Genomic DNA, 288,358 nt, shown 5'->3' on the forward strand with positions numbered 1-288,358 from the left:
CACTTGTGGGTGGCTTCCTTCCAGTACCTTCTCAGCACCTTCTCAGTATCTTCTCAGCATCTAGCTTCTCACAGAAGCAGAAGGAAGCCCAAAAGTTGCAATGAAAGGGAAATTGCAGTGATTTCCTTGTTTATTCTCTGCAACAAGAAGCTGAGTGTTGCGGGGAATGTGTTTGGATGGCAGTCATGAGGGAGGGAGAGGGGAAGGGAATGCTGCGTTTGCTCTTAGGTAGCCCTAAGTTGTGTATTCACAAGATCCTGAAAGATCCAAGCTATAGGTTGTGATTATTCACATCCCAACAATCATGAGAAAGATTAGTTGCTTTGTGAAGAAGGTGGTCATCAGCCTTGGCCAACAACTAGGTTAGTATGTTGTGGTATAAACTCACTTGTCTGCACGTAGCTGATAATTCAGAAAAGAAAAGGAAGAAAAAGGAGCTGAGCACTGGTAACACTGTAGAAAAGGGTGACCAGGGTGATCAAAGGCCTGAAGCAACCCCCTCAAAGGTTATAACTTCTGGGGCTTTTAAGTTTAGCATAGAACAGTGGTTTTCACCATTTTTGGGTCCACAGCTCCCTTGACCTAACCACATTATTTCACTTATACTGGAGTCCCATTGCAGGACATGCGCACTTTTTGGCACCATTTTTGGCACACAAGTCACTGGGAGTACATGCGCCAATGGGAATCCAAGCAACGCCACTCAGTCACATTACCTCCAGTACTAGTCTCTGGGAATCATGAGCGTTCTGGGCTTCCCCTAGCCATTGTGAGGACAGAATGGTAGACTAGATGGGCCTTTGGTCCCATCCAACAGGGCTCTTATGGTCTTACATTTTAGTCCTGGTTGACCAAGCATACCCTAAACTGAAATTTGTTTTGTTTTGCTCTCTGTGCCACAATGAGTCAGTGCAGCTTGTTAACTAGAAGATTGGTGGCTCAAGCCTACCAAGGAACGGCTGTTGGCAGGATTCCTGCATTGCAGGCCATTCATTGGACAAGATAACCCTCAGGGTCTCTTCCAACACTACAATTCTATGAAATCCCATCAGTTCCAGCCATTGTGGCCAGGGGTTAAAGGTAAAGGTAAAGGGACCCCTGACCATTAGGTCCAGTCGTGACCGACTCTGGGGTTGCGCGCTCATCTCGCATTATTGGCCGAGGGAGCCGGCGTACAGCTTCCAGGTCATGTGGCCAGCATGACAAAGCCGCTTCTGGCAAACCAGAGCAGCACATGGAAACGCCGTTTACCTTCCCGCTGTAGAGGTTCCTATTTATCTACTTGCATTTTGACGTGCTTTCGAACTGCTAGGTTGGCAGGAGCTGGGACCAAGCAACGGGCGCTCACCCCGTCACAGGGATTCGAACCGCTGACCTTCTGATCAGCAAGCCCTAGGCTCAGTGGTTTAACCACAGCGCCACCTGGGTCCCTGTGACCAGGGGTTAGGGGAGCTGTAATCCATTCTACAATTCTAGTTTTTTTGAGCAGCAACAAAAGTTGTGCTTGTGAATCCAACTATTGTTACTGGGAAATTGGGAAACCCAGCCAGATGGGTGGGGTATAAATAATAATTTTGTTGTTGTTGTTGTTGCTGCTGCTGCTGCTGCTCTTTAAGCCACAGGTGTACGTAGTTCTTTATTGTTTTACTTTGTTATATGCTAAGCAACCTTGAAAAGTCATGATTCAGTATTACACAAATCATTTCCTCATCAACCCATGAACATTTGATAGACAGAAATAATATCGAGAATACAAATCTATTGAGGTGTATGCAGTGAAGAACCAGACGAATGGGTTGGATCCTTGTACTCTCAAGAGATGTGTTGTCGTTCAAAACAGGAGACGTCTCTAATTAGTCATAACTAGTGACTTAAGATCCAGTTTACACAGAAGCCCACAAATTAGACACCATATGACACCTTACTTAGGACGCCTGAACAGCAGAATGCCATTTTGGAATATAGAAGTAACCATGGAAAAAATATTTGGTTAGTGCAGGGGTTAGCACTGTGGTGCCCACGGGTGCCAAGGTGTCCACCGATACCGTCTATTGTGCTTGCAGAGCCACTTCTGCCTTCTCAGTCCTGCTGCTCATTGTGGGAGGGGAATGACTGGACTAGCTCCAGCATCAAGCCTGATGCCATTGTGTTATGAGAGTGCAGCTAGCACAGGATTCAGAAGATCCCATGCTGGCTTAGCTTGAATCCCCCATGCCCTCAGAATGCCGCAGTTTGGAGCCTTCTGCTGGCTACCATTGGGAGGCAAACCACTGCCTACACTCCTGCCCATCCCCAAGTTTGGCAGGTAAAAAGAGGAGGTTGGCTCCGCTTGGAGAACTGGGCAGAGGGACCCCTTTGCCTAATTCAACAGGAATCTGTCCCCATTGTAAGGGTGTGGGTTGGACTGATCTGCCTGTGGGTTTACTTGAGCCAGTGGTATTAATAGATTGTCTCTGGAGATTACTGAGTTGGTTTTTTTTATGCCATGGGTGCAATCAAAGGATTAATAAATAAATGTTGAAATAAAATAAATACCGGCCTGTTCTCCCGAGCGAGAGCAAATAGTTGTTTTTAGTAGTGACTTTTCAGAAAATCTTGCATAGCTAGAGCATTACTGCAATGAGTAAGTTTTTATTTTTATTTTTTGAAAGGAGAGGAAGGGAAAGGGAGAGAAAGTTGTCCATATAAGAAGAAACCGTGAAGTGCATGTGACTGGAAGATTTAGAAGTTTTAAATATGGGAGATAGAAGAAAAGCTTTCAATAAACAACATGAAATGACATGGTTTATTAGCATAGGAATAAAACACATGGCAAGAAAAAGGCTTCCAGGTTTTAGCTTATCTTTTTTAACTGCTCAGGGCAAGGCGACTTGTTTATTTCATAAAATGACGTAGGTCCTGCAAAGGAAAAGACTGAGTCAACGTTATTTCTCGACGAAACCTTCAGAGCTCCTCTGGGTTGTTGCTGGGGTATTTCTCTGCTGAACAAGGAATGCAACTAGTCGTTGTACCTAACATGAACAATATCCCTCTTAATAGCAAAAGTGATGCGAAAGAGCAGGGCCCCTGAAAAAGAATTAGCCTCGAATTTCTGTCGATGGACTTATTTTATTCAAAAGGGGCCTGCTTTGGCTAAATAAATAAATAACATTCAGCTGCCTTTTCCTGAAGAGGGAAGAAAAGGGTTGAGATGTGGCAACATTCCACTTGCCACATCTTTTAAAAAAAATATCCCTGGCAATAAATTGTGTCACTGGTCAAGTATATCTCTAAAGGCTTGTTCCTCTTTGTGCTAAGCAACCATGTCAGATATAGATCTATAGATATAAAGATGTGCGTGTGCACACACACAAACACATACACACTGAGGCTTACCAGGGTGTGCATTTTTATTGTTTATGTCTGTCTTAGAGACACTGGAGCTCCTAAAATGCCCACATTTTGGCACGGGATATGGATTCTGTTCTATTCTTGGTATCAGTGGGAAACAACATGTTTAGAACCTTTTGCTATACAGTAGTACCTCGCTTTAAGTACACAATTCGTTCTGGAAGTCTGTACTTAACCTGAAACGTACTTAACCTGAAGCGAACTTTCCCATTGAAAGTAATGGAAAGTGGATTAATCCGTTCCAGGCGGTCCTCGGAGTACTTAAACTGAAGTGTTCATAAACTGAAGCGAACTTTCCCATTGAAAGTAATGGAAAGTGTATTAATCTGTTCCAGACGTGTCCACAGAGTACTCAACCTGAAGCGTACTTAACCCGAAGCGAACTTTCCTATTGAAAGTAATGGAAAGTGGATTAATCCGTTCCAGACGGGTCCGTGGAGTACTTAAACTGAAAGTACTCAAACCGAAGCGTACTTAAACCGAGGTATGACTGTATAATAATCTGTTATCTCTCCCTCCTTTCCAAAGACAAAAGTCACATTTCTCCTTTTACCCATTGTTTAAGACACATCTTGGTTTTTGCAGGACATGGGTAGCTAGGGATGGTAAAGAAATTCAGTTCCATACACATTTCAGCAGGGATTCACTCTTCTCACAATTTTACAATGCAGTTCTCCAACCACAAAATGTATGCATATGTGCGTATTAGGGGAAAGTGTTCGTAAAAATGCATATATTGGTTTTTTTAAAAGCATTACATTGCTTGCAAAGCTGTGTATCTTAGGGGAGGGAAATATATCTGCAAACTGACATGGAAATGTTGTGAATGCAACTTTAGACTAGGAAAATAAGAACCTGAGAGAGACACCAAAGTTGAGAAAGTAGCATTTCCCAATGTCCAGCCCAATCCTATGTACAGTATATTTACTCAGAAGTAAGTCACATCATGTACATGAAGTTTGTTCCCAAAAGAGTGTGCAAAGAATTGCAGCCCTCATCTACAAGAACTGATATAATGGGCTGGTACTGTAAATCATCATCATCCACCTTTCCCACTTAAAAAAAATAGTCTTGAATATTGCAAAGAAGCTTTTAAGTCGAGATGAGCCACCAATGAAACATGGGCAAATTGCAAGCATTAAAGTGCACTGCCTGGGGAAGAGCTATGCAAATAGTTGAGTGAAGAAGATACTGTACATGAAATATTGGAGCAAAGTTTAAAACATTTGGGGAGGGGTTCAGAAATATGAAGAACATATGAAGATCAGGCCAAAGGCTGATCTAGTCCATCAACCTGCTTCCTGCAGTTGCCAACCAGGTGCCTCTGAGAAAGCCCACAAGGCAGCAATTGTCTTCTCTTACTGTTGTTTCCCAGGAACTGGTACTTAGCGATATACCGTGCTAGCAAATTCACTTAAGTAATGTAGATGAAGACTGGAGAGAAAATAAATTCTGATAACACTTTGCTGAGATAACTGAACCAAGTATATTATTTGAGGAGAAAGGAACATGTTTGTCTTTGGGCCATGTACATAGCAGGAAAGTAAAAAGTAAAGGACAATTAAGTCCAGTCACAAACGACTCTGGGGTTGCGGCGCTCATCTCACTTGAAAGGCCGAGGAAGCCGGCGTTTGTCCACTTCCGCAGACAGTTTTTCTGGGTCATGTTGCCAGCATGACTAAGTCGCTTCTGGCGAAACCAGAGCAGCACATGGAAACACCATTTACCTTCCCGCCGGAGTGGTACCTATTTATCTACTTGCACTTTGACGTGCTTTCGAACTGCTAGGTGGGCAGGAGCAGGGACCGAACAACGGGAGCTCACCCTGTCGCAGGGATTTGAACCGCTGACCTTTCGATTGGCAAGCCCAAGTGGCACAGTGGTTTAACCCACAGCGCCACCCGCGTCCCGATCATAGCAGGAAAGCATTCAACCAAACATACAGAGGAAAACTCCTTCAGAACCGCACATCCAGTCAGAGCATGTGCTACCTCAGCCAACATCCTGCCACTCTGCCTAGTTGCTAAACACCACTACTTATCCCCCTCTCTTGGCTACTTGACTCTAACACTGAAAGAATTAACCCTCCCTTTACAAACTGAATGATCTGCACTGTTGCACTTCCAACATACTGAAGAGAGGTAGTTTTGTCCTGCAGCTACTATCAGAGGCACTAGGGCACTTGAGCACATTACATAAGCATTTGCAAATATTTTCTGAGCGACGCAGAATAAGTTTGTATTCCTTTTTCATGCCTGTTGCAAAATGTTCAGATTGGGAGCAGGATGTTGGAACTTGACCTTTTCAGTGTTGGTGAAAACCTGACATTTTTCACAATAATCCTTCATTCTGTTATTTGTCATTTGCCCTCAACCTGTGTGTCAATTTATGAAATATTTGGTGAAAGAACCTCGAGCTGTTGAACATTAACCTGCTTAAGAAATTCTCTCAAACTCTAGAGTTGGAGCCAGGGATCTGCAGAAAGCCCATAAAAGGGAAGGCATAGAATTTCACTCGCTGGGACGTCAGGGCTGAAATATTCAAACAGGAGAAATAATGTTGCTTGCTCCTCTACCAGAAGGGCTATGAACTAAAACTATTCATACTATTCCAACTTTGCATTTTCATGACATGGAGCAAAGTTATAAACTACCATCCAGAAGCCATATGAGCTAATAATAATCTGTAAACTATATTTGCACCATTGCCTTCAGCTGAATGAATAGCCTGATACTAAGACAAATAATTACTCAGAATGAGAGGATCCACAAGCTTGAGAAAGCTCACAGTAATAATCTAAAACCACATACACAGAACATCCTAGTATTTGAGTGATGCTCTTGTAGGGAAGATATGCCATCATGCAGTAGTACACTAATATTCCGTAATATTTGAGCGAGTGACAGGGTGGTGTAATGGTTAAAGATTGCTGGGTTTGGCTGGGGGGGGGGCTGTTCTCTGCTCAGGCATGGTGCTTACTAGGAAACAATTTTCTCTGCCTACTTCACAGGAAAACAACATTTTGGTGCAAAAAAGAAGAAACAGGAAGAAACGGAGAAATCCTGGATGCCAAGATCCAAATTTGGTGAAAGAATTCCAGGAGAGATTCAGAATCACAAAATATGCAGCAAAGTAAAGCATGGTAATATAGGCAGTTATAGTTTTAAAATACATGCCCTTTAAATTTCCTCCCAAAGTTTCCCACTTCCCCTAGCACAGAAAAAGACCACACATCTCGTAAGCTGAAAATGGCTTACTTACAAACTCTCCAAATGTCAGATTCATGTGTTTCAGAAAGTTGCACATGCAGTAAAACTTGGCTTAGTTACAGAGTGGTGAAAGTTACTAAATTATTGGTACAGGAACTCAAGTAGCTTGCGAGAGCCATGTAGTCTGAGCTTGCAGCAAGCAGCTCCAACATCCTCATACCTTGAGCTTCTCAGGTGGACTGAAGGGGAACAAAGGCTTGATTACCTACCTACCAAGGTGAGCTAAGCCTGCCAGGACAGCTTACTCTATGGCTTAACCTCTTTGTGCATTAACTATCAGATGCAAACATATTGCCCTTATTCAAAAATATTAGTTATTTATTTGGAAAAGATTAACCTGACAAATTATATAGGCAGTGGAGCCTTTTCCATAGAGACAGACCTGGGATTTTGTTATAATTTTTCATACTGTGTTCTTGAGGGCCTGAAATATACTTTTAAAGGAGGAATCAAGGCTCATATTTATGTGATTCTATCAAGTGCCCAAACACCAGTGTCTCAGGGACCAACTACACCATCTTGAGATTTATGTTCATCCAACCAAAGCAAAAACATGTGTTTGTGTGATGTGTGTATATCACAATGTTGAGTATTTCTACATTATAAAAGAACACTTATGCGATACGTGAGATTTATATTGTTTGGCCATCAAAGATTTTCACTCTGATCTTATGTTTCTGTACTTGAAACGCTCCACTCACAAGAATTCTAAGTGCTGTTACAATATTGTGCCTGTTCTGTGTCACATGCATGAAACCCAACGTGTTTTGTACTGACTTGCATTTATGTCCCCATCATTAGGAAACAATAAAAACCTTGCTCAGAGAATTCTGTTCCAGAAACACAATTGAAAGGGTGTTGGGTTGTTGTTCCGGCGCCAAGCTCTTCTTGTGGTGTTGATTATTCACAGGTTTCCTAAATTTCTTTTACATGGGGATCAAGGAGGAGGAGAGGACCTGCTGCACATGGAACTGGGGGTGGAGAGTATAGCCAAATGTTGCACAGCTGTGGGAAACCTGAGGAAGTAACAGTCACCTTGGGCCTGCTCACAGAAAGCAAGTCTAGAGTGGTGTGTGTTGTTTCCAGGAACTGTTCTTGTTACAAGACTTTTGTGGGTGAGAACCTGATGCTGAGAGGGAGGGTGTGCCAGAAGGGGATGGATATATATGTGTGTGTGTGTGTGTGTGTGTGTGTGTGTGTGTGTGTGTAATACCTGCCAAGTTGCTGTCAGAGAAATAAGGGACCGGACCGGAAATAGCAGACCGGAGGTAGCGCTGCCGCCATTTTGGAACTGGCCAGAAGTCGCACTGCAGCCATTTTGGAACTGGGCAGAGCAGCATCAAAAGTCGCTTCTGAGCATGCTCCGCCCAGTTCCAAAATGGCCGCCGCGCCAGAATAAGCCAGGGAAAAACAAAAAAATCCGTTTTCTCAGCTAGGAACAGGTGGAAAAACGGTGATTTCCCGGGGAAAACAGGAGACTTGGCAGCTATTATATATATATATATATATATATATATATATATATATATACACACACACACATATATATATATATCACACACACACACAAAACCACAAACACAAAAGCTGGCCCTGCCACACGTTGCTGTGTCTCAGTCTGTTAAAGGGAGCCTCAGTCCCCCTTCAGAAACCCCCTCACCTTCAGAGTCCCCCTGTTTTACCCGTGTTCTGCTTACACAGGTGCATCCCTGTGACTTCCTCCACCCTGTCCCGACCCATGACCCATCCCGGCCCCTCCTCCCCCACCCCCGGCTCATCCCTGTGATTGGCCCCACCTTGCCCCAACCCACGACCTATCCCACCCCCTCCCCCACCCAGGCGAGCCCCCAACTCTACTCGGCCCAGTCTGGAAAGCCAAGCTGAGATGCTGTGGAGATGGGAGTTATCCTAGGTGCAGTACCAGTGTAGCCTTCGCTAGAGGGTGCTGTTTTGCACTCTCCTGTACACCCAGCATGCACTTTCAACTGATTTGTGAGTTCTGAAACCCGTGGTTTGGTTTTTTTTTACCTGGCCCAGGTGTGACATCTGCCTTTGAAAATGGTATGGACTTGCTCTCGTAGTCACATTTGACTTTGTGTCCAAATTTGAACGCAATCGGTCAAGCGGTTTCGTTGAACATTGGAGATGAACACACATGCCCAGTTTACATTTTTATATATATAGATGTGTGCGTGTGACTTTGTATTAGATGTAACTGTGTATTTTTCTAATATCTTGCTTAAGTGCCTGTTGTCGCTACAGTTTTCTGCACACCGCTTAGAGATACTTTAAATATATTGCGCAGTATGGGAATTAAATAATCAAAATCATTTCTATACACTTAGGTTGTGGGGCAACAGTTAGTTCTAGAACCTGCTTGTCAAAATTATTCCTTTCTTAAAAATCAGAGACATAGAAGGCAATGGGAATTGAGCCAGTGAGTCGACATGTAGATAAATATTAGTGCTAACTAATAAGCCATTGGTCACAGGGTCACATTGGGAAGAAGGGCTCAGAAAACGGCTTGAACACCCAGGACACAGCTCTGCAGCTGAAGCTAAGCAGACTTGAAGCTGTAAGCTGCCTGGATGTTAGGCTGATCTTTGGCAAAGCAGCCACACGCAGAAGGATCAAAACAGATGTGACATTGTTAATGCAATTAGTCATTGGGTGCACGTTTTGTTTTGTTTTGTAAAGTAAATAATAACCATGCTTGCCCCTAATGCAGATCAGGCCTGTGTGGGTGGGGGAGGGGGTCTTTAGCCAGTTGTCCCTACCACACTCACAATCCAGATCGGAGACTCCCACTACCGCACTTTCCAATGGGAGGGAAGCCCACTTTGCAACAGTGCCACTTCTTTCCCAGGGACCAGGACACATAGCAGTTTTGCCAGGGCGTCATGGCAGGGACAAAGGATGCCACATTCCTGATCCTCGCTGAGGCTCCTCGCAGTTATTTACCAGGTGCAGGGGGGCGGCCAGCTGAATTTATGCAATTGCTAATTATGTGGAAAGCACCATGTCTCTTTTATCCCTAAGCATTGCCACAGAGAAGTCATCTTCCCCACCCAGCCTCAAATCTCACTCGGCAACTGTGGGTAATTTGCAACCTCTTAACCACATCTACTTTGCAGGGTTCTTGTGAGGATTAAACAGGGGCAAGGAAGCCATTCTCACTGCCCTGGAGTCTTTGGGGGAAGGATAGGAGCAAAAAGTGATGGAAATAAATTCAACAAAGGCATTGGGGGCAAGGGGGGGCACTGCCCCGCCAAGCTCAGCCTACCCCCTGTTACCCCCGTTGCCTGCCTGCCTGCCTCCTTACTTACCACCAGTCTAGGAGGTGACAGTGATTGTCAGTTTCCTCCTCCTCCTTAGCCTGTTTTGCCCTTGAAGGACAAAAGTAGAATTAGTTGGCTCTGTCTGCCATTGGCTCTGCTTTTACCCAACCCTTGAGCTCCCTGACCTCTGAGAGCCAGTGTGGTGTAGTGGTTAAGAGCGGTAGACTCGTAATCTGGTGAACCAGGTTTGAGTCTCCGCTCCTGCACGTGCAGCTGCTGGGTGACCTTGGGCTAGCCACACTTCTTTGAAGTCTCTCAGCCCCACTCACCTCATAGAGTGTTTGTTGGGGGAGAGGAAGGAAAAGGAGAATATTAGCCGCTTTGAGACTCCTTCGGGTAGTGATAAAGAGGGATATCAAATCCAAACTCCTCCTCCTCCTCTTCTTCTTCCTCTTCCTCTTCTTCCTCTTCTTCTCCTCTGCCCCAACAGGCACCAGGCGTCACTGAATAAATTAAGCCTCAGCCAACAACTTTGTGGAATTATTTGCAGAGTTGGAAGCTCCATTTTTAGTTAGATAATTGTCATAAGAGGTCATTCTATTTTCATCAGGCCTTTGGCCTTTAATTATCAATGGTCTTTGGGGGGGGGTGTTTTAAGCTTGTTTTTTTTTCAAAAAAAGATTGTTTTTGAGGCTTTTAAAATGCCAGTTTTAATTGTTTGGGGGGTTGTTTGTCTCGATTTGAGTTGCCATGGTAAAAAGTTAATAACTAATTTTGAAGATGATGGTAATAAATGTCCTATTGGAGGGGAAATAAGGACAAAAGACGATTTACACACACACACCTGGGGATTGCTGAACAAATAATCTCAATTTGTAAAGGCTTCAAAATATTTTTATAAACTAAATAAATACCAATTTTTGCTCAAGGTGAGTCATTATTTAGTGCATAGGTTTTTTGCACAGAAACTGTTCTAGTTTATTCTATTCTAGTGAGGCAGCAGAGGGCTGCATGGCTCTTGCTGCCCTCAAATTCTCACAGAGAAGAAATATCTCACAGCCTGCTGGCGCTCTGCAAGAGCTATGAAAGGGGGACTTTTCCACCCCTACCCACTGCCCAACTGGTGATCAAGGCTGTGAGAGGTTTCACTTAGAAGCATTCTCTTGCCTTCCCCCTGCCCCCGGGAAAAACAAATCTTTTTATGCATAGAATTTCTCTTCTTCCTCATGTGTGAGACTACATGGCTGTTAAAGCTATCCCTTGTGCTCTTCGGATATTTCACAAGATTGTGCTATGTTTCCTGTCCTGTGGGCTTTGGAAAAGTAAACCTAAAGCTCTTTGCTGCCTAAATATAAACCTCCTTTCTAAAGTTGGTCTTAAAGGGAGAGAGCACTCTTGGTTGGGTTTAGAAATGCTCTAAAATAGCCAGGTAGCCCAAGGGTGGCAGCCTATCCCCCCCCCCAATCCTAATTTTTTAAATTTTATTTTCTAATTTATTTGTGTTGTACGTACATGTGTACTGAACATGGAAGAGGCTCAGAAGTGTGTGAGTGAGTGCACATGAGTTTTCATGGCATTGCATAGAAAAGTCACATCTGCTCAATTCTGATCCAAGCTCCAGGCTTTGTCATCTATCATAGGATAGCTTGTCTTACTGCCTCAGTTCTTTAATGGCAACGGTGGTGGTTTCAGCAGGTTGGGAATAGAAAAAGCAGGTGGGCAAGGGAGAGAGACACTTTCCAGATCGCTCTATTAATTCACAGAACATGCTACCACTGTCAGTCTAGCTCAGGCATAGGCAACCTTGGCTCTCCAGATGTTTTGGAACTATTTTTATTTATTTATTTATTTATTTATACCCCGCCCATCTGGCTGGGTTTCCCGGCCACTCTGGGCGGCTTCCAACAAATATAAAAATACATTAAAATATCACAGATTAAAAACTTCCCTAAACAGGGCTGCCTTTAGGTGTTTTCTAAATGTCAGGTAGTTGTTCATCTCCCTGACCTCCGATGGAAGGGCGTTCCACAGTGTGGGTGCCACTACCAAGAAGGCCCTCTGCCTGGTTCCCTGTAGCTTTGCTTCTTGCAGTGAGAGAACCGCCAGAAGGCCCTCGGCGCTGGATCTCCGTGTCCGGGTTGAACAATGGGGGTGGAGACGCTCCTTCAGGTATATAGGACCGAGGCCATTTAGGGCTTTAAAGGTCAGCAGCAACACTTTTAATTGTGCTCGGAAACGTACTGGGAGCCAATGTAGGTCTCTTAGGACCGGTGTTATGTGGTCTCGGTGGCCGCTCCCAGTCACCAGTCTAGCTGCCGCATTCTGGATTAATTGCAGTTTCCGGGTCACCTTCAAAGGTAGCCCCACGTAGAGCGCATTGCAATAGTCCAAGCGGGAGATAACTAGAGCATGCACCACTCCGGTGAGACAGTCTGCGGACAGGTAGGGTCTCAGCCTGCGTACCAGATGGAGCTGGTAGACAGCCGCCCTGGACACAGAATTGACCTGTGCCTCCATGGACAGCTGTGAGTCCAAAATGACTCCCAGGCTGCGCACCTGGTCCTTCAAGAGCACAGTTATCCCATTCAGGACCAGGGAGTCCCCCACACCCACCCGCCCCCTGTCCCCCCAAAACAGTACTCCCATCATGTGGTCAGGGATCATGGCAGTTGTAGTTCCAAAACATCTGGAGAGCCAAGGTTGCCTATGCCTGGTCTAGCTGCTTCAATCCGCCCAAGCAGAATTTGCAACTTGGTGGCCTGCCCAATGCCACAATTTCATCTTGCTAGAGTGGGCAACCCTCTCATCAACTGATTTTATGATCAGTCAAGATTTTCTTTACTGCGTGAACACTGGCGGAGGAAGGGAGTGCGGTGGGTGCAGTCCACCCTGGGTGTCATCCCTGAGGGGGGGTGACATCACCACCCCCCACCCCCGGGTGCACAGCATGTGCGCCGCTCCGGGTGCCAGAGAAGCTAGCTCCGCCTCTGTGCGTGAACAAATGTCTATTTTAAAAATAAAATAAAGGATTGCCACATAGACCACTGATTGCCTATGATGGGCAAGACTGGACTCCGCTTGAAAAAGAACAGGTGCATTTATCTCTTGATATAATCAGTGTTTAAAACATCCTAGAAATAGAATGAAGACATTTTGAACAGTATGAATAAGAACTGGCACCATAAACATTTGTGACTTAACGCTGTGTGTTCGTTGCTAGGCTGCAGTGGTAGATGCAAATGAACCTTCTGCACACTGAAGGTAAGATTTGATAGTTGAGATCACCAGTTCATTTGCTATGCATTATTTGGTTTTGCAAATGTAGTTTGAAGATAAATTCGAGGTCCTGGATTTCATCTTCATTGATAACACTGGTACGCAGGTATAGCTATGTTTGTGTTAAAGATTTATCCTGTGTTCCCCTTGTTTAGCAGATGTTTGAGAACTGTTCCTTGCTGCCACGTATATTGTTTATGGTGAGGCTTAGGCATAAAATAAATGTGCTAGTTGGCTAAAGAAGGCTGAAACATGTTAAGTGCTTAGCTGTTATATAAGGAGATACAAAGGAAAAAGAATTGGCTTTCTGTTCCATGATACTTTCCTATTAAAAATGTCTCCATAATCTGGTTGATTATTTCGTAGAAAAGTAGGGTAGGCGTTAAAGTAGTAGGACTTGTACAATTTGCTACTAATAGTAAATAAAGCTGTAACTTTCATACAGCAGTGAAAAGAATCTTAACTGTGGTAAGCTATACTTTTTTGAACAATACATAAAATATTACATCCTTTCTTTCTAAACCCTTTCAAAGAATTCTCAATTACATTTTGATCTTTTTCTCCAATGCCATTATTATTATCATCATCATCATCATCATCATCATTATTATTAATATCTATACCACCCTTCATCCAAGATCAGAAGCTGGTTCACAACAGAAAACAAACAAAATGAGAGCACAAAATACAAAATAAAACAAAATTCAGGAGGACATCAGCCATTAAAAATCAAAAGCAGGGAAATTTTCCCTTTTTCCTTTTTAGTGCTGAGGCCAGGAAGCCTCCACAATCATCTTGTGAAAGCCCCCTTACCTTTCTCCTCCCAAAATGTTCCTTCCAGGCCCAGTCACTGACCAGGGAGGTGATATAATGTGATAGCAACATCTTAGGAAGTCATAAGGCCACAAATCTGTGCCAGCAATAAATCTGGTTGCTCGTGACACCAAAGCAATGGAAAAGGCTTTATATCAATGATGACCAACCTTTTTTTGACCCAAGGGGCATACACTTGGCCAACCCCTGTGGGGGGCACATGCCAACAGTGGGAATATCCACCCCACACAAACATAATCTCACATGCAAGCCCACAGGACATCTGCATAAACAACAGTCCCTCTCCATCAATCTGTGTCATTAGCTGGGGAGAGGGATTATAGCTCATCAAATGACCAGTCTGGTGGTTGAGGAGATTTGTCAGGGTGATGGACTGCGCAGAGAGAATTAAATCTCCTTGCCTATCCTAGCTCTGTGTCTACTTTAAAAACAAAACAAAAAAACACCTTTGCTGCTTCTGACAAAATTAGCAGGGTCTTCAGAGTGCAGAAAAACTGCCTTCAGGGTGTCAGATCAGGGCCACCCCTGATTTCTACTGTGGAAAATTTACTGAAGACTCTGTTAATTTGCTTGCTGCAATGTTGCCATATAAAGTGGCATAAACAACCTGTGGAGTTCATTATGACCGGTGTAGGTCATAATGTTGTTGCATTTGGCACATTCCTTTGCCTATTTACTCAGTTCGATGGGACTTAGTCAAGTATGTGCACAAAAAATTGCAGCATCGTATTTGTAGCTGCTAGAGACTCTGACAAGAAGATGCATGAGGAGAATGAATATGACTCCATAGTCGAAAATGACTATTGCATTAGGTGATTAATGAGACTTGAACAAATAGCTAATAGCTAGGAAATGTTCAGAGTGAAAAGTGAATAAAACTCTGGCGTCCTCCAACCTTTGCTCGGTGCCTGATTTTGCTTACTGAAATAACTCTAAGCCAAAGCTTATAATACTCCTAAAGCCTTGCTGGACCAGGGAAAAGTCCGCAGCCCCATAGTAGCCAACTAGATGACTATGAGAAGCCCACAGGCAGGGCATGAACAGAATTGTGCTCCCTCCCTCATGTTCCCAGCAACTGGCATTCAGAAGCTTGCTGTCTCTGATTCTGAAAGTAGCATATGCCATCATGACTAGTAGCCATCAATAGTCTTTTTTTTTCCCTCACAAGGAAAGGCCAGCTGGATCAGGCCAAAGGCCCATCTGGTCCAGCATTCTGCTCTCACACTGGCCAGCCTTATACACATGGGAAGCTTGCAAGCAGAACTTGAGTGCAACGGGCCAAGTTTCATGGCTGAAGAGCAATTTGGACCAAGGCCAAATCCAGCAGGCCAAGGAACCACACCAAGCATTGAGGCAAATGATGAGGAAAGGGACGAGCAGATTTGACTGGCAACATGACAGCAAATTGTTTAAAATAGGAATGGGAAAATGAAATCCTTTTGTGTGAGGGAGAAGTGAAGGCGAGAAGGGAGCCTAGGAACCCAACTTTGGGATTGTGGAACCGAGAATATTATGTGTGAATATGAACACCCAGCTACGTGATGCTACAACACTGGCAACGCATACCTTGAAGGCAGAGGTAATCCATGTGGTATGCTCCAGATGCAGTTGCACTAACTCTCATCAGGCCCAGCCAACATGGCCAATGGTAGGGATGCTGGCAGTTGGGGTCCAACAATGTCTAGAAAGCACTGAGTTGGCTACCACTGCCTTAGAACCATATCAGGCAGATAAACTGCCCCAGAACTTTAAGGTGAGGCAATTAGAATTGCTACTGCTAAGTGAATATGTAGACAGTTTCAGGAAAGCTTATTTAAGGTGCAGTCCATGAAAACCAGGTTGTTGTTGTTTAGTCGTTTAGTCGTGCCCGACTCTTCGTGACCCCATGGACCAGAGCACGCCAGGCACTCCTGTCTTCCACTGCCTCCCACAGTTTGGTCAGACACATGTTGATAGCTTTGAGAACACTGTCCAACCATCTCATCCTCTGTCCTCACCTTCTCCTTGGGCCCTCAATCTTTCCCAACAGCAGGGAGTCTTCTCTTCTCATGATGTGGCCAAAGTATTGGAGCCTCAACTTCAGGATCTGTCCTTCCAGTGAGCACTCAGGGCTGATTTCCTTAAGAATGGATAGGTTTGATCTTCTTGCAGTCCATGGCACTCTCAAGAGTCTCCTCCAGCACCATAATTCAAAAGCATCAATTCTTCGGCGATCAGCCTTCTTTATGGTCCAGCTCTCACTTCCATACATCACTATTGGGAAAACTATAGCTTTAACTATACGGACCTTTGTCGGCAAGGTGCCACTTAATTCAATTTCTACATATCTTTAAAAATGGTTGAAAACAATCATTTGGCACAAGCTTTTTTCAATTTTAACATTACTCTAATTCTGGATGAGGCCATTCCAGGAATGTGAGTAGGCCTAAAAAAAATAAATGTTTTTGTTGCTCCATTGAAGTAACCCAAATAGGCTGATCGCAACTTAGCCACTATAAACAATGGGTGTTGTCCAATGATGTCAGAGTAGACCCGTTGAAATTAATGGTCCCTAGTTTGTTGATTTCCATAGGTCTGCTGAGTATGGCTTATACTGGATATGACCCATTGGAACTGCAGTTGGAGGTCTGGCAGTGACAGCGTACTTCATGTTATCCAACAATGTTATTCAGGAGGCAGTATGTATACATTTGCTGCCAGCACTCCCATTTGTTTAAGGCCCTTGGAATTTCAGAGAAATGAAAAGAAATCCATCACAATATGTCAACTAAAGCTTGAAATTCCAGGATTTATGACCTATTCATATATAGTTTTTTTGTTGTTGCTGGAGAATATATGAAGCATCGCATCGCTTCATATATTCCCCAGCAACAAAAAAACAAGGCACCAAGTGATATTCCGAAAGTCACGGCGTCAAAGAGGCATATTGCCTGCCTCTGCTGTGAGCAGCAGTCTGTCCCTGAATACCAGTTGCTTGGAAAGTACTACTGCTCTCATGTCCTGCCTGCAGGCTTCACACAGACACTTACCTTCCAAGTCCCGGACTGCAGAATCCGGGACCGGCAGCCGTGTGACACTGGAAGTTGCGTCGACGTAACTTCCGGTGTCGCTTTGCGCTTCTATGGGCACCAAAAATGGCCACCGCCGGCTTCAAAAGTAGCTTTTGCGCATGACCGGAAGTGAGTCGACGCAACTTCTGGTGTCACCCCGCCCATCTACGGGCACCAAAAATGGCCGCCGCCGACACCGGAAGTCGCGTCTACACACTTCCGGTCATGCGTAGATGTGACTTTTGAAGCCGGCGGCGACCATTTTTTGTGCCCATAGAAGGACAAATCAGAAAGAAAAAAAATGGCCGCCGGCAGGAGAAAATAACGGAGAAAAACGGGAGACAAAGTGATACGGGGGACCACCGGGAAAAGGTAAGTAAAAACGGGGGTTTCCCGGGGAAAATGGGGTACTTGGCAGCTATGCATAGATATCTGGCTAACTACTATGAGAATCAAATGTTAGATAGGCTTTCGGCCTGGTATTCTTACGTTGAGACAGACACTTATTAACATTGTGACATCTTCACTTAAGAAATTAAGGATTGCTCATTTGTTATCTTTTCTGGCAATGCATGCTGTTGGTCGCTGACAGGAGTGGAGATCAATGCGGGGTACAGGATCCGCACATGAATATGATAGACAAATAGTTCAAACGCACACAAACAATGACAGGGCGCCAAGCTTCAGCTTGGAGAACAGTTCAGCATGAAAAGTTCATTAAAAAAAGATTGGCATCAAGGACTGCTTGCGAGCTCTCACATGCAAGGCAGGAGAGAGGTTTTCTGCACAAGCATACAAACTTTGACGGAACTTGCTCTCTTGCTCAGTTTAACCAATGTTTAACATCACCACCCCCAGGAAATACTGGTTCTTTTATCGGAGCTCATCTCTCCTTCAAACACTATGGACATCACATCCTGTCTGAATGGTAATGAAGATAATATTTGATTTCTAGAGACAATCTTGAAAGTATAGCTTGCAAGACTTGGATCTCAGCTCACCAGTTTCTTGGGTTTAGCAAAGGGTCTTAATCAACTTGCAGTTGACTCCCCCCCTTTTTTACAGCAAGTTAAACAAGGGCTTAGATTAGAATTTAGAAACTGAATAGACCATTAATTCCCATAGATAATGTCTGGTACACAAAGTCTTAGGGCCTTGCAGATTTCATTATGTGAGAGTTTTTGTTCAGGCAACTATCCAGCAACTAAAGTGCTGGCTGCAAAAGCTAGGGAAAGCTCTTTTGGTAGGTCATCGGAGTGTCTGTAACCCTTCAACAAATACTCAGCATTTCTGATCAGCTTTGATTAAAGGAACAACAAAGCTTGTGCCAGAAGAATGCAGAATTTTTGCCTTAGGCCACGATTCTGGAATACAGCTATCTCTACACAACTGAGTATGGTGGGTATACTTTGAAGAAGCATCTCCAGAGAAGGAAAGGACACATAAAGCATTATTTCCAGATTTTGAAATCTACTTGAATTTGTGCATTTCAGCAACTCTCTCAAATATAAATCCCCACACTTTCCCTTGTACATTCTGAAAGTAGGTGTTTCACTACTTTGAATGTGGGGTGGTGCAGAAATACCGTTGTTGGCATCCGTCAACAACAACAGAGCACGCCTCCGGGGGTGAAATGAAATTGCACTGAAGTGAAGTGATCTCCTCAGAGCTCAGGCCTGGGAAGTGTGTATGGAGGTCCTGGGCTGCCCAGATGACAAGATCCCTCCTCTCGGCCTCTCTGATGTGGTCCAAAGGAAAGCAGAACCATATGTTTAGCATCAGTTTGGCTGCAGGAGTTGCTGAAAGGAGGTGTACTGGGCATCATCCAACTGTCTTAGGGAACTCCAGTCCAGATTTGTGTAGGGTTTGCTCCTTAGTCTTTTCTTCTCCCAAAGATAACCCACAAGAAAGCGGAGGATAGAAATTATTGGGGTAATTCGGTTGCTTCTGGCCAGAGCAGAAATTAAGCAAGCAAGCAGAATAGAGCATATCCCTGGTTCAGATGTTTCAAAGAAGTGTTGTGAGAAGAAGCATAAGCGATTCCTGCTTCAACCCCATAAATACATAAATTTCCCAACGTATATGCTCAAAGAGAAAGCATTAAGATAATCCATGCCACCATGTTTGATGAGTAGTTCTGCTTTGATGAGTAGTTCAGCATCAAAAGAGTTGCAGAAAGACCTCTCATGAAGAGGAATAGCATCAGTGTAAGCTGTAAAATCAAGCTCCCCTATGGGATTACTTATGGTGTATGGGTTGAGGGGGGTCTTCCATCACTTCCCACTTCTCCCTTCTGCCCACCAAGGCCCTCTCAGTTGCTGCTGCTTGAGGAAGTCCCCTTGCCACCAAGGAGCACACTGGGATTCCCCAGCATTTCAGGCAGGAAACTCGAGCTACTTGTATGTGTTTCTGGCCAATACTGGTCATTCCTTGAGTGATTTCTATTCCGGACCACAGACAAACATGTAAACTGCTGGAATTTCCACTGGAACTCTCTGACACCCCTTGATTGTAAGTGAGCATTCCACTAACAAGAGGAGGAGTTAAGGCCTTGCAAAGAGTTTTGCTCTGATGTGAAATTTTCAGATTTCACAACACTTGCTTTAGTTCAGTCGCTGAAAAACTTGAGTTTTTGCAAAGAGCCGGTGCTTTTGATATAGCAGTTGGGGTTTTGTAGAATCTGCTGCTTGCTGTTGACTCTGCTTTCATCTAGCAGGATCTGCTCTTGGAGGAAATGTGTTTGAACACCTTACAAGACAGAAGGAAACCTGAAGGTGGGTGATCAAATATACTGAAAGGGGCAAGCAGTTAAACCAGTCCTGAAAGAGTGTGGCAGATCTAGCAAATCTGCAAAATGATTTGCTGAGGTGCAGTTCACCCAAGTGCCATACTGTGTACTATTGATTAATACATGTTAGTACCAGAGGGCCCACAGCACAAGACCATCACCACCAACACACAAATCCTTGCCCCCCCCCATGCAGCTGCATATTTTTCTTCTTCTGTTATTGTTATCACAGTGGTGGAAGCAACATCATTTACTGCCCTTCTCACAGAATCACAGAATTGTAGAGTTGGAAGGTATCCCAAGGGTCATCTAGTCCAACCCCCTGCAATGCAGGAATCTCAGCTAAAGCATCCATGACAGATGGCCATGCAATCTCGGCTTTAAAATCTCCAAGGAAGGAGAGTCCACAACTTCATGAGGGAGACCGTTCCACTGCCAAACAGCTCTTACTATCAGAAAGTTCTTCCTGATGTTTAAAGTAATACCTCTGCGAATGTCCGCCCCGTCGAGCGTCCGTTTTGGCAACCGCCCACGGCAAACCCGGAAGTACCAGAATGGGTTACTTCCGGATTTGCCGCTCGCGGATGCACAGAAGCACAAACTGCTCTGTGTGCATGCGCAGAGTGGCGCTTTGTCGAGTGTCCCTTTTGCCGAGCATCCAGGGCTCCGATACGGATCCCGGACTCAAAACAAGGTACCACTGTATTTGGAATCTGTATTTGGAATCTCATTTCTTGTACTGTAATTAGAAGCCATTGGTTCATGTCCTACCCTCCAGAGCATGAGAGAACAGGCTTGTTCCATCTTCCATGTGACAGCCCTTGAGATATTAGAAGATGGCTATAATATCTCAGTCTCCTCTTTTCCAGGCTAACCAACCCAACTTCTTCAAACATTCTTCATAAAGCTTGGTTTCCAGACCATTGATCATCTTGGTTGCCCTCCTCTGCACACGTTCCAGCTTGTAAACATCCTTCTTACACTGTGGTGCCCAGAATTGGACTAAGTATTCCGAAGAAGATCCACATCTTGTTTAGGTATCAATGTAATAAATGCTTCTTTCCATGTCTCTGGGATATCACCCTGTATTCTAAGTATTCCAGGTGCGGTTCTCACTAGGTCTTTGATGCAGCAGCTGGCTGATGTTTTAATTTACCCAGAATGCAATGCCCTGGCCTATAGATTTATGAAAACTAGACCACTAAAATGGGTCTAGTGACCACATTGGCGAGTAGAGGCATAGACCTGTTGAACCATCTAAGCTGCTTGGGCCCCCAGCCAGTGCTTAAATTGGAACACTGATTGTACACAGCCAGAGCTTTGTGCGAAGCAACCCATCACCACCTTTTCCTATTGAGATCAAGCTCTCTGGAAATAATTATTATCCTTTTCCATAAATGCTGAGAATATGAGCTTCTCCATATAAATAATGCTCCATATAATTCAGCCTTAACTTTATTAAGGCTAAAGCCCCCCCCCCACTGTCCTTTAGGACTGAGCCTTCTCTGCCTGTGGTATTGTTTCCATTGACGCATCCTTGATATTGTTTCATGGACAATTGAACTTGGGGGGGGGGAGGTGTGTGATTCTGGAGATTTATCCGGAGGGAGAAAATGAAAGGTTGTCTTGGAGAGTTATTCGGCAGATCTAATGCTAGCAATATAGTTTTCAGGAGGCTCTGCTAATAACCGAGCCTAATGTTTGTAACCTTTCAGTAATTACTTAGCATTTTTGGCTTCAGCTCTGAATAAAGGGACAAGATATGTTGCAGAATTCCTGCCAGCGTTTTGACACTAGAGACTCCTGCTTCCATGCCAACTCATACTGCAGTTTGAGAGTCAGAAATCTGCTATAACATCCACTCTTTCCCTCTCTTTTGAATGGCCAAAAGTTTGCAGCAAAAAAATACTGCCATCTTCTTGTTACTCTTCTATGCCTGCTTCACACAAGATAATTTGGGCCAGTCATCTGGTGGTGGAGATCCCTGTAGAACCTTTAAAACAACAACACTTAATTGTTATGTGCTGAGATCCCTCCTACCATGTGCCCTCCTGGTGCAGGAAGTTGAATATACTGGTAGTTGGACTTCTGGGTAAAGATATATTGGGCTATGCTGGCAGCCATTATACTATTGAACTTACCGCACAATTGTAGTCGCGTCTGTTAGAAATGGGAAATAAATTTGGTTCAGCTTGCATTTTAATGGGAACCCACCTAATTTGCATTTCCCAAAACGATATGCGAATTAAAGCACAGCTATCCTTCCAAATCTGCAAATCTGTGAATTTTGCAGTGCAGTTCTCTATCCAAAATACGTCTACCTAAGTGTGCCTTTAAATGTGTTTATTAGTGAAAACATACACATCATATGTATGTGTGTGAGAGAGAACAAAAATAGCATACAAAAAGACATTATATTCGAGAAAATTGCCTGCAAAAATGTGCATATTACAGTAGAAGAAAAGTACATTAAAATGCTGGTGAATTCTCATGACGACGTTAAACAAAAATTGCAGACTGATGCAGAAAAGTGATGAACTCAACTGCAAACTTCAAAAATGAGGAACTGAAAACTGACAGATACAGCCATCCGTCATGTCTACATAGAAGGAAGTCTCGTTGATTCAGTTGGACTCAAGTCCCCAATAAGCATGGATCCCACTTCCCCTCTCTTGAGAAGCTCGGAACTTCTTACACCTCCATTTCCCGTGCAGGTACTGACTATGTTGAGGCATCTTCCACATCAAGACTGTAACAACATTGCATGACCTTCGAGTCTCTGTTTTGTTGCATGGGGCTCTAAAAAGTTAACATGGGCGAACATTTATGGTACACTCTGCCATGCAAATATATATACGCCTGCCCCATGGAATGCCCTCCCATCAGATGTCAAGGAAATAAATAACGAGAAAACTTTTAGAGGACGCCTGAAGACAGCCCTGTATAGGGAAGATTTTAATGTTTGGTGTCTCTCCCCCCCCCCATTTTTTAAATCCATTTTATAACATATAAACACAATACACATAATAAGCACAGTACACAAATAAGCACAACACAATACAAAATACAATATTATAAACATACAAAACAAAAAATAAAAACAAAAATCTCTAGAACATTTCATTATCCTCCTCAAATCCCTCCCACCTGTGCTTCATATTAATTCCATCTTTAGCAACTTCTATATTAACACTCTATACCATTTTATTTTTTATTTTTTATTCCCATAATTTCTATATTTTATCTTTTATAATCATTACATCATGTTGTCTTTCTCATTTCTCTTAATTTCTAAAACTACAACCTATACTACTTCCAAATCTATCTCAAATACTCAAATATTACAATATTTCTTTAAATAATCTTTAAATTTCTTCCAATCTTCCTCCACCACCTCTTCTCTCTGGTCGCGGATTCTCCCGGTCAGTTCAGCCAATTCCATGTATTCAATCATTTTCATCTGCCAATATTCTACTATTGGTACTTCATGTGTCTTCCAGTTCTTACCTATCAAGATTCTCGCTGCTGTCATGGCATACAAAAAGAAAGTAACTTCTTTCTTGGGAACCTCTTTTTCCGACTATACCCAATAGTCGGATGGTTTCTTAATAAATGTGTTTTTCAACACTTTCTTTAAAGGAAAAGGTAAAGGGACCCCTGACCATTAGGTCCAGTCGTGACCGACTCTGGGGTTGTGCGCTCATCTCGCATTATTGGCCGAGGGAGCCGGCGTATAGCTTCCAGGTCATGTGGCCAGCATGACAAAGCCGCTTCTGGTGATCCAGAGTAGCACACGGAAACACCGTTTACCTTCCCGCTGTAGCGGTTCCTATGTATCTACAGTGGTACCTCGGTTTATGAACACAATTGGTTCCGGAAGTCTGTTCATAAACTGAAGCGTTCATAAACTGAAGCGAACTTTTCCATTGAAAGTAATGGAAAGTGGATTAATCCGTTCCAGAGTACTTAAACTGAAGCGTTCATAAACTGAAGCGAACTTTCCCATTGAAAGTAATGGAAAGTGGATTAATCCGTTCCAGACGGGTCCGCGGAGTACTTAAACTGAAGCGTTCATAAACTGAAGCATGGGTGTAATTGGTTCCGGAAGTCTGTTCATAAACTGAAGCGTTCATAAACCGAAGCGAACTTTCCCATTGAAAGTAATGGAAAATGAATTAATCCGTTCCAGATGGGTCCACGGTGTTCATAAACCGAAAATTCATAAACCGAGGTGTTCATAAACCGAGGTTCCACTGTACTTGCATTTTGACATGCTTTCGAACTGCTAGGTTGGCAGGAGCTGGGACCGAGCAACGGGAGCTCACTCCGTCACAGGAATTCGAACCGCCGACCTTCTGATCAGCAAGCCCTAGGCTCAGTGGTTTAACCCACAGCGCCACCTGGGTTCTTTAGCTCATTATAAATCTTTTCCCAGAAGTCTTTGGTGTTTTGTTGTGGTTTTTATATTTCTTGGAAGCTGCCCAGAGTGGCTGAGGCAGCCCAGTCAGATGGATGGGGCACAAATAACAAAGTTATTCCTGTTGTTGTTATTTGGTGGGAAACAACCACTTCTGAATTGAGCTCATCAGAATTGTGTGGTAGCAAGAGCACAAAGAAAGGATTATAAATGCAAAGTGGGCTCTGAAACTACATATTGCAGTGGATCCTTACCGGGGTGGGTTGGGCTGGTGGCATGGCGCTGGCTTCTCAACAGTGGCATGACTGCATCCTACTGGGGTGTAGAATAGCAGTGGCAAGGCCAGGGCATTACGGGCATACTGACGAGCATTGCAAAGCCCCTACACTAGCCCCCAAAGCAGCAATAGCAATAACTCCTCATTGTGATGCTGGAACGCAAAGCAGCAGCTAGGCTAAGCTGGTCTCTCCACCAGCCACTCCTGAGCCTACTCTGCAACATGACTGTTCCATCCATGTTATTCCCCAGGATACTATAAGCTCTCAGGAGCTCAAGGAAGGGAATTCCCCTCTTTCCCCTCTCCAGTTTTGTTTTTCGTTTCCAACTGACACTCAACATCCTGTGGCCCCTGAGAATAATCAGTACTCCCAAGCTTGGGGCTTTTTTGGTGTGCGGGAGGGGGAGGGGGCGAAGGTTAAGGCGGTTGTTTTGTTTGTATTTTTGCAAGAGCACTGGGGTTTCCCGGCCGCCTACTGATACGTCCCTCTAGTTTCTCAATGGCCCCACTTCTCTCGGCACTCACCACCTCAGTTCACTGTTAGGGGGAGCATGTGGCTTGCAAAATCTTGACACGAAATGTGAGACTTTGCACCTGCTCTGCAATGGGAGTTAATTCAGTAGCTGGTAGCAGTTTTGGTTTTGCAAGAGTTTATCAGTTGTTGACATATGAAGAGGAAGCCAAACCCTAAAGGGAGAGAGAGATGACACAGTTTCCACGAACGTCTTCTGATCGTCTTGTCAGTTGGCTGGTGTAAGTCTCTGTTGTAGGGCAGATGTCAGTGGCTGGATTAGCGGCTGGGTCATAAGATAAGCTTCTTTAATTGGCTTGTTCTAAAGCGCACAGCCATTACGGAGCAACATCACCTTCATCTTTTAAACTCTCTGTGTAAAGTTGCACTGCAATTAAGAGAAGTGGCATGGAATACAAAAGCACTTCCTTTGTTTTTACTTTTAATAAGCAAAAATTGCTTATTAAAAACGTTGGTGCTTAAAAAAAAAGCAATATGCAAACCGCAGTCAGTTTCCTTGGTTACGATACAACAGTATCTTTCGGTGAATAGTTACAGGTAGGTAGCCGCGTTGGTCTGATGTAGTCGAAACAAAAAAATAGAAAAAATTCCTTCCAGTAGCACCGTAGAGACCAACTAAGTTTGTCATTGGTATAGCTACTTTCACATTCGTGGACCTATAAGGTTTAAGGGGACATAATTGCTCTGCCCTTTTGCTACTTCCCCTTTAGTTCCACCTCTGTGGCAAAAAGAAGAAGTCATAATTAGCACAAAGTGCCCTTTGGATCAGCTCTGTGAAAACGTTAAGAGTGTATGAAGAGCCTTCCTGGGTCAAACCAAAGGTCCACGTAGTACAGCATTCTTATTTTCACAGTAACAACTCAGATCGATAACTATGGGAATCCAGGGCCGGCTCTAGGTAGAGCCCCGGTGGCGCAGGGTGCCAGGGCGCCGGGCCATGCTGCACGCTGCGAGGGTGCGGGCGCCAGAATGATCTCCGCCCCTCAGCGCTAGGGCGCCCGACCTGCTCGAGACTGCCCTGTGGGAATCCCACAAGCAGGAAGTGGGTGCGGCAGAACTCATCTCCTACAAGTAGATGGCTTGCTTGGAGAGACAACGCCCCTGTGGCTCTGGACAAATCGAAACAACAGAGCATGTGCTTCTCCAGTGCCTGTACTATAGAGACATTCGTATTAGCCTCATCTCCCCACTGCTCCATAAGTACCCAGGGTGCACAGGACAATTTTATACCTCCCTGCTGCTGTCAGATACCAATCCTGCTATAACATACAATGTTGCCAGATTCTGCACAGCAGCATTCAAAATTTGTCAGGTGATGACCTGTGCCGCAAACTAGATTTAATGAACGCTCACATCAGAGGGCTCTCTAAACTGATAGTTGTAGTTTTTTTATATACCAACCTTTTATGTTCTTCCATATCCGTTTAATGTTCTTAACCCTTCTTTTAGATAATTTTACTTAGTTTTAGATTCTTATAGTCTTTCAGATATACCTTCTGGTTTTTTAGCTTTCCAAAACGTTTCACAGATTTTTAATGATTGTACCCCACCCTACTTATGCTGGTCTTTGACCGTAATAAAGATTTCATTGATAGAATTCATGTCCCTTGTGATTCCCACTGAAGCGCACTGACTTTCGGAGTACCTTCCTTGTCCTGGGTAACCAAACATTTCTATCAGAAAGCGGGAAAACCCGGGAGCCTCACATAATGAACGACTCTGCCCTTTGCATCTCAGCCTAGGGGCCATCAACCATATCCAGGCAATAGGCTTAGAGACAAACTGGACACATCATTAAATCAGGAGGGGCTGTAGGGCAACACTGGAGCTAGCCATTGCTACTCTGCTGCACCCCAAGCTCACCCACCCAAGTGGCAGTGATGCTGCAAGTGGGGTGCTTAGGTCAAAGAAGGGAAGAAAGACATAGGCTGCAGTTCCCAGAGGGTCTTTGGAAATCACTTTAGCAATGAGTGCTGCATACTGAAGAGGAGGGACAGGGGTAGTGCTGTAGTCTAAACCACAGAGCCTCTTGTGCTTGCCGATCAGAAGGTCGGCGGTTCGAATCCCTGCAACAGGGTGAGCTCCCGTTGCTCTGTCCCAGCTCCTGCCAACCTAGCAGTTTGAAAGCACGTCAAAGTGCAAGTAGATAAATAGGTACCACTATGGCGGGAAGGTAAATGGCGTTTCTGTGCGCTGCTCTGGTTTCCATCACTGTGTTCCATTGCGCCAGAAGCAGTTTAGTCATGCTGGCCACATGACCCGGAAAGCTGTCTGTGGACAAACGCCGGCTCCCTCGGCCTGAAAGCGAGATGAGTGCCGCAACCCCATAGTTCCTTTAGACTGGACTTAACCATCCAGGGATCCTTTACCTTTTTTTTACCTGTACTGAAGAGGGTGCCATTTTTAAATGCACCTGAAGGGGAAATTTCAAAAACTCAAAGCAAAGCCCATCTTCTCTATTTAGCTGGAAAGATTATATGTTGCTTTCCAAATAAACGGTTTCAAAAGTTTCCATAGTACAAGGTGTCTTGCAAACATATTGGCAGAGCAAGCCTTTAAATGTATAGTGTGAATGTGGCAGAAGAAATAATGAAGAAATAATACCTTGGAACCATTGTCACAACAGCTGACCACAGTGGGGGGCTTATCGCGTTCTGCTGACTCAATCTGGTTAATTGGTACTTGACTGATGTAGATGATCATCCTAGTGCTTCAGAGAAGGTAATAATCTATGGTATCTGAAATTAATCAAAATCGCATTAATAATGATTTGATTTCCTGATATGAAATAGATTGCCAACAGTGAATGTCTCAGCAGTGTTCACAGATTCAACATACTGCTAGAATTACTAATTTTTTAAAGAAATAAAAATTACACCACTTATATTGGATGACTCCCCGTGTTTCTGCTGATAGGATGTTGACCTGAATTAGTGCAAATTGTTTATTATATATATACTTTTACAACTGAATGAACTCAAGGGCTAATAATAATGACCTTTTTTTCAAAAAAAACTTCATCAAATGTCTCCATTACATAGTGTTCGCTGTAATTGTTTCCTGCAATAAGGGTAGCTAAGGCAAATTTCAACCATTTGTTTGTAAGTTGGTGACAATCAGACTTAATCACTTGACTTGAAAAAAAATGTTCAGGTAATTAGTAATTCAAGTTAACAAAGGATTTAGAAAGGAGAAAAATGGTGCAATTAATGTTCTACATTTGAGAAGTGTGTCATTGCATTTTAAGGCTTGGACTACTTATGATCTTGGCAAACGTTATTTTCCAAACTCTCTTTTGCTGAGGTTACATGAAAGGGCGAGAGGAAAGTGAAGTGCTTTAACAAAGAATAATAGTATTTATTTCCGACCCTGGGTGTTTCCAGGTGATCTCAGTGATAGCAGGGGGGAATCGGGGCAATGGAAAGAAAATGATTATTATCTCCAATGAGTTTTCTCCAAAGAGTTCAACGTAACGTAGGTGGCTCTTCCACTCCCCAAGTTATCCTCACAACAAGCCTGTGAGGTAGGTTGGGCTAAGAGACTGACTGGCGCAAATAAAGGAACCCCATGGCCGAGTGGGGAATTGAACCCGGGCCTTCCCGGGCAATAGAGTGAGACATTAATTGAGACTGATCTAGAAATAGGCAGAGATCTGACACGCAGAACCCAAAGCTATGGTTTCAATTGCCCTTCGATTGCAAGGCTAAATGATCTTGTGTTGACATACAAAGCCCTGAACCATCCAGAATATCTTAAGGACCACATGAGTCCTTATAGGTTGGCTTGATGTCACTGAGCTCACCCAGAGTAATACTGCTAGTTGTCCCTTGTGTCTTGTTGTTTAGTCATTTAGTCATGTCCGACTCTTCATGACCCCATGGACCATAGCACACCAGGCACTCCTATCTTCCACTGCCTCCCACAGTTTGGTCAAACTCATGTTCGTAGCTTCGAGAACACTGTCCAACCATCTTGTCCTCTGTCGTCCCCTTCTCCTAGTGCCCTCAATCTTTCCCAACATCAGGGTCTTTTCCAAGGATTCTTCTCTTCTCATGAGGTGGCCAAAGTATTGGAGCCTCAGCTTCACAATCTGTCCTTCCAGTGAGCATTCAGGGCTGATTTCCTTAAGAATGGATAGGTTTGATCTTCTTGCAGTCCATGGGACTCTCAAGAGTCTCCTCCAGCACCATGATTCAAAAGCATCAATTCTTCGGCGATTAGCCTTCTTTATGGTCCAGCTCTCACTTCCATACATCATTACTGGGAAAACTATAGCTTTAACTATACGGACCTTTGTAGGCAAGGTGATGTCTCTGCTTTTTACGATGCTGTCTAGGTTTGTCATTGCTTTTCTCTGTGTCTACAGATGCTCTACTGTAAATCCAGGCATTTAGTGTTGCTGGTCCCATGCTGTAGGACACCTTTGCAGCAAATTGGCCCTAAATAGAGTGAGCTTGCTGAGACAGAGAGATTCCTTCACAAAGACTGCCCTATTATCAGGTGAACCCTTTTACGGGACTGGAGCCCAATCAAATATACAAGTCAAACCTTGCCCACAGCGCAGATACTCTATTTTCAGGCAAAATTCCTGGTGTGGTGCAAGAAATAGCTATAATTTTGTAATGCTATTTATATGCTTGCATGCTCTTGCAGTCTAAGAAAGCACATCCATTGTTCACCAAAGAATTCACGTTGCACTAACAGCACACAGAAAAAAATGTTTAAGTACTTCCTCCTCAATAAAATTAGCATAAAAATATATTGGGTTGATTAAGGTAGCTTCTGGGAGTAGTCAAAACATTCCCATTTGGCAGTCGAGTCCTTTGCAAGGTTCACAGGGGTTTGTTTTGCTTGGATTCTAACTTAATTCTAAAGGCCTACAAATAATGGCAAATTGAATCAAACTCTGGGCTGATGTTATAGATGAAAATCCCTCCCCAAAGCCGAAGTAGATCATTTTGTTATTTTTTTTTAAGTACTGAGTTGCTATTTATTATTCTGTCTGTAAGAGACCTTCATACAGTTACTGCGGGAGCTACTATCATGTGGGAGATTGCTTGATATCATTCAGATGTTTTTATTTATCTTTTTTGGCCTTCCAGAATAGATAGCAACAGCATAGCACTGAACGCATGAAAAATATTGGGTGCTATTAACACCCAGATGGGTGGGGTATAAATACAGTCATACCTTGGTTTAAGTACGCTTTGGTTTGAGTACTTTCAGTTTAAGTACTCTGTGGACCCGTCTGGAACGGATTAATCCACTTTCCATTACTTTCAATGGGAAAGTTCGCTTCAGGTTAAGTACGGACTTCCAGAACCAATTACACTCATACTTCGGGTTAAGTACGCCTCAGGTTGAGTACTCCGCGGACCCGGTTGGAATGGATTAATCCACTTTCCATTACTTTTAATGGGAAAGTTCGCTTCAGGTTAAGTACGCTTCAGTTTAAATACTTCACAGACCGCCTAGAATGGATTAATCCACTTTCCATTACTTTCAATGGGAAAGTTAGCTTCAGGTTAAATTAGCTTCAGGTTAAGTACAGATTTCCGGAACCAATTGTGTACTTAAACCGAGGTACCACTGTAATAAAATTATTATTATTATTACTACTACTACTACTACTACTACAGAAAAGAAGATATACTACAAGAGGCAAGATCTCTTCAAGAATTCTACTTGCATGTAAAACCAATGGGAAAGAATGGGCCCAGTTGCTTAGAGCATGGGGCTGATAAGGCCAAGGTCACGGTTTTGACCCCTTTGCAGGCCATCTGCATATTCCTACATTGCAGTGGGTTGGACTAGATGACCCTCGGGGGTCCCTCCCAACTCTACACTTCTATGATTCTATCATAAGCACCACCACCCCCATTGGCACCCCATCACCCTCTACATAGGTGGGACCTCATGGCCCTGGATGATCAGGGTTCCAAATCATATAGGGACCTTCCACAAGAGCCTGACACTCTCTACTTCAGAAGTTCACCTTCCAACTCATGGAAAGTGGCAAAAGATGTGTGTTTGTGTGTGTTTGTGTATGCCTAGTTCACTCATGCCTGAGGAGCCACCTGCCTCATCCAGTTTCTTGTCTTTTGTTTGGCTGCCTAACAGTTTCTTGATGGTGGGCTGAATATATATATATATATATATATATATATATATATATATATAATGGGTTGAATATATATTCATTATATTTTTAAAGAGCGCTGCACTTTTACAAAACTCCCCAGTAGGATCATAACAATTATGAAATATTATCAAATGCAAATAAAACAATTGAAAAACTTTTACAAAACTCTCGATTGATTGATATATAATTAATACAAGAAGAACTATTAAGCACGGATGTAAGGGGGAGAGAGTATAGAGAACCCCCCCCTCATCAGGAGCAGTTCCTCCCCAAGCAGCCATGAAAGTGCGGGGTCTGAAGGGGCTAGTCAGGAAGAGGAGAGAGAGTGCCAGGTCTCTGGCAGCATGGGAGAGCCCCTGCTCCACAGGCGGGAAGAGAGAGAGGCGGAAAGGGGGGAAAGGGAAAAGACGGAGCGTAGACCCTTCCCCCCAGCACCGGAATTACGGAGAAGGAGAAAGGGGAGGAGATTCACTGTCCCGAGGCTGTTATGTTGGTCGAAATCGCGAAAAGGGGCAGTGCCGGATTCTGGATCGGAATGAGCAGACATGCATCCAACAGCTCGTTACACTGTAAATAGAGTGCACCAATAAAAACTGTTAAAAGACAAGCATGTGGAAAGTCGTTACTCTATTTTTTTTAAAAATAATTTTTATTGATTTTACAAATTACAAAAAACGGTACATACATAAACACATTTTCCACCTTCTTCCCACCCTCCTCCATGGGTCCTCCCCTGCCACAGGAGTATCCCATGCAGGTGAACAGTCAGAGATGGTCCATTTTATTATTGGATTTCTGTCCTCCTCCCCCTCCCCTGCCCCAGAGCCCCCCCCTGCCACCAGAGAGCTCCAGGAGGTCAGGGCAGGGAGCAGGAAGGCATCCATCCAACCACCCATTCTCATACCAAAAAGAAAAATTCTACACCAAGAAAAGAAAAAAAAGGAAAAAAAGGAAAAAAACACAAAAATAATCTTTTTCCACTCAACATTGATAAACCATATTTTGTGGGCTTCCCCAACCTCCCCCCTTCCCCGGTTTTCATCCCTTTTTTATCCTCTTTAACAGTTTCTTAATCTATAAAATAATTACCTTTATACCTCATAAAATTTTAAAACTTAACTATTATCATTTTCACCAAATATCTTAATCACTAAAAATCGAACTCCAATTTTTCTTCCCATGCCTAATTTTACCCCCTCTATAGACCTCCTTAATTTAAACTTTTTCCAAAATCAATTCTCATTTAAACTATAACTATTCCCAATCTAACCTTTCTTCCCCAGTTTCCGGCTACGTCCCCCCAATCCAGCAAGTTCCGTGGTCAGCAGTCCAGTTTTAATCCTAATAATCCTGATTATCCATCCTATTAATCACAACCCCACTCTCCCTTCATCCCACCCCCTTTTTCCAATGTTTTGCCGTCCAGGCCTCCATACAACCCCCCTGGGTTTCTCCCCTTCTTTGGTTGTTTTTTTCTTCTTCCCTGTGGGCATTCTGAAGTTCCAGTAAATCCAATCGTACCCTCCTCAAAAGAGGGGCACTCCACATGTCTTTTTGTAGAAAAAAGTCATCTTTTCCTTCGTGGTGAGCTTCATTTTGTATTATATTGTCACAGTCGTCGTCATCATCTTTACGTTCCAAATCACAGTCACCATCATTGTCAAAATCCTCCAAATCACTGTCACTATCATTTTCACACTCATCCTCCTCAGTTTCAGTAGCTTCATCCTCTACGAAATCATATTTCGCAATCACCATCTGAAATTGTTGTCTTAACTCTTGCTGTTGTGTCTCATCTCGGCATAGTCCTATTCTTACTTCCCACAGGGTTGTCAAAACAATCCGCTGGAACTCAGGCGAATACCTTTTTGTTGACATAGTTCAATCCTGTCAAGGTCAGAACTTGTCACATGGGGTGGAAAATGGTCGCAGTTTGTTTTCTCGACCCCATTTTAACGAACTGGCTGCATTCTCCAATTCTTAATACATAAAAATCCAAACTAATATTTCAAAGACATATAGACCAAAGATTCTAAAAAGTCCAAAAATGAAAATAAAATTTCGCTTATAAGTCCTAATCAACTCACTGGGCTGTCTGGGCTGCCGGCTCCCGGGGGGAGGAAAGGTCTTTCTGAATCTTTTTCCTCTTTCTGCAGGGCGTTTATATCCACTGTCCTTCTCCCCTTTTACCCTGCATCTAGGGGAGATCTTTTTCAATGTCTTTAAGGGAACCTTTTAAATTAAAATCTTCTGTTCGCGGCTTCGGGTTTTTGTTTACTGTTTCTTAAGTTGCCGGTGTGGGGGGGGTGGCTTCCGTTCCCCCCCCCTCTCTCCCAAATCCAAATTAATTTGTAATCCAATCTTTTGAGGTTACTTACAGTCTTGTTTCCGAATCGTTTTTTCGAAAGAAAGAATCCAGTGCTCTCCGCCTTCGGCTCGGAGCTTCTCTCCGCTAGGTTAACGCTGTTGTTCAAAATGGCCCCCGCGACTTCTACCCTCCTTGCTCCGGGGCTCTTATTAGAGCTTGCCAGAGAGTTGGGGAGTTCGGATTGGGGCTCCGCTGAACAAAATTCGCCCCCGGGACGCTCTTCCCGGGGTTCTAAGGGGCGCAGCGTCGCTCTCGCTGCCCTCCCCACTCCTAGCAGAGACGGGTCGCCTCGGAGACGAGACGAAACCCCGCCGATCGGCGCTGGCGCTGAACCGGAAGCCCTCGGAAAGTCGTTACTCTAGAGTAGTCGCAACAACCCTGACAACAACAAAATCAAAAGTCCTCATCTAATAATTTCAGGGTCTATTCACATACTGCATCTCTCCCCCCCCCCTCTTCCCGGTGACCCAAGAATGTGATGGGATGCTCAACAGAGAGACACAGCTGGTTATATGTCCTCACGGAGCAAAACCGGGCTTCTTGCCCTGGGATATGTGTAACAACCCTATGCTGTTAAGTACTCTAAGTGAGAGACACCTGTCAATGTACAAAACTGCAGTTGGTACCCAATGCTGCTGGATGTGGGACAGCAATGAGATAGAGACAGCATTGCTCTCTCCTGTAGGCTCTTTAAGAACAAGATGCTGGATAGGATGGACCAGATTCAACAAGGCTCTCCTTATGGCCAGCAAGAGCAGTATAGGAGTGGGGGGAGATGTATTGGGTTTTCAGATATTGTTTCTTACAACACATCTAGAACTGCACTCAATTACTGTCAACATCCAGCCTCTGTTGAAACAAGATCAGATGCAGTCTAAAGAAAGTGAGCTAACTTAAAGGAGTTTTAAAGATGTACCTCAAAACAACAGAGCTTTTGGAATATTATGGTCATACCATATTTCACAATTCACAATATGCCAGCTGTAAAAGAGAGGGGGGGGCAATTTCTGAGCTAGGGATCACTAGGAAAGAAATTGAAAATAAAATAGCCCATAACATTGTTGCTGTTATACAAATTTATGGTGTGGCTGCATCTGAAATACCGTGTACAGGGTTGATCGTCTCTTCTCAAAAATCATTCTCAGAATGCTGAACTAGATATTCTGCTGGCCTGGTCCAGCAGGATTTTCTTATATTCCAAAGTTTTGATTCACCTGCATTGAAGATATCAATTTTGCCCATTGTATACTAATAAGGATGTTGTGATTATTATGGGGTAGGCCATGTATAGTCTGCTTTAAATTTCATTTTGCTGCTCTGGCTGGTGATGCTTTATCAGCAAGTTTTTACACCTGCAGAAAGGTAGTGGAGACTTGATATAAAAAGTATTTTAGCCCTGGCCATAAGGCAACAATTTTCCAAATTACTCCCTGTAGTTCCAACTCCAAATTAAGTTTGTGGGCTTCAAGAGGAAGAAAAAAAACCAACACAAAACAACCTCTTTGAATTGCACTTTGAAAATAGATTTGTGCCCTGTTTAAAAACTATGCAGTCTCAGGGAGGTAAACATTGTTTGGACAAAATGTAACATTTTGAGACAAGCTGCTCACTGCTTACAAGCTGCTTGGAGCATAATTTTAACAAAGGGACAGATGCAAAGCTAAGACTGAACTATCCTGTGCGTTCTATCTCTCTTTATTAAAACAGTGACTTGCAGTATTTTAACAAGAGACTTGGGAAATCAATTTTGGCAAAGTCAAAATTTGAGGCACTGCTACGGCGACTAGAAGGAAAGCCTCGAAATCAATGTATATTTTAGGGTTTAATCACGTGAAATGTTTCACCACAGGCATTAACTTCCGTTGCTTCAGTTTGTACATGGAAGCAAGCAGATACTTTATTTATTTTAAAAGCTCAGAAACAAATGCAGGTTCTTTTTTCATGCATACTAAAAATTCAGATAACTTGGGTTTTCCCTTCCCTGCATTTTTGTAGTTTGGTTATACAGTCTAATGTAATTTTAAAAGGGGGAAATGAAGAGAAGGGGGGGAGAGAGATTTTCAGAATGATAAATTATTAGATTCAGGAAGAAGAGTTATATGGATAAATATTGTCTCATTTTTTTCATTCCAAAATTGGATAAATAAAATCTATTTCTCAATAAATTTGCCCTGCTAGTTGTTGCTTGAAGTTTTCCTTTGGTATGTTTATTTCGATATTACTGCTGTCTCCCAGATTCTTCTGAAGCAGTCTGCATTGTCGAACAAGGCAAAGTTTAGCACTGGTCAATAAACTTGCTGTCAGTTGGAGATGTGTGCTTCTCACTTCTCATGGTATAAAACAGAGTAGGTAGTGTATTTCTACATACTATACATCCTGTTAAAATAAGCAGCTGCTTCGAATACAGAAAGTACCTCTCTTTGGGTGCATATATAGAATATTGAAGCATTTGAACCTTAAAAAAAAGTTCAGTAGTTTTGAGCAGCTCCTGCAAGAGTACTGAACCCAGTTTGCCTGGGTGTATGATAAAGTGGTAAGTAAGCAGATAGGATATTCACCAGAAATAACAAGCACCAAACACTGTTAATGGGGTGAGAATATATTCTGTGGCATTTTCTATTTGTATCCAAATTTAACATGGGTAGCTGTATCAGAAAAGGCCCAGTGCTTTGCAATATCATAGTAACACGGGGTTTGTTTGTTTGTTTAACCTTTTAAAAGAAGTAGTAATCAAAGTAAAATTTCAAAACAAAATATTGTGGTTTTCAGATTCAGGACTTGAAATGTTGACAAACTTCAAATGTATGCAGTATAAAACTTTGTTTTGGGTCACATAATTCGGATATATAGTTAATGTTCAATAGGTTATACTCAAAGTAGACCTGCTGAAATGAATGGACCGAAGTTAGTTGTGTTCTTTTAGTTTCAGCGGGTTGCTCTGAGTACGACTGATGCTGGATACACCTAAAGTCATCTAAAGCTTGGACTGCATGCTTTGTTTTGTTTTGACCATTCTGCGAGTAGTTTGCACAAGCCACTTGTAACAGGTAAACGGTAAAGGTAAAGAACCCCTGGACCGTTAAGTGGGGTTGCGTCGCTCATGTCGCTTCCAGGCCGAAGGAGCCACTGTTTTTTCCACAGACAACTTTCCAGGTCATGTGGCCAGCATGACTAAACTGCTTTTGGTGCAACGGAACACTGTGACAGAAACCAGAGCTCACGGAAACACCGTTTACCTTCCTGCCACAATGGTACCTATTTATCTACTTGCACTGGTGTGATTTCGAACTACAAGGTTGGCAGGAGCTGGGACAGAGCAACGGGAGCTCACCCTGTTGCGTGCATTCGAACCGCTGGCCTTCTAATCGGCAAGCCCAAGAGGCTCTGTGGTTTAGAGCACAGCGCCACCCGCATCCCTCCACTTGTAAAACAGATGCCCCGATCCATCTGGGGGTAAATGCATCTGGAAGATGTGTGCTTCATTAGCTGAAAGAACAATCCCATGGGTATTGTGTGGGGTTCCCCATTCCAGTCCAACAACTGGATTGCATAATAGCGAAAGAGACTTGCCGGATCAGACCAATGTTCAGGAACCTGTGCCTTCCAGATATTGCTAGACTACAACGCCAATCATTGTTGATGCTGGCTGGGGGCTAGGGGTACTGGAGGCCAGCATAGGTCCCACACCCAATTCACAAAACATGCATGGAGATCTTTCAAAATGTTGAAGTCCTCCCTGTTTGATACTCAACAACTGGCTGGTGGGATCTGAACATTTAAAAACGGGCTGCTCCGTTTGGGTTGGGGGTGGTGCTATTTCAGAACTAAACAAAAGCTCGTCAGTGTTATGCTTTGGTGTTGATGCCTATGTTGCCATGTTGACTGAGAGCGAGACAGAACTTCACTGTGCCTGTGACGTTGAGGGGAGGGCGCGAGGAAGTCTCGCTTCTGTGGTTTAGAATGGCAAGCTTCTGACGGCTGCAGAAGCTCCTGAAATATTATATTCATCTGCGTAGACAGTTATTTTCTTTGTGGCTTGACTCCTTATGACTCACTCGTAGGTCGGTGTCATGGCAGCGTTTCCTTTCCAGCCTTCTGTACAATGTCTGATGCTGGTGGGGTGGGTCATTCTGCAGTTTTGAGTACAAGGTCACCTTCAGGATATAGTGGGGCTTTTGCCTCCCCTCTCGTTCTTCATAATATGTTCTCTGAAGAATTCATCTCTGCCCCAGTATGACCTCAAGGCAGCTATTGGCATATTTAGTGAAGATCTAGGGGGACTAAATCGGGAGAGACAAAGTGCTTCTGTGCGAGGACGAGAACAGTGTTTAATGGGGAAACAAACACTCACCTGCACTCTCTCTTTCTCTCGAGTGCCTGATGGGGGTCACTGTAAGAGATCTTTCTAGCCAATATAAGAGGCTGCTTGACTGGGTGGAAAGAAAAGTCCATGTTGAATTATGCAGATTGATTTTTGACGTTCTCAACAAAAGGAGAGAATAGTTGTGCAGTCAGAAAGACATGTATGGTCTTAAACTGAAGCTTTAAAGGAATGGTCTCTTTTGAAAACATAAGGAAAATAAAATAAAAGCAGAACGTGCTTTGTCACTGATAAAATCTGTGAGATGGGGTATGTCTTAAGACAGTGGGGTAGTGATCCAAGGTCATGGGGGGAGAGGGCTGGCAGGGTCAAACACCCTTTATTATTTCTTCACAGAGTCCCTGCAGAATTTGTGTCTCGAGAGTTTCTGAGCTGCCCAATCAGCACGAAAGGGGAGCTTATTGACCACTCTGCTCTCCAAAGCTTACATTTAAGAACACTGAAAACACAAGCTGCTTCAGTTTCAAGAGAACAGTGTGCACGGTTTGTTATGCACAATGGGACTTCACAGAAAACACAACAAAAGAAGGTACTGGGTTCTGCAAATTACTTCCCCGTTTATGTGCACAGAAAATAGGAGATTTAGCTGAAAGGCAGGCAACTCGTGTAGCTCTGCAGTGCTTGTTGCAATGCGTCCCTAATTATTAATATTGTATAAGATTTTTTGCATCATCTCAGAAGGGCTGTGACCTAATGAAGGGGACCCTGCACTTCTGAATTTGCCACTGCACTACTGGCCTTAGATTATGCTAGCAAGGACTACCTTCTCCCACATCAGAAAAGGGAAAACTGGAGTCCTGCTGTACCATAGCTGCCATAATCAATGGTCATTGGCCATGTGGCTGATGGTTGTTGTAGTCCAAAATATTTGGCAGGTAACAGGATGGGATGACTCAAGGTCACTGCTGAGGAGAGAACTAGGTATGTGCCGTTAGATGGCCACCTGGCATGGATGCTTTAGCTGTGATTTGTGCATTGCATGGGGTTGGACTAGATGACCCCGGTGTCCCTTTCAACTCTTACATTTCTATGACTTTATGACTCAGTAACAATATCTCCAGAAGTATACGCATCCACGCACATGTTCAGTATGGATGAAACCCACCTTTAGTCATAATCAAAGTCAATTTATTTCAGTGGGTCTTCTCTGATTATGGCTTTGTTGCGTGTCTGTATCGGTCGTGCAAAGGAGAAAAGGATGAGCTGGCTTAGCGTCCCGGACCCTCTGGGATCATTCTAAAATCATCATGGAAGGCAGTAACTCACTGCGCCTATACGGAAAGAAAGGAAGATCTGTGCCATTCTGCTCCGAGCACCAGGTTGATTGTGAGCACATTATAAATCCCAACACGCATAGCTGGTATTATTGACAAGTGCACTCCCTTTTCACAATGGCTGCATAGATTTTACAAGTAGGCTTCAGCAGAAAAGGCACTCTGTTTAAACACGGACTAGTCAGATTCGAGCAGCCAGGATGGCCTTTTCTAAATTCAGGGCACTGGTATTTAATTTGTCATTGTAGAGGTTCTAGAAGCTTGCTTTACGCTGTCTGTGCTCAGTTTCTTCTCTGTAGTCAGCTTGCAGCTGCACAGAAACCGACCCCAGTTAATGATTGTACAACCATGGCTTCCATAACCAGACTTGGGTCAGTTCTATGTACACATTATGCAGAATGGCTCGGGGAAACTCTGGACACACTTGAGGCTGCAGATAGATGGTCTTATTTTCTGCATGCTCCCTCCCACTACACTGAATCTTTATCTTAGGTCAACACTTAAACTTTCTCTATGATGTGCTAGCTTGCTACATGGAAGAAGCTTCTTCTTTCTGCCCTGGACTCACTTCCAGAAATGGTACAGCACTTGCAATCTCAAGTGGTGTCTTCCAGAATCCTACCACCTCAGTCTGCGATTATTTGTATGATGCCTGGAATGTTTATTTCATTGAATCATAAAATTGTAGCGTTGGAAGGGACCATGAGGGTCATCTAGCCCAACCCCTTGCAGTGCAGGAATCTTTTTGTCCTACATGGGACTCGAACTCACACTCATGTACTCAGTGCTGCAGCACATGCTCTGCATGTAAAAGGTTCCAGGTTTGATGCCAAGCATCTTCAAGGTAGGACTAGAGACCCTTTTCTGAAACCCTGGAGAGCTGCTGCCAGTCAGGGTAGACTGAGCTATATGAACGAATAGCCTGGCTCTATGTAAGGTGGTTGGATGGTGGTTAACGGATTGAGGTTGAATCCTGACAAGACAGAAGTACTGTTTGTGGGGGACAGGAGGTGGGAAGGTGTGGAGGACTCCCTGGTCCTGAATGGGGTAACTGTGCCCCTGAAGGACCAGGTGTGCAGCCTGGGAGTCATTTTAAACTCACAGCTGTCCATGGAGGCGCAGGTCAATTCTGTGTCCAGGGCAGCTGTTAATCAGCTCCATCTGGTATGCAGGCTGAGACCTTACCCGCCCGCAGACTGTCTTGCCAGAGTGGTGCTTTAGTTATCTCTCGCTTGGACTACTGCAATGCGCTCTACATGGGGCTACCTTTGAAGGTGACCCGGAAACTCCAACTAATCTAGAATGCGGCAGCTAGACTGGTGACTGGGAGTGGCCGCCGAGACCACATAACACCGGTCCTAAGAAACCTACATTGGCTCCCAGTATGTTTCTGAGCACAATTAAAAGTGTTGGTGCTGACCTTTAAAGCCCTAAACGGCCTCGGTCCTATATACCTGAAGGAGCGTCTCCACCCCCATTGTTCAGCCTGGACACTGAGATTCAGCACCGAGGGCCTTCTGGCGGTTCCCTCATTGCGAGAAGTGAGGTTACAGGGAACCAGACAGAGGGCCTTCTCAGTAGCAGCACCCGCCCTGTGGAACGCCCTTCCATCAGATGTCAAGGAAATAAGCAGCTATCCTAATTTTAAAAGACATCTGAAGGCAGCCCTGTTTAGGGAAGCTTTTAATATTTAATGCTGTATTGTTTTAATATTCAATTGGGAGCCGCCCAGAGTGGCTGGGGAGACTCAGCCAGATGGGCGGGGTATAAATAATAAATTATTATTATTATTATTATTATTATTATTATTATTATTATATTAGGCAGATTCCTATAGTCTGCTTTAACACAAAGTGAATGTTAGCACAACTATTTGGGAAGGTCTGCAGCTCAGTGACAGAGCACCTGCTTGGCATGCAGAAGGTCTCTGTTTCAATTCCGGCATCTCAAGGTATGGCTGGGAAATATGCCTGGCACCACTGAAAGCCACTGCCGGTTCGTGTAGACCAGGCATCCCCAAACTGCAAACTGCAGTCCTCCAGATGTTTTGGCCTACAACTCCCATGATCCTTAGCTAAGAGGACCAGTCGTCAGGGATGATGGGAATTGTAGTCCAAAACGTCTGGAGGGCCGAAGTTTGGGGATGCCTGGTGTAGACACTACTGAGGTAGATGGCTGGCTGGTCTAAGGCAGCTTCCTATGTTCCTCAGATATAATCACCATCAATTTATTAATCGCCTCCTACACAATCAACTCAAGGCGATATACAGCAAAAACAGCAAAAAGACCAAAATGCTTTAAAAAAAAGAAAAGATTTTGAAGAAAGCAAGAACAATACAAAACAGACATTTGGGGACAAAACCACCTTCAGTTATTTCTAGAAAGTGTTTTCTAGAAGGTGTTTGACACGTCTCAACACAAACGCTCTGAAACAGAATGGGCCTTTTCTGCGGTGGCTCCCCATTTGTGAATATGCTTTCTCCGCAGGGAGGCTCGCTAGGCAAAAACATTCCCCTTCAAGCACATCTTGGGTTGATTAAACAATCTATAGCCTTGTAAATGTGTTGGGGGGGGGAGTTGTTTGCTATGTTACGTATTTTGTTTTCATTTTGTATTTATGTATTGTAAACCGCCCTGCGATTTTTGGGTGAAGGACGGTATATGAATTTAATACGTAATAGCAACAGGGACAGCCAGAATGAAAGCTCTGCTCCAAGTTACTGTGGAGCAGGCTTCTGAGATCTTTGGAAGTTGCAGAAGCTCTCTTGCAGACCACAGCAACCTACTGGGTATATAAGGGATAAGGTGGACTCTCGAGTAAGCTGGTGCTAAACTGTATAGTACCCAAACTGTGTTTGTACCAACATCTTGAACCTGGCCGGGCAGTAGACTGGCAGCTCACTTCTGCATCTGAACCTGTAGCTCCAGGTGAGTGTTCTGTCACCAAGAGGCATCAGTAGCAATTAATTGTAGGAGTTTTTGTTGCTATGGAAGTTAACTAGGTAAGCCAGAGAAAATTTTATGCAGCTAAAGAGGCAGCTTTCCCCAATCAAATGGGCATGCCCCCAAAACAGAACCAACCTAGTTAAATTAATGCACATGTTAATCGTGGCCATGAATTTCAATTGGTCTACTCTGGTTATGCTGTAGGAAACAGGAAGGGGGCGAGCTTAATACTGCAGATTTTTATTTTTTATTTTTTTGCATGTTTCTACTACGTGGAATCTGCTGCTCCTCATATAGTTCTCTTTAAGTTCTCCTGTGTGTGCCCTAAAGGTTCCTATGGGATTGGTGCAGAATCAGTATATGTATAAATAGCACTGTGCGGCTTGAGCAGAATGTGCTAAATCAGGGCATCTGATGCCATTTTCACAAATGATGCACCAACCAACTGAAGATCGGTATCTGAATTTTCTGCATCTGCAATGCAAATGAAAATGCAAACCCTCCACCGGCTAGGATGCACACCCAACTTCTGAAACCCCCAACCCCTGCTGGCCTTGTCCCCTGGGACCTTCACAATCCCACCCACGCTACACAAATAACATGCAAGAGTCTCAGCTAGAGCCACTGTCTCACTCCCAGGGGACCTGAAGGCTGTGACTATACAGTATACACAAAACTGTTAACTCTGCATCCAAGGCCCTATCACTGCTAGTTTGGAAAGTGGTCTACACTCATTAGCCACAAGCCACAGCTCTCCCATCATTTCTTATGTAATACTGCATGTTGATGCCTTTCTCTCCTCCCCCCCCCCAATAAAAAACCCCCCAGCTTCGATCCAAACTGAGAAAAAGAATGACCTTGCTGCTTTTTAAGCTGATCACGAGTACCTAGCCTGTTGGTATTTTGCGGAAGAGATTCAAGTGCATATGTTCGGTTTGCACGATCGAAGTGGATTAAAGGGCTCAGTCACCCTAATGTGATAAAGCCACTCAAAACAAAGCAAAAACTTTTTGCTGTTTGGAAAGTGTCAGTGAAATATAGAATTGTAGAACTGGAAGGTACCCTGAGGATCATCTAGTACAACCCCCTACAATGCAGGAATATGCAGCTGTCCCATACTGGGATCAAACTTGCAACCGTTGCATTATCAGCACCATGCTCTAAATGAACTATCCAGGTTGATCATAGAATCAGAGTTGGAAGGGACCCCAGGGTCATCTAGTCCAACCCCCTGCAATGCAGGAATTTCAGCTAAAGTATCCATGACAGATGGCCATCCAACCCCTGCTTAAGAATCTCCAAGGAAGGAGTGTCTACCACCTCTTGTGGGAGTCTGTTCCACTGCCGAACAGCTGTGACAGAAAGTTTTCCCTGATGCTAAGTTGGAATCTCTGTTCTTGTAACTTAAATCCATTGATCTGGGTCAATTGTTTTGTCATTGGCTTCAAGTCCAACCCTCCAGAGCGAGATGCAAGATGCATTGAAAAGTAGGGGATGAATGGGAAGATGTGTAAACACCCCACATGCAAATTGGGATAAATAATAATAATAAATGCAGGTATGCATGCTCATTGTCAAAATAACCACTTTGAAAACAAATTAGGATAAATGCTCATAGTCTAGCCACTGTGTAGGCCTTGTGGAAGCAAATTAGGATAAATGCTGAATAAACAAGTTGGCCGGAAAAGCCCTCAAAGTAGGTTTTTTTTTTTTACAAAGCATATGAATATACCCAGGATTACCAGCACACACGAAACGAAGCTCCCATTAAAACAGCAGCAATAACCACCCTGTACCTAGAAAACTAGCACAGAAATGATTTGCTGCTAACTTTCCAGATGCAAGGACGTGTGCATATGCAGAACTGAGTCATGCAGCCACACCCTGCCAGCGGCAGCTAGGAATGGTACAGTCATCTGCCATTTGGCTCAAATGCAGCATTTGGGCCACAAATAAAGACATACCAATGACCGAGAAGGTCTGGAAATAAAGGCCAGGAAGCAGCGGGCGTCTGGCGACTTAAGCGCGCCGAGAATTTTAAGTAACCTCACAGCGAAGTGCTGCAAAGTCTGCGGGCTCTTAACCTTAACCTTGCGAGCTCCCCGTTCCCAGCGCGCGCCCTGAAAATCCCACCCGGCCCAGCAGGCGCGACCCTCCCCGGAGCGAGCCCTCCGCATGTGCCGCACTGGCTTTTTCTCGCCTCTCTCCGTTTCACCCATGAAATCCGGGAGATACCAAGGCGAGGCTTTTTCCTAGGGGGTCCCGAGGGCGGCTTTTCCGCCGCTTTGCCCGCTTTTGCACCCCACACTCTACCGCCGTGCCTCCGGCCGGCTGGATTTTCCAGTTCCTAGCAGCTTGCAAAAAGGAGAAAAAAGTTTGGCTTCCCCTTTTTTCCTCCCACTTAAAAAAAAAAATCAACTCCGCGCGGAAGGGTGGATATTTTTTCCCCCAAATTAAAACACACACACAGGCACACTTTTTTCTTTTTTTTAAAATGCAAGCCCTCCTTCCTCCGTGTGCATTCTTGCAGGCTCCACAAAGTACGCCCAGCCGCTTCCTGGTCGGGTTTTTTTTGCAGCGTGGAGGAGGGGCAGTTGCAGGCAGCAGCGGAAACCAGACATTACAGATAAGAGTGTGCAGCGCACAGCCGTCGGCAACTGCCTCTCTCTTTCTCGCGCGCTCGCTCGCTCTGCTTCCCCCCCTTTGCACTGCAGTTGCATGAGGATTGGGGCGACGAGAATGCCACTGTGACGGAGGCGTGTGACAAGTCCCCATCTTTTTTTTCCTTTCCCCCCTTTTCTTCTTTTTTTTGGGGTGTGTGTTTTTTTCCCTCCCAATTTCTTGGTCATCCTCTCTCGCGAATCCCCCACAATGCCTTGGTCGATCTGTCTACAATCTGATGGTTGCCTCTGGAAGGAAATGTGAGAGGTAAGAAGAGCATGTTTTAATCTTATTTTATTTTTTTCCCACCCCGCGCCTTTTTCCTCTCCTCCTTCTCTTTCATCATCGCCATCTGGCTTTCGATGTTCGCGGTTGTCGCCGTCGTGACATGTCGCCGATCCTTCAGGTTCTGGCAGATCGGGGGCTAGAGGTGGTGGTAGTTTGGGGGGGGGTTAATTTTATTTAAACACCACGCTTTCCAAACAACACACCCGGTGTCTAAAAGAAGGAGAGGAGGGAGGAAGGAAGTGAGATGTTAGGGCTGCGAGAAGTGCAGGGATATTGCCCCCCTCCCCCGACACTTTCCGATCGCGCCTCAGAGAAGATTTTTTTTATTTAAAAAGGAAGGAGCAGGGGCTGCAGTTCTGCTTCAAGCAGCCGCTTCCTGCCCGTGCGTGCGCGCCTGTATCGCTCTGCAGGGTCGTGCAGTTTTGCAGTCTTTTGCGCACGTAATCAGACACATACCGTACACACGGAGGGAGAGAGGAGAGAGAGAGAGACAGGCTCGCTCGCGCGCGCGCACGAAAGCTTGGAGACACCGGCTTGAGCAGGTGCATGGAAAGGTCTCCCTCCCAATCACGCCCTGACCTTTCCTCCAAGCTTAAATTACCCCCCTGAACTTGGCTGTGTGCTGCAATGCCCCCTTATTATAGACCGGGCACCGTCTCTCTCTCCTCCTCCTCCACAAGACTTTGACAACCCTCCCATTTCACAGCGTCCAGCTACCTACCGCAAGCCATCATCGCCACAAGGTCCAGCAGGGTTTGAGGCTGGTTTCCTTGCAAGGTGTGCCCCCCCCAATCTCCCCTCCCATCCTGATTTTCGGGAAGTAGACTCACCCGCCCGCCTGTTCAGTCTCACTTTCCTTTTTGAAAAGTGGGCCAAATGCGTTTGCAGAGAGGTTAATTCCTCGCCTCCTGCACATAAATGGTGGGTGACATCTCTGGCTGGGCTTCCTTTTATGGAAGGCGCTGTCATTTGGGATCTCGGGGCTTTTGCACAAGTTGGTAGGGCAGGAAACCCCCACCCCCTCCCCAAAGGGTGGGGAAGTTTGTTTGTTTGTTTTTTAAAAATAAACAAAACAAATTTTCCCAACACTCAATTACGGTATACGTGGCACATAGTAACTGCAGTTTGATGTACTGCATGTTTGCCTTTATAAGGAATGAAGTAGCATTTAAAAACCCATCCTATTGATTACATTTTAAATCCAGAAGTGTGTGTGAGAGAGAGACAGATCAAATTGTGTGTCCTTTAATGGGCAGGAATTTGTTAATAGCACTGCATCATGAGAAAACATTATGATTCAGGTTTCTCCAGGGGGATGTTAACTGTGGTGCAGTGTACAGTCTTGTCTCCAAAGTAGTTAACTGGCACAGGTAGGCAGAGAGAGCCAGTTCACTCCCTGGTAGATAACAGCGATTCTCAAATGCTAAAAGTGAATTGTTGGCAGACATGGGTTATTCCTAAAGTGATCAAACTCTTAAGGGATTTTTTTTAAAGAGAGAAACTGTGTGGGTTTATCTATAGCTGTGCCATCTTAATTATAATTAATGAAATTTGTATACTTCATCCAAAGGTCAGAGGGCAGTTCACAAGATAAATAATACAATACTCATCTTGAGAAGATATACATTATATATAATATAATACTGAGTCTACATATTCTATATTCAGAGAAAATTAGTTTGCAGGTGTTTAGGCCTCTTCATGGGGCTTTCTGTATTCAACTTGTGTGGTTATATATCCTTAGTTTACAAATGTTTATGTGTTTTGAGGAAACATTATCAGTGTTTTAGATAGAGCTTGACTGTTCAGTTAGGAATATGATTCGAAGTCTCCAAGATACTCCTATTTCCTCTGGTGCTTGGCTGCATATTGCAATTTCTTTTAAGCAGCAAGGCAAAGGAGAGCTAGCTGTCAGTTCACAAGGATTTTCACAACAGCTGAAAACCTTTTGATGTGGACGAAAAGTCATGTGGTCAATCATCTGAACATGTCCTAAAGACGGAAAGTGGAAACAGCCAGTATAATCGGTTAATTGTTGCATCAGGGAAGATATGAATTCAGAGTTAGATGCATGTGGGGGGAGGGGATGATGTTGCTTAAGGAATTTTCAGTGTCCTGTAAAGGAGACTGAGCAATCCTGTTGCAAAATCTTACAGCTGCCCCACAATGACTAAAGAGAACTTCAGGGAGTCTCAACCAAGCTCTTACACCTGGGCACCAGTGTCTGGAAATTATTTTGGGGAAAAAAGTTTCAGCTGCTCACATAGAGTGTTTTGGAATAAATGCAATGTCTTTGCGAGCGGATCTGCTTTTGGAGGCATTTTATTCCTTAAGTTTATTTAGGCCTCGGTCCTATACCTTACTTACTGGGGAGTAAATGCTATTGAACTCAGTGGGGCTTGCCTGGGAGTAGACATTTTAATAGGACTAATTTGTCTACTCCAACTACAGTAAACACCTAGCAAGGCTGCAGTCCTAGACTGCCTTTTCCGGGAATAAGCCCTATTGATTTACTTTTGAGTAGACACCTATCCAGTTATGCTGTGAGATTTCATAAACAGCAGAGTAGTTAATGCTGCTGCAGAAATTGGTGGTGTTCCTTCACTTGCTAAGCATTTATGGCAAACTGACCGATCAGGCTACCTAAGTATCTGATAGAGACTTGCAGGCGTGCTATTTCAAGGAAAGGTGGCAAAATGTGCATGGAATGATCATTACATTTTGATATAGGTCAAAGGTGAGAGAATAAAAGTAGGGTGGAGGGAGAGGCAGAAAGTGATAAAAGGACCGTGTGCATTAATTATAGGTAGAAGATAAGCTGTGTGTTCTTCCTTTATTGTATCAGCATAAGAGGGTGCTTTTGTTGAAAAGCAGATTAAATTCTAGCCCTCTTCAAAAGCAGTGATAACAATTCAATATTGGCCTAATTTAGATATCTGGAGTGCTTTGTGGGCTTCTCTGATTCTTCCTTCCTTCTCTGCCACCCCTGGCTTCTCATTTGCTTTCCCTTCTTCTGTTTTTTTTTGGCTAGCGATAAGGAGTTATAGTTTGCTGTAACATCTGACCCGGATTAACTATAGCAGGGGTTTGAAACCTGTGGCCTTCCGGATGTTGTGGGATGCCCAGCTCTCACCAGCCTCAAACAGCATAGCCAGCTGTTAGGGGTGAAGGGAATCGAAGCCCAGCAACATCTGGAAGGCCCTCATCTCTGAACGGTGGCTCCTGGTCCTAGTTGGCTTTCAAATCAGAATTTGAAACCGGGTCCTGATCCTTGTTTTGAGGTGGTTGTGGGGAGCTACCTTGTGCAGTGGTAACCATAGGTAGCGTGGTTCAAATGTTGTGGTAGCTAGGAAAGGAGGGATTCATGTAGGAAGAGGAAGATGGGTGATGGTGGAGCCTTGAAGCCCACCTCCCCAAACCATGGTTGAGCAATCAGCCCAAGGTCGTGACTAAACTAGACCATTGTCTCAAGGCCCAATTCAGAAGGGGAGTTTAATGGAAGTTTTTTTTTTAAATGAATAAATATTTGCAAGTGGATGAGTGTGCTTATTTTTTTGTTCTTATGGTACCTCAATATTTCAGAACACCTCATTGCAGGCTAGAGTTTACAGAAGGCAGACCTGTGTCTGAAGATGCCGTCTGCTTGACAGGCTGTCTGGTACAAGCTCAGCTTAAAGGTGACAGAGGAGAGACAGACTGGCATTGAAGCTGCCCACCAGGAGTTAGCAAGACTGATCAGGCACGCAGGTTACCAGGTCATAGCCTTTCCCACTGCTGTGCGGTGCATTGCATTTCAATTTAAATAATAGCAATTCTTAAAATTCACATCTATACCTATAAATCAGCACATGCAAATTTCATGTAACATTTGCCCTGTTTTTGTGCAGATCACACACACACACACACACACCCCACCTCGCAATGCACATGCAATCCATGGCAGAAAAGAAATTTAAACTTGCGCCTCCCACATACAGATTCAGAGCTTACATCTCTGCACCACTCTCAAATTTCTGGGATGAAAGTATCCTTTTGCCTGTTGGTTCATGTTTACTACATCTTCGAGAGGTCCCTGTTGGACCAGTGTGAGGCCCTTTTCGGCAGGTACCGGTGCGGGGGGGGGGGGGATGTAGAAGACGATTGGAAAATCACAGGCACCTCCTTTCCTAGGCAACACTAGAGAACGTATAAAACCAGGTTATCCTATTAATGTTCCAGCCGCCCTAATTGGATTCCATTATTATTTAGAATAACTGTTTCTTCAGAGCACCTCTTTACGTATTCGCTGCTAAACAGTTCCTCCTTGAGTGATTAAGGCCAGAGTACCGTGCAATGGAGTGCTTCTGCGCTAAATCATTTTGATAAGGTTGAGAAGACCCTTGAAAATCCATTTCTTAAGCATGGTGTCGGAAGAGGAGATAAGTCATTTATTGTGTAAACCTAAAAGGGGCATTTTGCTGGCCTTTTACTTCTCATGCTGCAGATCATGATGCGTCACAGAACATCTCCATTGCCTTGAGTTCCTGAAGCGCTGATTCTGATAGAGGCCCTGGGCCTGGTTTGTTGCGCAGGTTGTGAACTGTGTTTGCATGAGGGAGGGAGCGATGCGACCCCTAAGTTTACAGGGCAATGTATAAATTCAATAAATAATAAATGATAAAAATAAAATATACACATACCTGCCCAGTTCTATTGAGCACTTTATAGCAGTACAGGGCTCTGTATATTTGACAAGTATTTCTTGGCTTCTATGAGGCACAGAGTTTAAGGCCAGGATCCTTAGAGCTCTGTCAGGAAAGTTTGGACATACCCGCTGGAGTTTTTTAATGCCACCTCCCTTTGAACAGCAGACTCCACTGACCCCATAAGGCCATAAGGCAAACAGGTTTTAAAAGCGTCTTTGCTTCAAAAGCCATTTCCCGTGTGGTGGCTGTTTGAGGAGCTCATGATGCTCACAGGCCCCTTCGGGTTGCAGAACTAGGTTGTTTAATCCTTCATATCTTGGCTCTTTATTTAAATGCATTTGGATCCCACCGTTCTTTCAAGGACTCCAAGCTGTGTTTGAAACTCTCTCTCATATATGCTGTATATATAAAATTGCCAAATGGCACCTGAAAGGTTGCCACAACCATAGGTCTAGGAATATTATTATTATTATTACTATTACTATTATTACTATTACTATTATTAATTTCATTTCTGTACCACTTTATATTTTAAAGAAAAAAATCTCCACGTGGTTTACAACACATTAAAATATCAAATAAAACAACCCATAATAAAACAAATTCAAGCTTCAAGGAAAATATTTCAGATCCTTCTCTAAGGGACATTTTGCTTTCTCCAGATTTGTTTACCTACTTCATTTATATAGCTACCCCATAGAAGAGGCACTCTAGGAAGATGGTGTGGTGCAATGGTTAGAGTGTCGGACTAGGACCTGGGAGATCGGGATTCAAATCCCCACTCAGTCAAGAAGTTAACACAGCCTCTTAACCTACCTCACAGAGTTGTTGTTGGGATTAACTGAGGAGGGGGTGTGTGAACCATGTACTCCTTAGAGAAAAAGTTGGGAAATAAATGCAGCAAATAAGCTCTTCTGATTACCTACTTAAGAAACTTGGAGGGGCCAGCCAGATGGAGAAGTCAGTTGCCAACCTGGCATCCAGAGATCTCCATGTGATCATAATTAGACCGGCACCAGTAGCAAAACGCGCCTGGCGCCTGGCTAATTTCTAACACTGACTTCAAGGTGGCACACATGGTACTTCCTCCGCCACTATCCAAGCCCTGTGAAGTGGGTTGTTTGACATAATTTTCTTCCCACTCTTTGTCCCCAAGGAGATCAGCCCATCATAACCTAAAACGAGCAATAATAATAATAATAGAAAAATGAGCAAGCATTGAGTGACAACCAAGGTGAGGTTGAGAGAGAGAGAGAGATTGGCTCAAGGTCACCCAGTGAGCTTCATGGCAGAGTAGCAATTTAAGCCCTAGTCTTGCACTCTAGTTTGCTTCCCCATCTTAGTCTTCTCCAGATGTTTTGGACTGCAACTCTTATCAGCCCCAACCAGCATGGCTCATAGTCAGGGGTGATAGGAATTGATGTGCAGGAACATTGTGGGGGGAGGGCACTAGGTTGAGAGCCACTGCTCTAGATTCTGCCTGCATTTAGCTATATGGATTAGGGCTGTGTTGGTTTCCTGTGCTATTGCTTTTGAATTGGGGGGGGTATATGTCGGTGGCGCTGTTTCTTTGTTTTATCATTTATTGTGTGATCCATCCTAAAAATATGCATATTGAGGACACTTTGGTTTTATAAAATAAAATAATAATAAGGTTTGCAGATCACGTCACAGCTACAATTTCACACAGTGAAACAGGCTTGTGCATTTGTTTAGACCGGGTGTGAAACCTCGGCTTTCAGAAAATCCCACCTGCTGCGTGCCGCAATCTGTTTTGCAGCTATCCTAGGTTTGAAGCATCATTTCTCACATCATGTTATCCAGTGGGCTCCGTGACCATTTATTTATTCATTGTGCTTGCAGGTTGCCTCATAATAAAAGAAGTTTCCAGGGCAGCTTGCAACGTAACATGTAGCAAAAAGAAAGAAAGAAAGTGTGCTTTCAGCATGCTAGGTTTGTGAAGTTCCTCATGTGCTGAAACCCTTTGGGTACCTCTTCCTTCCACAGGAATGTGGATGTCTCAACCCGCTTCCAAGGGTTAGAAGTCCGACACTCTTGTCTATAGCCGAGATAAGTGACATTGCCTCTGTAGTATGGGTGTACTTCCATCCTCTTCAGCGAGAAAGGGTTCATCAGCTCAGTCGGTAGAGCATGAGACTCTTCATCTCAGGGTCGTGGGTTCAAGACCCACGTTGGGCAAAAGATTATTGCATTTCAAGGCGTGGGATTAAATTAACCTTGTGGTCCTTTCCAACTCTACAATTCTGTGATTCTATGACACAGTGTTAATTGGGCTTTTAGCGACATGGATAGATCTTCATTTGATATGGCACAAATAAAGGGGGAGGGGAATCTCAGCCTCATTTTTGCGCATAAGAAAGGCTACATGACTTAGTGAAATCCTGTTATTATTATTATTATTATTATTATTATTATTATTGATGATAATTTTAATTAGATTTTTAAAGAAATGAAATATTACACAAAGACCAGTCTCATACACAAACACATTCAAACACACACTTGTTCTTATCCGACCTTCACCAGCAGGTCCCAGGGAGGGTTGCAACATTTTACAATGCAGTACTAAAAAGAGTTAAAGCAAATTACAGTCGCAGGAATCATGCTATTATATAAAATATTAGTCACCTATAATACAAAAATAACATAATAGCGTATCTGCAATGAGAAGGATGTCCCATTGAGTTAATTGAGTTAATGTAAATGCCTATTACGACTGCAGCCTTAGATAGCAATCCTGCAGCAAGGATCCCGGTTGGGATGAGTGGATTAGGATCCAGTGGATCTCCCGCCACAGCTGAGCTACACTGGCTAAATTCCTGCATCTTCAGCTCCGTCGGACATAGAATCAAAGAATGCCAGCATATCTCCTCCCTCCCAGTTGAGCTTGGTGGATGTTGAATGTAACTTTATGCTGTGTTAACTTGCACTGGCTTCCTCTAAAGGCAGCTTCTTGTGTATAGAATTTCTCCTTTTAATGAAGGAGCATCTTTTGATTTTTTTGCAAATTGGCTTTGGACGGTTTTGTTATTGATGATGTTTGTGGATAGGCATGGGAGAAGCAGCTCATAGCCTATGCACAGGAATGTGATCTGGTGGCCTGAGAAACTCAAAAGCAGGCACCCCCAAACTTCGGCCCTCCAGATGTTCTGGACTACAATTCCCATCATCCCTGACCACTGGTCCTGTTAGCTAGGGATCATGGTAGTTGTAGGCCAAAACATCTGGAGGGCCGCAGTTTGGGGATGCTTGCTCAAAAGCAATGGCATCCCCTTATTTCTGGGACTGATTTTTTACTTCTAGTTATGGCCTGAAGAATTGGACTGGGAGGGGATGGGAAAGCCCCATTAGGGGTATGCAACTATTGCAGGACTGGCCAAATCACTAGGACCTGTGTTTTTGCTTTTCAGTACGTGAGCAGTTTGTGAAGCAGCACTAACTAATAACAGCATTACTGTGGCTACTATTTTGGGTTTCTGGGAGCAGACTTGATTTATGGATTGAAACTCAGTTTATATGGATTGAAATATGAGCTGCTCAGAAGGGATGCATTATTGCACAGAGCAGACTGTGGCTAAAAGGAGACTTACAAAGAAAAACTGCATTGCCTTCTTCCCTGGTATATGGCATTAGCCGCCATTACATCGGGTGCCTGTGTAAATATACCTCTGGATTTCTGCTTTTTATATGCTCAGATGTAAAAGCGTCTGTTGTGGAATTTAATGGAGAGGTAGCAGGAAAATGTAGCAAATAACCCCTGTGATTAGGTAGACAGACCTTAACGCCTCCTGATGACTAGAATAGCTAGTTCATCTCTCCACCACTATCATTCTCCTGAGAAGAAGTAGAAGGGGGAAAAATGGAATAAAAATACATTTTAGGTTAAAAGTTGTTGCCACCATAAGTATTTGTTGTCCAGAGCTTATCTTATATTTACTTTTTTTCTTGTGTGTCAAAATCAAAATCTTACGGTATTTACATTAAATTAAAAATTATGTTTTCCAAAGATCATTATTACATGGGAGTCATGTTTTGCTCTGCAAAATATCTTTGGTGATTTGTGCTGCTGGACCTTGCCTCTTAAAACTGTGCCATATCATTTGCATACAATTGGTACAGCTGGTGCAGTCTAACTCGAATGATTCCTCATTTCCTTTCATCAATTCTGCCCTGCAACTGTGATGCAGGAGATGACTTGCATATTCTCACCTTTACCCACTGAGTTAGAAACCTTATTCTTGTAACAATTAAATAATTTGGCAAACTCGGGCCGTTTCCTTGTGAGAGTCACAATGATCTGGAATCTGTTCTTTTATTGCCATTAAGGACATTGTTCCACTAGCAACTTGGAACGATATTTCTCCTTCGTGTCATGTGGAAGAGCAGAAACCAAGAAAATACCCTGTTCACTCTTTGGTTGTGTTTGAAAGTAGCACCAACCATGGTTTAATGTTCAGTGGTGCTCCATATCTTGGACTTGTGTATGCCTCCCTCCTTAATAAAAAGGTAAAGGGACCCCTGACCATTAGGTCCAGTCGTGACCGACTCTGGGGTTGCGTGCTCATCTCGCATTATTGGCTGAGGGAGCCGGCGTACAGCTTCCAGGTCATGTAGCCAGCATGACAAAGCCGCTTCTTGCGAACCAGAGCAGCACACGGAAATGCTGTTTACCTTCCCGCTGGAGCGGTACCTATTTATCTACTTGCACTCTGACATGCTTTCGAACTGCTAGGTTGGCAGGAGCTGGGACCGAGCAATGGGAGCTCACCCCGTCACAGGGATTCGAACCGCTGACCTTCTGATCAGCAAGCCCTAGGCTCAGTGGTTTAACCCACAGCGCCACCTGGGTCCTTAATAAATAAGGCTTAATAAATAAAAACCCAAGCTATAGCACAGACACCCCCAAACTTTGGCCCTCCAGATGTTTTGGACTACATTTCCCATCTTCCCTGACCACTGGTCCTGTTAGCTAGGGATCATGGGAGTTGTAGGCCAAAACATCTGGAGGGCCGCAGTTTGGGGATGCATACGTATGGCAGCAACAGTTTGGGAATGCCTGCTATAGCAGCAACAGTCACGTGGACAGAGAAATCAGTCCATTAAGGTTTCAACTACTGTATTTAAAAAACATGCCCACCTCATTCGTGTGATTGTACTGCCACACCCATATGCACATGTCTAATTGTGCGGCCTTGAAGTTTATAACCATCCAGGGTCAATAATGCCACAGTGCCTGGCTGCATTTCCTCTCCTGGCACATGACAGACTGTTTCATAATCATAGGGGTTGTATTTGTCCCCTACTCTGGTGCAGCCACGGAGAAATCTGGGGTTTCTCCTTCCATTTTAGATGAACCCAACAGGTCACTTGAACCCTCAACCAAGTTTAACTATGGTTAGTTGAAACAAACCAGCTCCGTAAACGACGGCTTGACGTTTTCATGTTTCAAGAAACCGCAGTTAAAGATTAGCAACAAGTTTGTGTGGGTTTGGGCAACACAGCAAGCTGCAGTTAATACAAAATGGAAGTGAAAGTGTTTGAATGCCTCCTAGCAGCAGTTCTGGAGGAGGAGGAGGAGGAGGAGGAGGAGGAGGGGGAGGAGGGGGAGGAGGGGGAGGAGATACGTGTGCCTGAGGCTCCCTGAGGCTCTCTCTCATTACATCTGAATGAACACACACACACACGTTTGCCCACCAGCATATCAGTTGCCTGTTTCTTGTGCATATCTGTGTAGATGTTACAGTGAGTGCTCAAAAATGGATGAATGTTGATGTTCACACATGAATGCAGGCAATCCCAGACAAATTTTGCGAATGTCTGACATTTCAGAAACATGCTGGTAGATGTTGGCAGGCACCTAGATGCTGATTGTCAGCACTTGCTTTTCACGTCCCAAAAGTGAGACAATAGTTTCTCTCCAGGCACACCAGAATTCATCTGGGTTGAGTCTTAATATTTGCACATAAATTTAGTATTCGTCAGATACATTATTCGTTCAGAACCTACTTGGTTATGCTAGAGATAAATTGGTAATCGACAAAGTCAAGACCCTTTTTTGATTCATATATATATATATATATATATATATATATATATATATATAATAAGGACCAGTTTACATTTTGGAAGAAGGCTGAACTCAATGTGGTCTCGAAGCTGCCTGAGAATGGATAGCTTCGTACTTTTCCCCATGGCAATCGTAGTCATATGTCCATCATCTACCACGAACAATGGAACCTGCCACTATATCAGTATACAAACAGCAGTTCTCCATAGAAACCTGACCCTCTTGGGTCAAATATCACGGAGCCCTTAGGTAACATGCAAATTGTCCCCAAACCATGGTTTGTAGTTTGTGGGTTATGGTTTGTGGGTTATGTTGCAGCCTTTGAAGACTTTTACTATGTTATAGACATCTGCCACAATCTATTTATCTAGGCAAATTTCTTTTTGTTTCTTGTTTTTTTAAAAAAATATTTTGACTGACAGTGTATATATATTGCTTGCCTCAAAAAAGAGTCGTTTCAGGTTTTAGAATATAACCATTCATTAATTTAGCGTCATATTAATTAAAACAACCTATCTGTAGACTGCACTACTTTTTTTAAAAAAACAAGCGTGCTCTTTTATCTTACTGCAACACATTTTCTGTACTGCGTATGAAGACACTTTGTTTCTAGAATTTCAGACTTCCATGTGCCAGAAGTTAAATAGAGTCTTAAGTTTTGTTTGCTTAGCTCATTGAGAATAACAAAGCAATAAGTCACATGCCTTAGATCTGCCATAGATTTGACAAAGTAATATCAACATTTGGACGGTGCCCCTGTCGTTTTCCTGAAAGATAAATAAAATATTATTAAAAATGTACCCTAAGTGCCCTTGTTAATCCTGTGCTGAGTTGACCTCAAAAGAGTTTTGATGGGAGTGTAGCGCATTGCTGAGCCTTGTCTGTATGCACTTATACTGGTCAACAGTTTTCTGTCTTGTAAATGTAACTCCCAACTCATCAGCACATTTGCTTAGAGAAATGGGTGTGGAACCTGCATCGCTCCAGATGTGCTTGGAGTCCCAATGCCAATCAAACTCAGCGTGCCCAATGGTTAGAGATTTTGACAGCTGCAGTCCACACCAACATCTGGAGAACCACAAACTCACCACTCCCTCGCTAATCCCCATGTGATTTCAGGGCAAAACCCTTTGTGATTTCACTGATTAACCTGTGCTTAATTTCCTTTTAGATATGAGTACAGTTGTTTCATGTTGTGCTAAATATGTAAGAACACAACCAGATGTAAGCCTGAGCTCTTCAAAGAGATCCTGTTGTTCCTCATTCATTGCTGATATTTAGATACTAACAGTGATTTTTATGGGAGTTGTTCTTATTTTACAGAGTTCAATACATATTGTGTTCGGCATGATTTGTTGCATTCCTTCTGTCTTCCTCCTTATCTAGAGCTAGGACCTTCCTTCACTTACCATACCAATTTAGTTGCTGTTTCTTTTTCTTCCTTTCTTTTCTGAGGGAGGTGGGGATTTTTGGCATGCTGCCACACAATGCTGTCATTATTCAGCTAGTATTCCAGAACAGTGTACCAGAAAAAGGCCTTTTCTTCTACTGCAAAAGAGCCGTCTTTTGTGAAAGACCCAAATCCTCAACCTTTTCATTTTGTCTTTCTGTGTGGAAGTGGGTGGGTGAGCATAGTTTGGGAAACACTTTTTTGTGTGCCACTTACCTTTGAATGGTGTGAGCCTCCCAGTTTATGAGCTCGGTTTAGAGGAGAATTATGGCAGATGGAGAGGAGGACACTGAGGCAAAGTCCTGCTAGTGACAGCAATCATTAGCTGCAGAAAAAAAGAAATTCATCGCAATAACCATGTTATCCATAGTTCTAGCGGATATGTAGTTCCTTTTCTAATCTCCTATACTCCCACACGATTAGAATTCTGGACTATTATGCTTCAATTTCATACACACACATGTTCATAACTCTCTTTTTTTGTTATATTCAATGACTTCCCTTCCTCTCTTTTCATGGTTCATTTTGCACAACATAAATCCCTGCATATTTTATACAAACTAAACCATTCAATATTCCATTATAACAGGGGTGGCCAACTCCCAGGAGACGGCGATCTACTCACAGAGTTAAAAACTGGCAGTGATCTACCCCCTTTTTTGGGGTTCAGGTCAAGGTTGTTGAACTTTTTCTATGGAGGAAAGCCCTGTTTTGGGGGGTTCAGGTCAAAGTTGTCGAGCTTTTTAGGGAGGAGGAAAGCCCTGTTTTGGGAGGATTCAGGGCGAAAATGTGAGCTTTTTTTAGGGGAGCTAAAGTTGTTGAGCTGCTTTGGGGGGAGCCAGTGATCTACCAGTGATCTACCACAGACGTCCAGTGATCTACCGGTAGATCACAATCTACCTGTTGGACGTGCCTGCATTATAACATCCATCAAAACTTATTTACACTGTTGAATTTATCTGAATGCTGCCCACGTTTTCAGATATACACAATTTCCCTCCATATATTCAATAAACATTTCCCAATCTTCTTTAAACGTATGCTTTTCTTGTTTTCTTATTCTATATGTTAGGTCTGCAAGCTGCGCATTTTCCATCAGTTTAAGTTGCCATTCTTCTTTGGTTGGGGCCTTGCTCGTTTTCCATTTTTGGGCTAACAAAACACGAGCTGCAGTAGTGGCATACATAAATAGCCTTTTTTGACACCTGGGTATTTCTGTCTGCGTTAATCCCCAACAAAAAGGACTCTGGTTTAGTTTTTTGGGGGAAAGTACTTTAAAACATGTTTTTCAATTCATTATAAATTATTTCCCAGTACTCTCTTACCCTTTTACAGGTCCACCACATGTAATAGAATGTACCCTTAGTCTCACTCTCATTACATCTCCAACACTTATCTGATTCAGACTTATAAATCTTAGCAAGTCTCTTCGGAGTTAGATACCATCTGTAAATCATTTTCAGGTAGTCCTCCTTCAAGGAACAACATGCTGTAAATTTCAGATCACTCTTCCAAAGTTTTCCCCAAAGATGAAAAACTATATTGTGTCCTATATCTATTGCCCAGTGTGTCAACATGTTAGTAACTCTTAACTGGCTGGAGGAACCCAAGGATGTGTATGGAGCGTGACAAGAAACACAGAACCTCTCTCAGTTTCGGCACAACCTGCCATTAGTGTTGAAAAGAAAACCTTGCACACTCTAATAGGAGCGACATGCGGACCAAAGGTGCAGACAGTCAGCATCAAATTCACTCTTAACTACGTCAGATCAAACTGCAACTATTCCACTATCAAAAGTGGAAAAACAGTGTTGCCTACTGAATCTCCATTGGAAGAATGTTCAGCAGGATGTGGGGAACTTTGGATATCACGCAATGCAGTGTAATTGGCAGTGAGTACCCTAGATTAGAAATCGCTTACCAGTAAAACTAGGTCCTTTTCAAGGGTTTGTTTTTTATTTTTCATAAGGAGAGAGAGAGAGAAAAGAAAAGAATCATGACATTTGGTTATGTTTTTAAACACTTAAAGCACAGTCATCAAGCAATAGATGGAAGCAGGAAAAGACAATTTAAAATTTCAAGGTTTGACTTTATGCAGAGGGAGAACTTGGTAGAACCATCATTATCTTCATTCAATAAATCTTGGCGAGGAAAATAATATTGTAAGGGCATAATAACATAGGAAAGAAAGGGGGAGAGTTATTCTTTTTTTGTTTACCTTGGCCTTGAGCTGCTCTGACTTGACAAGTTAATGTTTGCATAATCAATGCATCCCATAATTTTTATATCCACTTGTTCTGCAAGGACAGGACAGACTCTTCCCACTCACACTTACTGGGAATGTCAGTAGTGCAGCCGGTAGCAAACTGAAAAAAATAATATTCTGCGTGCATACGGAAGATTGTCTGAACTGTGTAATTCAACAAATTGCTTTCTAGATGATCCTTAAGGATACGTCATGTAACGATGAGACCCACTTACGTTATTGTCACATGCTGACAATATAACATTTTGCTTTCCTCTGTATCCTACCTTTTAGAAGTTGGATTTAATTAGCAGTTGGAACGTCTGTCTGATGCAATGCCAGTAGTGATGTTAATGGTGATTATTTAATTATATAATAAAGGGAGGGGTTGCCTGAAGGGCGATAATGCAGAAGACTTAGGTAGAGTGCCAAGTGCTTATGGAAGGCATGCAAGCAGGAAATAGTTGGGTAGGGAAAGTTTGTACAATGCTAGCGGCTCACGTGGCTTCATTGCTTCACGATAGGTTCCAATGTTATGTTTGCACATGTCACTGAAGAGAAGTCATAATTTCCTTTTTAGCCTGTGGAGAAGTGTCACTGCCAGGCTTGTAAACAGCTAGTGATCTGAGTACCTATGAGTTCATAAGAAGAGCCTGTTGGATCAGGCCAGAGGACTCATCCTGTTTTCATGGTGGTCAACAAGGTGCCTGCAGGAAGCAAGACTTGAGCACAGCAGCATTCTCTCATCCTGTGGTTTCTAGAACAGTGTTTCCCAACCAGTGTGCCTCCAGATGTTTTGGGACTACAACTCCCATCATCCCTAGCTAGCAAGACCAGTGGTCAGGAATGATGGGAGTTGTAGTCCCAAAACATCTGGAGGCACACCGGTTGGGAAACACTGTTCTAGAAACTGGCATTCAGATGGAGACCACCTCAGATAGTCAAGGCAGAGCACAGCTATGTTCCTCTTTTCCATGAAATTGTCTGATCCTCTTTTAAAGCCATCTAGGTTGGTGGCCATCACTGTCCCCTGGAGGAGAGACTTCCATAGCTTCACTATGCGCTGCATGAAGGAGTACCTGTTTCAATCAGTCCTGAAGCGTCCCAACATTCATCTTCATTGTACATCCATGAAGATCCTATGAGAGAGGGAGGACGACTTTCCTTCATCAACTTCCTCCAAGCCCCATGTAACTTTATAAACGTCACCTTTTGCTCGCCTTTCCTCTAAACTAAAAAGTCCCAAAGGCGGCGACCATTCTCCATAGGGGAGTCACTCCATCCCCTTGGTCATTTTGGTTGCCTTCTGAGGAAGAACTGGTTCTGAGTGATCAGATTGGTAAAAGTTAAAAACTTTTAGAGCCACAAATGACTAAAATAGGTTTGCATGGGTAGGTGGGCTAGTAATTTTGATATTCTTGTTTGCAAGACTGGAAGTATCTGTACTGAGCCTAAAGTGCCTATTGAAAGAGAGCCATAAACTGGGAGGCAGTGAGGAGATACTATTGCTGGCAAAGTCTCAGCTTAAACATCCAGAGCGTACATTGAAAGCGTTCATAGGAACATAGGAAGCTGCCTTAAACGGAGTTAGACCATTGGTTCATCTGGCTCAGGATTGCCCACACTCACTGATTGCAACTCTCCAAGAACCCAAGACCTTCTGTGTGCAAGGCAGATGCTCTACCACTGAGTTATGGACCTTCCCCAGAGACTCTTGAGAAATGTAATTTGTTAAGGGTGCTGGGAATTCTAGCTCTGCGAGGGGTCTTCTTACAACTCTCAGCACCGTTCATGAACCACAAGTTCCTAGAGTTCTCGGGTGGAAGCCATGTTAAAGGGGTGTACAGTGGTGCCCCGACTCACAAATTTAATCCGTTCCGAAGGCACCTTCGTAGGTCGAAAATGCGATTTCCCATAGGAATGCATTGGAAACAGAAAAATTCATAAGTCTATCTAAAAATTCGCAAGTCGCAAAAAACCCTATCTAAAACCACCGCGGTTTCCGTTCGGATGTCGAGAAAGTCGTAAGTCGGAAAATTCGGTTGTCAAGTCGTTCGTAAGTCGAGGTACCACTGTACAAGTGCTTTAAACGTTTGATGTGGAGGTGATCAAGGTGTACTGACGATGCAAATTTTTTTCTTGTCGTGCTGGAGCAGCTCAAGCCATAATAATAATAATAATAATAATAATAATAATAATTTATTATTTATACCCCGCCCATCTGGCTGGGTTTCCCCAGCCACTCTGGGCGGCTTCCAACAGAAAAATAGAACACAGTGATCTATTAAACATTAAAAGCCTCCCTAAACAGGGCTGCCTTCAGATGTCTTCTAAAAGTCTGGTAGTTGTTTTTCTCTTTGACATCTGATGGGAGGGCGTTCCACAGGGTGGGTGCCACTACCAAGAAGGCCCTCTGTCTGGTTCCCTGTAACCTCACTTCTCGCAATGAGGGAACCACCAGAAGGCCCTCGGTGCTGGATCTCAGTGTCCGGGCTGAATGGTGGGGGTAGAGACGCTCCTTCAGGTATACAGGACCGAGGCCGTTTAGGGCTTTAAAGGTCAGTACCAACACTTTGAATTGTGCTCGGAAACGTACTGGGAGCCAGTGTAGATCTCTCAGGACCGGTGTTATGTGGTCCCGGTGGCCAATCCCAAGCAGATCAGGGGGATTCATCAGGCAGCTCAGGAAGGTCATGTCCCTACCTAGAGACATTTCACTCTGCAGGGAAAGCAGCTTGTGGGAATCAGTCGTAGCCCTGGCAGGTTTGGGCATGGTATCCCAATTGCTTTGCAAAATAGAAGCGGGCAAGGAGAACATTCAACAAAGTGTTCCTATTCGGGGTTATTTGACCAAGAAGAAGAAAAACTGCAGTACCTTGGTTTCTGCGCACTCCTTTGGAGCTTGGCCCTTATGCTTAAAAATAAACCCATTTTGCGTTAGGTATGGAAGGGAAGCCTTGCTTTCATAAAGGAAATAATTTACGTAGGAACTGCAGCACTTTTCTATTAAATGTGAACACTTTTGTGAAGATAGAAGAACATGCTAAGAGCATTGGATAACTCGGCTATAAATAGCTTCTCCTTTTAGTATAACAATAGATATGCCTTTGCTGCGTAAAGTGAGGAGGCAAGTGACGCCCACAAGCTCAGATATGGAAGAAAATCTAGTTCTTCCTCTTAATAAAACTGCTGCAGGAGAAGGAAAAGTTATTTGAATTAATTGCATCTGGGTGCTTCATAGTTTGTGTATTGTTTTCCAGGGGAGATGCTGCAGAATATCCGAAGCCTGGTGACTCATGCAGACTTTCGGGGGGGGGGGGGAGATACTATTTTTGAAGCAACAGTACCTGGGTTTTGCTGTAAAAAGTCTACTCTTCTTGTTTAATATTATTTAACTAAATATCCCTTACAACAACCCTGTAGAGCAAGCCATCATTATTATCCAATAAGTACAAAAGTGGCGAGGTACAGCTGAGTGTCTTCGTGCCTCAGTTATTAGACTGCAAGGTGCGTTGGCAACTTTGGCTTTTTGGCCTGGTTCACATGTAACAAGAAACCACGGTTTCCTACCGTGTGAAAGGGCTACAGCAAATCTTGGACTCACATGCTCCTCTCTCCTCCTCCCTTGTGGTATCCTATTGCATGTGAACTTGGATAACTGTGGTTGGTTTATTACCATGGTTAGAGAGGACAAGCCAGGATCTGGAACTATGGTTTATTCCTAGTGTGCTTTCGTTAACTGGAGTTTAAATCAGCTCTCCCCAACTGGGTGCCCCCCCCATATGTTTTTGGATTAAAACTCCCAGCTGCCTTGGTCAGCATAGGCCAGTGTTGGCCAAACCTGGCCCTCCAGCTGTTTTGGGACTACAATTCCCATCATCCCTGACCACTGGTCCTGTTGGCTAGGGATGATGTTAGTTGTAGTCCAAAAACAGCTGGAGGACCACGTTTGGCCACCACTGGCATAGGCAGTGGTCAGGGCTAATGCAGCTGCAGTTCAGAACATATGGAAGGCTGGGTAAAAAAACCAAACAAACCACAGTTTCTTGTGTTTGGGCTTCACAGAGAACTGTGGTTTGTTTCTGATCTTCAATGGTAGACTGGGAAAGGGTGAACCCAAGCCTTATTGCAGCACATGAAACCAAATTCTGCTTATATCTGAACTAGTCAGACACCGCTCACTAATGTTCTCTTAACTCAGTGTTGTGGCATGACTGAGGCGCTGACTAGTTCATGCTTGTCTACATAGTGCTTTCTTGTCCCTGGATCAAAAAAATTACCAAATTGTCCTCCTGCTGCTAGTGAACTCAGAGCATTATAGAATCACAGGAGGGGAAATATTCCACATCAAGCTCTGGAAAGTCATCTCCCAGCTACACATCATTAAGTACAGGATTAACCTCACATAAGTGGTCCCAGGACAGCAGATCTCTGAAATGTACCTTTCCTCACATATGCGATTTGTGCTATTAACTTATTGTGAATATGCAATTGGGTTTTCTGAAAGCAGCGTTTAGATAAATTGCCATTGCTGTTTTCTACATTGAATGGTAAATTGCTTAAGTTATACGTCTGCAAATATTGCCTTTGTAATATATATGAAAGACGTGCCACATTTACCCACTTCTGATTCAGGTCCTTGGGGCCTTTTGTTAATTTACATTTAGGTTTTAAAGCAATTTTATACTTGACTCATCTTTCCATGGCCCCGTATGGGTTGCTAAATATTTATTGTTTCAGCCAGAAAAGCTATAACACCACCCAGCAGGTATTGCATGAGGGGGGGGGGAGCGGAATCCCATGCGTTAGAGCGACTCATATGTGCTTTCAGAAGGAAGAGTTATACATTTTCCAAAAAAGCTTTAAGGATCAGCTTCCTTGCCTGCCACTTTAATCCGGTTCCAGTGGAAATCAGCATATTCCAACAAACTTTGGCCTGGCTTTGTGTGGATAACTGTGTCATTAAACCTTCTCTCATCAAAAGCTTCCTATCATCATAGTCTCATCGTAAGCCTTTCACAAATAAAGATTACAGCCTCCCCAAGTATATCTTCATGGGTTTTGTTGGGTCTATAAATGGCTAATAAGCCTGATCCTTGTCCAAAATGTCCTCCTACAAATTGGGTGCATGATAGCAGAATTACAGGATAAGCCAGGTCATCCTCCACAAAAATTCCATTGCAAGCCCTTGCAGATTTGCACCTTATCCTTAGCTCCACGCATCTCAGCATCATCCTAGACAGTTTGCTTTCCTAATGTTTGCTCATTTGTCTGCTATACCCAGATCTGGAAAAAGGGAAACCTTCCTGATGATCTAATGTTGTGCAAGCAGATGGATTGTTCTGTTCCCCGTCTCCCCATATAGTCCCCAGTGTATCCCCAAAAGCCTTTTCAGAGGGTTGGGAAGGGGCTACCCCACACATCATGGACTGTGTCATCCAGAACTACAGTGGGACCAAGGGATGGACTTTGTACTCCATTGGCTTACAACATTTCTGCAAAATATTGAGTTTATCAGCTGTATGTATCGTAATGCAGATGCAACAACGGTGCAGTGTAATTCTTGATGCATGAGTCTGACTTGTAGTAAACTTGAATCGCTTACTCCCACACCCATCACAGTAAAGGCAGGGAGCCTCTCTTGGCATTCCTAGGGAGTTGTGTTTTTCTCCCTGCTTTTTCACTTTGAACAATATCTGCTCCCATGACATATCACAAAGCTGCTTTTGAAACTACTCCTGAGTTTCAAAACGATTTGCAAAACACGAACTGTTTGCGACACCAAGGACCTTGCATTTGAGGGACGCATGTCTGAAGTTGAATTGGGGCCGAGGTGCTAGTTTTAATTCTTTGGATCCTGGCTGTGATATGCAATTCTCCACTAAGTCACTCATAGTTCCACTGTGAAGTAAGCACCAGAAGTTAGCACATGCTCCTTAGTAAGTGTGCATTGCGGGAGCAAACATTCTGAAACTCAGTATCATGAAAATATTGACTTGCACAAGTTTCCATTGCAGATAATGGGTAGTTAAATTAGTATGCATTAAAAAAGCCTCCAAGACTGTTATTCCTTGTTAGTGTTTCCATAGTAATGATATTATGGCTGCTGAGACATGTTTGCCGTTTCCCCAAACTTATTGTAATTACATCTAGTGACAATAACAGATTGGAAAGGGTGCAATGTTATTTTTAACAATTAATTTGAACCACCATTGGAAACAAGCTTCTCAAAACACTTAAATACGCCAAGGAAGAGTATCTAAGCACTTGGATTCACCCAAGCATGAAAAGTGACCAGAATAGTTCAATCACTTGTAAGTGTTGGATTATTTCTGGCTGCATGTGCAGAATATCACTGATCCAAAATAATTCGTTGGGCACCCAAAATCTTCAGATTCTGTCGCTAGGTGTCTGTTTGAATTCCCATCAATGACTCAAATGGTAAAGCATTCTCTTCTACCTGGACTGTGCCAGTTCAGGTTGCAGTGGAGCGGGAGAGGATATTTTGCATGGGAAGAGGTCTGATCTGCACAGGCAGGAGAATGAGCTCATGGTAGCTATCATGGTGCTTTCTAGATAGTGTAGACTACAACTCCCATCATCTCTGACTATTGCCCATGCCTGATGGGCATTTTAGTACAAAATGCCGGGAGGGTCCAGAATAGGCTAGAATGAAGGTGATTCAGAAACTACAACTAATCCAGAATGCGGCAGCTTGACTGGTAACTGGGAGTGGCTGTTGGGACCATATAATACCGGTCTTAAAGGATATTCACTGGACCCCAGTACATTTCCGAGCTCAATTCAAAGTGTTGGTGCTGACCTTTAAAGGCCTCAACACCCTCAGCACAGTATACATGAAAGAGCGTCTCCATCCCCATTGTTCAGCCTAGACACTGAGTTCCCCTCCCAGGGTCTTCTGCTGGTTCCCTCACCGCGAGAAGTGAAGCTTCAGATGTCAAGGAGATAAAGAACTACATAACTTTTAGAAGATACCTGAAGGCAGCCTTATATCGGGAGGTTCTTAATGCTTGATGTTTTTATTAAGTTTTTAAACCCAGCCAGATGGGTGGGGAATAATAATAATAATAATAATAATAATAATGCCATTTTTGCACACTCTCCCATTATTACTATTTTTTTTTTAAAAAAAACCCTTCAGATAACCAACACTAGAACATCAGGAAAAGCGGTTCTCGTCTGTCCTGGTTCCTGTTGTGCTAGTGTTCTACTTACAGGGAGCTTGTGATGTAGGGGAGACCTAAAACTTGATTCCCACCTGAAACCTGGCGCTACCTTTAAAGCCTATTGTAAGGGGGAAGGCTTATAGGGAACAGCCCCCCCCCCTCATCAGGCCGAGTTCCTCGCAGAGCAGTAAGTCCAGCAGCGGATCAGATTACAGGGAGAAAGGGAGACCCAAGGCTCTGGCAGCTTCAGACAGCCCCTACTCTGAAGGGAGGGGGAGAGAGCTGGGGAAGAAGGGACCGACAAACAGTCAGAAGGAAGGCCCTTCCCCCCAACGGCTGAATTGAGATGAACGGCTCCCCGTAGGACCAAGGGGAGGCGCTTTGGGGTTCCCAGGCTGTTATGTTGGCCACGAAACAGAAAGCAGCCATTGCGAGGTTCTTACTCAGACTGAGCAGACATGATTTACGGATGCTTTGCACTGTAAATAATATGCACAAATAAAAACATCTTAAAGACAAGCAAATGTGGAGAGCCATTACTCAAGAGTAGCCAGAACAACTCCTGACACCTATCCATTCATTCCCACCTCATTCTGCTCTGTGTGTAGACCAGATCCGAATGCGGAAAAGCCTCAAGCTCCGTCAGGATTATAGCATGTCAAAGAGAGGGCTAAGCTGAGCCCTGTGCCTTGACTTGGCAGTTTCCTACATGCTGTCTGCCTATCTTGGCGGTTTTACAAAATGACAAGTCTTTCACCCACCCAGCACTCGGTGCTGACATTTTTCAGAGTGTTTCATTTTCTGGTCAGGGATGAGGAAGGAAAAATTACACCTCCCTCTAAGTGCAAATGGGGGGGGGGGAATCCCAGTTGTAGGACTTTTGAGACATAGCTGCGAGTCCCAGCCCTGCAATGGATTACTGCCACTGCATTATTTTAAAAGTATATTATGTAGCTTTGGGGCAAATCCCAACACTTAATTAAAACTAAAACTATGCCGCATTATAACAAATCTACACCTTATTTATTCACTTAGTTATTTAACCAAAGCATATTCTGCCTTGCAATTAAAGTAAAAAGTTCAAGATGGCTTAATCTTAGTCACTGGATTGTACATAATAATTAATGATAATAATTATTTACTGTTGCCCCAGCCACTCTGGGCGGCTCCCAACAAAAACACAAAAAACATCTCTGCCTGGCTCCCTGTAACTTCTATTGTCGCAGTAAGGGAACCAGCAGAAGACACTCAGAGCTGGACCTTAGTGTCCGGGCTTAAAGACTGGGGTGGAGATGCTCATTCAGGTATACACGACTTATTAAATTGAGAAGTGCATAAGCCTTTTGCCCATGTGTTCTGTTCTTTCTCTCTTCTGCTCTAGACTTGCCTGGGTTTACTAGATCTAATTCCATAGTTTGCCAGGGCTGGGGCAAACTAGGATCTTGAAGTTGGTTTAAGAGCTGGTCAGATGTGCTCTGATCCCCGTCACCGTGGATTTCTGGTTCAGGAGAAATGGGAGAGGGAAATTCAGTCGTAGTGTCCCAAGTTGGAAGCAGAGAAGGGACATTGTGAGAACGAATTGCAAAGGATATAAATGCAAGAGACTAGCGTATTTCTAAACTGGGCCCCGTAGTGCCTCCTTAAATGGATTGCATTCCTATTGTTTTTGAGGGCTGTGGCAATTTCTGTAAGATGGGAGTTTTGTAATATGCAGCAACTGACAAGATGTGCTCTCTTTGCCAATATGAGCAAGTTTAACAGAACACAGAGAAGTAGGATGTCTCTATGCTGGGCCCCACCAGTGTAAAGTTTTATAGTCAGGCGGCATTTGAATTATACGTAAAGTCAGCAATGGTTTTTAAGCTTCATTTTGAGGGATCATTGGGCAGTTATTGGGGCCTTAAGTTAGAAGATCAGTAATGGCTTTTAATGCATCCTTGAGGGTGAGTCAGCAAAATTTGTGTAAATATAATGCAGTGACGCAGAATTAGGCAGCATGGCTTGTGAATGACATATGACATTTATAAGTTATGCAAGTTTACTTTTGACGTTCCTTGATTTATTATATTTATACCCCCGCATCCGCTAAATTGTTTTTAAGGCGGATAATGATAATAATACAATTGCAGTGGATAAAATATAATGAAATTGATTAAAGCTTCAGTAAAATACAGAATAACACATGTAAAAAGGCAGGTGAGGCATCACTCAAATATTTATAATCTGTACTTTCATAATGTATAGTATATCAAGTCTGTTTACATGAAAATGACATAGTTGGAGATCAGCGCAATTTACTTAGTCTGGATTCAACCAAATGTATTACGGATTACTTAAGAGGTTGTTCCTCTAGGATTCAGGTGATTCAGATGTGTGTTTAGCCAAACAAGGTTTTGCCTGTGAAAGTGAATAACAAATTTATTTCACTTCCTCAGCACCTTTTCCGTGACTCCTGTGTCTCATGAACAGCTCGGCCTAAAAGCTTGCTTGGTTTATGTAGCATTGTATAATACAAGAACACATTGTGTTCAGTTGGTGAACAATTTTGGAATTACTCACTATATGTTGTGAGAATGTCGCACTCCAGACATTCACATAGCTTCTATGGATTTTTTCACACTGCAGATTAGGCCTGACTAATTTACAAACTCTGCGAATGAGCCCTTTGGGTTTTGAACATCTGTAGAACAAAACTTTAGCTAGAAAGTCCCAAGTGTATTCAAAACATTCTTAAAATATTTTTACTGTTTGTCGGAGTCATGCGCTGCCTGCTAAAGTTGCCCTGCCAAGATGCGAACCCTCTAGTCTGGTGAGTTTACTCCACTGAGCTCACTTTCAATAATCCTGTTGTGTGGCACTACTTTACTGTACCTGATCAGTACTGAACTGTGATTTATTTATTTTGGGAGGTAGGGGGACAAATTACCCAATTTTGGAGCCTGTTGTCAACGTTCCGTAACTAAAATGTGCATATCACGTCTTGACTGCACAAGATGAGCGCTGAAATGTAATTTTGAGGGAGGGGGGAAATCAAAATGTTCAACCGCGATTTGCGGTTTTGAATTTTTGCATCAACATTTGATATTAAACCTTTACAACAACATTTAAACTTTCCCTGGCTTCTTTTGTCAAATGCTGCTGCAGTTACACGTCATCTGTCAGATACTGAAAAACATTGAATGTCCACAGAAAAATCAAATGCTGAATGTCAAATGCTCATGTAGAACAGCAGTAGCCAATGTGGCGTCGATATTTTTGCAGGTGTTGACTGTAGAACCATACCACTTTGCTGCATCAGTGCGTCATCCAAGCAACATGTTGGAGGTGCACAAAATCGCTAGTAAACTGTAGACCAGAGGGCAAGCAACAAAGCAATAGAGAGCACCCCCCCCCTGTATGTTTTTAAAAAATCGTATTCAGGGGCATAGAATCTTGGTGGCTCAGTGAAGTTGCTAGATCAGTTTTCTCAGTATTATTTTGCCACAGAATTATGTATATCCCAGATAAAAACATAATCCATGAAAAATAAAAGGTTAGCATTTTTAAAAGTCTGAGCACCTGGCTTGGGTCTGACGAATGCTAATTGTGCATGCACAAGATCTCATTTAGCATACTGGACCAGAGAAGAACTTCCGGTGGAAATGGTGTTTTAGCTTGACAATTTGTCTACCAAACTAGGCAATTGCGAACTTCATGGCTTCAAAAAACGGAAGAGAGATGAACCCTGTCGTTTCCTGTTTGTTTGCCAGCTTGATAATCAGAATACGGTGCTAGATGGTTTTCACCTAGTATGTTTTTTTTTTAATATTCCAAGTTCCAAGTTTAATATTTAAAGTTCCAAGCCTAGTGATCTGCCCCCGTGGTTCATGGTTTAATTTTATCTTGTCACCTATCTCTTGACTGCGTTCTTGCTGGTTGGTGAAGTAATTACCGCACACTTTATTTATCTGATTGGAACTTTAGCTCACGCTACCACCGAAGCTACCACCGAAGCTTAGAGCCTTTTAGAAAGCATTTGAAATGCATGCATAAAAACTGCAGTATCTCATTACAACTCTGTGCAGGGCTGCCAGTCAACCGGGGTGAAAACACAGCACAGTTGGGCTGTTTTTTTTGGTTTTGGTTTTGCTTTGGGGATAGAAAATTAAGGAGCAAATATATTTTTGGTTCCCAGGCTTCCCGCTCCCTGCCCTTAATGTGAAAGGGTGGGATTCAAACCCTGGCCACTGCTTAATGGAGCACCAAGACCACTGTCTGCAGCCCTGCCACTCATGCTGGCTGGGTCAGAAAGTGGGACATGGGGAAAATCACTCCACCTTCCTGAATTGTGTGATGGCAGTGGGGCCAGCTTGGGATCCAGTGGATCCTGGACCAGCTCTGCTCTTCTCCTTCCCCACCCTAGAACTCCCTGTTTCCGGACTTTCCCACATGTTTGACAGATGGAACGGGAAACTCTGTAATACTCCCACCCCTCTTTCCCAGCAGCCCCGTGCAAAGTGGGCACCCTGGGTTTTAGTCCCCGGTAAATAGCAGGACTTTACAGATTCGGGCTGGATGCTAGCCGACCAGTATTTTCTACTAGCTGATTATGAAGTGCAGTCCCACTGTGATACTGCAACAGTAGCATAATGCATTTTCGAAAGCCAGTATCAGGCCCACCAGCTATATATTAGGAATCCAGGCATTATCTAGGCTAATAAACACTCCACACATTTTTCTTTTTATCTGCAATTCAGTTCATGACTTTCGACTTCTTTTTGTTCCTCACTTTTCTAATTTTTAAGGCTGATTAATGTACATTAAACGATTGCTGTTTGTACATTTCCTTGCATGTGTGTTTTGACTTCCCATGGAGCAAAACAACCAGTATTCTGCTAAATCAATTACAGAACCGTGGATGCATGTATACGAAGCATAAACAGAGGGTTCCTACTCAAATGTGTTTTTCCTTTGATGAAAAGTGTAATGAGAATATGAAAATGAATCCATTTCTTTGGTGCAATAATAGAACGTAGTTTAAACTGAAATCTTCCGTTTGTAGCTGATGTTTGTAATTTCTTCAATGCTAATTCTTTAGCCTCCCCATTTAGTAAACCTCTGAATAATTGATTAATTGAATGGCTGGAAAAATCTGGATACAAGTTTCAGTTATGTTCCTTACTCATTTGAAGCCCCAGAGAGCAAGATTATTTCTATTTTCTTGTATAGTTTAGGGACAACATTCTTTCTGAGATGCCCTGACACAGGCTGTACAGCAAGGGTCAGCAAACTTTTTCAGCAGGGGGCTGGTCCACTGTCCCTCAGACCTTTGGGGGGGCGGACTATATTTTTTTGGGGGGAAATGAACAAATTCCTATGCCCCACAAATAACCCAGAGTTGCCTTTTAAATAAAAGCAAACATTCTACTCATGTAAAAACACCAGGCAGGCTCCACAAATAAGCCAGAGATACATTTTAAATAAAAGGACACATTCTACTCATGTAAAACCACGCTGATTCCCGGACCGTCCGCGGGCCGGTTTTAGAAGGCGATTGGGCCGCATCCAGCCCCCGGACCTTAAGTTTGCCTACCCATGCTGTACAGCTTCCCACCAGAAGTGGATTGCCTGGCGGGGTGGAAAACGCAATGCTAGCTTTGTAGCAGCGGCATCCCTGGACCGGGAGGGAGCAGGGTAAGGGTGAGACAACTAGGAGGTCAGGGCTGGGTAGTCAGAACCAAGATGGTGCTCCTTCCGGTGTGCCTGCAAAGCCCTTACCGCCTTCCTGCCTCCCACCTCATGCCTCCCTTGCAAGCAAGCAGCAGTGGCACTATTTCCAGGAAGTTGGTGTAGTGGCTCCTCCCCACCGGTGAGCTGCTTCTGCTTGCCACTCTTGCAGGATAGACGTAACCATGTATGGTGGCCCATGGAGGTCTCCATTGGCTTCCTACATTTGCTGTATGTCTGGGACTATAAACAACAACAATACTGGTTGGTCAGGTAGGCCTCTTATACATGACTGGAGTAGGGATGGTAGATTCTGAAATTCTTTGGCTTCCTCTCACTTTCCCACTCCTAAATTTGGCTCCCCAAATCTCTGCAGCGAATTTTTTATTTCCTTTAAAAAAAATCTTCATGAAAACTATTCAGCAATTTTGTGTAAATGTCTCATGGTAACTGCATGTTGTATGTGCAATTTTGACAAATGTGCACATGCTTGCCAGTCTAATGCATATAATATTATTTTCACTAATATATTCATTTTTCATGCACATGTCCTTCTCATATATGTATTTTTGTAAATATTGAATGGTTGGACAGCTGCATTGCAAAATCTGGATAAGTGTGAATTTTGAAGATGGCAGTATTTCAGTTCTCATATTGTTTCAGAAAGTGTGAATTTGATCAATGTGACTTTAAAGCGAACAGAATCAAATTCATCCCCCATCCGTAGATTGTGGGTTGAATTTTGATTACCCACCAGCTTCACTTTCTGCCTACTCCCCTCTTCCCGCATATCCTTGTGATATTTCCTGTTTAGCTCCAAATATTCTAGAATTTGGCAAGAAAGAGAACTGTTGTCTCAATTCAACCATGCCCATCTCTTGAGATTACTTGGGATAAAGTCTTTTTCTACTAGCGTTAAATAGAAGAATGCATAAGCAAATAGTGAAAATGCATACAATTCATTGGAAAATATTAAAATAATGAAAAATTGCTAAGTGTTATTCTTAGTTCAGTCCCCATGCCCTGCAGTTACTACTTTGATAAAGCTTGTAATTTCCGATATTGAGACCTATCTTGATTATGGTTGGGGCTGCGCATTTAGATCAGAGGTGGGGGAACTGTTGATCCTTCAGATGTTTGCTGGATTACAAATCCCATAAGCATGCATGAGCAAAGGCTAGGAATGATGGGAGTTGTAGTTCAGTGAACGTCTGAAGAGCCAATAGGTTCCTCACCCCTGATTTAGATTTTTAACAGGATGGGAGCATGTAGACATCTGTGAAGGAATAATGGGTATATAGTTTGAACCATTGAGTTGTGGGCAAGCTTATCTTTACCATTTTAGCACCTGATTTAAACAGATGGTTGGTTCCTTCACTGCTCAGTCCCCCCCAAAAAACAGAACAGTAGAAAACCTAGAGAGAGCAATCATTGGTTTACATAGATTCCTATTTTACTTCCATTGTATTTTGATATTTTGGGGTGTGATATTGACCACAAATTTGGTAATTTAACGTTTATGATCTGGAGCTTTTTTTCTTTTCTTTTGGTGGAAAATATTATATGCCTGAAAAGGTGATTATTAGCGAATTCATTCTCCAGGCTCTGTCACGATTTCCCACATAACTTGCAGAGTCTCATAATCTTCAGCCCATAATCATTCCGGTTCAAGCATTTAAGCCTTACTCCTACATATAACAGGGGAGCAAAATATTTGTTATGACATACTGCCCATAAAGTATTGTGTTTTGATTTAAGAAACTGATATAAAAATGTCACTGGATGCTTAGTCAAGATATTCATCAGAATAATGCAGTGTCCGTGCCCATATTTTTAGGGCTAAAATGCTCTTTAAATGGAAGTATTTTGCCTTGGTGTTCTCTCTCTCTCTCTCTTTTTTTTTATAAACGGGAAGATAGGTTAAGGGCAGATGGGAAAAAAAACCCAGGGCCAGTTTGTGAAATTGGCTTTGTGAAGTATATCTAGTATAATTTCATGCCATTTCCACATGACCCTCTTTAATTCTCCTCTACCCGGCTCATATTCCTCCAAGTTAATGTTTATTTACGTCTTCCTCCTTGCAACCCCAGAAGCTCAGCTTATAGCCGTAGGAGCGGGGAGGGTGGAAATAATCAAAACATTGCAGCCACTTGGAGCATGCAAGGAGCAGACAGTTGCTTCATACAGATTAAGGCAAGTTTGTGAATCACTGCCCTTTATCCTGCTTATTTAGACTTGTTTTAAATATTCTGCTTGGGCTTTGTTAAGCTCTTCAGAATTCTTGGTGCCTTTCACCGAAATTGCTAAACTGAGGCCAGAATGAGCCTGGAAGTAGATCTTCCCTGTAACAAAACCTTGAACTTACTTCTCAGTGATGTCTGTTAAATATTTGCAGTCCAAGGGTTTTCAAACTTTGCCCCAGTGAGACTTGGGGACGGGGAGGGTGGAATGTGTTCAAATCATCGCAGGGATGATAAAGGCAAGGCAAGGGGAGACAGCGTAAATGCCAGATGATCATTTTCCTCCCAGGTTGAGGGAATGGGCAGGTTAAATGAACCTAGAAGGGATAGGGGGAGGCTACACAGCAGTGGATCCATGGCAAAAGGGCCAGTGCTTGCCAAAAGTGCAGAAATAAAGAGGGAATTTTATCGTTGTCCACCGGCACAACCAATCAGTGCAACAAGCTCAGATGTAGAAGGCAAAAAAAGAGACATGGTCTAAAAACTAGAAAGTTGGGATATGGTCAAGGAGGAGTGGCTTATAAAATAGTGCAAGCTCCTCACACTCTGAGTACTAAGGATATATATATATATATATATATATATATATATATATATATATATAATGTAGCTGAATGTTTGAAATCAATTTCAATTTTAATGGTTGTAGGCACCCTGGAGGTTGATGAGTGTTGAGAACAGAATATTAGGCTAGAACAGGCAGGGGATGCTATCTTGCAGCCATCCAGGTTTTTGAACTACTATTCCATTCATCTCCAATCGTTGGCCAGACTGGTTGAGGAGTATGGGGGCTGGAATCGAACAGCATCCACAGCCACATGCTACTCAATCCTGGGTTAGACCCTAAATCTGCTTAGTATAGTTCTTTTCGTGTATTCTTAGGCATATGGGATTGAGCACTAAATGTCAACGAACCTCAATGGACGGGTTCAGACCGTTATCTCTATTACTGTCACTGTTTAACATTTATGTTTATTGAAATCTTATACCTTCCCTCCTTTTCAAAGAAAATTCAGGGTGGCGGCTTACAAAAACAGGTTGACAATAATGAAATATATGGCAATCCCCATTACAAACTACAGATGGGGCCATCAAACCCAAAAACCCCAAACAAAATCCTAAGGTAGCTAATGAAATGAAGGCATAAAACAGGCATCCCCAAACTGCGGCCCTCCAGATGTTTTGGCCTACAACTCCCATGATCCCTAGCTAACAGGACCAGTGGTCGGGGAAGATGGGAATTGTAGTCCAAAACATCTGGGGGGCCGAAGTTTGGGGATGTCTGGCATAAAAGATACACCAGCAAAAAGAGAACAATCAGGTAATAGCTGGAAAAAACAAACATCCACCCTGTCTGTTAGTGGTGCATGATGTACCTCATGTGAAGAAATATTGAACAGGTTAGAGGCCCTAGCTGTATTTCCTGGGGGGTCCCAGTTTCCATCATGGTGTCCTGTTGCGCCAGAAGCGGTTTAGTCCTGCTGGCCACATGACCCGGAAAGCTGTCTGTGGACAAATGCCGGCTCCCTCGGCCTGAAGCGAGATGAGCACCTCACCCCATAGTCGCCTTTGACTGGACTTAACTATCCAGGGGTCCTTTACCTTTTTTTACCTTTACCCAGTTGAACAAGGGATAGATTTCTTTAGGAATATATTTTTATTTTTAAAAACCCTACTGCTATTATGGATAGCGAACATCCCCGATGCAAAAATAAATAATAACACCACCATTCTTTGAAACGACTTCACCAACTAATAACAACGTTGTTACCATTTTGCTATATTGTGACCAATACATTAAACAAGCAAGCAATATAACATAACATTGTGTTTTATCTTTATATGTTTAGGGGTTTTAAAGGTTGACACCAGCACCTTGAATTGACAGATCAATGACAATGTGCTGTGCTGTTCAAAGAACAGGTTGGAGAGTTTTGCCCTATAATTCTTTGCCATAGCTGCATATATCCATGCAGTATGTATCCATTTGTTGCGTGAAATACTTGGCAGTGGGTAAATACCAAAGTAGAAGGTTGTGCATTGTTAATTTTAGTATTCAGAATCATGCTACGGAAATGTTGGAGATCATTATTAAATGGATAACAACATACATAGTTTCTTGTGACCAACCATTTATGGTATATTTTATCTTTTCAGCATATCTGTCTTTCTGAAGAGCATTGTATGTGTTTTATTTTGGGATAAAGAGAAAGTAATGATTTCCACAGCAGTAGACATAATGAACAAGAAAGGATTGCTAGAAAAAGTTTATATATATATATATATATATATATATATATATATATATATATATATCCAGAAATTGCTATTCGTTTAGCAACCTCTTGCTCACATCGTGTAATATTGATCACTTGTGACTTTGCACACTGTAACTTTGGGAAAAGATGGATTTTTATCTCCTCTTCCAAAGAGCATTTATAAAGTGGCATGGTGATTCCACTGATGAATGACTGAAGGAGGTTTCTGGATTGATGAATCTGGAACTGGGGTGGTGTTTTCACAGACCGAATTCCAATAACATGCCAAGACTGATTGCGGCATGCTCTGCACCTAATCACAGAGGATTTCTGTGTCCTAGCTGGTTAGTGCTGCAATTATGGCTTTTAAATGGGGGGTGGGACACCACTGTAGGAGAGGCCAACATTCCTCATGTTACTTTGCTCCAGGAAATCAAAATACTAAAGACAGCAAGGTTAAAAATCTCCCAGTCTCACTGTTTTATCTTTTTGATTCCTTGTCTTTATAGGAGGTTAGGAGCAGAATCCCATATGTGTTAACTTAGAAGTAAGCCCCATTGAGTTCAGCGGGACTTGGGGAAGAGTGTACTTAAGCACCTTGAACTTCATAAATCTTACTACTTAGTAGGCATGTATAAAACTGCACTGCAAAGCTGCAGTCTTTTGCCCTCTTCCCTGGCAGTGGTCCCCACTGAACTCAGTGGGACTTCCTTTTGAGCAGAAATAGAATCATACAGTGGTAGAGTTGGAAGGGACCCCGAGGATCGTCTAGTCCAATCGCCTTCAATGCAGGAATATGCAGCTGCCCCTTACGAGGATCGAACTTACAACCTTGGCATTATCAGCATCATGCTTTAACCAACTGAGCTACGTATTAGCACTGTACTGAAATGTCTGAGGGCTGGAATGGTGGAAGAAATTTGAATATCGCCTGATGCATCAGGCAAGACTAGTATGCTCATCGTTTTCTTGGTTGTGTAGATGTACTGGGGGAAAGATGGCGTGGCAATTCATTTTTATTAGAATAGTCCTTAACTCGTTTTACTGGAGGGGCCCCTTGAAGAAGAGCGGGAGATGGGAGATGGGCGGTTTGGAGGCACAATGGTAGCTTTCCAGGAGGCGGGTTGCTGCTGCATACAAGCGGGGAAACAGGAAGGGGCAGTAAGGCCAGCATGGTGCAAATGCACCAGCAGGAACACAGGATGGGCTTTGCCAGTGTGTTTACACCACGCAGACTTCCACAATGCCTCGTCCCTGTTCCTCCCAGCATGCAACAGTGACCCACCTCCCAGGAAGCTAGTGTAGTGGCTCACATGGCAAGCCAGTTCTTCAGGCCAGGATTCTGCTACTACTGTACTTTTCAGGTGTGTGGCTAAGAGCTGCCCTTTCATATATTTCTCATGCCTGTGAATTGGCTGCAGATGGCCAGTGGTATTCCTCAGGTGGTTGGACGTTGTTCTGGGCTTGCCTCTTGCTGATCTCATCTTTAGGTTCTGATGCAAATAGGCTGTTGCAAGCATACCTGCAAAGGAATAAAATACGCACCCGCAAGTAGAAATCACTATGCTTTCCCCCCATGCTTAGAGAATTTAATCGGGCAGGCAAAGGGTGCTCCAAGCTTTCTGAGAGAGAGAGAGAACAAATCCTAAGGAACAAATTCAGCACTTGTGAAAACACCCTCTGCTTTTCAGAGTTAACTAAACTGGAACAAAACCGTGCAATCTTGTGAAAGTCCCATCAGATTAATTTGGTTTATGAAATTTACAACAGCTCTTCTCTCTCCCACGGGCCGAAAAATACCGCAGTTGTTTGCCTCTCTGAATAATAATCATTACCATCTTCATCTCTCTCTCTCTCTCTCTCTCTCTCTCTCTCTCTCTCTGTCTGTCTCTGTCTTTTTCTCTCTCTTTCTGGCGGAGAATATCCTGACTAGTATAGTGCAAAGCAAACTCTTTTCTTAAAGAAGCCATTTTAAGACGTGAGCCCCTGGGGAAGCTGAGTTCTGGTGTGAACACGAGCCTCAGAAAACTGTAGGCCATTTGTGGGCGCTATCGCTTTAAGTCGGAAGTGTCAACCCGAAGCGTATCGTGTTGCTTAAAACCAGATTGCCTGCTTAATATTTAAGGTGACTGTGGTGGAGTCACTTTATCCCCCTCCCAGATTGGCTTTGGAGGTGGCCGGGCAGGCTGAAGATACCCACCGCTCCCACCCACCCCCTCCAATGACCTAGGCTTGTGCCCCGGGAAGGTATTTTTGATCTTTCCTAACCTGCCTGGGATCTACTGGCAGGCTCTGTGCTGACTGAACGGAATAGTTCCCCAGCACTTTAAAAAGAGAGAGAGAGAAGCCGTGCTCCTTTCTGTAGAGGAGGCAGGGCTTATGGTTTAGAAGGAAGTGAACTGGATAGGTCAGGAGACTGTACCATTTGTGAACACCCCTTTCCCTTTTATATTCATCTGTCAGATACAGTAGGCGTGCTCTGGGCTTGCTGGGCTTCGATGCAAAGCAGGGAGAAAAGCAGCCTAAATGTGATCTGCAGTTGGGAAGCTTGCTGCTTTCCCCGCTTTCCTTTTTATCCACCTCCCCCCCCCCTTGCTCTGCAGCCCCCACCCCTTTCCTCTGCCTGGACACTGCAGGCACTTGGTGCTGGAGTTGGAAGCTGTTTGGAGGGAAGGAAAAAAATAAAAACCCCTAACATGGTTTATTCCACTCGCTGCATGTTGGGTAAATTTCGAAACCCACATGGTCGTCCTCTTGCAGTGGAATAAAGTCGCATCTGATGGACGTCCTCTCTGCTCATAGCATAGCAATGAACGTCTGACAGGCGCGACCTTTCATAAGACAGCCCACACGACTGGCTTTCTGCCCAGAATATTGCTGCAACACTGTCTGTGATTGGTTATCTCCCTATCATCATGCCTTGCTTCAGAAAGGGAGATCGGCCCCCTTTTTAATAAGCCCACGATGGCCGGCTGCAATATGCTGCACTGTAAGTAATTTTTGTTTTGTTTTGAGACCGAGAAGCCGGGGGGAGGAGGAATCATGCTGTGTAGAGAGTAGTAAGACGGAAAGGAGCACATGGCGACGTGATTATGCTGTGAGACATCAGTGAAATGCTGCTTGGTAAATGTTAACGTATCTGTTTTTTCTACAGGTTGGTACTAAGAAGTGCCTTTCCTGACGTCTCTGCTGCTTGGAACCGCTTCTAGAGCAGACTCTGCTTTTTGCCTTGCTTGCTGCCAGCTAGACTGCGACGACAGCTCATCCACTCTCCACCTCTAGCCCAGCCACCCCTCCCCTCATTTCTACTTATAATCAAGAGAAAGAGAGAGAGAGAGAAAAGCTCTTAAGCATCAGGCATTGCCCTAGGCTGCTTTTAGTTATTCTTTTAGAAATATTAAGCATAACGACAACAACAAAAGTTTGCTGGAAAAGTGAGATAATCTTCTGCCAGAAAGGGGGAAAAAAATCGAAGAGAGGAGGAGCAAAACAAACCGTTCCTTCATTTATCTCTTTAAACTGCTGCGACTGTCTGTGCCAAACTAATCGATACCAATTGCGCCACACCAAAAAAAAAAATTGAATAAATCAAAATCTCAATAGTGAAATTAATAATAACCATTGCAAATTCAGCCGTGTGGAGATTCCCCTTCCAGGCAACTTTCCCTGAGAGCAGCTTGGAAATCCTCTGCTGAAGGGGCCTCCCTGCTGCTTGCGTTTTGGCCTCCCAATTTGGCACTCGGGAATGGTTTACTGAGAGCACAAGGCTCATTGCAGGCCACACTTTTAAATGCTCATTTTTCTGACGACCTTAAGTTCCAAAACCACCCCCCTCTTCTGATTGACAGTTTCGCGCTGTGACTTTCTAGTGGGAAATCTATTCCTTGCTGTTGCGACAACACAACTTGACATCTTTTAACGTTGGGCTTTGGGGCTTTGGGGGAAGCATTTTGGAGGTGGCATTTTTCATCGTTTCCAGTCTTATCAGTTTGGCCTCTTCTCTCTCTCCTTTTTTTTAAAATTTGTTTGTTTCATTGACAATTTTAACTACCTGTAAAAATAAATAAATCTAAACATGGCTGTAAGTGTCACACCAATCCGGGACACGAAATGGCTAACACTGGAAGTGTGTCGCGAGTTCCAAAGAGGGACTTGCTCACGTCCAGATTCGGAATGTAAGTTTGCACATCCATCGAAAAGCTGCCAAGTTGAAAATGGACGAGTAATCGCCTGCTTTGATTCATTGAAAGTGAGTAAATATTATCATTCTTTTCAAAGCTAAGACAAAAATAATGACTGAAGCAGTTGTAATCACTGAAGCAATAGAGTTTTAAGGGATGCTATTTTTTCATCTTATTAATGAGGTTGTGGTTTTAATAATTTGCTTTAAGGCAAAGTTGGGGATTTTCAGAAGGGCTAGGCTCTGTTTTCTTGCAGTTTATTATAGTTCCTTCATCCTTACCTTAGAATTACAGTGTATCTTTAAGTTGGAATGTTAAGAAGCACCATTTGTGAAACCTCAGAGGAGTGTTAGTCCATAGTACTGCGAAAAGCAAATACATTTCACGTTTAGACTGAAAGATGGACTCAGGTCTGAACTGTTAAAGGCTGGGATTATCTACTCTGAAAGCTCTTACTGCAATAAATTTGTTAGTCATTAGGACATGAAAGGGTTCTGCTTTTTCTCTCTGTGTTTAAAGTGAAAAAATTAGAATCCTCAAACTAAAGGCCATCATGTCTTCTGAACAATTGCTTGGTGCTGAGAGCATACCTGGATAGTAGTTGTGTGTCCGCAATCACAAAGTCTGAGAATTTCCTTCATTAACATTTCACTAAAATCCTTAATTAAAAGATCACTTGTATCAGTCTCAGCTTATGAAAGGATCGCCTGTTTAAATAGCGGATTTGAAAAGCATGTTTGTCCACTTATGAAAGAGAACTATAGCTAATGCTCTATGGATATATTACTGCTTCAAGAAAATGGATGGTGTCTAGAATTGCTGTTTTCAAATATATTTTTGCTTTCATCAGTCAGGCGTGAGACTTATCTTCTGCCCTAGTTTACCATGCTTGAAACCCCAGACTTGTTTATTTGGGGGACAGGTTGTAGCTAAGTGGTAGAGCATCTGCTTTGCATGCAGGAGGTTTCAAGTTCACCCCCTGGCATCTGTATGGCTGGAATTGTTCCTTGTCTGAAACCCTGTAGCGTCTCTGCCATTCAGCATTGGAAATACTGAGCTAGATATACCAGCAGTCTGGCATAAGGCATATGTTCCTTTGAGCCTACAGATTAGGGCTTCAGTCTAGCATGCACTTACCCGGGAGTAATCCCCATTGAACATGGTGGAATTTACTTCCAAGTAAAAATGCATAGGCTTATGCTCAATGCACCTTGACCTCAGCATTCCACTGTCCATGCAGGTAAAGGCCTTGAATTTCAAATTGCTTAGTCTGATTGACTTAAATGGAACTGAACTGATTTAAATGCAAGCATTTAGGCTTCATTTAGGGTTCTGAATCTGGTTGAGAGCCAGGATGGCTTTTGCATGTTACAGAGCAGTGAGAAATCGATACGTGGTACACACAAACACCCACCCACACCCACACACCCACACACTTTTCCTGCCTCTGGTGTAAAGTCTAAAGAAGTGATGCCTGTAATTGATGAAGCTATGGCTGGACAAAGTGGAAGTTGAAGGAGAAATGTATGTTTGCTTGTTTTAAAACGAAATAGGGCTGCCATTCCAGCCAAATATTTGGACTTGGAATTAATCTCCGAAGGGGCAAATGTTCAACTCTGCCTCGTTTATGACTGGACTTGTTCATACTGACTGACTGGACAGCAGTTGCCAGAACTGTGAGAAAAGTAAATTCTATGCTCTATGTTTGCTTTGGCGGCTGAAGGCATGTTGTGGGTTGTGACTTGCCATTTGGCCATATCACACTCAAGGGCAGCTTAGATTTTTTTTTGCTGTAGAATAATGTTGTAATACCACTTTTCAGTCACATAGGTCATGTTGGAGTGATGATCATCTGCCTGCCTGCCTTTCTATCTGTCTGTTGCTGTTTTCAGATGCTCCATAGCTAGCGCACAAATTTCTGTTGGCCCCGGGAACCTTGGTCGCCAAAGCTAGTGAGCCAAGGATTTGTCGTTTCATTCTGCTGCTTGGCAACCATAGCCATTCTTAAGGATTAGGAAAGCTCTCCATTAAGCGTTGCTGCTAGGTAACTTCCATTCATTTGATTAAGGGGACCATCGTGCAAGCGCTGTTGCAATGACTGAGGGATGCAGCACAAAGGGCAGATGAAAGACACCCAATACTACACTTTAGCCATAGGCCATGGGTAAGGAGTGCCAGCTCCCTTGGCCAGATATGGCCCTCCAAGCTTCTCTATCTGGGTCTTTGTGACTCTGCCTTGCCACCTCTCACCAGCCCTGCTCCAAACCCGTTTCAAGAGCTTTTGCTTGACTGGAAGCTTTTGCAAACTACGAGAGAGATTGTTCTTTTCCTCCTCACCTCCAAACATTTTATTTGTTTATAAAATTGTATATCCTCCTTTCAGTTCTGCTCAAACTCTTGGAGCAACTTATAGTGATGGAATAAAACAAGTGATTTGTTTTCTCATATTTGTATCCTACTTCTCATCCATTATGGAACCCAAGGTGAAACGTGTGGTGTCTGGGGTGTCTTCCATTCATTCGGAGTTCCGGAATGGGGAAAGGCTGTAGCTCAGTGGTAGAGCACCTGCTTTTCATGCAGAAGACCCCCGGTTCAATTCCTGGCATCCCCATTTAGAGCTGGGAGAGACTCTTGCCTGAAACCTTGGAGAGCTGCTGGCAGTTAGTGTAGCCAGTACTGAGCTAGGTGGAGCATTGCGCCGACTTTATATAAGGTAACTTCCTTTGCCCCAGGCTCAGACGTTCGTAGCACCAGCAAGGTAAGTGCCTTCGGATAATACTCTCAGCCATTTAAAAACGTGGATTTTCAATACAAAATGAAACAAAGCAACAAACTATGCAGGGAAGGGATGAGATCAATGTTAGAAACTCAGATTTATAAGCCAGGCTCCAAATGGCTCCTTAAATCAAGGTTACAGTCAACAAAACGAAATGTCTAGTTGTCATTTTTGGGCAGGACAGCTCTAAATAATGGACTGACTGTGATTGAATATCAGTTAAACATCTGGCTAGTTCAGATAACTGCATCCCTTCTGCCTGCTCCCCGGTTGAGCCTGAAGGGGACTTCAGTCTTCTGTGGCAACTATGGATGGTGTCTCAATGCCTAAGCATGGAAACTTTAAAACTAGTGTGGGGAAGACCTGACCCACCAGATGTTGAGGAACTGTAACTCCCATCGGTGCCAGCAAGTATAATCGGTGGCTAGGGATGGTGGAAACTGTAGCTCAGCAACATCTGGAGGGCCAAAGGTTCCTCACACCTGCTTTAAAATGTTGAATAGGACACAAAATGAATAGGATGTTAGGCCACAAATGGTGTGCAGCTGCAGGCAAACTATAATTAAACATTTTATGTCCCTTGATCACAAAATTTTGCTTTTTATGGAACTTTTCACAAGGCTGGTTTAACTGCTTATGGGAGTTGTCTACTCATAGGAACAAGTGTGCTGTTGTGAGGAGGAATTGCAAAGGAGACCTCAGCTTCGACTTCTTGGAGTGGGTTCTGGTTTTCGAGCTCCCACCATGCATGGAAGTTGATGCGGTATCTTGCTCGAGGCTCCACAACCACCCTAGACCTAGCACCCAGTGGGCAATGATAGAGTCGTCATGCCCAGAATGCAGAGTCTGGTGAAATTGAAAATCCACGCACACGGCAATATGGTGTGACTTTATTTTTGTTTTGATTGACCATACAAAATTTTGTTTTTTCAGTGTTTTGCAAGCCGCCTTCTAAGACGTTTTCCTAAAAGATGTGTTGCAAATGTAATACAAATGGAATCACAGAATTGTAGAGTTGGAAGGGACCCTGAGGATCATCTAGTCCAACCCGCACCAATGCAGGAATATGCAGCTGTCTCATAAAAGGGATCGAACCTGCAACGTTGGCATTATCAACACCAACCTCTAACCAACTGTGCTATAATACAGAAAAGCTGTGAATCCAACAGATGTGTGTTTGTGCATCGTTACTCTCACATAAATAAGATTATCATTTAACCTCGACCAGCATATTCTGGCATAAATTGGTAATGAACACAGGCCCTTGGAGATTACTCATTATTGGAAGACTCAAAATCCTGAAGACAGATGCGATCCCCAGATATTTCCCATTTTAACACCATAGCAAATTACTTTCACTCATTTGCTTAGTGCATCACATATATGACTCCCTACTGGCATGCACACACACACACACACACACACATATATATATATATATATATATATATATATATATATATATATATATATCCGGGAGAGGGAATGAAAAGCTTGGCAAATGTGCTAACACAAATGTTAATTAAGCCTGAGTATACTTTCAAACGATGGAACAGAATCAGAAGATTTCTTTCAAGCACATTACAAATCGGAGTTTCCATCTTGATGCAGGATATTTTGAAATGTTAAAGCTTAAGAATTGTCTCTTGGGTTGATCCATGCGGCTATCAATCTCAGGTCACTGGATTAAATTGTAGAGCCCTTTGTCTCCTCCCTGTGGCCAGGGTCCCATAATTTATGCAGAAAGCTCCAGAGCTCAGTGGTTGGGCCCATGCTGTATATAGAGAAGGTCCTAAGTTCAGTCCGCGGCATCTGGCCAATTATTATTATTATTATTATTATTTATTTATTTATTTATTTATGCCCCGCCCATCTGGCTGGCTTTTCCCCACCACTCTGGGTGGCTTCCAGCAAATACCAAAATACATTAAAATATCACAGATTAAAAACTTCCCTAAACAGGACAATACCTTAGTGACCAGGGCTGTAAGTCAGCAAAATATGTAGGCATCATGACTAGAGGAATCAGTGGTTATCTGACACCGATAACCTCAGCAGACTCATATAATTTATATGACTCCATAACAGATTAGCAGAACAGGTTTCCCACCAAATGGAACAAGGTAGTAGTGCGGTAACCTGTACCAAGTTATATGTCTTCATATGCATATTGATTATTTATAGTGATGCATGATTTACGGAAAAAATTAAAGGTAATCAGCAAATAAAACAAATTTAACAACGTCCCAATAAACCACAACAAAAACTAAAGTTTACTGTTGTTCTGAAAAGGATAGCAGTGGAGAGGCTAAATTGACCTCTCTTGGAAGAACATTTGAGCATCGAAGCTACCACCAAGAAGGCTCTGTTCCTTGTAGAGGCTTAACCTAGCCTCTCTGTAAGAGAAAATCTGGAGCAGGACACCCTCAGAAGATCTTAAGTGTGTGTTTGTGTGTGTGTGTGTGTGTGTGTAAGTTTGTAATAGGAGAAGATGTCGCCCGGGATAATCAGGACCTAAGCTGTTTAGGTCTGTAAAGGTCAGGACTTACACTTCAAATTGGGCTTAGAAACGAATTGGCAGCCGGTGCAGCTGTCTCAGAATAGGTGAAATATGAGAGATCCTCTCCATGTCTTTCAGCAGGCAGGCTGCCATATTCTCGCCACAAGCTGAAATTTCCGAACTGTTTTCAAAGGTAGCCCCATGTAGAGGGTATCACAGTAGTCTAATCGGAACATTGCTAAAGCATGAATGGCATTGGCTGAAACATTGCTAGCATGCACCTTGAGATGTAGAATCGTAGAATCATAGAATAATAGAATCGTAGAGTTGGAAGAGACCACAAGGGCCATCCAGTCCAACCCCCTGCCGAGCAGGAAACACCATCAAAGCATTCTTGACATATGCCTGTCAAGCCTCTGCTTAAAGACCTCCAAAGAAGGAGACTCCACCACACTCCTTGGTAGCAAATTCCACTGCCGAACAGCTCTTACTGTCAGGAAGTTCTTCCTGTCTGACATATGGGAGTCGAAAGCAGGCAATGCCAAGCTTTTAAGAAGTAAACATTTTAATATTTTACAGTCTATTCTTTGTCCTGCCTCAGAATCGTTCTGAACCCCCAGGATTGTTACTGAATTTCTGCCCTACTCCCAGCAGGAAAATAAATTTCCCTGCACCCCTTGTTTGTAATGAGCTTTAATGTAAGTAAAGATTACCGTTGTTATTTATTATGCAGGCTTTCGGGCAATTAAAGGGGGGGAAAATGAAGTTGTATTCCGAGGTCAGTCTGGTCTTTTTTGCCTCATGGCAAAAAAAAAAAAAAAATACAAACTTAAACTGTTGAAAATGAACAGCAAGTAAAACGTTTCTGTAAAAATAAGATGTATATTGCAAAATAAGCTATACGTTGTATATCATGAACTAAAAAGTTTGGTGATGATTACATTTATGTGAGGTTTATTTTCTGTACAAACACCACTGTAGGAAAAACAGTTACAAAACCGTTAATCTAAACAGTTATAAAAACATTTAACCACCTCTAAAATGCATATGAAAATAATAGTAAATTAGTTCTAAAGGCTAGCAGCCTTTCATTTTGGAAAGGACATTGAAGGTTTGAGGGTGCCTATGTTATGAGGGTGTTAATAGGGGGGAAACCAGTTATTACTCAGAGAGTATATATATATTTATATATTAAAAAGTGATTTGTTTAGGTTAAAAAAAACAAACATTTAGCAAGCTCTCTGGTCTGATAAAAGGTGGTCAAGGTAAGGCAGAACGTTTGTAGTTCTTGTCTAGCAGCCGCATTTGAGTGCAAGATGGATATCGCCCAATATGCTTTTGCTATTTTTAGAATATTGTAGCAGGCAAAGCAAACACTTTCTGAGGAGACCCTGTGAAATAGCAGAACCTTCAGCTGTGCTGTTTCAGTCTTTGGCTATGCTCCCGGGTACCACTGCATTTCATATTCTCTATGGACCAGGGACATTTGTTTCAAAGATAAAAATACAGTTTTTTAGATGGCAACCTGCTGAAATTACACACACACACACACACGGTGAGTCTTTTAAGAGAGGCCCCGTGGAACATGTGTACTCTGTATCCATGGGGCCTCTTTAAAAAACAACAACAGGGAGGGAATCTATCTTGATGGTAGAACAGATGTTTTGCATGTAGAAGGTGCCAGGTTCGACCGATAGAAAAGACCTATTCCTGTGGCACTGCTAATTGGTTTAGTTCAGGCTTCCCCAAACTCAGCCCTCCAGATGTTTTGGGACTACAATTCCCATCATCCCTGACCACTGGTTCTGTTAGCTAGGGGTGATGGGAGTTGTAGTTCCAAAACATCTGGAGGGCCGAGTTTGGGGGGTGCCTGGTTTAGTTTCTGTAGCTGAACTGGCTGGTATGGCATAGTGCAGGGGTAGCCAATGTCATGCTTGCAGGGACTGATGGGAATTGTAGTCCCAACAACATGTAGAAAGGCCTCACGTTGGTTACCCCCAGTGAAGGAGCTAAGGGTTTTCTATGGGGTAGAAAATTCCATCTAGCACAATAAATTCCTGAGGTCAGCTTGTATAATATTCACATTCAGCCTCTCAAAGGAAGAAGATCAATTTTAAAATGTCATTTCAAATCATGCAAGTTTTGTGGGATGAAAAGAAGCAACAATTTTGAACAATTTGATTTTGCCTAATTTCATGGCAGCGTAAGCTTTATTTGGTTGTTGGTCACGAAACAAATTGTGGAAGCGCGATTTTGTTTCTTTGAACTGCAGCAGGAATTGCTTCCCGTTAAAACTCAGCTTGCCTCAGCTTAAAACATTCTACAGCTTCATTCACTCTAAGGTCTACCTTGTTACTTCCCAGGGGACTAACTGCTCTTTTCTGTTCCGATGTGCAGGAACACTTTTACTTACAGACCTCAAATTATTTCTTGCTAGGACTAAACTTCTAAACCTTTGTTACCTATGCTTGAATTTTATTGAAGTCTCTGCGATTTTCACCACATGATGGCTATCATACTGTGTATGCAAAAGTTGAATTGAGAGCGGCATCAGACAAATTGGGGAGTCATGTAGTAGCTACTTTAAAAGTCTTAACTAGGTGGCACCATTTTGGTTGGGAGCTTCCAGCATCTCAGATAAATTTGCTGTTATTATTCCACTTTAGGAATGGAATAGACTACATAACTGGGGTGTGGAGATAGACACTGCCCTATTTGGTTAAAAGTGCAAGTAACTTCCTGACCAGCCTTGCCCTTTAGCTTTAAGTTTATTTTTGCTTCTCCTAGGCTCTACACAGAAAGGAATCAGAAGTGTATAACAGTTGCACTGGGAGGCTCAAAAAGGTGTTTGTATGTGTACTATTATTATTACTTTTATTGTATATACCCCGCCCATTTGCTGGGGTTCCCCCAGCCTCTCTGGGCGGCTTCCAGCACATATAAAAACATAATAAAATGTCAAACATAAAAAACTTCCCGATACATGGTTGCCTTCAGATGTCTTCTAAAAGTTGTGTAGTTCTTATCAGCAACTTGCTCTGAGCATTGTACATAAAATAAACTCCGGGGGGGGGAGGGATATCCATATTCTTTGTCCACTTTTTCGGTTCCTCCTTAGCACCTGCACAAGATAAACAGTTCAATCCTGTTGATGTCTACTGAGAAATAAGTGCCATTATTTTGAGTGTGGTTTGCTCCAGGGAAGGGCATTTGTCCAAACAAGTGCATATGGCAGGAAGGGAGAGATGGGTTTTTATGGGATATTGAGGTACAAGTGAGACGCAAAAAGGCCTTTAGCCACTGGAAATAATTTCCATGTCTTTGTTGTGTCTCAGAGAGGAGGCAGTGTGTTATAGCGGTTAAACTATAATCCAGGTTCACATTTAGCTGTAAAGCTTGCTAGGTGACCTTGGCCTAGTCACAATTTCTCATCTTAACCTATCTTACAGGATAGAAGGGGAGCAAGACCTGTGTGTATGGCACCCTAAGTCCTTGGAGGAAGGGCAGGGTAAACATAAAAATCATACGGGTTAGTTATCAGTTTCAGACAAAACAAAACAATGACTAATCTGGAATCTAAAGGACATGTTGGGTACTGTGCTGACAGCTAGATTCCATAATTTACAGCATGCACCAGCAGTCAGCATATTGGCGTCTCTGCCTGTTGTTTTTCTGTTTACATCTTGCAAGTCCTTTCTGCTCCAAAAGTGCATTAGAGAGAGAAGATAAACACACTGTGATGGGTAATCAGCTGAGTGTATAGAGCTTCCTTCACCCACTTCCTTCAAACTAAACATGGTCAGCTGAGTTTTTAAGCTGTTCCTTTATCTCTCCCCCACCCCCCCAAACTATGTCACACACTGCAGGCGTGAAATAAGCTTGTCAACTCTTAAGTTCTCAGTGTCCACATCATTACAAAAATACAAAGGCTGAGCTTATGGTAGCATACTTGCTGTCAAGTTTTAGGACAGAATTATTTTAAAGTGTGAACTTCCCCAGGGCGAAAAGCAAAGAGACATATAGCGAGCCAACTCAGAGCAAAAAAGGGGGAAGGTGTTTCCCCCCAGGATATTAATCCCGCATATATCACTTATAGCAAATACACTTAAAATGGTAGGAACCTAAATAACAGAAATTCCGGCAAACAAATGACACTATTATTATTATTTTGCTGGATCTCAGATACAAATTGTGATGAAGAGAAAAGGAAAACAGGAACCGATACGTAGTTAACACAAGATGTTTGTGTAACATCAATTTTTGATGCTGTTTCACAGTGATCTGTTTTCAAATAGGTCTCGTTTAGCATGACCTACAGGTGTTACTTGGGCTATTGCGCCACACTGAGCAAATAAAGGGAAGGGAAATCTGATTAGCAGCACAGTCTTTAGTTGTGTTCAGTCATAAGTTAAGTCCCATTGATTCCAGTAAGACACGCTTCCAAGCAACTCTCTTTAGGGTTGCAATGTCAAGCCATCAAGCATAAGTGAGTTGTATTAACTTCTATTGCCCTGTGAGTTTAACTACATGTCATGACTGGTGCCAGCTTGCATCTCCTCCATGCATCGTATTGGTAACATCAAGTCAAAGCCTGTTCCTTATCTTGCCCTGGCCAAGATTCCTATGACACATGAATATTTTCGGTTCAGCATATGTCTATTTCTGTATGGTGGATCTACCCTTGAATACCAATCTATCCTTGAATACCATTCAGATATTGCAGCTGGTACAAAATGCAGTGGCTAGAGTGCTGTTGAACCTTTTTGCACAGAGCCATATTAGCCTGTCCTTATGACACCAAATAAGCAACGCGGGTGGTGCTGTGGTCTAAACCACTGAGACTTGGGCTTGCCGAACGGAAGGTCGGCGGTTCGAATCCCCGCGACGTGGTGAGATCCCGTTGTTCGGTCCCAGCTCCTGCCAACCTAGCAGTTCGAAAGCACATCAAAAATGCAAGTAGAGAAATAGGTACCACTCCGGCAGGAAGGTAAACGGCGTTTCCGTGCACTGCTCTGGTTTCGCCAGAAGCGGCTTAGTCATGCTGGCCACATGACCCGGAAAAACTGTCTGCGGACAAACAACGGCTCCCTCAGTCAGTAAAGTGAGATGAGTGCCGCAACCCCAGAGTCGTTCGCGACTGGACTTAACTGTCAGGGGTCCTTTACCTTTTACCTTTTTTATGACACAAAATACTGGCTTCCTGTTCATCATAGAGATTAATTCAGTGTGCTAGTTTTGACGTATAAAGCTCTGAACAGTTTTGGACCTGATTACCTGAAGGAATGCCCCTGCCTGTATTTCCCTGTCTGTATTTTAAGATCAGTTATGGAGTCTGTTTTGATGACACCATAATTGCGTGAAGTTACAGGACCTTTTGGCATTGGCACCCCACTCTGGAATACAGTCACCTCCCCAATGGCCTGGTTGCAATGTTGTCCACCTTTCAGCCTTTTCCTCTCTCTGCATTTCAACATGATTATTTTTGACCTGTGTTGGGACAGATAGGTGATACAAAGCAGTGTTCTGTAATTTTAATGTTTTCATAATGGTTCCCTCCCCCACCCTCCGTTGTTGTTGTTGTTGTTGTTGTTGTTGTTGTTGTTGTTGTTGTTGTTGTTGTATTGCAATGGTATTATTGTTACCAGCCCTGAGATCATCTGTGATGAAATACAAGATATAAATTTCATAAATAAAACAAAACAAAACTGGCCAGCAGAGTTGCACAAAGACTTGGCCAGGGTGACTATTTAAATGCTCATATTTTACAGGTAAGCAGAGCTTGAGTGTTCACAGTTGGTAAAGTGTTAGCCATGGCTGATTATTATTAGAATCATAGAATCACAGAGTTGGAAGAGACCACAAGGGCCATCCAGTCCAACCCCCTGCCAAGCAGGAAACACAATCAAAGCATTCTTGACATATGTGGCCTCTGCTTAAAGACCTCCAAAGAAGGAGACTCCACCACACTCCTTGGCAGCAAATTCCACTGCCGAACAGCTCTTACTGTCAGGAAGTTCTTCCTAATGTTTAGGTGGAATCTTCTTTCTTGTAGTTTGAATTTATTATTTTGCCTTGGATTTTCCTTTGCTGTTGTTAATCTACTGGAGGAGTCAGGAATCCTCACTAATCTCCTGCAATTCACCCAAATATCTGGAAGTATGTTTCAGTCTGCTGTCTGATCACCCCCATTGAAAGATAAACAAGTGCTTCTTCAGCTTGGAATACTGTATGTGAGACATGAGTCCTTAAATCAGCCAAAGAGCTTTAGGGCAGCCATTAATAGAGATAACACCATACTCAAATGTTACTGCTTATGAGGGACATTTTATACTAACTCTGTATAGTAACTTACTGCCCTTCTAAGAGTTTGGTTCTGAGTTTACGTAGCCCAAAATCATCAGCAGTTTGATTTTGCTGAAGGCCAGTGATATGTTTGGGTTCACTCTCTTTAATTTTGGAGAAGGAGCCATCACTGGCAAGTAATTTTGTTGGAGTAAAACTTGTTGAATCGGAAGCATATACTCTCATTTTGGGCAGGCAGAACAACATCCCAGTGTGCTCTGTGGTGGCATTTGTGCTGAAATGGGAACTCCCAGTCCATCAGTACCAAAGAGCAAAGTTGATATCTGTAACCTGACCCTATAGAAATAGATCTATTTTTAATTTGTGCTGCATCTCAAAGACACAACGCTTAAGCCAAATCAATTAGTCACGTAGGTGGATGAATGCCAGATATGGAGTGCAGTCTCCCCCCCCCCCCCCGCTTGTTGGCTTTTAAATAATAATAAAAATGCTGTTTCCTTTAACAGGAGAAATTTAAAATCTGCCAAAGGCTAATCACTGCGATAAGGTTGGATCCATCCCAAAATTAAGCCACTTAAAGTCTGCAAACATTTCTTTGGGGTGGGCAAGGCCCTGAAATTCCACCTAGACTGTCTTCAAACAAACAAGTTGGCCAAAACAAAGCACTAAAGACAGTTCTTCAGTCAAATAATATGCTAGGTTTAATATGTGCTTGAATCATGTGCTTGGGATTTTCTGCATATTTCTCATTTTTTAAAAAAGCAACAGGGGGGGGGGCCCTTGATCTAGGTTTGGGGCAGATGTAATAGGGATTCATCCCTGACTCAGGGACGGCTGCGGGCAGGATTCCTGCATTGCAAGGGGGTTGACTCTCGGGGTCCCTTCCAACTCTACAATTCTATGGGACTGTGCTTCTATCATTTCCAGGGTGGATAAAAATCAATTTTAAAAAATACAAATATTTTAAAAATTGGATTTTATAAAATACAAATCATATTTTTTTTAATTTAAAATGAGATTATTAACTTATTTTTAATTATTATCCCCTGCTTATTTGGTTATTATTATCTTTCTCCTTGTCCTGACCATCCTCCTGAGGCTATAATCACAATCTTTCAATTTGGCTGGACTCTATACTTAACCAGCCAGGAACAATCTACCAGAGAGAAGGTCGCCGCCCATGGGACAGAGCGACATCGATTGAATGATAACCTAGCTTTTACCATAGGTTTTAATAGGTTTTATTGGTAACCATATTTGTAATGTATTTTTGTTGGTGTTTATCCTTTTGATGCTGTCGGCTACGCAAATAAAGTTTGATTTGATTTGATTTTTTTTTATTTAAATCAGATTTTTCAAATTTAAATTGGATTTTTAAAATAAAATGCTTTTGGAGGAAAAATCTTTCTAAAGATAGTTTCTATTTAAGTTACAATATAGTCCAAAGGTTATTCATTAGGAAATAAAGGATTTGTTTTAAGTTTTTCATGAGTTTTAAGTTTTTTTTAACACGTTTAACCACATCAGTTAACAAACATGGATACATCATGTTATTGTTTTAGTTAAACAAATTGTTTAAATTGTTATTAAGGAAATGCTTATTTTTCTCCTTTCAATAAGGTAAGCAGAAAAGTTGTCCAGATGCAAACAGTTAACTTATTAAACCTCACAATAATTTCACAATTATCTGTCTGTGTATTTCTAATGGGATAACCAAATCAGTAATTTTTGATATAACTGTAAAAACTACTCTGAAAATTTATTATTCCAAAAATGATACCTTTATCTGGTTGTAAATATTAAGATTATACCAGCAAGAAGGAGTCTTATCTGTAAAAAAAATGATTTATATCAAGTCTTACTGACCCATGATTTAAATCGATTTGATTTAAATCAAATCCACTCTCATCATTTCACCACTGAACATTACCCCAGCCCTTCAATCTTCAATTGCCCTATGCCCCCAGAAGCTGTTATTTTCTTCACACAGCAGTTTTAGCAGCAGATAACAGCTCAGCAAGTGTGTGTGTGGTTTTTTTCTCCCAGTGAGAAAGCAGCATGGGGGAAAGGGTTAAGCCCCCCCCCCAAGTCACCCACCCACATAAATACATGCTGTAGCCCTGATTCAAACCAGATAGCTGCTTTTCTACTTTTTATAAAGGGAATGTTGTGGGGTATTATTCCAGGCATGAAATAAAATGCATGGATCACATTGCTAGAACTTTAGAGTGATATCCAGCCGAAGTCATACTCAGAATAGGCCGAACGAAATGAATAGACAAGTAACTTAAATAATAACGACTTTTAATTCCTTTGCTTTCACTCTTGAGTATGATTAATGCAAGTTTTTTTCCTATCCGTTTTGTCTAGTGGAATATAATATGGGCTCTGTGTGCAGGGCTAAGTCAACCATATTACTTGTTTGTCAAATGCTGTGGTTAAAGGTATGGGGTGCTTCTCGAGTTAAAGGATATAGTATGAACCAGCTCAGGTAAATTAGAAATTTCTTTACCAGTTTGCGTATGAAAATATTGCTTCCTACAATATCAAGCAAATTTTCATTGAAACCGTTAGGTTAGTCTCCTGAGGTTTTCAGACACATGTTGAAATAATTTTCTGGAACAGAATAAGAATCGGCTCCACTTCATTTACTGTTTCCTTTAAATGGAAAAAAGAGAGCACATATTGATACATTGTCCTTTTCTTTAAATGTTTCTTTTCTGTCAAGTGCGATTTAAGCATAAGGATGCAAGCACCCCCCTTTTAACTCCATATTCTTGCTAAAATTGCTCTCCAATGAACTCGAATAAAGAAGGACATGCTCATAACTTTCAAAAGAGATACTTAAAATGTAACAGTTTCCCTATGAATTGAAAACATTGTCTTAGTCTGATTGGACTGATTTGAACTCAAGAGAAATTCCATAAATCCATTTGTAAATCAGATGTACTTCTTAAATGGAGCTAGGGCAACACAGTCCGTAACCTCACTCTGATGAAACTGAAACATATTTTATATTGTAAACCACCCTGTGATCTTTGAATGAAGAGCGGTATAGAAATTTAATTAAAATAAAAAATAAAAAACCAATTTTAATGCTGTTTTAAGTAATTACTTGCTGTTTCAATTAATTTGTGTGTGCATATATACATACACTACAGTGGAACCTCGGTTTATGAACACCTCGGTTTATGAATTTTCGGTTTATGAACGCCGCAGACCCATCTGGAACGGATTAATTCACTTTCCATTACTTTTAATGGGAAAGTTCGCTTCAGTTTATGAACGCTTCAGTTTATGAACAGACTTCTGGAACCAATTACACCCATGTTTCAGTTTATGAACGCTTCAGTTTAAGTACTTCGCGGACCCGTCTGGAACGGATTAATCCACTTTCCATTACTTTCAATGGAAAAGTTCGCTTCAGTTTATGAACGGTTACTCCGCGGACCGTCTGGAACGGATTAATCCACTTTCCATTACTTTCAATGGGAAAGTTCGCTTCAGTTTATGAACGCTTCAGTTTATGAACAGACTTCCGGAACCAATTGTGTTCATAAACCGAGGTACCACTGTATTTCATTTTTAAATACAGGTAGGTAGCCATGTTGATCTGAGTCGAAACAAAATAAAAAAATTCCTTCAGTAGCACCTTAAAGACCAACTAAGTTTTTATTTTGGTATGAGCTTTCGTGTGCATGCACACTTTCATCAGATAAATTATCATTTGTAAACAACCGTGAGGTTTTTATACCATCCATATTTTAATGTGAATTTCTTGTAATACACACTTTTTTTGTAAGCAGCTTTGCTTAATATGCACATACTTGCAAAACAATTTCCCCTAAAACAATTCATTTTTGTATATTTTAACAAATATCTGCATTTAAATGTACACTCTACCCTTAATAGATGTATTTCCATACACATTCCTTGGCTGGAGGAGTGAGAATTTCAAAGGAACAAAGCCTTGTTCCGGTTCATGTATTATTTCGGAAAGCGTGAGCTAGATAGATTTGCCTTTAAATGTGAACATAATCAAATTTCTCCCCCATCGCTACTAATAGCTAATATGGCATTCCCCAGCTGAGTGATAGATAACAGCATAAGAAAAGCGCTGCTGGATCGTGCCAAAGGCCCATCTCGTTCAGCATCCTGTTCTCACAGTAGCCAAACAGATGCCTTTGTGAATTGATTAATAAGCTTTGGTGCCTTTCATCAGATCACTAGTGCTGGACTAATAATCATGCAGCTAGAATGAAACCTTATGGTAATTTGCGAGTAGCTTCTCTGTGTGAACTCTTTAAAGATGTTCAGCAGCGCAGGATTTCTAGCCTAGGTAAGGTTAAAATAATTGTAAAGGGAGGAACAGACACCTTTTGCTATTTTTGGAGGGTGGGTGTTATTAAATCCCTGACAATCTTTCAGATCAAATTCATTGGGATGCAAGCATGCACGCTCTTATGCCATTGTACAGTTCTGTTGCCAAAGGGCACACATTTTCATTAGAATTAGAACATGAATTTTGCAGTGACTTACCCAGCCTAAGAATTGCTACATTCCATTTTCAGAGTTAATATTCCCGGTTGCGACGTTGAAGCTCCACTCACCACATTTGAGTCTGATCTGGATACCTCCTCCCCAAAAATTACTTCCTACCCCCTTTCTTTTCTCCAACCTGTTCTGAGCTGGAGTTGGGAGCGTTGCTATAGGAGCAGATTTCATTCCTTGAAATCTGGAAGCGCAGAATGTTGTGTAAGTCATCAAGGGACTCCAGGAGAAATGTTGTAAAAAATATGATCAGCAACAAAATTGTAGCAATAGCGAGTTAACTGCACTTGGAATATTATAAAAATACAACGGTTCAGTGACAAAATAGATCCATTAATTGTTCCGAACTGAATGAATTTCAAATGCTGCATTAATTTATTTATTAGAAATAATAAAAGTTTGTAAACGCTGTGTAATATATGCATATATATCCTGCTGCAAGGATGGCACGGTTCTTTGACATGTAGAAATTATTCCTTTTCCAAGATCTCTTCTGTGTCACAGAGAGGTACAAGAAGGGATTATAAATAGAATGCTGTTGGATCAAACCAAACGTCTATCTCAGGGGTCAGCAACCTTTTCCAGCTGTGGGCAGGTCCACCATCCCTCAGACCACATGGTGGGCTGGACTATCTTTTGGAAAAATAATAATGAACAAATTCCTATGCCCCACAAATAACCTAGAGATGCAAGGGCTCCTGAGGGCAAGGGCCTTCTTCTGCTGTTATTTCCCAGTGACTGGTCCTCAGAAACAGGCTATTGAATCTGGAGGTAGTATATAGCCATCATGACTAGCACTCATGTTAAGAGCATCTTCATGTGATCTTCAGGCGCCTCCACCTCCAGAAGTGGAGAAGATGGCTAAGTGAGGCAGGGACTTTTCCGTAGTAGCACCCGGTTTATGGAACTCTTTCCCTATTCTTTAGTGGAATATTTCTACTGAAAATGGAGATTCCTGAAAGACTGGAGCCCTGACCTCGTGACTCCTGGAAATCTCACTCAACAACCCCTACAGGTTCTGAGGTTTTCACCAGGCATTGACCACACACATATAAGCATATTTGACAGTCACAAGGACTAGTAACATTTTTTGAAAAAATGAAAATGTGAAATTCATAGGATACTGTATTCTGTGGCTAATGCATTTTGTTTTTTTGTTTTCTGTGCTTCCCTAGAATACTACTATTTGTACCACACTGGTTATATATAATAATCACAGAAGTTGTTTATCTTCCTTGTGACTGGATGTTAAGCACTTACATTTGAAAACATTAGCAGTTTTGTTACAAACAGCATTCCCCGCTGTTATAGATTGAACCTCCGAACAAAATGACACTGCAAAGCTGACACAGTTAAAAACTAGGAGAAAAATGAAAGCAGGAGGGTTTTTAAAGAATGAGGGATGGGTAAGACAAACGGTTCTGCCTTTAAGATATTAAGATGGCTTGTAATGAAGGAAGAGCTGAAGGGCACGGTGACAAAACAGGGAGCTAAGAGCATATATTGGTCTGGCATATAATTGTGTTCCAAGTCAAGGGGATTGCGACTCCTTAAAGTTTCCCTTTAAATATAAAAACTGATTCGAAAAATACAGCATGTTGTTTTTTCAGATACCCTGATTTAGTTGAATTGGGCATTTAGTTGAATTGGGCATTTAGTTTTATATTCCAGACTAGAATTTTTTAGATGTTCTTTCCAAAGCCCTTAATGTTATCATCCTCTGAAGCCAAATTGGTCACACTCATAGTCAGATTAATTCTGTTAAATGCGGAGTGGTCAGAGATCTCGGAGTGATGCACACTCTGTTGTAATGCTTTATCTACTTGCCATGTGCAAAACTAATCCGTTCCAGACATGTTTTTAAATGATAAGTCTACCGTTGTATTCAGTCCAGTGAGAGCCACTCATAATGCCATGGCAAGATTGTAATCCTTGGGTGGCTTGTCAGGGCTGTCAGCTCTATTAATTTACGACCCACGTTGCAGATAGATTGTTAAAAAGGAAATGGTTGTAAGTAATTAAGCCACTTGTGCTGAGTGGGTTTCATAGGGCAGGTACCAAGATAATTTCATCTAGCTTTCTAGGTCATAGAGTTATTCAAATGAGGACTCTGAGAATTAGAGAAGATGAAAGTGCGAGTGAAAGAGAGGAAATCAGATTTTCACGTTCCTTAAACCTATATTCCTGCACAAACCAATGTTTCAGGGACTGAATGCCAGATCGGATGTGGTACCAATATAATCTTAAATACTTTTCTGTGCCACAGAGTTACGAAAATGAGGACTCTAAAAACTGGAGAAAGATGAGAGAAGAAATATGATTTTTATATCCCTTAATCCTATTTTCCTGAATAAATTAATGTTTCACCATTTGCACTCTGTTCATATATGAACCAGGTTTTGTGTGTGTCTGTGTGTGTGTGTGTGTGTGTGTGTGTGTGTGTGTGGGAGTCATCTATTTTTTTTTAAATGACCACAAAAAATGGCTAGCTCAGGTGAGGGGAGCTTAACTTTTTTCCCTTCTCCATGTTCTTTCCTTTGCTTCTATCGTTGTCAGCCCTTTTCCTTGAGTGGTTTCAGATTTTGGTAGTATTAGACTCCCTACAATCACCCATAATTTTATATGTGAACGGGGCAGGCGTATTTTATGTAGTTATTGGTACAATTATTTGTCACCTTTCCTCATAGAGCTCAAGGTGACCTGCGTGGTTCGCCTCATGCCCTCACAACAATCTTGAGAGGTATGTTGGGCTGAGAGACAACGACTGGGCCCAAGGTTACCCTGTGAGTTTCATGACTGAGTGGGGATTTGAACCAGGGTCTCCCATGCCCTAGTCCTGTACTCTAACCGCTACCCCACAGTGCATAAGCAAACATGGGTACAACTGTCATGGTAGGTTTGCCTCCCTTTTTTTTTTTGCAAAAGAAAATCAGAACTACATTGCAATCTTATGCAGGTTTACTTAGAAACAAGTCACACTGAGTTCAGTGAGACTGATGCTCAATTAAGTGCCCATAGGCAGTTGTAATATTGCACTAATTCATCTATGCATTTGTTGTCTTTTGCAAGCGGTGAGAATGATGATAATAAAACTGTTATTATTATTAATGTAATTACACTAGATAGAAGATCTGAGAGAGGAAAAACAGTTGGGGGAGATGGTTGAATCCAACCCAAACTTGGTGCAAAATATAGAGCAAACAGCAACTAATTGAGGACATGCATTTCGTTCCACTCCTTTGCGGGGGAAACGGCACATAAGCTTAAAGAGGTCTCTTTAGAGCAAATGTAGACTCTTAAATTTCCTTTAGGGAGGACATTCTCTCCCCACAAGGGAGTTCAGTGCTCTCCACTATTACTTGGTGGTTGGGTTTAAATCAAGGTAGGTTCAAGGCTACCTACACTCTCTAATGTTGTGTTTTCCCCATGAAGTCCTATTTTATGCTCTCTTGATTTACAATCAGAAGAGGTACAACAATAAACACTTACTTGGGTTCAGGGTCAGACCATGGCTGTCTTTGTGGAGAAAGCAGACTTGCAAATAATATTAGCTCAATAGCCTGTTAACCCATGCAGTTCTGAAGTGAGATGGGAAAGGGTCCCCCCCCCTCGTTTTTTTGCTATTTCTGTGGCGGGTGGCACAGTTCTGAGAAACAGAAACGGCAAGATAAGCTTAAAATAGAAGTTATTGCCCAATCCATCCTGTCAAACCACCTGGTATGACTATAGAGAGGAGCATAATGTCAAACACTCCAGTAGTTAAATTCGAACATTGGGTGTTGGGTTTTTTTTTTAATAAAAAAAATTGCTCTAAAAATATTCACTGACCACATACACAGATATCTGGCTGTCAGGAGCCATGTCAGTACTGCTGCTCTTTATTACTGATATCTGGAATGGAGTACCTATTATTATTATTATTATTATTATTAATTAATTAAATGTATTTATAATCTGCCTTTCTGCCAAACGGGGATTCAAGGCAGTTCACAACATTTAAAAACATCCTTATAAACCATGATGTAATAAGAACTAGTTAAGAATGATAGTTAAAATACATTAAAACATATTTAAACCAGCATTAATGTACATTTTGCCCTGACAGCAGCCCAGTGGTCATTAGCTATTGTCTGCACCTTAGGTTTCAGAGGCCTGCTTGAATAAGGCAGTCTTAGCCTTCTGGCTGAAGGATAAAAAGAGGGAGGCAGTCTAACCTCTCTTGGTTGTGAATTCAGCAATACGGAAGCAGCCACAGAAAAGTTTCTTTTTCGTGTCGCCAGCAACTGTGCCTCTGTTGTCAATGAGCCCAAGAGAAGGTGCTCACCCAAGGATCTTAACACCCAGGCAATGTGCATAGCGAAATACTATCTTTCAGGTAACCTGGGCCCAAGCCACACATGGCTACAAACTATGGCCTTCAGGTGTTGGGATTCTCTCTCTTCTATCTAATCTATCTATCTATGTATCTTATTAATTTTTCTTTTCTCTCATTACAAATATTCTTATAACATACAAATTACATAAACCTCCCTCCCTCCCCCCTTTTGGACTCCCCTCGGCTTCCGTTTCTGATTTATTTACCTCCTTATATATTCTGCTTATATATTCTTCTACAAATATCATACTTTTTCCTTTTATTACATTACCTATTCCCTGTCCATAAAGTTGTGAATGTTTATTCAAATCCTACCATCAGATCAATGTTCTTCCTTTGTTTCTGCAAAGGTGTTGGGATTCTCAACTCCCAGCAACCTGAGCCAGCGTGCAATGTTCAGAGATGATGGCATGTATAGTCTAGAACGGGGGTAGTCAACCTTTTTATACCTACCGCCCACTAATGCATCTTTCTTGATGGTAAAATTTCCTTACCACCCACCAGTGCTACCGCTCACCTACAATCCTGAAATGCCCACTAGGGGGCGGGAGGGACCAGGTTGACAACCCCTGGTCTAGAACATTTGCTGGACTAGAGGTTCCCCATCCCCCCCTTCATATAGTTGAATCTGATACTTACTTACCTACTTACCTTGCAGTAGCCCCACATATTTCTGAGTAGACATATGTATAGGATTGTCTTGTTAATTCACACCTGTTTCCTCGACATATTCTGAGGTTATTCCCAGTTGATAGCAGGAGCAGGACTGTGGTTGTGATTTCACCCAGCCATGCTATAAATCCATGGTGGAAGTTGGTTAGAGTTTGGTTCTGATAACACCAAGGTTGCAGGTTCGATCCGCCTTTGGGATAGCTGCATATTCCGGCACTGCAGGGAGTTGAACTAGATAGTCCCCAGGGTCCCTTTCAACTCTACAAGTCGCTGATTCCATGAGTGCCTGAAGTGGCCCTTACAATTTGTAAATTTTGGATCAAGATAAGCCAGATTTTTTTTTAAAAAAAGCATTTTTGGATAGTATAAGATAAACATTGTGTAAGATAAATATGGGAAGGGTCATAGCTCAGTGATAGAGCCAGGAGGCCACAGGTTCAATTCCTGGGATATCTAGGTTGGTCTGGGAGATATCTCTGTTGGAAAGCAGCAGCCAGTTAGTGTGGACAATACTAAGCTAGATGGACCAATGGTCTGACACATTATAAGGCAGTTTTCAACAGTCCTGTGAGCTTCTTTATACATCTGAAGCCTTTGTGGTTCTAATATTTATAAAATCTGATTAATTTGTATGTAATTGGGCACATACTGTCTCCTCCTCCTCCTCCTCCTCCTCCTCCTCCTCCTCCTCCTCCTCCTCCTCAGAACCGTTCCTTTTACCAATGTTTATGATAACCCAGATCTGTTTGCAGGGAAAGGCATGACTAGTGGAATGGGAACTCTGTAAGGCCTCACATTACTGGAGCATCACTTGAGAAAATATTCTTAGTACAAAGGGGAAACTAAACAGAATGAATCAAATGTAACCTTCGCCAGCCCTCCATAGTTTCAAATTGAGGGCAGTTTACCCAGGCTAAAAATGAAATTAGCAAAAGTGAAACCCAACCACTTCAAGCAAATTTGCAAAAGTAGAACTGAAAGCTCCACTTGCAAGACCACACAAACTGACAAAAAGCCCAACTGACCCCCTGACAGAAGGGGAAATCCGTCGGATTTTGACATTGTGCAAGTCTTAAGAATTGGCACTAAAGTGCTTGATTGAGAAATGCATGTTGCTCCTTGTTCTGGGTTTTCTGGAGAGGGTAAACTGAAAATTGCATCTGATTTGGAGTCTGGCGTATTCTGTGAAGACATGAACCAACACAAAGTTAGAACCAGGAGCCTATTGTGTCTTCTTTGGCCACCAAGGCAACTGAAGTGTCTTGCATTTAGGAATGAATGGGAATAAATCATGCCCATCAGAATGAACATCCAGTCCTGCATGTTGGGTATAACTTTCAGTGAGATGCACATCCAAATGCAGATGTTCATTCCCATTCTTAACCCCTTGTGCATCCAATCACCAATAAATCCCACCCCCCCAACACACACCCAAGAAACAGACTGAAAGCAGGTTTAGGAGAATCACCTATCTCCTCCAGCACAACTACAATACCTACTTTAGAAATTCCAGGTTACCACGGTATACCTAGCCTAGGCCAGTTGTAGTCCCTATTAAGTTAGCCTCTGTTCAGTTTGAGAGAGAGGCTATTTCCCCCCCTGCCCTCTCCACATTTCCTCTTCAATCTTCATTTTATCTTCTGTGTGGAGATTTCCTCATAGTTATCAGTATATTACGGCGTATAAGACGACTGGGCGCATAAGACGACCCCCAACTTTTCCAGTTAAAATCTAGAGTTTGGGATATACTCGCTGTATAAGAAATACGACCCGGCGTATAAGATGACCCCTGACTTTTGAGAAGATTTTCCTGGGTTAAAAAGTAGTCTTATATGCAGGAATATACAGCATAAGTTTGGAAAACCATCCAAGAGCTGTTCCAGTTTTTTTTAAATAATAATAATAATAATAATATTGCACCTAATGTCCTGTCCTTTTGTTGTTGTTGTTGTTTAGTCGTTTAGTCGTGTCCGACTCTTCGTGACTTTATGGACCAGAGCACGCTAGGCATTCCTGTCTTCCACTGCCTCCCGCAGTTTGGTCAAACTCATGTTCGTAGCTCCGAGAACACTGTCCAACCATCTCGTCCTCTGTCGTCCCCTTCTCCTAGTGCCCTCAGTCTTTCCCAACATCAGGGTCTTTTCCAAGGATTCTTCTCTTCTCATGAGGTGGCCAAAGTATTGGAGCCTCAGCTTCAGGATCTGTCCTTCCAGTGAGCACTCAGGGCTGATTTCCTTCAGAATGGATAGGTTTGATCTTCTTGCAGTCCATGGGACTCTCAAGAGTCTCCTCCAGCACCATAATTCAAAAGCATCAATTCTTCAGCGACCAGCCTTCTTTATGGTCCAGCTCTCGCTTCCATACATCACTACTGGGAAAACCATAGCTTTAACTATACGGACCTTTGCTTTTTAATCCTGTCCTTTTAGTAGCTTTTTAATGTTGAATTGCAAGTTCAGCGAGACATTAGGCTTCTAAAGATGTTTTCCTGCAAGTGCAGTGATTGATAGTACAAGGAATGCATTGCTGGGTGGCTGCATAAGCCTTTCAAAATAAGCTACATTTTCAGAGGAAAACAAAGATTATGAGGTTTTACTGAATTTAATAGTAACACTTAAGCTAACTTTAAATAACCAAACTTCTTGCTGAATTAAGTTTTTATTTTTTATTTAATAAGATCAACAACTCTGACAAACCATACCAAAATCTGCAGCAACAAAACTAAAAAATAAGTAAATAAATAAAAAATGTAAGTACATCAGAGAGAGAGGAATCCATAAATGAAACAATGTGACTGTTAAATGTAAAGGAAAAAAGAAACTGCGAATAAAATGAATGAATTTTACCCTGTAGTAGTGTATTGATATTCTCCACTTTCAAGAGCCAGCCTCTCCGCTTCCCATACTGAGCTCACATGAGACTTTGGGAAGAACATTTGACAGTAACCACAAAGTGTGATTTCACTTCTGTTTGAATGATTTGCAGCAGCCTCCACTGCAGAAGGTGTTAGAAGGAATATTCACACTTGGAGCAATTTTTATTTCTTATTTTTATGGCAGCATTTCTCGAGGATTGTGAAATGAAAGAGGGAGGGGAGCGGAAAATACAAAGAAAGTCCAAAAGTGGGAGGCGAAATGAATGTAAAAAACAAAACAAAACCTTTGTACACTAGGCTAGTTTGTACACACAGAGAGACATCCTTCTCTATCTTCCATCCAGAGACGTAAGATGCAATATCAGAGTTCAGGGACACATTCCAGACAGGCAAAAACAAGGGGTGCGTGTGGCCTGGAGAGAGACATGTGAGTCGGGTAGAGAAAGATCTGGTAGCTGCATTGGGCTCCTGAGCCTCAGATTCCTAAACCCCAGTTGAGCTTTTCCAGTGACCTGTATCTTGTATAAATCTGTTCGTAAGAGCAACTATGGACAGTTATAGCGGTCCTTCCCCAGCTGCGGAAACATAGAATAACAGTGTGGCTGCTACATGAGATTTCTCTCTTCTCTTCTCTTCTCTCTCATACACAAATTTTCTTTCATGACTGGTCAGTAAAGGCACAGCTTTTCCCGCGATGCTAATTTTGAAAGCTGTTCAGTGCACCCTACTAAAGGTGGAATAGTTCTGTAATGAATACAGCAAGGCCTCATAACTGCTTTTCAAGCCTGTTGCAGGTGGTGGTTGTTCTATAGGATCTGAAATGCCTGATTCACCTTACTGGAGCGGAAGCATTTGGATCTGATGATGGATCAGATTCCTTCCCTCTTCTTCACCACCACCAAATACTTCCAGCTAAAATTCCCTTGCCAGGGAAGCTCCCTCCTTCAGATTGCCAGCTCTTGTGCCTCAGAAGGCTCTGATTTATTTTTATTTGTCCGTGGAGCTGCGATTCCCGTTTTGACTGGCAGCGCCGATAATCTACAGGGGTTCTGTTTTTTTATTTTATTTTGCTAGCAATTTAAAGGTGCAGCCTTTTGGAGAAGGGTGCCGACGCAAATCCGCTTGCAGAGTCTCAAAAGACAGGATAAGAATGGGGAAGTTCGAGACAAAAGAAGGCAATATGCTTTAACCTGCTTCCCAAGTGCAAATAAATGATGGAAACAATCACGACAGCTGCTTCTCTCTGGGACTGCAGCAGTCGCCAGGGAGCCAACAATACCTAAGGGTTATGAAACAGATGACAGATGTGCCCATTAAGCGGCACATGGGCCTAGTTCCTGTCATGTCCTCTAGCTGTTTCCCCTGATATGCATTATCTCAATCTTGTTCAGCTAACTAGACTTTATCTGTGGCCTATTATCCATCTGACACCAGTTGAGATGCAGGGTAGGAAAGATGCTTGATGTGACCTGGCTGAAAATCATTATGCTCCTGCTTTGCGGTACTTTCGTTGAACCTGTGGTGATGATAGTTAATAAAGATGTTTGTTTATTGTATTTATTGACATTTGTATCGCGCGCAATTAACCAAGTTCTCTGGGCGGTTCACATATTCTTTTAAAAAACCAATATGATTCAAATGCAATCAAAATTGATGTTTTTATTTGTACATTAGAGCATTTGTAAATGTTCGAAACACTTTATGTGTATTGCCTTATTGCCGTTCTTACTTTTAATAGCTCTTTAAGGTGAAATGTATATAAGTAGACATGTTGAGGATTGTTCTCTAAAGGACACATAGATAATTCATGACAGAGATGAGTTTCTGAGAAGTGAGAATTTCCCTGTTGGCTTTTAGCTGCTCCATTAGACCACACATGTACTTTTTATAGTAGAAATTCTTCTTTCCCCCAAAATGTATTCAAAGCAGCTTTGAATTAGTATCTATCCATTTACTTAAATCACTATCAAACACCAACACAGCAACAGATAAAATAGCAAACAGTTAAATGTAACTACCAGCAGCAAAATTAAACTAAAGACCAGCATGTCAATAAACCAGAAGCTTGGGAAAATAGTATCATTTTTTACCTAGACTGAGGCAATAGAAATGTTCCTCGTAATTGCATTATTTTATTAATACGTTCATTGTATTTATTTTATAGATTTATATCCCCCTTTTCAACCAGAGCCCCCCCAAAGTGCATAAAACACTTACAAAACAGAAAAGTTAAACCTTGCTTGCACACCCAAAGATTGAGTAGTTAGTAAAAAGTGTTCTATGACAGTAGAAGTTGACTGTTGAAGCGGAAGAATATAAAAAAAACCATGAGGTACATTTTGTTGTTGTTATGGGGGCAGGCCTGCCTCATAAATGCTTCAAGCATCATCTAAGTGGGGCAGATTTTATTTGTACCAGGGTGAAATTTCCCCCTTGAGAAAGAGAGAAACTGATTTCCATAATGAAAAGTTTCCTTTTCTGAGCGAGAACAGGAAGCCCCATAAACCTTACAAGGAAGCCTGGTCCTTGTGATTTCCAGATCTATCCCTTGGTGATAAATGTCAGATAAACATCCTCAGAGTTGTATGCTTATCTGAGTCCAGCAAAAAGCTGTTTCCCCCACCCCCCCAAATCTCCTGTTGTTCTACCCCATATCTGTTATAGCCTGAATTAAATTTTCCTATGCCCAGGATTATTTTTTAAATTTAAAAACAGGGATTTTCTTAACTTTAACTTACATTTTGCACATTAATATGAATCACATACATTGCAATTACACACATGCTTTGGCTTTTGCCTAGTTTGCAGAACAGCCTTCATCTTGAATGTATAGGGTAGAACCGGATGGTATCTGAGAACTCCTAGAGCAGATTTTTTCTTAAGAAAAAAAAATGTGGTGGGGGCAGGAATGGGAGGGGAAGTTTTGGGCAGTATCTGATGCACTTGTTCAGTCAGTGAAAGGATTATGCTTAGTGCAACAGAATTCCTTTCTACCCCCCTCCAGCCTCCTTAAACCTGCTCTGGAAGGTTTGGTGAAGCCCCAGGGCAGACAGATTTAGGGGGTACACAGTGGGGAGAGAGGGAGACAGTTCCATCACACAACTCTAAATCCTTGTGCTAATGGAATGAGTTAACCTGGCACCACAAACACTCAAGAAATAAATAACTGAAAGCGTTATGGCTTTTCTACTTTCTCCTCTCCTTTATTTTCTCCACCCTTCATCAAGTTTCAGTCAATAGTTCACCAGGGAGAGATGGTGGAAGGTCAGCCTTCCATTTTCCACCCTGCCTGTTTCCTCTCTATAGGAGACGGTTGGCCCCAGCCCCAAACTTGTTGCACAAACGTTGCTTCACATGGGAGTCTTGCCCAATGAAGATTTGATTTCGGCCGCCTGCTGTGTCACTTCTGATGACATATAGAGAAGTCCGAACCTGCCTCTTTCCCTCTACTGATAGGCGCTGGACATAATGAATAATAGTAGTAATAAAGCATCAACGGTATATTTCATAGCAGGATAGAAATCAACAGGGATTTACCTCGATAGTTATGCCCTCTACCACCGAGCAGTACTCTCCGTATGCACATATTTCCACATTAGGCCTTTGTTCATCAGTCTCCAAAATGAACAAACCCCCTTCTGTAATAAATAACAAGTTTGATATGCTGAGCTCATTAAAGAATTTATTTATTTTTAATGTAGGTGTCACACCAAATCACCAGAGGCTTAAGATGTTCAGAATCAGCTGTTAACAATATTCTGCTCCCAAGTAGAATATAGATATTTTTGTACACCCCCCCCCTAGGTACTTTTGGCATGGTGGCTCCAGAAAAAAGCAAAGATCCAGAAGTTACAGTGAAAAAGAAATAGTTTCTGGAGGTGGTGCGCTCCAACTCATAAAGTACCTGGTACATAATGCTATGCGATTCCTCCTGAAATTATTTTGCATGCGTGGCAGAAAGCCAGTGATGTTGGTTGAATGCAGACCACATTGTCCTTCCTTCTCTCTGAGGCATTCAGAGCAGAATGGAGGTCAGTGACACAGTAGCTTGCAAATCGCATTGCAGAGGCAGGCACAGACAGAACTAAATAGATGGCTGCATTTATTTTCATTAGCTTTGTTGTGTTGTACAGGGCCTTAATTGGTTTAGAATTTGTACTGTGTTGCTGAACATGAAAACCGCAAGTTTGTGTGTGTGTGTGTGTGTGTGTATCTACACGAACAGAAACACACACATCTATATACTTGTCATGCTATAGCTTTAGTTTCCTGGTAGTTTTGTTTTGAATATCGTTGATAAATCAGGGTAGCAGTTCAATTGTATCTTGTCTGCCCCCCTCCCTCCGTGTGTTAACCTCATGAACCTTTTAATCTTTTTCACATGTTCTGTGAAATGGAAAAGTGTTCCTGCAGACATCTGTTAGAAATTTATTCTGAAAAGCATTTCCCTACATATTTTCCTACATTTGGTGTTATGCATGGCTTCTAAGATATATCGTTTGTCTTCTATCCTCAATTTTCTTTTTTGGTAGAAAAAATTGAAGGGCAGTGGTGCCATTTTAATAATTTTTTTTTTTTTTTTACAATTTCAGCACTCTTCCCCCCCCCCCCCGCATCCAATAATACCTTGGAATTGAGCATGTAAATCTGTTTTGTTTTGTGTTTGTGTGGTCAGTAATTCTTCTCTTTCTATTATTTTGACACAATCCGAATTCCCAACACAGAAACAGCTGATTTCTGCAGCTGTTTTCATTAACGAAAAGCCTGCAGCAGTTCCTTTCCTTGCAATAAAAAATGCAATTAAATACACACCACATTAAGTAACATCAGAATGTGGCCTTTGTGGTTCTTGAAAGTCAAGTATCAACTTCCTCTGAGGATCTCAGAGTTGTCTATATCCATGCTTGCCCTGGACTGAACAGCAGTTTTGTTAATCCATGGTGTGGAGTTGCCTCGTTCTAATTTTCAAGTAACAATTATGTAATCTCTGATAAGTAATAAGCTACAAGATAACGATGATAATGATGATGGTACTGAGAGCCATATAAATGCAATGTGGCAGATCCGTGATTGCCCGGTGTTTTAATTTTTGTTTAATAGCAACTGGTTTGTGCATGACACTAAATGGGATTGAAGCAATGGTGCTAGGAAAAGAGGAATTTAATCCTCTGCCTTTTCCTTTTCCTAAATCTGAATTGGGGCAAATAGTAGATTTGCGGGATGTGATGTAGATACATGTGAGGGGAGGAGGAAGGCTTAATTGCCACCTCCTTGCCATTTTAGCATTGTTACCCTGAACCAATCTGAAGCTGCCCATGTCTTCTGTAACTCAAACATACAGTGCAGCCCATTACATATCTACTTAGAAGTAGGTTTAAGTAGGAATAGGATTGCAACCTATAAATACCAGGAGCTCTATGAATCTCCCGTCGTCCCATTTGGACTTTGCTCATTGCTCAAAACACTTTGCACATTTTCTTACAGACTAATCCTGTGTCTCCCATCACATAAGCAAGTATTATGCCGGAGCTAGTTGCTACCTCTTCAGCAAATGCAAAATAAAGAATGATAGCAATAGAAAGAAGCTTGCGTAGCAACACTGAAAGAATCCTTTCAGTGCCCATGACAGAACCCTGTGTTATCCCACTTGTCACTTTTCCCTGGATGTTGAGGAACTGTTAGTGAGCACTTTTTGGGTTTGTTCAGTCAACCAGCTACAAATCCACCTAACAAATTGTTGTGTCCAGTCCCCATTTTATCATGTTCTCCACAACACAAACTATGCCGCATCTACTACGCAAAGCACACAAGTGAGCATTGGGGCTGGGGTAGAAATCTGAATTAGCTCACATTTAAAGGCAAACCTACCAAATTTCAACTTTCTGAAACAATGCTTCTCAAGTTACCCGGTTGAAGTTATCCAAGTGTAGCAGGATCACATTGGCTTCTATTCATTGGTAATATTCTCCATAACTTCTTAGAGAGCTGGTTCACATGTAATGCCAAACTTCACATTGTTGTGCTCATATTTTGTAATTTCCTCCTTGAGACTAATCAAAGTTTGCAGTTTCACATGAACTGGCAAAGTATGGTTTATACTTGCCGTACAAACCGTGTTTGGAAACTAGGATTGAGCCTGGCTTGAAGTCACGTGTGAACTGATTTTCTATTTCTGCTTTAATTTCAGTATCTAGCTGTGGAGGCTGGTCCGTTAGAGCCAGTGGGGCATTGCTCCATCAATCCCAGTCTGTCCCCAGCCAGTCCCACCTGCCTGCCTTCTTAAAAAGGTAATGGGACCCCTGGACAGTTAAGTCCAGTCACAAACGACTCAGGGGTTGTGGCGCTCATCTCGCTTTACTGCCGAGGCAGCCGACGTTTGTCCGCAGACAGTTTTTCCGGGTCATGTGGTCACCATGACTAAGCCGCTTCTGGCAAACCAGAGCAGCGTACGGAAACGCCGTTTACCTTCCCGCTGGAGTGGTATCTATTTATCTACTTGCACTTGATGTGCTTTTGAACTGCTAGGTTGGCAGGAGCTGGGACAGAGCAACGGGAGCTCACCCCGTGCGGGGATTTGAACCGCCAGCCTCCCAATCGGCAAGCCCTAGGCTCTGTGGTTTAGACCACAGCGCCACCCGCGCTTCTTACTTACAACCAATTAGGTTGCAGCTCCGCCAGTCTTTGGATCTGGCTCCACCTACTGCTGGTCTTTCTGTGTACTGCCCAACGACCGGACCCAAAGAATACTTGCCACTATTGGTATCTAGAGTATGTCTCTATTAATCCTTGTCACTTAGTTTGAATGTTACATTTCATTTCATCAGCTCAGTTGGATACTTCACAAAGGAAAGCTATTTCCCCCTCATTCTCACAGTGGCAAAATGTCTTACTTCAAAACTGTCAAAAAAGACAGTTTTTACTGAATATTCACATATTTAGCTTATTGCATGCTGCTTTTCTGCATGTTGTATCTGCTAAGTTAGGGTTTCAATCATTTTTGTAATTGCAAAATTGGAACATTTATTGTTGTTGTTAAAATATAAGGGATATATTTATGAAATAAGTGGGTTGTTCCTTCAGGTTTTCAACTAGCTTCAACATGAGGGTTTGAATCTGCCCTTTTCCTACCCCTCCTCCTGAACTGGGCACATTTGTCCCATAAATAGTTACCTTCGAGGGCCTCATGTTCCTTCTGAATCTTTATACTTAGCCTTGGCTAGGATATTGAGAGAGAGGGGGGGGGGAGAGAGAGATTAACTTGAATTTGAGAGGTGTTTTCTGTCTGTTCCTACTGGCTCAGCCAGAAGGAGGCTTCCTGTTTGGCTAACGTGATAACATTACGGCACCAAAAAAAGAACCAGGTTAAAATTTGGTTCAGGCCGTTTTGCTTTTCAATCGCATAAGATACCCATGGCAGCAGTGTATCAATTTTATTGTCTCCCATTTTCAGACATGCAGTCATTGGGTTTAACTACCAGCTGGCAATAAATACTGGGCACAGTCCAGCCAAAATTAACCCACTTGTAGTTCAGTTCAAAGTTTGTTCAAAGTCAAGACCATATGTTATAACTAGCACAAGTAAGATGAAAACAGTTTTCAGTGCTTCATGACCCTGGAGACTAAACAGTGCTTAAGAACAGACAGTACCCTTAGTTATCATTGTGAGAATCTACCACATTTTTATTTAGATATTTTTGGCACCGTGTTGTTGCTGTAAATGGAAACGAGTCTTCTTTTGCAATTGTTTCTCTGTTTCTGCCAGCAAGTAAATTCTCTGCTTTGGGTTGAATAGACCATAATTTGGCTTGAGCTATTAGTTGGTCCAATTATTTAGTTCTCATGTCCGTGTAAATGGAATACCCCAAAAAATAATGGGGTGGAGGTATGAGAGGGGACGACACACCACTTATAACTCCCATTGATTTCAATTGAAGAGATACAAGCATGTGCTCAATTTTCTGTTTAACATCTGTAGGACTTAAAGGTGATGGATTTTGGCTAGATATTTTGCTTACTATTAATAGTACATAAAGAAGAAGCAACAAATTATTTTCTGCTTAGAGTCCTGGGGTTGTAAGAGGCCTCCAAGGTGATCTAACCCAACTTCCTGTCAATACAGGAAATCTACTACTATAGCTTCCCTTATAGGTAAAACATTTTCATGTTTTTATTGTGATGATGTTGAGTAGCATAAATTATGGAGTATCCCAAACTGTTACTTTAAAAAAAAATTATTCATGCATGATTTTGGGATATAGATTTGCCCTAGGTTGTAGCAGTCTTTGGTATTGTGCTTAGTATGTTGTGCTGTTTCTTTAGTTGATTCTACTGGCATATACTTCTCCCCCCTCTCCTGTAGTGTTTGCCTATAGGCTAACACATCTCCCTAGCCATAATACTTGAGTGTCTTATACAAGAACTGCATTTCATAATGCCCCATTGGTAAGCCTTCAGAGGGATAAATGGAAAGTCTACACCAGGCATCCCCAAACTGTGGCCCTCCAGGTGTTTTGGCCTACAACTCCCATGATCCCTAGCTAACAGAACCAGTGGTTGGGGAAGATGGGAATTGTAGTCCAAAACATCTGGAGGGCCGGAGTTTGCCTATGCCTGGCCTATGCCTGCAGTAACCATAAATAACTTATTTAGGTACTGATCCTGCACAAACTTACCGTCTATGGAACAACCACCCTTGGGAATTTTGTGTGGTCCCAACACTAACATCTTTTTGGCTCCAGGCAATGGCATCCCTTTTCTCCTAAGAATTCAATTGTTAATCTCCATGCTGCATGGTATTGATTTTGAAACATTTACCAGTATTGTATTTTATTTTGTAAGCTGCTATGTGATTTCCGTGTAAAGCAACTAATAAGGACTAATAAGATGGGAATTGTAGTCCAAAACATCTGGAGGGCCAAAGTTTGGGAATGCCTGGTCTACACAGTCTTCCTGTGGCCATGCATGTCCCCCCCAAAATGGTCACAGAGTCAGTGTGATGTAGTGGTTAAGAGCGGTAGACTCCTAATCTGGGGAACTGGGTTCGTGTCTCCGCTCCTCCACATGCAGCTGCTGGGTGACCTTGGGCTAGTCACACTTCTCTGAAGTCTCTCAGCCTTACTCACTTCGCAGTGTGTTTGCTGTGGGGGAGGAAGGGAAAGGAGAATGTTAGCCACTTTGAGACTCCTTCGGGTAGTGATAAAGCGGGATATCAAATCCAAACTCTTCTTCTTCCCTGTGGATTATGCTTGTTCCACTCCCGTTTTGAAAAGACTACAAAGAGCATTGTGAGTTTTTAAAATTCCGAACATCAAATTACCAAAGCAACAGCTCTTCCTCTTGCCTTTGCATCTTCTGGGCATCTGTGACCAGGTTTGGTCTAGGGTTAATGTGTCTCTTCATCTCCTCAATAAGCCCTTGAAAAGAAAGAACTTTGCTTAACCAAATTTCAGGCAGATGTCTTTCTCTGTAGGGATGCTTCTGTTTAGGTAGCTGCGCATGTTACAGCTTTTACACAGCACTCTTTGTCCCCTGGTTAACCACCGAAGAAAATTTTGCAAGCATGATCCTTGCAGATAAACAGCTCTTTTAGTTCCCTGTTTATACCCACGGAGCAGCTCCACCCTGACCAAGCGTTCTCAATAAATATAATAGTTGCCAGAGCAGCACCTGTGGGCCTGCAAAGAGTCAGTATCCCCTCGGAAGTTCACAATGTGCAAGAGGCAGTTTGCTGTCCCTGCTCTGTACCTGTTTGCACTGGCTCAGCCTCTACTACAGTGAACACATCACCTTGAACATTTCATTGGATATTAGGACTGAACAGCCACCTTCCCTTCTTTTCTGAACAGATGTGGGTTGGGAAGAGCTTCTCTCTGTGAGTGCATGGGGGGGCTGATGCCGTTGCCTTTTTCTGCTGATGGGGGGGGGCTGATGCAGGGGGCATGCCTGCACTGTCTTGGGGGGCCCCTGTCTCTTTTTATGCACTTTGGAGGTATGACAGCCATTTTGTGTTACATCCACTCCTCACAGCAACCATTTTGTGACAGGCACCCAATGGCACTTTCTCAAAATTTCAAGTGTCCCAACCGTTTGGCAGACTCTGCAATAGCATGTGGCGTTAAGCAATTCCCAGTTCTCCTTTTATCTGTTGCAAGGGTCAGCAATATTTCATTTACCTCAATACTCGAGTTTCCTCTTATTTATGTATCAACCCATTCATAGCTCACCAAATACCACTTCAAGGTCTCAGGTTTGATCCCTGTATAGGGAACCTGCACATTCCTGCATTGCAGGGGGTTGGATGAGATGATCTTCAAGGTCCCTTCCAACTCTGCCGTTCTAGGATTCTATCATAAAGTGAGGTGTGCTGCTCTAGTGCAGTCTGTGCACATATTCAGCAACGTGCCTTAGGGCAGAGATGGGGAAATCATCTTGAGGTACTGTATATGCAAAAGCTTTGCCATGAATTAATAAATAAAAACATGAGTGCTACTACTAATTAATAGCTTTTTTCAGGCATTCCCCTGGATGCATGAGGGCTGAAAGTGGAGAGGTGTCGTGGTGTGGCAAGCAAAACCTGCCTCTACCTACTCTAGGTCTTTCTGAATGTGCTCAGTTGAACACACTTAAAAGTAGGGTTGCCAGACTCAATAGAGGACAGGACTTCTATGCCTTTAATTGCTCTGCTCTCTTTTGAGAGAAACCAGCAGACCCTTTTGTTTAATTTCCAAGCAAAGGGTCTGCTGGTTTCTCTTTAAGGTTTCCAGACTCAAAAGAGAGCCAGGGCAATCAAAGGCACAGAAGTCCTGTCCTCTATTGAGTCTGGCAACCCTACTTAAAAGCCTTCCTGCAATTTGTAATGAAAAAGCACCCGCATGCAACAGGGTGCAGGAGAGCTTATAGGAAGCAGCCTTATACAGTCAGAACACAGGTCCTTCCATCTCAGCATAGTTTGTATTGAATCTGGGGGCTTCCCCTTGCAAAACCACTGAGCTATGATGACTCCTCTCCTGTAGGTGGGAGGGTTCAGCTCTCTGTTCGCACTGCTGAGTATAAATAAAAAAATAGATCCCACCTCTGCGTTATATGTGAGGGGTGACCGACATTAAGAGGGACAAAAACGGCTTCCTTGGTTGTGTCTGGTTTGGCACTGGGTGGATGATTGAAGCAGAAGATGCCAGAGGCTGTTTATTGTGTTCCTCAGCACTGGAAATAGGGCTGGGTATATTGGCATGTATTGTTTTAGAGGCCCAACCCTAAGAGACCATGGAGCATAACATTCTCATCAACTCACTGTGGAGTTAGAGATGAGCATGAATATTCCATTTCACTCTTGTTGGTAAAGAGACAAAACATTGCATGCTATATTTATACCTTTAGTATTTTTTTAAAACAACATCTTTTGGCATGTATGTCGTCATGAAGCAGCATACTCTACAGTAGCATGCCTGATTTTTTTTTATGCAGCTGCTCCAGATTTACAGAGGTGTGGATCACAGTCTTGGGAATTGTTTAAATCTTATCTTTATTTCAATTTTGTATTCCAGCCTACTGGTGCTGTTCTGTTCCGTTATTATTATATTATCTCACCGGTTCATGCGATAAGCAGTTTTTGCAGGCCTTTTCAGTGGAGCTGAAAAGTGTGCTTACTCACCAGATAAGAGTCTGATTAGACAGTTATCTGTAGTGCGTGGTTGTCTCTGTGAAATATTGATCTACAAAATGGGCAATAAGGCTTGGAAAACCGCTTTGTGTGGAAAGGCAGTTCTAACTCAGTTCTCTGCTTGTCAGTCGATTGACAGCAAAATGCAATTCACTCATTTCCACTAGTGTTTAAAATATATTTATCTGTAGCATTATCCATTAAAATTCTGTGCCCTTGGCTGAGAGGTTTGTAGATGGCAAGAGATAACAGTGGTCCTAAACTTAGGTAAAGTAAAAAGGTAAAGGACCCCTGGATGGTTAAGTCCAGTAAAAGGTGACTATGGGATATGGAGCTCATCTCGCTTTAGGCCGAAGGAGCTGGTATTTGTCCATAGACAGCTTTCTGGGTCATGTGGCCAGTATTACTAAACCCATAGCTGCCAAGTTTTCCCTTTTCTCACGAGGAAGCCTATTCAGCATAAGGGAAAATCCCTGTAAAAAAGGGATAACTTGGCAGCTATGACTAAACCGCTTCTGGTGCAAAGGAAATCAGAGCACACGGAAATGCCATTTACCTTCCCACCTATTTATTGACATGCACTGGCATGCTTTCGAGCTGCTAGGTTCGCAGAAGCTGGGACAGAGCAACAGGAGCTCACCCCGTTGCACAGATTCGAACTGCCGACCTTCCAGTCAGCAAGCCCAAGATGTTTGATAAACTCAGTGGGGCCAATTTCCAAGTAAACACATAGGATCCGATCGTAAGAATGTATGATAAAGGGATTTTTTTAAAAAAAAAAGAAAACAAACATTAGAAATGTTCTAATAAGCATAGGTACCCCTGACCATTAGGTCCTGTCGCGGATGACTCGGGGGTTGTTCGCTCATCTCGCTCTATAGGTTGAGGGAGCCAGCGTTTGTCCGCAGACAGCTTCCAGGTCATGTGGCCAGCATGACTAAGCCGCTTCTGGCGAACCAGAGCAGCGCACGGAAACACCGTTTACTTTCCAGCCGGAGCGGTACCTATTTATCTACTTGTACTTTGACTTGCTTTTGAACTGCTAGGTTGGCAGAAGCTGGGATTGAACAATGGGAGCTCACCACGTCGCGCCACCCTTGTCCCTCTAATAAGCATAATACTCAGGAACCTCTGATTCCTGAAGGAAGGCATCCTTCAATATGTTAATCATTGCTTTAGCCCTTGCTGGGAGAAATCCCATTACACTGTAGTAACCTGTTCTAACGTTTACATTCATTCACCCTGTATTTCAAGTAGTTTAGTTCTTTTTAGGCACCGCACCAGCAAATAGTTGTATATAATTTGGTACTGTGATTAGCTGCAAGCCCTGAATACTACAGAGAAACATATGATGGTGTTGTAGTTTTGGCCACAGCCCCTTCAGTCGGACACAGTAAAGCAACTACACTTTACGGCCTTATGCACAGGCCCTGCTGTTGTTGTTTAGTCGTGTCTGACTCTTCGTGACCCCATTGACCATAGCACTCCTGTCTTCACAGGCCTAATTTGGATGTGGCAGTGACCCTACCCTGAGGGGAAAGGAGAAAGGTCTTGTCTCTGTCATCATACTGAACTTGCAAGGCTATCAAAAGTTTACAGTACATATGCAGGAAATCTTTCAGGTCCCCCTCTTCAATTCAGAGTCTTGTCCTTGTTGTGCATAGACTTATAGGTGATCTGAGAATCTTCAAAATGCAGTGAGACTGCGTCTGGCAAGACTGTTGCTCTTTCCTGCATCAAAGAGAAAAGCACCCTTAATTGATCCAGAATATCGTGATGAGTGAATGTATGACAACCCTTCTTGTACAGATGAAATGTTGCTTATACATTAGAGAGGGCGAGAGAGGACATGCCAGTGGCAATAGAGGGATGGCTCAGTCAGTAGAGCATGAGATTCTTGATTGTGGATTTTGGGTTCGAGCACCATATTAGACAAAAGATTCCTGGATTGCGGAGGGTTGGACTAGATGATGCTTTTGGTCCATAATTCTAGGTTTCTGTGATTCTATGATGGTTCACACCTCACAGTAAGAGTCATTCATGTGGGGAGAAGATATCAAACTGACAATTGACTACAACTCCCATCATCTCTAGCCACTGGTTATGTTTGCAGGGGCTGATGGGAGCTGTAGTTCAGCAACATCTGGAGGGCCAAAGTTTCCCCACACCTGATTTTTAAGGAATATACAGGACTCTTAAAATGAATCCCATGGCTGGCTAGCCTAGTGCTGGGTTTCGTTCTGCTATTGGTTGTATGACACTGCTGTTAGCAGCAGCTCTCGCACGCCATGTACATCACTTGATAGTTTTGCATTTGATTATCATACAGTCATACCTCGGTTTAAGTACGCTTCATTTTGAGTACTTTCAGTTTAAGTACTCCGCGGACCCGTCTGGAACGGATAAATTCACTTTCCATTACTTTCGATGGGAAAGTTCACTTCAGGTTAAGTACTCTTCAGGTTAAGTACAGACTTCCGGAACCAATTGTGTACTTAAACCGAGGCACCACTATACGTACTTGCAGCTGGCTCCGTTGGAAAGTGTTGTAATGGAGAGGATAGGATAAGATGTGGAAATTCTTTTGTTGCAAGCATCAAGCAATTAACACGTGTCTAGAAACATGGGGCACTGTTTCTAGGGAAAATGTATAACTGGGTTAAAGTATGCAGCAGAAGTGCCTTGGGTTTACAGATGCAAGCTCTTTTTCTTTTCTTTTTCCCTGCCTTGGGTTTTCTGAACACTTTTAAGAGTGTCTCTATACTGCATTTCCTAGTTTTGGTTTGTGGCCCTTGCACCATGTGGAGGAGTGGGAAGAGTTTGGATTTGGATTTGATATCCCGCTTTATCACTACCCGAAGGAGTCTCAAAGCGGCTAACATTCTCCTTTCCCTTCCTCCCGCACAACAAACACTCTGTGAGGTGAGTGGGGCTGAGAGACTTCAGAGAAGTGTGACTAGCCCAAGGCAGCTGCATGTGGAGGAGCAGGGAAGTGACCCCCGTTCACCAGATTACGAGTCTACCGCTCTTAACCACTACACCACACTGGCTCTCAGTGGTGAGTGAGTGGGAAGCTTTGGCAAACTTGCCATTTCATGCATCTCTGACGTGATTTATTAATCCTCTTTACCAGATATCCTGTCACTCTCTTGTGTGAAGTCATTGTAATGAAAACGCCGATAGGCACAGCCAATAATGGGAGCAGTGGCTGCAATTGAGTGCAGAGCTCTGTAGCCAATTTTCAGATGTGAATGACTTGGCCGTTGCTATTGAATTTATACCAATAATTGTAATTGCACAGGAGCTTATCCAGGGTACCGCCATGGCTTGTGAGTTACAAGTTGATAATGAAAAGCTAATTTATGTTTTAAACCAAGCGGGGCTATATACTTACCGGTAATATGCCGTTGCTTTTATTCCAATACATGTAGAATTTTCGAATGTTAATAGGATATTAGTTTTCCATCCAAAGCAAACATTGTGCTGCTGGCTAATGATCTCATGTGAACATGAGAAGAGCCTGGCTGGATCAGACCAGAGGTTCACGGAGTCCAATATTTTGCTTCCCACTGCAGCCCTTTAGATGCCGCTGGGAGCCCCACAAGCAGGGATTGAATGTTTTAGGGCTCGCCTTTCCTTGTCCCTCAGCAGCTGTTATTGCAGCCCGACTACATGTTATGCTTAATGCGTAGTAGGTACCGACATATCCAGATTTTCTGTAATTATTTACAAGCGGAGATGGCAGTCAGAGAAATTGTTATCCGGCCTGCAGTTGTATCCACTACCCATCCCTGCCAGCTGCATTCTTGGTGAAAATAGCCTGCGCAGCTAGAAGGCTTAGACCAAGGGTCCCCAAACTAGGGGCCAGATGCGGCCCAATCGCCTTCTAAATCCGGCCCACGGACGGTACAGGAACAGCATGTTTTTACATGAGTAGAATGTGTCCTTTTATTTAAAATGCATCTCTGGGTTATTTGTGGGGCATAGGAATTCGTTCATTTATTTTTTTTCAAAATATAGTCCGGCCCCACGCAAGGTCTGAGGGACAGTGGACCGGCCCCCTGATCAAAACGTTTGCTGACCCCTGGCTTAGACTAATAGAGGCAATGAGCCTCTATTTTATTTTTTTAAATTTTGATGGATTTGATCACACATGTGATATGTTTGCAGCGTGGTTATTAACACCTACACTATGAAGATACTCCTGTATTAAGTCACTAAGAAGTCTTAGTTGCCTGGAGTCTCGGTTGAATGCCTGCAGGGACGTATGAGAGTCACCAGTGGGATTGTGTATAAAACTTAATTATTTGTACAGTTTGTTAGCCTATAAAGTTAAAAAAAATTGCTTCTTTGAAAAAGTTATGTTGAGTGATATTTTGCACCTTATGTTAGGCAGAAAGCCAGGGTAATTAGCTGAATGAAACCCACTCAGTATTACGAATCTGCAACAAAAACAGGATTAGCCCTATTACATTAAAATTGAATAAGTAAGTTGATCTTAGAATGTGAGATTCTGATCCTGCCCTTGCCTGGATCTTATTTATTTGAATCCTATGTACGGTATGTTGGCTTACTTCTGATCCTACAAACTATGGTTTAAAGGATTTGGAAATCCTGACACCAGAATGCAATGGAAAATCCAGTTCTGGGTTTTATAGCCCAGTTTAAAAAAAAGTTACTTCAGAACTGTGTCGCTGAAGCTAAACAGATATCTTTTGAAATAACTGCTTGGAAGGTCAGGTGCCTATGGCATTGGCTATGTTGCCATTATTTCATTTTATAGTCTGTCATTCTCCATATTATACTCAAGGCAGCTAACAGTACAGTAAAAACAAAATAAAAAATTCCTTCTGGTAGCACCTTAGAGACCAACTAAGTTTGTCATTGGTATGAGCTTTTGTGCTTTGTCTGTTTTTGTTTTTTAAAAAAAACTTATCTCTGCTGCTTTTCTCTTAGAAAATCAAGATGGGTAACAAAAATTAACAGAATGTAACAATGTAATAAACAAGTAAAAAGGCCCTTCAGACTTGTAACCAGTTAGTTTATAAAATGTAAATGTTCAATAAAACAACGCCTGTGCACAAGGCCACCGACACCTTTGCTGTATAGAAAAGATTCCCAGCACCTTATGAAAAGTGTGTAATGTCTGGACAGTGTCTTCTACGGTATAAACATACTGTGTTTGGAATAAAATCTAGGAAAAGCAAGCATCATGCATTTCATAAATAAATCTTCACATGTTTGCACGTGAATGACAACTTTTCAGCATATCCCACACTTCCAGCAAAACAAAAGGATTATTTCCGTTCTAACAGCTGAACAAGAGCAGCAAATCTATAAACGTCTCTCTCACACCCTTATCAATAGTTTCACACATAGTGAAGTCCCCTCCCCCCTCTGTCTGTCTGTCTGTCTGTCTGTCTGTCTGTCTGTCACTCACTCACTCACTCACTCACTCACTCACTCACAATGCTTGCAACTTGACTACTCAGTCACAAGGTTCCTGCAAGTTATCTGTACACCTGGAGTGCCTAGTTATGAATAAACCGCCTTTGGTTTAGATTGGAACCAGAAGTTCCTTTCTCTCTCTCTGCTCCACCTAGTATACAGGGTGTATGGAAGGACTCTTTCTGCTCATGGGGAGGGACCGAGATTCAGTACATCAGGGGTGGGCAATCTGTGGCTCTCTACATGTCATCACTGGATGGCGATAGTCCATCTGGAAGGTGAGATAAGAGCCGAAATGTTCAGGTACTACTAATCTCATTTTTGTGTGGGAAATTATCCTGTTCTCCTCTTTCATCCCTACCGTCACATGTGGCAGAGATGCATGAAACCAAGGTTGCTAATCTCAAGCATCATTTAAGCCTCTGATGCTCCAGCACCTGAAACCTGTTGAGTTATGTGGAGTACCTGGAATAATGCAGAGATCAAGCCTGACAATATCTCTAGCTTCCACTTTGAATGAGAACCGGATGGCAGAATGATAGGCTGTGTCGCCCCTGCCCCTGTTAAGGCCATTGACCACATTGCTCTCCATTCTCTCAGATAGACCATTTCCGCAACCAGTCTGAGAAATCTTCAGGGTGCGATGCAATAGAGCCCAGTATTTATACCTTGTCGGGGTTTTTCCTGTCATGAAACCCAACACAATCTGAATGTGGTTCCCAGGAAGTCAGTCAACCAGACCCAGACCTGCTTAGTTTCAGCAAGGTGGTGGCCCAGTGTACTTTTCGACCATAACCTGGGTTCATTCTTTAGGACCCTCAGTGCCTCTGATGGGCAATGTATAGCAACTAATAAATATAATTCACTCAGCACTCACAAGCCTAGATAAGACCATCAACTCCCCTCCCTTCATTAAAGCCCTACTGTTGTTTCCTCAGCAGCCATAAAGGAACAACACCCCATTAATATACAGTTTACATCTTTCTTTCATTGTTTTCCAATGTTTTTTTGTTTTGTTTTTAATCTTTATGCTTCATTCTGCCATTAACTCTGGGTTGTTGAAATGTTCCCAACTCCTGTTTACCAAAGAGAGTCAAATTTTTAATGCATTAGCTCATCTCCGAGTCTCCCCCGCCCCTTGCCATTTCCTATGAACTATTTCTATGTATTTTATGCCCTAACGAGCACTGATCTTTGCACCTTTAATGACTGATGCTGAAATGCTGTTTGCTGTTTGCCCTGCCACCAGTGTTGCTGTTGGTCTAGATCCAAAGTTCCACACACAGAGTTCCTCAAGTGCTGCAGAGCTTATTCCCTTCCCATCCATCCATTCTGTGGCACTTTGCATTCCCCTAAAAAGCTGTTCCTGAAAGCCAGAGTAGGCACAGAGGGATGTCGCTGGAGCGAGAAATCTGCAATTATTCCTTCTTTGAGTGGAGGTGCTTTCCACTTGTCCTCAGAGTACTATGGATCTCAACCACTATTTTATTTTCTTCCAATTTTTGTGGAAAATACAGGAGGAAATACTTTGAATATTTTCCTCCTGTGTCAACCCCAGTGAATTCACAGTTTGCATTGGTGCATGCAGTGAAGGTCACAAACAAACAAAATACTTTTAAAAAATCCAGTTATATATTTGAATCAATCTGAGAAGTTTATGTGATACACACACACACTAGCTGGCCCTGCCACACATTGCCGTGGCTAATCCATGTGACTGCCACCACCCTGTGTCGATCCATGACGTATCCCACCCCTCCCCCCACCCCCAAGTTTCCCCTGTGATTCCCCCCAACTTGTCCCGTCCCATGACATATCACACCCCCTCTTCCTCCACCTCCGGGTCATCCCTGTGACTGGCCATGTCCTGACCTATCCCGTCCCCTCTTCCCCCCCACCCCCACCCAGGCGAGTCAGTACCTCCATTCGGCCTAGTCTGTAAAGGCTTCGGCCTAGTATGTAAACGGCAGCTGAGGTGCTGTTGAGAGGGAAGGTTCTATAGGTGTAGTACCAGTGTAGCCGCCGCTAGAGGGCGCTGGTTTGCAACCTGGTTCTTTTCCCAGCATGCACTTTCGGCTGAGTGGTGTGTTCTGAACAGGGTTTTTGGGGGGGTTTCACCTGGCAGAGGTGTGGCACCAGTCTTTGAAAACCTTATAAGAGCCTCCGGGCATTCGCTTTGGACGTTGTGTTCAAATTTGAACGCAATCAGTGAAGCGGTTTCGGAGAAAAGTGGATAATAACCCACATGCCCAGTTTACACACACACACACACACACACACACACATATATATATATATATATAGAGAGAGAGTGTGTTTCCAGTGGTTTAAAAATTTAAACACATGGCTAAAGCATGATCACAGCAAACAGCCCCCCAAAGTGGGATACAGTGGTCAGCTTCAGGTTTCAGGGGAAAAAACCGTAATTAAATAGGGCATTCTTACCAGGCAAAGGTCCAAGGGTCGAGGATCAAGGCGTCGGCAAGGCGAGGGTCCAAGGAGCAAGGCGTCGGCAAGGCAAGGGTCCAAGGAACAAGGCAGCGGCAAGGCAAGGGTCCAAGGAACAAGGCAGCGGCAAGGCAAGGGTCCAAGGAGCAAGAGGCCAGAGGCAACCAGGCAGGGATAGCGTTGCTGTGGCAAAGAGCTGGAGGCAAATGCTGAGCTTTTATCCTTCCTAGCTCCTGCCACCAGGTGCAGAGAGGTATCAAGTGGCCTCACCTGAGTGGCCACTCCTTGCCTCTCCAGCACAAGCTGAGGCAGGCCCCAGTCCTGCAAAGCACTACAGGCTCCACAGCCTGACTCCTGCCCATAGTCCTGACAAGTTTGGAGAAAACCAGCAGGGAGGAATTTCCCTTAGAAAGGAATCCCATAGCATAGAACCCATGTAGAGAGCATGCATAGGCAGTGGTCATCATCCCTGACCATTGCTTATGCATGCTGAGGCTGATGGGAGTTGGAGTCCAGGAACCCCAGGAGACCACAGGTTCCCCATCTCTGGCACAATGGATCTATTTGAGAAGGATGAGATAATTTAGAATCACATTTTGTTGGAAGACTAACCTCTTTCTCTATCTAGAAGCTTGCATGCCGAAAGAATTGCGATATTAATTAAGATCTCACTGATATCTGATTAATCTTTGGAAAGGGACTCTCTATTTCCATTCCTATTAACGTGTGTGAGGGTGGCATTTTGTAACTGCCGCAGAAATAAGCTCATTCCCCACTCAATTGCAGGCTAAACAAAGGTTAAGTATTTATTTATTTATTATTTAAATTAGCATTTTGATCTGCTTCCAAACATCGTTTTAATTTTGTCAAACGCTTCCTTGTGTCCTTTTAGAAAATTAAACAAAGTAGGAAGAAGAAGAAAAAACGGAATGAATGATTAATTGTGGATTTTTAGAGTGGTTTGGGGAATTTTTTTCTGTTGAGATCAGTCCATCTAGTTTATTTATTATTTTCTTATGGACACACTTCCTCAAGTTTTGTTTTCTTGTTTATACCAGCTGTACTCTTTGGGCTCTGTGGTTTCATATCATATTCCAGCCAGATACCCATTTTACTTTAATATGGTCACCATCCCATTGAGTTCATAATCTCTTTTTTCAAGCACTGTGGCTGCCAATCCCTCCGATTTGTTTAAAGTACAGTAGTCTCCCTTCCTACTTCTGTCTCACAAAAGAACACACTCTTTATTTTTTGTTTCTTCCAGAACTGACTAAGCTTCCTGTTATTCCACTCCGTCAGATTTTCCCCCAATATTCTTTTCATGTTGAGTCAAATTTGTTTGCCAGCAGATTTCTTCAGAGTTCCCCTGCTATTTCTCCTTTGTATTTCTGCAAGCTTCCTCCATCAGTTAATTTTATTGGTAGCAGACTTTTCGTCCACCCATGTGTGATTTAGCTGAAGTGATTCCTCTACGTACGTCTTCAGCTGAAACCATTTTTCTATATAAATTCAGTCTGCAGAAGGGGGGGGGGGCGCTGAGGGGAAAAAAAAATCAAACGCCCAGTCCCCTGAAGAGATTATTAAACTTTGGAAGTTAATACCTCATATTTATCATTTCCACAGTTTTATATACTCTTTCTGTTTGTGTATCATGTAGAAATGGCTCCAGTGGGACAATGGAGCATAGACTCAGAACTGCTTGAAAAGTGTTCCCCATTCTCTCGCGCTTATCAAGGACAAGCACATACCCTCCAAACCCGTGCTATTTTTTTCTAGAAAAAGAGGTGTAGAAAGTCACCATGAACACCTCCTTCGTTCTCCTAGAGTTTGGCTGAAAAAACGAAGAAGAAGAAGAAGCCCTGTCGCAAACACAAATAGGGCAAATGCTATATGTATGTATGTATGGGATAGCAGGGTGTATAGTTGGTAGAAACTACCCATGGCACTTATAAAATGCTTTTTAAATCAGAAATGAACACACTTCCTTCAGAGGCAGAGCTAGCTTCTCTGGCACATGGAGCGGCACACATGCGGTGCACCCGGGGGGCGGCGCTCACGGTGATCATCTCACAAGGGCGGCGCGGCGAGCACGGGGGAGAGGGGGCCCGCGGCGAGCATCCCAGGGGGGCTGCGTGGCAAAGTCACCCCCCTCAGGGATGACAGCTGGGGCGGACCGCACCCCCTGCACCCCATTCCTCCGCCAGTGATTTCCTTTCCCTAATCTGTCCGGTGTTAAGACAAAAAATAAAAAAAAATCCTTCCAGTAGCACCTTAGAGACCAACTAAGTTTGTTACTGGTATGAGCTTTCGTGTGCATGCGCACTTCTTCAGATAGTGAAGTATCTTATCTGAAGAATTGTGCATGCACACGAAAGCTCATACTAATGCCAAACTTAGTTGGTCTCTAAAGTGCTACTGGAAGGATTTTTTGTTTTGTTTCGACTACGGCAGACCAACATGGCTACCTACCTGTAACTTTCCAGTGTTAATTCACATTCCCTCGGCCTAAACCAGGAAGTGCCTGTGGCCTTCCAGATAGTGTTGAACTGCAACTCCCATCATCCTTGACCATTGACAATGCTGGCTGGGAGTTGATGGGAGTTGGAGCCCAAAAGCAACTGGCAGGCCCCACCCACGACTAAACTATGGCTTAGAATTATACCCGCCTCAGCTAATAACACTCTTAAGAACGGCCACACTGTCTTTGCCAAAAATTACACAAATAGCATGGTAACGTTTGTCTGCTGCTTCTAGCCTGCCATCTACAGTATCGGGTTTTTTGTTGTTCGCGTTTTAGTGGAAGTGAAGCGTGTGAAAAAGCACAAAGATTGATTTGATAGCTATACTTGGATCTTGGTGACCTATATTTCTTCTCCACGTGTTGACCAAGGGGATAAAAAAGTGACCCATTTCTTCATAATTTGTATTTATTTTCGGAGAGGCCCTTGCTAACCACCTAGCTGAGCAGTAATGTCAGGGGTATAATATAACACCAGCGTAAACAAGTTATTTTTGCATGCTAAGGGTGACCATGCAGAAGTGACTCACAGGTCTGCTTTGACGCTGATGAGCTAAGCAGTCATTCCCAAGACTTAAAAATAACTTGAGTTTTATAGCACACTCTGCGGAGTAGTGTGTATGTATTACAAGATAGTGTTCACCGCCCTTTGACTTTTTGCAAATCTAACCGAAGTCTGCCTTAAGCGACTCTTATGAAACAATATATGTTAGGTCCAATTCATTCATAATACGGTGCATTTGCCCATGTAATTAAGGCATCTGTTCTGCTTATGTTGAAAAGCATGTACCACGTGTGCCCTTGATCCATCACCAATGTGCTAATGCTACATGCATACGCGCATTGCCTTTGCCGTTCATTTAAACACAATTTGCTCTTCTTCAAGGGAGTTCAGCCAGTGTAGAAGAAATGTGGGTTTGCAGGCTTCTACCATCAACCCTTCGGGAGAGCGAAGAGCTTAGACTGTAAACACACAAATAGCTTCTATCAGTGTGCATAGTAACCAAGAATGCTTTGGCAAGCCTTCTGCGTGCAAGGAGCCCCCTCTATTGAGTTTGCTGCTGCTGTTGCTGCTTATCCTCTGGCTGACCAAGGAAAAGCTGCTGACCTGGGCATCCTTTGCAGCTGGCTGTACTGAAGAGAGTCAAGACGTGAGTTACGACTGTCTTCTGGATTTTTACCAGAGCAAGGAGCCTTGTCCTCCCTGTCAAAGGTAAGGAATGAAGCTGGCCGGGGAATATCCTACTGGCTGGAAGAACTTAAATAAGCCTTGGGTTACAAGAATATTAAGTGCTGATTTATTTCAACAACTTTTACATATTCATCAGCAGACAAATTGAAGTCACGGCACCACCACATCTACAATATATTTTTATTTAATGCATTTCTTTGACATTGAATGCTTCTTGTTTGTTTTTTAATGAGTGTTTGGTTTAAAATTAGTCGTTCCGACTTTGTAAAGCTGCTTCGGGATTTTTTCTGCACAAAGGTACCGTGTACATACAACCAAGTGAAAATGGTTGATTTATAACCTTGCCTTTATTCTGCATATAATAGTAAAATAAGAATAATGATCTAACTCTTTCCAAGGTGGGAGGTAGATTCCAGCTGGACTGTTCCTACAACATGAGAGCACCGTTAGCTTGGGTTGCCTCTGCCACTTCCAAGAGCAATTTACTGGAATTATTTCAAGTATTTGAAATAAGAATAAATAAACCTTAGTGTGTTTAGGTGACACAGGGCCAACTCTCAGTGACTACAGCATTTCACCATTACCTTCTCAGATAATGGTATTTCAGCTCAATTTACTGTAAGATTCAAGGTGGGGGTCTTTGGCACAATCTGATGCACTGACAGATTCTCATATCTGGTCAAATCATCTTTTCCTCACTGAAGGAAAGCACCAAGGCTGGTACCATATCTAGTGAAAAGGACCATGATACCCTCCTGTATTTGTACAGTACCCTTTTTTACAGGATTCCATGTGCAGCATCTGGTAAAGAAAGGCAAGTGTGTGCTAGTATCCTTCAGCCACAAAGCCTTAAGTTGAAACAGCTGCAGGTTTCTGAAGCACAACACCGTAGGATAAGTGTGCACCCACCAAAGGGGATGAAGGCCACCTCATAGTTTTGCCTTTCTCCATCCTCATTCCATTAAAATCAGGAAGAGCTACATAGAGTCGTGCTTCAGACTTCTGTTGACATTGCTGCACTCGAAGCATCACTTCTCAAAGCCAGCTGCAAGGATGCATTCGTTTAATTTCCATGACCTCTCCCCCTCCTACTTTATACCATATGTTAATATGCATATCCCACAGGTTTCCAATAGTAGATTGCAACCAGAGTGCAGAATTGCACCGTAATGCTTGGTGGCTGGTGAATGGTATTCTGCAGTGTAATTTTGGACATAGGTCTCTGTGTTCATTGGGGATTACATCCAGGGAAGGGTGTAAAGCAGCTTGGTGCTTTCCAGATGTTTTGGACTACAACTCCTTGGCCGGGGCTGATGGGAGATGTAGTCTAGAACAATGGGAGAGCGCCTGGTTAGAGAAGCCTTCTGTAGTACTTTGCAGGCATGCAATACAACGATATGTTTGTTAGCTTGGAAGTAAGTCCCAGTGACATTTACTCCTTAGTTTTGTTTTCATGATTCCAGGCTTAAGTTACATTATTTGTACACAGACTTCTGGTGGTAATATGATTGCAGTTTTCTGCTAAGAAAGTCTTCCTTCCCTGATGATGTCTCAGGGTCCACACATATAAACACAGAAGTAGTTGCATGCTTTGAGCTAGGTTTCCTCAACTTTCTTGGAAAAGGGAAAAGGGGGTAAAAATTGGGAGAAATCTACTGCTGAATTGAAAGAAAACATAGCAAAAACGACCAACAACCTTTGTATTCCAACATGGAATCAGCTAGCAGTTTATTTCTTTTAGTGTTTTTACTTTTGTATGTTTTAAAGTGTGGTTGTCATTTTTTCTTTATTTTCTTGTTTTATATTTTCGAAAGCTGCGTTGAGGGTTTGCTTGTTTTACAATCGAGTAGGTAAAACAAACCTTATTAAATAAATAAAATAAATAAAAACCTGAAGTTTAAAGCAAAGATAGCCATAGGGCTGCTGCGGATTTTCTCTAACGTCAATGCTTTGTCAGCTGTCCTATTGGCATTGCCATTTTTGTTATGAAATAAAATTAAAATTGAGGCCTTTTTAAAAAAGAATATTAAAGCAGACAGTTAATTTGCAGCCTGGAAAGATTTACGGCAATTTTTCTAGTGTTTCTCGGTTGGGGTACCGGAGGAAAACTTAAATATTGATATAAATCGGAATAACATAGAAGTGATCTCAGTGTGCAAAGGTTGTCCCTAGTGAGCAAAAAATAGAGCAATTTTTTAAAATCAATCTTATCAAATTTTAATTTTATCAATGTACAAATGCTTACACTGGGCAAGAAAAAGGGTACAGAACTGAAAGCTTTTCTGGATCTAAATGCATATAAAGCATAAATAATTGGTCATGGGGACAGCATTTAAAGTTTTGTTTCACTCGGATGGCTGCTTATTCGGAGCACTATCTAGTTAAAGTTTCAATACCATTAAATTCCGTTGATTTTAGTCCGTGCCTAAAGCTGCCCTATTGAAATAAACGAAACAGGCTCCAATTCTAGACACAAGGTTCCTGGGGGGGAAAATCTCATTAAACTATATAGAAACTGTGTTATTTTAAGATATCCTTAGGCATATTTACCCATATGCCATTGTGTTCAATGGTGCTTGTCCCAGGCAAGTGTGCGTAGGATTGCAGCCTTAATAGCTTTTGAAACTTTCAGTTTCTGAAATTTTCTATTAAAATTCCAGGGTGCCGTCCAGCCAAACCGATATGAATTCTTAAGTCTCTTTGATTTCAGTAGCGGAGATGAAAACACGGGCTCTGCTCTCCTGTTGAAATCACTGGCAATTTAAAAGGGCCCAACACCCCCTATGTTTCCATGGGGGGAAATAGAATCCAAAATGCTCATTTATTTCGTTCTTTTTCGCGTGAGTTAGAATAGTCGAGATAATGTGCATAATAACAATTTTGCACAAATTATTTCCTACAGAAATAACAATGGGCTAAAAAGAGAGAGTTGAGGTTTGTAGTAGGTTTGTAGTTGAGGTTTGTAGTTGACTTGCACCAGCAGTACATTTGCTCCAAATGTTTCATGGACCTTAATGGCTTTATACATGTGGCTGCGTAATGTGAATTATAAATCTTGTGTCATTTTTACTGGGTGAACGGAAATGGCTATAATGAACTAAGTAAGCTACCATAAAAGTTAGCTTTTGGGGCGGGGCAGGGTTTTGTATTACTGAAAAATACAGAGTACAAATATGCTTTATAGCATGTTCAGTGTAAGAATATATATTTCCATGGCTCTACATCTATGAATGTTATTTACTTGGCTTTTCCTGCAGACACAGAAGCACCGATTTTCTTCCACACCATGCCTGAGATAGCGCCTGTTGGTCCCCTGATGTTCTGTTTCCTACATAGCTGCTGCTTTCAATTTACTTTGGCAATATACTGTGTGTGACTTATAGTTAGGTAGCAACCTTTGGTTGTTATTGAAGCAATATGTTTTCGGTTCAGAAAGTTGGCTTTATTGCACAGTTCCTAACAGATGTGCATTTCCAGACATCTGGTCGGAGTTTGGTTTACAACCCAGTCATAACCCCCCCCCCCAAAAAAAACCCAAAACAAAAACCAGGACCATAATCCAACAAAGGGTTAAGCAGCTTCAAGCACACTTATAACTCTGTGTTGGGTTGGGGCCAGTTGGTTACATTCTGGTGATGCTGTGAAGTATACAATGTTCTCATTACCTCCATGCCATCCAAAGCAGATTATACATTAAATAAAAATAGCCTGTTTAAAGAGCTGCTTCTGGCAAATCCACTGGGTCCAGTGGGATTTTTATTTTTGAATAGCAGACCTCCAAAAAGAGATCAGAAAAGAGTATTGGTCACTGCTGGTAGAGAAACATGAGCCAAAAGCCTTTTTGGGTGTGTACAATTAGTTGTACAAGTCTTTGGATTCTGGCTGAAATAAATCTGTATACTCCTACAACATTGTGAAGTTATACAGAATTGTTTGTTTTTTATTATTAAAACTTTTCTTCTCTTTTTCAAAATCCCATTCAAAAAGCACTTTAATTTCCAAGACTTTAGAAAGGGTTGTTGTTGTTTTTGTTAAATATTTAATACTAGCACCATTTCTGCAAGTTCAGAAATTACCAGGATGGTACGCCACAGCAGCAGCAAGATTATTAATAGCATCATATTGGAAAAAAACAATATGTACCAGAAATAAATGAATGGCAGGAAAAATTATTTGGATTTATGGATCTAGCAAGATTGACAAATGTAATAAGAGGAGGTAATAAGCAAAACTTTGAGCAAAATTGGGAAAAATTTGGAAATTACATGAAATCACAATGCCCCGCAATAAAATCCTGGATCCACTTCTAATGATCGGCACCGAAAATAAGATGTATAGGAAGTAAAAAGAAAGGTGGACATAGTATGTAAAGGGAAGCAGTATCTAGAAAGAAATTGAGGTAACCGAGGTACAGACAAGGGGAAGTCACAAATTGGAGAGATTGATATGTTATATGTGATATTTGATTTGGAATTTATAGTTGAATGTTGTATATATTATTAGTATTGTGTTATATATATTTAGTATGATTTAATTTTGATGTATGTTTTAATTTGAATCTTAATAAAGTTTATTTTAAAATTAAGAAAGAAAGAAAGAAAGAAATTACCAGGGTGTAGTGCTGATTGAAAGGCAGGAGAAGCCCAGTTCAAATTTACTTCAGCAATGCAGTGGCCTCAAGGAAACTGCTGTTTTCTCAGCCTTGAATTTGTTTTAAGACAGGGATGGGGAGTCTGTGGCCCCCAGATATTGCTGGTGGACTACAGCCCCCATCATCCTTGACCATTGATTGGGCTGGCTAGGATGGGGGTCTGATGGGAGTTGGAGTCAAACAACATTTAGAGGGCCTCTTGTTTTCCTATCCTTGCCTTACAAGGATAAGAATACAAGACTGCCTTATAAAAGATTGCTGAGATTATGATTATTCGTGTGAAGGCATACTTCGAATACTTAAGTGTACTATGCAAATACTAAATGGTATTATTTTTCTATTTCTTCTCTGTAGTTCCAGTGCTCACTCAGGTATCCAATATCTCCTTTCTTGAAGGAGTGCCAATTGTTCCCTGGTTATTGGGAAATCGGAAGAATGACAGCTTTTTGAATTACCTGTAATTGGAACAATAGCACATGCATTCTTTCTAAGTTTTGCTGCGGGCTTTTTTGAATAATTCTCGCAGCTGTTATTAAGAGGAGGCACTATGAATTTCTGGGCATGTTTTTTGCTTCCAACGCTAGGTTTTCGGTTTTACTGTTGTTGCTGAGACAAAATATATGTGAATGAGGCTAATTGCCTGATAGCCCTTGGGGTTGGAGGTAAAAATGGAAAATGCCGTCAGAATTTAAATCTCCCAAGACATTAAAGTTTGCAAATGACCTGAGTTGTCTATTACATGGATCATGGCGATGGACTATTCCCAGCACATTAGTTACCAGATATTAGCTATATCCCAGCACGTAAGTGCATCTAAAAGAAGAGTGTGTGTAGGAGAGACTGTTTTATGAAAATGAAACAGTGTGGGGTTCTGTGGGGACAAGCAATTGACATACGCTTGCAATGATGGCAATGACAGAAACCTGTTTCAGGCATTGAAACTCCAGTGCAGAACACCACCTGAGCAGAAAGCAGAGTTGGACCTCGTAGTGGACCTCCACCATCTGCACAAACAACCAAACTGTCTACAGGGAAGGGGCCTTCACGTGCATGGATATTTTCAGGCAGAATTGCAAGTTGTGCAGAAGTCTTTGCCATTGTAGCTGTGCGTCCGCAGCAATGCTATGGATGTCTGGCCAGTGATGGCGCTGTGTTCTTTGGTATAGCCAATTGCTCTTCCTGTGTTGCTGCATGTGGGGGCTCTGATGCATGGAGGCAATGAAAAACTAGGATCAACTCAAGCTGGAGAAGAAAAGTGGCCTATAAAATTTATAATAAATGGAACTAAATACCAGGTTGGAACTATTAGTTCATCTGGAGACCAGTGTTGACTGGTAATGGTTCTGTAAGGTCTCGGGCAGAGGAGGACCTTGCACGTCACCTCAAACAGATCCTTTTGGCTGAAGATGTCAGGGACTGAATTCTGGACCTGGCGAGTATTCAAAGCATGTTGAGTTAAGGCCATTCCTCAGTGTAGATTAGCTGTATGTACCCACTCAACTCTCTCTCTCTCTGTGTGTGTCTCTCTTTCTTTCTCCGAGAGTAATGTAGATTGTGTCCCTCACATTTTTGTCTCCTTTCAGCTCTTTTCCTTTGAAAATGCTTATAATAGGGTTTTGTTCTCCTGCAAGATGGTAGTTTGACATGGTTGCAGGTCCAAAAGTCAGCAGTAGGGGCATGAGGTTCAGAGAGCCTTGGCTTTACTGCATCATACTTTGAGCAGATGAGAACAAGAACGATGCACATATGTGGAGCAATTTCAGACCACCCTATAGTGTGAAGCCACGCCAGATCAAAGCCCTAGCATTAGACTCTGTAAGCCTAGGGCTGCCACTGCAGTTACGTAGCTGCTAAAAGTGATTATTTTAGCCTTCTCCTGTTGACGCATGTTAAATTGTATACTTTCACCTCTCAGCAAGACCCTGCCTTTACAGAAGGGATCAGTTGATCCTTCTAGCTGAGAACTACCATCTGCATCGAGCAGTGTTGTGGCGCAACTGTTTGGATGAGAAGGATTTTTGTGTGCACGTGAATTCTAAAGGAGAATGCAATGTACAGTCATACCTCGGTTTAAGTACGCTTCGGTTTGAGTACTTTCAGTTTAAGTACTCTGCGGACCCGTTTGGAACGGATTAATCCACTTTCCATTACTTTCAATGGGAAAGTTCACTTCAGGTTAAGTACGCTTCAGGTTAGGTACAGACTTCCGGAACCAATTGTACTTAAACCGAGGTACCACTGTATTCTTCTGCATAGTGTTCAAGAAATTCATACAGTGCTTTGGCACATGCTTTGGGATCTGAACCTGGCAATATAGTCTTGAGCTTAATTAAGTTTGTTCAATCAATTCCTTTAAAAAATAAAAAAATAAAAATGTGTGGTTTGTGCATGGCCTCGCCGTAACCACGAAAAGTAGTAATAATGGTTATTCTTCCTTTATTCATTACTTTTACTGAGAACAGTTTCATGGCAACTTACAGCAAAACTATAGTACAAACACAACATACAGGTTTAAAATACAGTAAGCAAAACTAAAAGTGATCCCACACTAGGTCTCTCCCCGCTCCATTGTTCTAAAATCTCCCAAGAAATCATGACCTGTCTTCTGATTCATATATAGCAAAACCTTGTGTGCATTAGTCCTTAGTTATATTTTAAAAGGCATAAATAAATAACGACGAATAATTCTAGGACATTTAGTTCGTAGTATCTTTTTTTTTGTCCGTGTGAAAAGATAAAACTGTCTTGTCACCCCTTCTGCCATTGCTCTCCCCTTCCTCTGTGTATATTTTTTAGATCAGAAGCCTCTTGGGGCAGGGACCTGTCAAACCTGCTCTCTCTAAAGCACCATGTATATTAATAGCACTGTAGAAATCATAATAATCTCCTGTGCATGCCCACTCCCAAAGCTAAACTGGACCCTAACAAAATTTGCACGGTGAGCTCAGAACTGTAGGTCTGTTCATTCAGTGGAAAAACTAGGTTGATGACATCCTTTCCGTTGTGATACTGCGTTCTGGTCTGGAATGTATCCCAGGAGAGTTGCTTGGAGATGGATGAACAAACTCTCAGGATAGCTCAGTTGGTTAGAGCGTGGTGCTGATAATGCCAAGGATGCAAGTTTGATCCCCTGTATGGGACAGCTGCATATTCCTGGGTTGCAGGGGGTTGGACTAGATGATCCTCAGGGTCCCTTCCAACTCTACAATTCTATGAGTCCAGAGCTGAATTTTGAGGGATTGTAGAAAAGATAGCTTTATTCTCTCTTTCCCCCAACAGGGACTCGTTGCCGTAACTCAGTGGTAGAATACATGCTTTGCAAGTGAAAAGTTCAGTCCCTGGCATCTTCAGGCAGGACTGGGAAAGACTCTCATCTAAAACTGTGAAGGGCAATTGCCAGTCGGTGTAGAGAACACTGAGCTACTCAAAACAAGGCAGCTTCCTTATAAGGAGCCTTCTACTCATTACTGGGTTGGAAAGACTCTTCAAGAAACGCCACCTCCTTTCTCTGAGAATGGAGACCTGAAGATTGGTGAAGCTTTAGGACATGCAGTTGTGATGTGCCGTGCAGAAATGGATTAAATGTTGGTCGGTTGGAAGCTTTCGGAGAAAAGAGGCCAGAATTCATATAGCCCATGGGTAGGCAAACTAAAGCCCGGGGGCCTGATCCGGCCCAATCGTCTTCTAAATCTGGTCTGCGGACGGTTGAGGAATCAGCGTGTTTTTACATGTCCTTTTATTTAAAATGCATCTCTGGGTTATTTGTGGGGCATAGGAATTTGTTCACACACACACACCCAAATATAGTCCGGCCTTCCACAAGGTCTGGGGACAGTGGACCGGCCCCCTGCTGAATATATAGCCCACCCAGGGACAAAGTATCTCTAGGGTAAGGGCTAGGCAAAGTGATATTGTTGGACTCTCGGCTCCAGCCAATGCAGCCTGGTAGTCAAGGATGATGGGAGTTGCAGTCCATCAACATAAGGAAGGCACTGTGTTGGCTGCCTCTGCTTTAGGGCATGTGCTTTTTGTACGTATAGTGTGGTAGAACAGGCGTTCATCACATTCATGGGTGATCCCAAAAATAAACGAAGGCTAGAATTACAGCTTAGGCTATGTGGAACTCCATGAACTTCACAAAGAGCCCCTAATTGGGTTGGAGCTTTTTGTTAGGACCATGTTCCAGAACAAACACTTTTGGACGGCTTTGTAATATAACACATTGATATATGTCAGCTAAAAATTTACTACGTGAGTAACATAAAGGCAAGCATATAAAGTGCCAGGACAGTATTTAATGTTCCATTAAAAAAAACAAAAAACTAGTGTGAGAGAGCTTTTGAATCATCTGATGATATACCTGAGTTACTGCACTGCTGAGTACAATGAATTGATGCTATCAAATGCTGAGCAAGTTTTACAAACTCTAGCTGCAAAGCATTAATAAGAGAACTTTGCATTGCTTCCTTGGCTTGATATCTCGGTGGCGATCCCTGTCTTGGCATTTTGAAGTCCCTCTGTAATCAGTATTTTTCCGTGGTCGCTGCGTCGAAAGGCATCGTGTGGGCCAATGAATTTGGCCATTCTCATAAATAAGGATAAGCACACATCTTACTAAGCTATCTAGAGGCAACACAACTGAACGCCTCAACAGCACTAGCACCTTATCTGGGACCAGGGATTTTGAACATGAACAGAGAATGAGCATGCACGGACTGCAGTGTTGCATGTTAATCAAACCCAACAAAGAAAGACCCTGAGTTGGAAAATAAGTGCTTTCGATGTGTAGATCATACACTTATGAGTCTGCAGCCAACTGCAGTTCATCATTGCTTTTAATTTACTGCCCATACATGTAGAGATTCATTTATCTATGTAGATATAGATATGCAATTTTGTTGTTGATGATGATTAGGCTTTGCAAATTTAATTCACTTATTGTGAACACGCATTTCTTTTACTAGTCCTTCTCTACTAGCGACATCCTTTGTGCTTCATTAGAAGAGTTTCAGGCCCATAAATGTGTTACGGCAAGAACAATTGAAAAATGAGGATCTGCTTACATCGTCTTTTGTTCAGCTCTTTTGGAGCTTTGGGATACAAAATACAGATGATTACAGAGTATTATCCAAAAAAACTGATTTCAAGTCACTCTTTTTTTACACACAAAAAGCATTTCACAGACCTACTAGAAAGATAGCCAAACACAGCTGTGAGGTTGGTTACAACACAGACATCTGTTGAAACAACAAAGTTAATAAGATGCAAACTTTAAAGAAGGAAATTAATTTTGTCTAGTTAAAAAAAAGACAGTTTATGCTAAAAAGTTTATTTGGCTTATTAAATTATTACAATATATTTATTTGCCCTTTTTGTCATTAACATATTCCAGGACTAAATTAATCAAATCATTCCAAGCTACAGGGAGCAGCACATTTTGCTACTGTAATGACCTTACAATGTATTCGTATTTTGTTGGCACTGTTTCACAGAGCTGAATTTTTGAGTTTAAAGTGTTCCATTTTAGCAAGGAATGCCTAAAAGGACAGCGAATGTTCTGTTTTGTTTGGGGGCTTGTGAATGTTGGTATTGCAGTATCTCATATTAGAGACAGCCATTTTTAAATTCAGCCATAATCCATACATATGTGGCTATGATTTGATTTGGCTGCTTGATAGGTTAAACCCCACGACCCCAGTCTAGCAGCTCTGATGCTGAATGCTAAGTTGCTCAAATGCCTTGTACAGATATTTTTCTGGATTTCATACGTGCATAATATCAGCCACGGATCACGAGTCACATTCCCATTGCCATCTATGGAACGGCTTGCATTTTGGATTTTTTTTTTTTTTACAGTAGGACCCAGCCCCAATTTTACTGGCAGTTTTCTGGATTTCAGATCATATCTGGCAGCTGTGTGATGAGAAGACCCCTGTGCAACATTGCAGTGCTCAATATGCACATGCAATAGATCTTGTGACACAAATATAGAAGGGTTGTTAGATACTAATCTGCAGTATGACTAGCACATCTGAAGTTTTGCCAGGGAATCAAATCAGTGCTCACAGGGATGCCAATAAAAGCCTGCTAGTTATTTTGTAACCTGTTCCTGCTTTTTCTTCCCAGTTTTCTTGCCCCTTTAGGGCAGTAATATCTGAGAACTGAAAGTCTTAACAATGCCACACATCAAGCCCACCATAGTAGAATGCTAGAAAATCCGTAAGACAATGTCTATGTACTGTACAGTCGTACCTTGGTTTTTGAACAGCTTAGTTCTCGAATGTTTTGGCTTCTGAACGCCGCAAACCCAGAAGTTCGGTTTGCGAACTTTTTTTTGGAAGCCTAACATTCAACGGGGATTCCGTGGCTTCCGTTTGGCTGCAGGAGCTTTCTGCAGCCAATCAGAAGCCGCACTTTGGTTTCCGAACGTTTTGGAAGTCGAACGGACTTCCGGAACGGATTCTGTTCCACTTCCAAGGTACAACTGTATTGCTGCTGTTTGACACATCATAAAATAATGGCCCTGTTGGGAGGAATAATAAAATGTATGCATCCCATGACATGACCAGTCACGAGGAATCAAAATCCAACTTGGCAAAATTTGCAGTTAAAAAAGTCTTCCAAGATTCAAGTGGAATAAGGACGGAGAGCAAATGAAGATGTGGATCTGCCAAAATGACACGAAAAAGCCCAGCACGCCAGTTCTTGCAACGAATGCCGTTATATAACTTGTATCTTCCTTTATCCAATCTCCCACCTGTAGCTTCTGTCTCCCTTTACTGATGTTCTGAAAAGAGCAAGTAGCAAAGCTGCTTCAGAAGCAGAAATAATGGCTGTCAGTTTTTACTGCGATCCTCCTTGCACTGGTAAAAGGATTCTTTTAAAAACGGGTGAATTAAAAGATTTGTGAAATAAAGGCATGTTGTAACAGCCCACGGCTAAATTCAATAAATGTGACTTGACTTATAAATTGAAAGCAACAACAGCAGCAGCAGCAACAACCTAAATAGAAACAGCTGGCTGTTGGACCATTAAATGAGTGAAGTAATTTACAGCTAAACTGTAGACAGTGGGTAGAATTGTTGATAAAAGAGGGCTGATCACTACCTGCAGCTGGCTGGGCCTTTAACAGTATTTCTTTGTTCACTGCTTCTCGCTGGCCTGACCCGTACGAAGCTTTAATGATAAATGAATCAAATTTGCCATGTCCTTTTGCTTGATCTGGAAGCCGAGTGACTGTTTTTACTATTAAACTGTTAGTTCTTACATGCTCCGGGTAAGGTTCATATAGATTAACGCAGGTCGTTAGCCATTGAACTTCATGGTTCTAGATTTTCGTTTTTTGGGTTGCCGAGTGCAGAGCTCTACATAATCCCCCAATGGGTTTTTTTTTTGGTTGTTTTTTAAATCAATGCTCAAAGAGGGAGCTGTTTTTTATCAAAACGTTAGCAGTCTGCAGGATGGTTGGAAAATAGCCAAACAGTAAATCTCATAAAATCAGGGGAGGAAAGTGATGGTGATGACAAAATAGTGTTGGTGCTGAACTTTAAAGCCCGAAATGGCTTTGGCCCATTATACCTGAAGGAGCGTCTCCTCCGTAGCTGTCAAATTCTCCCTTTTTAAAAGGGAAATTCCCTTATGCTGAATAGGCTTCCTCGCGAGAAAAGGGAAAACTTGACAGCTATGGTCTCCACCACCATCATTCAGCCCGGACACTGAGTTCCAGCTTCAACGGTCTTCTGGTGGTTTCCTCACTCCAAGATGTGAGGTTATAGGGAACCAGGCAGAAGGCCTTCTCAGTAGTGGCGCCCACCGTGTGGAACACCCTCCCGTCAAATGTCAAGGAAATAAACAAATACAGTGGTACCTCTACTTACAAATAACTCTACTTACAATTTTTTCTACTTACGAATGGAGCTCCGTCCGCCATCTTGGATGCGGTTTAGATAGGATTTTTTCTACTTACGAATTTTTAGATAGGGTTGCTTCGACTTACGATTTTTTTCTCCCAATGCATTCCTATGGGATTCGACTTACAATTTTTTTCGACTTACAAATGTGTGTTCAGAACGCATTAAATTTGTAAGTAGATGTGCCACTGTATCTGACTTTTAGAAGACATCTGAAGGCAGACCTTTTTAGGGAAGTTTTTAATGTTTGACCTTTTATTGTGTTTTAATATCCTGTTGGGAGCCGCCCAGACTGGCTGGGGAAACCCAGCCAGATGGCCAGGGTATAAATAATTAAATTATTATTATTACTTTAAATACTTGTAGGGCAGTCACCTAGAAGACTTGTTCTCTGCTGCCCCAGATGGCAGGATTTTATATATAATGTGCTTAAGTTACAGCAGATTCCAGCTGAGCATTTAGCAGAAACTTCTTGGAACCAAGGGTCTAAGGCAGGCATAGGCAACCTTGGCTCTCCAGATGTTTTGGAACTACAACTCCCATGATCCCTAGCTAACAGGGCCAGTGGTCTGGGATCATGGGAGTTGTAGTTCCAAAACATCTGGAGAGCCAAGGTTGCCTATGCCTGGTCTAAGGGGTGGTGGGTGCTGACCTGGAAAGTCAGGTTGAAGATGCTGTAAGTTCTTAGCCTCCAGCATCAAACGAAGAGTTGGATTAGACCATAAGCTACCCTCCGATCCTATATTCTGTGGCCACACTTGCACCATACATTTAAAGCACAATTATATCACTGTCACAATCATGGATTTGCCCCAAAGGATCCTGGGAACTGTAGTTTGTTAAGGGTGTTGGGAGTTGCTAGGAGGCCCCTATTCCCTTCCCAGAACAACAGTTCGCAGAGTTTGGTTGGGTTTGATTTCTTTTAATATTTGTTTTCCACTTTTTCCAACAACAAAGTTGAGCTCAAAATGTCTCAAAATGATAATAGCATTAAAATTGCAACCATTGTCATCATTATAACCATACCAAAAGCACAATAGTGTATAAATAAGGCAAAAAAACCTAACAAATCTTTCAAACAATAACATTCAGTACATGATTCAAAATATCAGAAATGACTGCTGAGCACCAGCCTTACCCCAAGTGCAAGAATGGTTGATAGTTAAACCACCCTGGGAATTGTAGCTCTGGGACAGGAATGGGGGTCTCTTAACTACTCTCAGCACCCCTAACAAACTACGCTTCCCAAGGCGGTTGTATGGTTTGGATTTAATAAAATAATATACTTGTATTAAATGAAATCAGAGCTTGGAAAGTTCATTTTAAAAGGAACTAGTTCTAGCTCAACTTTAAAAAGAAATTTCAGTTCAAGTTTATCCCTTTACAAAATGAGCTAGTTTGTGTACAGTCAAGAAAACTTTGCCCTGATCCAAACACACACAGATTGGATTTGGATAGGGACTGACCATTCACTTGCATGTGCAAAAAACTTTCTGATACGGACGTGAAAAATAAAATTCCTCCTTGTGAAGAACATTGTGTTTTCTTCAAGTAACTCTTTAAAGGGTTCACTGGAGCAGCTGTGTTTTATTTTTAAAACACTGAGCCTACTTCCTAGGAGTAAGATCCATTGAATTTACTGGGGATTACTTTTGAGTGATGTGGTAAGATTGTACTAGTAATGTCTCAGAACGGCAGAACTGTATTTCTGCTGTTCAGAAATTATCATAGAACACTCTGCAAACAGTAAATAACTGGAATACTTCTAAATGAGGGAGATACTACAAGAACTCAAAGATGTCATTAGGCGGTCAGTTTAGTGTATTTTATGATTATATTGGATCTGAACAAATGCAACAAAATGATTAGAAAACATAAACCTCATAGCTAAATCAGCGTAATAATTACTGCAGTGAAAACAGTGTGCCAGAAAGGAGACTCTGATAGATCGGTTTGGCTAATTTGCAATTTAAAAGAAAACCTTACTAGTACAAATAGTGAGTTCATGATATACTGAAGGCTTTGATGCGCTGAAATACTTATGTGTTTTCAAAATGAAATATAATGTAGCCTTGCTACCCGTAGGAAGCCCACACGTCCTGCTGTTATATCTAATTTTTTATTTTCTTTTTTTGGCATGGTTGCAGTGGGCAATGTTCAATTATTCATGCTTTAGAAAATACAGCTGTAACCCTGCCAATACTCACACCAAATGAGGGCATAAATCAAAAAGTGAGAAAAATATCACTGAGGTTGCAGTCCGTCTAAGTAAGTAAGTAAGTAAGTAAGTAAGGCTGTGTACACACAACATTTTATTAACTAGGGTCTCCAGCTGTTGTTGGACTACAACTCCCATCATCCCTAGCTTAGAAGGACCAGTGGTCAGGGTTGATGGGAGTTGTAGTCCAACAACAGCTGGAGACCACGTTTGGGAAAGCCTGGTCTAGAATGTTGTTGTCGTTTAGTCGTTTAGTCGTGTCCGACTCTTCGTGACCCCATGGACCAGAGCACGTCAGGCACCCCTGTCTTCCACTGCCTCCCGCAGTTTGGTCAGACTCATGTTCGTAGCTTCGAGAACACTGTCCAACCATCTCGTCCTCTGTTGTCCGCTTCTCCTTGTGCCCTCAATCTTTCTCAACATCAGGGTCTTTTCCAGGGAGTCTTCTCTTCTCATGAGGTGGCCAAAGTATTGGAGCCTCAGCTTGTACTTTTTGAGAAATTGGTTTCATTCCAAAAATAAAAAGCTCAGTGTAAATTCCACATTATCCCACAGTGTGCCCATTTTGGCAGACCTAGAAACAGAGAAGATGTAACCGCACCTGCCCAGTGAAGTTGTGGGTGGGTGTATACCAAGATCGCCATCACCATTTCCTTCTTCCTTTACCTAGGGCGCATGTGCAGGGAATAAAAGGCTTGAATAATCAAAGGGAGAGTTTTCAAGCACATCACAAGCAACTACACCCACCCTTGTGGGTGTCAGGATCTAGAACCAACCTAGATTTTAAGTAGCATGTTGAGGACAAGCACGAACAATTCAAAACTGATAAGAGCTATGGTACTTATATATATATTTTGCTACAAATGGGTTAATATATATGTAGCCTGAGTCCTCTTAAACTCAGTTGGACTTCTGTGTAAAAGTTCGCAGGACTCGGGCGCAAAATAAGAATTTATACAAGTACTTTTGGGGGGGTCAGGAAAAGTTTCTAGAAGAAACAGCCCTCCTGTCAAAGGCAGCAATATATTCTATAATATATTATTATAGAATATATTCTGTGTATGCCTTAGTATCTGACATTCTAGAGAGAATAAAGGACTTGGGATTCTTGGCAATGAATTCTGAGGCTATATTGACTCAAAGCTGTGCTTTTAAGTTTGCTGACCCTTTGCAAATGGGTTCTGCAGCATGTCCTGTCAGCCTTCTGAAAGGTGCCAGAGTAATGGGAAGAGCAAAATGAAACCACAATGTAGCTCTCCATTTATCAGTATTTTCTCCATTATGTACATGATCAGTGAAGAAGTGGTTCAGTTGCCAGGGAATAGTAACCACTGTTACACAGAGATCTTTGGAATGATATGGCTGACTGGAACCTTCATAAAACGGTATAATCTGAGGACTTAAGGGAACTTAAATGCCTTCTGGGCCCGCTGGGTATCTGCAGAGAAGCAGAGACCTAGGAACAGCATAGATGCTACACCAGAACTCAAGCAATCTGCAAGTCAATCTGACTTAAATTGATTTTTATAAATGAGAAACATTACATCAATCGGGAAATCTCAACCATTACTGTCATGTTTCCACTGATTAGATCCTTCTAATTTCACTGGTAGAACATGACTTTGCTGAGTAGGAACACCTTTTACATACCGATCGCTGGTTGGGAGAGATGTATTTCTAATTATAGTGCCTGGGCTTCTTTTAATCTAATAAACCCACTTTCTCTTAACAGCAGCGTGGAACTAGCTTGTCTCTTTGTAGTTGTTGCTATATCTGTTAGGAAAATAAATTAAGTAAGGGTTATCAGTTTCTTTCCTTTTCTGAATCCACGCCTCTGTTTTGCTAGGGACCCAATAGCAGCAGAGCACTTCCATGGACTTCAGTGAGGTGCCCCAAAATTAAGCAAGTGTTAGGCAGTTAATTGAATAACTAAGTCCAACACTAGGCAGGAACATCTAGTCCAGGGTTTGATCCCCATATGGGACAGCTGCATATCCCTGCATTGCAGGACGTTGGACTAGATCAGGCTTTCCCAAACTTGGCTCTCCAGCTGTTTTTGGACTACAACTCCCATCATCCATAGTCAAACTCACCCAGGCTGTTTAACTGATTTTAATACTGTATTTTAAATTGTTGTAACCCACTCTGGGACCTCATGGTGTGAAGGGCAAGTAAGGAATACAATAAATAGTAAATGATGATGATGATGATATGGGCAGAGCAAATGCATTTCTGTACCGCTTGCCCCCAATACACCTCTTCATTCTTCATCTAGGCATGCAAAAGATGTTAGCCAGTTCAATGACATCTTTCAGCCAGGCAAAAGCCCTTCAGAAGTGTAGAGATCATGGTCCAGGAAAAAGACATGGTTTGGGGGAAAGGCAAGATGGCTGAATAGAGTGGGTTGAAGTACTACATTTGCCCTGCAGGACTGATGTTCCTCAACCGGCCTCTAAGCTGTCTTTCTGAATCTGGAAACTCCTGGCACAATAACTGGGTTAGCTTTCGATTTCTCACATGCAGATCTTTTAAAATGGTCCTTCTCTCTGCCTGCTGCACCTTGCGAATGCAGCCGCGTGCCTCCATTTTCATTCATTGCCTTGTTAAGAGAGCGCACGTCTTTCCTTTCGACAACATGCCTATGGCTTTTTAGATGGGGAATCTGGTATCCATAGCTGGCCCGGGTAACTAAATAGTTCCCACCGTACAGGCTGCCAAAGAGCAGCTCCAATCGATGGCAATTGTGACGTTCGTTTTCTTTTCCGAGGGACACCTGTCCAACTCATTTCACGCTAGTCATCCAACAGCTATTAGGAGCAAATGACTGTTAGTGCAAAGAAGTGGTTGATCGTGGGCGGCTTCCAAACCCAAGCCAAGCATTTGGTGAGCAGAGCTGCTTAAAGCGCTCTGCCCCTGATTCCATTCATGTTCCATACAGTCAGAGGAAAAGTCTCGTTCTTAGTGATTTTGATACCATCGTGACTTATTTTTGAACTGCACGGGTGTTTGGTTGTGCGGCTCGTACTTCCTTGTTCACATGGATGATGTGCATGATTTGGAATGATTATTTCTAAGGCTTCTTGTAAATGAAAGCATAACCTGGGAGCTGCCTTGCTTGACGTGGTTACCTGAAGTTTAGCTTTCTGACACATGGTTTCTACATTGTCTCAGCAGACCTGGGTTCTCAAACCTGTGTTGGCTGAGCTAGCCTGAACAGAGGATAGGCTACACTAGCAAGGGAGGACCCATGGGAGCAATGCTTATCCCCTTTCATGCTCAGCAGTTGTCTCCTGTAAAAGGCCCCACTGAAATTAGTCCCTTCCCCAGGTGGGTTGGCATTCAGCTAGGGAGGGGATTTAAAAAGCAGCTTGAGAGAAGACGGGGGGAATCTAGACACATATAAAAAACGTTGTGAAAATCCTTTTAAAAAAAGTTCCAAAAAAATATATTGAACTTGCCATAGCTCACCATTGCCATCTAGTGTCGTATTTGTGTAATGCACTTTGCAACACACTTAAAAAGTTTCGCAGCTGTATAGCTGAGTCCATGCATTTAGCAGGTGGGGTTAAATCAGGGTTAGACATTCCCCTTCTTCCTGCCCATTATTCCCCTTAATTGCCCAGTAACAGGAAAACATGAGGTCAGCAACCCTTTATTCCTTTTATAATGTGTAGATTCACTCCTCAGATTAAATTTAAAACATCCATGTTGGGAATCAGCAGTTTTGTTACGTTCCAGATGTTACTTAAAATCCTCCGTATCATAACTAATGCATTAACCCAGGCATAGGCAAACTCTGGCCCTCCAGATGTTTGGGACTACAATTTCCATCATCCCTGACCACTGGTCCTGTTAGCTAGGGATGATGGGAGTTGTAGTCCCAAATCATCTGGAGGGCTGGAGTTTGCCTATGCCTGGCCTATGCCTGCAGTAACCATAAATAACTTATTTAGGTTCTGATCCTGCACAAACCTACCCTTGGGAGTTTTGTGTGGTCCCAACACTAACATCTTTTTGGCTCCAGGCAATGGCATCCCTTTTCTCCTAAGAATTCAATTGTTAATCTCCATGCTGGATGGTATTGATTTTGAAACATTTACCAGTATTGTATTTTATTTTGTGAGCTGCTATGTGACTTCCGTGTAAAGCAACTAATAAGGACTAGTGAGTCAAATCATAATCATTGAACTGTACTGTACTATTTTTGTTGAGCAGTCTGGGCTGCACTCAGTGAAACTTGCATCTGAGTAAGCATGCATGCAAAACCTAAAGGCTTTTTTTGTTGTAGGAAAGTGGCTTTTCAATATTTGAAATATATATGTGTACAGCTTGAGCAGCAATCAATCAAGAGACATTTATATTTGCCTTTTGTCTCAGTTCCCAAGTATTATATACCTACTATATTCCGGGGGGGGATACGTGTTCTCTCCTTCTGTACATGTCTGTGTATTTCTCTTTTGTGACGTGGATGACGAATATTTATCTTGCAATTTAGGCACAGGACTGGGAATCGGGAGACCAAAGTCTTGTTTATCTTTTGACGGCGTGCAAATAGCTCACTCAGGCATTCTGTTCTCCCATTACTTTGTGTGTTTAAAATGGGAAGAGATATGTTCCAGGGCATTTTGGGACTTATTCAAAGCTTGCTGAAGTTTACTTATCCGTTTGAGAGTATATATTCACCTTGTCTTCAGCGTATGATAGACAGATACGTGGCAAGTCTCAGATCTGTCCTGAGGTGTGTGTGGTAAGAATTCTCCATACCCTTCAGAATTACCAATGGAAATGTACAGGTTAAATTATAGGATAACACTTTATAGGGATGTAGGACAGGCGCAGAGCTGCTTCCGTGGAGTCTAGCTGCTGAAATGCCCCACTACACATTTTAAAATAACTTTTAAGGTTCGGTGCCTGAAAAAGCGGTGATAGAAAGCAGAAAGCATATATTTTCCTTGTGCTATCCTCGACCCTTCCCTTTGCTTTAGGTAGAACATTCTCAAAGTCTGATTTCTCACAACTCTTTGGTTGTTGTGGTCAAAATGCAACTACCTAAAAGAGATGTTTGTGTGTTGCCAGGCTATAATGTCGTCAGTGTTTCGTGCAAAGCCCCGAATAAAAACCTTTCTGCAAAACTTTATATTTCAATATACCGTATATTCCAGCGTATAAGGCGACTGGGCGTATAAGACGACCCCCAACTTTTCCAGTTAAAATATAGAGTTTGGGATACACTCGCCGTAAAACATGACCCGGCGTATAAGATGACCCCCGACTTTTGAGAAGATTTTCCTGGGTTAAAAAGTAGTCTTATACGCAGGAAGATACAGTATTCATTAAAAACTACTAATGGGCGTGCAAACAAAGCTTCTCTCCCAAATTCTAGTATTCACTCAGTACAGCAAAATGGCACCATAGTATAACATATCTTTTATTTAATGGGGCTATGCATCACAGTTTAGGGCAGGAGTTACTTTTTGCAGCCTGTTCTTGTCACTGATAAATGTCAAGAGTTGATGTAATTGCAGATTACACTGAAGATGTGATGTAAACTGAAACTTGTGAACAACAACAACAACAACAACAACAACAACAACAGTACAAAATCTTGTAATCCGTGGGGAAAGTTTGTACGTAATTGCTTTAATGACATCTACTGGTGATTGGTAGTTTTCCTGCCTTTTACTTAAAGAAACAATATCCATTATTTTTGGATATCAATTATCTTCTATGTGAGTTTTAATGCAAAACAATCGTCAGGCAGAGAGGGTCCTATTTCTGCCCTTAATTAACAGAAACACTGCGATGCTTCCTATTTTTAGAGACGGCAGCTGTGTCCAAGGCAGCCATTTTAGGTGTACTGGACATTGTGAAAGGTAATCATGGCTGCCATCCTATACACATTTGCCTGGGAGCAAGCCCCATTGAAGTGAATGGCACTTCAGGGTGAGCATACATAGGATTGCACCATTCAGTTCATTAGAACATTTAATCCTCCCTTCATGTTGGCATTGTTTACTTTGCATTCCCCCCCTCCCCCCCCAAGTTGCATTTTAGATTTGGAGTAGACTAGGAAGGAGGTGAGAAGTCACAGACAGGTTCCCCTTAAAGCCTGTGAATAAAATCTTAAAAGCTATTAGCAGCTCCATTCGCTGAATCCGATTAAAGGAGGAGGATGCAGAAAGGTGCTTGGTTCTGTCCTGGGGCTGTTGTTGTTTTTGGCGAGATGCTGGATTCGGGTAATATATGTCACTGTGCTTCATAGAATTCAAATCCGACCCAATTACACACAGGAAACTGGTCTCAGCGCGGTTGCTAACAGTAAACGCTACTGCCTAGAATGTCATGTTCTTTCCCTATTCCCGCTCGGCTACTGGACAGACATGATCTGCACGTATGCTCTCTTGCACTTAGACTGGTAGAAAACAAAGATGCTTGGGGGCATTTTTTTTTAATCTGCAAAACATCTGTGCAGCTTTCTGCAAGCTGTGTCAGACATGGATATCTGAAGCGCTTGTCTGCAGCATCACACACAGTGTTGTTGTGTGTCCCCCCCCTTTCTTTCTTCTACCCCTTCTCAAGCTGTATTACACGTTATTAGACAGCAGCCGCTGCAGTCTGTCTGAACCGCCCGGCTGACATACGGGATGCTGGCAAGCTCCCTTATTTGCCGGGGCCAAGCTCTGGTGTCAGCTCGTGGTCAGAGGAAATAGGCTGAAAATGTGCAGGATGCGATTGTCAGGGACGTGAAATTGATCTGTCAGTCACTGGGTAATTTAGATACAATGCACCAAACAAGAGGGAGGTGTGTGTGTGTGTGTGTGTGGTATGGCAATAATGAGTAGGCGGGAGAGGGCGGAACAGCAGGTTGTCTAGAAGGGCAGCTTCAATTGCTTACAAGACAACCAGGACATGAATTGCCACACGTATCTTCATTCACTTCCCACCGCTTTCCTGCGTCTAAGCTGTTCCTTCCCACCCCACAGCCCGGAACGGTTGAAAACAGGATTGCCTTCGGCTAGAAAACAAGGGGGGTTTCATTGAGGACTCCAATTTTGCATTTGGAGATTATTATTATTATTGCCAAGGGGGAACCCTATCTGCAATTGCAAACTGGAGACAGGCCTCCTGGATCCTAATCAGACCACACCAATTATCTCTGCGCTTGCTTAATTGGTGTAAATAATGCTGATTTGCATTAAATAAGCAGGAGCTGGCTCCAGCCGACTCAGGTATTTCTGCATGCTCTGCCTTTGTAAATAATCTTCTTCAGCAAAGCACTTGTCGGTTGCAAAACTGTTGCTGGCGTAGGCTTTGGAGTCCCATCTCCACGGTCTGGGTATGCTGTGGTCTTATTTGCCCTACAGTGCAAGTGAAGGACTAGTCCCAGCCAAACGCAAAGTGTGGTATGGCAAGGTGTTCTGTGAGCTCAAGGTGCTCAGCGGAAATCCAGTTGTGTTCCTGCAGGCATGCAAGGCACCTACAGAACCTTGGCAAGAACCCTGCGTTTAGCTTCACGAGCTGTTGTCCTTTCAAGCGCTTAGCGCCCATCAAAGCCTTCTATGCTTTGGCAGGACCATGTTGCAGTCAGCCCTCCTTCCTGGAGGAACCAACATAAGCCTGTAAAGGGTTGACTTCTTGTTCCACTGGCTTTGGGTTTGTGAAGACGTAAGGGTACTGTGGGAAACCTTCTCTGAATCAGACGAGCTGTGAGGGCCCTGAAGATAGTTCTGGCAGCTCTCCCAAACAGAGCTGAAGCCTTATCGCCCTATGAATACATTGCACAGATCATGGGCCTCTGCGTCATAGGTCAGGTGGGACCCCCGCTGCATTTGAAGCCCCTGTGCTCCTATTCGGGGTGGAAAGTGGGCACCTGGGGCTCTTGTGGGGTTGGGCTGCACCAGCTCCAGACTGAGCTCAGATTGGACCCTTCACCTGGCAATGGGCTCCTTGGCTTGCCCAGTTTTGCCCCTGCCCCCACAGTGCCCTGTTTCAATGCATTCTGGACCTAACATGAGCACCTATCTGTGGTGTTCCTCTGTGGAGGGCGGTGACTAAAGGCCTGCACTTCATCCTACTGCCATCCCTGCCATCATCACCAGGGGCTTAGAAGTGCTTCCAAAGTTAGTTGAACTAAGGCCCCATTGAAATCAATGGGATATTAGTCATTATTTATTTTGAAGAGAAGTCAACTACCTTAGGTTGAGTCCAAACCATTGCATGCATGTATGTATGTATGTATGCAAGAATGTATCTAGCTTTCTAGCTCTCTATCTATCGATCCAGCCAGCCATTTTATACACACTATTACAGTATTTATACACAAAGTTATGAGAAGGTTTATACTGGGGGGGGGGAGTGTTTTCTGAAGTTTTGAATGACAGATCTGCAAGGACTACTAGATGCCGGTTGGCTTCTGCTTGTGGATCTCTTTAAAAATCACATTGAGGAAAATGTAATATTGGCAAAAAGAAAAAAGGAGTTTTCAACATCATTTTTCAAAATGCAATAAACATAGGGCCTCATAATTCTAAAGTTTGCTGTTCTTGGAATGTACTTCGGCTTGATAATATCTTTGTCTAAACATTTTTCAGTCTCTTTCAGAAGACCAGGTGAAGGAGATTGGTCTTTAGGGAGTATGGTTGTCTTGTTTTGACAGTCAAAGCACAAAGACTCCACAATAAGAGAACATAAGCGTTTTATTTTTCTCCACAAGCAGTGACATTTTCCAGACTCACCATTATCGCCTTGATCAATGCCCTGGAAGTAAATACAAAATATATTAAGTGCACAGTTTAAAAAATCCATTTGTTTTCTCTAGTAGGAAACCTTAAAGCATATTTTCTGTTCGATGATATAATTTGGCCTTTTCACATTTCTCCCACATGCGTTCCACCTCAAGGGAGAATTAGAAGGTGTTCTTTTTAACCATCCCATTCCCCCACCCCCACCCCACTGACTTTTCTTCATGCCTGCTGCCGTCCTCACCTAGAATCTCTGCTTCCTTTACCTCATCCCTGGTTACCAGAGCAACCACACTGCAACTTTGGTGCCAAGATGCCAAGATGTAATCTCACAAAAGCTACCTTAGCACAGATCTTGTCAGGTGCCGAATCTTGTTTTAAATACTGAATGCTGATAGTGTTGGATTTGGGTTAAAATTCCAACTGCTTGCATGTAAAAATTTGCATGTATTGTGCCATGATGATGGGCAGAGTACCTCCCATGATGTACCTGCCACCTCATCTCCTTTGTGTGCATGTTAATCACAGCATTTAGAACATAGCTTATCATCACAGGAATAGGCCGTGCCTCAACTCAGACTTGCAAACTCCTCCGCTCCTCTTGCCTTCTAATTCAGCTCCAGCCTTTCCATTTTTTAAAAAAATTAACCATGGCTTATTGTGTGGTCCAAATCCAACAAACTGTGGTTAATGTAAATTGTGGTTTGTTTCACATAAACCAACATCAAACCATGGTTTATGATGTTGACTTTTTTCAATGTATGTTAGCCATCTTGCGGGGAGCAGGGAGGTGTTTTTAAAAGGTGGGATGCAAATTATTCAAATAAACCAAGAAGACCCTGAATATCTTCTAAACTGATGCTCCGCTAATTGCCTTAATTTATATATTTATCCTCATCTACAGCCCCAGTCTACTAGTACAACTTACACAGTGGTACCTCAGGTCACAGACACTTCAGGTTACAGACTCTTCAGGTTATGGACTCCGCTAACCCAGAAATAGTATCTCGGGTTAAGAACTTTGCTTCAGGATGAGAACAGAAATCGCGCAGCGGTGGCACGGCGGCAGCAGGAGGCCCCATTAGCTCAAGTGGTACCTCAGGTTAAGAACAGTTTCAGGTTAGGAACGGACCTCTAGAACGAATTTAAGTTCTTAACCTGAGGTACCACTGTACTAACTTCCAGACCCTTCAAGCCACACATGGAAGGAGTTTTGTGGGACTGTATTCACAATTTCAGACAGAAAGCCATATTAGTAGCCTGTGGCATGAAAAACAATTTAAAGAGAAGAGTTTAAGCCCCTTACAAATTCTCTCTTGTCTTCCTACTCCAGTTTATAGTTATCATTTTATTATTTACCGGTATATAGTTCCATCTGGATCCATGGTACTTTCCAAAGTAAAAGAGGTGATGTTTGTTCCATTTGGCAGAAGGAAGGAGACGGGGACAGGATTGGTGGGGGTGGGGGTGGGGGTGGCATGCCTTTATTTGTGTTACAGAGCCTTAGTTACAGCTGCATATGAGACAAAGGGGTTGTCCCCAAGGTTTCCTGGGGAACAGAGAGAGGTGCAGCACATTTCTAAACAAAACTACCGGAGAATTCTTCTTTCTGCTTAGAGAAACCTAATAGAATCTTTACAACGCCATGGCTTCAATGATTGGTCAAAGGCTTTTCTCCTCCCAAATTAGACATCCTCCCTCTCTCCTCCACGGTCTACAAAGAATTTAACAACAGAGGCTCATGCATTGTTTCCTCCCCCCCCCCCCCAGTGCCCTTCAGCTGAAATTGATTTGAACAAATTAAATTACATGCCAACACGCCCACACGATTACCGCTAGAGCACGGCTAGAATGGTGCCTTTCTTTGGGGGGCGATTGCAATAACATTATGCTTGGTGGAGCTGTGAATGGAGCAGATGAAAGAATGCCTCAATTTTCACTAGTGCCCATGAAATGTGATAAGTTAAACAAGAACGAAAATGCTAGGCAAAAAAACAAAACCCAACAGAACAGCGGGGAAGGGAGATGAAAGGGGAACTTCAAACAGATGGCCATCTAGAGAACATCGGGTGGAAGGTTTGCCACGGTATGGGACAAGATCACTAAGCTGTGGGAAGCCATGGAGGACACGGCACAAAACAGCAGAATAAACTGTCCTGGAAAATGTATAGTTTTCGGTTTTAAAAATCAGAGTCAGAACTGGATGCTGTAATCTGTTGGAGCGCAGCTAGGCACTGGCTAACTGCAATTCGGTCTTTTATTGCTGGACTCTGGTGTTCCTGGCGTCTACTACTTGGCTAGCTCAGTTGGTTAAAGCATGGTGCTGGTCACACCAAGGTCGTAGGTTTGATTCCCATATGGGGCAGCTGCTTATTTAACCGTGTGCCCTGGAACTTCCAATAATCAACTTCATTGGGTAGCCCTGGTTTTTAGAATTATAAGAGGGAGAAAAATGTAAACTCTTATAATTCTGCCCAGATTTGAAAGGAGCAATTATCACAGGTGTGCTACCGCATGACAGCCCTCAGACATTTATGGCGTACATTGTGAAATAGCCGGTGTTATCTATCTATGCTCCTAGGACTTTTCTTAAAGGACAAGTTCACTATATTCCCTAAACTGTTCATGCAAGTGTATAAACGTACCAGCTTTGCTCTGGATCACCTAATGCTGAGACAACTCATAGCAGCTTGTGGATGTACACTGAACCAGGCCATTGAGCGGCTTTATTTCCTGAGCCACCAAGGTGACATTATTCTAATTATTTTGCCACAGTTTTTGCAAGCTGGACTGTATTCCTCATGCGTGCTATGTAGCCTGTAATGGCAGCTGATTTGGAACTCAGCTGAGTTTTATGTGCTGCTCCCTCACTTGGTTTTCCTTTTGCTGCGGTTGAAAATAGTGCAGCTTGATAGGATATATACCCATATCCATCAGATAACAAGTATTTAATAGAATCATAGAGTTGGAAGGGACGCCAAGGGTCATCTAGCCAACCCTCTGCAGTGCAGGAATCACATCTAAAGAATCACTGGGAGATGTCCATCCAACCTCTGTTTAAAAACCTCTGATGAATTGCAAGCGGTGACTATTTTGTGCAGGCTTCCTCAACCTCGGCCCTCCAGATGTTTTGAGACTACAATTCCCATCATCCCTGACCACTGGTCCTGCTAGCTAGGGATCATGGGAGTTGTAGGCCAAAAACATCTGGAGGGCCCAGGTTGAGGAAGCCTGATTTTGTGTATGCCCAATTGACATGTGCCTGCTGGCGCATGGGTCCTTTTGGACTGGAAGAGGGCAGAACGGGGGTTGGAGCAGGCTTGTGCAAGCTCTGCCAATGTCCATGGGGGCCAGGATTGGAAGCCCTGCACAAAATGGTTGCCACCTAAATAGGTGGACGCCTATGTCCTGTATAGTCCACCTGCTGCATTGGACACAAGATAACAGTTTCTTTCTCGGAAGGCATACAGAGGGCAGTGCAATCAATCTTCTAAATCCTATCCACAGCCATGATCCACAGTTAAGAACCAAATGCCAGGCTAAACAGGAACATCTTTGCCTAGTGCCTAAAAGTTGATAATGATGGTGCCAAGCACATCTCTCTGGGGAGCGTATGCCACAATTGCGAAGGTCCTTTCTTCCACTGCCTCCCTGCATTCAATCCATATTCAATCCATATTCTCGCTTGCTTCTCTGGGTGCATTTGTTCATGATTCCAGGAAGGCTGTTTTGTTCTGTGCTGTTACAGGGCAGTTGATAGGATTCCTGTGTTGTTGTTTTTAATTTGGACAGTTGCCTCCTGAAATCTTTAGCCCAGCCATAGATTTTTGCAGTAGCGATCAGGTAATTAGGTCACTAGGTAGTTGGTAATGAGATTTAAGTCCATCACTTATACTTGCAGGATATCAAATTAATACTCCAGGGAAGAAAAGAAAAAAACACCTCGATATATATATTTTTTTACCACAACCCCAAGCCTCTTAAAAGCTTAACTCCACAAAGCAGAGTGAAGTTGTATAATGTGTCTGAGGAGGAGAACAGGGAGAGGGTTTGGGGAAATGTATTTTATAGTAGATTTGATAAGGTTAGCATGGAGATAAGAGTGTAAACAGTGGGTCATCTGGGAAGGAAGCTTCCTTTGGGTTGGAGAACGGAAGATACAGCCCATATGCAAAGATGAAAAACTGCCCGGCTAGGTGAATATGCTTGCATTGCTCATGCATCCTAGTGGGATTTTCTAAAGATCTTCCAAGAAATGTTGATTTGTGCTTTTCCAGTTTGAGCCACTGGGAATTACCAGGCCTGTCTCTCACATGTCCTAGAACTGATGTGTCTCATTATCGTGTTGTTGTTGTTGTTGTTGTTGTTGTTGTTGTTGTTGTTGTTGTTGTTGTTGTTGTTATTTGCAGGTACTAATGCTTAGGGCCTAAATAGCAATAAAAGTATTAACTTCTCTGTTTAGGGCTGTTTAGTTGACTGATAGGCTGATCTAAAGCAGAGCACAGAGTACGCATCTGCCATTGTCAGAGTGATCATCGTCTTAGAGCAGTGTCATGACTTTTCAAAGGCTTAAAATGAGTGGATGCAATAATCCAATTCCCCCATTAACCTGTCTATGGTTGGCTGAGGCTTAAAAGGTCCTTTTAACCGCTTGAAGGGTGTAAGTGAGCATATTCAAGGGCTTTCTTTGATCTAAAGCTTTCCTGTTGCCAGCCACTAGTCTATCCTGAACAGTTTATTTGCAATGTCTTGCTGAGCAACCCAAACCACCATTACACCAACGCCTGGCAAAGGTGTTCCTCTGCTCACCACTGGAATGACATGGAGTGACATCATCAACTCTGGAATCAGCCCTGATATAATGTGAAGATTTGCGGAGGTGTAGGAAAGTAAGAAATCAGTATAAAAACAATTACTAAATATGCCAGTCAAATATGCTGTGAAGCCATTGGGGGGTTGGGGGGTGGGGAAGCAAGAAAAAACAGTCATTCCTGAAGATATGCATCTGTATGCATGCTGCGAGTCTTTCGATGTGAATTTGAGACGGCTGTTCTTCTTCCCATCTATCACTTATTTTGTTCTGATGACTGCAGCAATGCCCTTGGGTCTACTGAGAGCACATTTGCAATGGTGTTTATTTAATGCTAAACAAACAGAATTATCTGAATTTATTTCAGCAATGTCGGCTTGATGTTAGGCATATAAATTCCACTCATCCTGGATCACATGGCATTTCTTGTGACTCCAAAGGAAGGCAAATCTCCAGAAACAGCACTCTCAATATTGGGAGTTCGCTGGTAGTTCCACTGACCTTTCAAGCAGGTTGGTGCTCTCGGCCACTGCCAGTATTTTGCTTTAGTTGCCTGCTGCTGTATGATTGCTCCAGGCTGCAATACTAAGACACATTTACAATCGCATTGAATTGATCAAAAAGGATGCTGCCAAAGTATTTCTATTTCCTTAAAGCTAGTTTTAATTGCCTTCTGCTGGCAGACAGTAGAACATACTGCCAATGTTTCCCATGGCTTAAGAGACAGCGAAGGTACTAAGAGTTCGTTGGCCACATTTGATTGTTCTCCCAAAACAATAAAAAGAAATACAGTTGAACCTTGATTCTCGAACGGCTTAGTTGACGAACAAATGGGCTCCTGAATGCCAAAAACCTGGAAGAAAGTGTTCCGGTTTTGGAATATTTTTTGGAAGCCGAATGTCTGGTGCAGTTGTTGGCTATTGTTTCTGGGGCGCCTGCACCAATTGGAAACCATGCCTTGGTTTCGGAAGTCAAACAGACTTCCGGAACGGATTACGTCCAAGAACCAAGGTACCACTGTATAAGAAAAAGACATTAACTGTTAGGTGAAGACAAACAATGCCTTTTTCCTATCACAAGCCAATGGCATTTCATTGTCCTGCATAAATCCCTACAAATTTACTGGCACACGTAAACTCATTGCCATATCAGCTTAAATAAGGGCACAATTCAAACTCACCCCTCCTACCCACAGGGCACTGAAGACCCACTGCTGCAGCCACAGCAACAGTAAACCCAATACCAACCGGTGATGATGGCAGTGAGACTGACTAAGGACGCAGAAGATCCTAGGCCAGCTCAGTCCCACCCTGCTGCGCCCTTCAAACGACCTATTTAGGGGCTTTCCGCTGGCTCCTTCCAACAAGGTGTTCCAACACCTGTTGCTGGCCTTGGACTTCAGTATTCTACACACACACCCAATCCCTACCAGGACCAAGTAGCTTCATGCCACTCTATTACATTTGCCTCCCCCAATGCCCTAGAAGTTGTGGGGCTCCACAGCATTGCAGGAAGGAAAACGTGGCAAATACAAAATTAAATATGGTAGCCAGAAGCCACTTGGCACTGAAGCACCATACAAAAAAAAAGTTGGTGTTGGTGTTTTACAGTCGTTCATTGTGGCACAGGGGTTACACAATCTGTTTACTTTTGTATGTATACTCATTCAAACATCTTTTTTTAAAAAAAACAACAGGTTTTAAAGCATTGCTTCCACCTCAGCTGAACCACTGATCCATGTGTGTTACTTTATTATTTGCAGGGGGGGGGGGAGTACAGTCTGATATGACACATATTTTCCAATACTGCTTTGAGGGTGCAAAGCTGACAAATTTGATGCATTGATTAGATGGCACCACCCAAATGTGTGTGTGTGTGTGTGTTTGCTTCTTTCCACTGGGAAATTCCCCTCTTCATTGCCTCAATAAAAAGAACAGGGGAAATGAAAATAATGGCATATGCATAAAGCGTGAAGTGAAAATGGACAGTTAGTATCTGGCATAATTATGGCTGTTGCTTTAGTCTCAGTGGGATAGCTAGAAGTTTTGTATGCGTTAGTCACCAGAACTGTTAGAATGCTTTGTGTTTTTTTAAAGTCAACCCATTTTGAGACTTCAGTACAGGGTAAGCTAAAATCTAAATAAAATACAGCAGCCATAAGAAGAGTGGAAGTGGACGGGTGTTCTTTGCAGCTGCCCAGCAGATACATTACATTCTTCCCGTGGAGGGTCACTGGGGGCGTGTCTGTATATGACACTCTCCACTGGATTGGACACACCTTTGGGGACTTTGCACCCTGAACTGTACCATTACGTAAAGCAAGCCAACGTGTTGCGAATTCGCTCTCTTGCGATCCAGGTCAATGATACTTGGTGCTAGGAGTGGGGGAAATGATTCTGTGGTCGCCCCAGTCCGTGTAGTGAATTATACTAAACATTTCAGCAGATAAAGTAAATAGGTAAAAGGACACCTGGACGGTTACGTCCAGTCAAAGGCGACTGGGATTGTGGTGCTCATCTCGCTTCATGCCGAGGGAGCCGCCGTTTGTCCACAGACAGCTTTACAGGTCATGTGGCCATCATGACTAAACCGCTTCTGGCGCAACAGAACACCCTGACAGAAACCAGAGCGCATGGAAACGGTGTTTACCTTCCCGTTGCGAATGGTACCTATTTATCTACTTGCACTGGTATGCTGTTGAACTGCTAGGTTGGCAGGAGCTGGGACAGAGCAACGGGAGCTCACCCCGTTGCATGGATTTGAACCGCTGACCTTCTGATCAGCAAGCCCAAGAGGCTCAATAGTTTAGACCACAGCGCCACCCGCATCCCTATCTTGGATATTGTGCTGGTTGCAGGCAGATTCACCAGCAGAACATTTAAGCTTGAAGTGCATTTCTGATTTGAAGCAACACTTATTTCACTGGAGCTATTTAGATTTCAAGCAGAGAGTCTGAGACTCCGACTACTTGATTTAATGCAGTCAGAAAAGGATGAAATCAATGAGCCATATCTTTGACTCGTGTAGCTCAGCATAGCTCCATTGATTTCAGCTGAAGGCATAGTATCTGGCTCAGTAATCCCGGCTGCCTATAAACAATGCACTTTTCTAGTTCTGATATTAAAATGTAAATGACAGAATTATTATCCTAGACAGCTTATGTTATCTATGTACATATATTGAAGTTTGTTGCTAAGGCAGTATGGTTTAGCAGGAGGTTTGTAAAAGGCTCCTCTTCCCTGTAAGCATTGCTTGGTGAAACAGCAAGAAATGCTTTTGAAACTGTTGAAATACAAAATACTTATTTTATTCCTGGTTGGTTTTAGATTTGTTCTACATTATATACTTATTTGAAAGCACTGTGTGTTGCTTTAAACCGGGGCACTGTCTTAGCTATGGTGCCAACAGGGCTCACATTTAAAGGGATGTGAACACTGAAGGTCAATGTTTAAAACAATAGGGTGTTTTAAAAGCATTTGTTGTTATTATTTCTATATTTTTACTGAATGTTCGCAAAAGAATATTTTGGCAAAATTTTGTTGCTGGTGGAGGAAAGTCTATTTGTCTGTTTTATTGGATCTATAAACCACCTTTCCACCAAAATTCAGCTCCCTTACTTTTTGTATTGCTTCCTATTTTAATGCCCTTCCCCGCCTAATTTGCTGCAGCTTTGGCACCGCTACTTTAAAGTTGGTCTCCTTTTGCTAACTATGTGAACCCATCCAATCGGGGGGGTAGCTTACATGCTGATGATGCACTATCATATAAATAAGCAGACTAGTATATCATAAAGAGAAAGCCAGTTCAGAGTGAGAGCAATGCTTCTCCCCTGCCTGCAGAATAATTCTCCCTGCCTCTTTGCAAGCCCTCTCGGCTGAAAAAATATATATGAGTGAATGAGGAATTGCTTTCCATTGTTCGCAGTAGTTTTTTCAAAAAGCAGCCACTTTTTCAAGCTTGTCAAAGCAAGACACAAGTACCTCCCGTTCTTGGTGTAAAAAGACTTCAGTCATCGCCATGCATCCCTAATAGATAGGTCCATCTAATTGTTTACCGTAATAATCACTCACAGCATAATAGTACACCTATATCCTTGCGAGTCTCCTGAAGCTTATTTTCAGCTGTAGACTACAGTCATTTGAACACATGTACTAAACCCCAATGTCCCACCTATAACTCTGCCAATGAACTTGTTACAGGTAGGACATAATTCTGACATCAGGAATCGCAAGACAGAGAAACCAGTAGGAGAACACTTCAATCTCCCAGGACATTCTATACAAGACCTCAAAGTAGCTGTCTTATTACAGAAAAAATTCAGAAACAGACTGGAAAGAGAAGTTGCTGAATTGCAACTCATTACCAAGCTTAAAACCATGGAGAGACCTGGTCTGAATAAGGACATTGGATTCTTATCTCATTATACATGATAAAGCTTTCTTTAGCCATCTCACCCCTTGCTTTTTCCTGCAAGACCAATTGAAGTCGTTAATAGTCATCAACAGTTGCCAACAGGTTTACCACTCTTATCAGCCAATCACCCATTCCCACCACCCTTCTGAGTAATACCCCTCCCCACCCTCTGACTATATATAAGGGTCTGGTGACTTCTGTTTCAGTGTATCTGAAGAAGTGTGCATGCACACGAAAGCTCATACCTATGACAAACTTAGTTGGTCTCTAAGGTGCTACTGGAAGGATTTTTTTTTTAATTTTTTGTTCTGCCACTGAAGTTTCTAATTCTTGAATGCGGTGTTGTCCTGGTTGGTGAGCCAGGACCATGTACTGACGTGGGTGGCGCTGTGGTTTAAACCACTGAGCTTCTTGGGCTTGCCAGTCAGAAGGCTGGTGGTTCTAATCCCCGCGACGGGGTGAGCTCCCGTGGCTCTGTCCCAGCTCCTGCCAACCTAGCAGTTCGAAAGCACGCCAGTGCAAGTAGATAAATAGGTACCACTGCTGCGGGAAGGTAAATGGCTTTTCCATGCGCTCTGTTTTCCGTCTCGTGGCACCAGAAGCGGTTTAGCCATGCTAACCACATGACCCGGAAAGCCGTCTGTGGAGAAACACCACCACCCTCAGCCTGAAGCGAAATGAGCGCCACAACCCCATGGTGACCTTTGATTGGACTCAACCGTCCGGGGTCCTTTACCTTTACCTTACCTTACTGAATTAGACACTTGGTTTCTCTCGCATGGTATTGTCAACATTGATGGAAGTCCTGGAGAGTCATGGCCAAGCCCAGGTCTTTCCCAACTCTAGCTGGAGAAGCCAGGGATTAGATTTGGGACCCTCTTCATTCAATGCAGATGTTCTTATCACTGAACTACGACCCTTCTTTCATAGAAACAACAGAATCATCAGCAGCAACAATCACATTAATTACAGTGGGAATACGTATGCAGGTTTAGGTAAATTTAATTCAAACGGCTGAAACGTTTTGGAGCACCAGACCATATAATTTTAAAAGAATTGCAGAATTAATGCAGGCATCCCAGACAGATCCCTAAAATGATATTAGTGGCTAATTGTGTTACTCTGTCTGAGCAAAGAGGTTGAATTTGTTACCCTAGGGTAAGAAGAAGAAAGATTTATTCAAATAATGTTTCACCTCTTTTAATAAACAACATGTTTATTCTGGCAGTTCTGCCGTGTGTGTGAAAATCCACAGAGATACTATAATGGCAAGGACGCAGTTGGTTTATGGAAAACAAGATTCTATACAATTGCCTTTTTGAAACTTAAAAAACAAAAACCCTCAGTTTGTTTTGTGTAAACACAGTCCAAAACTGTATAGCGAATATTCTGTAAGTCTGGTAATGCCCCTGCAGTGTCATAAAAATGGGGCTGCAGTGGGGATAAGCAGCCACAGTATGCTGAAGCTGTTTAATTTTAAGATATTCCCCCACCTAATTCAGCCGCAGAGTTTCTTCAAATATATACATCTGAGCTACATTTGAATGAAGCATAGTTCAGCCAGGAAATACTTCACTTTGGGATAATCAAGTTGTCCCTCTTAAAAAGAATGAGTGGCGCTGTTTTTTGAAGTTTTCAGAGTTTATGCTGTGCCTGCTTGCTGGGACTGTTTATTTTAGCTATTTTTATACCACTGTAAGGATCATAACCTCGTACGAAGCTTGCAATAATGTTATGCGCTCCATGCTCCACAGTGTTTACAAAATGACACCCAATAACTTTGATCTTTGGGAATAATAACATTCCTCTTATAGAGCTGAGTTCTCAACAGCCTGGCTTAGAAGTTTAAAGGAGTGCAGCTGCAGTATAATATTGCAAAGTGAAAGCAGTTTTACAGCCTTTATTCGTCTAAGTTAAAGACTTACCTTTATCTGTGGCTGCTCTCTCCAAAAAGACCTAACAGCATTCAGCCCTGTACATGTAAAAGTTATGTTTTCAGTGGCGCTTACTCCCAGGTACGTGGATATGGCAGTAATTCATTCCCCCCACCCCCCGCATGGATTTGGCCTGAGGTGACTGGCTCTTGCATGTAAGAAGGCATTAATTTCCATTCTGACCCATGTTCACTGCATGCAACACTGTTTCTGCTCCACTGCAGTTCAGCTTCCGACAAAAACTACATTATTCAGCTCTTGGCTTGATTTTAAGTGATTAATTGTTCCAGACCATTAATTTCAATGCAAATGGGGGAAATGCCATTAAATAAGTAACGGCTTGTAGACTGAGAACAATAGCAAAATATCAATCACAGGATGAATAAGTGAACAGCGGCAAATTCTGCTCCCTTTTCTCTTGGAATTCTGGTACATCCCTTATTAGGCTTACAATAAAAACTTTTGCTGGGGCGGGAGACACAGCTGCGTAGGGAGGGAATGGTTAATATAGGATGCCAATGGGGGGGAAAGAAATACCCATAAAACATTTAGCTGCAGGGGGTGGTTTTTGCTAGGAGCGAAAGACAAATGAGAAAAGGGGGATGGAGAGAGAGAGAGAGAGGCACATCCTTCTTTTGCTGTACACTTACATATCCCTAGTGTACAGGATTGCAGCCTTCCTCTGCTCTTGCATTGCCACATCTGTGTTACGAGGTTCATGTTCAGACGTTGGTGATTTTGTGTCCTTTAAAATAAGTGTTTCACCCACAATTATGAGACATAAATCCCACAATGGACCGGTGTGAACTGCTGAGAGACTGGCTCCTGTTTTGAATAAAGTAAGGACAGCAACAACAATGATAAAAATGCTACAAATACAGAAGTAGTTACAAAGTGGGTACTAGTAGGCTGATGCCCTTAAATGTGACTCTTTAAGGCTGTGCTTATTTACAGATATATATATATATATATACTGTATATATGTATGAGGGGAAACTACTGTCATAGCAGGCCGGAGGAAGTATTGCAATAAATTATTTCTTCCACCCAGCAGAAAACAATCTGAAATACTTGCAGAGGTCACAGTGCTCTAATAAAATGGTTGCCCAGGATAGCTGTTTAGCAGATCCTCGGCTTTCGGCCCGAACTTTGTTGATATGGCAGCAGAAGCAAAACATTGTATGATAGCCATCTGCCCTTTCCCCTCTCCTTTTTTTCACGTTCCTTCTTATGAAGACATATGGAACGGCCACGGCTGGCATGAATGGAGTTCATAACGACTCCATATTTCTCTCCCCCCCCCCCCAGTATATATTTATGAATAGTCTGTGCACAGAGGCTAATTGCAGTATCAAGCACAGCGCTATCTGTGTAGCCCTGTTGCAGAGAGTCAAGCACTTGGGAGTGTTATAAAGTGGTGTAATAAAAAGGGGGCAATTACGATCTGCCATAAGGGAGCCCAATTACATAACGCAGAAGTAAGCCTTGCTTTATGTACGACAAAATGGCATGCTGTTTCTTACAGATGAAGGCAGTATTTCTCTGCCTGAAATCTTGCCAAGCATTTCAACCAATAAGCTTTGACTGCCTTGTGAATAAGAGAGAGAGAGAGAGAGAGAGAGAGAGAGAGAGAGAGACTGGTTGAACAGTGGTGATAAAGCCCTTCACAACTTGGGACCAGTTTACCTACAAGATCAGCTTACTCCAAATGTGCCCACCCAGCCGCTTCAGTCAGCAGAATTGGCACTGCTACAAGTGCCACATAATACCCGCACCGCTAAATTTTACTGTTTGGAACTCCCTGCCTATTGAAATCAGGCAGATGCCTTCACAGCATTTTTTTTTCCTGGTGCCTACCGAAGACATTCTTGTTCAGACAAGCTGACCCAGATGTTTAGAAAGTTCGTGTGAGTTTTAATTTGTTTTAGTATATTCTATTACGCTTTAAACTTCCCGTATGTTTTAAACTATGGTTGTAAAAAATTTTAGTGATCATTTTATTATTATTTTTGTAAACCGCTTTGAGGTCTCTCCCCCCCCCCTCTACAGTCAAGCAGTCTATCAGTTTTATGAAACCAGCAGATAATAAAATAATGTGAGTCGGTTGAATCTAAGGGCAGTTCTAAAAAATTTTCTTCCTAGGGTTGCGTGCCAATGTGAGAAATATACGGCTTGGGTTCAAAGATGGCTTGTACAAACAGAAAAGCACTTCCGCACAAAGGAGAACTGCCAAATTCTCCCCATTTAACTTTCCTGCTGCGACTCTCTGTGCTCCATCTCCTTCCATTCCAGGGATGGGGAGTGTCGACCCTTAAAGAGGGCTGTAGTGGGGGGTGGGAATCAAGCCTTATAGCACAAAATGGAGTTCTACTTGATCTTCTCCAGATCAACTCAGTGAATGCCTTCGTAAAAGCAAAGCACGTAGACATACTTCTAAACATCCAACCGATTTCTCAATAGCCACTTCTGAAACACATGGGCCAATTTACATTAGATGGGACATGCTTGTTTAGCTTACTGGCAGTGGCAATTAGGTATTCTGCTTCTTCTGTACTTCCTCTTTGTCCCATTTAGGAAGAGGAAGTGAAGGAGAAAGATAAACACATCCTTTTTTTCTCCTTCCTCACAACTGCTGCGATCCCCTGAGAAGAGGGACAAGGCAGTGGAGAGTTTCACGGGGGCATTGGGGGTTTATCTCTGAGGGTGTTAAGGTGCTTCTGAGCTCTGAATTGGGGGGCCCTGCCCATATATTCCCACTCTACGCATTATATCCTTTTCAGGTACAGTGGACTCTCCGGATACGAATTAAATTCGTTCCGGTGGTCCGTCCGCAACTCAAAAATTTCATAGGCAGAGGCGCTGCTTCTGCGCACGCATGTACGAGGCACGACTGAGCGCTTCTGCGCACGCATGCAACGAAACCCGGAAGTATACACTTCCAGGTTTGCCGCGTTAGTAACCCGAAAGTTACGTATCTAGAGCGGTACGTAACTAGAGGGTCCACTGTATATGTTTGTTCCTTTTCCCGTTTAAGCTTATTTATTGGAGTTCCATAGAACAAAACATTCATTTCACCTTGCCTGACTGAGTTCTTTACTTCTAAACTGTTGGCAAACAACAACATACAATCTATTTGTAACCTTTTTTTATAAAAAAAAAATCGATTGATATATTGGAGAATTAAGACTTTTTTTAAAAAAAGTTTCTTATTTGCATTTGATTTACTTGTTCGTTGCAAAAAAGCAAAAAGCAAAACCAAACCACTGCATTATTAAAAGTCAAGGTTGAAACCTACAACCCAACAAGGTCAAGCAGCAAATCTTGGGGGATTTTAACGACTCCGGAACTATATTATGTGAGCGTGCTGTAATAATAATAAAAACCTGCCTACGTGACACGGCTGAGGTTCGGGGGCCACTTGCGTCTCTCTGCAGTGGCTGCAGCCCAGAAAGAAATGTTAACTTGCTAATGCACCTGCAGTGTGATAGCTTCTCTGCAGGATAAAAATAGACTGCCATCCATTAGACCACAGCAGCTTTTTCCTTCTTAACAAATTCTGCACTTCCTTTATATTATTTTTGTCATCCAGATTCTAGATTGTCATGTGTAATTCCAATTAATTATTTTAATTAATGTAATATAAAGGTGGAATTTAAATGTGCTGGGATAGGGGGGAGTTTTTTATTTTTTATTTTGTTTTTGCAGCTGCTTTACTTAAAAAAAGCTGCCCTTCCTTTCCAACCCTGCCCCTACCTTCCCTTTTCTCGAATAATGCACTGCAAAATAGATTTCCCAGTCAAACCCTGCTCTTCTGGACTGTATTAAACTGAACACTGAAGGCTAGCTGCTTTTTGAAGAAGGTCATCTGAGGGATGCTCAAGGTTGCTTGAAATGCATCGGTATAGCGATATGTGTTTCATCGTGTGTGTGTCCCCCTCCCCCAGCTGAATCCAGATTTCATCAAAGCAAGAGTCAAATTGGAATTAAAAGTGCCTTCCGGGAGGAAATGTGAGTGAAGCTAGAATAGTTCAGTGGATTGGATCCAGCGATCCATGGATTAGTTTAGATTACTGCAACCATCTGAAGGCAGTTTGGAATCTTCATCTGGTATGGGATTTGGCAGCCAAGTTGCTCGCGGAGCTAAGACGGTTTGAGCATATTACACCAATCCTGACCTGACTGTACTGGCTGCCAATTGATTCCAGGGCCCAATTCAAAGTGCTGGTTTTGACCTTAAAAAGGTAACCTTAAATGGCTCAGAACTGCAATACTTCCAAGGGCCTCCTCTCCTCCTATGAACCAACCCAGACCCTGCAATCATCATCTGAGGCTCTTTGCCTACCTCCTCCGAGGTGGCAACACGAGAGCAGGCCTTTTCTTCAGTGGCTCCCCATTTGTGGAATATTCTTCCCAGGGAGGCTCGTCTGGCACCTTCATTAAATATATTTAGGCGCCAGGCGAAAACATTTCTCTTCAACCAGGCCTTTGACTGATGAGCATTCTACAGCTTTCTAAGTGTGTTTGTGGTAGGGGGCATGTTATTGGTTTGTTTTCGGTTTGTTTTGTATTTTGTGTTTTCGTTCTGTTTTTTTTTGTGAAATCCAGAAGAAAACCGAGTTAAAACATTTATTTAAACCAGGCATCCCCAAACTTCTGCCCTCCAGATGTTTTGGACTACAATTCCCATCTTCCCCAACCACTGGTTCTGTTAGCTAGGGATCATGGGAGCTGTAGGCCAAAACATCTGGAGGGCCGCAGTTTGGGGATGCCTGATTTAGACAAGCATTTTGTTGCCGACGCTGCTTTTGCATGCCGGCGTTTTATTTATAGACCTGATTATATTATGTGTTCTGAAGTGCTGCTAATACATTTTTGCCGATTTGTTTCTGAAACACCTGGGGGGGGGTTTTTCCAAACTGGTGGGAAGTTGGTTAAGAAATAGGAGGGAAGCAAATAAATGTATTTCCCGCACGCATTGCCAGTACTTTTTATTCACTGATACAGAGGTGGGTATTATAGGTGGTGACCATTTCAAGTGGGGGTTCCTGTGTGCGTTGGCAGAGCACACAATAAACCACTCCCCCTCGCCCTCCTTCTAACCTCTTCCAGGTCTGGAAGGACCTGCGCATTAGAGGTCATGCGCCAATGGGGCATGTGCAAAATGGTCGCCGCCTGAATCCGCCCAAAAATAGTGTCTGAGGATTTTAGCTACTTAGATGTGTATCCTGTTTAGAGCTGCTTTTCCTCCACCTGGAGCCAGTACTAGAAGGTGACCTCTCCCATCACCCTGACCATTGGATCTGCTGGCTGAGTCTAATGGCAATTGCAATCCAAAGCCTCTGGAGGGGGAACCATGTTGGGGAAGTCTGGTTTAGAATGAGATGTGCGGCAGATTCAGAACCTGGAAGCTACCTCTATGTCTACTCTTCCCATAGCTCCCGTCCTTGCTGTCTATCCATTGCGGCCATGCTTGCACTCCCAAGTGCCTGCCTAGTCAGAGCCCAGGGTGGCGTCCATATGAACACAGCAGATCCCAGCATCTGTAGAGTTCAAGCCCCTTGAGCAGAGCCTGTTGCCTGATGTGGAGATCTGGGGCAGTCTTTTCAGATCCTTTAGTACAGAAAAGTTATAATTGCAAAAGCATAGCAGAACCAGTATGAGCGCAGGAGGGGTTTTGTTGCTGATGGCTCTTTGATGGTTATATCTAAGTGTGGGGAAAGTAACAGGCCTCTCTAATTGATACTTTCCATCCGCAAATATTGCACATCATGTGATGTTTTCAGTACTCTGGCTGCTGTTATCCAGTCATACGATTATGCCAGTAGAGCTCTGTTGCTGCATAGTTTTCCCCAATTGTATGTGTACATTTTTACGTACTTGCCTGCCTGCAGTATTCATGTATTGACAACAGGCTCCGATGACAATAACTGAAAATTGAAAGGTAGTAGTAACACAATAGTAAGATTCTTTGATGGGGTGGATGTTGGTGGTAGGGATAAATTCGTTCAGCGCACATTTTTGCAGAACCTACTTAATTCACACACGGAACAAACTAAAATACAGCTAGCCTCCAGAATCGGCCCTCAGAATTTCTCCCAATTTTGCACTGCAATATTGGGGGTAAGCGTGCACACAAGCGCATAGATTAGCGAAAATGGTATATCCAAATGGATTCCATTAAGTGAAAATGCTTGTAGAATTGCACATATTGGGAGAAATGCACACAAGAATGTACACAAATTTTCACATGATTTTTTCCCCCTTTGTAGAGAAGTTTGCATACTGATGCCGAAATGGAGTGAACTAGAAAAAAAATGGGAGAAACTGAAATTGACAGATTGGTCCATTGTTTGTTGGTGGCAAATGCCCTCTGCCCAAGCTTTAGATGCTGTTGTTGATGCTCCTGGGGCTGTTTCAACTTCTGCCCTTTCCGTGGAGAACATGTAGCCACACTCACCTTAAGTTTTCTGTTACCTAGCAACCCAGGTTAAGGATGTACCAGCAGTCCGTCCCACCCCAATGCATCTCCTCATCTTTGCAAGTGGTCATTCTACAGCTCCTGGCTTTTCCAAATGCAAATGTGGGGCTGATGGAGTTGGGGGGGGGGCTTCAGTAGCAAATGTCCCCTGCCTAGTCCTGTTGTTCTTAGGAGACCTAGAAAGTGTGTGTGTTTGTGGACCTAAAACTTGTATCTGGCACATTTAGCCATGTTTTACAATGCAGAAAGGGCATATAAGTTCCAGGTAAAGTTAAATCACACTGATTTCAAGTCTGAATCACCTGAGGTTGAAAGAGAAAAATCAACAGTGCGTATGGTCTGAAAGTGCTTAGCCTTGGGTAGGTTTTGCATTCACTGGAGTAATTGTGGGGTTGTGCCGAATTCTTTGCCAAGATGTAGGAAAAAGCTCAAAACCGGTTAATGCATATTCTTCAGAAGGGTGTTATACCCCACCCCACCCCACCCCACCCCACCCCACCCCACCCCAACCTCCCTGCGAATTCCAAACACGTTGAATCAGAAAAGCTTGTAAAGGTACTTGCTTTTTCAAGGCTCGTGCAAACTTATCTGGCCTGAAGAGAAAACTGCCCCAAATTCTTCAGACGGCCACTGTTCTCAGGTTCCCAAGCTCTGTCCAGTTTATGCTTGACTCAGGGCACCCCCTGCCACACACACACAGTCTCAGTGTGTGGTCTAAATAGCCACCCATTGCATATGTGCAAGATGCTCAGCAGAAGAAATCGATCTCCATACATAAAAGTGGAACTTGTCAAATTCTGCAAACCTCAGTTGACGACACACATACCTGGATTTCAACTGTTCGCTCATCAGCTACAATGCAGCTGTTACCTATGGTCAGGGATGGGGAACCTGCGCCCCTCTAGTTATTGCTGGACTCCCAATCTCTACCAGTCCCAGGCAGCCATGGTCCAATGGTCAGGAATAAAGGGAGTTAGAGCCCGACAGCACCTGGAGAGCTGCAGGTTCCTCATCCTCACCAAGTAGCCCCTCCCCCTGGGGCCTATGCATGGAATCCAAACTTGCAGATATGATTCACTCCTTTATGCCTGGAGAGGTGTCCTCAGATGGGCCTAGAGCGCCCTCCAGTGGTGGAAAGCAAAACCGCTGCTGAAAGTTACTCCTCCCCCCTTTTTGTGATTTTCATAGAACTGTCGCATTGAAAGGGACCCTGTGAATTGTCTAGCCCAACCCCCTGCAGTGCAAGAAAATGCAGCTGTCCCATACGGGGATCAAACTTGCAACTTGGCACTATTAACTGTAACCATCTTTGCTATCAAGCCGTGCACTGATCCTCTGCGGTTGCACATACAAGTTTCCACTTGGTTCTGTAACTGAGCCATCAGAACTCCATAAATGCATGGAACTCTATATGTGTACAGGCCAGCCCCCCCTCGCTCCAGACATTTGCATTACAGATGTGGATGCCAGAAGGAGGGGCTACTCAGCATGGCTTCACTTCTGTCTTGCGTCTTGGTGCTAACAATGAGTGCAGTGCCCTGATAGGGCTGTTGTATCTTACAGAAACAGAGAATCGGGCATCAGAACCAGGTGTGGACTATCTTTCATCCGACCAACTTCTCTAATGAGTTTCATGCTGAAAGGAGATTATTTTACTTTACCGGTCCAGACTGTATCCTATCTCCCTGGGATCAACTTGTATATTTGTTCCTGTCTTATTTAGATGATATATTTAGCTAATTAGGCCATTTTTTTTTATTGCCACTGGAGGGGCACTGCAGGAATTGCATAGATTTTGTGCCAAAGTGGATGAATTCTAGAAGAGATGCATTCTCTGCCAGAGATCTGCATTGATTTAAATAGGCTAACGGTACACATGGGGGATGGAAAATGGGCTTAAACACGCGCGCGCACACACACTGACAACAAACCATCATGAGTAATTGTTAGTAAGAATGCATGAAAATGCATTAGGTTTAAAAGTGTGTGAGTTGACCTGGCAAGGAAATTGTGTTTGGTATCTTAGGGTAGAGAAATGACTATCTGTAGAACTCTACAGTAAATCCTGTTGTTGGAAAGTTAATTGCTTCATTCACCTGTTAATTCAGGTTTCCCATTTTGCACACACTAAGCCTGTTTAGCTCAATGTCTAGTACACTTCCCCCCCCCCACGCTGCATATTCAACCCTAAACAGAGAGTCTGCTTTTTTTTTAAGTGCGGTGTCTATTGACCTCCCGCATTCTCTGCCTCAGTATGCTGTGGCCATCCTGTATTTCTTCTATGATGTTAGGTAAACCTCCTCCATATTTGACGCATCTCACGGCCTTGGGTTGAGCCAGACTGGGGTTTCCAATGTAATGATGAGAATGTGTTTTGAAAGGCCTATCGGCATAGTCAGTCGGTTTGATTGACTTGTTCTACTGCTGCTGCTGCTGCTTAACCCCCAACAAGATCTCGAGAATTATGTAAAATCCTGTCATCAAACATACTGTGTTATGCAAATGCCAACTGGCTAGCTGCAGAAATGAGAGTCATATGTGCTTGGCTGCCGAGAGCAGAGGCAGATGGGTTGAAATAAATCATATACACTGACACAAGAGAGCTTTGGGTTGGATCACTGGCAGACCTATAACAAGGAGAAGCTTTGTAGCTTTCTGTGCAAAAGTGCGGCATAAGGGCATGTTGTACTGCATTAATTTGTTCTTTTTAAGAAAAGGGGGTGGGGTGGGGGAGAGCAAAGCAAAGCTTGATGCAGGCAGCCCTTTGCCTTAAATTAAGGTTCTGTTTTTCACTGCCACGGCTGCTTTTGGATTGATTACTACGGAAAAGAAGGGAATTGGAACCTTTCAGATTAAGCCATTTGTTCTGCCAAGGAGAAATTTGTGCCTCTTTATATCTTTGTTTTTTGCGTGTCCCTGGGAGAATAGACTCTACTGTTACACATTTAGCCGTGATCATTGGAAACATTAATTTTGTTGACTAATTGCTGTTTTTCAAGATGAGCGTGCGTCTGAAGGGGGCTTGTTTCAGGGACCAGATGTGCTCATTCAGCTCTGCCACTCCCCACAAGTCAAATAGGGACCTGAGCTCAGGTCCCTATTTGACTTGTGGACGAGGGTCTGTGCCTGCCGTGGAAATGAGGGAGACCATGGGGCAGGCAGGGGCAGAACTGTAACGCTGAAGGGTGGTGTCAGTATGGAATAGGCAATGTTACATCACACATTGTGCCCAGCCAAGAGGCCGCCAGGTGGGGAGTCCAGGTACTCACCCGGGACCGACCGGGTCTGCGGACGGCAGTCCCTGACTACAGGGACAGGACCAACGAGGAACAATGTGCAGTGGCGAGGCGGCAGCAGGGCCAGTAAACAGTCTGTGGGTCTAGCCGGGTAGCCAAAGGCCAGGAACACGACAGGGCTAATCCGTGAGGCAGGGCCAAAGTCCAGTCCAAGGCCCAGGAGTCCTACAGGGGGTCAGTCCGGCAGGGAGCAAAGCAGAAAGCAGAGCAAGGTCCAGGTCAGGAGGAGGCACGTGGTCACAGGCAGGCACACGCTAGCAACTGCGTTACTCACGCAACTTGGGGCTGGGGCTGGCCAGCCTTTATCTGTCCCGAGGCATAGGGTGGCCCCGATCCTCCGGTGACTCGCCTCTCCTTCTGGCCTGGAGGTGAGCACTCCTCCTGCAGGAACTTAGTTCCCTTCGCCTCTCTGCCCTGAGCCTCTGAAGCTCAGGAGAGGCTGGTGGGTTACCGGACCCAGGGGTAGCCTCAGCTTCCTCTGACAGGGCTGAGAGTGGGACGCCTGCAGACAATGGGTCCTCCATTACATCTGGGACCAGAGCAGACTCAGCTGATGCCTGCACCTGAGGATCCAGCACAGGTGAGGGCCCTTCAGGCTTCTGCCCTAGCCCCGGCTCAGCTGGATCCGGAGGCAGGGAATCCTGTGCAGGCTGGGATCCCTCAGGTTCAGCATCCGAGTCCAAATCCCAGGCCACCACACACATAATCCATATTTTACCCCTGCACTTCCCCCCCCTCTCCTTTTACTGACTCATCTCATAGGTTGCCCACTCTTCTGCTTGAATGGCAAAGGGTTTTGTGTCCCTGCCAAGGCCCCACAGAATTTATCTGTTTAAATTCTTTTGAAACTATGGAACGAGGCCCCCTTAACCAGCCCCCTCCATGGAAGCCCCAGGTACAGAACTTTCATTTGTGCAATGGGGCTGCCTCCCCCCACCCCCACCCCCTCAAGAAAACCCCTGCTCACTGAAATTGGCTCAGGAATGGTATTGGAAGAACCCCCAGAACAGTGTTTAGGTTATCATTCTACCTGGAAAGCTGGGATGCTTGCATCAGCAAAACGATGGGAAGAGTGTGATGCTGAATTTCACCCACCACATGCACACACACTCATACATGCGCACCCATTCGTGTACATACTGGTGGGTGCGCATGTATGAGTGCCCAAATGTCTCTGTGGCCCCAAGTTTGGGTCGTGAAGGACCAAATGTATGCTTTTTATATATAAAGGTGATTGTCCACGCCCACGTTTGCACGTTGGCCACACCCATTTTGATGTAACAACCCCACCCCCCCACCCCGGGTTCAGTATGGGTTAGGGCAGGCCTCAGCCCATAGAAGCATAGCGGCCTTCAGGAGTGGGGACGTTTCTCTTCATTTTGCATTGGGCGGTATCTAGCATGTGGTCTCCGGAAAACTATTGACAGTTGTGACATGACATCTGCTTTAGACTACGCTGACGTGGATTCTTATCTGGGACTGAGTCTTGTTGTTTGTGCAGTCTGCTGGGGAAGCAAGTCCCACGAGGTTCAATAATTCTTTGTGCAGGATTGGGCCATATAAGCCATTCTGCTCTGCTGTATCCTTAGAAAGGTCACAGAAAATAGGATCAGTGGCATGTGGTGTTACTTATCTGCAAGAAGATCTAGTACAGAGATGATCTCGTTACAATAAATGGAAGGTATGAAACTGACCATTAAATTCAATGGAAGGTTCTGTATACAATTAATTTTTATCGGTCCTATGTTGCTCTATTTTTATTTTTATTTTCTGAAAGGTTTTCGGAATTGTAGGTGGGACTTGGACATTCTGTTCTAAGGCGTTGTTCTTAGCTGAATGAGAAGAATACTTTATTTCATTTACGAAAGAGAGGCACTACCCAGAAGAACAGTTAAATTTAAACCTGAAACTTGTGCTTGTGGGTAGGGGATTTTCTTTGGCTGTGTCATGTTTAAACTCAAGAGAGTCAATGGCTAATTGCTGCTGCTAATATTATTCAAGGTTTCATCATTCTCTGTAGTGTCCTGGGTACTGTCCTTTTAATTCAGACAAAATCTGCACACGAACAACACGCAGTGCTATGCACCACTCAAAAATTTAGGCTGTTGTCCTTCTCCTAGTTGTGCATGCTGAGGCAGTGTTGTGTATTGAGCTAATCTGTTAAAAGACAAGGGTAATGCCTAGGACTTAGAACAGGCATGGCCAAACTTGGCCCTCCAGCTGTTTTGGGATTACAACTCCCATCATCCCTAGCTAACAGGACCAGTGGTCAGGGGTGGTGGGAATTGCAGTCCCAAAACATCTGGAGGGCCAAGTTTGGCCATGACCATAGCTGCCAAGTCTCCCGTATTCCCTGGAAAAACCCCGTTTTTCCAGCCGTTTCCCGCTGGCAGCCCGGATTTTTAAAAACACCGTAAATCCCCTGGAGAGGCTCCTTCTGTGCATGTCTGGAGTCTCTGGACATGCGCAGAAGCAATTTCTGGCGCTGTGGCCATTTTGGAAATGGGCAGAGCATGCGTAGAAGCGACTTCTGGTGCTGCTCTGCCCAGCTCCAAAATGGCCGCAGCGCGACTTCCGGCGCCGCGGCCATTTTGGAACTAGGCAGAGCATGTGTAGAAGCAACTTCCGGTGCCACTCTGTCCAGTTCCAAAATGGCCGCAGCGCAACTTCCGGTGCCACGCCGATCCCGGATTTTTCAATCTGGGAGTTGGCACCTATGGCCATGACAGACTTAGAAGGAATCCAAATTTGACATTACCTCAATGCGCTTCGAAAGATGTTTTCTCCCTTACCTTTCCATGAAGTCTTGTCACCAGCATTATTAGGAAGTAACTTTGAGAGGCAGGACACCAAATCTAAATTTTTCTATGTCTATACAAATATGCCCGTTTATTTAAGAAGGGCTGTGCCTGAGTGGTGGAGGCACATACGGTTTGTTTGAAATGTCCTAGGCATCTTCAGGATGCATCACAGTGGTGCAGCTTTAAATCATAATAGGAACGTAGTGATCGTCTCCTTTCTAAACAGATCCATATCATCTAGTAGAAAATGATTCAACTGGACATCTGACATGATCTGCCCTATTCTCCCAGATGGAGGCGGTACATGTTGGATGGAAAATATAATTGCTGGTTGTACGCCAATGTTAGGTTGTTTTCCATGGTGATGTTGACGTCTGGGAACTCTGCTCAATTAGTTGTGGTATACGGCTGCTATTTTTTTAATATATAAAACAAAGTGTGCTGGAAAACAGCACTTTGAGGCAGAGGTGAGGAACCTCTGACCCTTCCTATGTCATCGGACTACTGCCTAAATCATCTCTGACCACTGGCCATGCTGGGCTGAGGCTGACGTGGGTTGGAGTTCAAGAACGTCTGAAGGGCCCCAGGTTCCTCCAGCTGTTTTTGTGCCTCCAAATAGCTCACCCGGAATAATTAAATGTGTTAATCAATAGCAGACAAACCTAATTAGTCTTCTTCTCTTTTGCTGTGTTCCAGGGACGATGCTCAAGGGAGAATTGCAAATACCTTCACCCGCCGCCACACTTAAAAACACAGTTGGAGATCAATGGACGCAATAACCTGATTCAGCAGAAGAACATGGCCATGCTGGCCCAGCAGATGCAACTAGCCAATGCCATGATGCCTGGTGCCCCGTTACAACCAGTGGTGAGCATCGTTTGGACCGTTCTTTTCTTGTGTCCCAGTGCACTGTCTGTGCTCTAGTCTCTACTCTCTGCCGGTTACAGAAGCAGTTGTGTGCACTCAGTATAGGTTAAATTAGCTGATAGACTTCAGTGTGGTGCACCTGCAATATGTAGAACCAGGCCAGCCAAACTGGTGCCCTCCAAATACTACAAATGACAGCTCCCATCATCCCAATGGCCAATGATCAGCGATGGTGGGAGCTGGTGCCCACAATATCTGGAGAGTTAACTGGGTGAGCACAAAGACCTACCTTGCCCACCTGCAGCTGTGGGCCCTGCTCACATGGTGTGATGTTTTTCTGGCACGTAGCTCCATCAAAACTGAGCCCCTGAACTTCAAACAGCTGTAGCTCCAAGCAGGTTGAACCTCATTTACTCAAGATAACCCTCTGGTGGTTTGCACAAAGGGATAGAGGAACTAATTTTTCCCACACCTGAAATACAGCATCTTTTGAGAAGATCCTAAACTTTTATAACTCCGCCACTGATTTTCCCGTGGTGGAATACCATGCTACAGTGGTGCCTCGCTTAACGAATGCCCTGCTTAATGAAATTTCCGCTTAACAAAAGGATTTTTCGAGCGGAGGTTGCCTCACTAGACGAATTCGTTTTATGAAAAATTTGTCTAGCGAATCGCGGTTTCCCATAGGAATGCATTGAAATTCAATTAATGCGTTCCTATGCATTTTTTTTCAATGCATTCCTATGGGATTCGCTAGACAAATTTTTCGTTATAAGAAAAGACCCGTGGAACGAATTAAATTCGTCTAGCGAGGCACCACTGTATCTTGCTCTGCAAGCACGGGAACATGATAATAATAATTTTAATTTATCATTTCTACCCCGCCCATCCGGCTGGGTCTCCCCAGCCACTCTGGACGGCTGCCAACAGAAGGTTAAAAATACATTAAAACATCAGTTATTAAAAACTTCCCTAAACAGGTAGGTAGCCGTGTTGGTCTGAGTCGAGGCAAAATAAAAAAATTCCTTCAGTAGCACCTTAAAGACCAACTAAGTTTTTATTTTGGTATGAGCTTTCGTGTGCATGCACACTTCGTCAGATAAAAACTTAGTTGGTCTTTAAGGTGCTACTGAAGGAATTTTTTTATTTTGCTTCCCTAAACAGGGCTGCCTTCAGATGTCTTCTAAATGTCAGGTAGTTGTTTTTTCCTTTGACATCTGATAGGAGGGCGTTCCTCAGGGTGGGCACCACTACCGAGAAGGCCCTCTGTCTAGTTCCCTGTAACTTCACTTTTTGCAATGAGGGAACCGCCAGAAGGCCCTCGGCGCTGGATCTCAGTGTCCAGGCAGAACAACGAGGGTGGAGACGCTCCTTCAGGTATACAGGACCCAGGCCAGGATCCACATGAGAAGCTGCCTCATACTGAGTCAGACCACTGGCCCATGTAGCTTAGTGCTGTCTACACTAACTGGCAGCGGCTGTCCAGGAGATGCCAAAAGATTGAACCTGGGACCTTCTGCATGCAAAGTAGATTCTCTGACACTGAGCTACAGCGCTTCCCCAGGCAGAAGAAGAGATAAAGAACATACCTGCCATTTAACCACCATAGTGCCATATTGTACATCTTGGGCTTTGAACATCAGTTAACAAGGGCAGAGGCCACAGTTGGAGGGTCCGTGTCGCAATTTGCAGCCCCGGTGCTTGTCAAGGGGCAACTTCTCAAGTGACAGGTTCTAATCCATAGCGCTACCTCTTCCTTTGGGAAGAGGGTACTTGGGGAGGGTGAGTCCCCAATTTCCTGTTTCATTTCAGTCCCATACGCTGATGTCAGCTCATAATCTTCTCTTTGGTTGTCTGGTGTGACTTAGATATCGTAAGTTTTAACAGCTCCACCTTGAAAATGCTTTCAAGCCGCCCACTGAGCTTTAGGAAGCCGGCAGCGCTCTGCACATTTACCGCTGTGCACAGTGCAATTTACTTCTGAATAAACATGTATGAGATTGAGCTATCAGGCATTGGAGGGAAAAAGTAGAAAATAACTATCCGGAGCTCTCACCTACAAACCAGTTTCAGTTTAAGTACCCTCAATTTATCTGATTTGTGGGCCGAGCAATAAATGCTTCATGTTTTCCAGCACTGAATGCTCACAAACAGGCAGCAGCACGGTCAACTTAAAGAGACAAATTTGAAAGCCTGGTTTTAGTCCTCTGTGTTTAATAATAATAATAATAATAAATAAATAAATAAATAATGCAGGATCAACAGATTAGCTGGGGCAGGACCAGTGAATTGAATCATGTTTTCCTTAAAGTGATAATAAAGAGAACCTAACAGAAATCTGCACTGTGACTGGAGCACAGCCTGATTGATAATAAAATGGGCCATGTTTGGTTTTGCCAACTAAAAATAGTGTTGTCTCTAAAGAGAGTGTTTAGTTAACTAAAGGTTGTCGTTAACTGGAGATCATCGTGGCGTTTCTATAGTGAGGTTCCGACACACCGCAAAATTTGAATGTTCAAAGTTACCTTATGCTGAAGTAGATCTTTGGTCCACCTGGTCGAAAACTGCCCTGTTTTGACTGGCAGGCTCTCTCCAAGGTCTTGGGAAGTGGTTTCCCCTAGCCCTCCTACCCAAGAGAGGAGATGTGGGGGGATTGTCTCTGGGGCAGCCCAAATGTGCTCTGCCGCTGAGCCCACAAGCCCACCTCCATATTGTTTACATTGCAACAGAGAACAGGATTGAAAAGCCTCCTCAGCCCATTACAGTGGTGCCTCGCTTAATGAACGCCCTGTAAGACGAAATTTTCGCTTAAAGAAAGGATTTTTCTAGCGGAGGTTGCCTCGCTAGATGAATTCATTTTATAAAAAATTCGTCTAGCCAATCGCGGTTTCCCATAGGAATGCATTGAAATTCAATTAATGTGTTCCTATGGGCAAAAAACAAAAAAAAATCAATGCATTCCTATGGGATTCGCTAGATGAATTTTTCGTTATAAGAATAGACCCGTGGAACGAATTAAATTCATCTAGTGAGGCACCACTGTATATAAAGAAATATAGAAATCCGGATAGGACATGTTGTCGGATATAAAACTGCTTAATGTAGAATCACTACCAAAGTTACCCTAATGACAACCATGGCATTACTTTTAAGTTTAAAAGTATCGTTGGATACTGAACATATTCCAAAGAAGCCATAGGACTATTGCTGGGTGGAGGGATGTTACCTTGCAGTATTAATTTGATTTCATAAAATGTATATTCTGCTTGGTTGCAAACAACAACACCCCAGGGTGGTTTACAAAATAATCCAAGCAAAATGTACAACAGTATTTTAAAATTTGGTAATGATTCCTTGCCGAAAGCTCCTGCATAACTTTGTCATACATTTCTGCTAAAATTCATAGAGGCATAAAGCATTGATCATAGATTATTCCAGGGGTGGATGATCTCTACTCCTCCAGCTGTTGTTGGAGTCCAGCTCCCATCATGGAGTTTTGCCACAACATCTGGGATCTACCGCTGCTGGGCACCTGGGGGATCGCAGACTGCCCTTCCCTGGATAATGCGGAATGCTGCAAAATGCAAATTTAAAAAGGGAGAGGGGTGTCCCGGGGAGTAGGCCAAGGCCACTTCCAAGCTGCTGCTGTTTTGCAAGAGCGATTCAAGAGCCTAATGGCAATTATAGTGGATTTGTCCAATTAAATTGGATTTGGTGTTCTAGCGCTACAAGCCCACTTATCAAAAAACAAACAAAAGAAACCTGACTTTTTGAAATAAGGAAAGTGGTGAGAACCATTGCTTACTTATAACCCTCCCTGCAAACAAATCAGAGCAAATGCTCAGCAAACAGGTCATTTGGAAGTGACCCCGGAATCGCATGCAAGCTGCTTGCAAGGTGCAAGTGTGTGTAAGCAAATACACACTTTTCAGCGGCTGGCGTCACTTGACTACGAAACGTCAGATCTAGGCAGTCATGAAAAAGCAACCAGGGCACTTTTAAAGTATAGAGAAAAGATTAGCAACCTATAGAAAGCGGGGCTGAGTCCAAACCCTCCCACAGTTTTTTTTTCTCTGTTCCCATGGTTTGTATTGACTTGCATAACTGCTACTCCAAATAAAAAGGGCTGCACAACATTTTCGTTGTCATCGGAGCATTTTAAATAATCTGTGAATTATACCTGCATTCAAGGAATGGTACTATTGTTTTATTGCACAGTTATAACTTTCCATCACTTTTTAGATCTAAAGTATCAGTCATTTATCTTTACTATTTTACCGAATATGGCTGTTGATGACTTAGTTTAATTGTTTTAATTAGTTAACTCGATACTGTTATTATTTTTTCATAGAACCATATGCCTCAGACATTCCAAAAAAGAGGGGGGGAGGGATCTCCATATTTCATCGACACTGATTCCATTTATCAATACCAAACACTAAAGGTGAGAAAATGTTATGATTTGGGGTTTTCTTTGTGCTTTATGAGGGTTTTCCTGCCGATTAGAATGTTAGTTGTTCATACTGACGGGTTTAATGTGCGTTCATATCGTGACAAAGAGCCAGAATTTCTAGCTATGGTGATTGATTTGTCTTAGAACAGTTCATTGCAAACCCAACAATAAGGGGTGGGGTGGGGTGTCACCTTTGATTTAATGCTCAGAGTTGCCCAGGATCTGTTTAGAAAGCGAAGCATTCCTGAAATTCAATCTATATGAAAATTGCTTAGAAAGTTCAATGTGTGAAAATTTCAGAAGAAGGAATACCCCCAAACGAAGAGATTGGTTGAAAGGGCAGAGTCTGGAGAGCCATATTGAGCCTTAGCCGATGCCAGTGCGGTTGAACAGCAGAGTCGACAAAACAGTGCAGTGCCAACCAAGAGGAGGAAATTAGACAGCACCTTGAAACACAAATGCAATCTGAATACAGGGAAAGATAGGACAGAATTTGGGAAGCAAAGTCCTTAAAGGCCAAGCCCTGAACATTTATTAAAAACCTATCAGGAGTGGGAGAAAGGAGATATGGCCTTTAGGTGGCAAAAGCACTGAAGATGGACAGAAGGCAAAGTGTTAGATGCAGCGAGAGGCTGGTTTAAACCCCACCCCACCCCCCTGCACTTGCTCCATTAACAGGGCTGTTGGGAGGGAAGCTGGTTTTCTGTTCGCAAAGTCCCTGTTACAGCAAGGGGGTGATGTTTTAACCCCAATCTCCCTGCATCTGTGTCAAGACTGCAAAGCTTCAGCCGTACCCAGTCGGGACTCCGCGCCCTGGCATGAAAGCAGCAAGAGGGCAGTCGGGGCCTCAGAGCCAGTCGCAGCTTCTGCGACATGTCAGCTTCTGCTTTTCACTTATGAGATTTGTTGGAGCAGAAAGATTTCTATCCCAACGAAGATAAATGGACAAAACAAAGTCTTCTCCCGGAAATCTTGAGGATTGGAGGTGGGCAGCAAGTGGAGCTCCAGGGGACCTGGCTGGGTGTTAACCGCTGCCTCACATGCCCTGGGCAGGGATGGGGGCAAGTCACCTCTTAGCCAGTTGTTTTTATTTATATCCCAACTTTTTCCTCCAAGGAGCTCAAGGTGGCAAACATGGTTCTCTGCCCCCTACCTCATTTCACCCCCACACAACAACCCTTTGAAGCAGGTTAGGCCGAGAGGCAACGCCTGGCCCAAGGTCACCCAGTGAGCTTCATGGCCAAGTAGGGATTTGAACCCTGGTCTCCCGGGTCTTAGTCCGGCACTCTAACCGCTACACTACACTGGCTCCCAGAGAAGTGATAGGACTGTTAGTAGGATGCCCGCAAAGGGATGCACGGCAGCCCCCCAGCTTGATGTCTGGGCCATTCCATTAGGAGAATGACTGATGGCAGAGTCCCAAGGGCTTGCGATGCATCCCTTTGTGCTCATCTTATGCTGTGTGTTCATCCCTCTGCAGACACACCTAAATTCAGGGTTCTACCATACTTGGGGAGCACAAACAGATGAGCAGGGCAGGGTTCTGCTGCATATGGGCGCCCTGTAGCCCACGGGGTGGCTAGAGAGAGCACCGTGCTCCCTCCTTGCCTTCTCTGTGCAGATAGGAACCGCGGTCCTGCTCCCCACACCTCCCTTCTGCCTAATCGCTTTCCCTCTCACCTCCGGGCCCCACTGCCACCCAGAAGGAAAGGGGAACATAGGAACCTGCGTTATACCAAGTCAGAGGCCATTAGTCCCCCTAGCTCGTCTACACTGACTGGCAGCAGCTCTCCCAGATTTCATCCAAGGGAGTCCTTTCCCAGTCCTCCCTGGAGATGCTGCGGATTGGACCACTGGGCTGCAATGGCTCCTCCTCCTTCCCTTTGCCAGAGAAGGAGAGAGGAGTGGGTGGGCAAGAGGCACAGAAACAAAGTCAGGGAGTCCACCAGACGGGCAGCATTGCCAGCCTTGATAATGAGGCGCGAGGCAGGGCAGGACACCGTGCTGAGATGTGATTCTCCTCGCCGTCGGCAGGGCTGGGTGGGTGGCAAAAGCGACGTGGAGCAGGGCCAGCGATGCGTCTCCTAACATCTTAAGTCATGTGCCGAGACAGTTTGTGCCATATATATATATAGCCCGAGGAATGTATCAATTATTTATGTGGTACATCCTTCTCTCGCCGTTCCAAAACCTTAGCATTTCCTTCGGAAGGTCGCTTGCCTCTACGCTCAGAGCTGTTGTCCGTGTGTAAAGGTTACATGTTAGAAACTCGTGAATTCCCCCCCTTTCAGTTTCATTTTTAAAGCAAGCCTCATGTTTTCAAGGTTGCAAAAAAAGAAAGAAAGTTGATTTATTTCCGGCTTGTTTGCTTCATTTATGAATTGCAACATCCCATAGCAATTTAACAGTAAAAACCCTTTCCTTACTTTTCTCATCTGTTGGCTGCAAGTTTAAGTACAAGAGTAAAGAAGAAATGCAGGAGGTCCACTTTGTACAGCTTGGTATCTGACTCACGACTGAAAATAATATGCAAATCATGTTGGCTGCATGCAATTAAAATCTGCTTAATTTACATTTTGCTCCTGGTGTATTTCCAGCGAGGCTCTTGGTACCACAGCAGTTTGATTTTATTACTGTGCAGATGTAGGAGAGATTTCATAATCCAGACCCTGTTATCTGCAGCCCCTTATGGTGCACCCATATACAATCCAAACAGCACCCCCTGGATCTCCCATTGTTTGTGCTTGACTTCATGCAGTAAATAATATTTTTATCTATTCAAGGGCTGCTTAGAAAGTACAGAAAGTACAATTGTTTTTCATAAGATACCAACGTGTTTGTGGTTTTTTTGCCATTCTGCCTTTCCTCCTCGATAATGCTGAAAAGTAATTATTGTTTTAGTCAAGGCTTTTCGTCCGCCTCCCCTTTTCCGCAAAAGGAATCAAATTATTTTTGGCGCTGCATTGGGTGAATGCATTATCTATAAAGGAAGTCAAACCTCAGACCATAAGAGAAAGAAGCATGAGTGCTTAGAAGCACATACAGCCCCACACCTCACTAGAAACTAGAAAAAAAATGCAATAAGGCATGCTTTCCGTTCCGGGCTGCTTAGATGTCTCTGCAAAGTGTCTGTTTTCTATATTGAACTCTTGAGCTGCTTCTCTTGTTCGCTTTTTTGCCTTGCTTGCTGTCTCTGGAAGCATTTCCTGCCTCTTGGGTTTCTGACATTTGTAACAATCATGAAAGAGATACTCGGCCAATATGGAGTCTGGCTCTCTAACCCCACCTCCTTAGTTGCAGGGAAGCTGTAGGTTTACAGGGACCAAACAAAGGGGTCGGGATGCTATTCTGAGAGACGAAGTAGTACCTACTTGCCTGTCCAGTGGCAGGCTCCAAATTTTGATTTCGGATTATTCCAGCAAAAAGGGAAACAAATCGAAGAGCTACAAGACCCGTTCACTTAAAAAAATACCCATATCCACCCCCCACGAAGGTAGGAGGGTCATGTTAGCTATCTAGCTGTGCCTTTTAAGTAGCTGGGTTTTTATGCAAGTGGCCAGCCTCGGGGGCTTAACCCCTTTGTCTCTGTTACAGCCTGATCAAGGTCACATTCAAACCATTTTTTATAGTTGAGGATGGAGCTCATTGGCTCTGGCTCCTGCTGGCCTCCTACCTTGCACCCTTACAGTTCCAAGAGACACCGCTCACCACTGATTCTGACTGCAAAAGCACTTAGTATAATAATAATACAGTGGTGCCTCGCAGGACGAATTTAATTCGTTCCGCGAGTCAATTCGTTTTGCGAAAAATTCATCTTGCAAATCACGGTTTCCCATAGGAATGCATCGAAATTTCTTTTTTTTGCCCATAGGAACGCATTAATTAAATTTCAATGCATTCCTATGGGAAACCGCGATTCGCAAGACGAATTTTTCGCAAAATGAATTCGTCTTGCGAGTTACCATCAGATCGCAAGACGCATTCATCTTGTGAAAATTTCGTCTTGCAGGGCATTCGTCTTGCGAGGTACCACTGTAATATTAATAATTTGTTATTTATATCTCGCCCTTCTGGCTGGGTTTCCCCAGCATAGCTGCCAAGTTATCCCTTTTTTTAAGGGATTTTCCCTTATGCTGAATAGGCTTCCTCGCGAGAAAAGGGAAAACTTGGCAGCTATGTTCCCCAGCCACTCTGGGCGGCTCCCAACTGAATATTAAAAACACAATACAGCATTAAACATTAAAAACTTCCCTATACAGGGCTGCCTTCAGATGTCTTTTAAAAGCAAGTAGGCTTTAGTTGGGTCACCTGTAGTCTGCCTGACCCCTGCTTGGGCCATTTCTCTAGGGCCCATACATCTAACATTCTGCCATTCCCCACTTTGATTTAAGATAAAGAACTCACGATCACAGTGCACATGGAGAGAGTCCTCCTTTGAAAGCACTCCCACATGCAAACTTCCCTCCATATGGAAAGAAAGCCCCATCAATGTAAGTTTCTTCTAGACTTTGCAGGCATGCAAGCTTTCTACATGGAAGGAAATATTGAAGTTGAGGTGCCTTCAAATAAGTGGTCCTAGCATGTGCATTCAAGATGGTGCAGAGTCCTGTATTGCATGAGTTTCTTCATTTATTTAGCATTTACTTATGTATTAAGGACTTGGTCCCTGCTCATTTGAGTTACCTCTGGGTTACTCTCAGCTTCCTAAGGTGGCAGCCAATGAATCTGAGATCGGCTGGGGTGTAAACTGAGAAGGACCACATCTTCGCGCCCTAAAGTCCAACAGCACTGAAGATAGCTTTAGAAAGTTGAAAAGGTCATGTTCTAAACCTGAATCACGTAGGCAGTGATGCATTCCAACATGACTCATTGTGGAATGGGTGGGGCTGTTCTTTCCTACTATAATAAAATCCAAGTTTTTCACCTCCTGCAAAACAACTCAAGAGTATATCCTTACTACGAGGAGCAGCTGCAATAACATTGGTGCTTATAGTCTTCATACTAAGCTGAAATGGCACATAGTAGCACATGGAGCACTGATTGTTCGCATGCATTGAGGGCAAAGCTACATGCAATAATTTAAAGCGCATATCCTTTAACTATCAGTTGGGCAGATGGCAAACAGTACTGGGGCCATCATATGCAGAGGAAAAGATATGATGTGGACCTCTACTGCCCTGGTCCTCCCACCTACCTTCTGAAACTGGGATTAGCCCCAGGAAGCAAGCAGCTGTTGGTTGGTTTCTTTCCTGCGCCTTGTAGCATCTTGAATGCACCTTGCATGCGTTGGACCCAATACTGCTTCCCCCCAGCTAAGATTTAAAGAATTAAAAACCATGCACATTAAATGTTGATGGTGGCACATGTGGTTTGGCCCTGAATTGATTTTTATAGGATCTTGGTAGCTAATAAGGCAGATCGAACAGATAAGTTCAAAGTTCAGATGTACATGGAGATGAAGCTTTGGGAAAGAAGGCCGGCCAATAAGGGCCACATATTCTCATATTGAAATATTTCTGCTACAGCCACTTAAAGCTTGCCAGCACATCAGGAACAGCTTTTCCAGTGGGATAGAGCCATAACCCCAGTTTCCCAGCAGCCATTTCACTGCTACTTAACTGGGAGGGAAGAGGTGGCAATGAGCTCTGAAAAGACCTAGCTTGCAAACATATTGATTCAAATAGGCGCCAGCTACTTAGTTTACAAGTTCCTTACATCACCACCCCACTTCCCCCCAAAACAACAACAACAACAACTTTTTAAAATCTCCCAATTTTGCTATAAACCCTTAGAGGAAATCTTCCTTTGTTTACGCAAGTTATCATTATTGTCCATTTTTCTACTTCCTGTACTTTAGAGAGCCCTAGACCAATGGTCTTCAGCTGATGGGTCGGGACCCACTACCGGGTCGCAGACTGATCTAAGATGGGTCGCAACAGAAGCGCTACCACAATACAAATATATGGTAACAAATTTTTTAAAAAAGTGTCCCCAAATGTATGTTTCGGTTACAGGTGTGTCCCAGATCTGGGAACAGAAGTCACTATTACCCTAGAGGTTTGTGTGCAGTTTGTTATCCTGAGATAGTGTTCAAGATCGGGCTGACTATCCTGTAGGATGAATGTCTCCATTTCACAAGATCTTTAAACGACAGGAATTTGCAGCTTGCGAGTTTAGTGACTGCCCCCTTACCCTAACTCTCATACTGTGATGACTCCTAGGCCTTCTGCTTTGTTTACTATGGATCCAGGGGCAGCAGGAAATGTCTAATAAGGCTGCAGTCCTATACACACCTGGGAATAAGACCCACTGAACTCTATGGAGATTACTTCTGAGCATGCATGTATCGTAGAGTTAGGGAACCTCAGGCCTAGGGGCCAAATGTGACCCTCCAAGCTTCTCTCTGGTCCTTGGGACTCTTCCCAGGTCACACACCCTTCTCAGTTTCATCACTGGCTGGCCCTGCCTTGTATCCCACCCCCTTGACTGTCTCCCCCGGACTGGAATGTGTCCTTGGAACTTTGACCATTCTTCTTTTTTTCTCTGAATGGAGGGTACAATGGGATGTGTTGAAGCTACCATCCAAAGGTAAACTTTCCATTGATCGCTTGACCCACTTATGCCTCCATCCCATCCAACACCCAGAAGGTTGCCCAGAAGGAAATGAAGCCCCCAGACTGAAAAGGGTCCCCCACCTCTGAGCTATAGCATTGCACTGGCTGCTACCATAGACCATTGCCGGGCTGAGTTGGGGAATTCTCCTGCAGTGCCCGACTCGCAGGAGTGTGCTTCTAACCCGAGAATCCTGGGCCAAGAATATTGGGAATGGTGGCTTAAGTAAAGAAGCATAAAACATGTACACTACTCTGGACCCAGGAAGAGAATGTTTAGGCATTGTGTCTCCTCCACCAGCACATCTCTTCTAGAAAGGGAGGACTTTCTGGTTTTGCTACGACCAAGGTATCAATTTTTCAAATAAAATAAAATAAAATATCCTTTTTACTGGAGCAGCATCCATGCAAAATGAAGCAAGATGACATTGCATTATCACCAGGGAGTCGGAAGGACATGAATTTTAACTAGCAATTTGGCCACTAAGCACACAGTGACTCAGCGGACATTGGAACCGGAATGAATGAGTTCCTATTTCTTCGCTGCGTTTCTTGCAGCACGCTAACTTTCTTGATCGTGCCCTATCCATCTGACTGTGTACCGTAGGGAAATGTTTAGATTATTATTAAATATTCCTCAGTGCAGAGAAAGAGAAGTGATGTCAATATGGGCAGTAAGTGTTTTCTTTCATATGCTGCATTACTGGAAATGCTGGCTTTTCAGCTTATGCAAACAACTTGAATTCCCCTTTTTGTTCACACACACACACACTTTTTTTCTCTCTCTCTCCATCAAACTTGAGTTCATTTTTAGGGTGCAATTTTTTACAGTGCTATGCTGTGCTAGTACAAGCCTTTCTTTCTTGGATCTGCTGGTACGGGCAGCCAAACTTTGGAAAACCTAAGATCCTGGTGCCGCAGCTCATGGAACAAGCACCAGTGCTTCCCAGTTTCTAACTGGGAAGATTTACAAAAGCTTTGGCTGGAAATAGAGAAGGCATGTTTTGACAGCACATCTGGTTACTGGTTTTGCAAGGCGTTTGCTTCCCTTCAGCTGTCGCCCCGGGCTAGTCAGGCTGTTGAGCTGCTGTCCTGGGCCATTGGAAACTTCCATTTTTACCTGCAAGTCCTGCTTGGACTTTTTTATTTGATTACTAAACCTTAAATCAAATGCTTCCAAATCTCACTTTGCCTATTAGTCCATTTGAAGCTTCACTGACAGCCAGAGATGGAGGGCTGGGGAGAGTCAGTGTAGCTGTCAAGGAATGCTTCTTTGTTTATTCTTGAGCAGTAGCTTTTGGTGGGTGCTAAGGATGTAGCCAAGTCTAGGAGCATGTTTCTTCTTCTTCCTCCTCCTCCTCCTCCTCTAAGGCTTATTCAGCGGACTACACATTGTGGTTGGGCTTGGGTAGCCAACAGTATTTTCTACATGTGTCCCTCAGCCTTATTGCATGCATGGAGCCCCGGCTCCTCCCATTAATTCCCACGCCTTTTGTCCTCACTGCAGGGAGAGCGGCAGGTACACATGGGAGGACAGAGGCTCAATCCCAGAAGGTAGTGCCCACTCAGTCAGTTAATAGGAAGCCAGGGAGTGTGGCAGAAATAGCGACTCAGCAGCAGAGACCGGTCTAAGTAGCCTAGATTGCTGGCTTACAATAGAGGAGAAACCGGTAGGGTTTCTTTCTCCTTTAAGAGCAAAATATTGCAATTTCTTATGGGTGGGTGCTGCTTCCCAAATTTAAATCTGTGGACGTCCTATCGATAGCAGTTAAGCACAGCTGTTGATTCTTGAATGTATTGGCTGTGACCCAGTGAGCTAGCAGCTTAGCTGATCAGTCTATTCCTTGCCCTTAAGGCACCTCTTAAAATTTCCCAGCGCCGGTTGCCGTTCCTCCTGCGCTCCCTGGATGTGGCAATGCGAACAGGGCTCGTATAACATTCCACTGAGGGGAGTAGGAAGAACTTGAGGCAGCGAGGCTGTTGTATTTCGTAGGGAGAATAATGTTGAACATTAAGGAGACATGCTGGGTCAGGGGGTGGGGGTTTGTCACAGAACAGCAGCTTTGTTCACATTCTACCTCTTCATATATCCCAGGAAGAGAAAACCTTACAAATGGTCTTGCGCTAGAAGCTGCCATAAACCCTGGCCATTGGCTCTGCTGGCAGGGACTGAGCTAGCCTACCCATTCCTGACTTAGCCTTTGTTCACACCACTGCTTTGCCATCCTTCACATTAAGCTCCCTCCTCCATACCTGTCCCACATACTTCTCCTAAGCCTCGGTCTGATTATCATCAAGCACTAGAAAACGCTACACTTTTGATGGGATGGGAATAGTTCCCTTTCAGCCCTAAATAGTGGGCAGTGTCGATTACCCAAGGAGAAGATGGCATATTCAGGAAGGAACTACTTGAGAGCAGCATGATGTTAAGGGGCCATAGCAAAGGATGAAGCGCATGCATGTAGAAGGTCTCAGGTTCAATTTGCAGCATCTCCAATTAATAAGGAGCAGAGCTGGGAAAGATCTCACTCCCTCTCTGCCTTTGAGAGCTATTGCCAATCAGAATAGACAGCAATGGCCCAGACCAGTAGTGGAAAATGTCCAGCCTGTGGACCTAACTAAACACACATGGCTCTACTTGGCCTCACAAGGCCATTTTCTTATTTTTTTAAAAAATGCCCACATGCCCCACTCCTGTCATATATTTGATATCTCTATATGAAACTGCTGGGAGGTGGTATTTGGAGTGTGGTGCCATCGATATGCAGATGACATGTGAATCAGGAGGGAGTGTTCAAGAGCTGGACCAGTATCTGGAGAGAGTGATGGGCTGGATGGAGGCCAACAAACTCAGTTTGAATTCTGATAAAATGGAGGCCCTGTGGCTAGGCACTTCCTGGGTCCAGGAGTTGAGGAAACAACCTCTTTCTGAATGGGATAGCATTTTCCCTGAAGGAGCGAGCGTGTTGCTCGTGAATACTAATTCTAAGCTGTTCCCTGGAGGAGAGGAGGGATTATGCCCTGTTCTTGTTTGTCAGCTATACACTCCCTGCTCCCCAGTGTAACTCCTTCCTGAGATATGGTTGCCCCACATTGGCCAGCATTTAGGCACCAACTTAAAATGTTAGCTGCTCGTTTTAACAGATAAGGTTTTTGTTGCCTACCCTTTTGGCGCTGAAAAGGTTATTGTTCCGTTGATAAATTTTAATTACCTTTATGATAATTGTATTGTGTTTAAATATCACTGCTTTGGGCTCCAGCAGGAGGAAGAGGGGTGCATTAATAGAGTAATAAATAAATTAGAGTATGGGACAAGGTCTTGTCTGCACTGCAACTTTCTTCACAGTTTTTTTTTTTTGTTTGGTCTTATGGATCATAGTGGGGGTAGGACCCCCTTAAAAAGAGGGGGCGGGCGGGCTGTGATGTGATATGTTGCCACTGTGAGTATTCCTGTAACACTCACTTTGTCTGCCATTGTTCCCATCACCACCAAAACTCCACTGGGAAGTGGTAGATGAGGGCTCTTGTGTGCCACAGGTGGGTGCCATTAAGTGGTGAGAATGTGGCCTAGCGGCAGTGCTCATTCCATTCCCGGCCTCTTCCCGATTTTAACCAAAGTCATGGCTAAAAACAGTGGCTTAAAAGACCAGGCCCAAATCCAGCGCCTCCGGTCGGTGCAGTGCAAATTTCTCCCAACGCAGCACCTGTGCCATGGCCGTTGGCGCTCAATGCCTATCCTGCACACATCTCCCAGCACTTCCACTCACTGGAGGCTCCAGGTCTCATGACCATGGACTGGTTTGTCCTTTGTCCACCACCCAAAATAGCCGAAGAGCCAGCCAGAATGGGGGTGGAGTCTCTGTAGGGGAAGGGGAGATTCAGCAAAAATAGCCCCCCGCCTACTTCCGTGAGGGGGATCAACACTGGATCGAAAGCCTTCCACGAGCAGAAGCAGCTTTTCTCTTCATGGAGGCGACGGCTCCAATGTGTGCAAGTCACTCTGAATATAATGATAAAGAACGCAGGCTCGCTGTCTCAAATATGGTTTTGTATGTATAGTGTTATTGATGTGGTGGTCTGACTAATATTTACTTCTTTTTTCTCCTCTTCCCCCACCCCCCACCCCCACTCCAGCCAATGTTTTCAGTTGCACCAAGCTTAGCCACCAATGCTTCAACAGCCTTTAACCCCTACTTGGGGCCTGTCTCTCCTGGTTTGGTCCCAGCAGAGATTCTGCCGTCAGGGCCAATGCTGGTTGCGGGGAATCCTGGCATGCCAGTTCCTGCTGCTGCTGCAGCAGCCGCACAAAAGCTAATGAGGACAGACAGACTGGAGGTAGGAAACGACACGCTACGATTTCCCTTTGCAAAGCTTCCGACCACCCAGATCGGCATTGTTTAGTCTTGAAGTGGTAACACGCCTTGCACGAGAAAGGCATCGCTCTGTGACCCTGGGGAACATCCTTTGCAAAGACGGTGATGTAATAATGTAGCCCTGTGTCTGCATAACTTGGGGAATTGCAAACGATATTATGAGCTTGTTTTGCAGCCTGCTGCTGTTCTGTTTGGCTGGTGGGTTTGGGGAAGTACTTCTGCAGGAGCAGACACCAACCCCCCCCCTCTTAATCTTTGGCAATTGACAAAATAAGTAATGCTTTTTCAAACAATGATGATCCAGAATTGAAAATCTAGCACTTTTGGGGAGGGGGGTTGTTATCAAGCTCTCCAAACGTTTTTAGGGTGCAAATCACTTCATACTCCTTCCCTCAAACATTTTCACCAAGTCACTGTTGTTGACCCTCAGTACCCCATCTGTAAAATGGGAATGTTTGTCAGGAGTTCATGGCTGACAAGGGTGGAATATAACCCCTCCTACACTGCAGTCTAGAGGAAGTAAAAGTTTCTGAGCATCAATAGTATTGCCATCATACCAGGATGGCAGCTTATTTTCCCACAGACTTTCTCATTTCCATTCTACGCCTGTTGCCAGAATCTTGTTTGAGGTCTCATATTTTTTATTTATCAGGTTTTGCTACATCCCTAACAAATGTTGTTCTGCTACAGCAGATACTCTCCTTTGCCCTCAACAATTCCTTATCTGAGGGAGCCTGACAGGATTTTTCAGCATCTTCCGACATCAGTGGCGATGTGGGCCCTCGGCCAGCCTTGTGCTGCAGCTTGGTACTGCGCTAAAAAACTGAGTTACAAATGAAGCCTTCTTTGTGCTAGTCTAGGCACTATCTGAATTGCCCTTAAATGGATGCAGGCATAATGCTTAATCATGGTTAGTGCTAACCATGGTCTGTTGGCTTAATCTATCCCAGTGAAATCATCGTTTACATAGCAAACAAAATCATAATGCAGCAAAAAAAATCGCAGTTTATCTTTCTGAGTTATGAACCCTGCCCCATGGTGGGCATATTCACTGTCACATTGCAAGCAGGGTTTGCAAACTGGCTTAAACCATGGTTTTGTCGGTGGAGGTGAAAGGTTACACTCCTCCCTAAAGGTAAAGGGACCCCTGACCATTAGGTCCAGTCGTGACCGACTCTGGGGTTGCGCGCTCATCTCGCATTATTGGCCGAGGGAGCCGGCGTATAGCTTCCAGGTCATGTGGCCAGCATGACAAAGCCGCTTCTGGCAAACCAGAGCAGCACATGGAAACGCCGTTTACCTTCCCGCTGTAGCGGTTCCTGTTTATCTACTTGCATTTTGACGTGCTTTCGAACTGTTAGGTTGGCAGGAGCTGGGACCAAGCAACGGGAGCTCACCCCGTCACAGGGATTCGAACCGCCAACCTTCTGATCAGCAAGCCCTAGGGTCAGTGGTTTAACCACAGCGCCACCTGGGTCCACTCCTCCCTAGGCAGTGCAAACCACAGTTTTTCAAAACCACTTCAAACCATGGTTTCAGATCCTGGTTTGTATCCTCTCCTTTACCTGCTGCACAAGCAGTCGACATCCACATTTTATGTAGCCCCAGATGTTTGCTGAAGTTCCCCTTTCTTCCATCTCCCATCAGAGTTCCCATTTGTTTCTTCTTTTCCTCCTGGCTTCTAAAAGTTGATTCTTACATAGCAAGAAAAATTGTACAACGTACATTAAAAAGCCAGAGGGGGAAAACTGATTTTTGCTAAAGTTGCTTGCGTGAAGGAACTTTCAATTTCTCAAAAATTCCCATAAGGAAAATCTCTAAAGTAGCACCTTATTACTTGTGAATTGTGAGGAGAAATTGGCTAGTTGCATGGGGAAATGGGACGTCTGGGTCTTTATCTGTAATCTGTGCTATTTCAGCTATAAAGTCTCCCTGTGCTCTGGGGTAAGATCATTACCTTCTGCTTGCTGCCAAAAGGAGACTGTCAGAATCACTTTTTAACATACATAAAAATAATAACACTGTGTATGTAGGGAACAGCCTTATCCCCTGTCAGACTCTTTGTCTGTCTCGCTTAGTATGGTCTGTTCTGGCTCACAGCAATTGTCCACCGTCTCAGGTGGAGGCATTTTAAATGGTGATGTCAGAGATTGAACCTGGGGTGTTCTGCGCTCAAGGCATGTGTTTGCATCACTGAACTCCCCTGTGGAATTTGCACAGCCTTTTTAAGACTATTTGGAGCCTGGGCATGGGGGCGGAACCCAGGATCCAGAAAAAAAGGCCTGATTTACATGGCACATACGGGTTTTAAAACACACAGAAAGGGACAAAAAAAATACCACTGGTCTAGAAAGAGATAACAGAGGATGGAGTCGGTACCATCTTCTTCGATGCCCTAAGATGCTTCTTAACACAACAACCTTAATAGGCTTCTATTCTACCTTGCAAGGAAAAGCGTAAAATCCACCGACAGTCTTTCCACTCACGAAAAAGTGGTAAATGCCATTCTTGTAAGGTGGCGTAGTTTCAAACATTCAGTGTTGAACCAGGTCAGTCCAATTGATTTCCGTTTGTGCATATCTCTCCCCTTCCCACACCAGCCCGTTTTTTTAAAAAAATAATTAATTAATTAATTAATTGACTTGCTGTTGGCAAGCTGCGCTGATCGGGCACTGAGAGAGCTGAAAGTATGAGCCAGGCCTGTGGAGGGAAAGGTGCGCTGATCAGACTTTGGAGGAAAGAGCTCCAATGAAAGAGAAACCTAGGGGTGGTTTTCTTTTCTTTTTCCGAGGCCAATTAGGCGGCTTTCGATCTGCTGCTGTTTGTTTTGCCGGAGTTCAGAGGGCCTTTTTTCTCTCCAGAGCGGGGCTCCTGTTCTGCTGCGTGTTAAGTGGCGAAGTGGGACTCCGCTAGCTCCGCTGTCATTTTTGCAGCTCCCAAAGACAAAACTGGTGCCAGCCAACCAGCTAAGTGAGGGGGGTTTTTTTTGTCCTTCTAGGGCAAAACGTCTTTGCAGCATCTTTGCCGCTGTTTTTTGCCAGCCCTTTCCAGCCTTTCAAAACTGTTGTTTTGGTTATGAATCAGCGCTGTCTGGTCAACAGTCATAAAACTCTTTCCCCACTATAAATAGGCAGCAGCTCTTATTTTTGGATCCGATTGCCCCCTCAGCAACCCCACCCCTGCCCAGTCACATTAACGCTGGGCAGTCTTTGCCCAGTCCACCTTCACAACAGCCTTGTGAGGTGTGTGATTATTGTTCCCATTTCACAGGAGGGAACTGAATCACAGAATCATCCACACACTCAGAAGTCATGTGATGTAAAAGCTTTGCTGTAGCTAAGTAGGTCAGGGCCACCTGAGAACTCCACATATACCACCTTGAGATCCGTGCAGGAAAAGCAAGGTATGCATTAAATAAAAAGCAGCGTTGGTAAATCCCTTCTGTAGCAGTTGAATGTGACTACCTGGGAAGCATTCCAGGTATAATGATCCTGCTGAATCACAATGTCTATAGAATTTAGGTGACTCAGACCTGACTCCTTCCCTACAGACCCTCCCAGGTTTTAAGATCAGCAGAGGAGGCCCTCTTAGTAGTTTCTTTACTCTCACAAGCTACATTAAAAGAGGGGAGAGGGCATTCTCAGTGGCAGCCCCAAGATTGGGGAACTCTTCAACTCCCCTTCATTATACAGCTTCCAACGATTGCCAAAGACACACCTCTTTACCATGGCTTTATAAACATGAGGTGTATATTTTTAGAACCCACCTCTCATTGTTTTAAACCATTTTAAATATTATGTTTTGATGTTGTAACTCATCCTGAGGCCTTAGGGTGAAGAGCTTTGAATAATAATAATAATAATAATAATAGCAGCAACAACGTAACAACAACCCAAACCTTCCCAACTGGAAAGTCATGTGGATTCTGCAAACCAATCCCCCCCCAAAAAAAACCCACCCTAAGAAATATATCTGGTCTTATTGAAGCTTTTCTGGCTTCCTCAGAAGTCCCTGAATGTTACCACCTGAGGAGAAGCCTCCAAAATTTCATGGTGTGAAATTCAGCAGGAACCAAGAGATGTGCAGAACTTCCATGGTCTTCTCAAATTCTTTTGGCTCCCCATGAATTTATTCAGCTGTTTCGTGTGAAGGGAAACCCCTTAGGTCCCTTTTCACCTTCTACCCCAGCACTAAAAGAGACGGGCATCGGCCATGCTTGCTTTTATCCTAGGCCCAGATACCATTTGAAGGTAAATGATGACATGCTCCTGCCTGCCTGCTATGTGCCTTGCGGCCAGCCATTGCTCTTTTTGCTTCTAAAATGAAAAGGCTCGAGGTGGGAAAACACACTTTTTAAAGATGTTGTTGCCCCTTGGCTGCTTGACTTTCATCTAGAACGAATTCACAATTCACAGGTTGTTTAAAAAAAAAAGTCCCTGGGGTAATTGGGAAAAGGTTTCAGGTGTTCACGTTGCCTTATGTCCTTCTCTCTTAATATTAAGCCTTTCTGCATGCGTGAGTGCAGCCTTAGAGAAAGAAAGCAGCAGCAGCAGCAGCAAAGTGATGTGAGAAACTATGAAAACAGAACACACTTTGACAGGGAAGGAGGGAACGTTGACACTGAAAAAGCATTTCATGTGTCTGCGCCCCCTCGTGTGGTAAAATCATGGAATAGCAGTGTTAATATATTTTGCTAATGTATGCTGACAAAGCTTTAGGTGGAACAAAAAAAAATGTGTGGTCATGCATTTCAAAGCTAGAACTAAAAGCAGTTGGCTGAATTAGAAATAGTTAACTCTGCTTTTGCATTTAGGAAGGTTATAACCTGCATAAGGCAAATCAGCACGCTAGACTTCTGATTGCAACTAAAGAATCTCACTCAAAAGAAACTGAAATTTTAATAGCTGCATAATGGCCGCAATAAGGGGATTTGTTTTGCAGCATAGAATCGTAGAGTTGGAAGGGACCCCAAGGGCCATCTAGTCCAACCCCCTGCATTGCAGGAATCTCAGCTAAAGCATCCATGACAGATGGCCACCCAACCTCAGAAATGCTTGTTTTTCTGCTCGAACAATATAAGGACTTAAAACGCACAGGATTCAGTTGCTTTTAAAACAGCCACAAGGTGGGACAATGCACAATTGCCAGGGTGCACCTGACGTTTCCTTGCAAAGTGATCTAGGTCGCTTCCCCCAGATCAGGTTCTGTTCTGCGTCGTTTTCTTTGTTGGAGTCACTCAGTTTTGCTTTCGAATCCCTCCACAGGTATGCCGAGAGTACCAGCGTGGCAATTGTAACCGAGGAGAAAACGATTGCCGGTTTGCCCACCCTGCCGACAGTGCAATGATTGATACCAATGACAACACCGTTACCGTCTGCATGGATTACATCAAAGGGAGATGCTCAAGGGAAAAGTGCAAATATTTCCACCCTCCTGCACACCTGCAAGCTAAGATAAAAGCTGCCCAGTACCAGGTCAACCAAGCAGCAGCTGCTCAGGCAGCAGCTACTGCAGCAGCCATGGTGAGTCCAAAGAAAGAAATGATTGCAAAAGCTTTGACATTGTCAGCTGCAGGACAGTATTCATGTATTAACTCTCCTTGCTGAAAATATGATTGTTCAGGTATCCCATTCCTTACGTATTCCAGTAAGCTTCCAAGCATGTGATGCCACTTCTGCTCTTAAGTAGTTTCAGGTTCTCCTCCAAAAAGGAAAAAAAAGGAAATTATCATAGAGTTTTTCCGTGTGTACATGGCTTGTGTATATACGTATGTACCCAAATGTACATAACATTAGCCATGTGCCTGTGAATATACCAAGAGACAGGTATTTAGCGTGATGGTAACGCACATCCATTTATACCTGGCCAGCTATAGCTTTTGATATGCATGTATATGCTTGTCAGGATCAGTCCATATCGGCAGTTTTTCTGCAGCATTTCAGACGTAAGAATTGCACAAGCAGTTGGTGCATTCCTCATCAGATCTCGCGATCTGCCATTTCCTTTTGCTTCATTTCCTGTGCTATGTTCAACAGATAATATGCCTTTATAAAGAGGTACATATTTTTTTTGCCTCACTTCCTGCACAATATGCCCCCTCCTCCCCCCTCCTCCATCTTCTTCATTGGAGTTTTTTATTTCTGTTTCCCTGATGACCTATCTGCACGACCCTCCCTGTGCATCTTATTTGCCTTCTAAATGCTGTCTGCTAATTCCTTCCTGAATATAACGGGTCATAACTGGCTATTTCACGATTCCAGAACACAACTATTTCACAAACCCTCTCCAACTTTTTTTGCTGGGTGGGGTGGGGGAAAACAAACCTATTAGGAGCTGTTGTGGGTCCTCTGTTGCAGGGGCACAAATGCAACATTTCACATGAAGAACAAACCCTCACAAAGCCCGAGTTTCAGATGGATGGCACACAAATAATAGTCTTGGTAGCAGAGAAGGAACACCCAGAGTTCTGCTCGTTTGGACACACCCTGAGAAATATATTCCAGTTATTGCTTGTCTAAAACGTACACATCACTGAACTGATATGCATTAAATATCTCAGGTTTGGGCCTTCTTTCCATGTCTGAGGTTTCACAGTAACTTTAAAATATATTATTTAATTGACGAGGGGGTGGCGATAGGATCTGGAACTACTTAGGAGCAGGCACACCCAACAACGAGACTGTTAACTTGAATTGAGGGGCCTGAAATCATTTATTATTACTATTATTATTACTGTGTTTCTCTTAAACATAACTATGGTGTAATGAATAATTGCACAACTGCGAAGTTAAGCGTGACATGGAGTAGCAAAAAAAACTGCAGCATAACTGGGGCGGGAAGCAGAAATAGTCGGTGCGCGCACTGCTTAAAAATGTGTTGGCGGGGTTGTCAAGACAAAATAGCTATTTTAATGGGCCCCTTCTCCGTTGTTTGCTTAGCTGTTAGTGTCGCCCTATATATTTTTCTACATAGCTACATGACTTGACCATTAAAATATTACTTCATGTGAAACGTTGTTGTGTGATCTTCATAGCACACTGCCGGACTACAGGAGAGAGGCCTCCCCCCCCCCCTGTGTTTATGGATACTTGAGCAAAAATACAGAAGGCAGACTCTCTTTCTCACTCTCTTCTCCTTCCTTCACCCCTTTTCTCCCCCTGTTATAGAGTACCTTGTTTGTAATTAACTACATTAGAGGTGTATCCTCACAATAACAGCTCAGTAGTGCCTTTATTGTGCATGCTTAGTCTTGTTATTCGTTGTATATGGCATTCCGATGATTTGTTTTTTATTTGTTTTTTTTCTCACCTACCCAAAAATGCACTGCTGCCCCCATGATGCACCTCTGCTTGCTGTTTATGTTAATGCGCTTGAAACCCCACTGGCCATTGCCATCATGTGCTCGCTGCCTGCTAATTAAGACTCAGTCGGCTGTCAAATCACTGAAGCGACCCCTCGAGGCAACCTTTGACCTGGTACTATGACCTTTCACCTTTTAGCTTGGCATGTAGCTTTACTGTAGATGCGTTTAAAAAAAAATTAAATTCTATTAGTAAATATTCCTTATTTCCTGTTATTAAAGTAACTGAAGCTCAAAGGGGGGAAAGAACTGAGTGTGGTTTCCTGATCCCATACATGGGGGAATTAATCCGTTTATTCTTTCAGCCCATGTCCCCTAGGATGTAGGAACCCCACATTCAGTTGAACTACCTTGTAGCAGTTTCTAAAGGGAGTAAGATGGGATTTTTAAATATATATATATAAAGAAATGTATATAATATATATGAGATATATATATATTCGCATCGGTTTGGTTGGCATGGCTTAACAGTATTCTTAAAGTAGATTTAACATTTGTAATGCAATGTTAAAAAATGAAGAAGGAAGTACCAGCATGGAATGGTACATTTTTATTTTTATTTTTGCATGAGTAGTAGAGACTTTTGGGGTTTGCGGGAGTAAGCTTCTAATATTATATTAACCTGTTTCATTCACTCTGTTAAGATTTCTCTTTAACATGGCTTTTACTTGTCAATTCTCATGGAGCTAGCAGTGCAGCTTTCTTTATTTACACCCCACCCCGACCCCCGGTATTGCTGCCTTCTTCCTAGAAACCTGAAGCTTTATATTGTGGAAATATGCTAGTGTATAGATCTCGAGCACTGTCACTACACAATGCCATATTTTGGAGGGCAAATATTCCTTACTTTAAATCTTCAGCCTTGCCCTTTCCTTGAATAGTAAAGTCCGCTCCGCTGCTTGCTTGCTCAAGGATATATATATATTTTAAAAAGATGGTGCCTGTTGGTTGTTCCTCCTACTGATTTTTCTGTTTCTTTTCTCTCTTTTTCTCTCTCCCTGCTCCATCCCCACCTTCCTTTTTATTTTCTTCATTATTATTACTATTATTATTTTTTAAAAAACTGGGCTATCTTATACTCATCCTCCATTAGGGAATTCCTCAAGCTGTACTTCCCCCATTACCAAAGAGGCCTGCGCTTGAAAAAACCAATGGTGCCACCGCTGTCTTTAATACTGGTATCTTCCAATACCAGCAGGCTCTTGCAAACATGCAGTTGCAACAGCATACAGCCTTCCTTCCACCAGGTAAGTGACGCAGCTTCCCTCTTGCCCGCGCGGGAGCCAGGCACAAGCCAAGGTCACAGGAGGACTTTCCCATATCTTAGCAGACCTCGGAGGCTAAGGATTAGTCGCTAGCTAGAGAGCCAAGGGAAAGAGATTCCCCGCAGGGTTGGCCCTTTGTGAGTAGGGAAGGAAGACAGTCTTGCTGCTAAACTGCAGATTCTGCATATGTTTGTCTTGAAAGCAAGGTGTCTGGGTGCTTTCTGGCCTAATGTGACAATCTGCATCTTCAAAGTGTGTGATCTTACGTTTCAAAAACAGCATTTGAAGTCTTTCCCCTTGTGCCTCTTTTGCCTAATCCTCCATTTCACCTCTCTTCAGCTGTTTGGTATGGTTCTTTTTTATATATATAAAAAATTGCTGTAAGACCCCTTTGCTCTAGACAGCGTAACAAATCATTCCTGTATGTCATAACCACTTTCTAAGGCCTGTTATGGAAGAAAAGACCCATTAACCTTTTAATTGTTTATCGGGGGTGGGGTGGGGTGGGGACACAAACCTTCTGAAGCTTTGCCGTTGATTTTATCATGAGCGAGACCAACTATTATTATTACCCATTTCTATACCGCTTGATCTTTTTAAGGGGAAAAAAACTCAAAGCGGCTTACAGCACATTGAAACGTCAAATAAAACAATCCAGAACAAAACATTTGCTGAAGGAAGTCAAATTCAGAATGTAAATCCCACCACCACTTAGTCTGAAAGAAGACCCACTTGGGTGCTTTTGTGCTCCTGGAATTTATGTCCCGAGATCCCCAAGTCGGAACTAAGCTGGAGGGTCCATTCGGAAGATGCCTGCCAGAAGGATCAGTGGCAGAATTTGGGTTGCTTTGTCCAGGCTACTGTATCATATACAGCAAGATACGAATTTCCCTTAATCCACTCGCCCAGCCACCTCACCTAACAGGAAAGGAAGGTTGAGACAGAACCTGAGAAAGAATGCTCAAGCGTGGCCAGTGTCACAGATATCACTTGTGACACAGCCAATGGATTTGTGGCGTACCTTGGCAAGAGCAGGGGGCCCCATTGTGCTGGCTGTTAATAGAGACGCTGCCACCTGCTTTCCAGTCCATCCCCCCCCCCCAAAGGAGGGTGGCACTCTTAACATGCCATGGACTTGACTTCCACGCTTATTTAAAGCCCACTTTAAGGAGCAGCATGGCTACAAAGAAACTGCGAAGTTGACCATAACATCCCACTTAAGGGTTCTTTGCCTCCTCGCACGCCTACACGCCAAGGAACATAGCTGTCAAGTTTTCCCTTTTCTCGCGAGGAAGCCTATTCAGCATAAGGGAATTTCCCTTTTAAAAAGGGAGAACTTGACAGCTATGCCAAGGAATAACCAAAGTTATTCCAGGGTTCTAAGTCACACAGGGTTCTAAGTTCCAGGGATCCAGGGGCTACACAGGTAGTAAAGGCTTGCCACTGCAGATGTTTTATCCCTAAACACACGAGAGGATAGGAGGGGACCCCAGGAGCAGGACTAAACACATGGCTCCATAGCCCCTTTGTATTTTGTGTTGCCCCTTCACGCAAGTAACACGTGAGAAGGAGCTAAGAAGATGTTCCCAGGGCCGCCATTGACTTCATGTAAAAAGTCGCACAAGAGCAGGTGCTTTGGGCAAAACGCTGCACATAAAACTGATGATTATGTGTTTAGGTGAGGATGGCAAAGTCATACGTGATCTCTTTTAAAAGGTACTGAGTCCTTGCTAGACCCATTTCTGCTCCACCTAAAATCAATGGCAAAAACTCGCTTAGGTTTCCATAGTGATTCCCAGTGCTTCAGCAGGAGTGAAACAGTAATATTAGCTTCTGGGAAGATCTGGCCTGCTTGGTCTCTTACTGCATTTATTGAAATAAATATATGGAATGGTATGTTGGCACTATTTCGCATGTCGTTGTGTGAAACGAACTGTTTCATATCCTAATGAGAACATATCTCTTTGTGTGCTAAATTCTGCTAGAGAAACATTGAGGGACTCTTAATGGGTTTCTTCCCCCATTTACTACTTTAAATCAAACTTTGTCTTGAGCTGGGGGAAAATGGAAGATAAAGTTTGAATTAGCAAGTTTTGAATTACACCTTGATTAGTGAATTAAACCTTTTGAAGTCAAGGTGATAATTGTAATAGCAAGGTTGTTGTTTTTAATCACTGATAAACAAAGGGGTCCTACACAACTGTCTTTTTTCCCCATACCTGCCAGTTTTTGCACCATAGGTTTTCATTGCTGCCTTCCATTCATTTGCTGCAAACCCTGTGCAAGAATGTGTGTTGGTTTAAAATGTCAGATTAAAACCGAAAGCATGCGTAGTTAAATTTCAGGAAGTAATGATAAAGAAAAGCAAATGCTCTTTTCATTACATATGTACAAGTAAATTAAATGTACAGATTATAGAACTAATAATATGTAGTGAAAATGGTATAAAAATAATAGCAATAATAATGCAGATAATGCTGATGATGTATAATATGTGCACATTATGCTTATCAAAATAAGAAGATAGGCCTCAATCTCAAGGGACAATTAAAGAATAAACACAAGGGAAGTGGAGGCAGAGGTGAGCCAGGAAAAATATGCCCTTTCAGTTAACATAGATTCAACCCAATGCCCTTTGTTCATAGAAATATTCCTTCTGTGATTGCAACGTTCTTTGACCCAGAGGACACCTCCACTAACAAAAGGGGTGAAGCTTAATTTCTCCAATTCTGCCTCCCTTTTGCAGTCACCTGTACTACCTGTCAGAGTGGCCAGGGGGGGTAGGGTTCCCCCCCCAAAAAAGCTGTGGAACAGTTTTCAGAGCCCCAAAGCGAAGGGGTATTGGCCAAATTTTTTATCCTCTCTTTCATTAGCAGGAACGAGGAGTGCTCTCTCCATGAGCAAAACCCCACTCACAGAAGATGTCTGTTTGCATGCACACAGACAGTGGAGAGGGGTTATGTTGTCCCGCTAAGTCCAGAGAAAAGCAGCTAAGCTATATCCATCCGGAAAAACCAACTGGCCCATATCACTGGCTAACCCTGTGTTGCATCCAGACTAACTTAAGCGGACTTAGTTCCCAGCGCAATCAGTGGGATTTAAGTCAAGACAAACTTGTCCCCTTCCTTTCAATAGGATCTTTGCTCAACTTAGTCTGGATCCAGCCCAATGCCTTCAATATAGATCAGTCCTAATAATGCCACACGTTATACTCATCATTTATAAAGTTTTTTTAGTAGTTAACATTTCAAAAGCAACTTCGAATATCATAATTAATATGTATGGTAGTGATACCGTGTTTCTCCTAAAATAAGCCATACCCCGAAAATAAGCCATAGTGAGAGGCAGTTTAACCTTGTAGGTTAAACTTGTACCATACTTAATTAAAAAAAATAAGACATCCCCTGAAAATAAGCCACCGTGTTGTTGTTGTTTTTTGAGGAAAAATAAATATAAGACGGTGTCTTATTTTTGGAGAAACACGGTAATTGTATGCAACAGATACAAGATAATTATATAATTTAAAACCAGTTTACCAATAACTGTCGTAATTTCAGCACGTGTTTGTTTCCGCTGACTTCTTTAGTTGCAAAACCGCTAGAAAAATCTGCAGAGGGCATTATAGTAACATCCTGCACATTTCCTTTGCAGAAATGTGTTTCCTGTAGAATGACTGGTTCTTGTAGCTCTTGTCCACCCATTGAGAACAATTGACCTCCATCCTGACAGAGTGCTCTCTTTGCACAGTCCCAGATGCAGAACCCACAATTAGTGTGGCTCTCAGCAGCATAGAATACCTTGGTGTGTTTAGTTGTCAACACATAGATGCCATTAAGCCTGGATCACTCTTGAATCTGCATATATTGAAGGGTGTGTCGCTCTCCATTTGCAGACATCACACTAAATGTGCATCCATTGAAGGGTAGGGGCAATGCTACATGCAATTTAGGTGTGCATGTAGCCTCATATGTAGAGAATTACAGGGGTGCAATGGCGCCCCTAAATTATCCTAAGATACCCTGCGTGGACCAGTATTTAGGGTGGCGCCTGCTTGATACGCAATGTTGCAAACCACAACATTAGTTCTGATTTAATATCTGAAATGAAGGCACTAGATCTCAGTACAAGTGAAAAGTACCACGATCCAATAATGTCCTGCAGGTTTAAAAACAAGAATAATAATTTAAGTCAATTTTCAGGGTAATGGATTCGGGACCCAGCAGGCATTATGCACTTAGTAAGGAATAGATTAATTAAAATCGGTGATATTAAAAACCAACAACTCAAGCTTCTTCTCATGCTGTTAGAGCCTTCATTACCCTTACTGCCCTAGCTCATTTTAATCAAAATGCCAGCACACAGTTCAATCTGCTTTTCCTCCTGCCCTGCTCATGTCAGACTAGTTCTAATTGACCACCACCTTGCTGTTTGAGTTGACTGTGCTGATGGTTACATGCCACTGTTTCCCATAATAACCAATTTTTTCTTCTTTGTTCAAATGAGATTTTCCTAATTACACGTGTGATGGGTTGTTTTAATTCTTTTCCCTTTGCAAATCCACCTTCCTGTTGCAATGCATGATGGGCAGGCTCAATATTGTGCATGACACCCGCTACAAGTGTTGGTAGGTGCCAGCTTTGTTTCTTGATTACCTTTTTTTAAAAGAAATCTGTTTAGCAGCTCACAGACTCTCAAAATCCACTGCTGGGTCTTTAACGTGTAGCTATTGTACCAATCCATCCCCCCCTTCCCTTGCACTAACAACTTGTCAATTAAATGCACTTGCTTCTATTTAATTGACACAGAAATCCTAGAAGCCGTTTAGCAGACCAGGTGGCTGTGTGACACATCCCCACTTGCCCTGTCTCTCCCCCCGCCACCGCCAACACCCCCCCCCCAATGCCACAATCTTCTTAGCAGCTCTGGTGGATTTTGACTGGACTCTGAGTTCCAGTTTTTTAGAAACTGTTGCACGTCTTCTTTCTTTCTTTTGAAAAGAAAAGAAAACATTCAGTTATATACTTCGTGCAAGTTAATCCAGAACTAGAATGTCAAGCCAGGAGATTATGAAATGTTAACAGCGGTAATAAAAAAAAACAGGGGGGGAAGGGTGGTGGTGGCGGAATATTTATCGTGAGACGTTAAAGATAGGGGGTTACGTCAAGTTTGTTGGTTGACTATGAACTGAAATAATTGAGCTTGATTGTGTTGATTCCCGTGATTTGATGGTAACGAGCGTTTCTCCTCCTCTCTCCTCCTCCTCCTCCTCTTTCATCTCTCTCCCTCCCCTCCTTCCTCGCTCTCCGGAATGTTGTCCCGCTTTTTGCGCTGCGATTGCATGTCACTTTGCTGGTGGTGATATCTCGTCCCCACGGCTTATCTGCTGATATAAATACCATACTCGACGATTCCGCCACCTGTTGCCATGGTTTCCCATACTGCTACACTCTCCTGTATGTTTGCTTATATGATTTTCCTCCCGAAAGTTCCCATGGTGCACGGCGGTACGCCCACCACTGTGTCTGCAGCAGCAACATCTGCCACAAGCGTCCCCTTCGCTACAGCAGCCACAGCCAACCAGGTTTGCTAATTTACAGCTTTGTTTCTTAAAACATAACTCAGAATCAGTGCTTTTCAGAAGCATGGGGTTTTGTCCGTCCCCCCTTTTTGTTCTGTTTCGTTTTTTTGTTCATTTGTACCTCTTGTTGGCCTACACATAGCTTAACTAGCCTTTTGCCCATGCTCAGAAAGGTGCTGCTCCTCCCATTTCCAGTACTAAAATATTTGACACAGTCCCTCTCATGAATTACTCAGCATAGGAAGCAAAAACTGCCTCCCCACCTGTTTTTAGAATAGTCAGAGAGCTGGGTAATAGTTCAAGTTCAAGGCAACAGTACTTTGTTTTACGTAGAATTTTACCAGGATTGGTTAAGTGATGGATTAGTGTCTGGATAGGACTCCAACTCCCGCTCAGCATGGCCGGTGACCAGGAATTCTGGGAGTTGGAGTCCAACCAAATCTAGAATGCCACAGGTCCCATCCCCCCCATCCCTGGAATAAAGGATCAGGGATGCAGTAATCATAAAATCATTACTATTGATGGCTGGAATGTTCCGAAGCTATCAAAATCTGAATACTTAAGCCTTTATAGCACTGTGGCTTTCCTTTCACTTTTCAAATCAGTCAGGGGATTGACAGCCATGTCCATTGCAAACCAGATTATATTTACTCTTAGAAATCTATCCCAATTGCCTCTCTGCCTGGACAGTATAATTACAACAAACAGAAACATGGTAACAAGCCAGTAAGTAATAAAACTACTGCGCTTCATATATCAAACTCGGATCAAATCTGACTCAAATTTAAGTATGTGGTTTATCCATTTGCATGGCTCTTAATCCCACCATCAATTACACAGCCAAAGATTCAAAAGTCTGCGCAGATGCTTGGCTATTCAATAGACACAGCACACAGTTCATAGGTCGTGAATGGTAGACCGTCAACATTTGATTATACCATTCTGTTTGCCACACAAGTGAGCAAAGCGCTGTTACACTCAGGTCCTGCTTGCAAGGCTTCCAAGGTTGACCACTGCAAGAACAAAGATGCTGGACTTCTTGCATATAGGCAAGCCAGAAAATCAAAGGGTATTCTCTTGGGCCACAGAACATGGTGTGCAACACAATCCTGCTAATCTTTTCTTGGAAAGAAGACCCGCAATATTCAGGGTACTTACTCCATAGTAAGTTTAGAATTGCAGCCCTGATATGCGCAGGACCCCACTGTTGTGCATGAATCAGCATAAATGCAGATGTTCTACTCTTTTGCCACTGCACCATCCATTGCTCCACAGGTGCTCAGCAGAAGAATCGGTTGCATTGATGGTGCTGTGTATATATTCCCATTATTTCTGCCCCCTCCCCCTTTTTGGTGAAATAACACGCCTGTGAACATTTTCAGACACTAAAGGATCACCCTTTAAGACTAGAGTGTTTGAACATGAGTCAGCTTTCACTTTCTTCCTAAATGCATTATTAGTTTGCATTGCACCTTGCATTGATAAGTGCATTGCGTGGGAAGTGGGAAATTCAAGGCAGACCATACCGGCAGCTACACTGGGACCTGAGCACAGGAGAGTTTGTATAAAAGGATTTCTAGGGGAATCATCATCAAGAGAGGCCACAGCATTTCCAAAACACTTGATGATCCATGAAACTCTGGCAGGCCAGCATGCTCTGCCACCCCCATGCCTGAACCTTACATGTGTAGAAAGAGTTACTTTTTGCATTTTTGCATTCCTGGGGATCCTTCCCCTCATCTCCCAAAACATGGGTTCAGCAACCCACCTGCTTAGAATGAGCTTCACCGTAGCTTTGCACTGGACGCTGCTGAATAACTATGAGAGCAAACATAACCTTGGGATTGCAGAAAGCAGTTCATACCTCAGTTGAAACAGAGTGGTTACAAAGACCGTAGGTGCTATGGCAACAGATTCGTGCACATTTGCTAATGGTTCCTCTCCCACTCTCACCTGTGCAGCTTCACATTTGCTGTATAGGAAAGCAGGATCTGATCGGCCCTATTCAGACATTCTCAATCGAACAATTCCAATCTTAAGGGCAAAAGGCAGTGGTATGCTTGTTGGGCCCAACCGCCCATGTTGCATTCCCGACGACCCACTCCTGCAGCCCCCCATGCTAAACGTCTGTGGTGAACTGGCTCTGTTTGTGTTGGTTTCTCGTGCAGCTTAGACTGATTATGCAGAGTTCTCAATAGCATGCGGTGCAAGGTCCCTGCCGCAAACGTCTGCTGTCAAGCAAGACAAAGGCTGTCAGTCCACTAAGTGGTCCCCTGATGTCCCCCCCTCCCACGCACACAGTTGGCATTGTACGAAGGAGAATTAACGGAATAGGGATACAGAGTTCACAGAGCAGTACAAACGATAGGAAGCCAATGCAAATTAGGTGTAAGTTATGCAACTGTATCTTATCCGTAGTCCAGACTCCATTCAGGAGCAGGGCTACTGTCAGGTGAGCTGGCCTTAAAGAGAGGGAGGTAAAGGTAAAGAGACCCCTGACCATTAGGTCCAGTCGTGACCGACTCTGGGGTTGTGGTGCTCATCATGTTATTGGCCGAGGGAGCCGGCGTACAGCTTCCAGGTCATGTGGCCAGTATGACAAAGCCGCTTCTGGCGAACCAGAGCAGCACACGGAAACTGTGTTTACCTTCCTGCTGTAGCAGTACCTATTTATCTACTTGCACTTTTGACGTGCTTTCGAACTGCTAGGTTGGCAGGAGCTGGGACCGAGCAACGGGAGCTCACCCCATTGTGGGGATTCGAACCGCTGACCTTCTGATCGGCAAGCCCTAGGCTCTGTGGTTTAACCCACAACACCGCCTGCGTTCTCAGGGAGGGAACAAGCTTTTAAAATGGAGTTTTGATTTGACAGTGTAACATCAGCTGGGTCACATGGTCATGCGACCCTGTTGAGCAGAGTTTGGAATATGGGCAAGTCTTCCCCTTGTCCCATCTCACCCCTGCCACTCACCGCAAATGCTCCTTTTGGGGGAACTGACTTAGCCAGGATGGAGCATTTTCCTCTCAAATATTGCTTGAAAGGCTGGCCATGAGCCTCTCGCAGATAGGGTATTGCTTATGCCAAAGTTCAGCATACGTGGCTCGCAAATACAGACCTCTGCACAGGGCACCTCCTTGCGTATGTGCTCTGGAAATGGCTGGAAATGGTTGTTTCTTTTTTCTGTATGATGATCCCCAGCATATAGGTGGGTGAGATGTCTTGTTTCCAACTTCATCAAGACTCCACACAGTAATGTCAGTGAAAGAGGAATGGTAGGAAATTGCACCTCGGGTGTGTGCCCTTTCTGTTGGTTAAGGACCAAAAGGAAAACAGCAGCCAGGAGGGATTGGGCAAAATTGCACATTTCCAGACAGTATGCAAACTGATAGACAACCACTCTTCAAAATTCACCCTTCTCTGAATTTTGCAGTGCGGTGTTCCCATCAAGTATTGTGTACAGAAATGCATATACTAGGATGAAGCATGCATAAAAATGCTTATATTTATGAAAATACCAGATGGGAATTCATTACAGCATGGAAAATATAAAAAATATACAATATACAAAAACATGTATGTTAGGAGAGATTTGCACTAAAATGGTGGTGAATTTTTTTTTTTTAAAAAAAAAGCAAACTGATCTGGAAATGTGGAGAACTGAATTTTAAAAAATGGAATTGATAGACTTGCCCATCCCTTATGGCCTGTTCTGAAGGGCCCCCACAGGCCCCCACATGGGACTGTTGCCACAGCCATTGCAGTGGCCCCAAATCCTAATATTATGATTGATTCATAAGCAACAAAACAAAGGACTGTATATCAGGAATCCCCCCCCCAAAAATTAGTATGAATCAGTTGATAAACAGTTCAGCCATATTAAAATGTTTTTTAAAAACAACAACATCTTTTAGGATCATTAACGTAAAACCTCTGGCAAAATCCTCTTTCCCTCCCACAGATGATAATTTACCTTTTCCGTCTTTTTAAAAGACACTGCCCACCCCCATACCTTTCCCAAGCCAGATTCTGGGAGATTCTCTTTTCGTTGTTTCAATCTGACCATTTCATGCATATCTCTCTGGGTCTTCATAACGCACTGCAGCCAAGTTCCGCAGCCAACCCTCAGTATATGCATATATGAGCCATATATGTATATAGTATGTAAGCATTGTCGACATAATGTAACGCCACCAAAAATAGCCCGCCCGCCCCCACCTCCCGCAATGTGCATGCATGCAGAAGTTTGTTTGTTTTTTTAAAAGAACTGGCCCCTTTGTCGTCACTTGCCAGTGCTCAAGGTCCTTGGTCTGTTTCAACAGCACTGCTCTTGAAGCTTCTACACAGCTGGGTGCAACATCCTCTCCTGCTGCCGTAGAAAACAAATGGTATGAGAAGCTCGATTACACTTGGCACATGTTTCCGTGCACACGCACAAAAAATGTGCTGTAGAAATGTATACAGTACACCTAAAGAACAAGTATATAGATAGGGGGCAGTTAGTCATGCTTGGTGGGTGGGATGGGGGGGCTCAGTTACAAGACGTGCCACATCTCTTCATCTCCCATCTCCTGACCCGTCTGGTGGATATTATTATTATTATTATTATTATTATTATTATTATTTCAACTTATACACCGCCCTATACCCAGAGGTCTCAGGGCGGTTCACAACAAGACCACAACATATAAAATCAAACCAAAAGCCGTAACCCAATAACCCACCCACCGCAAAAAGTCGCATTCTAAAAGGGTGTTGGATGTCAAGAAGATCGACCAAAGGCCTGCTTAAAAATGAATGGTTTTGCCTGGCGCCTAAAGGTGTATAATGAAGGCGCCAGGCGAACTTCTCTGGGGAGAGCATTTATACTTGAATAACAGCCAACGAGAAGTGTATACACTGCAGACTTGAGGGAGTAGTTGAACAAAGTACAGTCATACCTTGGTTGTCAAATGTCTTGGTAGTTGGATGTTTTGGCTCCCAAACGCCGCAAACCTGGAAGTGTGAGTTCTGTTTTTTGGAAGCAGAACGTCCAACGTGGCTTCTGCGGCTTCCGATTGAGTGCAGGAAGCTCCTGCAGCCAATCAATCAAAAGCCTTGGTTTTTGAACCATTCCGGGAGTCGAACCGACGGATTAAATTTGACAACCAAGGTACCACTGTATCGTAATGCAGAACCTTACATCTGGTGAGTAGGTCCTTCTTTATCCTTTCTGGGCCAATTCAGACTTCATTTCAAAGAAGGGAAATAGTTCTGTCTCAGGTTTAGTCCCAGATGCTATTTCTTTGCATCTGAAGCCCTAGAAAGCCACTGTCTACCAGTGTAGACAATACTCGGCTGAATGGACCAAAGTCCTGATTCAGGATAAGGCAGCTTCTTGCATTCCTAACTTTGAAGTGCAAAGAAACACTCCTTTGTTCAGACCACATCTTGGGAAGGCCCAGGCCATTCGTGGTTTGCATATTCCTATATTCAGTGGCTATGGCCCCCAGTTTGTGCAGGATTCCCACTGCCAGCTGCAGAAGAGCCACACCTCATCCCTGCAGTGAGACATTTTGCTAATGATGACCAACAAGAAGAAGGCCCAGTTATAATCACCAATCCATATCCCACCAAGTTGAGTTTGTTTTAATTGTTGCAACTATAGTTCAAAGTACAGTCATACCTCGGTTTAAGTACACTTCGGTTTGAGTACTTTCAGTTTAAGTACTCCGTGGACCCATCTGGAACGGATAAATCCACTTTCCATTACTTTCAATGGGAAAGTTCGCTTCAGGTTAAGTACGCTTCAGTTTACGTACTCCGCGGACCCGTCTAGAACGGATTAATCCACTTTCCATTACTTTCAATGGGAAAGTTCGCTTCAGGTTAAGTACAGACTTCCGGAACCAATTGTGTACTTAAACCGAGGTTCCGCTGTATTGATTTTTAGAAGAAAAAATACTCCAAGTTATGCACCATTTGAAGACTTTCTTTCAAATGGCAAAGAGAGAGAGAGAGAAGAACTGTATCTTATGGTGCAAAACGCTACGTTTCATAACAAAACGCTACATTTCACTCCAGGCAGCCTTACTTTCCATATTTTGGAAAATTAGACCCTTGTGGGAGAAATTTAATATGGATACTAACAATTCTATACTTTTAATCCACAATTTAAAGACACTTGACAGTGTGATCCTAACCATGTCTACTCAGAAGTAAGTCCTGTTGAATTCATTGGGGCTTACTCCTAGGTAAGTCAGGTTCAAATTGCAGCCTTATTTTTATAAATAACTTCCCCTGCACAAAGACCCCTGGGGCAATATTTATAAAATTTAAAGCAGAAATGCCATTCATAAAAAAGATCCAGACAGTGTCAGCTATAGTAAAAACAAAATGCAGGTCATAATCAGTAATTCAAAACAGGGAAATAGCGTTTCCAATGGCGTTTTTCGACTTACGAATTTTTCGACTTTTGAAGGTCCCTTCGGAACGGATTAAATTCGTAAGTCAGGGCACCACTGTAGATGATTCTCTTTCTTGCTTTGCTAAGTTTACTTGCCCAAAATGGAGTCTTTAGGAATCTGGGGAAGACATACTGCCGCCCCACCACCACCACCACAGCTGGGGAGAAGAATATATTGGGAATAAATCCAAGAATCTCATTAGGTTATTCTTGGGAAGATACTTAAATTTGTGCCCCTCCCCACCAAATGTGTTTGTGTGTGTTTGTGTGTTTCAATGCAAAGATGGAAACAAGTACGGTATATGATTCTTAGGTGCATGATAGCTTATGTACTTGAGCTTTTATTCCAGTTCAGTTCTGGAGTGGATATTCTGAGTGTTGAAGATTCCAGCTATGCCTTCCAATATGCCTTTCGCTTGAATATCAGCACAGCTTAACCAGAAAATGAAATGATTTGCAACAAAACAAATCTGGCTCAAAGTATCTTAAAACTGAGTGTACAAAATGCATGGGCCAAAAGGTTGCCAAATTTTTCCACAGCGAGTTGGGCAAAGTCCCCCCAAACCGTATAAATATGTGTAAGCCAACAAAAAGGACTTTTGAAATTATTGCACTGCATGAACTTTTAACTGTTATTTTATCCTTCTTTCTAAACAATCAGTAATCATTACTAAACATTGGTTGATATACTACTTGACAGAACATTTTAATTTAAATTGATACCTGTGTTTTTGTTAACTTGCTGTTCCGATGTAGAAGTCCACCATCTTTCACCTGAGCTGTTAGTAAAAAAAAAAACCTGCATACTTGTGGAACGCATTATTCACAGGTTACATTCCTTTTCTTGTTCTTCAATAGATACCCATAATATCTGCCGAACATCTGACTAGCCACAAGTATGTTACACAGATGTAGACATATAATCATCAAACAGTAAGTTTCTCAAGTGTGCTTTATATTGCATTTTGCATATAGTGCTATTCTGGATTTGCATTTTCTCCTCCGTGGAACAAGAACCAAGTTAGCAGCCCAGTTTGGATGTAATACCTACAGCAGGCCAGAGAGCACACTAAGCTAGGACTCCTCCGTGGTATCTGCAACACAGTCCTATGCATGCCTACTCAAAGTAAACCTAAATGAGTTGAATGGCAACCCAGGTAAACGGGAAGTGCTGTAGCTTCCCATTTTCCTAAACGTGCATAGGATTCCATCCCTGGTTTACCATGGACAGGTAATTTTTGTACTTGGAGGGAAAAAAACCTCACCTTCCCCTGATGCCCACACCCATGCAGTCTGAAGGGAAAAGTCCATTCACACTTTTAATCCTGTCATCTACTGTATACACAGGCTAGTTGTAAGTGGCATTTGAAAGTATCATTGGGCGGGGGGTGGGGGAGGAACACAATAAAACCCCATAAATAATACTCTAGATAATGTACTATGCCCTACTGTCTAACTACTAGATATGGAGACTGCGAAAGATTTTGTGTGTATGTCCTAAAGGAATGTTGCATAAATCCCAGGTGCCATGCAGGTGTCATTTTTTAACGATTACATAAGGATGGTTAATGACTACATAAGGAAATGGCTCATATCAAGGAGCCTTTGATTTTTCTTTCACTGCCACAGATGCCTCAAAGTCTCTGTAGGTATAAGCATCCAATCGGCAAGGTGGATCATGCAGCACATGAATGACTCTCAAGTTGTCATGCAATGCAGTTTAAGCCTGTGTGGTCCATAATAGCCGCAAGTCAAGTTGCCTCCGTCATCACACCAAAAAACATCATGTCCTTTCAGTAGGTGCAGGCCTTCGTCTCCTTTTGTGTGAGACTCAGAACTGGGAATCATCAAGCTGATAGTCTCTCCCCAGCACAAATTACCAAATGATATTGAATTTTTGTGTGTGTGTTTTGTGACAAGGGCTGTATGGAGAGATCAGGTAAAGACCACAAACTCATCCAGTTACATAAATTAATCTTGAACTGTAGCTCCAGCTACTGAATGCCAGGTCTTCATAAGTTAACCTTCTGCTCTGTGAGAAAAGGTTTCACTTGACTACACCTGTCTGCTTGGAAGAGAGTTTTTTTCTTTCTTTTCTGCACTTAATTTAAATTTGTGATTGGAGTGTTCAGTACTGGTTCTGCCTGACATCAAATCTTCATCCAACAAGACTATTTTTAAGTTGCCGGTAATAGCTCCTCTGCCATCTCCTCTCCCCGTTTCAAGGGCAACGCCTGCTGTGGAAATGGAAGTCTCTTCAGAACGTTTCCCTCTTCCTGCTTTAAGTTTTGTCTTGACATGAAATGCATTCACACGGCAGTGCTGTGAGGCCACTTTAAGTGGCATGGATAATCCTGACGTTTTTCCGTGGCAGTGTCCTCACAGAGCTACAGTTCCCACAACCTTAAAAAACTACACTTCTCAGCATTCTCCGTGGCAATTCAAGGGCCATTCAAAGAAAATTGACCTTTCAAATGCAGGACACTTCAATGTTAAGGCAGGCAGTGTGGTTACCACCTATAAATAAATAAAAGGCAAGAATTGCCATTCTTGGTAATGGCAGGAATCGTTCTGTACACTGTACCTTCCACAGCCACCTGGGTGTATTCTGAGGTCTGCAACTGCTATCCTTGCTCCTCTGGCCCAGAACTGTCATCTGGGGTGATGGCATGGAGTCAATTGACAGCCACCTGTCAGGAGTGCTTTGATGGTGTTTCCTGCTTGGCAAGGGATTGGACTGGATGGCCCTTGTGGACTCTTCCAACTCTAGGATTCTATGAATTTTGCAGCTGTAGCAACACAGCATAGCTCCAGACAGCCCTGCTTCTGTGTGTCACATTCCTCCAGGGGTTTGTCTCCTGCAAGGGCGGCCTTCCTTCTCCCTAGGGGTGCCCCACTTGTGTCGCTGTTCCCAGACAGTCCACTCTGCTCTATAGAGAAACCCCTCACTTTGCCCAGTAGTTCGAAGTCTGGATAGATGGACCTCAAGTTGCTGCGCCTTCTCTTCCAGTCAGTCAGCCACCTTGCACTTGCTGCAGGTGTAGTTTCTCACATTCTCAGGCAGGAAGACCAACATGGAAGTGGTGTTGCAGGTTGCCGCAGCAGCTCCCTCACCATCCATGTCTCTTGGTCCTTTGTACACTGTGAGACAACACTCCGAGCCCCAAAGCACCTTTGCAAACTCTCCCTGTTTGCACTCTCCCTGTGGGCCCACTTTGCATCACAGCTCAGAAGGATATTACAAGCTGGGTAGAGGCTGCCACTGTTGCTCCTCAGTCTGGCTACAGTTCAAACACTTAAGAAGATAAGAAGAGCCCCACCGGATTGGCCAAAGGTTCATCTAGTCCAGAGTCTTGTTCTCACAGTGGCCAACCAGAGGCCCATGGGAAACATTCAAGCAGCACCTGATAGCTGCAGCTCTCTCCCCACTTGTGATTCTAAGCAACTGGTACAAAAGAGGCAAGCTGCCTCTTACAGAGAAGGCAGTTCTGAAGAAGTGTGCATGCACACGAAAGCTCATACCAAAATAAAAACTTAGTTGGTCTTTAAGGTGCTACTGAAGGAATTTTTTTATTTTACTTCGATCCAGACCAACACGGCTACCTACCTGTTACAGAGAAGGGAGAGAGCAAAGGCGTTGTAGCTGGTAGCCATTGATAGCTTTGTCATCCATGAATTTTCTTCCTCTTTGTAAAGCCATCCAGGATAAGTATGGGTGGAAAGGGGGGAAACGTGAGATCAAAAAATGGCACATAATAATTAGTACTAGTTATATCCTGGTTTGTGCTCAGGTGTTTAGCAAGTGCTGATGCGGTCAAAGCTAAATAAATCAAAAAAGGGAAAACTTTGCACATCGCTTCCCATTTTAACTCAGGACAGATTTTGCAATCAATGTGGATTTAAATGCTTGATCAATTAGTAGTGTATGTCGTATTTCAGTGCATTTGGATTAGAAGTGTTCAGGGGCCATCATTGTTATATTTGAATAGCATCGAAGGTGGTGGTCGTGGTATTTCTTGCATGGAAGTAAAGTAGAGGGGGAAATAGCTGCAGTTGTCGAATAAACGAAGGCGACCCCTTTCCCACCCTCTTTATTATTTTCCACAGATCATATAAAAGAAAAGAGGACAGTGTGACTGAATGAAGAAACGGAACAGGTCATTAGCCATAATGTATATACCGTCAGATAACAGCACCCAAATTTCCTCAGCAGTAAGACATCCACATATTGCATGTTAACAAGACGAAATGACAACTCGGAAATCCACTGCACACTGTTGCCTATATACTTTGTACATTGAATAGATATTTGTGCTGGGGTGATCATATTGTCTAAAGACTACAGCATTGTCTATCTTTTCTAGCACACAGGTAAAGCAGCGCATTACGCACCAGAGGTATGCGCTGGCAGACTCGTTCCTACATAATCATGTACGTCATCTTGAAAAGACAGACTGTGATGTAGCCCTAGATCCATTATGTATTGGTACGTCTGTAGACCAAGATATAATTTTTTAAAATAAGTTTATTTCTTTCAAGGTTTACAAAATAAAATAACGAAAGGTGCACCTTGTATTTAAAATTGCCATTATAGAAGACAGCGTGCATGCACAGTATAATTTTTATTTTCCTTTCGTGTTTTTTTTTCCGCTTTTAAGAGTTAATATTTTTAAATGTAATAGATTGTAAGAAGTGGTAAAAAGAGGTATCTGACAGAGATGAATGTGCCAAGTATAAACCACAACTGTGTATATTTTTAAAGCACATCAATGGCTTTAAGTACCATGTTGTTAAAGATGTTCATGAAGTGCCATAGACTGTAATCAAAAGTAGAGTATTATTTCTGCAGTGTTACTTTTAAGAGCCACGTTTTTAATTTTGCTTGTTTTCCTAGTTGCTAATCAGTCAAAGGGCACCCCTTCTGTTTTAAACCAAAGCTGTCTCAGAAATGGCCAGTTTTACCTTAGTTAACAGTAGGCAGCACATTTTTAAAATAAGCAAATACCAGTCTTAAACCCAGGTTATTCCTACACATACTGGATATATAAACCTATATAAATTATGATAATCCATAATAATAGTTATGCAAACTATACCATATAATAGACAATATACATTTTTTTTAAAAAAAAAACAAACCTTTTTAAAAAAAGGGAAAAGCCATTTCTGAGACACTGTTTGAAAAACATTTGAGGAATTTTCTTTCGCTTCGAATTTCTAACCTCTGTCAGAAGTCCAAGAGACTCTAAAAGTGTTGGAGGAGATAGATTTTCGCTTTCTTCTCAAATGCATCACTTCAAAGTCACGCACTTCAAAAAAAAAAATAGTGACTCTAATCATGAGAGAAGCACTGACATCAGATGCACGATTTTTTTTTAAAAAAAGAAACCAAAACAATGAGATAAATGGAGATGTTAATTAGAAATAGGTATCGGGTGGGTTAAATATTGGGATGAATTTTATATGTGATTTCTTCTGTTCAGATTTAACTGCTTATAGCCTTAGAAAGCCTTTACAAAAATGAAACAAAAACATAGATGTGCATTCAAGTTTTTAAGAATGGATTCATCCAAAGGAAATCTTTTTTGTGGTTTGGCTGTTGCAGCTAGTAAAGGATATATTTTGCTCTGTTCAGCAAAGCTAAAGGGTTGCTGAGGTGAGGGCCAGGTCACTGGTAGTCTATGGAATGGAAGAGGAGAGAGTTCAGTTCTAGAACTTTCCGTACTTCCAAGTTTACTTGCAGGTTTTTATGCTTGAGAGATGCTTTCTAGAAAAAAAAAAGAATGATGTGTTGATTTTACTGATTGTACTGTACATCTATTAAAGCCTTAGATTATTACATTACGGGTTAAAACCCATACCAATGTAATTTCAATCGTGTTAAGAAAGTATAGGTGACTTCACATGTTATTGTAGTTTACTTACATTAGAGAATACTACTTATTTTTTTTCCTTGTTAAAATAGTAGTTTTTATTTCTTAACATTTATTAGATCATTTTCATTTTCTATTACCAGACGAATGCCATTTCAGTTTATAGAATTTTGTTTTATTAGATTTTAACTAATGAATTTTTCAAAATACAGAAAAAAATTAAAAAGTTTTTTTTCTTCATAGCATATGCAGTTTTGAATTTACATGTAGTATCATGAATATTCGTATTATTGTTAACTAAATGATTTATATTTTACTGATTTAATATTACAATGTAAGAATATCAGTCATTGTTAGTTCTTGTCTAGTTTTCATTAAAAGAACAAAGATCTTTTATATGGATATCTTATATAATCATTGCTAAGTAAGAAGTTAAGTTGTTGCTATTGCAACAATCCTGGCAGACAACTGAGTAATATTTTGATGATTTATTTTGTTTGTAATTAATTATAAAAGAAAAAATCTAGTTCCTAGATATCAGAATAAAAATTTATTTTCTACTGTATCCATTTCAAATGTTAAAATATTGTTTAAATATTTTTTTGAAATCCCTGAATATCAGGCCTTGTTATAAATAAGCTGCATAATCAATAGATCAAGGGACTTTTTGTTGATAATCCAAATACTCAAAAGTTTACGTATAACAAGAATTATAATATGTATGAGTGCGTGTGCAAACTCCTGAGGGTTGATTATGCTGCAATTTAGCATGTGGGGAAGTATAGAGAGAAGGTTGACCTTTTGCACTTCTGTATATAGTCAAAAATAAAAAAATAAAAGAGAGAAACCTGTATAATAGTAAGATCTTATTTTGAATAAAAATGTCTATAAATACAAGGAGTTTTGTTAAGGCTAATTAAAAAAAAAAGACAGGCTGAACAAAATTGCTTGCAAAAAAAGTGGCACAGAGTTAGCACTCCAAACCCCTTGGGGGGGGAAAAGTTGCTTTGCTTTATGTGAACAGCTTCTAGTTTGCCAGGATTCTTTCTGCTGGAAAGATTGGCCCTCATTCCCAGTTCTCATGACTAAGGACCCTTCTGCACTGTACAATTAAAGCAGTATCGAACTGCAGTCGTACCTTGGAAGTTGAATGGAATCCATTCCGGAAGTCCGCTCAACATCCAAAACATTCGGAAACCAAAGCGTGGCTTCCGATTGGCTGCAGGAAGCTCCTGCAGCCAATCGGAAGCCGCGGAAGCTCCGTCGGAATGTTCGGGTTCCAAAGAACGTTTGTAAACCGGAACGATCACTTCCGGGTTTGCGGCGTTTGGGAGCCAAAACATCCGAGTTAAATAATTAAAAAAAGCTGCACTGGTCCAAATCTGCCTGAAGATCATTACTAAATAAATAAAAAATTATTTTTTTAGAAAACAAAATTTCAAACAAACAGGTACTTCAAACCATTAAAGGGAAATCATGGATCAGATATGTCGTACATTACTCAAGACAACTACTGCATGTTTAAAGTATCAAAGAGAGAGAGAGAGAGAGAGAAAGAAAGAGAAAATATATATAGATATAGATATATATAAAAGATATATATTCTATTCAAAACAGTTTCTGACAAATTTCAGTAGTTTTATTATTCACACACCGACACACAGAAATACACACACACACACACACACAAACAGAAACAGATATTGACTTTCACATGCTCACAAAAATGTTTAAAAATAAAAAACTCGTCAACAGGCAAACCAAAACAAAACATCATAGCTGTAGTTGTTATGTAATTATTTTTATTGCTGTAGTGATCCTGTTCTTTTAGCAGGTGGAAAGAAAGAAAAAAAACCTTATCAAAATTAACCATTTCTAACCTAAAGCACTTGAGAAACCATGTAATATATATGAAGCCAAAGTGAAGGGGCCGGGGTGGGGTGGGGTTTGGGGAGAAAATGATTGGATTGGATTCTCTCTGGTAATAATTCACACCGATGAATTAGAACACGTTGCACTTCCTGGCAACCCCTGCAACTTTCATCTGCTGAAAGGACAGGTGTGCTTGGTTTTTTACTATTATGTAATCACAGACTTAAATTTGCTTGGTAGTTGCTCCAAATTATGTACTCTGTCCTGGGCCGCAATTTGTTTTTCTGCTTATTTTATTATTACTGCTATAGTTGACCTAGCTGTATGGAGAAAATAAATAAACAAATAAAGTTAAATTGCCCTAATAAAACTTCTCTTTTGTTGTAGTATCTTCTTTTCTGTTTCTAAGCTGGAGGGTGATGTGGTGTCCTCTTGGTATTTCCGCCGCCCTCAGAAGTTTGGGGGTGCCAGCCTGGGAGAGGGTATATTGCGTGGCAGCCCCCTAAGTAGTAGAATTGCCTCCCCACTGAGGCTCGTCCTGGCACCTTCATTGTGTGGTTTCCATCACATGGTGAAGGGGCATCTCTTTCCCTTTTTACACTTGAGCTACATATTTAGTGTCTTGATAGTAATCTGCATTTTAAATTTGTTGTTGCTGTGGCCTTCATGGATGAAGGGCAGATAACAAATATAATAAATAAGGGTATACTTTTTAAATGTGTGTGTGTGTGTGTGTGTGTGTGTGTGTGTGTGTGTGTGTGTGTGTGTGTTTTCTAAATGTGTGTGTTTTCTTGTTGGGGGGCGGGTAGGGGGAGAAGAAACCCTCTCAGTTAAAAAGTTGATTCAGAAAAACGAAACACACCAGAGCTGAGCAATCTCTTCTTGCACTGATGGAGTGCTCACCTTAAGCACCGCATTGAATATATTTCTTAGTACTGAGCTGCTACAGCACAGTCAGTGGCAAAAAGGAGGGCCACACCCCCTACTGGTGGAAGGAATGGGGTGGCCTGTACCTGTGCTAGAAACTGCTGACCATTCAACAGTCATGCATCTATGATGACCCCGCCTGCCTTGTCTCACCTGCCTTCCATGACAGTCCGGAAAGGTCACGGGACACCCCCACCCCTCACTTGAAATGGCGAGTCAGAACTACATTCTAGTAGTGGTCTGTGTTGGAGTCACCAAAGTGTAGCGTCTCAGAGAAATTTGGGGCTTGTCAGAAGCAAAGCCAGATCTGCATGGAGGCCCTTGGAAGTGCTTCAAAACACCTTGCTGATCCAGGCATTAAAAAAGGGGGGGGGGGATTTGGACAAGTGTTTACCAAAACTTAAGGTCTTTAAGCACCACCCATTATTATTCGCTGTTTCAACCCCTCTTGAAAATCTGCAACAACAAAAAAAAAGTGCATTTGGCTTTGAATATATGATTCTGCATATATTGCCGCATCATACATTTGGTTTATTTTATTCTGACGTTTATCGTTCCATCTTTCCTACCAAAGAGATAAAAGCGAGAGACATGGTTCCCTCCTGCCTTTTTATCTTCACAACAGCCTGTGAGGTAGGTTAGGCTGGGAGACAATTAAGCGGCCAAAGGAGATTTGAACCCTGGTCTCTTAGTCCAACACTCTGACCACTGCACCACACTGGCTCTCAACATACCATGCTTATCTTCTCTCATTTGAATGGAGTATTAGGAAGATGAAATGAGTTCTGAGGTAGGTAGCCATGTGAGGGCTCCGCAATGGGCCTCGGCCTAGCCCAGGGGTGCGGAGCCTCTAGCACCACGGGCCAAATTTGAACCACCAGGCCTCCTCACCTGGCTCGTGACGCCATTTCAGTAAAGCCATCCCCATCTGCCTACACCTGACATCATCTATAAGGTCAGGTGTGGAGCAGGTGAGGGCAAGACTTGGCCAAAAGGGGCTTGTGGAGTGCTTCCCAAATGCCTGACAAATCAGCTGGTTTGGGGGTATTTGAGAAGCACTGTGCACAGAGCTAAACAATCCCTTTAAACTATACCCTCCCTGCTCCCCCACTTGCAGGCTAGCACCTTTGTCAAGCACCTGACATGTGCCAGATTATTGTCAGGTGGATAGTCCTGCCTACCTGTCAGAGTTGGCCCATGAAAGTGGGGGAGTCATGTCACCAGGATGCAAAGGTTCCCCGCTCCTGACTACAGCTTTTCCTTGAGCTCCCCCAGTTTTGGGGAACCTGCTGGTTAAAACCAAGCTGACACTCCACTTCCCACTTCCCTTGTTTCACGCTTTTCTTCACTGGACTGTGAAATGAAGAACGCAGAAAAGAAATCCTGTGCAAAATAAGGCAGGTATGTCCATTGCAATCTCATTGTTACATGTATTCTATATGGGAGCACAGATTTACAGTTCAGGGCCAGTTCGTTGCTGCCCAAAGTGCATTTACCTGAAGAGCTGTCATGAAGAAGATGAAGCAGACTTTCCCTCTGTTGCTACAGAGGGCATGGTTATCACCAACCGGTAGAAATGGCAAGGGAGAAGGTGTCGAGTAAATACAGTATAAGGAAAAATATCTTAATGGTAAAAGCTGCTTGGCAATTAGCCGATTTGCACTTACCATAGTTAAAGGTGAGTTTGCTGTGTGCTCTTGCATAAGGAGATGATTACATTGTGGTTTCTCCCCCCCACCCCAACTGCAAGCGGCCAGCTATGAGGAAATCTTAGTTGCAGCTCATTGTTAGTTTGGAGAGAAAGAAACCAGGATTTTGGGTTCAGACTATTACAAACTGTGGCTTAGCTCCCTGTAGTGTAGCAGGAATGGCAGGAATTTCCTCCCTGTGCCCCAGTTCACCTTTAAACTCTAGTTAAGCTTAACTATAGTTAAACTCTAAACTTTAAGGGGTTTAAAGTGATAGGCAAATTGGGCCCTTGGAACAGACTGCCTCAGAAGGTAGTGAGCTCTCCTTTGCTGGAGAGCAGAGGCTGGATAGTCATCTGCCAGGGATGTTGTTGCATCCTGTGCTGCAGAACCAGCATACCACAGAAGGTTGGACTAGATGACCACCAGGGTACCTTTCTTTTTTTGTTATAATTTGGTTAAAGGATAAAGAAAGAATTCCCTGGATGACTAGGTCCAGGTTTGGCGCAAATGCTCTCTTGGACAGTGCCCCAGCAGAGATTTAAAATCACAAAACTTGCAGGAAAGTAAAGGGTAGAAATATGGGCTGTCAGATCTTTAAAATATCCCATTTTAAGTTTCTTCCAAAGCCTCCCTTAGCATAGAAAAAGAGACCACATGTTTGGTAAGTTACAAATGGTTTACTTGCAAACTTTCCCAAGGACAAATTCATGTGCTTTTCCATACGGCAGCAAGAAAAGACAGGCAGTTTAACTTAGTTTCAAAAAGGTAAGAGTTTCTAAATTGTTTGTAGAGAAACACAAAGATGGCTTGCTAAAGCCATGTGGTCCAAGCTCGGAGCATTAGCTCAGACATCCATTCTGGCTGGATTCACATGGTGGAAGAGAATGAACAAACTCTTGGGTAACCCTCCCAAGGTGAGGGGATGTGACCTAGTCAAGTTTGGCAGGACTGCTTACTGTATGGCCTTACCCCCTTAATGCATTAACTAGAGCTAAACTAGTACTATGATTCTGTTGCATGCATATGCACCCCATTCCAACCCATTTAAAGTCTTGCAGCTGCACTGCAACATCCCTGCCACCTTTTATTAGTGCCATATCTGCAGGTAACAATAACTGCTTGCATCCTTGTCTAAAGATCAGTTTGACTGGTTTCTAGAATTTTCACCCCATCTTGCCTATTGAAAACACAGCAGCGTAACAATAATAAAAAATAGTAAAACTGCAATTAATATCCTCACATGGCAACCCCACAGCATTCGGATCAAGTGTTACTTGTTTCTGTAGCACTATTAATATATACAGTGCCTGAGGCTGCAAATCTAAATGCAGTACAGATTAAGCCCCATTGAGCAGCAACACATTTGTTCACTGCTTAATACACTAAATGCACATTTATTTACTGCAAACAATGCAACTTCTGAATGTGTTGGGCTTTATTCAGTTAAATAATTGCACAAGCGGAAAAAGCCTATGTTGTAAGAGTGCAACATATGCCCTGAGAGCCTGATAATATGAATTGCAGCAATGGAGGAGGCTATAAAATTAGATGAGGGAAGAAAGGATGGATGCAACAAAAGGATGGATGAGACAAAAATTTATTTAGCAGATATATAAAGACTCTGTTTTAAAAGCTACCTATTTTGAAAAAAAAAATAGTTCCAAATGATCTGTCCCCGCCTTTTCTTCTGCTCCAGTCATTTAGGAAGAAAAGAATCAAAGCAGGCTTTGAAAAAATAGCTGCATGGAGAGAGATTACAGCAAAACTGCTTTTGGCTGAGCACAGTTTCCTCTGGTTTGATCCACCCATTATCTCTGAACTGAACCTTCCAACTGGGTCAGCAAAACATGAAACAGGAGGCACAGAGCAATTGGAAAAGTGCTTGTCATATACGGCAGACAAGTAATCACACTCCTGCCCTTTGCTCACAGATTTAGAACTGATTTGTCCAACCTTTCCAATGTATGCCAAAGGCACGCACGGAAGAGAAAGGGTTTTAGAAAGAACAAAAACTTGGGACATGACCTGTAAACATAGGATAGGACTGTCATTTAACAAGACCTTCAGGTTTATTTAAAAAACAAAAACAAAATACACATACACAATTTTGCTTTACCAGTTTATTTATTCCACCAGCATTGATTGGATTTGACCTCTATTGCAAAAGCATTTGAGTATTTGCAAAGCTGTTTACCACTTTTCTCAAAAAATCAAATAGACCACCACAGTACTATCTATTGATGTTAAAAATAATAATAAGTAAACAGGCGATCAGGCTTGTGTAAATTGAGTGTTGCAACTGCAAAGCAGGCTGGTTTTTGCCTGTCATTGTATCTTCTCTAAGATGAGAAATAGCTTGGCATAACACACTGTACCAGCAGGTGTCAGCATTGGAATGTGGTGCGATTTCGGGAATGTGCCTGAACATAAAAAGGGGAAATGTGTCTTGTCGAGGAAAGAGAGCGTTTGTGAAAATTTTGGGTTGTTGATTGGCTGAGGAGGCTCAGGCTATTATGCTCAAGGAATGGTGCTACGTGCTGTCTTTTGCCAACACCACCAGAGTTTATCTACTATTAAATGTGTCATTGTAAGAGATGCTGTTAGACTCCATCAGCTTCAGTTGGCATGACCTAAAGATGATGGGAGTTGTAGTCCAACAACATCTGCAGAGACACAGGCTCCCCACCCCTGCTTTAATGCATGTTCTCTGGGCTAGTAATATGTGACATCTGAACTGGAGCAAAGTTACAAGAAGAAGAAGGAGGAGGAGGAGGAGGAGTTTGAATTTGTTACCCTACTTTATCACTACCTTAAGGAGTCTCAAAGCGGCTAACATTCTCCTTTCCCTTCCTCCCCCACAACAAACACTCTGTGAAGTGAGTGGGGCTGAGAGACTTCAAAGAAGTGTGACTAGCCCAAGGTCACCCAGCAGCTGCATGTGGAGGAGCGGAGATGTGAACCCGGTTCCCCAGATTATGAGTCTACCGCTATTAACCACTACACCACACTGGCTCTCAGTGAATTGTCTTGCTTGCTTGAGACCAATGTGCACCAAACAGGTCCAGAGGGAAGGCATTCTGGGAGGGGGAGTGTGTGTGTGTGTGTGTGTGTGTGTGTGTGTGTTTCTGCAGGCTTTGGGGATGGGTGGGAATGGTGGTAGACAGCTGGTGACTCTTAGAATCATAGAATTGTAGCAGTGGAGGTGACCATGAGGGTCATCTAGTCCAACCCCCTGCAATGCAGGAACCTCTTGCCCCACATGGGGCTCGAACCCATGACCCTGAAATTAAGAGACTCAAGCTCTACCAACTGTGCTATGCAAAGGGTCCGCCATACTTAGAAATAAGAATCTGAATGCAGTCTAAGTTTGCATGGTGTCATGTTCTGGTTCCTTCCATGCATATACCGTAGCAGATTCCCGATATTTTTCTTCCGGGAGCTCCCCTGTCCCACCAGTCTAGTACAAATCCCGAGATGGGAATGGATCTTTCACAAACATTGCAGAGGTCTCCAGGCACACCTCTGCAGAGGGCAGAGGGCCCTACATTCCCTATCCCCTCAAAAAGTAGGGTTTGCATGTAGAAGATCCCAGGTGTTCCAAAGCCACAAAATTCTCCTAAAACTTTTAACCCAGGCCTACATCTAACAGTCAAAAAGCAGAGCCTCTTGTTTACTTCCTAATGAAGAGCCCTGAGCAAACATTAAAATGCCTGAGGAGAAATGACTTGTTGGAGATCGGTTGCTGTTTAACACCTTTCAGTAATGCATGGCAATTTCCAGTCAGAATGCAGGCTCAGTTTATAATTATCAAGAAGAAGAAGCATGCACATCCAAGCATGCATATATTGTGGGCACTCCCATCATGCTTTTTAAATAGTCTAAGCTCTTTTGTGGGTTCCTAGGCTTAGAATGGGTAGCTTACATTGAGCGGCAATGGTGATGGTCGCTATACAAGCCCACTGCACCTTTCTTTCCCTCTTGAATTCAACACAGACGACTTGAGCGAGATGTGTGCTCATTAATATGCTGCTTCGAACGCCTGGGGATTTAGCAGGGATGGCTATGGTTTGCTAATCGTGAAAACAGTTGCCTGAAGATGCGCGAATGTTCTCTCAAAAACCTTTCTCCAGACAGCTGGGATTTCAGCCCTACTAATTAAAGGAAACAATATCAGAGGAAGTTATATAATGATTACCACCTGCTGATTGCAGCTCCGCGGTTCGGGGCACCTTAATCCTAATCACAATGGCTGTGATTCCAGCCACCTCAAAGCCTGCTGCTTGATGCCTGTCCAATAATCGCCCTGTTCGTGCTTTCTCTGTGCAGTATGTGGAGAGCGCTCCGTGGGAGCAAGTACCTAGGAAATAAGATCCTCTGAACACCATGGGACTTTGTCTACTTCCTATCAGGGGCACCAGTCCAAATACACCTGTATCCAAGCAGCGGATTGGGCCGAAGGAGGAGGATATATATATATATATATATATATATATATATATATATATAAAGAATAATATTGGAGAAAACTGGGTATTGAAACTTGCTTAACCCAAATCATATATCCCAGTTTCCAGCGGCCCTTTAAAGTACGCTTCACGCAGAGTATATGCAGTCAGAAGTTGACCTGGCTAAGAAAACACCACCAAGAGCGTAGGGAATTATCTCCCTTATATGAAACCCCTTACTAGCTGCACACTTGTAAAAGTATGCAGATGAAAATACAAACGGTTGGGTTTCTTTAACTGAAAAACAAACAGACTCTAAAGAGACTTTAAACTAAAGATAAATGCTTTCTCCCTTAGCAATGTTATCTACCCACTTTCCAAACCTCCCACAAAATTCCCACATAACTCCCATTAAACTACCCAAGAATTAACAGCAAACTAGCATTATAACTAAGCAACTCTCATACTAAGATTCAACTGAGGAATCTCTTAAACTGAGAACAACTGAGAGAGTGATCTACTACGAGATGAATCAAACTGAAAGATCTAACTAAGAGATACAGAATGCTTTCTGGCAGAGCCTTATATACAAGAAGCAGAGCCCACGCCTGTGAGCAATTAACAGAAACACCGGCACCTGTTTCTCTTAAACAGACAGTATTTACATTAGACTGGCTCTAAAGTAACTTGACTATTCAAAAAATCCAACAAGATATGCCTGTGTTGCTACCATGGTCCACAAATAGTAACACCTGGGCCCAAAGGAAATCAGATTAGCCTCAACTAGAACCAGGGCCTTCTCAACACTGGCTCCGACCTGGTGTAACGCTCTGTCTCCTGAGACCAGGGCCCTACAGGACCTGATTTCTTTCCACAGGGCCTGTAAGACAGAGTTGTTCCGCCTGGCATTTGGCCTGGAGCCAACCTGATCCCCTCCCCCATTTTTCCTTTTCCTTCTGCATGAGGCTGCATTTTTAATTTTTAATGTATTTAGTCTTGTTCTTAAGTTGTATTTTAATCAATTGTTTTATATCTAGTGTTAGCTGCTCTGAGCCTGGCCTTGGCTGGGGAGGGTGGGGTATAAATAAATTATTATTATTATTATTATTATTATTATTATTATTATTATTATTACTACTACTACTACTACTACCACTACTACTACTACTACCGGTACTGAAAATTGGTCCATGCTGTCCACTTTGTAATTTGCAGAATGCAAATTCACTCCACCCTTTCCCTCTTTTTTTACTGGTGTAAACGCCTTTCAGAACCCTCATTTTCCTGGTCCTAAATGGCATGAGAAGCCTGCATGACACTTGTGTCACATGGAAACAAAGCCTCTAACAAGAATAGGCTTTTCTCTTGCCCTTTGGCAAAATGTGGATTGCAAGCACTTTGGAGCAGGACCTTGATAGTTAGCAAATCAGTTAGTGATGGAACAGATTCAGCAAAGCACAAACTGTATTTTCTCTCCTTGTGTATAAGTTTATTTCTTAGATTCTAACTCATGGGCGTTTTCATTAGTTAAACATGCAAGCCTGCTGCTTGATTGTTATTAGATCTGATCTGTACAGCCAGCAGGGCAGATATGTTTTTGCTGCTTCTTTTTTTACTACACACAAATGAGAGGTTTTATGGGGACTAAAACATGAGGACTCATCTCAGAGTCTGACTTCCGGCCCATATTTCATCTGTGGGGTTTCCTGCCTCTAGTGGATTCAGTTCATCGAGGCCTCCTGCTGCAAAGGGTCTCAGGGCTGTTGCCTTATCTTCCTCGCTAGGTATGATGGGTACACCAGTGTTTCTCAACCAGTGTGCCTCCAGATGTTTTGGGACTACAACTCCCATCATCCCTAGCTAGCAAGACCAGTGGTCAGGAATGATGGGAGTTGTAGTCCCAAAACATCTGGAGGCACACTGGTTGAGAAACACTGGGGTACACTGCTTTTTGCAGGGCAGGGTTATATGTGTGTTGGGGTGTGTGTGTGTCCCCACAGGTTTTGTGTGTGGGTTGACTCTATATAATCCTTAAATATTTTGTGGTGTGGGTACCCTTTTAGCCACTGCGGTAGTCAATTTAATAAGGGGTTTTAAGAGTATGCGGTAACTTCAGCTCAAAGTACACATTACACTAAATACTGCTGCTATTTTTCTTCTTCATTTACAAGTTACAAGTTCAGGGTCACCACCACCACTTCATTTCTCACTGAGACATCAGCAGGTAGGGAGGGAAGATTTTACCCTCCCCTCAAATGGTGCAATGCCAGTGGAAAACCTTCCTCCATCCTCAGTGAAGTTATATGTGAAGTTATAAGTTAAGTTGTCTGTTGTTGTTGTTGTTAAATTTGTATACTGCCCTTCATCCAAAGACCATAGGTTCACAACATAAAAATACAAAATGAAAACACAAAATGCATAACGAAACAAATACGAAAGCAAAACAAACTAATACCCACCCCCTGCAGACACATGTAAAAGGCCATAGAATGTCAATTAGCCAAATGCCTGGTTGAAGAGAAACTATTATTTTCATTTACTAAATTATGAGGGAGCTCCCACTGGTTGCCAAATAGAGAATTAAAGTAGCATTTAGTTTGGCCCCACAGGTGGTAGTTTTCCAATATCATTTTAAGTTACTTCCCCCCCCCCCTGTTGAGCAGGCTGTCCTACTCACTGTCCTAATGGCTACTGGGATGCGGGTGGCGCTTGCCGATCAGAAGCACTTGCCTCTTGGGCTTGCCGATCAGAAGGTCGGCGGTTCAAATCCCTGCTCCTGTTGCTCTGTCCCAGCTTCTGCCAACCTAGCAATTCAAAAGCACACTGGTGCAAGTAGATAAATAGGTGCTGCTGCGGCGGGAAGGTACAGTATACAGCATTTCTGTGTGCTCTGGCTTCCGTAACGGTGTCTCGTTGCACCAGAAACGGTTTAGTCCTGCTGGCCACACGACCCGGAAAGCTGTCTGCGGACAAACGCCGGCTCCCTCGGCCTGAAAGTGAGATGAGTGCTGCAACCCCATAGTCATCTTTGATTGGACTTAACCGTCCAGGGGTCCTTTGCCTTTTACCTAATGGCTACCAGGTTTTGTTGTTGTTGAGTGTGACTTTAGCATAAGTGTGTTTATGATCCTGAAGAGAAAATCCACCCTGAGTCAGGAGTATTCTTGAGTGAACAGAACTGTGCCAGGTGGGTGGCATTTGAGCATTATTGCAACTTTGGTGGTGGGCTGGTCGAGGGTGAGCGCCACACCAGAATTGTTCCCATTCTTAAAAACAAGCTTTCATTCATTAACTTGAGGTTGTCCTCTCATGAGTTTAAAAAGCCAATTTCATGCAACCCAATTCACATTGGGAAAATAAGTGTTCCAGGCGGGCAGCGCAACCATTGGCCCCATCTTGGCTACAGCCCATCTTTCAAGGCACCCAGTCAAATTAAATGGACAGGGATATTGCACAAAAAGGAGCATTTGGCCAATTGCACAAAGTGTCTCTCTCTCTCACACACACACGGCTCATTTTCTTTTCAGCATCAAGGTGGAGGCAGAGGACAGAGGCAGCGCTGGCACTGCTGGAGATTGAAAGGCTCTAGGGGAAAACTAACAGCACGGAACAGAGATGCATGCAAATTTTGGGAAAGTGATTACATCACCTGGTGCTCACGCTACTATGTAGCCCAAAGGAATTAAACATACCAGTCAGAACTCGCAGAAAACGATGATTTTATGGGGCAAACGATCTGTGCTGGTAGTTTTAAGGGAAAGAGAGACGGATTAGCCACCCTCATAAAATAGTTGCTGAAATATACTCGGAGTCGAGAGTGAATTTCATGCTCTTTATTCAGCTCATAGTCATCAAGGAGGAGAAGAGAAGACGAATGGCTCTTTTCCCAAAACCATCTGCTTATATACATTATTTACACAATGGGCCTTGCGTGATTGGCTACTTCAGGGCTACACCTGTGGGCCAATTATATTGTGGATTGACTTCTGCCTGCAGCCTGATTGGCTGCTCCTACAGGCCAATCAGGTAGCAGATTCACTTCTGCCAGCCGCCTGATTGGCTGCTCCAGCAGGCCAATCAGGTTGCGGATTCACTTCCACCTGGAGTTGGATTGGGTAGCTCCCGCTGATTCTGAATCCTATTGTTCTAGGATTCAGCTCAGTACATAACAGTTGCAAAGTGGAAAAATGAATCAGTGAAGATATAACCCAATATTAAAAATAGTAAACAAAAAAAAAGGAGAAGTGCGGAGAAGGTGTTGAGATATAGCAATTAAACCTGTCTGCCTCCAGATTCCTGAATGTGTTTTGCACTCCAGATAACTAGCCTTGAGGGAATCAGACTCCAGTCTCTTCGACAAGGTGATCCCCCCGCCCCCCCCCACAAGGCATGCTGCAACAAATTGTTCAACTCCTGAAGCTGGTCCATGGAGCTCCCATTATAATTTTCTGAAGTCTCAACATGGGATATTCTAAAGGTGCAACAACATAATGCAATTCAATAGCAAACTTGACTTCCAAATAAGACGATAGCAGTTGTCAAATCTAAAAATGCTAAGGGTACCTACCTATAAGAGCCTTCATAAGAGTGAATGAGAAGATGTGTGGGCCGTTTAAAACTTCCTTCCATAAGAAAACACCAGGTACAATACATGACATAATTTTGGATCGCCCTCTTCTCAACACCCTTTGCAGAGATCTCCTAGTGACCCCCTTACAGCTCAAAATATCGATTTACAAAGAGTAACCCAATATTTGTTGAGGGATGATACTCCCAAAACTACCAAGATAGTTTGGGGGTACTCAGCCGAGATCTTTAAAACTAAATCTAAAGTTGCCTGATTTATTCAATGGTTGTCTATCCAGTCTTTTATATAGTGCATGTGCTTGGATTATCAATGTGTTTAGATGACTTTGCATGATTTTATGATTTTACTCTTTTAACTTATGCCAATAAAGGCTAGTAGCAGTAGAGCTAATGCTGTTCTGGCACAGTAATTCAATCCACATGACAAGCCCCAATTCCCTTGAAGAGCAATTTATTTGGTTGCATCAGATTATATTTGTTGACAGAACACAGTGCTGTGTGCTGTAATAAGCACAGTGGCAATATGATATATTCACCAGAATATAGAAAATACCACTTTTGACTATAATAAAGTGTGCAGATAAGCATGACTATCCTTCATTGACTCTCTCCATTCCTCTAGGCAATGAGGTTTCCAATTCTAATATATTTACTTCCAGACAGCCTCCTAGCATCCATTGTATGGCTGTGTGGTAGGAGAAACAATATCATCTGGAAGAGAAGTTCTGGAATAGCATCGCCTCTATTAGTTTCATGAGATGTGAAATACTATTCTAAAGAAATTCAATTCAGTTCCTACAGCCATTCCAAAGGTGGTTGTAGCCTGTATATGTAACAAAACTGTTTAAAACAAAACAAAATAATAACTGTCCAACATATCTCTGATGATAATAATAATAATAATAATAATAATAATAATAATAATAATAATAATTTATTTATACCCCACCCATCTGGCTGGGTTTCCACAGCCACTCTGTGTGGCTTCCAACAAAAGATTTAAAATATATTAAAACGTCAGTCATTAAAAACTTCCCTAAACAGGGCTGCCTTCAGATGTCTTCTAAACGTCAGATAGTTGTTTATTTCTTCAACATCTGATGGGAGGGCATTTCACAGGGTGGGCGCCACTACCGAGAAGGCCCTTTGCCTGGTTCCCTGTAACTTCGCTTCTCGCAGTGAGTTGAATGATGGGGGTGGATTCAGGTAGGTAGCTGTGTTGGTCTGACGCAGTTGAAATAAAATTTAAAAATTGTCCAGTAGCACCTTAGAGACCAACTGCACACAAAAGCTTATACTCGGAACAAACTTAGATGGGGGTGGAGACGCTCCTTCAGGTATACTGGGCCGAGGCTGTTTAGGGCTTTAATGGTCAGCACCAACACTTTGAATTGTGCCCGGAAACATACTGAGAGCCAATGTAGGTCTTTCAAGACTGGTGTTATGTGGTCTCGGCGGCCGCTCCCAGTCACCCGTCTAGCTGCTGCATTCTGGATTAGTTGTAGTTTCCGGGTCACCTTCAAAGGTAGCCCCACATACAGCGCTTTGCAGTGGTCCAAGCAGGAGATAACTAGAGCATGCACCACTCTGGCGAGACAGTCCACGGGCAGGTAGGGTCTCAGCCTGCGTACCAAAAAACCCCTCCCTATACAGGACTGCCTTCAGGTGTCTTCTAGACGTAGTTACTTCCTCGGTGTAGGGATGACCTTAGGGATGACCTAAGGAAAAGCAGAGCATTCTGGGATTAAATCAGAAGCTGGGACAGCATTTGTAAATCCAGGACTGTCCTTGGAAAATAGGGACACTTGGAGGGTGTGTAATCATAGAATCTTCCCTTGTAGCCAAAACCATACCTCCTCCCGCCACATGAGGGAGATATCAGCAAATTCAGGGCAACCTCAAGGTTTGCAGGAGTACCAAAAAGAAGAAGGAAAAAGTATTGTCACCGTAAACCTCCCAGAGAACCTAATTATATAGCATAGCTGCCAAGTTATCCCTTTTTTAAAGGGGTTTTCCCTTATGCTGAATAGGCTTCCTCGCGAGAAAAGGGAAAACTTGGCAGCTATGTTATATAGGAGGTATATACATGTGTAATAAGTAAATAGATATCAATCTGGGAAGCAAGCAAACTTAAGGGAAGAACCTTCATTCTCAAACAGAACTGAAAACCAGGTGTTGAAGGGTAGGGAAATAAAATGGGATTGCTGGAAAAGAATGGTGGAGGAAGCAACCACAGAGATATTAAAGGCGACAGAGAGCCCCCTCATTTTCTGGATAGGTTCACACTGGTTCACACTGAGAAGCTATTTTAAAATGTTGCCAGGGATGGAGCTGAGAGCTGCCTATGGAAATAATTGGAGAAATTCAAGGTTTTAATATAGCTTGGATTGGCCACAAGTGTGTCCATTCCAGTCTACATCATTCCAAATGCAGAAGAAGGGCGGGGGTGGGGGAACAGCTCTGTGAAAACTGAGCATGCTCAGTGGACACAGAATGCTGACTGACTGTTGAGGGGAGAGGGGGGGGGGAAGAAAAGTAGGGGAGATGGAAAGGAATGGAGTGGAGTGGAATGGCTGCAATCCTGAGCAGAAGAAGCACACGCTGCAACATTTTGTTGCAGGGGGCCCTTTGTAGAGAGTCTAATCCAGGCATCCCCAAACTGCAGCCCTCCACATGTTTTGGCCTACAACTCCCATGATCCCTAGCTAGCAGGACCAGTGGTCAGGGATGATGGGGATTGTAGTCCAAAACATCTGAAGGGCCGAAGTTTGGGGATGCCTGGTCTAATCCCTATCTAACAAAGTAGGTTCTTTCCTGCTGAATCTTACTTGAACTGGGGAAATTTACTGACACTCTGCCAAAAATCTGAACGATACTGAAAAATGCCCAGAGGAGGCCAGGGGGGTTTGAATATCATGCTATAATTATCTGACAGGAGAAGCCAATTTTTTAATTTTTAATTTATTATTATTGTTCCACGTAAATTTGACAAAGATTGCAAGTTAGTTAGAAATGCTTGCAGCTACGAGATGTTGAGCTCAGCCACAATTAACCAGGCTTGATTTATTTGTTTAGAGAATAATAATAATAATATAATAATAATTTATTATTCATACCCCGCCCATCTGGCTGGATTTCCCCAGCCGCTCTGGGCAGCTTCCAACAGAAAAATGAAATAAAATAATCTATTAAACATTAAAAGCCTCCCTAAACAGGGCTGCCTTCAGATGTCTTCTAAAAATCTGGTAGCTGTTTTTCTCTTTGACATCTGATGGGAGGGTGTTCCACAGGGTGGGCGCCATCACCGAGAAGGCCCTCTGCCTGGTTCCCTGCAACTTGGCTTCTCGCAACGAGGGAACCCCCAGAAGGCCCTCGGTACTGGACCTCAGTGTCCGGGCAGAACGATGGGGGTGGAGACGCTCCTTCAGGTATGTATGTATATGCCTCCAAATCACACTGTGTTGTAGCAGCACACATTAGTGTATACCATAAAACATCAAACACCATATAAACAGTAGGAAATGATTAAAACGAACGGCTGATGAACCTTATATAGGGCTGTCTACATAAAAAGGTAGAAATACCATTTCTGTAGGAAGAAGAATCAACATCAACAGAGAAGTTTAGAATCCCATCTGTCAGAACTCCTGATTAGCTTTTTGTGGTTAACCTCTATGCAGTAGCCAGGTGGGAGGTTCATGTTGTGTCACCCTAGTATGATTAAACCCCCTCTGTGGGTCTCTGAGATATCAAAGAGGACTGCAAGTTCTACAAGCACATCTAAGACTCGGTAATGAGCTCCCAAGCGATCGCTCCACCACCCACCTCCAACTTCATTTCTCATCCTATATCAACACACAGTATTAATTATAGAATGCTTCTTGAGTCCTCCTTTTGCTCTGTCTTACACTGATGTCTGTGTGAGGCTGCATTTGATCCACTACAATCAATCCTGAATGTATCTGTCTAGACCAGGGCTCCCCAAACTGTTTTCTTTTTGAGCCATCCCCCCTCCCCCACCCCACAACTTGGTTTAATGAAGTTATCCCCAGTGCCCCATAGCCTACCCTATAAAAAGCGTGAACAATAAAGTTCAAAGGAGTAAACAATCATTCAACAATTGAAGCTATTTCTTTTAATTAATTCAACATAGTTGATGAACTTGATCCAGTGATACCAGTTTGGTCATTTACATCTCCAGTGCCCCCTTGCCACCCCCCCTTGCGTCTTAGCGTCCCACAGGTAATCCCACCATCCCACAGGTAGAGGCGCCACCCACTTTGGTAGGGTTGCCATATTTCAAACAGTGAAAATTCGGACAGAAAAGCTGTTGAGCCTTTATTTATTTATTTTCCAAAAAATGAGTTTTTCGAGGGGCCCCCCCCAACAGAAATCGCCAAAATTGCCACGGTTCCTGATGGCCAAATTCCAGACATGTCCAGGAATATCTGGACATATGGCAACCCTAGGCATATCTGTTGATGAGTTGTACATATGTCTTTCCTATGCAGTTTCAATCTAATAGCATGGTCTGCCATAATTCTAATAAACAGAGACACTTTTCATTCAAATTAAATCTTTATGTTCCTTGGAACATGGAAGCATTGTGCAATCTGCAAGGTATGTATCAGAGCTTGCTACAGCAAAACTCAGCCTGCAGCTTATTCAAATTAAACATCTCATGAAGTCAATACCGTATATGTTATACTTTCAGCGAGGAAGCTGGCATTTAACTTGAGATGGCAGTCACCTTTTACCTGCACGCAAAAGAATTTATGATAGGGTTGATCACCGTCTGATGAATTCTTCAAAGGAAATGCCAGCTATTTTCTATATTATTTATGCTGGGTTTCGTTTTGAAGCCGAAAAGTCATGCTGTGCTTTGGAAAAGTCAAGATGTGATGCATAAAGAGAGGTCTTCTCAGGCCTTGGGCCTGGATTCCAACAGGCTGCCATGCAGTCTGAATCCAGCACAGGTAAGTTGGGGGCAGGCACACAGGAAAGAGGAAAGAGGCATGGTAATAAAGACTGAAGATCAAGAGCTAGAACAGAAACAGAGGGCTGGAGACCCATGGATAGGATGGAGGTCAGGCCCAGGTTTGGATAATAATTTGAGGTAGGGCAGGGCTGCAGGCTAGCCTTGCAGCAGCAGCAGCAGCAGCAGCAGTGTTTTTGAGGAGGGGGAGTAGCAGTGATGGCAGGCTCTTATAGTTTTTTATTTTAAGGAACATAGACAGCTGCCTTATCTCACATGAGATCATTGGTCCATCTAGCTCAGGCTTCCTCAACCTCGGCCCTCCAGATGTTTTTGGCCGACAACTCCCATGATCCCTAGCTAGCAGGACCAGTGGTCAGGGATGATGGGAATTGTAGTCTCGAAACATCTGGAGGGCCGAGGTTGAGGAAGCCTGATCTAGCTCATTGTCTACATGAATGGCAGCATCTCTCCAGCGTTTCAAACAGGAATCTTGCTCAACTCTGCTGTCATGGGCTGGTTGGCTACAGAGGAATGGAGGGAAGCACCAGCTGGGGAGCACCCAAGGGAAGAAGGCTCAGAGCTTAGGGAGCGGTGATAGGACGATGAGTGGTCAGCGGGAGAAGAGGGAGGAGACTGGGAAGAGGAAGTATCAGAAGCGGAAGAGTAACAGAGCTTAGTGAGAGGGGAGAGTCAGTAGCAGATAGAAGTTCAGAATCAGAGGCAGAAGCTGAAGCATGAGGGTGGGAGGGGAGAGGCCAACAGACAGAGATGAGTCAGGCTGGTGAAGAGTCACAGGTGTATCCCCCTCCAGCTGTGACAAGCTCCCCTCCCTCTTGGTCTCCCAGAACCAGAAGAGGCATGAAGTGAGAGGAGCAAAGACTTGGGGGGGGGGAACCCTGGAGAGGATGGGACTTGGGCAGCTGTGGGGAGGCAGGGACAACAGTGTCACCCTGACACTCCTGTGCATAGTGTGTTTTTGCTAATAAAGAGTTAACTCTAACTGGCACAGTGTGATTTACTGCTGGCTTGCTCCTGACATCTATCTGGAGATGCCAGGGATTAAACCTTAGACCTGATTGAAATCAGGACCACGGTGCTGGGGTTGCACAACACATCCAACCCAATTTATTAGGATCAGATGCTGGTTGTAAAATAGTAAGCTGGCTTCACTCTCTGACCATCCCCATGCTAATGGGACACAATCAATAGTAAAACTTAAAAGCCTCATTATTGCCTTAATCAGTTGCCAGAGTGCGGTGGGTCCAGGCCATGAATTATCCAGGTGGATGATATCATCCCTCCTGCTTGGAAAAATAAAGTCCTGGAGCTACACTGCTCCATGTTCCTCCTCTGCTACACCACTGTTTGCCACTTATATTTCATTAACCGGGCACCTCAACAAAGCACAACACAGCGCAGCTCCCAGTCTTAATCTGGAAAACTCCCTATTATGCATAGCATATGATATCAAGAGTTTCAAGGTTTGGTTTTAGATTGAAACCATGTTGACTGGCAAGGAAGCACTGGTTTGTGAAGACGACAATAAACAATTGACTATTCTAAATGGAAATGTGCAAAGGAAAGAAATTAAGAGCAAGCAGCCCTGAGCACCTGAGCTTGTTTATGCCAGGAAAGCATGCTATCAAAGTTTTAACTTGCACCCGACTTGAAACAGGCCTTCTTGCTCCCGTCAAGGTGAGTCATGTTATTTAAATGTACCTCAAAAACTTACCTTCTGCTTGTTAGCCTTTCTGCTTCCTTAATTATGCAAATAAAGAATGACGATGATGCAAGCCAGATCCAAGCCCTGTGTTATGATCTGTTGGTGTTGAGAAGGCCTTCCCTCCCTGCTTTCTTTCTTCAAAAGCCAAGGCTCAGTATGAATTCTTTTGATCGTGGGCTTGCAAAATAACAAGCACAGAAGCAATTGGGTGAGATGAAGGTCTCATTTTAAAAATTCCCAATAGGTATTTTGGCTTAATTGGAATGCAGCACATAACACCTGTCATGGGTGATGTTCTAATCAGCTATTCAGTTGGCAGGATAACCTAGGAGGACATCCCAGGGTTAGAGCAGCCTTCGCACTATTGGAGCCATCTCCCTCGGCCAAGCTTCACTCCAATGACAACCTGAACGATTTCAACACAGGCAGAAAGCAGGTAACGGAAGCATCCCTATCTGTTGCCTGTTGCTATGCAGCCAGTTATGCAGCAGCCAATTACCAGGCCTGGGAAGGAAGAGGAGATTCTGACAGGTGTGCCATAGCACTGGTGGGCAAAATAAGCAATTCCGCTTGCATGTTTTTTTAAACACCCAACCGAGCATTAAATCAAAATGTTGTATTAATGAGAAGGAGCCAGCAGCCCTGAGAGAATTTCACAGTGGCAAACCCAATCAACCCCTAGGCAGTGTCCTTGTCCAGAAGACAACCTCGTGCGAGAAGGAAACTGACAGAGTTAGAAGGTCTGCTCCAATTTGTCACTCTGCATCCCTAGGCATATGCATACGACCCCTCTCTTTTTGGCTTCTAGAAGAACCCTAAACACATTTAATTTGTTTTTATCCCTGCCTGCTTTGGGCTGATTTTATGACACTGTGTTGTAATAAGCATTAGGAAGAACTTTCTGATGATAAGAACTGGAAGTTTTTAGGCATCAGGTTGGAGGGTCACCTGTCAGGGATGCTTTAGTTTGTGATTCCTGCATCGAAGGGCTTAGACCAGATAATGCTTGTGGGTCTGGTCCAACTTTGCAATTCTATGAGTCTATATTTCAAGGCAAGTCTATGCAGTTCAATGGGTGGGGTTATGAAGCTAGGCAATGTTTCCTTGGTTTCTTCCCCTGCCAGTTAAATCTCGAGGTATCTTTTTGCTCCCCAATTGCTTGCCTGTGACTTGCAAGACGCTGATATGCAAGTTTTTATTTTTATTTTGTGCAGTTCGTCTATTTTCAAGTGTATGAAGGGGGGAAATTGCAGATGTATTCTTTTGATAATGCTACTGTCACAATGGATGGAACAGATGGCGTCAAAGAACTTAAGGCTCTCTGAAAAACAGGGAGAGAGGAAGGAGTGCTAAGAGACAGAAAGACGACAGCTGAGTGCTCAGGGGGGAAATGAGTTATTGTTACTGACATTTCTCAGCTAAAACAAATTGAGGGGCTAACTGCATGTTCCTAGGGATGTCGTGGGCATATTAAAAGTGTGTGTGTGTGTGTGTGTGTGTGTGTGTGTGTGTGTGTGAGAGAGAGAGAGAGAGAGAGAGAGAGAGAGAGAGAGAGAGAGAGAGAGAGAGTTGCAAGACCAGTATGTGAGCACCAGTGAAGCAAGTGGGGCCCCTGCCCACTTTCCAGATGGGAACACCAAAGGCCGCCCACAACTGCCACCTTCAATTCTGCACTCCATTCTTCTGCAGCCCCCCCCCAACAAAGAGCCAATGGCCCATCTAGTCCCTCATGTGACCAAGCACGTACCTGCAAGAGAACACAATGCTGGACTAGATGGGCCACTGGCCAGAATCAGCAGGCTCTTTGTATATTTTCACCTGGGACAGGAGAAAGGGCAGTCAGAGGTGGTGAGAGCAGCAGCAGCAGCAGCTTTTCCCAGCTGAGCAGGGGGCTGGGAATGTATCTCGACATCCCCAGTGTCAAGGTTATGTTGTTTATGTTGTTTGCATCCTTTCTCCACTTGGGAGAAGGTCCTCCCGCCAGGGATGCTGGGTTTAATATCCCAATCCTTTCTCCAGGATGGAGGGGTGCTCAACCGGGGAGCTGGAATACCTGCATTTGCCACATCCGCTGACTCTCCTGCCCCTGCAGAAGCAGGGGCTCTGCGAGCCCCTCTGAGCATTTTGTGAGCGCTCAAGCCAGATGCTCGCAAAATAAAACTCCTTGGGTGCTCATTATGCACGAACAGACCAAATAACCATATCCCAGCGATATTTGAAAAGTAGCATTGGCGAGGTAGGGAATTTGCAGCAGAGAAACAGCAGTGGAGAGGGGTACTCCACCTTAACCTCCCCACAACCTCTTTGCTCCAAATTACCCCACTTCTCCCAACCTGTTTTTCCTCTCTTCCCCCTGTACCTGGTTCAGAACAAGTGTTTAATAGGGTTGCCATATTTCAAAAAGTAAAAACCCGAAAGTTGTTCAGTTGGTAATGTCCGGGAAAATCCGGATGAATGGCAGTCCTATGTTTAGCCTCACAAACCTGGGAGCCTGTTACTTGGAGCTAGAAAAAAGGCTGCTCTGATCAAAATGCCCCTCTTCCAAACTGCTTTACTTTTAAAAGCAAGCAGAATGGGGATGCTGTTATGCCCATTTGAACATAGTGTGTATTTAGCTGCTCAGCCTGTTGTAACTGAGAGATCCCAGTAACAGCTCTCTCTCTTTTTCATTTGTGTGCTCAGCTGTCACATTGCTGTCTTGAAGCCCTCCTCCCTCTCTTGCCCTGTTTCTCAGAAAGACTTAAGTTCCTCAGTGCCATCTGCTACATCCATTGTGACAGAGGCTGACATAAAGTAAAGGTCAAGTTTCGGCGGAAGTGAGAGGCTGTGCAACAAATGGTTACAGAGCCTTGCGAGAAGCAGACAGTTTGATTCTTCGGAGCCTCACTTTTCAGTCATCTTGGTATGTGCTTTGAACAAACTGTTTTCTTCCCATCTTCCTGTTTCACCTCCTCCCACACACCAAAGGCGCACTTGCAGAACAATCCTACGCACTTTTACTCAGTTAGTAAGCTCCATTGAGTTCGGTGGGGCTTACTTCCAGGTAGGCAGATTAGAGAATTCTTGCAGAAATGGAAATGGGAGCTAAATTTGCCGGTGTTAGTTTATTTGTCGCTTAGCCGGAAAGGAAATTGATCCAGCAAATGCGATCGGTATTTGCTGTTGTTGCTTTCAATCTGCAAACAATATGTAGTTGAAGATTTCCCCCTCCCATCCCGCAAACCACCATTTGCACTGCATTTCCTTTGCACGTAAATGAATGGTGTGGAATAAGACAATGATTATGTAATTACTTCTGCAATTATGTAACATTCTGCTACAGCAGACAGCGAGATGTTGGAAGCTGGACTGCAGTGGAATGGAAGCAATGGTCCCTCCCTGTGGAACACCCTCCCATCAGATGTCAAAGAGATACATAACTATACAACTTTTAGAAGATTATCTAAAGGCAACCTTGTATAGGGATTATTATTATTTTAAAAAAAAGTTTGATGTTTTATTATTATTTTTATATCGATTGGAAGCAGCCCAGAGTGGCTGGGGCAACTCAGTCAGATGAATGGGTGTCAGAGACCAGGCTGAGGAGTACTGTTCTGATGAGGAATAGTGGGAGCCTCTTCCTCCTCTCCCTGCTCATGACCAGGATCCTGAAGCTGCCGTGGAGCAGCTAGGTTTGGAACAGTGGTTTGGAGAGAGGCATAGTTCTGAAGATAAAAGTTGGGATGAACTAGGTGAACAGCAAAGGGAAGAAGAACTGGAAGAGAGAGAGAGCTAACAGACTGTCTCGCTGGAAGGTGTCCAGCCTATCAGTCCAAGGTCACGTAGAGCAGATAAGGCAGCTACACAAAAAGCACAGTGGTTGCGAGATCAGGTTGCAAGACACCAAAGTGACTAGAGGGGGAGTGGGTGGAAACCTTAATTGGGAACACCGTCATTCCAAGAATGGCTGCTTTGTTCTTTTTCTGCGATCATTAAAGACTCTTTAAATGGTAAGGGACTCTTTTCGCTTTGTCCTGCTTATCTACGGCCAAAGGGGTGGAAGAAGCCGAGTCCCCAAAGCCTGACAGTGGGGTACAAATAGAAGAAGAAGAAGAAGAAGAAGAAGAAGAAGAAGAAGAGGAGTAGTAGTAGTAGTAGTAGTAGTAGTAGTAGTTTGGATTTGATATCCCGCTTTATCACTACCCGAAGGAGTCTCAAAGTGGCTAACAATATCCTTCCCCCCCTCCCCCACAACAGACACCCTGTGAGGTGGGTGGGGCTGAGAGACTTCAGAGAAGTGTGACTAGCCCAAGGTCACCCAGCAGCTGCATGTGGAGGAACGGAGACACAAACCCGGTTGTTGATAATATCATCATCATCATCATCATCATTAGACAAACATGGGTTGGAATAGAAATTGATGCCTTCTTACATCCCTCCTCCGAGGTTGGTTGTGGATAGGATGGCAGCCTTAAGGCCCCTACTCATGTTACATTTACAGAATGGGAGGTCCTTTTGCAAAACTCCTGTCCACACTGTAAAGGCAGCATCAGAAGCTCTGTACCACATGACAAAGGTGCCCCCCCCAAAGCACCTTCTCACAGCAAAGTTGCTCCTCTTGGAAACCTGGTTCCTTCCTCATGGTCCAGCAGGGTCAGCGTAGGTTGTTTTGCCATTTGACGTGGGCAAGCAGTGGTGAGCATCATGCTCCTCAGAGGTTGGATCTGCCACCTGAGGCGCCTGCCTCACCTTGCCCCATGTGTGGGTTGATCCAGCTTTCATTATCTCACCTTTGAGCTTCTGGGAGAAAGTGTGCCGTTGTTGATTCCATACTGCAGATGTCAAGCAAGAAGAAGACGTATTCTGTACACAGGATGAGATTGTGGAATTCTGGAACGTACCATTTCAGACTGCAGGCGGGGCATAAATCTCCTGGACAATTTCACACAGTTTGCTTTAAAAAGAAAAACTGGCCTGATTTCCACTTCCTGGATCGCAGGTGAGAAACCTATGGCCCTCCTCATGCTTCTGGACTCCAGCTCACTTCACGTCTATCTAGTGGACATGGTGGCTGAAGCTAGTGGGAATTGGAGTTCAGCAACATCTGAAGGTCACCCTTGTTCTAGAACAGATGCAGGTTAGAATGCTGTTATCCAAGCATCCCCAAACTGCGGCCCTCCAGATATTTTGGCCTACAACTCCCATGATCCCTAGCTAACAGGACCAGTGGTTGGGGAAGATGGGAATTGTAGTCCAAAACATCTGGAGGGCCAAAGTTTGGGGGTGCCTGCTGTTATCCATCACTGCTCGCACTTCTCTGAATTTTGCAATATAATTCTTGAGTAGAAAAATGTTCCAAAAAGTGTATAGAAATGCATATTTTAGAGTCAAATCTGCTATGTCTTTATATATAAAAACCCATGTACAAAAATGTGCATTTTAAGGGGGGAAAACAGAATCAAACAAGCGTTTGGGGTGCATTCTTAATGAAATCACAGATGGATGCTGAAATGAGGGAGAACAGACTTTTTGATGAACTCATGCAAAAGCTGACATGAAGCAGAAATAGACTGAGCCATTCATTCCTGGGGGAGTGTGTGGCATATCTTGTTTTTCAGTGCTTCCCATGGGGGGGGGGACTCTTTGCATATAAGCAACTAGTGTATCCAAGGAGAGGGCTTTTTGATGATGAGCTAGCCAAGACAATTTCCTGTTTTTGCATTCATGAGACATGGCCACTGCCTGGATGCCCACCCCATCTCATTTAAGGCTTCTTCTTGACTGAGGTGTTATTGATCAGTGATAGGTCATTCTTAAATCATCACGAGTCTCAGTTTGTAAAGAAAAAAAAGTTGTTTTCTTAAATACAAAAAACCTACTTGGAGATTTTTATTGCATTAGGTCTGGGGAGAGAACCTCAGGTCCAGGAGGCCTAAGGCTCTCTGGCCCTTGAGACTTTCCCTGGACCACACCCATTTATGAAGCCACATTCTTCTCCCCAGGACACCCACTTCATTGGTTCTGCTCCATGCCCCTCCCTGAGTGCTTTTGCCTGGCTAGAATTTGTCCCTGAACTGTGTGATAATGCCTCTGGGTTGTTTGGACAGAGGATGGGGAAGACTGTTTTTGTGTGTGTAGAAGCCCCTGACTTATGTGGCTGGAAGGTACCGTTCTCTGCCAATTTTGGTCTTTAGCTTCACTCACAACTGACATGCAGCCTCCAGAAGGTTCCCCCAAGGGAATGTGAAACCCTCAGGCTGAAAAAGTTTCTCTACCCCTGGCATTCAGCAGTATTTAAAAAATGTATTTATTTAAAGTTAGCTGTGCTTTGGTTTTAATGTCATTTTTCTTGTTTCTGACCTGTCATTCACAGACCTTGGTGGTTTACAGAAAAGTGGCGTAATCATCAGCCCCAGCAGGTGCCACACACTGTGGGCAGATTAATTTGAGAGCAGTGGTGGGTTGCTATAATATAGCAGCAATTGTTGCTGTAAATAAGTAAGAAGGGAGTCAGACAATGGTCTTGGCATGCACATGTACTGAAAATGGGAACGCTAATATTGCCATGTTTCTCCTTCTGGATATGCTAGTGGGAGGCTAGTGGGGTGGGGCTGGTGGAAATAACTCAAGATTGGAACACCCAGGATGGCTTGGCAAATCTGCCCCCGCCCCACTGCTTTTTCTGCAGATCAGTTCTTCTTTCAGCCTCTCCATGACCCAAAACAAGTCGCTCTTACTCCAGTGACTAAGGCTGGGACAAATGGGACATGACAAATGAACATGAAATTCCAGTTGCGGGGAGGAAGCCATTGTCAGGGAGAGTCAAACTAGGTTATTAAGTCACAGGGGTAAATGGAGCCCCAGGACTAAGTTATGCCTTGTTTTGAAAAACCATTGCAGCTCCAAGTCGCAGCAGACACCCCCCCCCATCTCCATACACATGCACAAGTCTGTACATTTGTGACAGTAAAATCAGTGTGGGGCCACGGAATAATCTCTCTGAGCTCCCTTTGGACAACTATCACTGCCAAAGGTGTGGATTTGCATAAATATGCCTTTTTTAAAAGGCATTAGGAGAATCTCATGGGGCTGGTTCTGTCTCTTACAAGTTCATGTTTTCCGCTCAGTCAGCTCTGAAGTCTAGTAGACAGCATGATTTAGAAATCTCTCTAGTGAGATGCAGTTGGCAACATGTGTGTCCCTCGGGGAAAGAGTTACAGCTATACCCATCTCCTTTCTCCATGAAGGGAACATGCATCTCACCAGAAAACAGGATGCCAGGTGGGGGTACTTAGCTATCTTGGTGGCCTTGCAGGACTGGGGTAGGAAAGCACAATGGAAATGTCACAGATGTTGCCAGACTACAACTGCCATCAACCCTAGCCAGTGTGGCCAATGGCTGGGGATGATGGGCAGTTGTGGTCTAGCAATATATGGAGTTGACCCAGGCCTGTTTGATGCTGGTGGGATGAGTTAAAGAGCAGGAGGTGGACCTTCTTCTACCATCCTTACCGCAGATGACTTTGTTTTGTGGTACCAAGAGTGGATGATGTGAGAGTTCAAATGCCTTATTCTGAAGAAAAATATCTGTTTGCTATATTGCTGAGATTTCCCTCACTGGCATGTTAGAAGACATCTGGGGTTGCTTTGGGACCCGAGGTGGGTTGGGTGAGATGGTGTTGCAGTCAAGAAGAAGTGGTGAGTAGCAGGGTAAGGCAGCCCATTCTGGCACACAACACTCCTTTGCTTCAAATGCCACCCTCCCCGCACCACTTCGCAGCAGGGGAGAAAAAGTGTGGGCTAAGATTAGCAAGCCCGATTGTCATAGAATCATAGAGTTGGAAGAGACCACAAGGGCCATCCAGTCCAACCCCCTGCCAAGCAGGAAACACCACCAAAGCATTCCTGACAGATGGCTGTCAAGCCTCCGCTTAAATACCTCCAAAGAAGGAGACTCCACCACACTCCTTGGCAGCAAATTCCACTGCCGAACAGCTCTTACTGTCAGGAAGTTCTTCCTGATGTTTAGGTGGAATCTTCTTTCTTGTAGCTTGAATCCATTGCTCCGTGTTTGCTTCTCTGGAGCAGCAGAAAACAATCTTTCACCCTCTTGTCTAACTTGATCTTCTATGTAAGACACTGTGGAAGCCTTTTTAAAAAAATAAAAAAAATAAAGAGGGAAAGAGGCACTGGCCTAAAAATCCACTGGAAAAAAAAATACTTCAGCCATCCATTCCTACTCAAAACCAGTCCATTCACCACCTCCACATTGTCAAGGTGCGTCTTCCGTGTTTCCCCTTTTTTAAGACGTAGTCAGAAAGTAAGCCATGGCAGCATTTTTTAGCATTAGTGAAATCTAAGACACCCCCCGAAAATAAGACATACCTCCATGCGAGACCGCCGAGCGCCCCAGCCAGCCAGAGGGGCCTGGAACCGGCTGCTGTTGCTGCAGTGAACGCATGGAGCGCCCTGCAGCGCCTGGCCTCTTCTTTTCTTTTCTTTTTTTGGGGCTGCCCGAGGCCTGCCGCCCTGCCACCGGAACCGGCGGCTGCAGAGCGGAGCGCTCCGAAGCGCCGAGCGCTCCGAAGCGCCCTGCAGTGCCTGGCCTCTTCTTTTGGGGGGGGAGGAGCTGCCCGAGGCCTGCCGCCCCGCCGCCGGAACCGGCGGCTGCAGAGCGGAGCGCTCTGAAGCGCCGAGCGCTCGGAGCGCCCTGCAGCGCCTGGCCTCTTCTTTTGGGGGGGGGAGGAGCTGCCCGAGGCCTGCCGCCCCGCCGCCTGAACCGGCGGCTGCAGAGCGGAGCACTCCGGAGCGCCGAGCGCTCGGAGGGCTGTGCAGCGCCTGGCCTCTTCTTTTGGGGGGAGAGCTGCCCGAGGCCTGCCCCCCGCCGCCGGAACCGGCGGTCTGCAGCGCCGAGCGCCCGGAGCGCCCAGCAGCGCTGGGCGGAGCGCCGAGCCAGCAGCCTGCTGCCTCGGTGCCGTGCAGAGCGCCCAGCAGCACCCTGAGCCAGTGGCCTGGCCCTTCCGAGGAGGCCTTAAGGTACAAGACATCCCCTGAAAATAAGACACCGTCTGTTTTTTTGAGTAAAAAAAGTTATAAGACGGTGTCTTAAAAAGGGGGAAACACGGTTGTTGTCTCTTTAAAATATATGAAATGTGTGCTTTACCTGCTTTGAAATTTATCGTTATTGTTGTTGTTGTTGTTGCTGCTGCTGTTTACAGCAAATTGACTACTTGCCCTTTGCTCCTAGGTCCCAAGCCGGGTTACAGCAAACGAAACACAATGTTAAAAACTGTTTAAAACAACTTATGATCACAAAAATAAATAAACTGCGCAAGATGCATTGTTTGAAATATAACATATTCTTTCATGTCCATGCCAAGGAAAGTTTCGCCTGATAAATATCTGTGTGCTAGGCAGGTGTTAATGCACAGAAGCCTCTTTTATTTATAAGATTTATAAGATTTTATTTTCATTTATAAGATTTACAGCCTTTTGAATGGTAAGAACCATTTCTCAGTAGTCACCCCCTACCTGTGGAACGCCCTCCCATGAGAGGTCAAGGAAATAAATGTCTACCTGACTTTTAGAAGACATCTGAAGGCAGCCCTGTACAGGGAGGTTTTTATGTTTGAGGTTTTTCATGTTTTATTATTTTGTTGGAAGTCGCTCAAAGTGGCTGCGGCAACCCAGTCAGATGGGCAGCATATAAAACAACAACAACAAAGAACAGAAAAACTACAGCAACCTCTTAGAACCTTGAAAATTTACCACCACACTTTATCCTATTACTATAATTTATTAAATTTGTATACCACCCGTCATCCATAGATCCTAGGGAGTTTCACGACATAACTTTCCTATTATTTGATTACAGAGCAATCCTAAGGTAAAGGTAAAGAGACCCCTGACCATTAGGTCCAGTCGTGACCGACTCTGGGGTTGCACGCTCATCTCGCATTATTGGCCGAGGGAGCCGACGTACAGCTTCCAGGTCATGTGCCCAGCATGACAAAGCCACTTCTGGCGAACAAGAGCAGCACATGGAAACGCCGTTTACCTTCCCGCTGTAGCGGTTCCTATTTATCTACTTGCATTTTGACGTGCTTTCAAACTGCTAGGTTGGCAGGAGCTGGGACCGAGCAACGGGAGCTCACCCCGTCACAGGGATTCGAACCGCCAACCTTTTGATCAGCAAGCCCTAGGCTCAGTGGTTTAACCCACAGCACCACCTGGGTCCTATTTATTTATTTGCCACAGAGCAATCCTATTTAGCCTAAAAGAATTCTCAAATGTTGCCCTGTATTTGGATGTTTATGAAGAGTGACACAAGACTAGCAAAGGGTTTGTGGAGGGAACCACTGAAACAAATAAACAAAATCGGCCGCAAAATCGGTCACAATGGAAAGATCCGTCGTCTATCCCTAGCAGAGAATAACCTCATTTGCTTCATCCAATTTGGTTGCCGCATGAGAAACAGTATTTGATGCGAGTAACTTAAAACGTTAACAAGCGTGTGCTATGCAAATGCCACCTACCACTGAGATTGGAAATAGAGGCAGAGGTGTTTTGGGTTGATGGAAGAAGAAGCACACTGTGGTGTGTTCTGGCCTCAAAGGCCACTAGCACATCAGGTAATTAGCACAGTGATGGACTGAAATACTTTGTTGCTTAAGATCCCCTGGCTCAATACACCTATCTGCTTTTTAATAAGTGTGAGATACATAGAGGAAGGGAGGGAGGAGAGAGGATATTATGCAAATGTACTAAAAGCTTCCTCTTTTACTGTCATTATCTATTCTAACACTACGGCCCCGTCTCAGTTTTTCTTTTAAGTTAAGCAACAGAATCCACTTTGTGTCTCCTGAAAACTACACGCTAATTGGTTGCTCTTTTAACTAATTAGGGCATATTTTATGCAGCAAGGAAATGATTCCAAATAGCTTAACCATTATTTTGTCATTGAAAGTAGAGCCATGAGGGAGACAGTATTAATTAAACTTCAGCTTTCATTAGGAAAGTGGCAAGGTCGGCCCCAACCTGCCGCTTCTAGGGTCGTACAAAAGTGGTTCGATCCATTCTGATATTCATTCACACTTTCCTGTGGCATTTTCTGCTCTGCTGCAATGGACTTGTTGTTAGTTTCTCCAGCTTCGTGATTAGCTGATGCAGAAATATGCGTATTTTTACCTATATTAGAACACACATAACAGGCATGCATGTCTCAGCCATCAACAGATACATCAACAAATCTGTTATCTTCTCATTTAACCTTTTGTAGCAAAAACAAAGAATTTGGCAGCACTTTAAAAACAGAGATAATGAAGTCGCCTATGGCTAGGGATGTAATGTTTTCCCTCCCATACTGGGTTGGTTGCGATGAGCATTGAGTCCACTCTGCTGCACTTTGACTTTTGCTAAAACCTCTGTTATTCTTCTCTTTATCCACTATGGTTGAAAATTACATAATTAATGATGTAATTAATTTCAATACATTTCAGTGAAAGGAATACATAAAAAGAATGCAGCAAACAATGTAATTATTTGTGGAACATTTGCAGACTAAAAACAACAATAGGTGAGTACTGCACATGTTTGATGGCATGATTTCCATTCCTTACTTCAGAAGATCACGGAAAATGTGGAAATTTCAGCTCCCATTTCTGTTTCTGGCAGAACTCTCTGACACCCCTACGAGTGGCCAATCACAAAACCATCTATGGCTGCAATTCTAACCATCTGCTCAGAAGTAAGTTTATTTCAGTCCAATGGGGTTTACATCCAGGTAAGTAGGGTTAGGATTGCAGCCTGCCCTGGTCACTTAATCACATATATGACATTTCTTATTGCAACATTTTCTTTCATAAATGCATATTTTAAACAGAAAATTTTTCTGCTGAAACAACACTCCAGCTAATTTAACTTTTAGATGCTTCCAGTATACATGATTCTGTGTTTGACAGCTTTAAATCCCCTGTTTTGTGCCAATGTATTCCTGCCATGTGAAGCATAACAATAATGAATGATGTGTTTAATCGGTTTTAAAAAGCTATGGAGATTTTCCTGGGAGTAGGGCAAGGATGCTTTTGAAGCAAAATATTTAAAACAAAGATTTAGGGGATGGGTGGGTGGGTGGTCAAAGATGAGCAATGAAATCTAGTTATTTCTGAGAAAGAAAAAGTCTACAGGTAACAAAAGAAATCACATCTTTCCTCTTGATACTGAAACACCTTGCATTTTCAGCATTCCTAAGCTCCTGATTTTGGAGCATACAGTTGCCCCAAAGCTCCTCTTTCATGATGATTGGGACAAGGACCCTGCAGAAATAGTACTGAGTCTTTGACCCCCTGTGACCTCAGGCCACCACACCACTGCATGTAATTAAATCGAACACTTGGTTAGGGCTATGCACGCTCTAAGCAAAAATACTTCGATACCACTATTTGAAAGACGTGGTTGATAGCAGCATGAGCGGGCTAGCAGCACCCACCTCTTTTCCTCCTTTGGTTAGCTTGCAGAGTATGTTGTCATGGATATTAGTCTCTGCTCTGGATGAGATTCATGCAGTGAGTAAGCATCATCCCACCCCACACATCCAGCCTCTCCATTTCCTTAATGGAATGTGGTGACGTGAAATGTTGCTGTGTTTTTTTTTGCATGCAGGTGTCCCATGAAACAATCCATGAGTGGCAACTGAATTTGTACATGTAGCAAAGACCTCTCTTTCCGCTTCTTCTTTGTCAGCTTGGCTGAAAAGCAAACACTGTCCAAATGAAATATTACCAATGGACCCCCCCCCCCAATTTTTGGTTCTTTGGACAAATATTAAAAAGCTGCCAATACCCAATACTTCCCCTGTGAAGGAATTCTGCTTTGTGGGTTGCAGTGGAAGTAATTCTGACAGAATGAATACCGTTTGCTCAAAGAAAGGAAGGATCAGAAGCAGGGACAGAATGCATCCATTGTCAGACCCAACATCAGCACCTGAAATCCTTGGACAGCTGCTAGAGCCTCAATGCTTTTTTATTTCATGGGCCTCGTGCTCCTAGAAGCTGTGTCTATCTGCCATTTTAATTAACCACAATCCTTGGGCATTGTGGGAAATTTAAAGGGGCAGCATCCAAGCACTTGTCCAGTGACAGCTTCCCAGTATCACTGCCACATGAGCCTGCTAAGGCCCTCCAGGTGAAGAGGGGGGCTAGATGGGCAAATAACTTGTTTCCTATTTAACAACAACTTATTAGTATGCCTTAAGCCTAACCAGCTATGGTTAATAATAATAATAATAATAATAATAATAATAATAATAATCATCTATGGTTTTCCCAGTAGTGATGTACAGAAGTGAGAGCTGGACCATAAAGAAGGCTGACAGCCGAAGAATTGATGCTTTTGAATTATGGTGCTGGAGGAGACTCTTGAGAGTCCCATGGACTACAAGAAGATCAAACCTTTCCATTCTGAAGGAAATCAGCCCTGAGTGCTCACTGGAAGGACAGGTCGTGAAGCTGAGGCTCCAATACTTTGGCCACCTCATGAGAAGAGAAAACTCCCTGGAAAAGACCCTGATGTTGGGAAAGATGGAGGGCACTAGGAGAAGGGGACGACAGAGGACAAGATGGTTGGACAGCGTTCTCGAAGCTACGAACATGAGTTTGACCAAACTGCGGGAGGCAGTGCAAGACAGGAGTGCCTGGTGTGCTCTGGTCCATGGGGTCACGAAGAGTCAGACACGACTAAACGACTGAACAACAACAACAAGCCTAACAAGACCAAAACACTAAGGTACAAAACAAACAGAGCAGCAAGCTAAAACAGTTGAAACTGACAAAATTTTGAACAAACAAACAAACAAATGCAGGCAGGGAGGGGATAGGCTAAGATTAACCCACTGGATCCTAATATGGTCTTACTACCATTGTGCAACAGCGCCAGGCCTATGTGTGGCAGGAATGTTGGTTCAGTGGTGTCTCTGGTGCTTTGTAAAGCCTCACCAACATGGTGGGGAAATTTGGATTATGTCCTAGTGTTGGTACCATGTAAGAGCATTTCAGAAACGAGGTGCCACCGCTGAGGATGCCCTATCTTGGACCATCACCTGCGTCATCTCTGAACCCAAGGAAGGATGCTCAGTCAAGATCTCATCATGTTCATATAAAGCACCTATGGGAACCTGCCAATTAAGCCTAAATTCTGCTGACAGAATAAACCAGGTGTGTGTAGAGGGAAATAGTATCTATAGTAGAGTGATAAAGAGGTAAGGTAAAGGTAAAGGGACCCCTGACCATTAGGTCCAGTCGTGACCAACTCTGGGGTTGTGGCGCTCATCTCGCTTTATTGGCCGAGGGAGCCGGCGTACAGCTCCCAGGTCATGTGGGCAGCATGACAAAGCCGCTTCTGGTGAACCAGAGCAGCACACAGAAACGCCGTTTACCTTCCCGCTTACCTTCTATTTATCTACTTGCACTTTGACGTGCTTTCAAACTGCTAGGTTGGCAGGAGCTGGGACCGAGCAACGGGAGCTCACCCCGTCGCAGGGATTCGAACCGCCGACCTTCTGATCAGCAAGCTCTAGGCTCTGTGGTTTAACCCACAGCGCCACCTGCATCCCTGATAAAGAGGTATGCAGGTACTAATCATCTTACGCGGCCCACATTGATCAGTGAAATGCATGCCTAACTCATGGCTTGCTTTTGAGTTTCCTTATCAGACACTGCACAAGTATTTATAAACTGTCCTTCAGAACCATAAGTATTTGAAAAATCTTTCTTTCTTTCTTTCTTTCTTTCTTTCTTTCTTTCTTTCTTTCTTTCTTTCTTTCTTTCTTGAGATTCTGAAGATACCAAGCTTTGCACCAGATGCCGTACCTTGCACTTCAAAACTGAGAGTGTACAGAACACACAGGGTCCCATTTGAGTGTCTATTTTTATCCACATCACAAAATATTATTCAACAAGAGCTAAATTCTATTATAATGTCAGAAGATTGTCTTTAAAGAGAATTTCTTTAAAGAGGAGAGTGGGAAACTTGCTTTGCATCTTATTGTCCCATTCTGCCAAGTTTATTTGGGATACCTGCCAAATTATACTCCAACGAAACCTCCTCTGCAAAAGCCTTGGCAGATCAGCACAGGCTGTTCGGAGGGCACAGGATTTGAAAGACAGCAAAACAATTTTAAGTGCTCAGTAGGTATTCAAGGAAGCTAATTATAATGGCGGCAACTGCGCATAGACCATATGGAATCAGAATCAGATAATGGAATGATTCTTTTCAAGATACCACTCATCCATGCTCCATAATCATTGCCCTGGCATACAAAACTTCATCCCACAAAAATCTATCTCCAGCACTGACTTACCATTATAAATAATCTTACATTCAGCCGAGATGCAAGAATTCATTGCCAACTCAATTTTAATGAGTACTTTCTCCTGTTGTGATCGACATTAGATCTTACTTTCAGAACAGAATGCACAACACCATGATTTCACCACACTAGAAAAAAACACACACACTTCTATTACAGTCTAAGACAGGCCAGGGATGGCCTAAGACATCATGCCCCTCCAGATGTTGTTGGACTACCAGGATTGGCAATCTGTGGCTCTCCAGATGTTGTTGGACTAATCTCTGGCCATTAGGCACGCTGACTGGGGCTGATGGGAGTTAAACAGCATCTGGAAGGGCCAGCCCAATAAATTTTGGCACCTGAGGCGGACTGTAGAATAAGGTCCTCCTCCCTGCCAGGGAAGAAGGGGTGAAGGAGAATCTGCATCAGGAACAAGGGGTGGGGGAGAAAGATCTACATTGGGATCTGCTAACCCAATGGACCATGCAGCCTGAGGCACCTTGCCTCATGGGTGGGCCGGCTCTGAATAAAATTATATGTTGGGATCTGCTGCCCCTGTGGATTCTGTCACCTGAGTTGCTGCAGGTGGGTGGGCAGGTCTTGGCATCTGGAGTGTCACGGGTTACTCATCCTTAACTTGGACAAATGGAAACATTTCCCCCTTTTCCTCTAGCTCAACAGCATAAAAGCCACAACTGCTTTCCACCCTGTATAATTGTGGCTGTTCTTGATCACTTTTAAAGCCATCTGACATGATGACATGATCATGATAAGACCAGAATTTATTCATGACACCATCTTATTCCCTGATGGACTGGTGTTTTCTGGAATGCCAATCCAGATAACAGGGGAAGGGGTGATTCTCTTGCTCATTTGCTATGCTTTTTGTAGTGAAATGTAACCCAGAGACACATTTTATCAGCCAGCGATTAAGGGGTTTAATAATATATAAATGTGCTTCTCCTTTTTCATTTGATTTGGCATGTGGTGCCTGTTTCCTCTCTCTCCTTCTTTTTCTCTCCTTTTGTTTCTTTAATTTGAAGAAGGAATTAGCCATGGGAGAGATTCCTAGGTTCCTTATCACTAATGTCAGCAAATCAAAATAAGAAGTACAGTACAAACAAACAAACAAACAAACAGGAATAGGGTTTCCTGAACATTTCAATGTTGTTTCTTCCCTAATTTCTGTCTTGCTCCTTAATCTCAGTGAAAGATGAGATTCCCACGCACCCAGTTCTACTAAAAATACTGTATATATGAACAATTCCTGTATACAATATACATTAATTTTTATATAATATCATACACATAGACTCCAGATTTTCTAAAGCAAACAGCACATTAGCAGATACATGTAACAATGCAATTACAGTATGTAAATTCAGATTTATTAATGCACTTTTAAATCTGTGCCATGGAAATATAGTACAGCAAAGGGCTTGGCACGTTTGTAGGTATTATACATATAATATACATTTTGTTTTGTGTCTGATTTAGCATATAATTGGTGAGGCTTTTCAGACAACAATTGGCAAGGCATGCGCAGCTTGACAGAAGCAGCCACTCATTGGTAGATATTCAGGTTCTATTTTTTAAAAACCCAGCAATGGATGGAAAAACCCAGGGATGGAAGTGGATACTATTAGTACATCAATCCAAATGAAAACATAACTAATTTTGGGTGTGTCCAGGGAAAGAAACACAATGAAGTCTCATGAAGTCATGCCATTAGTGCAAAGTCTTTGCCTTGTTCAATTTTTAGCTGCTGCTGCTGCTGCTGTTAAAAATGCTTACATATCACATAATATCATGGCAGCAAACAGCTACAGACAGATATACCATATTTTTCCATGTATAAGACTAGTTTTTCCCCCTAAAAATAATGTCCAGAATTTGGGGGCGTCTTATACACGGGGGCCACCCCCACATTTTCTTAAATCGGAGCCCCCCAAAATAGGGGTAGTCTTATACATGGGGGTGTCTTATAGATGGAAAAATACAGTAGATAGATTGGGGGTGGGAGAGGGAGAGAGAGAGGGAGAGAGAGAGAGAGATGAATGAGAAACTTCCTCTCATCCTCCGCTCCCCAATAGGCAGGGCACTGGGGTAACATAGTACAGTGGTACCTCGGTTTATGAACACAATTGGTTCCGGAAGTCTGTTCATAAACTGAAGCGTTCATAAACTGAAGCGAACTTTCCCATTGAAAGTAATGGAAAGTGGATTAATCCATTCCAGACGGGTCCGCGGAGTACTTAAACTGAAATGTTCATAAACTGAAGCATGGGTGTAATTGGTTCCAGAAGTCTGTTCATAAACTGAAGCGTTCATAAACTGAAGCGACCTTTCCCATTGAAAGTAATGGAAAATGAATTAATCCGTTCCAGATGGGTCCGCGGCGTTCATAAACCGAAAATTCATAAACCGAGGTGTTCATAAACCGAGGTTCCACTGTACTGTATTACATTAAGAGCAACTAAACTGCCATTGAATGTAAATACTTCTTTGCACAAAAACCCAGCTGGCAAATGTACACTGTGGTATCCAAATATTTGTACAATCAATAGCTGCAAATCTATTAAACAATCACCACTGTTAGCATTGGGAATTCGATTCCCACACCTGACACATGGCCTAATTATAATCAATGGTACAAGAATCAGAGGCCTGTAACTGTTGGACAGTCTCCCAGTAATGTTAATTTCTAGAACTGTGTGCAGCTTCTCTTTAATTCCCCCCCCCCAAGGCAATGCAAATATAATGAAATACGTGCAATGCATATTCAACCTCAGTTATGCATTTGAATTTGAGCATGGACTTTATTCTGCTATATTTGTAAGGAAATGAATTCAAGCAGAAATAAATTGGGTACCACAACCTCTATACCTTTGGTCTCTATGTAAGGGCACAAAGCAGATATTACTGGGAGATGACATTTGGAAGATATTTCTTAACCACATGAAAAGAAGCTAACTGGAGTCACCTCAGTGATCTATTTAGGGAAAGGCCATATTGCAAAAAGTTGCCAAGTTGCCATCAGTCTGTCTCTAGAGACTACGGAAGAGTGCGCCTTCAGAAGTAAAGTCAAACAATTGGAGAGTTACAGTGACTGCTGTGGTTTTGGAGACCAGTACAGGAGAGAGACGTTTTATTACAGGTGGGACAGGTGAAGGCTTCCAGTTTTGCTGTCATAGGTAGGTAAAGGTATAGGACCCCTGGATGGTTAGGTCCAGTCAAAGGTGGTGTGTTGCTCATCTTGCTTTTCAGGCCAAGGGAGCCAGCATTTGTCCACAGACTAAACCACTACTGGCGCAATGGGGCACGATGATGGAAGCCAGAGCACACAGAAACACAGTTTACCTTCCCTCCACAGCTGTACCTATTTATCTACTTGCACTGGTATGCTTTCGAACTGCTAGGTTGGCAGGAGCAGGGACAGAGCAATGGGAACTCACCCCGTCGCATGGATTCAAACTGCCGACCTTCCGATCAGCAAGCCCAAGAGACTCAGTGGTTTAGACCACAGTGCCACCCACTGTCATAGGTGCAGCTTGGTGTTTCTTCTCTCTGTCATGTCCCAGTGATCATTCCTCCTCTGGTTGCTGCCATGAATATACAACCTGACCCTCTGTCTCCAGGCATTGTGGTCATCTGCATGTTGGGGTTCTCACATGTTGGGGTTAATGTTGTCAGACATCATGTCCTGTTTACGGACATCTTTGTAACTCAGAGTTGGTCTGCAAATGGACCTGGTGCCTGAAGCCTGCTCCCCATAGAGTGCATCCTTGGGGGTCCTACCATTTTCTGTTCTGTGGACCTGACCAAGCCAGGGTAGATGTCGCTGAGGCAGGAGTGCAAACATGCTGGGAATGTGGGCTTGGAAGAGCACTTCTTTGTTTGAGACTCTGTCCTGCCATGTGATACCCATGTGTTCCTGACACAGCACATGAACGCCACCTGAAGTCAAGACACATACATCTCACTTCTGGCACCATGAAATATGTGTCCAAATGTAGAGGACCTTTTGCATCTTAGCATGAGGAAGGTAGAATGCCTGAGCCCCTCTTTGGTTTTTCTACAGGAAGTGGGAGTCATTCACTCGTCCTCTGTCTGCTCGTGCATGTGACACTCAAAGGTGTCTTCTGTTAAAGAGGGTAATACAATTAACAGGATAGAAATTATTTGTTTTCCATGTCTAACTTTGATTATAATGAATGGCACAAGACGATACCACTAGTAGAACCGTACAATCTATGCACAGTCAGAAACAGTAACATGTCTGAATACCATTGCTGGAAACCACAGGGGAGGGGAGAGTGGTCTTGTGCTTGGGTCCCGCTTGCGGGTTTCTCTCAGGCATCTGGTTGGCCACTGTGAGAACAGGATACTGGATTAGATAGGCCATCGGCCTGATTCAGCAAACTCTTCTTAGTGTTCTTATGCAGCATTGATTCTGCACACTGCAGCCAATGTGGTGTCTTCCAGATGTTGTTGGACTCCAGTTTCCATCAGCCCCAGCCATCATGGCCAACGGTCAGGGATGCTAGAAACTGTTGTCCAGAAACATCTGGAGAATATCACATTGGTTACCCATGCTTTTGGGACGCAGGTGGCACTGTGGGTTAAACCACAGAGCCTAGGGCTTGCCGATCAGAAGGTGGGCGGTTCAAATCCCTGCGATGGAGTGAGCTCCCATTGTTCGGTCCCAGTTCCTGCCAACCTAGCAGTTTGAAACATGTCAAAGTGCAAGTAGATAAATAGGTACCGCTCAAAGCGGGAAGGTAAATGACATTTCCGTGCGCTGCTCTGGTTTGCCAGAAGCGACTTTGTCATGCTGGCCACATGACCTGGAAACTGAACGCCGGCTCCCTTGGCCAATAATGCAAGATGAGCGCCACAACCCCAGAGTTGGCCACGACTGGACCTAATGGTCAGGGGTCCCTTTACTTTTACCCATGCTTTTAGTTCCATGCCTTCCAAAATGTAAGCCAGCGTGGACAACAATGGTGAACAGCTTTGCAGGTGGTGACTGGTTCTCCTCCAAGTGGATCTGATGAATTGGCTGCAATCTGGGAGGGAAAACCCACTTCTTAGCCAAGAAACTGAAGTGATGAGAGGAAAGGGGAAAGTAAAATGTCCACCAACACAGGTGTCAACAAAGCTGCCATCTATTCATAGTGGCAAGGAATAAAGACTTTACTGGGGGAAGCCATTCCTTTGGGAGAAAACTCCACTCACCCCCCCCCCCCAAACAAAGGATGGTCTGGTACTCAGCAGTAGATACACCATTATTATTTGTTGTATTTAGTCGTTTAGTCGTGTCCGACTCTTCGTGACCCCATGGACCATAGCACGCCAGGCACTCCTGTCTTGCACTGCCTCCCGCAGTTTGGTCAAACTCATGTTCGTAGCTTCGAGAACACTGTCCAACCATCTTGTCCTCTGTCGTCCCCTTCTCCTAGTGCCCTCAATCTTTCCCAACATCAGGGTCTTTTCCAAGGATTCTTCTCTTCTCATGAGGTGGCCAAAGTATTGGAGCCTCAGCTTCACGATCTGTCCTTCCAGGGAGCACTCAGGGCTGATTTCCTTAAGAATGGATAGGTTTGATCTTCTAGCAGTCCATGGGACTCTCAAGAGTCTCCTCCAGCACCATAATTCAAAAGCATCAATTCTTCGACGATCAGCCTTCTTTATGGTCCAGCTCTCACTTCCATACATCACTACTGGGAAAACCATAGCTTTAACTATACGGACCTTTGTCGGCAAAGTGATGTCTCTGCTTTTTAAGATGCTGTCTAGGTTTGTCATTGCTTTTCTCCCAAGAAGCAGGCGTCTTTTAATTTCGTGACTGCTGTCACCATCTGCAGTGATCAAGGAGCCCAAGAAAGTAAAATCTCTCACTGCCTCCATTTCTTCCATTTCTTCCCCTTCTATTTGCCAGGAGGTGATGGGACCAGTGGCCATGATCTTGGTTTTTTTGATGTTGAGCTTCAGACCATATTTTGCGCTCTCCTCTTTCACCCTCATTAAAAGGTTCTTTAATTCCTCCTCGCTTTCTGCCATCAAGGTTGTGTCATCTGCATATCTGAGGTTGTTGATATTTCTTCCGGCAATCTTAATTCCGGCTTGGGATTCATCTAGTCCAGCCTTTCGCATGATGAATTCTGCATATAAGTTAAATAAGCAGGGAGACAATATACAACCTTGTCGTACTCCTTTCCCAATTTTGAACCAATCAGTTGTTCCATATCCAGTTCTAACTGTAGCTTCTTGTCCCACATAGAGATTTCTCAGGAGACAGATGAGGTGATCGGGCACTCCCATTTCTTTAAGAACTTGCCATAGTTTGCTGTGGTCGACACAGTCAAAGGCTTTTGCATAGTCAATGAAGCAGAAGTAGACGTTTTTCTGGAACTCTCTAGCTTTCTCCATAATCCAGCGCATGTTTGCTATTTGGTCTCTGGTTCCTCTGCCCTTTCGAAATCCAGCTTGCACTTCTGGGAGTTCTCGGTCCACATACTGCCTAAGCCTGCCTTGTAGAATTTTAAGCATAACCTTGCTAGCGTGTGAAATGAGCGCAATTGTGCGGTAGTTGGAGCATTCTTTGGCACTGCCCTTCTTTGGAATTTATTAAATTTATTAAATTTGTAGGTCGCTTTATCTTGTTCAAGGCAAACAAAAGCACCATGGGGAATGCACCATTCTTGACATACCTTACAATGGGCCCTTCAACGCACCATTCCTCTCTTTACAAAAATCAGTCATCACCAAGGTAAGAATTTTATTTGTACAGAGACCAACCTTTTTTTGGGGGGGGGGGCGTATTCAAAGCACCATGCATGTATGTGCTGTTTTTTGACCCATAAGAGGGCAGAACATGGCAGGGCAGTCTTATGGATGCTCTGCTGACAAGCATGATGACCTGAAATGCAAATCCCACACAAATCGCGGGTAGCCTGCACTACAAAAGCAGGCATGAGTCTCTCATTCTTTGAGCACATCTCTAAAAGATTATGACTCAAGGCAACCAAAATTCTGTCCCTGCCCCACCCCCCGCATCCCCAAGCTACCAACTGCAATTTTTTCGCCTTCCTTTTAAAACAGCAGCACACAACTTTTGAGCTGCTGAAGGGTTTTTATCAATGAATTCCAGAACTTCCTCTTGCATCCTTCCACTCCATTCCTACCCATATTTCAAACTTCCTTTGAGTTTCTGGGGTGGGGAATCACTAAGATACCCTGCTATAAAACTGACAGCTAAGCTGGATTGTCTTCTTGTCACACCAATTTCCCCAGGATACATGGAGGAAATGACAGCTATTCATCCTTCCCCATCTCTTCTGCCGTCACTTCAACAAAGAGCTGGAGCTATCTCTAAGGCAGCTTCAAATTTGGGCACATGGATTTTCCTTGACCCCCCTCTCCAATTATCACTTGTCATGTGCAATATGAATGACTTCCACTTTGTCTTATTGTCCAAAGAAATGTGTTCTCTTCAAATGAGATACAGTGGTTTTCAAAAAGCCAAGCTATACATTTGCTCTGAATGGGACCAGCCGCGGTGAGAATTACATGTCTTATCATGTGTAAAAGGCAATGTGCATTTTTTCCAAATGGGCGTCGTGTTTCTGCAGTCATTTATAATCTATCAAAAATGCATTGATTCTCCAACTGAAAATTTATTATACACTTTACATCATTATTATGGTTGTTGCTGTTTATGTGGGGTTTCCTCCCTCTAAAAATAAGAAAATTACAAATAAGAAAGTTACAAATAAGAATGGAAACAAGATTAAAACAGCTTAAAATAAACAATATATATAAAATAAATGAGCAAATAATATATAAAATTCAGATCCAACTCCACCCCACCCTGCTAAATTTAAGATCCAAAGGCACAGCTGAATTTGCTGGGATGTGATTGAATTCCACTGCAAAATAGAGACAGCCCAGGATTGCCCAGAATCTGTATCATAGTTAACAAAGTACTGAAAGTTTTGAGTCGCTGCTTAATTGTAGAATGTTCTATTTTGCTGCACAACATCTTGCTGGATTCGAAGCAGCCTTTGTTAGGACTTGGTTGCAAATCTGTGACCACAGGAACAGAATACCCTAAAGAAAAATTGGCATAATGAATGACCCAAATCGTAAACCTTTCAAGCACATTAGGAGGAGGATTTGATGCAATCAAACATTTACAGTTAAATTGAGTCTGCTTAACACAATGGTTTTCCCACAAGACAATAAGTGTTCGAAATAATGAAGAATTTAGTGCTCAGGCTTCACTGCACATTTTTGAAAGACTTTAAAAGACAAATTTCAAGCCAGTTAGCCAAGAAGGGCTTAGCTTGCTGCTGGCCTTCCATTTAATGCTGCATAGGGATGTTATGTCACCAGCTGAGGTTAATGCAGGAATACTGTGCATAAAGGCTGGCACAATATTGATTTGACAGTCTTAGCATAAATTAATATGAATTCAAAAATCTGATTTGCTTTCAGTAACCATATAGAAGGTCTCATCTCCCACAGCCACCACCAGTTCTGTTACAAAAAGAATCATTGTCAGCAGAACCAGTGCAAGACGTGCAGCAACACCAGTGAGTGTGCACACACTTCTCGGGCTAGCTGAGCCCTGTCGTATCTGCAAGGAGTGGGTACCCCTGCCAGCCTCATTCTGCACTAGCTGAAGCTCCTGAATGATGATTAAGGATAGGCCCATGGAGAATATGCTGCAGTAATCAAATTGGGAGGTTACCAATGTGTGGACCACAGTGACCAAGCTATCATTGTCCAAGAAATATGGTGCAGTCGATGTACCAACCAAAGCTGCTGAAGGGTTATCTTTGCCACCAAAGTTACCAGGGCCTCTGAGGAAAATGGTGGAGCTTTTTCCAAAGGAGTTGCAAAACATCTAGAAGAAATTTCCCAAGTCTCAGACTGGTCAGCCTCAGAGTCTCTGTCTTACTCGGGTCCAGGTTCCATTTATTAGTCTTTATTATGCATGGCCTCTTCCGGCTATCACCCCAATTTACTTCATCCCAATTCTCCTACTACCTGCTCCCAATGGCTTCACGTAGATGTCAAATACTGTTTGGGGGGGGGGGTAAGATGGTATTCTATATCACCCTACAGCAAAGCTGGCAGGATGACCCCATAAGTAGGAGCAGCCCACTGTCACACAATGCTTTCAACCCAAAACTCATTGCGATACTCCAAGATGATACTGTCATTAATGGTATCAAAAGCCACTGAGAGACCTGGCAGGATCAATTTCGTCTGTCTTTCTTCTGAAGGTTACAAATATGTCTGCAAACATGGCATGAAGGCCGGCAACATCAACTCCGCCATGTGGGAACCCCTTGCAGATGACCGCAGTGCCTGGAGACAGACAGTCAAGGGGTCCATCCATAGCTGGACACTGGGAGAAGAAATGCCATGGTGCATCTATGGTAGCACAACCAGATGCCTTCATCTGCCCCAGCTGCAACAAAACATGTCTCTCTCGTACAGTGGTACCTCAGTTTAAGTACACAATTGGTTCCGGAAGTCTGTACTTAACCTGAAGCATACTTAACCTGAAGCGAACTTCCCCATTGAAAGTAATGGGAAGTGTATTCAGACGGACCGCGGAGTACTTAAACTGAAGCGTACTTAACCTGAACCATATTTTCCCATTGAAAGTAATGGAAAGTGGATTAATCCGTTCCAGACGGGTCCGCGGAGTACTCAACCTGAAGCGCAGTTAACCCGAAGTATGAGTGTAATTGGTTCTGGAAGTCCATACTTAACCTGAAGCGTACTTAACCTGAAGCGAACTTTCCCATTGAAAGTAATGGAACGTGGATTAATCCGTTCCAGATGGGTCCGCTGAGTACTTAAACTGAAAGTATTTAAACCAAAGCGTACTTAAACCGAGGTATGACTGTATTGGTCTCTACAGCCACAGCAGGTGCTGTAACCTTCCGACAGATTGACTTCACCCTCAAAAGGACCCTCCTCCATGGTCTCCCAAGACAGGTAGATGCCAGCAATACCCATCAGAGCAACCAAGGCTGGTTTTTGTCTCACAATGGGGTCTGAACCAGATTGAAATGGGTTGTGATAATCAGTTTCATCCAATGCCTCAGGGAACTCTATATTTACTGGAAGTCGGTGAAAGAGACGGACAACTTGGAGAACAACTAGCTTCAGAAATGGGTTGGTGGGAGAAACGTCCAAAGGCAGCAGGGGGTTGCTTGTCCTGAAAGTGTGCAGACCCATGGAAGATTGAACAGCCATGCATGATTGTCACTAGCTGCATATGCTTGGCATGGCTGCAGACTTTTACCTTTGCCAAAGTAGAAGTTAGAGGAGAGTTCAGACCAGGGTGGGATGTGCCAGGACTACACAGTCAGGCTCACTTCCTGTCATGTCCACCCCCAGCTAATTACCTTTCAGAAATGAATTGTGCAGTGCCTCAAAGCAACAGCTCAGTGTGTCGCTTACCCTCCTTCAGAAAGGCAAACAAGAATGCTGCCTGCAATTAAAAACTGCATGTAATTGCCGGAGGATGGCTGATCCCTCTGTTCCTTCGCAAACTTGTAGCAACGCAGTCTTGAGCACAGGACTCAAGACGCAGCAATCTCCTGGCACTATTCCTCCTCCATCAGAGGGTAGGTGTTCAAAACAGGGCAACTAATCACATTCCCTATAGATACTTGTTAACTGACAGCTCCGGTTAAGTATAAGATTCCCTTGGATTGAATTAGACAAGCAGGGGGAGAACCAGAATGCTCAGTCTTTCAATAAGCAACCAGCGTGGCAAGTCTCTTCTTGTTATTTCTGCAACAGAGTGCAACAACTGCTTGTTGAAATATGTGCATCCAGAGACAGCTTCGCGCTTGCTGTGATGTTACTTTAGCTTGCTGATTTCCCTCCAGTTTTGACCCAAAATAATGTGTCATCAATCATGAAATGCACTTTGGATAGAATGAATGTCTGTGGATGAAGTTGACTGAACGCATAGCTCAGTCGGTAACACAGAAGACTCTTAATCTCAGGGTCATGCATTTGAGCCCCACATTGGGCAAATAGATGACTCACTTTTTGTATTTATTTATTTATTTTCCAAAAAGTTTTGATAACAACATTTTTACATTCAATTGTTCACCAAATTCATCCTGTTTGTTTCCCCCCCAGCTTCCAAATTCAATCAATCGTCATAAATTTCAATTCTTATTAATAAATACCGGTATATTGTCCAAATGTAACCCATCATAAATGTTACAACAACCCTGCTAATGTTTTAACATATTTACAGTGTTAACATATTCTATAATTTTTTTTCCCAATCTTGTGAAAATTTCTTCTCGTCTTGTTGCCTGACCCTCACAGTATTTTGGCATAGTTACAGTAGGTAGCCGTGTTGGTCTGACGTAGTCGAAACAAAAAAATAAAAACAATTCCTTCCAGTAGCACCTTAGAGACCAACTAAGTTTGTCATTGGTATTTTGGCATAGTCTATCATCTTCGTTATCCATTCTTGCTTCATCGCTTCACCTTCTTCTTTCCATTTTTGGGCAAACAACATTATAGCGGCCAGGGTAGCATACATAAACAATATCTTTAGGTTCTTTGGTATCTCTCCCCCCACTATTCTGAGCAGAAAGGCTTTTTTTTTTTAATGAAAGGTTATCTTGAACATTTTAAAAACTCATTATAAATCATTTCCCAGAAGTCTTTTGCCCTTTTACAAGTCCACCACATATGCAAAAAGGTACTGTCATTATCTTTACATTTCCAACATGTTTTGGTGGAGTTTTTATACATCTTTGCAATCTTAACTGGGGTTAGGTACCAACGAGATGTCATTTTCATGTAGTTTTCCTTTAACGAGCTACATGCAGTAAATTTTAAACAAATAGATGACTCTCATGGTCCCCTCCAACTCTGCAATTATAGAATTCTGTAGTCAGCCCAAGGGTGCCTGCGGGTGTTGTTGTTGCTGTTTCCCATGCCACCCTTCATCTGAAGATCACAGTGCGGCTTACAATATAAAAGAAACACAAAAAGACCTGTCATAAACACAAAAAGACCTGTCATAAGCCTAAAAAGACCTGTCATAAGCCTACGAACATGAGTTTGGCCAAACTGCGGGAGGCGGTGCAGGACAGGAGTGCCTGGCGTGCTGTGGTCCATGGGGTCAGGAAGAGTCGGACATGACTAAATGACTAAACAACAACAATAACAAACAAAAGCAATAACTCACCTCCCCATACAGTACAGAATGGTGGACCAGAAGGGTCTTTGGTCTGGCTCAGTAGGAGACAATGCAGTCAACTGCTTCTGCCCAGTTTCCCTGAGTATTTTGTCGAGCCACCATCTCCACTCACAAATAAGCAAAAACAGAGTCCTGGTTTGTGGAGGTAGAGACCGTTGATGGACAAAAAAAGGGGTCAGGATGGGAGCAAGGACCAGGTAAAAATAGTAATGGTGACCTCATCTCCTGTTTGAATGATGACAGCAGCATCCCCCAAAGAAAATAGGGATTAAAAAATTAATAAGTAAAAACAAAAACAAGTGTGCATACCGATACTCCACCATATGCCGTATGTAAAACATGTACCCTAAAGACTCTAGATTTCAGCATTTACATTTAGTAAAAGAAATTACCCTATTGTATTGAGCTGGTGTTCAATACTATCAATATAATAATTTACTTATGCTAAGTTTGCCCGGCAGTAAGGCTAAATGATACTGCTTTGATTGACTGAAATACTGTCTTTTTGTTTGTTTGTGCTGAAACTACAGTACCTTCTTCTCTAAAAGCTTGTCCTTTGTGCTTAAAGCTACTAATGAAATCATGTGTCTTTGGCAGCAAACCTTTAAATTGATTTAAAGCTTAGTTGAACTACCTCCCCTTGTGATTGCACTTCCCCAAATTGTCAATAACCTGGCTAAATCAGCAGGCCTTAATTTAGAGATTTAAAAGTTTCTAATTTTTAAGTATTGAAAAAACAATGGAGGCAGCTTCTGAAATCTGACCCTTATCTTGTCCTGATAAAATATATTATTTTTCTATCAAGACTTTAGACTTATCCACTGAAATAATTTTCCCATTTGCAAAACAGTGAGCTCAATCTTATTGTATTAAATTTTTCTTATGCGCAAGTGCAGATATATCTGGACTTAATTTCTTGTTGCACCTGATTTCTTATTTCTTTGTTAACACTCCAAATAGAACTTCCAAAGGAATATCAGACTAGATTTATTCTAATTCATGCAAAATGTTATCAGAATTTTGTGACATTTGTCATGTGAGGCAGCATAATTGAGCTGCTTCGTGATATGAGATCAAATTAGGTACCACTAGGCCTCTCGTATGTGATTTAGATTACATGGCATTTGTATCGATTCTTGCTCACTTATCCTCCCAAATAAAGGGGGAAATTTAAGCTAAGCCCTCATTCTTCACAAATGTTCTGCTTCACTTAATTCCTTTACTAATTCTACTCTTTCTGCTCCTGAAATAGTCCTCTGTCATATATTTCACGTCACTAAGTATTTCTTGGACTCTTTTCCTGCCTACCTTGCCTGCTGTGGAACTCGGCAAACCAGCTAATAAGAAATCAAATTGGATTTTTTTTTAAGGCGAGGCAATCTCTGTTTTTTCCTGCATGCAAGTTTCCAGAAATAGAAGTTCAGTTTAGAGACTTCTTCTGTTTGAAACGGACATTAAATATTGCATTTGGAAAGAAGGCAATGTGTTGGTGAATCAATGCTTTGGCAAAGTTTAAGATAGGACTGTCCACTTCTATGGGCATGATTGATGTCTGAAAACTGGTTGACAATCACCAATCAATGTGTAGTTTGAATCCCTTGAAGAGTATTCTACTTGAGGGCACATGAAACATCATTTGGTATCAAGGTAGCATGGCATGCAAACTACTTGCCCCAAGGCCCACTGCAAAAACCTGCTAACTTATATGCTAACTTATACCAATACCAAATCAGCCCATTTGGTCCAGCATAGTCTACATTAGCCTTCTTCAACCAGATGTTGCTGGATGACAGGTCCTCTTATGCCTGGCCATTGATCATGAAGGCTGGGTCTGATGAGAGTTGTGGTTCATCAACATCTGGAGAGCACTAGGTTGGAGAAGGTTAGTTTGTGTTGACTAGCAGTGGTTTTCCAGGGTTGTAGACAGGATCCTTTCACAGCACTACCTGGACATCTTGGGGATTAACCTAGGTGGTTCAGAGTACAGAGCTTGTTTTCTGCCAGTTAACTGCTGTCCTTCCTACCTTTGAAGGTGACCCGGAAACTACAACTAATCCAGAATGCGGCAGCTAGACTGGTGACTGGGAGTGGCCGCTGAGACCATATAACACCAGTCCTGAAAGACCGACATTGGCTCCCAGTACGTTTCCAGGCACAATTCAAAGTGTTGGTGCTGACCTTGAAAGCCCTAAACGGCCTTGGCCCAGTATACCTGAAGGAGCATCTCCACCCCCATCGTTCAGCCCAGATACTGAGGTCCAGTGCTGAGGGCCTTCTGGTGGTTCCCTCATTGCAAGAAGCGAGGTTACAGGGAACCAGGCAGAGGACTTCTCAGTAGTGGCACCTGCCCTGTGGAACCCGCCCCCCCCATCAGATGTCAAGGAAATAAACAACGATCTTACTTTTAGAAGGCATCTGAAAGCAGCCCTGTTTAGGCAAGTTTATAATGTTTGATGTTTTATCGTGTTTTTAATATTCTGTTGGAAGCTGCCCAAAGTGGCTGGGGAAACCCAGCCAAATGGGTGGGGTATAAATAATAAATTATTATTCCAGGTCCACGCCTGGAAGAAGCAGACCATTTGGATCGCTTCCAGTCGGGATGCAGGCCTCATCATCGGACTGAAACTGCCTTGGTCGCACTGGTTGATGATCTCCGGCGGGCTAGGGACAAAGGTGAGAGCTGTTTCCTAGTTCTGCTACATCTCTCAGTGGCTTTTGACACCATCGACCATAACATCCTTCTGGATCGTCTAGAGGGGTTGGGAGCTGGGGGCACTGTCATGCAGTGGTTCCACTCCTTCCTCCTGGGCCATGTTCAGAAAGTGGTGGTGGGGGATGAGTGTTCGGACCCCTAGGTTCTCACTTGTGGGGTGCCTCAGGGCTCTGTCCTCTCCTCCATGCTTTTTAACATCTATATGCAGCCACTGGGAGAGATCATCAAGGGGTTTGGGCTGGGTGTTCATCAGTATGCGGATGATACCCAGCTCTACCTCTCTTTCAAATCAGAACCAGTGAAGGCGGTGATGGTCCTGTGTGAGTGCCTGGAGGCGGTTGGAGGATGGATGGCGGCTAACAGATTGAGGTTGAATCCTGACAAGACAGAAGTACTATTTGTGGGGGACAGGAGGTGGGCAGGTGTGGAGGACTCCCTGGTCCTGAATGGGGTAACTGTGCCCCTGAAGGACCAGTTGCGCAGTCTGGGAGTCATTTTGGACTCACAGCTGTCCATGGAGGCGCAGGTCAATTCTGTGTCCAGGGCAGCTGTCTATCAGCTCCATCTGGTATGCAGGCTGAGACCCTACCTGCCTGCAGACTGTCTCGCCAGAGTGGTGCATGCTCTAGTTATCTCCCGCTCGGACTACTGCAATGTGCTCTACGTGGGGCTACCTCTGAAGGTGACCCAGAAACTACAACTAATCCAGAATGCGGCAGCCAGACTGGTGCCTGGGAGCGGCCGCCAAGACCACATAACAAGAAAGATCTACATTGGCTCCCAGTACGTTTCCGAGCACAGTTCAAAGTGTTGGTGCTGACCTTTAAAGCCCTAAATGGCCTCAGTCCAGTATACCTGAAGGAGCGTCTCCACCCCCATCATTCTGCCTGGACACTTAGGTCCAGTACCAAGGGCCTTCTGGGGGTTCCCTCATTGCGAGAAGCCAAGTTGCAGGGAACCAGGCAGAGGGCCTTCTCAGTGGTGGCGCCTACCCTGTGGAACGCCCTCCCATCAGATGTCAAAGAGAAAAACAGCTACCAGATTTTTAGAAGACATCTGAAGGCAGCCCTGTTTAGGGAGGCTTTTAATGTTTAATAGATTCTTTTATTTCATTTTTCTGTTGGAAGCCGCCCAGAGTGGCTGGGGAAACCCAGCCAGAAGGGCGGGGTATAAATAATAATAATAATAATAATAATAATAATAATAATAATAACCCAGGTGGCGCTGTGGTTAAACCACTGAGCCTAGGGCTTGCTGATCAGAAGGTCCGCGGTTCGAATCCCTGTGACAGGGTGAGCTCCCGTTGCTTGGTCCCAGCTCCTGCCAACCTAGCAGTTCGAAAGCACGTCAAAATGCAAGTAGATAAATAGGAACCGCTATAGCGGGAAGGTAAACGGCGTTTCCATGTGCTGCTCTGGTTTGCCAGAAGCGGCTTTGTCATGCTGGCCACATGACCTGGAAGCTATACACCGGCTCCCTCGGCCATTAATGCGAGATGAGCGTGCAACCCCAGAGTCGGTCACGACTGGACCTAATGGTCAGGGGTCCCTTTACCTTTACCTATTATTATTATTATTATTATTATTATTATTATTATTATTCCCTGTGGTGGCAGCTATAAGAATGTCCTGCAGCCCACCACGTGAATCCAGGCATCTTCACCATGCCACTATGATCTCTGCCTGCCACCATATAAATAAAAAGAAGTCTGAACTGGCTTATTCCTAAAAGGCATGCTCAGGGTGTTATAGACACAGACAATTCACATGACACCCAGTTGTGCCAACACATTCCGAGCTGCTGAGTAGAATGACAAAGTCATAGGTCATGGTTTTGCCATGTTTAGCAATCTGATCTGTTTAAGCCATTTTAAAAGGCTTTAAATAAACTTAAACCAGGGCTTTTTTCCCAGTCGGAATGCACCAGAACTCAGTTCCAACACCTCTCAAGTGGGCACCATTGCCATTATAAGAGAACAAGGGAGGCATTCATAGTGAGTTCATCGAAAATAGTAGTTGCTAAAATGATGGCCCCAATGAAAGACCATCAGGTGTTTGGAATATGTTTGCAAGTGCTTATAAAAACTTATGATAGCAAGCAATTAAAATTCTCTTGCGCATACAAGGTCTTCCCAGATAACCTAAAAACAAAGAAAAGATACTTATTGCATGTGAAGAACTGCTTCATATGCAAATGTAATCAACCGATTGCAACTGCAGCCCTAGTAACTGTACTTTGTGAAAACAACCCACAGCTACACCATAGCTGCCAAGTTATCCCTTTTTTAAAGGGATTTTCCCTTATGCCGAATAGGCTTCCTCGCGAGAAAAGGGAAAACTTGGCAGCTATGAGCTACACTCACATGAAATATGAAAACTATATTAAGAAATTTGGAAAGGCTGTTGCTGTTTAGTCGTTTAGTAGAAAAATGAAGTGAGAAAATTAATGCCCTTCTAGCTAGCAGCACAGCCCTTGTTAGAATTGTTGTTGTTGTTTAGTCATTTAGTCGTGTCCGACTCTTCGTGACTCCATGGACCAGAGTACGCCAGGCACTCCTGACTTCCACTGCCTCCTGCAGTTTGGTCAGACTCATGTTGGTGGCTTTGAGAACACTGTCCAACCATCTCGTCCTCTGTCGTCCCCTTCTCCTTGTGCCCTCCAACTTTCCCAAAACTAGGGCCTTCTCCAGGGAGTCTTCTCTTCTCATGAGGTGGCCAAAGTATTGGAGCCTCAGCTTCACGATCTGTCCTTCCAGTGAGCACTCAGGGCTGATTTCCTTCAGAATGGAAAGGTTTGATCTTCTTGCAGTACATGGGACTCTCAAGAGTCTCCTCTAGCATCATAATTCAAAAGCATCCATTCTTCGGCGATCAGCCTTCTGTATGGTCCAACTCTCACTTCCATGCATCACTACTGGGGAAACCATAGCTTTAACTGTACGGACCTTTGTCGGCAAGGTGATGTCTCTGCTTTTTAAGATGCTGTCTAGGTTTGTCATTGCTTTTCTCCCAAGAAGCAGGCGTCTTTTAATTTCGGAAAGGCTAGTTAATAGCTAATTAATTAGAACCTTCAGCTTCCCAGCATTGCCCTAAAGGAATATGGGATTCCTAGGAAATATTCTTACCACTTTGTTTAAAAATAAACATCAAACACTGCCAGCCTTACTCTCGTAAGTAGTCTTGCTACCAGGCTATTTTCAAAAAAAAGAGAGGCAACAGCTGTTTCATGCTTGCTTTCATTTATGTCCTCACCAACCACAAGTCAAATTGTTAAATTGGGCAATGTGTGCCTCAGCCCTTCACTTCTAATTCGCAGTTTAGGATGATGAAGACACACACTAATATTCTTTTTAAAGTGCCCAGCAGCTACAGAGGGGGAAAGGAGCAGGTGGGGGACTAGGATGTGTAGAAGCAAGTCTAAAACATTTGGTGTGGCAGCCCTTGGATTGATTTTTTTAGCATTTTTTTTAAAAAGGGTGGGTTCTTACTCAGAATGTGGCTTTGTCAAACAATTTTTGTTGGTGTGAAGTTTTTGCATCCTTCAAGCAAAATGGCTTGGGCTGGATTGTTGCTAATAAAGAAAATAGATAAGTGGAGGTGTTTGCATAAGAATTCTCTTGCTGGTTCATAACAAAGTTGGTCCAGTTCAAGTTTGTGACAAGGATCACCGGTCACATAACAGTCACCGTGGGTTTGTTACTAAGAATCTGAAGGGGTTCTGGAGATTGTAGATTCGGTTCCCAGCTCTTCTGTGGACTCACTGGCCTTGTTAGAATAAAGTGCTAACCTGGGGTTTTGCGCAGGGATGGGGAGCCACGCGAGCATTCCGATTATACCAGACTCCAACTCCCATCAGCTCCAGCCCGCATGTCAAATGGTCAGGGATGATGGGAGTTGTAGTCAATAACAGATGGAGGGTCACAGGTTCACCATTCCTGGTTTATAATTATTCAAACAAGTCTCAGCCTTGTGTGCTTCTCCTTTGCTTCTCTTCTGCTCCGGTGCAGCCACGAGGAGGCATTCGGAAGATCTCACTTCCATTTTGAGCATTATGTCTGAACACGGACAAATTGTGGTCTGTCTAATTTCAGTCTACTGAAAGCAAGCCAACTTCAAACCATTGTTTATAAAGCTTCCAAACATAAGGAAGGTACTCCATCCCTTTGATTTTAGTTGCCTCCTTTGATTTGGTGCAGCGTTTTCTGGAACCTCACATGAGGACGACCATAACCCTTACCCATAGTTTACTGAAACAAGCCAACTTTATAAACCATGGTTTGAAGTTGGCTTGTTTCAATAAACTATAGGTAAGGGTTATGGCCATGCTCTGCATGTGAGCTTCCAGAAAATGCTGCACCGAATCAAAGAAGGCAACTAAAATCAAAGGGATTGAATACCTTACGTTTGGAAGCTTTTTCGTTTAGGAAAAAGACAAGCAAATTTGCAATTCCAGACACACTTACTAGGGATTAAACCCCCTTGAGCCATTTACTTTACATCTTCTGATTAGTTAGGGGTCATTTTATATCCTATGGGCTATTTTCCCTACCCAAAGGAGCAGCTCTTTTTTAATCACAGAACTAGGGAATAAAGCCATTTTATTCTGCTTCTGATCACTAGACTGATTTTTTTCTGGGGAGGATGCAGGGGTACGCATACCCCTAAACATTTTGTGAATCTAAGTTTGGCCTCATTGAGGGGCAGTATTTCAATATGAGTAGGAAAACGAGAGTACCCCTAAACATTTTTTTTAAATAGAAAAAAGCACTGACTATAGACCTCTGAAGTTCAAAGCATGGTTTCCATATTTCTTAGTGTATCCATAAAGCACTGTCTCATATTCCACTGGCTGATTCACAGCACAAGTCAGACTGATTTGTATGTCGTTTCTGGTGCTCATTGTCCAGCAACACTGCAGCACCAACGCTGCTTCTTCTAATAAGCAAAAGATCCACATATCCCAGGGCTGCATTAAAAAATAAGGAATAAATAGATGTAACAAGGGAGACTCAATGAGAAAGCACTTGGGTTGACAAGGTAGCCCGTTCTAGTTGGGCTCATGACATTGCTGAAAATTAGAGCAAAGCAACAACATATGATTGATGAATTGTAGCACAATTTGTGAGGCTATTGTGAAGATGGGCCTGAATGAATCCTCGTTGAATTAACATAATATTAGGGCTGCCATGGAAATGACAGCCCTATTATGGCCATGCTCTGCATGTGAGCTTCCAGAAAATGCTGCACCAAATCAAAGAAGGCAACTAAAATCAAAGGGATGCCATGGAAATAGGGCTGTCAGCTTCAATTTCTTTTAATGTGGATATTGTTGTTCTACTGGTGCAGACAATATCCCAGAACCCCACGCCTTATGTCTGGTTCTATCTGCTTTAATTTCCCTTGCAACAGAAATGATCATTGGCTGCATGTGCAAAACTTCTCAGGCTGGTTGGAGAAGATAAGCTTAGTGGCTTGATGCTGAAACACATATTGGTTGGGGGGGGAGTAGAAGGGTTTGGAGGCCTACCTTGTAAAAGTTTGGAGAAATGCCTGTAAAAGCTGCAAGATCAGCCATGAAACTGGCAGGCTCTCCTCTCACCTTTGCCTCAGGTATGGGAAAGTCCCTCCATTATAGAGATGAAATTGACAAGGCATTAGTAGAAGTATGAAGCTGCCTTATAACAAGCCAAACTCTTTGTCCTTCTATTCTGATATTCTGATCAGCAGCAGCTCTCCAAAGCCTCATGCTAAGGTTTTTCTTACCACCTGCTCCCTGATCCATTCAACTGAAGCTTTCAGCAATTGAAACTGAGCTCTTTTGCATTCAGAACATGTGCTTTATTGCTAGGGAAGGAAAAAAAAGGATTGTTTCCCATTCTGCTCTGTATTCATCACATGCAGTGCTGTTTCCAATCTGCTGCAGTTCACCTTCTGTCCCAAACTGCATCATTTGCTCTGCTATCCACTGTGGCAAAATTATATAATTTACCTAATTAGTTATGTCAAATACATTGTCATTACATTCTTCCACCCAATTCATTTCATTGTAAAGGAAATGCAACACAAAAGATGGGAGGCACAATCAATTATGCATCATTTGTGGACTGAAAGAAAGAAAAACAGCGACTATCAGTATTCTCTGAATTGATTTCCGCTCCAGATATGGGACATATAAGTATACACTGGCAATTTCTGCTCCCATTTCCATCAAAATTTTCTGGCAACCCTACTTACCACTGAGCAAAGGGCCATTGCCAATTGTACTCTAACAGCAAAAGGCCCTCCCTTGAAGGACTCAGAGTAGACCTCTTGAAATTAACGGACCTAATTTAGTCATGTTAATTAATTTCAGTGGTGTCATTTATTTATGAAAGAATTTTTAACTTGCCTTTAAGAACACACTGCCCTCCCATGTTGCTTTACAAAAATTCATTGACCAAACATAATACTATATAAAATTACATATTAAAACCACATTGCAGCCTTAAAAAAAAGAAAAAGAAAAAAGAGCAGTAACAATGACCAAAACACAGTGGATGAGTAAATAGGGATCAAAATAAAAACATCTAAAGAGTTTTCTTAAACAGCCTGATATCTAGTTGCAGGTAGGTAGCTGTGTTGGTCTGCCGCAGTCGAAACAAAACAACAAAATTCCTTCCAGTAGCACCTTAGAGACCAACTAAGTTTGCCATTGGTATGAGCTTTTGTGTGCATGCACACTTCTTCAGATGCCTGATATCTGTACAGCTCTTGTGCTTAGGAATGGTGTGACTAGATGTGTCAGAATGTGGGTGCACATCTCAGTGAAAGCATGGTGGATAAAGAGCACCCATACACAATGGTGCATTCCAGTATGTTTCTGAGCACAATTCAAAGTGTTGGTAATGACCTTGGAAGCCCTAAACAGCCTCGGCCCAGTATGCCTGAAGGAGCATCTCCACCTCCATCGTTCAGCCCGGACACTGAGATCCAGCGCCGAGGGCCTTCTGGCAGTTCCCTCACTCAGAGAAGTAAAGTTACAGGGAACCATGCAGAGGGGCTTCTCGGTAGTGGTGCCCACCCTGTGGAACGCCCTCCCATCAGATGTCAAAGAGATAAATAACTACCTGACATTTAGAAGACATCTGAAGGCAGCCATGTTTAGGGAAGTTTTTAATGTTTGATGTTTTATCGGGTTTTTAATATTCTGTTGGGAGCTGTCCGGAGTAGCTGAGGAAACCCAGCTAAATGGGCAGGGTAATAATAATAATAATAATAATAATAATAATAATAATAATAATAATAATATTTACTATCATCATCATTCTGATGTACATTTGGATGCATAACTGATTTGTGCACATGGTTCTTAGTTGAGCATGTGATTCCTAAACATTTCTGTTGCATAAGAACAGCCTGCTGGATCAGACCAATGGCCCATCTAGTCGAGCATCCTGTTCTCACAGTGGCCACTCAGATGCCTCTGGGAAGACAGTAAAGAGGACATGAGCACAACAGCACTCTTCGCAATTACAATTCCCAGAAATTTCAGCACTGCTCTCTGCCACCCTTGCCCATGGATGAAGTGCAAATAATGAGCGTATAAATAGTGGTACGAACAGGGCACAATATTACACTTCTCTGTTGCATGTAAAGCCCCAGCACACATGTGTTTAGCTATAATGCACATCCATTCACAGGTCATCTCTTTGGGGATGTTGCGAAATTTCACACACACAGCTTGTTCGGCAAAGCAAGACCATCTGAGACAACATACTTAGCTGAAATTTCTCAAATGAATTACCTGACAATATTTTTTTGAAAAAAATTCTTCTTCAAACTCCCTGGTAGAAGATTCTAGCCCTCCCAAGGGAGAATATTCGGTGAAATTGTCCCCCTCCCAAATCTTTTGAACACAACTATTATTTTCACGAGATGGTTGGACGAGATGGTTGGACAGTCTTCTCGAAGCTACTAAAATGAGTTTGACCAAACTGCGGGAGACAGTGGAAGACAGAAATGCCTGGCGTGCTCTGGTCCATGGGGTCACGAAGAGTCGGACACGACTAAATGACTAAACAACAACAAATTATTTTTATATTGTTGAAGGAAACAATGGGCTTGTCGCCCTTCATTCCTTTAACCACCGATAAGAATTGAGTTTCATTCAACATTAAGTGAGCGAAAATTTATTGGGAAAGGATCTTCTGAATTCTTTGGAGGAGACTTTTACCTCTGCTCCCAAGAACATGTCACCGGCTACCGCTAAATTTCAGCACCATAAATAGCATGGAGAATTTGGGGAAAGAAACTTTTGCTGGCTTTGTACAGAAATGCAAGGCCATTCTGTAGAGATGAAGGGAACTCAAAAGGAAAGAAGGTGGTTTTACAAAGCTGCACGGTCTGTCACGATTTCCAATGTATGAAAGCATGAAAACATTTATTTAGATTTGCTGCCACTAAACATGCAATGTTTGTCAGACTAAAGGGATGAGTAAATGTGATACATTATATACATGCTAACTACAATTACCATTTACAAATCTGACTATTGCTTCATCAGCTGTCACAATGGATCAGAGTTAACATTGCCAAGTGCAAGAATGAAATGTAAGGTTGTGGGCTGTGATTTGTGCTGCAATGTGCATATAAATCAATCAGACACATACAGCATCAGCCAAGGAAACACCAGCCAACATTTCACAGGAACTTCTGAGAAACTGGAGAAACAATTAAACAATTCTATAGAAAGACCTTTCATCCCAAATTTAACAAATGCCTCACTGAACCATAGAATAACAGAATTGTAGAGTTGGAAGGGACCCAGGGGTCATTTAGTCCAACCCTCTCCCATGCAAGCATCTCAGCTAAAGCATCCATGACAGATTGCCACCCAACGTCTGCTTAAAAACCTTCAAGGAAGGAGAGTCCACCACCTCTCGTCTCGTGGGAGTCTGTTCCACTGAGACTTTCCTTTCCTCCTCCCTGCCTCCCAATCTGCTCCAGAGGGACCCTCAACCCTCTGGAGTCAATTCTGAGTATGCAGAGGTAAGGAGAGGAATTGGCAGCTTCATTGTGCAAGCAAAGGTCTGTTAGTATGAGTGGAGTCCCAGCACTGAATACAACCCATTTATTCCAGTAGCAACATTTGTGGGGCTTTCTTTTTTGGATTCCATACTTCCCAATTTCCTCCATTGTAAGGTGCAGCACAAATAATTTACAAATGGCCTCTTTAAATTGAATTGAATTGAATTGATTTGTTGTTGTTGTTCATTCATGGCAGTCCTTATCCAAAGATCACGTAAGCTTTTAAAGGGTCTATTCAACGACTGTTTACTTTAAGGCGGCATGGTGAGATTTGCCTGCAGCCAATCTAGCTGGCCCAGAATTGGCTTTCCAGGAAACAATTTTTTAAAAAAGGAAAAGTATTTTTAAAAATATAAATTGGTTCGAAAGCCACAACAAAGGAGCATTGCTAGAGGACACACAAGTAAACAAATGCTGTTCCACATCTAAACTACACCCTATGCACTTTCATTTTCCTGCTAGACAGAATTTTTGCGTCCTCCAGAAGCTTTGGAACACAACTCCCATCATTTCTCAACCTTGACCATGCTGGCTGGAGTTGTTAGGAGTTGAACGTAACTAGAAGTATGACTGTACTTGTATTCTAGTCTAGATTTTTCTCTCTCTTTGCAAACTGCTTAGTATTTTTTATATTATGTGTAGACTGCTTCATATAAACTGATAAAATAAGATAAAGAACGCCCAGAACTCCCACCCACGTTTCCCTAGCAATTGTCACATAAACACACCTGTTGGTGTTCTTTAGGCCTCAAACTCTACACAAAGTTGTTGTTGTTTAGTCGTTTAGTCATGTCCGACTCTTCGTGACCCCATGGACCATAGCACGCCAGGCACTCCTGTCTTCCACTGCCTCCTGCAGTTTGGTCAGAGAAAGTAGCTCTTTGTAGCTTTGCCTACACAAAGTAGGCAGCTACAAAAGATTCTGAAATGCATTGTTTGATACCATGCACTAAAACTCCGCTGCATTTTCCTGGGTCTCTGAGGAACTGTACACATGGTCCCAATGAAATTCACCCCCTCTCCCTAAGTGACTGTTTGGCCTGAGAGAGATGAACAAGCCCTTTAGTTTGTACAGCTCAGTGGGGGTATTGTATATGTGCATGTTGCCAAAAAGAAGGAAACATCGTTTTAAAAAAGGGAAAGGAAGTACAAAATTTAGGATAGAAAGCTAACATAAAATAGCCCAAGTGGCCGGCTCAGGGATGGAAAGCTGAAGAGCCAGCAGACCCAAAGACTGAAAATATCCCAAGCAAGGCAAAGAGATGCTTATTGTTCTTCAGATATAACCAGGCTGCTGCTTAAGGAATCCTTAAGTTGAAATGCCTCCATCAGCCCCCCCTCTCTGTTCCCCTCGCCCCCCCCAGCCCAATTTGGAAATGGCAAATCAAATCAATTATTTAAAACTGATGCTGCTTCTGAAACAGGACATCACAATCTACTTGCAGCCTTTTAAATTATATAGATGCTAATGGTGGCTTTTAAAGATCCAGTGAAGAAACTTCAGCCTTGCACTTTCAAAAATGGCAGCTACCTGCTGGAATTGAAAGGCAATCCTGCTCTTTCTCACTGGTGTCTGTTGGTTATAGGCTCACAAGCCGCCCTGCGCTTGTATAGGTTTCGGTGCTTTATCGAAGATGCCAGAAATGGTTTCCATGGGTTGTTGATTCAGGGTTCCTATTCTGAAGCGATCAATACCCCTCAGTTATTGAAGGCTAAACGACACCCCTTTGCTCTCTCTCAGGCACAGTTGTGAATCAGGCACAGTTTAGGCGTTAAAGTTTTTTCTTTTCCTTTTAAAATCACAGCCTCTGGAATTGTGTTTTATAAAACAGATTAACTGAACATCAGTGACAAACAGACTGGTTCGTCTCTCAGCCCAACATCCTTTTAAGCTGGAAGGAGAGCAGCCACCTCACCCATTCTCTCTAATTCCCCCCCCCAATGCATCTGCCCAGGCTCAGTCTTCCCTACAGAGAAGCAGGGAAAGGAGTTAACATCGTAACCAGTTGGACTACTTAATTTACCTTTTCACTTTATTATCCACCGTTATTTACATCACCTAACATCGTGCAACTTTTGTGTGGCTTGAATCTTTAAACTGCCCCTCTTTTCCAAAAGCCCTTTCCATGGTCAGCAAAACCAAACCAACAGACTGGTAGCCATTGGAGCATGGTATGGGAGCAGACCGTGAATCCCTTTGTATTTGCGTTGACCCTTTGTGTGATCAATAGGTGAAAGAGGTGAAAGGCATAGACTTCACTTGCTTTTAGTGGAATCTAAATTTAGGAGGCGTGGCAAAGCAATAGGGCTGTCATATGTCCAGAATTTCCTGGACATAGCTGGAATACAGCAGTCGGAAACAGTGTCTGGGCGGAAACCGCTGAAATGTCCAGGAAAATCCGGACGCATGTCAACCCATGTTGGAAGTGTAGATTTGGGCAAATTTCCTTTAAAATAGCTCAACAACCCTACAATACACTAGAATGATAAACTGAATTAGGGAAGAGCTGAGTAGTTCTATCTCCCTGCCAGGGCCATCTTAAGCAAATCCAGTGCCATGGTGCAAAGATCCCTCCGGTGTCCCCTCCCTTTCCCCAAGCTGCTCTCTCTCGCCCTGGCTCAGAGTCCAGCACCAGCCCAGGCTTCCCGCCACCCCTCACCTGCTGTGCGGTGTCCCGCTGCCAGCCCAGGTCACGCCGCCGACCCCTCTCCGCCCCAGCCAGGGCGCAGGCAGCTGCCCAGCTCCCGCCACCTCCCCAGCCCGGAGGCCGCGTGGCCCAGCGGCTGCCATCCGCACCGGAGGAAACAAGCATGAGCGGTGAATTCCGGGTCCCGCAGTGCACTGCTTATTCCCCGGCCAGCTGACCGGCCCACCGCTGCCTCCGTCTGCGCTCTCTCGCTGCGCTCCCAGCGGCCTGAGGAGTAGGAGCAGGAGGCGGTTGCCACGCCGCCGCCTGTGCCCCGGGAGTGGTGGTGGTGGGGCGGCGGGCACCAGATGTGGATGAGGCTGCTCGGGAGCCGCTCTCGCCACCGCTGCTCCCGCAGGCGACAACATCTCGGCGGGCAGCGGCTGAGGGGATCCCCACGGGCCAAAGGAAAGGAGGAGGAGGCGGAGCCATAGGGTGTTCAGACATCAGCTTTCTGGCGGGCGCAGCAGCACCCCTGGTGGCCAGGCACCCTGGTGCATTGCGCCACCCAGCCCAGGCCTAGAGACGGCCCTGCTCCCTGCAGTTGGTTCCCCTGACTCATCTTGAAGGAAAGAATATGTTATAAGGGAAATACCTATAATAACACTTCCAGGACAATTCCGCAAAGGCAATACTGCCTTCAGACCCAGAAAACCCCAGCCAAAACACTTAATAGAGCAGAGATTGGCATGCTTTGTTTTCAAGATCAATAAGTGAGTCATGGCTGTAATGCAAGTACAAGAGACTATTAAGTTTCTCTGCCTATGTAATGCACAGCCCTCTCCTTGTACACTTGTAGCTGGAAACGCTATTAGTTTCTTAATGTACCTTACAACAACAAAGCATAAATACATTGGGGGTGGGGTTTGTAATTTTGACAACTCTGCCTTTGAAAGCCTCAGTTCCACAGTTTCTCAGTGCTTTGCAAAACAAAGGAGGAAAGTGGAGGAAAAGCAAGGAGCTGCTGACGGGGGGGGGGGGGGGCGAGGAGAAAGGCAGCTCCTGAAATATTCAGTGGTAACATTGAGGCAGGTCTTTCAGGCAGAAGTCAGGGCCCCGCTCTGCAGAATGGAGAGCCCCCAAATGCAGCAGGGCTGACTCACCATGTTTCGAATGAAGTGAGATAGTACACATTATCATCTAAAGGGCAGGGAGCTGTAAGACCATTTGAAGTAAGACATTACCATCTGAAGTGTGGCTGGGCACATGATGTTCTGAAATAGTACCACCTAAAGAGCTCACCTGCCCCTGGTAAGACCATTAAGTCCAGAGTCTTATAATTACCTAAGTGCAACCCTGGAAACATTACACAAAGGGAACTATTTTATATCAGCTGAAGAATCATAACTCTAATGATAAATTTATTTTATCTATTTTTGTTGTTGTTGTTAATGCTGACTTCCTAGTCCCTAACAGGAAATACTCATTCTGGTTTATGAAAAGGATAAAAACATAAAGGCTGCAATTCTCAGCATATTTATCAAGGAGCTGACCCCAAAAAGCTCAATCAGACTCACCTCTGGATAAATATACTTAGGGTTCCCCTGAAAAATCAGTTGTCCGGTGCAATTCCACTCTGGGCGGCTTCCAACTGAATAAAAACTTCCCTAAACAGGGCCGTCTTCAGCTGTCTTCTGAAAGTAGAATAGTTACTTATTGCCTTGACATCTGCTGGGAGGGCGTTCCACAGGGCGGGTACCACTACCGAGAAGGCCCTCTGTCTGGTTCCCTGTAACCTGACTTCTCGCAATGAGGGAACCACCAGAAGGCCCTCGGTGCTGGATCTCAGTGTCCGGGCTGAATGGTGGGGGTGGAGACGCTCCTTCAGGTATACAGGACCGAGGCCGTTTAGGGCTATAAAGGTCAGTAGCAACACTTTGAATTGTGCTTGAAAACGTACCAGGATAAGGTTCAAAGATAGGGGTTTTTTTGTTTGTTTTTTTAAAAGTTACAAACATTCTGTGTCCTTATCTGCTCATTCTAGAAAGTTATTCATTTTCAGAACTGGTCAGAGTGTATGGCAAACATTCTGTGCTCACAGAAATGATAATTCAGCCCACATACAATCGTCCGCCTCCATACTGGTGTTTTATTGACTGGTGTTTTGTTCTTCACAATGCCCCAAGCTACAATGGCTCGCTGCAGCTCTGTGGGCAGAAGTGGATAAGTCAGACACCTTCACCAGCGGTCCTTTGCTATCAGGATAGTGCTGAGCACTGGGACTGGTAAAACTCAAAAAGTCGAGGGCAGGTGCTGCAAACTCCTCTATTCCCACTCCCCTAGTCCTGATGCCCAGCCCAGATGTTGACGAATCGTAGAATTGTAGCATCGGATGGGAACCTGAGTGTCATTCCTGCAATGCAGGAATCTCAAACTAAAGCATCCATGACAGATGGCCATCCAAGCTCTCCTCAAAATATCTCCAAGGAAAGAGAGTCCACCACCTTCCGGGGGAGTCTGATGAGATGGTAGCCCTCTGTGATCTGACTGGTGGTTATTGTTGACGCTCTGGTTGCTGTTTGTTTTCCTCACCAGCTTATTTCCCCCAGTTGAGAGTCACAGGGCAAGTGTGCTTGTGCCAAAGACTCACATCTTATATTCCCTGGAGGGGAGGGAGATGAAACAGCATTAATTAGTAGCTCTAGTTGAACCTACTTCTACGGAACACACCTTCTGAACAATTCCACTCCCATCTCCATCCCCAGTGATACCACAAGCTACTAACAAGCACTGTCATTTACTTGAAGTGTTCCAACGGAGGAAGATAACTAGCAAGACTTCATTTATGTATTGCATTTGTAATCTACCCTTCTTCCACTGTGCATGGTTCTCTTCTTCCTCATCCTTTTTATCCTCACAACCAGGGCCATGCAAAGTTGGTCTTCTCAGACCAGGTAGCAAATGTAGGCCTCATTTCAAATAATCTTTACCAAAGGGTCTCTCCCCCCCTTGCCTCCCCTTTGAGGGGGGAACTCAGTGTAGCCCCCTCAAAATCATTGGCCCACCTGTCCCCCCCATTCTGCCCTGCTCACAACAACCCCATAAAGTAGGTTAAACCTGAGAGATAGTGAAGGGCACCCAGTGAATTTCACAATAAAGTGGGGGTTTGAACTCAGCTCTCTGTTCAATACTGTAATCACTACACCATGCTGGACATATTTTTAGCACAATTAGCCAAGTCTCCAAGAATACAAGCATTGTTTCCTCGCCGAAGAAGTCAGGTACGAATGTTTCGGGTGCATATTTTAAAAGAAAGTTTAGCTTGGTCTGGAAGTCTCAACATTAGCAACATTTATTCAGATTTTAACTTCCAACATGGCTACTTTTGTAGTTGGGATTACTGAATTAATGCACTGGTTTGAAATCTCCATCTATAAACTGTTCTAGACACTGATCGAGCTTCCAATGATATGTAAATCTTTATATATTCTTCACCCTAAGGCTTGTGAACATGGCAGAGATGAATTAATTCATGCAGACGGAATCTTTCCTTTTTAATTTGAGGAAAAATAAATCACACCAAAAGAACTTGGAAGGAGAAATGGACTGTGTGTGCCAAATTTTCAGAAGCATAAATCTTAACAAGATGCCGTGATTCTGACTTTGGGACCTAAATTGGTATATACATGATTCTAAGTATGAGCAGAAGTAGATGTGAAAAAAATGTGATAGCTATTTCTGGATCCGTGGGTCTCGATGTTTAGTGCTTCGTCGCTATTGAATCCATCCTTTACCCCCAATCATCCATTATGTTTGTAGTAGCAGGTGGTTTTAAAAACCGGTTGTTAGAATGTCACAGACTCTTTAACCAGAAAATCATGAGTATTTCCCCCAAAAGTGTTCTAGCTGGCAAGCAAAACTGTTAGTGGATAGCTGACATCAAGTTATATCAAAATGGCTCATGCACAGATATGATTAACAAATCATAAGCAAGAAGCAACGTGGGTGGCGCTGTGGTCTAAACCACTGAGCCTAGGGCTTGCCGATCAGAAGGTCGGCGGCTCAAATCCCTGCAATGGGGTGAGCTCCTGTTGGTTGGTCCCAGCTCCTGCCCACCTAGCAGTTCGAAAGCACATTAAAGTGCAAGTACATAAATAGGTACCGCTCTGGCGGGAAGGTAGATGGTGTTTCCGTGCGCTGCTCTGGTTTGCCAGAAGTGGCTTAGTCATGCTGGTCACATGACCTGGAAAATATATCTGCAGACAAACGCCGGCTCCCTTGGCCTATAGAGTGAGATGAGCGCGCAACCCCAGAGTTGTCCACGACCGAACCTAACTGTCAGGGGTACCTTTACCTTTACCTTTAAGCAAGAAGCAACCACAGAATCAAGGGAATGATTCTAAGGGTGCAATAGCACATATATTTTTAATTTATTAAATATTGTGCACTCTATAAATAAAAATAATGGTTTTTTTGGTAGCTTGGGATATTTCCAGTTTCTTGTACACAGCTTAATGTACTGGGCTGCTTGCATAACTGAACCCCCACCCTCCAACAGTGATGAGCCACCCAAATAAATTTTGCTCTGGGACAGTGTTACCTTTTGTTAAATTAAATTGTTTGTGGTGCAATCCTATGCATGTTGTGCTGTGTATGAAATTCAAGTCCAGGTTTTGTAAATATTTATATCAACATGTTTTAAGGAAGCTTATATGATGCTGATGAAGTCTCTGGCACCATTGGCTGAGAGTGGCTGATGTCACAAAAGCACTTGCTCAGGAGATATTTGCAGGAATTTATATTGCATTTTTATATTAATTCTTTTTTCATCGGCATATATAAACTGCTTAGAAATTTCTCTTTAAATATGAAGCAGTATATACATGAAATAACAAAATAGGGAAGATATGCAGGAGAAGCAGTTGGTCCCAGGGAAGAAGGAAGCAGCAAGCAGTATTCCGAAAAAGTTCAGCAACCACACAGCTCTTGAGAAGTGCCACCAGCATCATACCTGCCAAGTTCCTCTCTGAAAAATAAGGGACCGGACCGGAAGTAGCATACCGGAAGTAGCGCGACGGCCATTTTGGAACTGGGCACAGCAGCATCAAAAGTCACTTCTGAGCATGCTCTGCCCAGTTCCAAAATGGCCGCCGCACCAGAAGTCGCGCTGCAGCCATTTTGGAACTGGGCAGAGCAGCATCAAAAGTCGCTTCTGAGCATGCTCTGCCCAGTTCCAAAATGGCCACCGCACCAGACTAAACCGGGGGAAAACAAAAAAATCTGTTTTTTCGGCTGGGGACAGCTGGAAAAACGGGGGTTTCCCGGGGAAAACGGGAGACTTGGCAGCTATGACCAGCATCCTTCACAATATTGAGCTGGATGCTCCAATGGGTTTGGCTCAGTGTATGGCAGTTCCCTGTGTTCCTAAGACACAAAATTGAGGAGAAGAAATGGCTGAAGTTAGAGGCTTTTCATGACAGGCCACAATTGCAGCATTGAGGCCCTGAATTTAGACTAGTCCCAAAAATTTCCAGCCCGTAGCTTTTCAGTCACTTCACGAGAGGAAAATATATATATATATATATGTGGTGATGAATATAAACAAGGAAAAGTTAAAACTTGCTTTTATTCAGTTAGGGGAGCAGAAAATTTGCTTCCAAGTGGGTCTTCCCCCCAAATACCTTCTTGCATGCTCTGGGCCTTATCCTACTTGGGCGTGGACTGTTGATAAAAGCCATAGATTGCTTTGGCTTCATTATGTAGATTGTTCGCCTTGGGGCTGATTTGGTATTTTCTGAGTAGCCTAGAGGTTAACTGAGCTCAAAGAGGGAGACACCTGTGAGCTTATATACAAGGCATTTGAACCAGACGGCGTGCAAGTGGTATTGTTAAAAATGAGTGGAACTCAGAGGTCATAATGTGGCATGGAATGGGAGGTGGTTGCTGAGAGATGTTAGACCCAAGTTGATGGACTTTCTGTCATCAACAGGAACACAATGACTCAGACCTCCAAAAGACTGAAAGAGAAATCTGTGGTTCTCCAGGTGGCCCCCCTGCATTTTGCAGCATTGCTTAATTAAATTAGGACACTGATGACAATGTATTGTAGAGGAAATGAATTTGAACAGGGGCCTTAAAGGTCAGAAATTGAAAAGAGGGACCAATGAGTTGGGCCATAAAAGATTGTGAATAACATTAAATTGCATGCAACCAAACTCTTTAAAATGTGTTATTCTAACTCCACTTTTGATGATAGCACATGTTTAAACAAAGGATCATTGTTAGCAGAAAGTTTCCTCCAAAACGACACGTTAGGGAGGAAAATTGACTGCCTTCATTTACTTTGGAATTACTATAATCAAATGTAATTTTTAGTGCTCTAATTTAACTGATCTGACGTTTAAATGATTTTAACAATCTCTTCTTAGTATGATGGATTTTATGCCTTGATCAAATAAGGTTCTTTTTTTAAGTAATCATCTGTTTAAGAAGCAAAGGACAGGTGGAAAACAACAGAACAGACTCAGGTTTCAGAGGGGAAAACACCACTTTTACTTCTTCTTCTTCTTCTTCTTCTTCTTCTTCTTCTTATTATTATTATTATTATAAAAATAAAAATAATAAATTTATATGCCTCTTACTTTCCAAAATGGCATGTAATTATTATTTAATTCTTAACACAATTCAAGAGAGAATGGAGGACTTAAACTTTCTTCGCTCACTCTAGGATGTGGCTGCCAGATTTAAGAAAAGGATTGCAAGCAATAGTTAAATCGCAGATTCAGAGAACTGATGAGTGGCACAAGATGGATCAAAAAGCAGCAAAGAGATTAAAAATTTGAGCAATACCCCCAACCCCCCCCGAACATAATAGGAGATAGCACTGACCAAAATTCTCCCCCAACATTGCAAACTTGAGGAAGCATTTTTTAAAAAATTATTTATACTTTTCAGATATATACATTTCACTGATTTTACAATCATTTTGAAATGTTAAAACTTGACTTCCTTCCTCCTCTTTCTGTGGTTTGGTTCCTTAAATTAATTTTTTTATATCTTCTGCATATCCAAATTAACTTAACTTACTCATTTATTTATCGTATATATATGTGTATATATATATATATATATATGCGTGTGTGTGTGTGTGTGTGTGTGTGTGTGTGTAAAAAGGTAAAGGGACCCCTGACCATTAGGTCCAGTCGTGACCAACTCTGGGGTTGTGGCGCTCATCTCGCATTATTGGCCGAGGGAGCCGGCGTATAGCTTCCAGGTCATGTGGCCAGCATGACAAAGCCGCTTCTGGCAAACCAGAGCAGCACATGGAAACACCGTTTACCTTCCCGCTGTAGCGGTTCCTATTTATCTACTTGCATTTTGACATGCTTTCGAACTGCTAGGTTGGCAGGAGCTGGGACCAAGCAACAGGAGCTCACCCCGTCACAGGGATTCGAACCGCCGACCTTCTGATCAGCAAGCCCTAGGCTCAGTGGTTTAACCACAGCGCCACCTGGGTCCAATTTAGGTCGTTCTATCCCATTGA

General features: G+C 43.2%; 1 protein-coding gene and 3 long non-coding RNA genes across 46 annotated transcripts; 2 read left to right on the plus strand and 2 right to left on the minus strand.

Moving 5' to 3' along the window:
* Positions 1-13,126: 13,126 nt before the first annotated feature.
* On the plus strand, positions 13,127-24,501 carry LOC132592148 (uncharacterized). 4 transcript variants are annotated; one of them, XR_015949882.1, is made up of 5 exons: positions 14,869-15,800; positions 17,956-18,025; positions 19,814-19,871; positions 20,755-20,922; positions 22,402-24,501. It is a non-coding gene; the product is annotated as an uncharacterized LOC132592148 (long non-coding RNA). The 4 variants fall into 4 exon arrangements; XR_015949883.1 differs by lacking the exons at positions 14,869-15,800; positions 17,956-18,025 and adding an exon at positions 13,127-13,198 and having other exon boundaries at positions 22,402-24,497; XR_009557569.2 differs by lacking the exon at positions 17,956-18,025 and having other exon boundaries at positions 14,887-15,626; positions 22,402-24,497.
* A 2,779-nt stretch (positions 24,502-27,280) lies between these two features.
* On the minus strand, positions 27,281-39,380 carry LOC148685735 (uncharacterized). Its single transcript, XR_015949884.1, has 3 exons — positions 39,108-39,380; positions 37,973-38,103; positions 27,281-27,849 (listed from the first exon to the last, which is right to left on the minus strand). It is a non-coding gene; the product is annotated as an uncharacterized LOC148685735 (long non-coding RNA).
* Positions 39,381-44,841: 5,461 nt separating this feature from the next.
* On the plus strand, positions 44,842-220,845 carry MBNL1 (muscleblind like splicing regulator 1). Of its 40 annotated transcripts, XR_015950031.1 has the most exons (14): positions 44,842-45,150; positions 80,185-81,279; positions 176,477-176,647; positions 180,999-181,091; positions 186,958-187,065; positions 191,846-192,046; positions 197,349-197,606; positions 199,506-199,559; positions 200,538-200,691; positions 205,298-205,333; positions 206,196-206,290; positions 210,608-210,673; positions 213,589-213,663; positions 216,838-220,157. XR_015950031.1 is itself a non-coding variant. In XM_035132484.3 (13 exons), the coding sequence occupies exons 2-12, from the start codon at positions 81,106-81,108 to the stop codon at positions 213,643-213,645; spliced, it is 1,401 nt and encodes a 466-aa protein (XP_034988375.1). In that variant the 5' UTR covers positions 44,842-45,150; positions 80,185-81,105; the 3' UTR covers positions 213,646-213,663; positions 216,838-220,157. The 40 variants fall into 40 exon arrangements, 36 of the variants coding, with proteins under 36 accessions (XP_034988375.1, XP_034988377.1, XP_034988382.1 ...); XR_015950032.1 differs by lacking the exon at positions 205,298-205,333; XR_015950033.1 differs by lacking the exon at positions 199,506-199,559.
* LOC148685736 (uncharacterized) lies at positions 45,163-46,023 on the minus strand. Its single transcript, XR_015950038.1, has 2 exons — positions 45,893-46,023; positions 45,163-45,381 (listed from the first exon to the last, which is right to left on the minus strand). It is a non-coding gene; the product is annotated as an uncharacterized LOC148685736 (long non-coding RNA).
* Positions 220,846-288,358: the final 67,513 nt, after the last annotated feature.

This window comes from Zootoca vivipara, chromosome 5, assembly GCF_965207765.1.
Source record: "Zootoca vivipara chromosome 5, rZooViv2.hap1.1, whole genome shotgun sequence".
In the NCBI taxonomy this organism is placed as follows: Eukaryota; Metazoa; Chordata; class Lepidosauria; order Squamata; family Lacertidae; genus Zootoca; species Zootoca vivipara.

Coding starts and splice junctions, on each gene's coding strand:
- MBNL1 (XM_035132484.3), top strand. CDS start 81,106: ATGGCTGTAAGTGTCACACCAATCCGGGACACGAAATGGCTAACACTG. Junction 192,047..197,348: donor TGAGGACAGACAGACTGGAG/GTAGGAAACGAC, acceptor ATCCCTCCACAG/GTATGCCGAGAGTACCAGCG. Junction 197,607..199,505: donor CAGCTACTGCAGCAGCCATG/GTGAGTCCAAAG, acceptor CTGCTAATTAAG/ACTCAGTCGGCTGTCAAATC.